We start from the raw sequence: 278,029 nt of genomic DNA, 5'->3' as shown, positions 1-278,029 counted from the left end.
TTTCAAGAATTTACAAAAGGTTAGAAAAATTAACCATGTAATCTTTTGTAAGAGGAAGGAAGAAGAGATTTATCCTTCCCTCACAGCCATGCAGAGAAGGTGAAGATAGTGGGGAAAATTCCAACTCAGTTTTCTTGAACTGTGTGCAGCCAACCCATCGCACTTACCAAAGGTCAGTGACGATGGGAAACATCAAACAGGTGAAGGGAAGCACTTGCAGCTTTCCTGGGGATGACAGGATCTGTCAGTGAGGAAAACAGTATCCTCCACCACCATCCATCCTGCGCAAGCTGGACATGAATGGCCAACAGGAGAACACAGAAGGAAAGGAATAATTGTCCATGAGCCGAGGATGAGTGAGGATTTGACGTCATTTTCTTGGAGCTGGTTGGGTTATCTCCCAGCAACACTGAGCTACAAAACTCCCATTTTCAATGCAATTCTCAAACTTGTAGGCTAGTTTTGCATACTGTGATTGGTGTCAACCCTCTCTGTGCTTTCTCTTTCTGTGCATATGTGACATCATCTGTGAGGTATAAGAGGGGGAGAGGGGAGAGGGGAGAGGGGAGAGAGGACAGGATGTCTGGTTGTAAGCTGCCAAATGTGGATCCACTGCCACCAAGACCTTTGATTGCCTTACAAGAAGCAAAATCTTTCTGCTGGAAGCAATAATGGCAGAGGTCATAGAAGACAAGGAATACCAAAAAGGTTAGTGAGATGGGAAGGATTTTGCATGGCAACCATGAAGACTCAGAGAGGCAGTAACCAATAGAATTCTTGGGGGGAGAACAGTGGACAGTTAAAACTTAAGGCAGAGAGTAAAAGCCTCAATTGCTGAAACCAGCAACTATTCATGGCTTGTTCTCTCCTCTCAGCCCTCAGCCTTTTCTTCTCTGCTGCTGTCTATGTCCAAATTCCCAGATAAAACCCATACAAAACCCTCCACGTCCTCTCTGTTGTCTCTGAGCCAAAGAGAGAAGCTGCTGAGTGTTCAGAATAAGAATTCGAGATGAGACTGTGAACCGGAAAAGTGGGAATCTTGGGTTTCATCTCTGTTCCGACGGTCTGTTCCTGATTGCCAAAGGTCTTTAACTCCAGTATATGGTGTTTCCTGCGCCAGAATTTGTGAGCCTTGTCCTCCGCACCCCCTCTCCTCGCCTCCATCTCCACAGCCAGGTCCCCAAAATCCAAGCTTTGTCTTGCCATGGATCGCAGAGACTCATCCAAGCAGCCACAAGAGGCCCCCAGGTTCCACCAGGCCCTGGGCCTCCGACAGGCAGAGAAAGGAGAAGCCACCACGGCCTCTGCAGCAGCAGAAAGCAGAGATCTTTTGCCTTCCACGGTCTCGGTGAAGGAGAGGTGGTCGCAGGTGGTGGCAGCAGAGGAGGATGAGCAAAGGAGGCAGCTTGCGCCGAAGAGGAGTTCCAACAAGGACAGGCACACGAAGGTGGAGGGCAGGGGGAGAAGGATCAGGATGCCTGCCCTCTGCGCCGCCAGGATCTTTCAGCTCACCAGGGAATTAGGCCACAAGTCCGACGGGGAGACCATCCAGTGGCTCCTCCAGCAGGCAGAGTCGTCCATCATCGCCGCCACAGGCACGGGCACCGTCCCGTCCTCGGCCCTCGCCTCCGCCGCCGTGGCTGGTTCCACGTCCCGCCCGGGCGCCTCCATCCCCGCCGGCCTCCACCGCAGGCTTGATGAGCTGGGACAGGCCCGGCCTAATTGGCCCATGCTGGCGGCCGCTAACTTCGGCCCGCCCCTCCCGGGCTTGTTGCTGCCGCCTGGTGTGCTCGATTCCGGATTCATGGCTTCCAGTTCGAGCTTCGGCACTGGCAATGGACCGATGAGCAGCTTCCTGCAGAGAGTTGGCATGCACGGGATGGACTTGCCTGGTGCCGACGTCGGTGCGATGAGCTTCGTGTCGATGCTGGCGCCGCACGGGCAGCAGTCGCCGGGACTGGAGCTGGGGCTCTCGCAGGATGGCCACGGTGGGGAGTTCCATCCGCAGGCCACGTACCAGTTGTTTCCGCAGATTGGGCGTGCAAGGGGCAGAGCAGGTTCCAGTGAAGGTGGGCAATTGCGGCACCATCAGCAGCAGCAACAGCAGCAAGCTTTTCCAACACAGGATGATTCACAAGAGTGAGAACAATGACTGGAATTCTTGTAGAAAACTTTAGGAGATCAAAAGGATGGAACTTGCAATCTTAACCCAAAGAGATCAAAGTTTGTTTTCATTACCTCGATCTTTGAAGAGTTTTCCTTCTTGAATAACTTTGAATTAAAATGGGTTTTTCTGGGGGAAAAGAATGCATGCAGTGTTCTACTCAAATATGAAACTGCAGTAGTTAACCTTTGGACCTCAATATTCTTTTTGGTTGTGCAGAAGAAGTGTACTGTTGTTGGTGAATGTTGTGTGTATATTCTATCTATTCTCTACTAACATAAACTGCAAATATAAGGTGGGAGTAGTGATAGAGAGGAACTACATGGAGAGTGAGAGAGAGGATATATCATGCAGAACTATGTTATGTGACAGGATTCTCTTGCTTATAACTTTCTTCAGTAAGAAGAGTGATAAGAGAGGAACTACATGGAGAATGAAGTTTCACTTTTGTAACCTCTAACCTACATGGATGGATGGATGGATGGATGGATGATAATAGGCAAATATTCTCCCAGAATAGTAGCTGGGAGGTATGGTAATACTGTCAGCAGCAGTCAGAAGGCAAGACTAGTTTCACAACCAACATCAGTCCAAAATACCAGTCTGAGGGAATATTTCAGAGAAATATTTCATAAACTATTTTTCTTGATGAACATGCTATAAAATATTACTTTAGGCATGGTAATCGATGTTAGATACCATTCACTAAAATTACTCCACACTTATTGATTATTCACTTGAGTGTCGTAGAGATCATGTTGGAAACTCCATCCTATCTTGATCTTTGTGTCGATCAACTATGAAGCATGTCTTTGAGTCCTCCTTAATCCTTAAGCATATGGTCCTTCGCAAGACTTCTTGCACATATGGGCTCAAATTGACTTGGCCTCATATAGGTATCACCAATATTTTTTCTATCACTTTGGTATTAGGAGGGACCATATCAAAAGAAGGTCATTCCATCAACCCACTTAACAAGCGCTCTAGCGAGAGTACTCTACTTTCAACTTATAGGATCGCCAATGTGTTTTGAAGTGTTCTTTACGATAATAAATATGACCAAAATGGCCTAAAGTATTCTATGACACCAGGATAACTAATATGGCCTAAAATACTCTTTACGAAGTCAGCATGGCCAACATGGCCCGAAGCACTATCTATGATGACAACACAATCAACATGACCTGAAGCGCTTAATACGATGCAACACAAATGACATGGCCCAAACCGTAGCCAAAATGACATATGTTGCTCCTTATGATGATAGCATGATTGTATGGCTTGAAGTACTCTCTATAATGATAGCACGATCATAAATAACTCAAATCACTCTCTACGATGACAATACAGCTTACGCAACCCAAAACACCCTCTATGGTAATAATATGGTTGACACAACCCAAAGTACTCTCTACAATGACAACACGATCAATAAAGCTTGAAGAGTGGTCAAAATGGTTTGAAGCACCCCCTTCGACGATAGCGCGATAACATAGCCTGAATGTGGTCAAAATAGCTTGAAGCACTCCCTTCGATGATAGTACAATTAAAACAACCTAAAGCATCCCAATATTTGATGCATCCTCTATGGACATAGGCTTTTGCAATGTATGATGCATCATTTCTGGATAAAAGCATGTGAAATGTATGATGTGTCATTCACAAATGAAAGCATCCTAACTTTCAATGTATCCTTTATGAATGTGAGTATCTTTAACACGTGATACGTCCTTTGTAGACAAAAGCATTCGAGGCATCTGACATATTCTTCATGATATAAACATCTTACATGCATGATACATCCTTCATAAATGAGAGCCTCTAAAATATCTAATACGTCCTTCGTATAAATGATAGAGGAAATATTCTCCCCCAACATGGCTCAATACATGGTAGTAGAGTGAGAAAGGTAAGACTTAGTCTACAACTAAGACACGTGGACATTAGTCTAAAATAACAGTTTAGAGAACATCCCACTTGTACCAAGAAATGACAGAGTGAGAAATATTTTTAAAAATATTCTCCTTGGTTAATCCTCTATAAAAGACTACCTCGGGCTGGTAACTAAGCTTAATTATTGTTTACTAAAATGTGAGTTTTTTACTTGAGCATCGGAATAACTACATCGGGAACTCCACCCGACCTTAGTTTTTCTACATGTTAGTCATAGAGCACATATTCGAACACCCCCCCCCCCCCCCCCTCCCAACCCCGGAGCATTTGAGTCTTCCCCTTTGTCATACATATATAGGCTCGAACTAAGTTGGGTTGATCCAAACATCACTAATATTTTTTGTATCATACGATTATAATTAATGCATATTATTCAATCACAAGGTATAAAAACATAGGTACAAGACTCGGAGGTAAGAATCTTATTCATTTACATATAGACATTTACATATAAGAACTACAACCATCGACATCTATAACCGTAGAAGGATTATTTTGCATTATTGAATGTTATAGTTTATGGTATTATGTATTGTGAAGAATTGTCTAAGGATTATCCCAATTCAAAGACCATATTTGAGAGGGAAATATTAGGTCAGTTAAGTTACTCATTCAATGTTATTTTGTTTAGATAATATTTTCTTAATTATAAATTATTAGAGAATTTTTATGATAAAAGGGAATTCTATACCCCGAAGTTAGACTCTCATTGCTACCCCTAAATTACTTCATTGATTATTAACTTGGACATTAGAGGGATCTAATCAACCATCTCCCAAGATGGCCAAGTCGGCTAGTGCCTAAGGTGATAGGTCAAACAAGCGCTTGAGATGGCTAGTTCGATTAAGCACTCGACACGATCATGTTAGCCAACACCTGAGGTGGCAACTAGGCCAATGCCCAAGATAGCTAGATGTGCCAAGCACCCACATGGTCGCACAATCAACGCGACAAGGTTGACATTCAAGGTGGTTAGGTCGATGAATGCTCAAGGTGGCTAAATCAATCAAGTACCCAATATGACCAGGTCCCGACCCAATGTGTGCAAACCAACTTGATGCCTAATGTAGGAAAGTAAGTCGAAGTAATTAGGGCAACGCCTCCTCCAACACACCAATCCCGAGCCAAGTGTCGAAGGGCACTTGGCCTACTATTAACCAACATATCCCGTCAATACATAATTATACTTTTGGATCCCCTAATAGTAGCTTGATGCGTGATAGCATAGATGATCTAGTCCACAACTATGACACGTGAACTTTAGTTCGTAATATTAGTCTAGAGAATATTATGTGTAATTGTGATAGATTGAGGATTATTTTTCTAAATATTTTTATCGATTAACCTATTATAAAAAGATTACATTAAGTATAGTAATCAAGGTCAGATACTATTTACTAAAATTACTCTACCCTTATTGATTATTCACATGAGCATCAAAGAAATCATGTTAAAAATCCTATTTGACTAAATCAGTTGCAAAGCAAGCATTTGAGCCCATCTTAATGCCTAAGCGAATATTCAAGTCTTTCTCGTAAGCCAAATCGAGTTGGATAAATCTAAACATCACCAATATTTTTTTCAATCAAATGGTTATAGTTTAATCACAATATCCACAACATAGACACATAGACAGATGACTCCAAGGTGAGAACCTCACTCATGCAAATATGCAAGGGTTGAATATTATAGTTTATAGCATCATATTACGAAGAATTAAGTATCTAGATTATCCCAATTTAAAAATCATAATCGAGAGAGGAATATTAGCTAAGTTAAGCTACTCCATCGCAGATTCAGATAATATTTTTCCTAATCAAATGTTCAGATAATTTTAATCATAAAAGAGATTCTACAGTAATTTCTATCCCTAAACTACTTCAGTAATTTCTAATTTAAATGTTTAAGAATCTAATCGAGAATCTTTTCTAAACTCAGGTCTTTAAAGAGAGAGAGAGAGAGAGAGAGAGAGAGAGAGAGAGAGAGAGAGAGAGAGATCTTCCTGACAAACGTTTCTGGTTGCCTCGAACGAAGCCGTCGGTGATCAATAACCTCGATGAGGATCACCGACAACGGGAGCTTACAATAACCCTTCAAGAATTATGAAGACTGTCACAATAAAACAATTACAATAACTACATATGATGAGCAATCTGATGGCGGCATTAGATACTTCCGACGTCTCTTTTAATCCAATAAAGGATAACTGTGATCAGAACAGAAGAAGGCATGACCATTTAGTTGAATTGAAGGAAGCTAACCGAGTTAAAGGAACATAATTGCACCAATCAAGGTTCAAGAACATAAGAAAATATCCACTGCTATGCCTGGAGATCAGAATTACCTATCGATATGATTAATGTTGTGTTAATTATTTATGAGTTATATTTGAATTTATTGGGGATGTTTTACTTTTTCCCAAATCACATTTTAAGGCTTTAAAGTATACTTAGAAAATCATGTTTGAGACATTTTAGAGTTTGGGTATGCCAACTAACAAAAAGAGGACAGTAGCATCAAAAATCATATAATGTGCATTTCTAAAATATATATATATATATAATTTAATTAATTTTATTTAGGTCGTAGAACATTTTGTGTGTATGTTTATAAAGGATTAATCTTCTTGAAATTTTTTATGAATTTTTAAGTATCTTAAAAAAAAGTTAGAGAAAATATTTAACTCGGGATCTCATAAATAATATTTTAATATATATATATATATAATATAAATTATAAATATAGATTTTAATATTAATATATGTGATATGTGTCCTCTTTTTCTTGCCTTTAAAATTAATTATCCTTTATTAATTTTAATTTTATTTTGACTTAAGTGGACATCTCTTACCGCCAACATTATTCTACTTCATAAATTCCATTGAGGCGTGGATAGATTCTTATAGGAACGTGCGCATATGGAGCCGACGCGTACGCCGTCGCTTCCCCTCTTTTGCCTCCGTCCCCTTGCTGTGCCCCTTACCCGGCGCTAGAGATCGTTTCTTCCATGGTGGCTCGGTGGTTCCGACCGCAGAGCACAAGGAATCGCAATCGAGTTTGATGCCCGGAATCGATTTGGCGGGGGAGGAGAGGGGAATATGGGAGCCGGAGCCGAAAAAGCCGATCTTTAGGGGCTTTTCGCCCCTTGAGCTCGGATCTGATCGCGGGGAGGGATGGGTTGCTTCCCGTGCTTCGAGTCGAGGCGGGGAGGGGTGTTGAATCCAGGGAATGGGAGGGACGATAGCCGGGAGGAGCACCCCATGGTTCCTCCCCACATCGATCGTTCGTCCTCGGGTTCGTCTTCTTTCTTTCAGTTTTTTCTTGTTAATCGAAGGTTGATCCGATCTGGAGATTAGAGAAGCAACATTAATTGAACGGAATAAAAAGATGATTTTTAATGCGGATTGGTAGTAATGTCGATCACCCCATTTATCTTTCGATGCTTTGATCTGGTTCGTGTATCTGGTGTCATTGTACTGGTGATTTTGTATGAAATTGGTAGGTTATGGCAACAATTTACGAACATGGTATATTTTGCTACCCAGTTTTATGCTTAATCAGGCTGATGTTTGTTCAATAATGTTCCCTTTTCCCTTATGATGCAACATGGAGTCGATGGATTTTTATCTGCCATTTACTGTTGATAAAATTGTTCTATCGATATCTGTTTCTTACAATTTTGTAATGTTCTTTATTCTGTATGTTTGTTGGATCTGCAGTAGCTGATAGTGTGAATCATCGAAGCAATTCAGGCTCAAAAAGGGAAGCGCAGAGTGAGAAGGATGTGTCTAGTGTTAACATTTCAGCACATACATTTACCTTTCGGGAGCTTGCAACTGCAACTAGGAACTTCAGAGATGAGTGCTTTCTAGGAGAAGGGGGGTTTGGGCGGGTCTACAAAGGGCGTCTTGAGAGCACTGGTCAGGTCAGTTTCTTTGGAAATGACTTTGCTTTAGTTGTTGTATAAGTACTCTTGATCTTTTCAGACAAACATGTTTCCTAGGAAAAAAATATGCATATTTTGTTGTGAGATTTGGATTTTTTTTGTGTGAACCTCCCCTTCTCTTCATTCTTCTCCTTTTTTATTAAAAGAATTAAATTTGCTCTTGTTCATTAGAATCTTTTCTGTCTCTACTTCTGTTGGCAGATTGTGGCTGTGAAACAGTTGGATAGAGAGGGCCTCCAAGGAAATAGAGAGTTTCTGGTGGAGGTACTGATGCTTAGCCTGCTGCATCACCCAAACCTAGTAAATCTAATAGGTTACTGTGCTGATGGAGATCAACGTCTTCTTGTTTATGAGTTTTTGCCATTGGGATCTTTGGAAGATCATTTACATGGTATGGTTTCTATATCCTAGTTTGAATTTCATTGTTTGGATTTCTCTAGTCTTTTAACTTTTATTTTCTGGCATTGTAAGCACTGTATCTTGTTAATTGTCAAAAAATAAGAGAGAACAAGAAAATAGATTAGTATCAGCTACCTATGCTTAGGAATGGCTATCTCAAAGCAAACCATGGTGCATTATCTAAAGCCGGCATGGTTGGGCTGGTCTTTGACTGGAAATGAAGTGGGCCAGCAGATTATTTTTTAGAACTGATGGGGATTGGACGATCTCACTTGTCCATATTCTGAAGTCCCTGCCTTATGAAAAATTTGGTCCAACAATTATGTGTGTGTGTGTGTGTGCCCTATCTTTTAAATAATCCATGTGCTTACATGTACTCTTATAGGCTATTCACATTGGGGAAGAGTGGAGAATAACAAAAACCGTCAGTCCTTTTTTGTTTTAGGGTGGGCCAGGATGATAGATACTATAACCAGGGCAGGGGCGGGGTGGGGCAAGAATGGTTTGAATAAAATCAACTCAAACCCGCCATGTTACCCCGATGCCAGCCCTATGTATGTTTCATATATTTATACTTTGCTTTTTTGTCTTCATTTCCTTTTCTTTTTTATGTTCTTCTGTCAAAGATATGAAAGTAGGAGTGAAGACTTTCTATTCCATATGTTGCTAGCTTGTGATACAACCATTGCAAGTAAGGTCCTGTAACTTTCAAATTGGTCTTTGTTCATGTGGCATGAATGGAACAGAGTTTCTATGACAATTGATTAACATTGTGAATTGCTACCTTTAAGAAAGATGCTTTTCCATTGTCATCCATCAAGTACCATCTAGGTCTCTAGGCCACATGTTAATTGGCTGTATACATCTTATGTCTGAGATGGAATCCCAAAGAGCGAAAGGATTAGCTCTATTAAGGATAGCATACTTTGAAAATCAAAGGCCACTGTGTTTGCTTAGTTTTGTGAAAAAGGTTGCCTGTCTTACTCTTCTTTAATGCTACATTTCAAGTTTGTTAGTAGGGAAATCTAATTATCTCTGAGGTCATGATCTTAATCCACTTATCCAGCCAAATCTCATTCCTGAATTTTTAATTGCTTAGTATTGCTAAAACAGCTGTGTGAGTCTAATTCAACATTACACAATAATGAAACCAAGTTTGATTGGTAGATGACAAGTTTGATTAATTAAGTCGGGTCTTGTTCAGGTTAAGATCAAATCATGATAATACTAGGTGGAAGTTTCTATATTCTTACATTCTAACTTTTAGTCAGGGTTGAGTCTACTAATTTCTTTTAGCAGTATATTGATTCCTAATTTGATCAGGTCACCAAAACATTGGGATTTCTTCTCCTTAGATTTCCTATTGGCCACTTTTAAAACTCTCCAAGACCCTCTTCTTGAAAGATGAGAGAATGCTTATCTTCTTGTATTGCCCCTAAATCTTGACAAGCACAAACTCAAGACGTTCCTCAAGTTTGCAGGGAAGAGATAAATGTGCTGCATATGGAAGATCATAAGGACCAAAAACAACATGTAGATCAAAGAATTCTGAAGTCGAACCTCAATGAATTCAAGCTGTCACCAAAACTTTGTTACATTAGTTTCTGGGTTCTTTCCTGCTTGAGCATGCCAGACGGTTAGCATAGATATGATAGCAATCCACAACAAGTTTTACCAAACAATTTCTGTGATGGGGATGTTGTTATCCATTATCAAACTATAATGCCATCATGTTCAAGGCATTTACTATCAGAAACTTTGTAGCTCATGATTGATTGAATGATGTGCCCCACTTTTACTGAAGAATCATCGGAAATTGATGTACCCTGATGTTTCTTCTCATAGTTGAATCTGGGATTATGCTAGCTTGCTATCTGATCAACACTCCGGTTGCTGTAGGAATTACAGGACCAATCTGTCCTACAGATCTTGTCAAAGAGGGTATATAAACTTGTAAACTCATGGTTGTCAGAGCTTCAAGGATCTCAATAGGAAATCTATCATGTTTGTTGATCCTTAATTCAAGAATGTACAAGCGACATATTGAAACCCATGATTTCCTCATTCTTCAGATCCTTGACAACATATGCTTATGGTAAAGCCAAATTTTTGTATGTTCAGCGGCAGTTAACCATGATTATCAAACCTTGGGTTCTGGACATTTCTGCATTCTCATTTTTGCGTTGTTGTGAACTCAAATTTGAAACAAAGTATTGATCAATATTAGCTTGAAATTCTTAAAAGGATCATGGCCAAAAGTCATGAGCTGCAGCATGTCCTGTTGCTCTAATATGGAATCTGATGTGAACTAGTTGATCTAAAGAGAACAGAAAATAACAGATGTAAAAGAACATGACATTTTTCATAATAAAGATCTGTTGGTCTGTAACTTGAAAGTGTGCTGGCTGAATTCCTTCCTTTTAAAAGTTCTAACAGTTGCAAACAAAAACAATCTATATCACCACTAGTTGTTGTACTTAGTTATTGAACTAATAGTATATTCCAATTGATTTTCCAAATAGGCAAATCTCTCCTTAAGTAGAACTATTAAAATTGTTTACATTAGTTGATTTATAGCCCTTCTATAGGTTATATGTGTGGACTTTCTACCCCTGCTGCAAAATGACAAATTGAATTGACATTCAATACAACGGAAAAAAAGAAGAAACGTGTAGGTAGAGCCTAATTTAATGAAATCAGTCTTAAAAGGTCTGTTTTGGAATAAAAGTATTCTCTTCTGCTTTCTTGGATAAGCATCATCTCATGATTTTGGATAGCCATGTGGCCCACAAACTTTTCTAAACATTTTCTGGACTGGCTTGCTTTAAGGTTGGTATCTTGAGTATCAAGTTCTCCATTCATAGTGGCTCAACGTATTTTTCTGAGTGCCAGCACACACATAAAATCAGGCACCAGTCTTCCCAAATGCAAGTTTTTTGTTATATCATGTTAGTTTTACAGGGTTTTGAGAAATCTTATCCAGGTGGTGTTGTTACTTTTAACAGAAACAAGGAAATCTTTCTTTGGTTTTTGTTCAATGTCAATATTTAGAATGTAATGATGCCTGCAATTTTCACCAAGTAACAATTCCTTGAGAAGAATCATGAAACTTTAAGATTTGAAGACTAAGTTGTTAGTTCTCAATTAGACTTGGAATCACATTTCTTTAGGTCCTAGCTTTTATCTTTAAGCAATAAACCTCAAGAGACCTCCAGTTTTAGTTATTCATATGACTTTCTGTGATTTATATGATCGTTTGACTTGTTCACAAATTGGTTTGGTGCAATTAACTCAGTTCTTCCTTGATCGTCTGAATATATTTCAGTACAATAGGGATGGGATTTTCTATTCTTGGTGGAAATCATGTATATCATGTCCAAAGCACCTTTTGATCTTGTTCCCGCATGCTGGACATGTTGCACATAGTAAATTACTACTTTTACCTAAAAGCAACGAGAACCTTTGTTATTTCATAGTTAAATTGGAAAAAGTCATTTGTCCTGCAAAGCTTTAAGAACCTAATAATGTTTTGATATATTTGAGAGCTTGAATGATTACAGATCTCCCGCCTGACAAGGAACCCCTGGACTGGAACACAAGGATGAAAATTGCTGCAGGTGCAGCTAAGGGGTTGGAATATCTCCATGATAAAGCCAGCCCACCAGTCATTTATAGGGACTTCAAATCGTCCAATATATTATTGGGTGAGGGGTTTCACCCAAAGCTCTCAGACTTTGGTCTTGCAAAGCTCGGTCCAACTGGCGATAAATCTCATGTGTCAACGAGGGTGATGGGCACCTATGGCTATTGTGCTCCGGAGTATGCTATGACTGGACAGCTGACAGTTAAATCTGATGTTTACAGTTTTGGAGTTGTACTTCTGGAGCTGATAACAGGGCGGAAGGCCATTGATAGCGCATTACCACATGGTGAACAAAACCTTATTTCCTGGGTAAGCTTCTTCATTTGTTCATACTAAATTTATCGTTTGATGCTATTATCATGATCTTGAATGTTGGAGACTACTTGTGAGTTATATCAGGTGTGTCAAGTTTGATCTAGAAATATATGGTGGAAAATTATCAAGTGAGCACAGCAACCTGTTATGACTGACCTATTTGTATTCTTGTCCTTCCATATGCGTTAATTAATGTAATTCTTCTTAATCATGAAGTATTTATAATTACTCAGATAATTTGGGCATACATCTTTTTGAATAAATTCAATGGAAAATCCAAGTCATGAGCACCATACAACAAGAAGCCATAATGTTCCAAGTTCCAACCATACAGGTTAGTTTAAATTCACTCACTTAAAGCACTAAGTTGACTACTAACTTTAGTAGCAATTCTGCTGCATAGTAAATGAAACTGGCTCCAAGTTAGATTTGATGACTTGGTTGCATATAACATAATATCAACTGAGCAAATAGTTTATCCATATATATGGGACCAACTTTAAATTGATGAAAGACTGGGTTAAACATTTTGACAACTGTAATGCATTCATCTGCCTATTCAAGATGCATATTTCTATGGCAAACTGGGATTATTGTTTAGATTGGAGAGCAGCAGAGACTTTTATGAGCATAAATGTGAATAATATTTTATTGGTAGAAAAGTTCGTCGGGTTTTCAATGCTATGATTTAGGATGCATGAAAAGACATGCAAATTTTCTCCATGTGTTTCATCAGATTTCATGTATTCCCAGGCAAGGCCCATGTTCAACGACCGAAAAAAACTCCCAAAGCTTGCCGACCCTAGATTGCAAGGCCGATTTCCAATGCGTGGGCTTTACCAAGCACTTGCTGTAGCATCGATGTGCATCCAAGAACAAGCTGCTAGCCGTCCTGGAATTGCAGATGTCGTCACTGCTTTGTCCTACTTGGCAAACAAAGCTTATGATCCGAATGCCTCGCCTGCCTCTAGTAACAGATCTGGGGGTGACCATGATGAAAGAAGAATCCGCGGAGGGAGTGGAATGATTACAAAGAATGAGGAAGTGGGAGATTCTGGCCGAAAACGCGAGCTAGAAGGATCAGAGAAAGAGGACTCACCAAGGGAGATGGCTGGGATCTTCAAAAAGGATTTTGATCGGGAGAGAGCTGTGGCAGAGGCAAAGATGTGGGGAGAGAATTGGCGGGGGAAAACACGAGCCAGTTCACGAAATGCTTCAAGTGCTAATAGCTGAAGCTGAACACTTCTCTTCCCATTTTTTTCCTGTACAAGAGAAGTGGCAAATTATAGCAAGTACCTGTTAACAAGTTAGCTTATTTTTCCTTATCTAATTCCTTTTTTCATGGGAAGAGAAAGAAAACACACTCTGCATCCGGTAAAGATGGGTAATGACTGAAGAGAGTATCGGGATTTCTTGTGCTTGTTGTAAGTTCAAGAAATTTTTGCATGTTGTATTTTGCCTTTTCTTCATCCTGACTGAATAACTTGTGGGAAGGTTTTATCCATCCCAATTTGAGTAGGCAGGCTGTTTCGATTATACTCTAAAACCTTCCTGCATCTGTTGTAGAATTGTGAAGGCAAATGTATCTGAATCAAAGAAATAGAACTCTGTGCATCATCTTTGAATAGCTGGATTGCTTGTCCAGTCGGGTTATTTATGTTACATTGGAGAAAATTGTTAGCTTCTTATTCTGTACTCCTACCAACAAAATTTCCATAATGAACCTGTAAAGCAAGTTTTGTGTTTAAAGGTGGAAAGTGACACTGAACTTTTTTGTTGCTGTAGCTGTGTCTCTTTATCTGAATTGTCCCTCCATTCTGCATCATGATGCCCCCAGCTTCATCTTTCTATTCTGCTTCTTGCCAATACCATCTGCCTTTAGTTATTAGTCCATTTTTTTTAGGTTATTTATATATTTTTTGGATTTAGGAATTAGCCTACTTCAGCTAGTAATGGATCGATGTCTCTTTTGATTTTATGGAAGAATCACCAACTTTATTATTGCAAAAATAATTGATCCTTGCACATTTGGTGCACTTGGTTTGGAGAGTGAGACACCTCTATAGAATACTATTTTACTCGGAGGCCAAATGACAATACTGCAGGAAAAATGCAAAAGAAAAAAAGAGAGAAATAAACAGAAAGATAAAATAGATTAAATCGAAAAAAGAAACTTGAGACGTATCTAAAGCATTACCAAAATTCAAGACTTCAAATGATAGCAGAGATGAGCAGAAATTGAGGCACACAGGTTATATGCAGAGGATCATAGATAAAATAGTTCCTGGTTGTCATTGATTTGGAGTGATGCTGACAGGGCTTTGTTTCCTGGTTCATCACACATGCAGTATTAAAACAATAGAATGGAAGCAAGGTTTTATTTTCTGATTCGTCCTACGAGTTCTCAGGAGAACGATCACATAAGACATCATGTAGAATTAGGAAGATGAGCATAAAAGTTTACATAAGTCGAGCTGGGTTTTATTTTCTGAAAGAACAAAGTAGATGTCTAAGCATCACATAACAAAAATTAGATGCTGCTGAAAGATGGAAGGAGAAATTACAAAGCAGTGAAACTACAATTTACTGCATGGATTGGAAACGTTTCATGATCATCATGCTCATGTCCATGTATCGTTGGGCACAATTGGTAAGGCAGGTGGATTCGCTAGAGCTGAACTTGCTGCCAGGGGTGCCCGTGATGCATTTATCCCAACATACGCTTGTAAGCTTCCCCACCATCTCACTAACCATTGCTTTCTGTTTCTCTTGCTACACAAAAACAAACAAACAAAAAAAAATCAATCAAATAATATACAACACAGACTATAATCTTCTGTGACTAACACTATGCCGTTACAAATCACCATTTGTTTGTCAAGAAAGTAAGAAAAATGGTGATATGGAACAGAGATTGTGCTGAATATACTTTTCTTTTTTTTTGAAGGCCAAAGGGTAAATGAGGAAGGCAGAATTCAAACATAAGACAAATTGTTAAAAGTCTTTACCAGCTAATCTACCTGACATTGCAATGAATATATATTATTCAAAGTAAGCCCAACTTATCTACACCTGTCGTATTATCATTGCATCCTAAGAAACATTCTCTGCAAGAATAATATGCAACTGCAATAATCTTTTTACCATGTTACTTACAATTGAGATTTTCCAATCATTATATTCAAGACAGAAGATCTTGCCAAACAATAACTGGTAGCACATAACACAATTGTTACTTTGAATTGAATGGCAAATGTATACACTAGTAGAACATTGACGTGGCTATCAGCTAACAAAGTTTAAATTGAAGTTCCTTATGGGATGGTGGATAAAGATACATTACGTAAATGGTTTTAGTTGTCGCTCACATGAATGTTGTATAGCGATAAGCATAAAAGGAAGCACAAAACTTTGCATGTATAAAGAAGATTGCAATTTGTAATCATTACTGAGGAAGTTCAGAGCTTTCAACAGTCAGAAGACCCACCACAACTATTCATCAAGTCCTCAATTTTATCAAGAGACAAAGCGTTTATAAAGGACAAAGTTATTCAAAGTGGCAATGTCTCCTGTTACTATGATTTTCATTTCTCCAGAATAAAATTAGAATAAAATGAATCTGAATACGAAAGATTCAACAAATTTAAATTTCAGAAGTCAGAAAAGATAAAAAACCAAAATAATAAAAACAAGTACTTAAACATAAAGGCAATAGAACTTATGGCCTCCAGTTTTGTGCACTAAATCATAAATTCCTCCATTTCAGATATGCAGATATCTAAAGAAGTTGATGGTAAAAGATAAGTTAATCAGCTGGATATGGTGACTCTCAGAAAAAGATAGTCCAAGCTGAAACACCCTTTAAATTATTTATTGAAACTTGACTATTAAAAACCTATCAGTCGTTTCATTTAAATCCAAACTTACCTGTTATAATCTTTTTTTTTTTTAACTAATCTCTTGAGCCTTCAATCAATATACTTTCAATGCTTTACATTTCTCTTCTTGCATCTGTAAAATTCATTCTCTAACCAATACCGAAGGCTCCTCCAGTACCCCAGCCTCTATAAAAAATACTGGATTCTCAAAAGTTTCATACATAACAGGCCATCTAAGGTAAAATTTCCACTGAACTCCTACTAGAGAATAAGCAAGAGAGAATAAATAGGAAAGATGGCTACCACTGAAGACGTTAAAGTATATTAGAAACATCAATTCAACCAAATATAAATTTGAATGCAAGTAGAGTAGTTTCAAACAACAATTAATTGGCATATATGCATACACGAAGACAGAACTGCTACAGGAAGCAGGCCATAACACAATGTAAATTATCTTTCCCTGATCTTAATAACCCACACATTTTTTGTGAGTATTTAGGTCAAATTGTACATCTTCTACCCATATTCCACAACTGATACGCCCCCCGTTCAACAATTACAAGGCTCCTCGACATTCAACCCTAAACACCACTTACCATCCAAGAGAAACAGGAAGAGGAGAAACAACCGATGAAAAACATTACATTACGGACACTACAAGATGAAACAATTCTAACCTCGAGGAAGCGCTGCAGCTCGGCGGAGTTGTCCATCTCACGACGTCGTCCTCGACCGGCTCCTCCTCCAACCCCAAATCTTTCCCCGTCGGCGTCTCTCCACGAAAGCGAGCTTCCCCTAAAACCCTACCACGTCACGTGTTGAACCGACCCGCCAGCCGAACGGTCCAGCCGAAACGACCAGACCGTTATGGCCGGTTCGGTCCGGTCAGACATTTGCCCATTATGGGCCGTAATGGGCCGATCCGTTATGGGCATCAATCTGCTGATATAAAATGAAGGTGTAACAAAGTAAGTGACGGGAGCTGTTGGCTGCTATAATAGAAAGTGAGGATTGGTTGGTGACTGAGAAAACAGCCCTTCAAATATTGAATGGACGCTTGTGTTGTAGTTGACTCCTCTGTCCTCAACCATACGTGAGAATGGCACCCTCAGACTCTATTTTCGAAGTCAACGTCTGTTCTTCCGAAAAAAATGATACGATGATTGCTGAGAATATTTCATGGACCATTGGATCACTGAACCATGAAACACTACTGTTCATGCGAAAGATGATCAAATACTCTTTCTTTTTCTTTTTATTTGTTTTCATTTCTGCCGTTAAGAATTAGACAACTCATCCTGCCACTGCCAAGAATTTGAAATTGTGGTCTATATATCATTACGTATAGTTTAGAATGTATTCCCTCATCTTCTTTTCCTTTATAATAATCAGTGCAATGATATGAGAGCTGTAATTTGTAATCTTTTAATATTTTATATTATTTTTATTATTTTTATGTCTCTGTGTATTTAAAGACGAGAGCAGATAAATAAATAATTAGAAAAGTTCCTTCCATCAAGATAGTCTTCTAAAAAATTATATCATAATTAGATGATTTAATCAGAATTTAATCATATTTATAATATATTTATCATGATCACATACTTTAATAAGATAAAAATAGAATAATTTTATAAGAAGTAGATAAATACATGTAATTGTCATTATCATTATTATTTTATCAATTGATATCTTCAAGTATATATAATAATTATTAGACGTTTTATTTTGACCAATTTATTGTAAATTTTAATTTTCTAAATTGGTGGAAGCTATAAAAATATTTTAAATATTTGAAGAATGATTATTCATGATTAGCTATTAATATTTTAAATATATTAATATTTTGCTATATTAATACAGAACTCCAAGGGCGGCGTCTTTTACGTCCTCGCCACCAAACCGAGTCGTCTTCCTCTCCCTTCTCTCCGATCTTTCCTTTGGCCGTTCTCGATTTCGAGGTAATCTATTTTCCTCCCCTCTTGAATCGTCTGATTCGTATCCGATTGTGTTTCCTTCTTTTATTTTCCGGTTTGATGCCGATATCAGGAGTGTCTTGTCCCATCTCCCCGCCCCTTTCTTGTTTGTTGAGCTGATCGAATCATGTATACAAGAACGGGTCGTATCTTGTTGTGTTTTCGTGTATCTGTGGCAATGAATCTAATATCTTTTTGTTTTTGTGCTGGTGGCCTTCGATTGATAGGAAGATGTTGGGAGTCGCGAGGCGGAAGCTCGGATTCGGACTCTTGTCTGCAACGGTACAGATTTTTGTTCTTTGTCCTAGCTTAAGTGGTTCCGCCGTTTCTGGTTGTTCGATTGCAGGTGTAATTTTCTTCCCCTTTTTACATTATTGCAGAGGGTTCTGCCTGCTGGATCTGTTTTGCCCCAGAAGTACTCGACCGCAGCGAAAGAGGTAATTTCATATTATCTTCAATTAATCAGATAAAAAAGGCAGCATGTGCTTATGAATCATAGGAAAGCATGAACCATGGCTTCTCTAGCTTGAAACAAATACCAATTTGTTGTTTCATTGTGCTTTAATCCTCTCGTTGCTTGTCATGGTGATGATAATGGTCTTGATTCGCATATTTGATTAGATTAATTTTTTCTCCCAAAAATGGCAAATAATGGTTGGTTAAACATACTTGATAATCAAGACAAGTTTATGTTCCTGCTGGCTCATAACTCAAATGATTATGAGAACTTGGTTACATACCCCTTAATTTGGTAGCTTTATCTTTGCTTTTTAACAGTAAGAGCATAAAACCTAATTTTATGTCTTTCTCACAGATCACAGTGCGTGAAGCACTTAACACTGCACTTGATGAGGAGATGTCAGCAGATCCCAAAGTTTTCTTGATGGGTGAAGAGGTAAAACATTAAAAGTGATTGTTTGGAACTTGGGTCCTCTTTGTTCTTGTTCTAACGAATCTTACACCTTCTTAGGTTGGAGAGTACCAGGGTGCCTATAAGGTTTGGCATCCCTCTGTCTTTTGAGAGTTTCTCCATTTTCTCCATTATTTACTTGCTCATTATTTTTTATAGTTATTTGCTCATTATTTTTGTTTATATGAAATAACTTTTTGTACTTGTTCAATTGTCTTTTTTTGTAGATATCTAAGGGTCTTCTTGAGAAGTATGGTCCCGATAGAGTTCTTGATACTCCAATCACAGAGGTTTCCATAAAAGCCATCTTTTTCTTACTGTTTATAATTTATTATAATTTGACATGATCTCTTGACATAAATTTTGAAGAATGTATATTTTGTTTGCAAGCTTTTATATTTGTATCTTTCAATACTCAAGACATTTCTACATCCATCTCATGAATCTATCTGTTCTATAGGCTGGATTCACAGGGATTGGTGTTGGCGCAGCTTATTATGGTCTTCGGCCTGTCGTGGAGTTTATGACGTTTAACTTCTCTATGCAGGTTAGATTTGCTATTTCACATCTGTGCATCAGTTTATTTCTCAAATGATATGTTGTCCAAAGAAAAGATCTCAGTGAGCACTTTAGCTAGGATATAGTATGTAAGAGTTAGGTCAGAGAATTGGATGATTAAGTGGGAACATACTTTTCTGGTTGATTTATGTCATCAGTGGATCTGAGCAAGGAAATAAATATTGGTGTAGCCCTACAGAGATCTTGTTGGACCAGTATACACTACGTTGTATTTATAATATGCACTCTGGTCATCGCTGATATAACAAAAAAGAACAATTTGTATGTCATTATTTATCTATACAGTTGGGACACTGTCAGATGCACTGACTGTTAAATGGGGTACGGACCAGTCTTTTTATCTATGACTGTGACTGCAGTTATGAATGTTCAAAAAATGGGCTTATTATCTTTGATAACCTAATTTCAGTAGCTGTTTTAATAGCCTATTTGCAGCAGTCGTTTGCCATGTTTGGGTCGAGAGAAATAATCACATCTTCAGGAAGGTGCACAAAAGTGATGAACACTTTATGCTATCATATTATCATCAAATGCAAGTTAAGGATAATTTGATTCTCTGCCATAGTGTTGTCATCAATCTAACTTGAGGTTTTCTTGTACAGTCTTGGTTATGTGCTAGTTGATATTCTTATATCACCATGGGTTAAGGTCTTTTGTAACTGGTAACTACCACATTTAAACCTGATCAGCAACAAATATGATAGTAGCAATACACCATAACTACTTCACAAGTTGGTTAAGTATATCTAGTCCATTGAGCTAGGATACTTTGGGTTAAGGCCTAGTGCATTGAGTACTACCCTAGCAATTAAGCAGGTCTGACAAATTATCCTGATGCAGAACCTACTTGGCTTTTGCATTGTTCCAAGTAGGTTCCGCATCAGGATAATATATATCAATATATTACAGTTTTTTTTATCATTATAAACTTTTAAACTTGTGCCCTTTGCAGGCAATTGATCATATCATCAATTCTGCTGCAAAATCCAACTACATGTCAGCGGGTCAGATATCTGTCCCTATCGTATTTAGAGGACCAAATGGTGCTGCAGCTGGAGTTGGTGCTCAACATTCACAGGTGACTATAGAACAAGTTTCTGCTGTAATATATTATTTATAATTATTATTGTTCGATATGTAGATAGAATTTTCATTGGACTGTTAACAATTTAAACATCTATCAATCTGGTATATCTTTCTGTGGATTCTATAACACACAATTGGAGAGATGTTTATTAGGCATAAAACTATTAGAAAGCAAACACTGATCTTAAAATTTAACATATTATTTGTATAATTCTACGCTTTATAGAGTCATCAATACACTTGCCTTTTCAATTATACTTGGGACCTTACACTATTAAAATATCTTTTATAGAGTCTTTCCTCTTTTGTTTGGTCTTTGGATGCTTCCTTAATCTTATATGATTATCCACTCTTCACCTCATTCAACACAATAATAGAAAGAGGAAAAGGATAGAGGAAGTTTCTTAGATATGGTTGAACTCAAGGTTCTCCATTTTTCTTGGACCGTGCCCAAATTGGTATGCGGATGGCCCTCGCTTCAATCCATTCTGAGCATTAGTAAAATAAAAAAAAACTTAAACAAAGCTCCATTAGGGCTCACGAGTGAGAGCCATAATCTCTGTACACAGACAGAGTAGAATGGCTCTCGAGCCATTGCCATCCGATGCCACATGGCTCCCCACTGTTGGCGTTTGTCGTCGCTTACCTCCCCAGTATGCTTCCTCCCCCTCTTCATCTTCATCGCTTCCTCTACTTTCTTCTTCTTCCTCCTCTTCCTCCATCGCCCCTTCCTCTTCTTCTTCTTGTTTGAGACACCAATACATACCGGTGTACTATGTGTTGATATACTGGTACATTGGTACCGACCAGTACATATCAGTGTGGTCAGCGAGTGATATGGATCCGATATGCAAAACGACATTCCCGGTTAAAATATTTATCAATTAGTTTCTTTTTCTTTCACCTTTTTTACTTTGTGGATTGTAAAAACAAAGTAAAAAACTCTAGAGTCTAGGTCTTGTAAGATGGTTTTTGGTTTCTTCGATTTAAGGTAGTCAAGAAATATGGAATTTAATCACAGTAACGACTAATGATGTGAAATGTGGAGTGCTAATTGTGAGATCTTTTACAGTGCTATGCAGCATGGTATGCACATGTTCCTGGTTTGAAAGTGCTAAGTCCATATTCATCTGAAGATGCTCGTGGCTTGCTAAAGGCTGCTATTAGAGATCCCGATCCAGTTGTTTTTCTTGAAAATGAACTTCTGTATGTATTAGTCATCAAATAGTTAATCATTTGATGAATTAAAGCTTGACCTTACCATGTAGATTTCGTGTTTCATATTTGTCTTTTCAGATATGGAGAATCATTTCCTGTTTCAGCTGAAGTACTTGATTCCAGTTTCTGCCTTCCAATAGGGAAAGCTAAGGTATGGGTTTTCTTATGGTGAAATATGTGCTGAAAGTTTCTTTCCATTTCAGGTTTTTTTTTCTTTTCATTTCAGTTAATTGCTAATTTGTCTTATTGACAGATTGAACGAGAAGGGAAGCATGTAACAGTCACTGCATTCTCAAAGATGGTTGGGTATGCTCTGCAGGTGCGTAAATAACTAGGATAATGGGTGATCGGTATAACCATTATTGAGCTTGGACTCTAGAGTTTGACTTATGCTGCTGCTGCTTGTAGAGATTGCATTGTGTTAGGTTAGCAAGCGCACTATGTGGAAACATATACATTTATACATCATCTGATCATCATTCATCACTGTCCTTTTTACATGTTTTGCTTCATATATCCATGTTACAATACAACTCATATTCTCTAGTTGATTTTGCGTATATTGGTTATTGTTATTTTCTTATTTGGCCTTTATTATATAGTTATGGGCTATATGAGTTGTTGATTCTCTGACTACATATATGATGGTGCTAGAGCACTTTTTAGAAAGGGCTACAGAGAACATCTCTATGTTTCGGAAGGCTTGAATCTGTAAGGGATATATCTGCCACTCGCTGTAAACAAATCTTACTGCACGTTTTATCCCTTGAAAAATATATTTGACTATTCATATGCAGATTCAGCAACTTCAACTTAGTAATTGCGAATCTTGGTTGGATGTTCTGTCGATCATCTTGGTTTCTGATTTCAGTCTTCTTAAAAGAAATATTGACCATAAAAAATGCAGAATGGTTAAGTAGAGATGTATGAACTGATGCTAGAGATGTTACCCATATGCTTAAGCTAACCATATGCTGAAAAGTAGATGTATTGAGGTACAGTTACCATAGCTTCCAGCAACTCCTGATGATACTCGATCTCAGCAACTCTTAGATAATAGATGCAATTTTTTGATATTCAGGTTGTATTTTATAATCAAAGCCATCCTGGGAAGAGGTGCCTTATACATGTTCTAAGTTTATTTTTGAAGGAAAACTGATCAAATCTTGCCTACACTTTTTATAGGTGTTCAAAACACAACCAAAGGCTTCTGATATATTCTTAAAATGAAAACAATTTCTATAGTGATTCTTTAATTGATAGAATATGATCCTTTCTATCAAGGTATAGTCCAATTTTGAGGAGAACATACCTGCCAATAGCTGCCACTTGGAATAGTTCATAATAGAGATCCAATACCTGAGACATGCCTTAATGGCTTTATGGTGATTCATTTAATATGGCCACTAATGTCCAAGAGGCTACTAGTATTTACTACTAGTCCTAATTTTTTTTTGCATGAAATATCCCATCAAGTCATATCAAATCATGTTCCATGATGTTGCTGCAGCTAATCCTGATGTTATATGACCTTGCTGAACCTTTTAGAGTTCCCTACAAGGGTTTGCTTGAGGGGTTGATATGACTTTCCTGTATGGTCAGTACAGTTTATGCGGTTGATATGATGGGGCACCTATTCCCCTTGTTTCAGAATCATTAGGATCTGTTGGCCCCTGTTCTGATCAGGGGGAAGAATCTCCTGCTGGTCCATCCTCTTTATATGAGCTATGGTTAGGTTATGACTCTTGAAACCTCACCATGGCACCAAGTCTCATATACATATATACTAATGGTTGTCGTTGTTGTGTTGCATGCTGCATTCTTAATACTCTCATGTCAGCATATCTGTGTTGTCTCATGTATGTCCATGCTTCATAGGGGCATAATGTGTAACCTTGTTCACTATTGCTCATAACATATGCACAGGTCAACTTTGTAAACTAGCCTTAACAAGGCATTACTCATGCTATTCCTCCCAATTTTGGTGCAATGCGCTATATACTAAACCAATATCCGATTTCTTGTGAAATATATTCAGGCTGCGGAAATACTTTCAAAGGAAGGAATCAGTGCCGAGGTGAGCTCATACACCTGTTTTCCTTGGCAATGTTCCACATATTGGATTGTCTAAGAAGCTAGTTTACAGGTTATAAATCTCCGTTCAATTAGACCACTCGACAGAGCTACTATCAATGCTTCTGTCAGGAAAACTAACAGATTGGTCACTGTTGAAGAAGGTTTTCCTCAACATGGCGTAGGTGCTGAAATATGGTTAGCACTCTTGCTCTCTTCCACTCCTCATCCACTCTGTGCACGCAAACATCTGACACCATGATTTCTTGAGTAGCATGTCTGTTATGGAGGAAAGCTTCGAGTATCTTGATGCACCAGTGGAGAGGATTGCTGGAGCTGATGTTCCGATGCCATATGCTGCAAATCTTGAGAGGATGGCCGTGCCACAGGTTATTATGCCTTTGGATTCTTGTGCACACGCTTGAAATATTTGAACAACTAGGCTTATTAGAGAAACCTAGTGTCTGAGATAATGGTTTTGAATTGTTTCTTGCAGGTAGACGACATAGTACGTGCTGCAAAGCGTGCATGCTATCGATCAGTCTCCATGGCTGCAGCAGCTTAGTTTGGAAGTTTTGCTTTTGATGTCACCTTTTTGCCTTTTGTCTTTCCAGTTGGGGGAGTTAAATCATGAATGTTGTGTGTCCTTTGGTTATCTCCTGTATACATCTGACTTGGCATAAAATTGATGCTATTGGCCTTTTTATATTTCATTTCAGTACTTGACTGGAAGTCTAAAGCTACTGAAATTCTTACATATATCTGTAGCGAAACATTGCTGAGTACTGTTTAATAATGTACAAGGCCAGAATACTCTCAAGTTTTCTTGATATGGCTGAAACTTTTCTCAATAACTTTTGCTTACACTTTTGGGTTTTGTTTAGTCGACTTATTCCATCTGAATTAGATAAGCGTTTATGACATTGGTTTTGTGCAGTGGATAGCATTCATCTTTACTTTAATCGCATTCCATTTTGCGGCAAATGTCATCAGGTTGGATATTCTTAGGTCATTTTTAATGTTCGAGTCTCATTGTCTTGGCTCAGTGTTAGTATTTTTCTTTGCTTGGTCTATATATCATGTCAAGATGGAAGTCATTCTTGATGGATCTTTTGCTGTCTATGTAAGAAGCATCAGGGAATACAGGACTTGATGGAAATATGCCTCAAAGGAACCACCAATGGTGTTTCTTGTTCTTCTGTGATATTGTTATTTCCTTTTAGACATTAATTATTAGTACTCAGGGATTTATCATATATAACTGCCTCAAATCTTTTTTGCTTTGAGCATATGTTCTGTTTTTCCATAAATTTTATCGTTATTTATGTGAAAGTCTTCTAAGTTTTTGTTAACTTCTGCATATTATTCTTTTAGCTTGATTTCCATGAAATATTTTAGGCTGTTAGGTTATGAATGGCAGCATAAATTAGATTTCTTAGTTTGAGTTTCAAGAAACTATCAAATTAATTAATTCATATATCCATACTATTTTTTGTTATAATATATGCATTAATAAGATCACAATACCATACCAACAAAATTAATTATGAAAGAATCCAAGATTGATAATTGAATATTTTTATCATTCCAAGAGGATATGTTATGATAGAAAATAAATATTTTTCATATCGTATCCATTATGATAGAAAATAAAATCTAAATATACCCCAAAAAAAATCCTTATTACTGTTCCTAAGTTCCTTATTACTTTTCTTCCAAGAAGTATTTTTCATATTGGAAAAAAAAAATCTGCATGAATAAATGGAAATCAGAGCAGTGATTTGAAGAATAAGAAAAAAAAAAATAAGAGTTTTTTTTTCCTTATATATTTGTATAAGATTAAATTGTTACTCATTCAGGGAACAATCTGATTGCATCAATCATGAACACAGTGTCAGACACAACGCAGAGTGGAAAGGTGATGGCAAGAGCTTCATTCACGCAACAGCCTGGAAAAGAAAGAGAGGGGATGAAGGCGGACAAATACCATCATCTGTATTACTGGGGAAGTGAGAATAATTGAGTACATGCAATAAATTAACTGCATCCGCGAATAGGTCTCCGTGCATTGACATCTCAGGCTTCCTAATTTCTTCAACGGCTATCCATAATCCTCTCAAATTTCTGATCCAATATAATTATTTATAGTGTGCAGCGCTTATTTTTGAAAAAAAATTCTTCTTTTTAAAAAATTATTATATAATGCTTCAATTTTTATAAAACACCCAAATGATCATTTTACTCGTATATCCGTGGGATCACTCGTTTTCTCAGCATTGCCCCTACGTCGCCTCCACCATCATCTCTAATTCCTTCTAACTCGTCAGATTTATTATTGTCTTTATGGAACCCACGACCCTTCTGAAAAGAACGAGAGAGTACAAGGGCCTTTGCAAACCTTGTCGAATCTGACTCTACATGTTTCACCCTTGTCGTTCTCACCCACAGTCTTTACACCTTCATGGATCTTGCTAGCTTTCGTCAAACCCATCGTTACCTTTCTCTTGTAAGGGCTATCGATGAGCACAATGAGGGTGAAGTGCGTAGGGTTGAGTTCGATAAGGGTCGCCAAGGTCCGTGGAGGCGATGATGATCGTCACATCTCTTCCTTCCTCACGTGAGGGTCGAACGAGTCCGATAAAAACCGATGAGATCCATGGAGATAATGGTGGTGCAGGACAGATGCGGAGGTGGGTTCGATAGAGGCTAAGAGCAAAATTATTATTTATGAAATAAGAGATGGAAAAATTTTAAAAATTTAGATAATTTTTCAAAATAGAAAAAAATTTCACTTACATGGATGAATGATATATGTAAACACAGTTTGAAGAACTCCCACTTCACCCAAACACACGGTTGCTCTTCTGAGAGCTGCATAGGTGATATCAAGCCCAGGGACATTTCTGGACTTCCACATCCACCAAACCATCAGCTCCACGTAAAGAACACATCAAAACCTCCACCCCTCTCTCTCTCTCTCTCTCTCTCTCTCTCTCTCTCTCTCTTAAACCCTCAGTAAAACCTCCACTGCGTAGAGTCTATCGTCTCTCTGTGGTCCCTCTTCCTCTCAATGTCAGAGCCAAGCAGCAACGGCTACTACAACTTCTTGAAGGTGCCGGCGGAGGCGGTTCCGGTCGGGACCATGGTGGGGCTGCCGCCTGCGGCGGAAGCCGCACCTTCTCGGATGTTCCCCTGCGCCTACTGCTCCCGGCGGTTCCACACATCGCAGGCCCTCGGCGGTCACCAGAACGCTCACAGGAAGGAGCGGGCGGCCGCGGGCCGCAAGCCTGCCGCCTCATACTACATGGCCAACCTCACACCGCGCACCTCTCACGTGCCCGTCTTCCTCGAACCGGCCGTGCCGAGCCATGGCGGGGGACTGCCGTACTTCGGCGGCTTATTGCCACAACGTCCCGTCTCAGTGCCGCCGCCCTCCTACCCAGCGGCCGAGGACTCGGCTACCGCCGCCACCACCACCGCCGACCTCGACCTCTCTCTCCATCTGTAGAGTGAGATCCCAATGTTAGTGGAGAATGAGACAAGCAGAAGCGTAGGTGTTCGACAGGTGAACGTACGGTCATGAATGCCTTTCTCTTCTTCTTCTTCTTCTTTGTTTTCCTTTTTTCTTTATCTCAAGGAAAAATAGAAGTAATTTCAACTAATTGGCATCCAAAAGAAATATGCAAGTGGATATTAGACATCAAAATCTCTCTAAAATATAGTTAAATCTCTTACTCCTTTTTTGATGACAGAGATTACATTAGTTTACTGCATTGGGAAAAATGTTTCTTGCTCACTTATAGATTGTAATTATTTCTCTTAATAACACTGTAAATCCTTATCCAACCAATTTCAATTAACAACAATTTTCCTTACCGATGTGAATAAATTATGCAAAAATATGTATAATATCAATAGCATATGTTTTAATATTTTTGGAATGTGTATTGTAATCGAGATAGTTTTTTTCCTCCTCCTATCGTATTTATACGGGGTAAATAAGTGACATGGGTTTATTCCATTCATGACGTCTTTGCGTAAGCTTTGTAAGAGAAGAGTAAAAGAGTCATGGATGCGAGTCTCATAAGCCATCTCATAATGGTTCTCGATGACATATTTTTTTGTAAAAGATCGAGGGTTCGAAATCTCATCCAACATATTTTGAATGTATTAACTAACTTAATCGATAAAAATTTTAACAATATATTATAAGGTCCCGAGTTTGAATCTCATGTCTATCGTTTATCTTTAAAAAAAATAAAAATATAGTTAATTCATGAATATTACATTTTACTTGTGTTCAAATTGTGAACTTAATTTTTTTGTGGAGTGAATGACTCGAAAGACATTAATGAATTTTTGGATTGAATGCAAACTTGTAATCTTAATGTTTTGTCATCAACAAAATATAGATAGTCTTTTTACATTCATGGTTGAAATGAAATATAAATCTGCAATTTTCATCTATTTCTTCTAAAAGGTATTTGGTCACCCATACAAGAAAAATGGATAAGGCTTTGTTCGATACGATTGATATCAATGCATAAGAAACGTATATCATAATCCATTCTAAATCCTGAGGAAAACCATTATCTTACAAATTAAATAATATCCTCTCCTTATGTCCACTTTTAATGGTGTAAAGAAAAATATTCTGATTATTATTAGTATTGGAAGTTAGAGATTCTCACATACAAAGCTTACAAAAACTACATGTATGCGATAAGATTTCTCTAATATTTAAATCAATAGAAGCTCAAAGAATTCGATAAAATAGTCAAAGTCAAGACTATGATTAAAGTTGATAACAATTACATAACTCATCTGACCATCAATATGCCATATTTTGGTATCGAATCAACATTTTTGTTTGTGTCACACTACCAATCATTATATATACATCAATCTGTCGTCAGAACTATAATTACATGGTAACGATTAGTCTTAAGCTCATGGTTATTAAATTTTAGTGTCGAATCAATATTCATGTTTGTGACACACTACCAATCGTTATATATACAGACAATAAAAAGAAATAGTATAATTAAAGAGAACAGTGAACACCGATTAAAAAAACCCTATATTTGAATCATATAAATTCGTTGGTAAGATAAGTATCACAAGCATTTTGATGTTCATCTTGAGTTAGACATGAATTTTATAATAAATTGTTTGAATTACAAATATATTTTGATCTTAATTGATTAAGTTTTGAAAAATATTTAAAATATCGACTTACTATACTAGTTTGACTAAGATTTACTTGGAAGTTAAGTTAACCCAAGGATTAGGTCTACCCAGGGTCCGATTCGCCCGGGTTTTATCTAGCAAATTAAGATCAAGGAGATAAGAATTTTAAGTGAAAAAAAATAATTTACTATATAACATATATATTGAATTTATACTCTGAAGTTGTAATATTGGACCCAAATTGCCATAAAAAATCAGAGTTTATGACACAAATTGTAATACATTAAGCTTCCCCAACCCAACCAAAGAAATATGATCCCTCCAATGCATGCCTGCCTTGTGGATCACAAATCAGGCCAATAAATCTTCTACATCAGCTTAAATTGTAATGATAATAAAGGAGAAATATGCCATTATTGTTGTCTGGTTGTAATCCTTCCTTTCATGGAAAAAGGAGAGCTCTTACCAAAGCCGATGGCAATATGGATAGAGCTTGACATCGGTGAGATAGGACGAAGCAATCGATGGCAACAGTTGTAGTGAGGCGAGGAGGATGATGAGATGCGTGGGATGTTGGTCTTCCAATCCGATGAGGAAACGTACTTACGTGGGCTTCGATTGATTTGGCAACCCGGCCTTCCTTCTCTACTCTCCAGCCGCCAACTGTGCGTGAATCGCCGGCGAGATTTCCGAGTCACTGATCCGAGTTTGTTACCACTGCACCAATCCCTCCCTATAAATCTGTCTCCAACCCTCGTGTCTCTTCGTGGCATTCGTCCTGATCCATGCACCGTTGGTGGTTCTTCCATGGAGAGTGCTTCGCTGAAGAGGGAGCAGAAGGAGAAGGCAACAAAGAGAGCCCGTGGCAAGTACCTCAAGATCCATGTCGTCTGCAAGGCGTCGGCCGCTCTTGCCACCCTCGTCGCAGCGGCGCTGATGGGGTTCAACAAGCAGATCAGCAACGTCGCCGGGTTCGAGATAAAGGCCACCTACAATTCCTCGCCGGCCTTCAAGTCCGTGAGACGTCGTTTCGGATGCGTTCCATTTTGGCATCGGTGCCCGTCTCTTTCTATTTTATGAGCTCTCGTATCTCCTTTCCTTTCACAGGTTCTTTGTGATCGGCAATGCGATTGCATGTGGGTACTCGGTGCTGTCCCTCCCTTTCGCTGCCCATATGGTGGAGGGATGGATGCTGAACCTATTTGATCTGGTGATGCTGAACTCCATGTTCCCAATAACATTTAACGTCATAAGGTCTCTTCGAGATTTGCTTGTCATCTGAACCTGGGACTGCAGATGAACCTGGGACTGGTGATGGCCGCAGCATCGGCGGCCGCGGCGATCGGCTACGTGGGGAAGTACGGGAACGATGAGATTGGGTGGACGAAGGTGTGCCCATACTACGAGAAGTTCTGTGGAAGAACTGAGATCTCCATTGCCTGTTCCTACGTAGGGTTTCTTCTGTTCCTCTTCGTATGTGCCATGTCCTCGGTCTGTAGAAGCAGATTAAGCAACAGTGATTGATCCAAGCTCTGTGCTTCTCTATCTTCTTCTTTAGATGCCTCACTTTCTGTAGCTTGTTGGGTTTGATAGGCAATTGTGTTGTAGTTGTAACTCACAAATGTTATGATGATCCGACGTGATGAGATAATTGATCTGTTAATGACATTTGGTAATGAAATATTTGATTATATGTTTTTTCTTTGGAGAGAAAATAAATATTAATATTCTTACATAATAAAATCGTAAATTCTAACTATTATATATTTGCTTTCCCTGTCGCCTCTCGAGGAACCGCAACAACGACATCTTCCTCGCCATTGGCAGGTCTGCCCAAGAACAGATGAATGGAACACTTAGTTTCCTGGCATCTCATTCTCGCCTTTGTTTGCATGAGTATGCATGGATTAGTACTGTGTGGGTTGATCGGCCAGCTTACCTCCTCCATCTTGCTCTTTGCTTGCCACCGGCTCTGTGGGTGATGCGTCAACTCCCTCGATGATCTCTGCCTCCACCAGCTTCAAAATGTTTTCGGCCTGTTCACCAGCCTGTTTATGTTTCGGATGAAGATGGAAGGAAGGAACCGTAGATGACCGACCTTTTCCTGCGGGAGATCGAACACTGTGACGGCCCCGTTGTAGAAGATGGTGAGTGGAGCCACCACTGCAGGAGCAGCGGTGTCCATCTTCGGATGCCTGAAAGAAGAATCAGGGTTCGGCACCGGCAGCCGCGTCGTGGCGGCAGCGAATGCTGTCTTCGTCTTCTCCACTGCTGTGCTGGAGGCGGCGATCACGCTCTTTATTACATCCGGACTCATCCTCGAGATCTCGCCATGGATTTCTGAGACGGATCACAAGATACTCATTTGAGCGACGTCGATCGAGAAGTTACGTGAAGGAGAGGGAGAGAAAGATCGATGATCAGAAGGAAGGTGACGACTACCGCGGAACGACTTCATTCTCCCCATGGTGGGTTTCTTGGAGGAGCCACCGCCGCCGATGCCGAAGAAATCGTGCTCCACGGAGGCTCTTACCATGGTACCGGACATCTTCCGCCGCCTCTTCCTCTTCCAGTTTGTCCCGAGAACCCGAGGAACAAGACAGAGATATTTAGAGGAGGAAGCAGGAATAGGCAGGAGACGGATGGCACGAGGAAAACGGGGCAGGCGTGGCGAGCAGGCGAGAGCGCGGAAAGAGAACGGAACAGTGAACACGCTCGCTCGGCGATGACGGGGAGAACTCCACGATTTCTGCATGCATGCGTTCCTCGTGCTATTTTGGGCGCAAAAGTAACGTGAAACATCACCCAAAGTCAATGATATCATCACCGAGGCCGAAAATAAGTGTACTGGATCATGAATTAGTCAGCTAAAATCAGGAAGTGGCATGATTTCTAATAAAATCATGCATACCTCTAGAATCATTTAGGTAGCTTTTTGGCCAAAATAATTTGGTTTAGATTATTTTCATGTGTATGGTGGATTTTGTGTGTATTTGACCTGTATTAGCTCAGAGGTCGGTAGATTAATTATAGATTTTTTTTATTTTAAAAAAAAAATATATATATATATATATATATTTATATTTATAAAAATAAAATATTTAATCTTGTTTCATCATCAATTTTATTGATGAAAGAACTTATCACCGAAAAATAATTTGTAATTAGTTGGAAGTCGACAACTTATCCAAAGATTTGGGTTTTGAAACCTAAATCTTCACATTGTGAAACCTAAATCTAAAGATTTAGGGTTGTCATATATATATATATATATATATATATATATATATATATAACAACCCTAAATCAAGAGGGATAGATGCGAAAAATAATTACTCTAAAAGACTATATATAAGCAATTTTATTAGAATTTTTTTTATCATAGATTAAAGATGACTACAAAATGTTGTGGACAAATTCGAAGCATAAATCAGAGAAAGATAGAAATAGCAGAAGGTACCCAATTTAAATTTTGGTCATTATTCCTGTCATAGTAAGCCATTCAGCTACCATCGAAACTAGCTTCTCTATACACATGGATAAAAATGAATGGCTTGAAAGATGCTAAAACTTTCCATCAGTTCTACAATATAGTAATGATGAATCAGAGATTTGATGTGGCTCATTCGAGAACTGAAGTGTGAATCACCGGTAAGCATGCCAGAAACGTGAAAATAATGAAGAGCTATTCACAAATGCATTTAATGTCACATAATCCCACTATTATATATTAATACTGAAATATCAAAATGAGCATTTTATTATCGTTAATGTGTCACTTATTATTTGTTGGAAAAATTTAATGATGTGAAATCTTATTGAGTGCTTTAATACTTAATAGGGTCTCAATACATCCATCCTATGCAGAAAAAGAAAGCTTTTAGAAAGACTATCCTACTTTACATTGTGTAATGTGCACCAATTCCCTTTCCACTCTCTAAATCATTTTTCTAAGTAGTTTCTGAACATTACTCTGTTTGATGCCACCAGTCCTCAGGCAATTATAGGCTGCTAATTAACATAAATGACCTTCTTTAGGAACATTCTAGTTCACCTTGGTATGCCCTATATTAGCACACAATTAATCCTTGTGAACTCTTAAAAAGAATATTCAGAAAAGACAGCAAGTAAGATAACCATGAATTTGTTCTACCTATTCCCCAACCTGGCTAACAATTTAGCTATCCAAACTCATTCCCAACTTAATTTGGTTACTATATTCCTCATACCGATTTCAACTCAATTAATGAATATTCTGATCCGATTTAAAGCAGGTTAGATGTTAAAAGAAGCAATTAGAGGATTCAGAAAGCCATATTTGGTCAGAAAAACAAAGTACTTTAATCAGAGGACAAATCAGCTTGGTGTATTGAAAGATACATCAGTTCTCTAAACTAGAACAGTAAGTCTTGCAATAACAATAATGCAGTCAGGGAATGTATAACTGGAAATTTGTACACATGCACTTTCTGATATGCAAGATAATTTCTAACAGCTAAAACAATCACCGATAACTACACAATGTGGAAGACATAAAAAAAGAAACTATCGACTAAAGAGGGTCTCCACTGGCAAACAACATATAGGTCCGAATATGATACCACACATATGAGATATGCAGGTAATCAACGAACAGGAAGACAACATAGTCATTTTACAATCTTCCGATGAACATAGCAGTTCCGAGCTTTATAGCTCGTAATTAAACATTCAGTCATATTCATATGACAACAAAGACACAGTTCAGCAAAAACTGGAAAAGACCAGATAGCAACATCCATCTCAAGCAGGAGCAAAATTAGGCAACTTGCAGGAAGGATTCACAAATACAAAGTAAATACAAGGTAGGCGTGAAGACGAAAGTGTATGCCCTCATGAATATGGAAAGAAACCCTATAGTTTCTATATATAGAGCAGTAAAAAGATGGACAGTAATTGATTAGGCCTACTTGGATATTAGAGGGATGTGTGTAAAGTGAAACTTTCAGGATAATTGGTCACAAAAATTTAAATGATTTTAAATATGAGCAGATACAGACGACACTATTGACAAAATGTACCATGAGCTTCTCCAGTATCTATATACTTCTACAGTGGTCAGCCTAATAATTGCAACAGTTTAAATTCTTAAGTCTGAAGGGTTTCTATGATTGCTACCAGATAGCTTTCAACATTTGCACAGGCTGTCAGTTTATTTCATTTTTATGGCAGGCTTCTACAGCTGGCATCCTACTTTTTAGGTTCCAAGAAGCCATAGTATGAGTAGAAGAGTGTTCCGTGGCACAGGGCTTGTGCAACTCGTTAAAGGCACTTTACATCCGTTTGAGAAATATTCTATCTTTGAACAACAAGCCATGTATTATTCTTTCTTATTCTATCTTTTGCATCTACCTTCATGTTAGGCTGTTATATGTTTTCAGTATCTAATAGTTCAAATAGCCTATGGACTATTTTAAACTAATGTCTAAAACAACCAATGCCCGTTTTGTCATATTACGCATGGTATGGTTGACATTTTCATCACAAAAGATGAATCCTCTGAACAGAAATCACTACAGTACATTGTTGTTGCTGCATCCATGCAACAAATTGATAATTACAATAAAAAATGTGACAATTTCCTCAACTGCAATAGTGGATGAAAAAGTCAAGACCAAATAGCCCCTCACTTTCCAAGGTTTGTAACTTCGTTTGCATAAACAAAATCATGACCGACTCAAACTTTTCCAATACAAGATAGGTGAACTAGTAAAAAGAAAAAAAGATATCCCATTGGCAGTTGATTCCTATCCGAAAAATTCTGAGGAGTCCAAATAAGAGCAGAACAATATCCTATACAAGCATCACAAATGGGCTCCATTTGAGAGAGAAAACAATTGTGCAACTCATAAGCCTTCTTCTTCCTGTTCATCCTACCTATTTTACCATCTTTTGCTGTGTATTCCTTGTATGCTCCAAATTACCCAATACCATAGGTGATCCCAGACAATAAACTGACCCCAAGGCCCAAGCTGTAGCCTCAATATGTATATAGTGTGAAAATTCCATAGTAAATTTAGAAAATTAATATTTCAATGTTAAAATTGTCATAAAAAACACTTGTACACATAGTATTACATTTTGTCAAAGTAAAAGTAATTAGATATAACAAAATAAATAAATAAATAAATAAATATGTCACATATCATTAATATCTTAATCAAAAGGATGTATAGATTTATGTAATGCATATACATGAATGTATTTCTTTTCATGCATACGGATAAGTTTTCTTGAACATGTGTACCATGTGTTAGTTAATGCAAATTAGGTGGTCAAATATACCAACGATGCCATCTTCCACTTCATTTTCTCTTTTCCTGCCACAGCTATAGCCAATGTGTACAGTGTAGCAAAAATTCTATTTTCTGGTTCACAGAATCTATATAGACATAAGTTGTTCAACAATTGTTTTTCAAAAGCTCATTGATTCCAGTTCAACTGGAAACACCTATTCCATCACTAATCAACCAAAGTTAATAGATATTTACGACTAGAGGTCAAAGATCGGACTGCATCAACTTAAACAACAGCTTGAGAATGTCATTGAACCGAATCAAAAAATTTCAAATGCTTATTAATTATTTTAATAAAAATCTTTCTCATACCATTTTTTTATTAATCAATTAAATTTTTTAAACTTTCCATTACCATATATGATTCCAATTTTCCCATTTTTTGAATTTTTATGTTTATATATTGTTTTTAGATCATCATTTTTTGCCAAAACATTGGCCACCTGATCTAATCACATAACCAAGCTGATCCCAATTTTTTGAAGAACTTGGTTTGAAAGTACTATCTTCAGTTCAAAATTGTTACATTTTGTCATATTCAAGACCAAACACCTTAAACAAGTTTCTCTTATTGTATTCAATAGGAATTATTCTTAACTACTCATTAACAATGTCAATATTTTTTTCTTAATCTTTTCAAGCAACTCCACACATTCATCTAGAGATCCTGATCTTGGAAAATTCCTAACTGCCAAACATTTTGAATCATAAAAATATAGCTGGTCTTACAAGGCTTTGATTTCTTTTTAACCTAAGGAGCATACGACAATGAAAACAACACTCTTGACATCCTTCTCTGCTTTAACTGTCCTGCTTCAAGTTCATGAACAAAACCTTTATCTAACTCCCCTCCTTAATAAAACAGAAAGCCAAGAAAACTATATTACTTACTTCCAGGATCCTTTATACATATATTTTAATTATACACCCAAGAATTTTCGAGATCACAAGATTTCATACTTTTTGGAACTAAGTTCAAAGTGATATATTAGGTTAGTCATCAAAATTTAAAAGAAAGGAGCGGGTGAGCACTGATGAGGGTTTGAGAAAAAGAATTAACTACTGTCTTGACTCTTGAATCTCCAAAAAGAGTTCTTTTCATTTATTTGTTTGAGAAGCCAGTACAAACTTGATTTACTGTTCAAAAATTGTAGTTGCCACATAAAAACCAGCTACAAGTAAATTGAATTTTCCCTGTTCTTATAAGGACTTTGATGAAGAAATCAACATGGTCATTCGATCATCTATCAAATTATATCTAAATTTCCATAATAGCCATTGATGCATGCTTTAACAACTTTCCTACAAAAGCTTCCCCAATTACATGATATGAGAAGAAGCTGGTTATCAGAAACTCAAAATAAAATTTAGAGTAAAGCTTATCCCTCTACTTGACTTTTATATTAAGTGCAGACACTTTTGTATCTCATTCAAAGTTCAGCTGTTTACTCATATTCTATACTAATGTAACATATTATCTTCTTACATCTACCACTTTTGTGCATATATCAAGCATTCATTTTTAGAGGAGCAGATATAAGTTGACTGAACTATAAAGAATCTCAATAACAAGTGAGCATAGGCTTATAACTAAGACAAAAGTTGGTCATGAAATAAAAATAACAGTGCACCATCCAACAAAGCATATATTTTTCAAATGGATATTATAGGTGGGAGTATAACTATCAAAAGTTTCAAAACAATAACAATGCCAAATTAATAAATCGTAGATTGGCCACTAAACACATTATACCACACAACAAACTCGTTGGGTAAAAGTACAAGTAATTCCAACAACACTTTGCCAGCACCCACATTAGTGACATTTGATCCAAAAAAGATGAATCTAAATAGTTGACAAATTTTCATTCTTATACTAAACCTTCTTCCATACAATGATTTACTTTATTCCAATTTTGGCATTACTAAAAAAACATTTCAAGGGTGCTTTCATAAAAGACTTAAGAAGCTAAAATGTCAACAAATTACATTAGGAAGGCATCTCTCATAGTATTTATGAAAGAAGAAACAGCATTAGATATACAAGGATCCAAGACACTAGCTTATAACAAGCAAGGTGATATGGTTCCAAGAAATACTGAAAGAAGAATTTAAGTTAGAGATCACCAGCATTATTTCAGGCACCGAAGATCCATTCTTGCTTCAATGCATTGTCACCTTGCTCATCAAACTTCATAGTCCACTTTATGAACCCATGTTCTTCCTCAGCCTCTGTATGGCACAGAACATCTTCCTCCTCGATCCAACCGCATTGATTCCCATGTCTTTCAGATCCTCCAGCGTCAGTAGCGGCAACACGTCGTCGTCTACCTCATGTATCTCGAACACGGGGGCATACCTGCTGAGCCCCAATCCCTCCAGCCATGACCGCACCCCACCGTCCTCCCCGGATCGCCACAGCCCATTCCGGTCGTTCCAATCTCCGCCATCCGTCTCGGAGGGGAAATCTCCTTCGACAGCAACACCCGCATCCCTGCTCTCTGAAACCCTAACCCTAGCCGCCCTCCTGTCGTTCCTCTCCGACGGACTACCGGAGCCCTCTGGGAATCCATCATCAGCGGCGTCTTCGCCACCGCCCATTTTGAAGTCGGGGCCTTCCATGCCCTCGTCGGCCTTGGAGACCCAGCTCGATCGCACCCGCCTCGCGCCCCGCCACGACTTCGGATCACGGTTGACCCGCCGGCCCCCGGCGCCGAAGGGGTCGACGTTATCATCTACAGGGAGGAGGGCACCGTCATCGGACATGGGCGGTGGCGGAGGAGGAGGGAAAATGTCGGCGCCATCGTCCTCGCCGGGTGCGAGGGCAGTGAGGTGGCGGGTCTTGGAAGTGTGCCTGTAGGCGGCGTGATGGTGGTAGGGTCGGGGCTTTGTGTGGTCTCCGGGGGCAGTAGAAGTGACCTTCCAGTGCTTATGGCGGCGGAGGTGGTGATCTGAGGGGATTGCAGCAGGCTGATCGCCTATCTCCCCAAGGCGCACGCTGGGGCGGCGCTGCCGCTTGGAACCGGTGAAGGGGCCCGCGGGAGGCTCCGTCGGTACAGCTGCGCCGCCGTTAGATGGTGGCTCCGGCGGATCGGTGTCTGCCATCGAAGCTACCGCGAACTGTTCGAGAGAATGCGAGAGTGAGAGAAGGAGAGAGAAGCCGTATGTAGTTTGAGTGTCCAAAAGGGCACCGTGAGGGAATTTGTCTTCGTCTGACGTACCTTCCCCTGCACAACTTATATCGGATCTAAGGTGGCGGTCACATCGAACGGCCAAAAGGCCGGCATTGAATTGCTTGCAGGATACGTGGCCAAACGATGATGCTGCTAGAAGGCAGATTTTACAATGCATATTGGAACAAATATGGCATTTGGACTGGACCGTGTTGACTGAGTTGACTGACGGATAAGGCGCAGGTCAAATGCGTCGCGACGGGGTTCGTGGTTTTGTGAACTAAGTCACGACCAAGTAAAATTAATATAGTTAAATTGATAGCAAGTAATAAGCACACAATTTCATATTTCTTGGCATGAATTTTTATGATGATAAAATGTTGAGTGATTTGGACATTAATAGTTCAAATTAATTGTCCAAGCAATTTAAATAATTTGAAGAATTGATCCGAAAATAATCTATCATTACTAGCTCTAAAATCAAACTAATTATATATATTTTTTATAATTAGTTATCTTTAGCATTTCGATTCGTTAATGTAATAAAATTTCTCTTTCTTAATATTTAATCTTGTAAAATTATTTTTTAACTCCCTATAATATAAGTATATAAATCTCAATATAACTTTTAAAAGTATAAAAATCTCGATACTAAATATAACTAATTATAAGTGTAATATATAATTAGCCCTCTAAAATATATGGACAAAGAGCTCAAAGTTTTAAAAAACAAAGGAAATAATCAAAACAAATACTTGATGATGATTTTAAAAGAACATTTATATCAAATCAATTGAAGAAAAGGACTCATGCTCAAGTCCCAATCTTTCTATCAATAGTCAAGCTTGTTATGGATAAGGTGATGTCTTCCAAAAAAACAAGCAAATGGAAAAAGATGTATGAAAATTAGCAAGAAGCAATGAATCAACATCTACATCTACATCCAAAAACTGTGATTTGTTGCTTTTATGTTGGTGGGATATGACTACTCTTGGGTCCTACATCAGCAGCATAACAATATTTCTAAGTGTGATGAACTCAAATGAGAAGCAATAGTGTCAATAATGAGGCAATCTTGCAGTGATAAATCAAATATGCAAACATGATGGAGAATCTTAATTATTTTTATATGCGGTATTCTTTGATACGGATACATGTGTTATGAATTGTAAGATTTTCCAGAGCAGATTCTGTGATAAGCCATTGGCCATAACCTAATTTAAGGTGGGTTTAAAGGAAGACAATCTGCCCATGACCTCTTGTTCATGAGGTCATCTTTCTCCATAATTTAGTTCACTGGAAAGAAAGAGATGTTGTTGAGGACTACTTCGTTGAAGAGCTCATGTCTTTGATCAGCCACCTGCATGGGGAGACATGCTCCATTGTCCTGAAACCACAGGAAACTGGTAGTGTCAGAAGGAATTCCTGTGTCATTTTGAGTAGTAGGTGGAAGGTTTGACCATGCAGTAAAACAACCTGAGGCAAAGCTGTGGCTCCTCCTCCATGCAGCAAAAGATGTGAGATGCTGTTTCCAGTGGCCTCATCGAAAGCGACTTGTTGAATTGCACTGCTCTGGAGCACAGATTGCACTGGCACAGAGAGTCGCGGAATGCTTCCAGTTTCCTGATATGAATGATCCCAAATCCATCACCATCATTTGTGCTCTCCATTTGGACAACAATCTAACAGGAAATTATAATTCTTTCTGCTCATCACCTGCTGTTGGTTTACGTAGCCAATGGATTCCGTAAACAAGTCGCGGAACTTGAGATCCATGGAAGCCAGCTTCATGGAGAGCACCTGCACAATGGTGATCTCCAAACTTCCATTAGAGTTTCAGCATGATAAACTGCAGGCAACTGTTTTGACTATATACCTCAACTTGGCGCTGCAAGGACAGCACATAGTTTATTATCTCATCCAGCTGAAGGATCTTTCCTGCAATCTATTGATCACGAAAACGAAGCAATCCATCGCAAAAATACTCGCGATGTTATCACCTCCATTATTCTTGAGAAAGGAGGAAAAGCAGAGAGAACACCGAGGAACATGAGCATTGTACCTTGTCACAGCCAGGGACAATACCTTGCAGAAGCTTCATCCGCTGGTTTATTTTCTCCCTTCTCACCTGATGCCCATTCAAGTGTTGTGACACACACATACACACACACGCACACGCACAGCACAGAATTCGAAGTTGCTATGTTTAGCTTTTTGAGCTCCAACAACATGTGAATTATGGATGCTTAGTGAGTTCGATGCACAAGACAGGAGAGTTATGTTGAGGATTACCCTTTCCGTAAGGCTGTGGTTGTCTGTTGCCTGACCTCTCTTGGCTCTCACATAAATGTATCCTGTTGGGGGCTCTCCGCTCACCTGTGTCCGTTGTCTCTTTCTGTCAGGTGTGCTCGTTTCTTCTGTGGATTTCTTCTGTCTGCAGCCCTTTCTTTCCTCTGTGTCCTAATGACAAAAAAGTGACATGTCAAACAAAGAGCTTTGAGTAATTCAGAACAGACCATTTAAGAGAACTTTCTGCAATTTCCCTTTACTTCATTGGACTGCTCAGAACTCTGGCAAATGACATCTCTGCTCTTTCTCTTCTTCTGCAGAGAACCCTGCATTGTTGGAAACTCTTCAGCACTATGGTGATCAACCACCATTGAAGTCCCTGACAGATGCTTTCCAGCACTGTCAAGGGTGCTTCAGCTCTCAAAGGCCTTCGCATCAGTTGCTGAAGCCTGAGCCGAAGTATATATAGAAAGAGCAAGCGTTGCTCGTCTTCCTCAGGCCATCTGGCTGTGGAACAGTGGTATCTGATCCAGAGCAGACGAATTGATCATGAAATCTGAAAGGAAAAGGAAAGCAAGTAGATGAAAGCAGGCCTCAGCTCCTCTCATTGTCTGCTAATACATGGTTTTAGCAGTGTTCAGAACTCAATAGATTGAGCTACTAAAGACTGTATAGTGTGGCAAGTAGGCCTTCTTAACCATTCTCCTTTAACTTCTGTCTAGTAACTCACTGTGAACGTCTCAGATTAACCTTTCTGACAGTTTAGAAAAGCCAATCAATTGTAATTCATGAGCTCACTATATCCACAGTGATTCAAATATGTCACCTCTCAACCAACATATTGTTTCCATCATTTATTACATAATTGAATAGAACCAGACTGTTCCCACCACATCATCTCAGTTTATGTAGAGGAATTCTTCGTCTTTCCAACATAATTCACTCTCGAAACTGGGTGGTCTTAATGCTAACAATTGGATATCTCTGTTGAACATGAGGCTCTTCCATCCTTGACATCAATAGTTTAACAATGAGCAGGCAGACTTATATGAAAACAAAAGCTGAGCACTTCAAGCTGAAGGTGATTGTTGAGGAAACACACATTCAAGCTTGTGATGCAGAAGTTGGTTTCTGAGGAGCACCAGTCTCTTCATTTGTCTTCTTTACTCTTCACTTTTAATTGCCTTTGACAATATGTTGGGAGTATGGTCTCTCAGCTCCACTGCCAACTACCAATACTCAATGCCCTGTTACTCACTTCAACCAAACATAGCAGAGCTTTTATTCCTGAGTACTGCTTGCCTTTTCCTTCAATCTGGAAACTACATGCAAGAGAGATAAATATGCTGCTTATCTACTCAAACTTTCTATGTATCAGCTCAGGAAAACTACATCAAAAGAGTGTAATTTCTCTACTTGAGTAAAGGATTGTCATCTCTTTTTTTCCCACATATATTTATCTATATATCTCTTTATTTATCTACTTGAGAACTTGAGTTTTTAAGTCCATCAAATATCAAGTATTGAAGTGACTATACTTGCATGTTTGGCTAACCTTAGGACTTCAGGGGTGCAGCTTTTGAGATTATGCCTACTTTAGGTGTTGATTCTATGAAATTGCATCTCTACAAATGTTGAACTATGCTAAACAGATATATGGATGATTCAGACATGAATTATGCCATTACACCATTATATAAGGTAAACAGATTATGCCTCATACATGGCAATGATGATGTATGGATGCTTCAACTTGCTTGACATGTTTATGTTTGACATCCTATTGAATTCAAGTTGACAAACATGAAGCTGTATAATTTACATTTTTTATACTGTTAATTTAATTTTATATTCCAAAATTTACTCCATGTTTACCTTTGTTTTGCATGTTTCAAATGTTACCAAAGTTTCTGGTTATGTTTATATATATCTCATATCCATGTCTCATGTAAGGAAAAAAAATTCTACATGATCCTAAGAACAAGGAAGATGTCATGGTATCACTTTTAAATGCACCTGTCCTTGCACTGGCATTCTAAGTTTTACTTCTACCACTGTTGTAGCAGATCAATTTTCTCTTCCTAATAGGTGACCTTTTGTTTGCATTTTGAGGAAGATGTGGCAAATATTTTTTGCTGATGCTATCTTTAAAATTATATTCTTTATGTTACTAAACACATGAAGTATTATTATTTTGATTGATTGCATTTTTTTTTCTTTCAGTTGAATTCCTTAAAAAATTATGATTTATTATATTTCGGACGGTAATATAAGAGTTCAAAAATATTATATAATAATTTTTATATTTAAAATATTAATTTAATGATGATGTATTTGACTCGTTTTTTTATTTGAAATTTCATTGAAGGGTTAATATACACCGAGAGATTATAGTTTGTGTAATAATAAAATAATGAATAAATGATAGTAATTTTCTTCTTTTATGCAAAAACTTGATGTCGAATAAATTATATGATTATTTCTTTCTCACAATAACATACTACCAAAGAAATAGTGTGAACAATCTTTTTCATAAAATAATATGATAATAAAGATATGGTACAATTTTTTTTTCTTTTACATGATATATTTTTTCACAATATTTTGATAATAAATAATTTATTTTTTTCACAATGTGATAGTGAAGAAATTAAATGGAGTTTTTGCTTTTCCATAAAATGATGTAAACTTTCTTTTTTGGCTCAATAATATGGTATCAAAGAAATAAATATAAATTTTCTTCTTTATGCAATAAAATTAAATTAGGAGAATTTTCTTTTTTTTATGTGACAACACAACAACAAAGAAATGATTTAAATTTTCTTCAATATTATGAACTATTTTTTTTGTGCAATAATATTTGATCTAATTAAAATGTTAGTCCTGTATTATTTATCATATAGTGACAAGTAGAAGAAACCCTAATGTCCAAATCTGAGACCAATATATGAATTTTTTTATACTTGAATTTTATTTAAAGAATTATCTCTAACTTAAATTAATAGTATTAATTTCTTTGCATTATTATGTGTGCTTTTATTGATTTCCAGGAATTACGGCTTTGGTTATATGGGCTTTTAGGGGATTAGCAATAAAGCCGTTCTGTTTAAGCACCTGACTTCGCTGCGACTTCGAGCCGCGGTTGTGGCGGCCGCGACGTCGCTGCGAACCATGTCGCCGCGCCCTCCTCCTCCTCCTCCTCCACCGCAAGGGAGTCTCAGCAAGAACCGCCGGATGAGCAGCAAGAATGGGGCGGAGCGGTCGGCCTACTTCGCCAGGAGGGAGGCGGCGAGGGTGCTGCGGCGCGTTCTCCAAGGCGACGATGCCCGCCGCGCCACCGCCTCCATCAAGTCCCTCGTCTACTCCCCCTCCGTCCGCAATAAGAGGGCCACCTTCGCCCTGGTCTGCCAGACCCTCAAGTGTACACGTCTTCATCAGCTCCTTTCCCTGTCTCTCTGTCCTGATATGGTTCCTTGGGACGGTACTTTAGGTTGAATGAGTCTGGGATCAGAAAGCGTGTTGGTGTAATCTAGTGGCAGTGATTGCTGGTTAGGTGTATGTAGGCTTGTTTTTTCAAATTAGGTTGGTTTTCTGGAAGTATATTCTTATATCAGGACCAAATCGATCACCCTTTCCCGATGAGAATGATGAGTTGGGAGCGAAGGGTAGGTTCAATTACTTAGTTAGACAAACTTATGGTCTATGGAAGGCTTTACCTTGAGATAGCGATAAATGGTTCTTGGGAGGCAACTGAGAGTGAACGAGACAGCAAGAGGATCTTCTATGAGATCTAATACATCACGCAAAGAAACTCTTGATTTTATCATTATTGCGTATGCTTTCTGCAGGAGGTCTCTGTTGTATTTCTGATTCAGCTAGAAGGGCTATTAAAACATGCATTTGTGCTGCTAAACGGAACCCTTATTGAATTTTAGTACAGTCTTTTGTGTTCAGTTATGCACCATTTTCTGATTTATATTATAATATGTAAGCTTGAGATGGGGCCTTCTATATATGAATGCAGAATATTATAATCTGAAACTTGCTGAACTAATTTAATGCTTACGATGTTCCCAGCTATATAAAAGATGCTCTTTTGCTGATTTTGAATTACTTTCTGTTATGCTTGTTTTGCCTGTATGATGCTTGCTTTTTTGGTTTGTGTTTAGGTTTCATACATGATGAATACAAAATTCTGAAAATTCCTTTTTCTGTTAACAGATCTTCCGATTCTTAAAGATGTTTTAGCTGCAACTAGTATACTGAATAGAAAGTGGAAGGTGATGGAAATGTACACTTATTCTAGCCTACTTCCTGAGTGTTTGTTTATTAATTATCAACATTCCACCTTGTCAATCTTATAATGCTAATGTTTAATATCCCTTTTTTTTTCAAAAAAACAGAAGCAGGAGGAACTCATATATGTTACTGCATATGATATTCTCTTTGGCCAGGTTAGTGACTTAGACATCAAGGTTTTTTTCATGTTGGCAACCTTTATATTGCTTTCCTGAGAATAATCTGTTGATTATCAAAAAGATAATTCATGCTATGTTTGTTACTTGCTGCACATCTTGTAGCACAAGCATCTTCTGTGAGGTGATTTTAGGTTGACACATTCTTCAACATGTTGGTAGATGTCTTGTTCTCCATGGTGGCACTTCTCCAATTATTATTTGGTAAAAGAAAAGTATATTTAGTCGGCACACATGTATATGGAATGAGCCTAAACACCATTTTGAGTCATGGTAGGTTAGATTTATAGAATGGTAAAACAAATAGATTTAAGGGAGAAGTTGGAAGCAAGGTTTGCAACACCGCTTGGTATAGTTTGGCATGAGTGGTATTTACATGCTTAACAACTTATCGACATGTGCACTTAATCAGGCAGTCTATCTGGTAAAAGGTCTATGCTACCCGGTACAGGCCTTGTGCCAGGAGGGACATCTAGTGCAGGCAGCCTTGGACAAACCAATATGTTTTGTTTTTTCTTTGTTTTTGAAAATATGTACCAGTGACACTGGGTACACCTGTACATACTGGTCTGGTACCAGTCTGAGCCATGACCAACACACTATCAATATAGGAAATTATGAACCTTGGTTGGAAGGTTCTTTCTCTGTCATATTGATTTGAGATTTATGCTTTGAGAGAACTTTTTTTTCTAGAATTATTCATAATAAAGATATTGATATATCGAATGCTATTATTGAATGCTATACTAAGTTCTCCTGAGAATCTAAGCAAACCGGTATGTGCATGAACATATGGATTTCAATGATCATATGGTTTCTAATCATTTTCTTGTTCTCATTTAAATTTTGAAAGATAATTTGTTGCAATTGATCGCTTTCTTGTCATGCTTATAGTATACCTTAGATTTTTGTTCTATAGAAGCTGCATTGACTGCTAAAAACTTCATTCTGGTCTTCTATGTTACGAGGAAGCATCTATGAAAAGGAAGAACAATCCGTACGAGATTAGTTGATAATGATTCTTAAAATTTTCTTTTCTGAATGTTGTAGTTTAAGTCTATTGAACTGACTTTGGTGCCTACTTGTATCTGGAATTAGATGAGCCTTACGAGACCAAGTAGGCAGCACATATCTTTACTATTGTCAAGGCTGATACATAAATACAATTTTTTCCCCTAAAATAAGAGGCCACTGATAAATTTAATGTTAACTAATTTTGTTTATATGCCAGAAGGTCCATGGCATATTTTGAGGTAAGCTATTTCACCAAATCTTTTTGTACTGCAACTGTTTGCACAAATAGTTTGAACTTTTAACAATCTTGCATCGTTTTTTGTTTGCCCGTTGTTCACATTGTGATTTTTATGCAATCTTCAAATCCAAAACTTTATAGGTGTTTGCATGAGCTGTATGAGTCTTGTTGATATAACATATTGCATCCTCATATATTGTTTTCTTTCAGCAAACTGCAGTGATGGGTGATGTTGAGAATTTTCTTGTACTTCATAAAGATTCACTTCAGACTGCATTAGCACGAAATTCTGCTAGACATAAAGTTAAGAAAATTGAAGACATGCTCCAAAATAATGATGTTAGAGGTGTGATTTGATTCTTTCTAGTTTCTTATTTGTGATATATGAGTTAGCAATTGAAGTTCATACTTTGTGTTCTTTATTTATGATTCAATTATGGGAGCCTGCTGTTTGAAGAGTAGCCAAGCAGATTATTGAAGTATAATTCTAAATTTGTATCTGATTGCCAACTTAATATGCTTAAGATGGTATCAGATGTCCTTTGAACCAATGGAGACTTATCATTCACCAGAAAAAAAACTGTGTTTGTGCATGGGTGATGATTGTAGCTAGCTTCTGGGCCTATGTTTTATCATGTGATAAAACTAATGTAGAAGATGTAGGACTCTCTTCTAAGGGTGCATTTGAGAACACATTGGAGATGTGCATTGAGGGCCAGATGAATATTTTAAATGTGAATTGGTGTTTGGTAAATATTTTTAAAATTGCATTTGACTTGTATGTTGAATGCTGACACTATCTCAGGATAGCGTTAGGATTTCAGGATTTGTGGGATACTACTACTAGTATAATTTTAAAAAATTTTGAAGTACCCTATGACATTATCTAAAATCACAAGATTGTCACTATATAATAAAAACCGTAACCTTCATTTCCTCATCTCAACTCTCGATTTTTGTCATTGCCCTTTCTCTCACAAGTCTATAATTTTATTTATTTATTTCCAAAGGTTATTTTACATTCATTTATATGATTATATATTATTTATTTATTATATATCTGTGTCATATGAAATTTTTATAAGATTGTGCATTCATTTATTTTATTTTATTAATTTAAATAAAAATATAGTTATTTTTGAAATAATATTAAAATATTATAAAGGTAAATGTATCATATAATTTTTAATGTACTTTTGAAATACAATTTTACCAAACAACACCTTTGTTAATGCACACTTAAAATATAATTTTCATTTATTGTTTACCAACCACTCAAAACATTCGAGGATTGCACATTCACTCAGAGCTCTTTCTTTAAATGCACATTAAAAATGCAATTGTGTTCCCAATCATAGTCTTAGCCTAATTAACATCCAGGAAAAGATGTATATATTTGTTTTAAATACTGGATGGACTAGAATTTTCTTCGCTATTGTGTTTTATGTGTAATTACTGATAAAAGTTAGTTCTTTTTACTCAAACACCATTATCTTCTTACTGTATCATGCTTTTCAAATATCATTAAACTCTTATTCTCTACTAATGAAGTACACGTGGATGTTACCAAGAAACACGACTTATACTTTTCTCTATCTCTATCCAATTTAAATTAAGCATACTACACATACCTATGTCTGTGTTAACATTCATAAAAACTCTCTTTCAGTAGCAGCATGAGTTACATGTTTTTGCAAGTAGAGAAAATTGTAGATAGCCAAAGCATTTTCCATAATAATTCTTTATGGTGTCCAACATGTAAATATGCCTCTTTTTAGTGTTTTATCTCAACGACACCTGAGATTAAGACAAAATTAGGAAGCTGGACAGTTCTTACCGGATATATTATAGTAAGAAATGTACTTTCTGCAGTCAGAAGACAAGAAAACCCATTTCGTGCATATGTTTTAAGTGGATTTCTGTTCGAAATCCACTTCTGAGTTCCCATCATGCTAGTGTCAGATTCATGCTCTACTCACTTCCTAGCTCTCATCATTCATTTGCTGAACATTTTTTTTATTGCAGTCACTAAACCTCGGTATATACGTGTCAATACACTCAAAGTGGATGCAGAGTCTGTTATACGAGAGTTAGAGAAATCTAATTTTGTGGTATTTCTCATTTGAATCTTATTTGTTTTAATGAAGATGAAGTTGTGCTTCTCATGATGTGGATAACTTGTGGTTTAGTTCTCTTATTATATTTAATTATAACCATTTGTAATATTTTCTGTTTACTTGAACTAATCTGCAACTACTGAGAGTTGCCCACAGCTAAGACCTATTAGTGCAGTTTTTGAGAGAATGACTTGTACAGTTATGTGACATTTAAGAGTATGATTAAATTTTTTGACTAAAATATTTACTCAAGTTTTATGCTGAAAACATCTTTGTTGCATGATTAATTTTGGTGGCAGATTAGTTGTATTTATAATCGATAGATAACTATGAATGGGTTATTCCCAAGTTCTCATATATATGTTTCTCTGTACCATTGGTGAAGAACAATCTAGACTATTCATCAAATAATGTATGGACACTAACACAATACTGAGACAAACTATTGGTTGTCCTTATGTTCAATGATAATCAACTTACTGCTGAAAGTTTCTTGACAAGCTAACCAGCACTTCTGTTTGACAAGGTCTTGGGCAGCTGCAATATGGGTTATTGGAGCTGTTTGAATTACATGTGTGCCATGAGCATGGACAATGTCTTTTGCTTGTCAATGCTAAATAATCAAAGGGATGTGAAACAGGGAGCCTGCTTGCCCATCATCAAATTTGCACACACTATGTCGGTTCTCTGAAAATAAGTGACATTTAAGGAAATAGGCAGATGCTCTCTTATCATCTTTCCATTCCATCATCATTCATGGAGTTGAATTCCAAGATATCTCATGGTTGTGGGATCTAATGATATCAAGGATCATATATGTTTGTGCAATATAATTGCTTGCCATGATTTCAATTCAATAACTTGTTGTTTCTATGTTTTCTTTCTAGGTGCCTTCTTTTCCTTTTCTAGAATATACATTTTGATGGGCCTATCTTTTTCTTTTGAAGATCCTCCGATCTGAATTGAGGTGTCAATTATGCTTGCGAGTACCTATACTTGTGGGGACCTATCACTAGTTGGGCATGGATGGGGGGCATTTTTTATTTTTCATGTGATTATAAGGCGGGGATGGGTAGAGTTGTCATGATCCGGGCTTGATGGGCTAACTGGCCTATGTCAACTTCGTTTGTCCCAAACCATTAACCACAATACTAATTGGGACTAATCGGGATGTTATAATCTCTCTCAGTCAAGAGCTTGACGTCCTCGTCAAGGTTCAATATAGCCCAAATCAAACCCTAGCATGGTGCATATGAGGCATAGCCTAATGGTGGCTCCACATCGTGACGAGTCCTTTGACTCCATCCACCGGTAGCTCTTTTCTACTCGAGCCCTCTCACTATGCTCAAATACTAGGTCGGCTTTGATACCAAATGTCACGACCTGGGCCTAATGGGTTAATTGGCATATCAACTTCGTTTGGCCCAAACCACTAGTCAAAATGCTTAAGCTGAAGTTAATAGTAGTACACTTATCAAACTTTTATAACCCAATCTTAATCTTGCCCACTTCTGATGTGGAACTAATCGAGATGTTACAAAAGCACTCCCCACCATGTCCTCAGTCCTGTCCCCACTCCATCAATATGTGGGCCTAAATATTGGGCAAGCTAGGCGCCTTAAAATTAGTTTGGGTTTAGCCGTGGTTGAGTCAATTACGAGTTATTTGGTTCGATTGAACCAAATGAAATAGTATCAACACCCCCCTCCCCAGCACTATCACAGACTTATCTGGAATTGCCTAAGTCGTGAGGCACTCTTGCGTTATTTATTCGCAAAGGGTTAACCTAGTTGCAACCTCGTTTAGGTCCCGAAGAACCTGTAAACGAGCAAATTGATTAGTTCCGAAAACGAATGATGGACAAGTCCCAACGTCTTGCAAAGAGGGCAGCTTTACAAGTAATTCAGAAAACTCTTGTTGTGCAAGAGAGAAAATAGAGGAAAGAGAAAACAAGGACTTGATAAGGCAAATAAATAGTCGTAAGTTCATAGATGACTACTCATCAGGTGTTGGGCAAGTTGGCAAGTTCTCATAGGCTTTACGTGCAAACTTATGAATAGCCTTTACGTCTTGGAATAGCCTTTAGGTCTTGGAATATTGCTTCACATTTGTCTGACCATCGCTAAGCTGCTCTTTCTTCAGCAACACCATCAGTGGAGTTGCACGCTTCGAATACCCAACTATGAAGCGTTAATAATACTTGACGAAACCAATAAAGGATCTCAGTTTTGGTATCTTCTTTGGTGTTCGCCACTCTGCCATAGCTTGCACTTTCGTTTTGTCTATCCGAATGGATCATTCGCTAATTCGATACCCCAAGAATAAAATCTTCGTCTGGGCAAAATAATTTATTTAGTATAAATTCTCAATTATTTTTGCTTATGCAATAAATTAATGTTTAATATCATATTCAACACATTGCTCATTCTTGGAGGAGGCTAAAGATAATTGTGAGGTAATTGATATGTATTTTAATTTTAATAATATTGTTTATTTTTAAGTTTTTATTGTTTGACACATTATACATTTTTTTTATTTATGTAGGATCTATCTTGCATGGATATGTGAGTACGGAAATTGGAAAAGTGGGATTGATGGGGAAAATTTTTAATTTGTAAATTTATTTGGATATATTTTTAATGGAGAAAATTGTTAATATATTTTCTTATTTTGTATTTATTTGGTTGTGGTTATATTTGGATATATTTGTATTTGAATATTGTTATGATGTGTAAACTTTACAAATATTGTTGTTATTATTTGAAAATTTGAGTATTGTTAATTAATCTTGATAATAGTTTTATTTTTTTTAAATGAAATGGATTAATTAGGAGAATATGGTGAACCCACGGGTTCTCTTGCACCTAATGGGGATTCCCCATATTTGCCTTGTCTAAATGGGGAATGGGGTGGAGATGAGGGATGAGACGGGGATGGGGATGAGAGAAGCATTCCCCACCCCCTGTCCCGTCCCATTGACATTCCTAGATCTGAAGTGGTTATGCAATTTTGTGTCAGTTTATCATATTATACATCCTACATGAAGATAAGAAATGCAATTTTATATAATTTTTGAAAGAAAAAGAAGGCTAAGAAGCTCTTTTGCAAGCAATAAAGGGTGAAAATTTGCCTTTTCTTCAGTGACTGAACTGATTTGTAATGGTTAATATTCGGCCATCTATCACATTCTTTGTTTAGGATCTTTATCTTTTATCTTTTTTGCACTTTCATTTAATGAATCCATAGAAACTTTGATGGTGATTGAACATGTTTCTTAATAGGTCTCAAGAGATGACACTATCCCGGATGTGTTAGTTCTTCCATCTGGCATTGATTTGCATGATCATCCTTTGGTTCTAAATGGAAGTTTCTTCCTGCAGGTAGGTCTATTTGATGTGTTTAGATAATATCTTTTAGTATGTCACCTTCTTGCCTTATTTGTTGCTTGTGTTCTGTATTAAAAATCTCATCCCTGTTAATGTTTCTAATTAATGATTTGCTTGGATTAATTATAATGGAAATTTGATGAACTGACACTGAAACAAAAATAGGGTATATCTTAAAATATGATTGGTGTATTGGATCAAGGTACATAGCAACTATGTGAAGTCAACAATTATATGTATTATGGGAAGAATTTTTGTTTGCAAGCTATTAATGTATATCATTAACTATGTGAAGTCATTAATTATGCTAGCCCTGAGTATTAGCAGCCATTTGGATGAAGAATCAAATCAAGTCAGTTTAAAGTTTTGATCTGGTGCCAATACTGGATGGCAACCAGATCGGTATAGTTTTGGTATAACTTATGGATTCTTGGTATGTGTGTATAACCTGAACCAGAGAGGAGGTAGAGAAGAGGGTAGGAAGAGGAGGATAGGGAGGTAAAGAAGGCAAAGAAGAAGAAAACTAGTGGAGGAGAACACGGAGGAGGTGGAGGCAGAAGACACATACCAGTGGTAGGAGGCGGACATTGATTCAAATACCAGCCCGTACAATATGATATCGATATATTTACTGGTGCAAGTGCAACCATGGGCTGATAAAGGATCATATGGTCTTGTTCCAATAAATTTATTTTTTTTATTTTTTTGGGTAATACCTGAAGCAATTGTACACTGTACTCCTCATCAGTGTGATAAATTATTGAAATTGTCACCCAACCGAGATTTTAAATCCTTGCCAAACAAAATAAGCTGAACCAGTGCTACCCATTGGGCAGCAGTAAGGCAGTAGAGTGGAGTGAAGAAGAAGAAATAAAACAAGGTACAATGAGTATCGGTATTAAGTGATAGGCTTACTGCACTGTACAACTCGGTATTTGTCAGCTTACCATCCAGGGAGCTTGATTTCGGACGAGATTCGATGAAATTGCTGGTCCATATACCATTTAGCTGTTATATTTGTAAAATCCAGTTCAAACTTGTATGGTCAAAACATTAATGTTTTTTGCCAAAAAAAAATGCTTGGTTTTTGGTCTCATGCACTTGGTGTGTGCAATCTTGAATCCGTTAGCTGATGCATCTGAATTAGGTAGATGCACAGATAAGCATATCAATGAAGCACAATTAGTTCAAGTTTGTTATTTTAACTGTTTTTAAGTTTGTTCTCATGTTTTTTCAGGGCAAAGCAAGTTCAATGGTGGCTATTGCATTAAGTCCTAAACCAGGTTGGAAGGTATTCTTAGTATACTCTAGTTCAAGCATTCATATTGGTATTTTTAATTGCATGACTCACGTTGAAATACCATATCATGATTGGATTTTCTCCCTCCATTTCTTTGAAATGATTAGAAACATGGTCACTGACTTCAAAGAGAGAAAATAAAAGAAATTTAGAAGCCATTTTATTTCTATAATTTTGTGTTAGAGTATTTTTGTTTATATCTTTGATTTTTATCATTTAAATAATTGACTTGTCATTTGAACTTCAAAGTGATGTTTTTGTTTTTATTTGTCATTCACTGATTGTCATATTGAGATTCATTTTCCCATCATTGTGGCAATGATAGATGTGATACATAGGAAATTTGGTGTCATTCATTTCTGCGGAAAAAGAAAAGTTGGGAAAGATACTTATAGTAACTTGGGAAAATTTAGTATCTTTGACTTTTATCATTTAAATAATTGACTTGTCATTTGAACATCAAAGTGCAATATATGTTATTGATTTTATTCATTATCCACTGATTGCCATATCCAGATTTTTTTTCCCATCATCGTGGCAATGATATATCTGATACATAGGAAATTTAGTGTCATTCATTTCTTCAGAGAAGGAAAACTTGGGAGATACCAATGAAATGCTTATTTCAAAAGATTATGCGATTTTCATTTAAACATTGTTCCGTCAAGTGCAATTGATGTTAGTTTTCTAGTCCAGTTCTTTTCTAAGACATTCTTTTGGTTTAGAAGTGTTTATGATTTTTTTTGGTTGGAGTATAGTTTTACATGTCAGATATTCAATCAGCACAATGCATTTTATTAAGCCATTTGATCAGTGCAAAGACCTCCTCTTTTGTGGTCCATTTTTCTAAATTTAGAGGATATCATTTTATTCTTTATTTACAAGGAACCGTATGCTGATTACAGCACTGACTGGGAGATGATATGCTGATTATATGACATTATTTATATTCTTGCTACTTCTGTTTGTTATAAAATTATACATATTTATAATACAATACGTTATGCTTTATGAAGGTTCTTGATGCTTGTGCGGCTCCAGGAAACAAAACTGTCCATCTTGCTGCACTTATGAGGGGAAAGGGTAAAATTATAGCTTGTGAGTTTAATGCGGAAAGGGTTAGAATTTTAGAAAAGACTATTCGACGGTCTGGAGCACCTAGTATCCTTTAACTCGTGCATTTCTTTCAAAAATAATTTGAAGAACAATTTTACTCTCTTATCTTTATGCTCCTTATTTCCTCGGATGTATCCTCCTGCCAAATTGACATGTATTTTTTTTAAAATTCCTGTTCAATTGATGGTTACTAAAAAAAGGTCTGAAGTTGGATATGAGTTATTTTGCAACTCACTATCTTTTTTGGCATATATATTCTTCTACTTCTTATTTGTTTCAGGGGCATTTCTTTTCATATGTATTTTGTGCAAATTTACCTTTGGATTTCAGCTGACACTCTTTATTATATATTTAAAGGTACTAGGAACTTTTGGAGTATCAGGTGTTGAGTATAGCATGTTGAGCTGATACCATAGTGTCAATAACAGGCTGCATGTTAGTGTACTCTGTCTTGTGCATGATTATATGGTGCTGCCACTGCACATGTAATGTATACTAGGTGTATAATAATCTCTATCTTCAAAGTACCAAAGAGTTTAGCATTGTTCATAACACCAGTCAGACAGGTACATACTGACCATTATTTACCTGTTTGATCAGGTTTTGGCCTGCAGACCATGCAAATCTGCTTGGTCCAGATTGAAATTAGGGGTACCGTCTGATATTCTTATCATATTGGGCATACCACCTGAATTTTTATTGTTGGAGCCTATCTGCCAGGTGCTATGCCTACCATTGGTTATCGGATTCTCTGAAGACTCATTTAAGGGAATTTGGGAGCCTTTTTAAACCCCTCTTTGGCTCCTTTTCATTCCTCTCAAGATCCTAAACTGTTTTTTCCCCATTTCTTACACAAACTCTTGATCCCACTCTATAAGCTTCATTTCTCTCAAACTGGAGGCCAATCTTAACTTGCGGTCTGGTTCAAAACCGGAGCACCTACCGTAACCTACTGATCTGACTCTTAAAGGGGCAGTCATTGGCGAGTATTATAGCAATAATTGGCAGTTCCACTTCTTATTAAGAAGAACAGTTTATTCTCCAATCATGATAAAGATCCATTATAACAGGCATAACCATATGACATATAATATATAAGCTGTACAACTTCCCTCTGATGTGCATACAATCACAGTGGCAGGTGGGAGAAGTATTTGTTTCTACAAGCCAGCCATGAGACTGGCCAAAACAAAAGACATAAAAGTTCAATGAACATTTTGTCATTCATAGGCTCCTAAGAAAATATAGATTTTGTCAAACTAATATGTGCTTCGTATTGTAGTTATTGCTTAAATTATTGATCTATTCTATATGTAGCACTGTGGTAGCACAAGTGCATTGAACAATGCATTGAAGAAATGACATTACTAATTTCATGTTCTGAGTAAGGATGTCAATTTCATAGATTCAAAGTATTGCTCAAGTTTCTTGTTTTTTTCCTCAAGGATTGATACTTTCTTTTGTTCGACGAGTCATTAGTGTTTGATCTGCAGCATTTAACTTGAAAAATTACTTAAACATTGGTATGTTATTTATGTTATAAAATACATGATTATATATAATTCAATTTGACTATTGTTGCAAAAGGCCTAATTGTTATTCCTTAACTTGATCCAAAGATGTGGACATTGTTAATGGCGACTTTTTGGACATAAATTCCAGTGACCCTGTGTTCAAAGAGGTACTTGAAAACTTTTTCTAGTATCACTTAGGTTATTTAATGGTTTCAGGTAATTGAAATTTCTCAGGTTTTTTATTTGCTTTTTGGGGGAAATCATATAGTCATGTATCAAATGAGAACAAAGTAGTTCATCCAGACTTAAATCCCAAAGATAGCATTTATGACTCACTTATTACAACCTTGGCTAAGATGTTTAGTTCATTAAATTTAGATCACCCTTATTCAGTCCATCCTGGTCAAAGCTGGCCAAACTAAACCATATGATCAACTTAGTTACAAAATATCAATATGCCAAAAGTTGTTTCATACAATACAATTTTGTATATTTGGTGGTGGTGTATGCAGGTTCGCGCTATTCTGTTGGATCCTTCATGCTCTGGATCTGGAATTTCAGCTGAAAGATTAGATTACCTTCTTCCATCATACAAAAAAGGTAACCATTAATAGGGCAATATTTTCAACATAGGGAGTTGAATTGCATCATTGATTGTAAAGATTCTTGTTTGTTTTCTCAATGCACTTGAAAATTTGCAAAATTATGTGAAAATTACCTCAACTGAAAATGAGGAATTTATGTAACATTTACCTCTTTTTAGTCTATCTTCACAACCTTAAGCTTCCCTATCATGTTTAGGAATCCTAATTGTGGCTATTTTGGTTCACAGAATTGCATGCATCGTAAGTCTACATTATTCTACTTTTTATTAAGGAAATTACTATTAGATGTCAAGTTCCAGGATATGTTAGCAGTAAACTCATGTCGAAACCTCAATACATGGAAACCAGAATTAGTCTAAAGCTAAAAGCCAGAATTAGTCCTATTCTAAATTTAAGATTTAAATTGTTTAATTTATAAATAACTTAATTAATTTGGATCTTATTTTATAGAAGTCTTTGTCATCCATAATGTACAAAAATATGTATATAGTCCTAAGGTTGTTTACCTTAATTAAAAAAAATAAACATTAAACAAACAGTAACAATATTATGAGTATAACATTTTTTCAGGATTTTTATATATAACCCCTCTCCTTGAGGGGTTTATTGCAAAGAAGACCCTGCCTGATCTCCATTTATATTTCAACCTAGAATCGGTTTTTGTTCAAAAACCACTTACTACCAATAATCCAATTACAGAAGGAGAATATGCAGAAGATTATAAAAGATGAAGTTTTTGATGTCCGTCTGGTACTCCACTGAGCTTCCTCTCACAAATCCCAAAGTACAAAGATAATAGAGACCACCATGAACCAAGATGAGTGCTTCAGCACCAGTAGGAAAAAAATACCAATGCCTTGTCTAACTGTCAGGAGAAGTTCCTGTAACTCATGGAAGTAAATATTGAGTCTTCTTGACTGTCATTGTCATTTATTATTTTATGCTAGAGTTTGTTTCATTGTCTTAATCTCGAAGCGGGAATTAAAACGGAAGAAATGATTGAGTGTACTTTTACTCTTGTGGTGGATTATCAGCAGGAACCAAGCTTATATTCTTTACATTTTTTTACTTTTACACATTGATTTATATTTTTTCTATATGTGGTGTTTGTCAGATTTTTTTTTTATTGTTAATTAGGTGATGATGCTGATGCTTGCAACAGTGAGAGAGTAAAAAAGCTCGCTGCTTTTCAAAGAAAGGCTCTTTTGCATGCACTGTCTTGTATGTTGCTTCAACAAAAACATAAAGTTGAATCTTTTGCTTTTTTTCTTTTATTAAATCATAGTCTTTGGATTCTGTCACCCATCATATCATTCTAAAATGCATCTATATTTCTAGCATTTCCTCATTATCACTGTTTTGAATACCTAATAGTAATAGTAGTATTTGCCATGTTTAGAATAGGGGGCTTGGAATTTTTGTAGTTGATCCGGATGCTTCAAAATTCTGTAATAGGGGTCTGGAAGCCCCTACTAGATGATATACACACACACACACACACACACACACATACAATGATCCTTGTAAATTCATGAGAACAAAAAATTTGTATGGTGAAATAATAGCTCCTAATTTGTCCTGTCTTAAAGACAAAGCAAATCACTACCCTTATGGTTGATCCAAGGTTTGAAATTTCCATGTATAGTTTGAGATAACCAAGGATTCAAATATTATTGTACGATACTGAATGTACTTCATTGGTTTTTATTTAATAACTATGCAGTTTGACTGGATTGACACGGACATAGACTAGATTTAAGAAATCTTGATCGGATCTAATCAACAAGGATCTTGGTTGGATTTGAAGGGATCATAGTCAGATATGAGCTTATATAATCGTCAATGCAGATTTTGTCTTCTTATTCAGTTCAAGCTTCAAGGGTTTTTTGTATGGATCCTCCACAATATGTTAACTGCATTTTTATCATACTCTATATTCTTTGTAAGATCTACAAATTTCATCCTTGTCACTGTAGTGTTTCTGGCATTTGACAAAATTATTATGATTTTGCTTGTGTCGTTGGAAGCACTTTGATATGCAGGACTGTAGAAGTGATGGAATAACCAACTGCAAGCTTGTTTGCAGCTTGATTGATTTCATTAAGGACATAATAACTTATCTGAGAATATTACTTTGAAGATTTTATGGCTGTACTGCTTGATTTTATTGGAAGGAGATACTATAAAACCACCAGTTAAATGAGGTTACCTTAGGCATCGTCACTATTTATGTGAATAAATATCAGAATTTCATATTGATTATTTTTTGGTAATTTCTTTTTCCAGTAGGATCATTATTTTCCCTATTGGTTGAGAGACCAGCTTACTTCTCTTTCACAGTTCCTGCAGTTGAACGTGTTGTGTATAGCACATGCTCAGTTCATCAAACCGAGAATGAGGATGTAATTAAATCAGTCCTCCCTCTTGCAACATCGCTCAACTTTGAACTTGCAACTCCTTTCCCACAGTGGCCTCACCGTGGCCTGCCAGTCTTTGAAGGTGGTGAGTACAGTACACCAACAAGGAAGCTCTCATCAAGTTTTGTAGGTCTTTTGAATCATGTCATTATGATATTATGCTTAAAATGCTTCTTTCTTTGTTTTGGTCTCAGCTGAACACTTGCTTAGGACTGATCCAGCAGAAGCCACGGAAGGGTTCTTTATTGCATTATTTGTCAAGAAATGTAACTCTGCTAACAATAAGTTATCGAGGAGAACAGTCCCTGGAAAGAGCATGCCGTCTTTGTCGATGAAGTTTATGAGAGGGACCAGATGTAAGCCTTACCCTTTCTGTAAAATGTCAGCTATGTGGTTATATAAACATTTGGCAAAGCAAAGGACTAGGAAAAGCGGATATCTGAGGCGAATGACGCAGAAAGGGTAATTGGACCTGCCAATGTTATATCCATATTTGAATATGGTTAAACAGGCAGAAGGTAGATTACTATGTCTGATAAATACTAATGTTTGTTGTTAGCTACAACCCCATCTTTCTTCTCTTTTAATCGCAGGTTATTACTTGCTATAGTGGAGCAACATTTTCTGTCTGAATGTTTTAATTTTGTTCCTGATTTATTATTCATAACTTTTTAGCAATAGTTTCTATTTTGCACATTTTGGAGGAGAAAAAAGGAAAAAAAAAAGTACATGTAATGTTTGTATTTCATTATCAATACTTTTGTTCTTGTAAATATGTTTGTTGTCTTGTGAGCATGATTAATCGTTTGGATTGTTGGATGGTGAATAGCACAATCATCGTCAAGTCAACCGTGCCATCAAGATGGTCTATTGATTGCTTTTTCATATTGGCCTCATCTTCAAGATGGATATCATGATGTTAAGGTGGCTACATCCTCAAGTCGGTTGTGCTTGGGCACTTAAAATAATTATTGTCAAGTTGAGAGTTAAGATTATTCCTTGTAGTTAAAAGTGGTATTCTTATAATTACGAAAGTAAAACATTTAGGTCTATTTATCGTAATGTTATCGGTTTCATCAATAAAAATATAAAAAATAAAAGATAAATAGATAATTTTAATGTTTTAGTCGATGTTGGTGAGCGACATTGTCATTAAGGTTGTGGATGAGGAGAGTGACGATAAGAGGTAAGAGCTGTTCTATATTTGTATCAACATTGATGTAGTTATCGAGTTGTGAAATGATCGCTCGGTATCTGTATTAGTAATCTTTTCATCGCTCTACATTTGCGTTTGTATTGATATAAATATCGAGTAGTCTTTTCGTCACTCGACAATTATATCAACGTAAATATAGAGCGGTCTTATCTCCTAGCGATATCATCATCGTTCGTCACCACTGACGTCATTCGTCATCATCAATTAAAACGTTAAAATTATTTATTTATTCTTTATTTTTATGTTTTTGTTGTTAAGACCGAGTGCGTAATGATAAATTGATCTAGATGTTTTATTTTCATAATTATAAGAATATCAATCTAACTTTTAAAATGTAAGGATCGAGATACTAAATGTAACCAACTATATGATGTAGTCAATCACATCGTTAGATCGGCCATGATCACATTGGACATGTCAGTCATTCGCATCTGACTTGTTCTTGATACCACGGTAGTCACAGCGTAATGTCAGTCGTATTTTCAATTGGTTGTGTTCTATGTTGGGTCATAACTTGATCACATTGGACATGTCTGACTCAAGTCAATTGCATCTTCAAGTTGATCGTTCGTGTTATCAAGACAGTCACATCCTCATGTCAGTCGTATTTCACACTGATTGTGTTCTTCTATGCTGGCCATTTCTTCATGTTGGTCGTGCTTTCAAGGCAGTCAGCCATGTCCTTATTTTGGTTGTGCCTTCAAGTCGACCATTCATTCTCAAGTTGATTATGTTCTCACATTACTGTAACCCCCTTTTCTCGAGTCCACTGCACCCTCATGTTGATCATGCCATCAACGCCACTGCATCTAATAAAGCCGATCATTGCACGATCCAAGCAGATTGCCTTACTTGCACCAAGTCGATTACACGATGGAGGAGGAAGACACAAGATCACCACAGAGGAGCATCCAAGGCATGGTGAGGCTGCCATGGAGGAAGACGCAAGATCACAACCGAAGTACCTCCGAGCACATGGTGTGACCTAATCAATTAAAGTGTCTAATACGGCCTTCATGATTGAAACATCTCTTCATGTATTAGAGAAAGCATGCAAAGTGCTCAACATGACTTTTTGCAAAGCATGGGACTTGAATAGTCTGGCTTTTGTAGCTAAAAAATATATCTTGCTAATGTTCACAACCTCTTCCTTTTCTTGTAGAAATAACTAAATAACTGGACCATAGATTTAAGAAATATAATACGAAACATGTAGCATTTTATTTTAAAATTTCACTTTCTTTTCTTGTTTGTTTTTCCTTCCACTTATCATCTCATCATCCTCTCTCTCTCTCTCTCTCTCTCTCTCTCTCTCACACACACACACACACACACGCACACACTCTTTGCATATGCCACTGGCAGGATGACCTTCGCATGTGATTGGGAAATGAAGTCTGTTGATCTTAAACATGCTTCAGCAAGTCCAATACCAATACCAATAAACAATGAATCATTCCAATGGCCAATGTAGAATCATTTAAAAGTACTAGCATTATTATAAACAAATAATTCCTAAAACCTAAAACCCTGTAGGCCACTTTTGTCCAAAAGTAAAAAATCCAGAAAAATATCCGTTAGGTACATAAACTCTCTTTCCTCGATCATGCCAAATATCCCAAAAACGGAAAAATGACAATCCAGGTTCAAATGTGGAGCCAAGAACGGTATGAAATATCTCAATCACACAATTATGGTGAAATAAATGTTAATTTAGGTTACCTAGTCGATTTGATCAAGAGCATTTGGACCAGTAGCATGCGCTAAGCGTAAGACTTCCATGGCTTCCACCACCTTTTTCTTAAGTGCATCTGGAGATTCAATAAGATGTAGCACCTCAGTTTGATCCATCTCAAGCAGCATCCCGGTCACTTTGCCAGCTTGCTCCTGTTCTATTCGTTCCACAAGGGGGTATAGTTGCTCTCCTAGCATCTTAAGGACAAATTCCAGAGATCAGCACCACCAATCTATCAACTTAGCACTTGATAGATTAACCACAGCAACAGTAAAATTATTCCTTGGGTACAAGAATAATTATTCAGAGGTCGGAAGAGAGCTATTAATTGGAAAACTGAAGAAGTGAATGGAGGCATTGAAATCCAGTAATACTCGAAAAGGATTAGGTGCAAATACTACATAGAAGAATCTGTGAAGCAAACTATCATATAAGTTCAATGTGTGGTCAAGGGTTTCTATAGACTCCCTGCATAATTAATTAGGTCAACTAGTGCTTTTGCATGTGGCATGATATGACACTATATATAGTAACCAAGGTACATCCATATTGAACATTAAGATCTATATGGCACATGACTCTAGAACCAATTTATTTCATTGTTGATCAAAACATAACTCTGAAATCAAAAGAAAATAGCAACAAAAGATGGATGGAAGGTAAAGCAAAATGTTCAAAGAGAGGAAAAGGATATCTTGAGGTGCCTGCATGATTACATTGCATGCCCAAACTAATGCCAAGGTATCATCAAAGAATTAGCAATATAATGATTATGATAAAAGTAGCAGTCATCCTGACTACAGACGTAGAAATGACATTTGACCTCACCCAAAATTAACTGATGCATTGTCATACTATGTTGCTGAAAGCTTAACATCTAGCAGCATGTTTGCCAATCAAAACATTCTTACCAGTCTTTGACGCTCAGGAGATTCAGAAGCTAAAGCAGAGGCAAGAGTCATAATTGGAATTGGAGAAGGATGTACTGCGTCCACTGAAGTGATATGAATACCACTTGCATCAAGTGGCATGGGCATCATCGAACCCATCAGACCCTGAGGCGACATCATCGGGTCAACCCCATTTCGAGAATTTTGCATGTATCTAAAGCCTTGATTAGCATTCTGCTGAATTATCTGAACATGAACAGTCACAGGTCATGACAATGCAGTAAAAAGAAGCTTCATCAACAAAGAAAGATAGTGCCATTTTGGTGATGATAAATATTGGTTCCGTTTGTAGACAATAAGCATAACATTAGCAAGATAACTCTAAAAGAAATCAAGTAATAAAACATCTGTTGCAAAATGAAATAAGTACCAATGGTACCAGAAAGATTATAGAATTATGGAGCTCTAAACAAAACTTTGTGATCATTCAACAATACAAGCATTCTTGGTGAATTATATCAAAAATACAAAGAAATGACTACAACTTTCTGAACCAGAAAGAATAATAATGCTAATCGAGTTAGGCTTAGAAATTTTAACTAAGATCCTAAGAAACAACAAACTTTTTGAACCAGAAAGAATAACAATGCTAATCGAGTTAGGCTTAGGAATTTTAACTAAGATCCTAAGAAATGACAAACTTTTTGAACCAGAAAGTACACATTATACTAATGTTAAGCTAGGCGTAAAATCATAAGTGAGAACCTGATGATCAAAGGACTTCACAAATTGCATGCACTTTAACTTCATAAATAATAATTTTAGAAGATAAATCATAAGTGAGAACCTGATGATCAAAGGACTTCACAAATTGCATGCACTTTAACTTCATAAATAATAATTTTAGAAGATAAATCATAAGTGAGAACCTGATGATCAAATGACTTCACAAATTGCTTGCACTTTAACTTCATAAATAATAATTTTAGAAGATTCAAGTATGAGATCAATTAAATGAAATATGCAATGGCAATTGTTTCCCTCAATTCACTCAGCAAGTATTAGCAGATTGGTGTGAGTTGGGCTCTGAAAATATAGAAGTGTAATGCTATTCCAATTTGTGGTATATAAATAGAATTCTGCACCAGGTTTGAAGCAAAAAATGTATAAAAGATCTCTGGGACAATTATAAAGCACGCCCTCAGAATGACAGGGAGTGTGCCGTATAAAGAAAAACCTGAATAAAGAGAATTTTATTATATTAGGACCTCAAAGGAAAAACTGAACCAAAGCACATCAGAATGACAGAGTAATGAGTCATGAATAACTCAGGGAACATGTATGTTGAGTAGAAACATCAGGATATCAATCTAAATTGGTTAATGATTTGAACATTTTCATCAGCAGTAAGAGTGGACCAGCAAGTTGCAAGAAGTTCAAAGAAACCAGAAGCCCGGCTGGCATCTTATGTAAAGATTAAAGATTAAATTAGACATTTGAGAGATTTCCAACTAGTTGTACTAAGTCACAAGTTCATATAATATGTGAGAAAAACATTAGTGAATGTATTTAAACAAAAGTAACAACATTTGCCAGAATGAAAGCTTACTTGTTGTTGCTGTTGCATTAACTGTGGTGTCCCACCTCCTCGTCTAGACCCTGTTCTCTGTCCAAGCTGCCCTTGCCTTTGTGGACTGTAAGGCATCATGTAGTTTGGAACAACACCTGGGCGAATGCCTGGAATAAGTTGCGGTTGGTATCCGTAGCCTGCAGGCTGAGAAGGAATGAGGCTGGAAACACCCTGTCCAAAATAGAGTTGCTGAGGGGCAAGCCTGGATGGAACAGGATGGTATCCAGGCATGGTGGGCATGGCAGGTGCCAGAGCTCCCGGAGAATTGAGACGAGCAAAATGAGCCTGCAAACAAGTCTAATGAGTCATGTCGGAAGCAAAATCCAGGTAAAAACGCAAACTATACAATTGACAGAAAAAATGAAATTACAGAATTTATACTATTCCTCCACTTGTCCAATAAGAGTCAACCAAATCCATATATCAAGATAAAATTGAAATATACAAAAATGAAATTCAAAATAAAAAAAAACTAAAACACTTATACGTGGAAAAAAGCAAGAACGACAATATTCCATACAGTCTAGATGTTGCCAAGGTTCCAACAAAACTTAGGCCCCCTACAGACCCAGGTCTCCGAGGTGACAAGCCCTCTTTTCACTTCTAACAGTTCTATTCCATTTCCCTTCCTGTCACTCCTCTTTTCATTCTTGAAACCATCCATCATCAATCCTCTTTCCCTTACTCTATCTCTCTTTTCTTTCCCTCATCTCAACTATCTTTATGGACCTTTTCCCTACCATTTAATTGTCTTATTCAAGAGTTTGTTGAAAGACAAGACTAATTTCTCAAGGATGTTTGAAGATCCGGTGATTAATCTCTACAAAATATGGTAAATCTGAACCCTTATTTCGTACCTTAATGACTTAATTTAGGAGAATGATGTACGATTCATGTTTGACTTACACCTAATTTATGGCTTGATCCACAAAGATCCAAGTCCAAAACCTGATTTATGTGCAGGACAAATTATACCATAACTTCATATCAACTAACAATTTCATACTAATCTTAACACATTGTCTTTAAAGTTCAAATAACTAAACATCAAAACCAGCATAGAACCAGACTTGTTATCATTGTATTTCTACACCAAAGGCATTACAGACCAGATGAGATATCAGAATAACTCAATCGATTATTCAGCCTTCATAAACTGAGAATTAGATCTTATTTTTCTGAGGCCTGGAAACTCATCGAGATACATAAAAGAATGAAGGCATAAAAAAAGGTAAAGAATGATACAACATATGAAGATGAGTTAAATTTCCTAAACATCAAAAGGTGTAATAGGCATGTATATAGAAATTATAGCAAGTGCAATACAGTGACATTACAGAATACATCGAGGGTGAGGTGAAATATCAGCAAGTGCATATTCAAAAACAAGTAGCCTCTCACAGGAGGGCCCCATGCTCTGGGTCACTAGCTTGAATACACTTCAGATTTCAATCTGGTATGCCAATCATGGAACAAGTGTGCCATTATAAAATAAAGGAAAAACCATAAAGTTTCAAATATTACTGTAGTGCCACTCGCCAGAACCAAAATTTTCAAGAACTGTAATAGATCTTACATGCTTGATAAGACTGTACTTATGTTAAAGCTGCACTGATAACAAGCATGAATAATTGGAGCTCAGCAATAAACAAAAAGTAGATATTGGCCAACAATCTGCAAAATATAGAAAATTTCCCAAATAATTGATGTACTAGAATGCTAAGTAATTATATACCTGCAACATAGCCCTTCTTTCCTCCCTGCGTTGAAATATACCTACATACAATGGTTTCTTTCCTACCATCTTCCCATTCAATCCATTAATCTGAAGGGCATTGCATGTTAGATATACATTTTAAAAAGTGCAAGAATGTCTAAATCATAAAATAAAACAGGATAGCAGTTCCTAAGCATGGTTGCTTTACTTACAGCCCGATTAGCTTCATCCAAGGAAGAAAAGGCTACAAAACCAGATCCCTTGCTTTGCCCATGGGTATCAAGCATAACCTGGATAGAATCATAGAATTACATACAAAGACTTAAAAACCTGCCTGAAATTTACTAAAATGAAGGTTAGTGGTTCAGATTTTTTACCCTGCAAGAAGTTACGGTACCAAAAGGGGAGAACAGTTCCCTTAGTTTCTCATCATTTATAGAATCATCAAGGTTCTTCAAATATAAGCTAAGCCCCTGAAGTTTTTCCAATCTTCCATTTCGCTCCTGTTCATATTTGGCCCTTAATTCAGCTTCCCTTTCAGACTTTTTCTGAGCTTTCCCAACATACAAAACTTTATCAAACAAAGCTGTTCCATTAAATTTCTCAATTGCAGCAGCAGCAGCTTCCGGCATCTCAAAATTTACAAAACCAAATCCCCTAGACTTTCCATTTACATCTTTCATGACAACTCCACTTGTGATGTTGCCACATACCCCAAAGTAACTTTTCAAGTCCTCATCAGTGTAAGGTTCAGGCAAATTTTTAATATACACATTAGTGAATTTTGGAGGCCCTTCAGGTTGATGTCTTTCTTGGCGTCGAACAAAGTGACCAACATGAACAGGTTTGTCATTAATCAACATTCCATTTAGTCGGCTAATAGCTCTCTCAGCAGACTCTTCATTTTCAAACTGAACAAAACCATATCCTTTTGATTGACCAGTGATACCAGTAGCCACTTTGCAAGAGAGAACAGTACCAAAGGCGACAAAAATATCATGCAGTGACTTGTTGTCAATTGTTTTGTCAAGATTTTTAATAAATACATTACCAACTCCATTTTTTCGGATACTGGGATCTCTATTAGAAAACATAATCCTTATGAGTTTTCCATTTAGTGGTGTGAAATTCAAGACATCCCGGGCACGGGTAGCTGCAAAGCATTTGAATAATAAGGTCCAGATGGTTCATGTTTAAAAAATTGAGGATTATGTCATACAATTAAATTCATTGGCAAGATTGTGCAAAAAAATATAATTTGATTGTTACAACTTACAAGTTGTATCTCATAAACTGGGATCAAAATTATTTCAGAAAGTTAAGCTTTTAATGACATATTGCTTAATTTACTTAAAAATGAAAAAAAAAATATATGAAACTGTTTGTCGCCATTATTCAAAAGAATCATCAGTTCAATCACAAAACTACAAGGAAAACATTTCAGTGATCAGAAACTTATAACGTAGAAACCAAGCACGATCTGTAATCCTTCTAAAAAAATAGGGCAAAATTACTGCTTACAGTTTACTATGGTTCTCTGCTACGGATACAATTTATAATCCTTTGAAACATATGGGCAAATTGACTGCTTACAGCTTAACCTGCCCTTATCTTCCATTGTTTTATTCTTAAAACTCACATATAAATTTATGAAAGTAATATGATACTGAACTTAGAAGTTAGAATTACTAGTAGCATTAATGATAGCCAGAAAAGAAACTTGCAATTTAAGCAAAACCTAAAAGATGACTACCTAATTAACAACCCTCATATATATTACATCAGCCTGATAAAATTAGCAGGTGGAGGCCAGGTTGAACCACAAAGACAACAAAACAAAATAAATAAAAACATCTGTTTGTTTTAGTGATACGATCTCAGAAGACCCCAAAGTATGAGGCTTTTCTAGAAAAAATTGTCCAAAAGAAATGATATCATGATCCACTAGTGATCATAAAGGTTACTACACATATACCCTTCTAGATCATTCAAGCAATGACACTTGAACTATCTTATGTGATCCATAATAAACAAACATCGATTACAGGGCTTCAAAAGACAATCCCCAAAATTTAGCACATTACTACACAAGATTCTTCCATGTCAAAATTGTCATACTTGCTCTGTTGAGGCAACATCTTGATATAATCAATATAATACTCGGCTACTTGGTCCGTTCTATGGATATTACCCGGTCAGTAGTGTCAAATTAACACCAATAGATCTTAAGTAAATTCGTGACTAGTACACGATAAGAGTCCTAATAAGAAATTAAGAACTCAAAAATCAAAATCTGAACCATAAGTCTGAAGCAACAAAAGACTTTTTACAGAGCAACAAATAGCACGACATGAAGTGATCGTCGTCAACATTAATTTCCAAAAGCAGAAGACAAACACAATGTCAATTCCAAAAACCAGCACATGAAGGCAGCGATCATAAAAGACCAGTACACCTTATCAAGAGCAGAGGAAGAAACCGAAACATCAATGATAAAACTAATTGAGATTCGAATGGTTCTTACCGTCCTGGAGACTGTGAAAATTTACATAAGCATAGCCGAGGGAGACATTGCGGATTTGGTCCCTGCAAACCCTAACGGAGGTCACCGGCGCGATCTGGCTAAAGAGATCGTACAGCTGTCCCTCGTTGACGGCGAGATCAAGGTCCCCGACGTACAGAGACGCCCTGCCGAACGCCCCGCCCTGCGCCTGCGTCGACGATATCTGCAGCGGTGAGAGCTGTGACAGCGCTGCCGAGGTGCTTGCCATTGCCACCGGAAAAGTACACTGGGACGATCGCCGAAACCAGCCGATCTAGGGTCACGCTTTCGCTCCTTTTCCTCAAGATTTCTTAGGGCCTCCCCCTCGATCTTTTTGGAGGAAACCTCGAAGTGGTTGAAGCGGCCGTAGAAAGGAAGGCGAAGGGTCTTTTATAGTAACCCGGAAGGAATTGGAATCTCCGAAGCGTCGGGATCCTGTCCAACCCTGATCCCAAAACGATTCGTATTAAAACGGGGTGACTGAAACCCAGGGCATCATCCGACGGTCGGATGTTGGAAGACGCCTTCATCCGAATAGAAGTTGGATTGTGGGAAATCCCAATCCATCTGGGAAAGCGATGGGGGATTCAGCACGTGTCGGCGATGACGTCGACTCAAAAGTTTGGCGCTTTCGCCGGCGGTTGGGCTTCTTGGTTCAGCGTGACGGTTAAACAGTGTCGTATTCGGATCTAATTACGAAAACGCCACCGACTAAGCGCGAGGGGTAAGACGGATCCCGTCGTTTCAGGGGATCCGATTTCTGTTTTCCGCATCAATAGAAATCGCCGGTGCCGTCACCGGTTCGAGGACCAGAACAAGGTCACGAGTTGGTGATGAGACGATGGACAGCAACAGGGGCGGTTATCGCACCGTGAGATGTACCCGACTTACCAACTCCGAACCCCTTGGCCGTAACAATGCGCGTAACGGTCGGGACGGTGTGCAGATGCACGACGGAGAAAAAAAAGGAGAGATATTATAAATTTAGAACGAAATATCTAAAAAAAATATCTCATAGGTTTAGGCGGTTATCTCAATTGTATCACATCTTTTCCATCTTTCCACTAAACAAATTAGTAATCTAACACAAAGATCATAATGTAACAAGCTAAAATTATTTTATATTTAAATAAAAATATGATAAAATTAAGCAATAATGTTGAAATAAAATAGTAAATATATTATTCGAATTCAAGACTTTAGATATATAATTGCTAAATTAGCAGTATCCGAGTGGTATGTTAACATGCCCTCTTAAAATTAATGAACAGATCCATTGGATGAATTGGACTGCCACGACTAGCAATGCATTAAATCTATGAGTGTAGAAATTGGCTTCTTAAATGACATTTGTTCCGAATGATGAGGTGAAGTGCAAATGGGTGTTTTGTTTGGTTGCCATTCCTCCACTCACAAAAGCAGAATTGCGGCAATTCCTGCCACCAGAAGCGCTCGGGCGGTGGCGACGGCAGCCGGACGGGCGGCGCTGACGATCTGCACCGGGAACAGGCAGCCGTTGCGCGACGCGTTCTCGGTGGTGATGACCGCAAGGCCCTCGAAGTTGCACGCCCTCACGTCCTGGTCCTGCATCTGGAAGTACATGTTGAAGGCGTACGAGGCGTTGCCGCCGCGGTCCAAGTCGTTGCAGGAGGAGCCGTAGCCCAGCGCGGTGCAGTCGGACAGGGAGCAGGCGTAGTCCAAGTTGGGCCCCAGCGCGCTCAGCTGCTTCACGTCTGGGTTTAGAACGCACCATTGTTCCGGCAAGTACTGCACGCCGGTCGCGCGCTTCAAGTACTTGTCATTCCCCTTGCCGGAGAGGTCCATCGGGAACTTGGGTCTGCAGTCGTAGGTGAAGATCCCCCAGTGCCGCTCGAAGTTGCCCGGCAGAACGCTCTTCATGTCCTCGTCGATCAGGCCGAACAGGTAGACATCCATGTGCCCGGGCCTCATCGGCGTCCCCTCGTTTTGCCCCATCTTCTTCAAGAATCCGTCGTAAAACCTCTTCGCGTTTTCGGTGTTGGCGTTCTTGTCGCCGTCGGTCGGCCAGCCGACCTCCCCGACTATGATCTTCATGTCGGACACGCCGGCCTTCTTCAGCGACCACACCAGCGTGTCGTAGTTAGCGTCGAACACGTTAGTGTACTGGTGGCCCTTGTCGTTTAGGTTGCGCCCTCCGCCGTCGAAGAAGGCAAAGTCGATTGGGAAGTCCGGGTTCTGGTAGAGGCTGAGGAAAGGGTAGATGTTGACGACGAAAGGAGCACCATTGGAGTGCATGAAGCGCACCATGTCGACCATGAGGCTATGGATGTCGCTGCGGAAGTCTCCCGCGGACGGCACCGGGTTGCTTTCCGGGGAGTTGTAGACGTCGGCATTCAAGGGGACAGTGGCCTTGATTCGGTTTCCGACGCCGGCTTCGTCGAGCGCCTTCTGGATGTTCTTGAGCGCAGGGAATGTGGTCTTCATGAAGGAGCCATTGTAGCTCCTTAGGAAAGGTTCATTGCCTACGGCAACATACCTGTAAAAGAATGCACAAGAAGAACAATACTTAGATACTGGTATGACTAAGACCTGACTACTATGAATTGCTTATAGATGAAAACAAATACCCAATGGAAAAGAAAAAGAACTGCTCATCTACAAATCAAACAGGCTTATGACCAATAAACAGAATCCATATTGCAGATCAAAAGATGAAGATATGTGTTAGTGATAACAAGTTGAATTAGTGTTGAGAAGATGGATGGAGATACTTGATGTTGACTCCTCCGTCGTAATCGTGCTTGGTGACGTTCTCCTTCACCCAATCTTGGGCGTGGCTGTAGTCGCTGCTGATACGCTTAAGCATATCGTTGGGGATGGCGAGCATGAGCTCGATCCCGGTCCCGGCGAAGGCACTGACCGTCCAGGAGTCGGCGTCGAACAGCTTGACCTTCGTGATCCCGTTGGCCTTGATCATCTGGACGACGGTGGTGGGGAGGAAGGGGTGGGACATTATGGTTCCCCAGTTCACGCCGAGGGCCGCCGCGGGTGAGGCCAAGACCAAGACGGCGGCAACGGTGGCGCAGCAGACCCATGTCAAGATCTCCCGGCGGTTCATGGCTGTCGACGAAGAGGGCACCAATCGGTATCGGAGCGTGTACAGAAGTCTCGGGTTGGCCTTTAAAGGTTGTCTTAGCGTTGAAGATGGAGGTCCGTCGGCTTCGGTGGGGAGACTCCCAGAAATGGAGGGTGGAAGAGGAGGGAAGGAAGGGGACATGTCCGTTATATTTATCGGGTCGGTTGGACAATAATACCCTTCTCAACGGTTGGCTCAGAAAGAGAATTATGATGTCATTATTTGGTAGGTAACATGGAAATGCAACTCATTAAATCTAACATTTGTCGCTCTTAAAATTTGGAAAGAGAGAAGATTTTAGCTAATTTAGTTTAGTTTATAAATATTTTTATATAAACTCGAATATCATTTTGTCACTTATCATTTAAAAAAATTAAAATAAAAATATATATAATAAATATTTTTTATTAAATATAACTCTTATTTACCTTTAATTAATGGTAATCATAATTTTGGATTTTGATTTCAAAATCATTGATTCCGATTTTTCAAAATAGAACTAGAATGGTTGATTCTTGATTTCAATTCGAACTATTAATATTTTTTATTAAATAATTTTAAATATAAAAAAATCATAATATTATTTTTAAATTTGAAAATAGATATATAACTATAGTAAGTATAATAACATAAGTAAAAAACTTTATAAAAAAAATAAACTTATAATTTTTTTAATAAAACTAAATGGCTCTATCAATATTCAAATCCAAAAGTTTATTAGATTTAAATTTAAGAATTTGACCACTATACTATAGATATTATTTATGTTTTATTTTTATTTTTGTAATCAAATTTAACTAGTTTGAAATCGAAATCATCTCTGATTCAGTTTGGAATCAATAAACCACTTGATTATAACCTGATTCGAATCGAGTAGTGATAAAGATTATCTTCGGATAAGAAGACAAAGAATGATTATTTTTGTACACATATGGCTTAGAATGAGCGAAGGTAAAAAGTATTATAAGAAGATACTATTAAAATAAGATCATAAACAATGTGTATCACATGGATTTGGAATTTCTCTTAATCATTTTCCACCGAATACATTTAGAAAGCCAATCAAAACAATATATTTCTTGAATTTTAATATTTTTAGAACAATTTCAGTAATTCTTACGTATAAGATTTCACATTAACAAAGAAATTTTAGGCCATCAGCAAATCCAAGTTACATCACAGAATGCGATTGATTGATGTGCTTTGTCTTCACCATGTTGAGAAGATGAGCAAAGATGGGAGGAGGAAAGAATGGGAACATCTGCATCAAAAATTTGCAGAGATGACTTGCTCATCTGCCTCATCTGAATTGATTTGGCTTGCACTGCTATTTTAACCTATCAGTGTACTCCTCTAATGGAATCATCGCATTGCAGTGATAGACGATCCCATCTGCATCAAATTTGGCTTCGTCGTGTTGATTTAGCTGTCAGTACTGCTTTAATTGGAGAGATGAACAATGCAGATATGGCTAACCTGTGTTTTTCTTCGCCAAACCAACAGCAAATGCAAATAAATTGTGACGTATGGGACGCATATACCATCGATTTGGTATAAATATTTGATTCTTTGTTGGAATTAACGAAGAAGTGGCGATATGCTCGATCTCTCTTTTCGTTCACCCTAAGAAAGTCATAGCAAGTTTGACGACAATGGCGAAGAACCCTAAATATGGATTATTTTATTACTATATCCTTCGTTTTAAAATATTAAATTAAATTATATGATTAAATATAAATTTTTATGTATGAGTCATCATTAAGATATAATTTTATGTCGTAATCGAAGTTAAAATCTTGAGTTTATCTCTTTATAAATAAAGATTCATGTAAAACATAAGTTGGGGAAGGGACAAGAAAAATATTTATAAAAAAAAACTAAGAGATTTAGGATATAAAATATTATAAATGATCAAATTTAATAAGTTTTTAGATTTAATAAGAATCATGAGAAATACTTTGACAATAAATGATTGGCAAAAAATAATGACATGAAATCTTGATTTGTTTATCACAAATAAAACATTGTATTTTTAACTCCTTAATCAAATCATGATTTGAGAATAATCACCTTGATTCATAAATAGATTCATAAATAACCACTCTTATCTTAACATTTATAAATATATAACACTATACACCAATGAATTAACATAACCTTTTATGGCATATTCTATTATAGTATCATAACATTCTTACTTCAACCAAATATATTAATTTTGGTATTTCACATCACATTACTTTTGGCTTAATCTATTCATAGATATGCGATGATAATAATATTCATATCACTCACTTATTTCAAATATGATCACTTTTAAATTCGATGATATTTTATATATATCTCACATAAAAAACTTTTTCTCTCTCTCTTATAATTTTATAAATAAAATAATACTTTTATTGTATTCTATCATAACTCATGTTTTTTTAAAGATATAAGCACGATGATATTTTTGATTTGAAGTCAGAATAAAGATAGTATATATGAGTAGTCATTACTAGTTATTTTATAAATTACCTAATCAATCACTCTTATTGTTATCCGATTTGATGCATAGTATCCTTTTATTCAACATTTATTTATCATCTTTCAATAATAGTCCATCTCTCATTATTCTTTCTAATTTCAAAATCAATAACAGTTATTATACACTATGAATTATGCCTTAGTATCAGAAGTCATAGACTATCTCTTAGATATCTTTTATTTATTGTATCAAACCACTTGTAAACATTTATATTAATGATTACTGTTCCCACTTGAAATCATTCTTCCATTGAATATATTATATATAATATCATAAGTCACTACCACACACACCATAACTTATTAACTCTATTGAATGAAACACCTTAGACACTAAGTCTCTATGCTACTCTTTTTTTTTTTTTATCGATAGCCTTTCGAACCATTATATATCTTGTCAATCACAAGTCGCAAACCAACAACTATAGTTACCACTATTATACAAACCTCCTATCATTCATAAATTAAGGGTATATGATTATTTATACTACATACACCTCACACAAGTTAAAATCGAGGTCTAAACTATATTTTTATTGAATACTTCTTTGAACATAATATTTTTAAATTCAATTTTTCCTTAAAAAAATCTTGCTCCTTCAATAATGAGAGTCACAATCACATTCATCTATCACTAAGTTCATAAAGATGCATACTAAACTCCCTTAAGACTATCTCCTTCCATTTCTATGCTCCCTAACTCAACCAGCCATCATCCTCCAAATCCCTACTCCATTAATATTCTTGTTTAGTACGTACAGTCACAGCTTATTTACTTGCAAGTATTAACTCTTCCATCGGCTTCTGGACTTGATTAATTTGTATCTTTGCTATGTCCTCGATGCCACAAGAGATGTCCTTGTCATCTCCTCGATCAAATGACACCCTTGTTATCAAGATCATGTCAATAACCCATCATCAATTCTCATGCCATCGACACAACTCGATCATTCTACTGGGCTTAAATATCACATGATAATATACTTTAAAAATATAATATTTAGTGTCAGATCATTGATCTCTACAGAATAATGTGTAAGGAATATAATATCTTATTTCATAATATCACATAAACTCTTATATCATTCAACCCCATACAAAATATCATCAAGTTTAAGTGAATATTTTAAATTAAGTTGAACTCAAATGAATTCATTATAAGATATAAAACACATCTAGCGGTCAAAGGATTTCACTAATAATCTGGTATTGATTTTATAAAAATATTCAATCCTATCATCAAATATGATAATTCAACTTATTTTGAGTTTTAAGGTTGGCACTTATGATAGTTAGAGGTTAACAAAATATTTTCTTATAGGAGATTTTAATTGATGATATCTTTATGCAATAATTTCTTAGTTTAGTTTATCTTAGCATATGTCAAAGAACTCTTAAAAGTATACATAATTTGAATCACTTTTTATGTCTATCAATTTTATTAAATTCAAATCCTATAGTTCTTTATTTTTATGATAATAAGAGGCATCATATACTTATAGTTCTTTATTTTTATCATCATCATAAGCAACAATTCTTTTAAGATTAAATAATTTTTTAAGTAATTTAATAGATTAATTCTAGGGTCATTAAATTATTTTCTAGATGTGGAGCAAATATTCACATTATGTGGTCTTTTCCTCTCATAAGAGAAGTACATTTAATACTTATTATCAAAAAAGAACTTGCAGAATACCAAAGGTTATTACCTCACTCTTTTCTATTGGGTCACTAAAATTATATAATGATAATCTTGCTATAGATTCCACGTAATATCGGTAAGATAAGTATTTTAGTACTTATCCCTTACTCGTTTAAATATTTCTTTTATAGTCAATAAACTATAATAATTTATGGATCAACCCTACGTTACTCCTTAATATGTCTAATAATATCTTAAAAGGACCATCAACCATAGTCTTCTTCATCGAAAACATGCATCATCATCATGTCTTTGTCGATATTGATCGGGTAGAAAACACTAATAACAAGACATCCACATATATTATCTATTTTGAAGCAAACCCTATTAATTGGAGTTCTAAGAGATAAAAAAACAACAACACGATCATAGATTAATGTGTCATTGTCACCACCTCTATAGTACTTAACTATATTATCAACTTACTATATGAACTTAGTGTCATCTCTTAATATATTATGATAATTTTGATGCCACCTACCTATGCTGTAATCTAATATTTCATTCTTACATAAAAGATATCGTCATTAACTTTCAATTCGTTAAGGATTAAGTTGTTAGACGTTTATCTCACGTCCATACTTAACTCACTTATAATGTCACTAAGATGTTGCATTTACATCATTTCAAGATTGACGTCTAGAAGCTTAATCTTTAAGGGGCATGATAATGAATCATTAGCATATGTAATATTAGGCAATAAATGATTTAACATTAAGGAGGAAATCTTAGAGAGACAGTAACCATAAGCAACTCATTGTATCTTTCAACATATCAACGTTGGTTAATCAACCCATGATCCGGTGCAATCATTTTGATTCACGAACCATGTTCATGAACATGATTCAAGAACAACCACTCTCTCCATACAAAACCACTTATCGATGGGCTAACATAGCCTTCTGTCATATATTCCATCAGCATAAACCTTAAAGCCAGAAGCAGCACCCGGAGCTCTTCTTCGTCTCGGCCATGGCGAGCGAGGCTAATAGCAGCGCAGGCGATGGCCTCAAGCTGCCAGAGATCAAGTTCACCAAGCTCTTCATCAATGGCTGCTTCGTCGACGCCGTCTCGGGTACAGAACCACTTGCGTTCTCTTCCTTAACTTGTCGACGTACATACTCTCTCTCGTTTCTGAACCTTTTCTTCTTCCTTTGTCTTCCTCGTTCTAATTGTTCCAGGAAAAACATTCGAATCACTTGACCCACGTAACGGAGAAGTGATCGCCAACATCGCTGCCGGCCACAAAGAAGACGTCGACTTGGCTGTGAAGGCAGCCAGAGAAGCCTTCGACCATGGCAAGTGGCCTCGCATGTCCGGCTCTGTACGTTTCTTCCTCTCCCCCCTCATGATTGCTTCTTCGAACTATACCATCCTGCTAAATGGACGTCTGCAACTTCTCAATCATGACCAGGAAAGGGGGAAGATTATGATGAAATATGCAGACCTGATCGAGCAGCACGCAGAAGAACTGGCGGCACTCGAGTGCTTAGACGCAGGAAAGCTGTTCTTTCTCAATAAGATGAACGATGTCCCAGTAGCTTCGAACTTGGTCCGATACTACGCAGGGGCGGCGGACAAGATCCATGGCGAGACACTGAAGCTGTCAGGGGAGTTTCAGGGGTACACACTGCGGGAGCCCATCGGAGTAGTCGGCCACATCATCCCTTGGAATTTCCCTACCATCATGTTCTTCTTCAAGGTCGCCCCAGCCCTGGCCGCCGGCTGCACCATGCTCGTCAAGCCAGCAGAACAGACCCCACTCACAGCTCTCTACTGTGCCCACTTGGCCAAACAGGTGCGAAATCTGATATCATTCAGCTCTTTCTCATAGAAAAGTCTTCGATGCTACTACATAACTACATCCATATCGCAGGCAGGTATTCCTGATGGAGTTCTCAATGTTGTCACCGGTTTTGGAGCCACAGCCGGAGCTGCCATTTCTTCTCATATGGATGTGGACAAGGTGATTCCGACTCGATGACAGATGATTCGTACTGGCAATCCACCAATTATCTTCTAAAGGAAAGATTCAGCTTGCTCATCGAATTCCCTTTGGTGTCAGGTTAGTTTCACAGGATCTACAGAAGTAGGACGGCTTGTGATGGAGGCAGCAGCAAGAAGCAATCTGAAGTCTGTCTCACTTGAACTGGGTGGGAAGTCGCCAGTTATCATCTGTGATGATGCAGACATAGACATGGCCGTCGAACTCGCTCGGACGGCCATCTTTTACAACAAGGCATGGATGGTTCTTTCACCCAATCATTAGCCACCCATGTTTTCATTTCGATGACTCGTACGCAATCGCAGGGAGAAATCTGCGTGGCAGGATCTCGTGTCTACGTGCAAGAAGGAATCTATGATGAATTTGTAAGAAAGATAGCAGAAAGTTGCAAATCCTGGATCGTTGGAGACCCTTTCAGTCCCCATGTTCATCAAGGACCTCAGGTAATCTTCCCTGTTCTCTTCCACACCATGTTGCTTTCTTTTCCTCATGGATTTCTCTTGCTCTGATGAAGGTCGACAAGAAGCAGTTTGAGAAAGTTCTCAGATACATCGATCATGGGAAAAGAGAGGGAGCCACCATACTGACAGGAGGAAAGGCCTGCGGTGAGAAAGGGTTCTACATTGAACCCACAATCTTCACAGATGTCAAGGTAGAGTTCTACAACCAATGATGCATTCTGAGAATGCAATTCGACTCTTCCTCTGTAACAGCATTCGATCTTTTGGAACAGGAGAGTATGCTGATAGCCCAAGATGAAATCTTTGGACCTGTCATGTCCCTCATGAAGTTCAAGTAAGCCATGCATAAAGATGAGAAGAAAGAACATTAGAGCGAGAGCACACACACACACACTCATATGCTACCAAAGCTGTGTGATTTCTGGCAGGACAATCGAGGAGGCGATTGAGAGAGCCAACGATACAAGATATGGACTGGCGGCTGGGATTGTGACAAAGGACATCAACATAGCCAACCGACTCTCGAGATCGATTCGGGCAGGCATCATTTGGATCAACTGCTACTTGGTATTCGATAACGATTGCCCTTTTGGTGGATACAAGATGAGTGGATTCGGAAGGGACAATGGAATGCATGCTTTGGAGAAGTATCTCCAAGTCAAGTCTGTGGTCATTCCCATCTATGGTTCTCCTTGGCGGTAGCAGCATGCTTGAACTGAAGAAGGCAATGAACCACCTAAAAGCTATTGAATGAAAAGAAGACATTTTGGGACAACAACTACATGAGGAGAAGGTTCCCAATTATAGATCAAAGTTGGTATATGGCACATTCCAAAATAATTGGACTTCAGTTCTTGCCTGTCTCTGATATTAATATTAATACTCATAATTTCATATGCTGTTGTGACAATGCTTGGGTTACCATTTATAATAGGCACATCTCATATGTTAATTAGTGGAGCCAATACTACATCCTAACCATCCAGTTGCTGCAAGCAGCCAATACCAAAACTAAAGAGCCTCTTCAAAATGCAGGTTCTTTTACTGTCAGATGTGTGTCATGGTCAGAGTTTAAACCAAGGATCACCATTTCAGATACTGGACCTGTTTTGACAATTTGATCAACATTTCGGAGAAGAAAAAAATACAGAAGAGAAAGGGCGAGCAGAGGAAGATGAGGAAGAAGAAGCGATGGAGAAGGGATGAGAGTATACCTTGGAAGATAAAAACTGACGAATAACAGTAGGCGACGTCGAACAAGAACGATGATGATCATCACATATCAGTAGTGCCGTGAAATAGCGATCGAGAGTCCCTGGTTTAAAGGACTGCAAACTAAGCTGCTTGAATACTGTAAACAATTACATATAATGCTAATTAATTTCATAGCAGGCACCAATATGGATCCAAAATGGAAATGAGGTTTTGGTTGGTAGGAGACAAATACAAGGAAAAACTAAAGAAAGAAAGAAACTTACAAATAATACAAGCAATATTATATGTTCTCTCCATCTCTTTCTACCAACCAAAGAAGGCTTTGCCTGGCTGACCATCCTAAACCAACAGATGAAGGAAAACCGGGGCCTAAACCATCCATATTGCATCATGTGTTCCCAGCTGGAAGTGGCCCCATGTTTTGGAGATCCTGGGCAGGCTTGGGCCGCCACTTTGTTCGACCCCTCATAATCTCAGCCCCGCTTTCCAGCCGGAGAAGATGCTGGCACTCGATGCCAGCCTCTGGTGAACCATCGGAACCATGGTTGGACACAGCAGTGAGTGATTGCAGCACAGAGTCTCTCCCACACTCCCTCCTGTACTCCAAGGTCATGCCGGCAAGCTCATGGCTCTCTAGGATTGAGATCGGTGCGCTCTGCATAATAAAATAATAAGATGTGGTCATTACTCAGCGCTACATAACTACTTAAATCATGTCCTTCTACGAGCATGACAATAGCAACAAATTGGAGCAGGTCCACCAACCTAATAACATTAAATGCAGAAGGATAATGGTCAGCAAACTGCTGCACTTTTAGTGGTCCAGCAATGCTGGCAAGGAATGTTCAGAAACAGGGTAAAAGGAAGCAGTGACACAACATGCCATGTGCAACCACCACCACAGAACAGAGTGGGGAATCTAAGATGCTTCTTACATTGTGAAAAGGTTAAGATCTTCACACATGCAAATTGGTTAAGGTAGTCAGCATGCAGTAATTGGAACTCATGGTCTGAAATATGGTATGCCAAAAAAAAGAGCAATTACAGAATGTAGGAACTGTAACATCGAGAGCTTCAGCATTCAAATAAGATATTGTAACTCAATGCAATGGCGATATCTTTTTCCATGGAAGAACAATTCTACCAATGATAATCTGAGTATAATTCTTCGATATTCATGACTACCAGGTGCGAAGAACAATTTTACCAATATGCTAATACCAAGCAAGACCTGTAAAATAACTTGTTATCTGCAACCTCTTAGTGCCCACATTTACATTGGCTCTATCTATACTCATCTTGTAACACAATGCAGCATCCACGGAGATCATTCGGCTAGTTGAGTCCTTGAAGACAACTCTAATTATGAAGTGGAAACAATTAAGTTTTTACCGAAAAGGTACTTCTAAGAATGAAGCTGGTTATTTCCTTTTTTTAAAAACAGAATATTTCTTACATGTCAGATAAGACAGACACTCATCCAAAAGTACTCAACATATGGCTTATCACATGTCAATGTCGTCCTTTTTTACTTGAGATGAAAACAAGAAATTTCCAGCAATGTACTAGAAAGATTTAAAAAGAGTCACCAACTGCACTTATGTAGCCTTAAATTGTCATTTTCCATTTCAAATTAACATCTTGTAACATAAACTAAGTTACCTCAAGGATCCAGCCAATATATTTTACATTGTTCACATGTTGATTGATATCCAAATCACCCCATCGAGGCTGCATTTGATAGCAAGGGAAATAGTTACAAACCACATATATAGCATTTACAGAAACAAGCAAATAAATCTGCAAGAGCTAAAGATGCGGATCACAGACTTACATTCAGCCCCCTTTTAATAAAATCAGCAGTATTATCTTCAAGCTTCTGAACCTTTCTGCTATCCTCATCTATAATAGGATGACGATCCACAAAATATGGTCCTATTTCTGCTCTAACTTCCTCTGGAATTTTAGACAGTCTCCTAGTCAGTTTGTTCATCATTACCCACACACTGCATGTGAAAGCCAAAACCAGGAAACATCATATGAGCCACATAACATTTGCAAAGCAAGCATTAAATATGCTTACTTGTAAATTTTTCAACCACCGAATGAGATCTTCTGTAAAAAAGAATGTAGATGTAAGGCATATATAGGAACCAACCTCGTCGCTCGCAGAACAGTTTGGCCCGTTCGATGATCATGCACATGCCAATCACGACGCATCCCATTTTTCCCAGATGAAGCCACCCATGTATCTATTTCCACAACATCTTCCCTGAAAAACAAAAAAAAAGGATAAAATTACCATACTTAAAAACAATGCATAATAAAACTGCCATAGAAGGAATGAAAAAAGTAAATCACTTTGACCAAGCAAGCAATGGAGAGGCATACTTAAGAACACAAAAAGACTAAATAATAACTAGAGAGAACAATTTATTCAAGAAAAACAGTAAATTTAATACATAAATTTTAACACAAGTAGCATCCCCTGAAAAACTGTTAAACCAGGGTTCCAGTCACAATAGTTGCTACTTGCAGGAGAAAGGCGGTGCACACTCTTTGGTGGGAGCCTCATGCACTAAGCTTCCCTTTTTAGCTCGGTCAAAAAGATTAAGAAGGCTTAGGTTAAAAATAGATGACAATTTCTCCTTGCATGTACCGAAGAAAATTTATGCTAGACAAAACAAAAAAAGTAGCAATCATACATATGAAGTATTAAAGAAAATCCCTTGTACCTATAACTTGCTTAGCGTTGAAGCTTTTCATAATATGGAATGTGCCAAAAATCAAGTATTTCGTCATTAGTCAAGAAGAGAAGCAATGGTTCTAATCTAGAGAAAGAACATACCAGGAAGGATATCGTTCTACAAGGACCTGCATCTTGGTTACTACCCAAATCAAATTTTTCTTAGTCATTTCAGGAGTTGAACCAAAGCCATCAACCAGGAGCCCAGCACTCCTTGCATGGTTAAGCGCTGTTTCCTGCATACAGAATAAGAGCAAAATATGCTAAAGAGGGTTCAAAAATTAGGTGAAAAATCAAGCAAATATCTTTTGCCATACCTGTAGATGATTCATTAAAGTCTCTATAGAAGCTGTTCGATCTGCCCCTATCTCATACGACCGAATGGAGAAATTCTGCCTGAAGTCTAGTCCATCCTGCATCATCTTTCCGAGCCCAAAAGCATCAGCAAGCATGTCAGGCCGCCTGGGCTTCCAGTCAATAAGAGTGAACTGCTTCTCCGCTGCCAAGAAGATAGTGGTTATGGCAGCAAAAAGAAAGCTCCAGTCTGGCAACTGATTGTAGAATGTCCTTGGGGCCGAGGGAGCATCATCCTCGACAGTTTGAGCTTCAGCTTTCAGGCCGACCTTGGTACCATTGACCTTAGGAATTGCTTGGGCCTGTGCCTTGACCTCCATGGCCCCTGATTGTGAGGCAGGCTTAGCAACAATACCTCGGATACCCAAGCGCTCAGGGCCTTCACTGATGGGCTTTGGTGCTTTTGCTGAGGCCACAGACGAAGAAGTCGGGACAGGGAAGAAGGCCGAAGTCGCCATGGAAGCCACCATGATGGAAAATGAGACCTTTCAGCACTCCTCTCTTCTTGGTTAACCTGAACTAAAGATTAAATCCTATAAGATACATTAGCAGATCTCAAGAATTAACTCATGAACAAGATCTCACCACCATTTTTTGAAGGAAGGCTCTCTAACTTTTATTTTCTGTAGAATTTTCTCCAATAAAGTTGACCGAGAAAAGAAATCCGTCTAAACGAAACAAATATTCCGACAAATATAAAGGAAAAAAAATACAAGTGGCCAAGGTCAAATTAACGAACGCACCACATCCAAAGAAATTATAGCGATTCCACCGCCAAAGAACATGTCTTTCCGTTAATACATTCAACCCAAACAAGAAGTCACAGGGATCCATCCAGCAGTCAAAATCCCTCTTTCAATCAACCAAAAAACACATTAGCTCACAACGAATCATCCCCAAACCTTATCTTTATTAGATTCTCCTTCAAATTCCAAAACCTTGTGTTCAAAAATCAAACAGATCAAGGTCAAAAACCCCAACACGCCATTGCAAAACCCGACAAAGATGAAGCATGCTTCGAGAGATCCAAATGCGAGGAAAGAAAACAATTCGAACGGAAGCAGAGATCCGGTTCGAATCTCCGACTGGACGCGGGTCTGAAGACAAACCACGAGAGTTTCGACCGGGTTCTCCTCTTCTCAGCAATGAACCGCCACGGGAGCCCTACCTCGCCGTCCTTCCCCTTCTTCTTCCTCGACGGCGTGGCCTTCGTCCTCCTCCCCCGAGAAAGAGGTGGAGAAGAAAGGCGGAGGGCACTTTTTCGTACTTCTCTTCACATCTTCCAAAGCCAGCGCATATCTACACGGCCCGATTCCGCGTATTTAAATACGTGCGCTGTCATCCTCACACCGCTTCGGTAGTCGGCGCCACTTCAAATACATATATATATATATATATATATATATATATATATATATATATATATATATATATATATATATATATATATATATATATATATATATATATATATATATATATATATATATATATATATATATATATATATATAAAATTTATATTTATAGATATAATTTATTTATAAATAAATAAACAAATTAGGGGGTACTTTTTTTATTACATTATTTGAAAAATATATGGGAGAACATAACATGTTTTTTCAAATCAAATTAATAAGAAGGATTTTAATATATGCACATATCCAATTTTTATGGATTAATTATATCAATCATAAAAGGTTGAGAGAGAGATACGACCAATCTTTCAAGAAACTAATTATGCTTGAAGCAAAATGAAAAATATTAGAAAGATCAGTTTCGGAGGGATTTGATGCTATTATTGAATCTTGATGAGATCCAAAGAGTTGCATTCAATCCCACCATTATGTGAGCTACAGAAAGCCTCATCCTGTTCGATGACAGACACAGCGGCACCCCACCAAACTTCTCCCACTCGATGCCTCCATAAATGTAGAACTTGATGATCTCAGAACGCGAGAGGAGGATTGCAAGAACATCGACTCGCAAGTCGACGTGTGCTGCATTACCTGTTAGAACGCATGGGTACGATTATTAGATCTGATTCAAAATATTTTAAGGTTGCTGGTTTGAATCCATAAGCTCGTAATCGAATTCTGTTCTCATCCCAATGCAGCGTCTGCTCGCTTGAACAGCAGTCGTTACCTTACGTTTCCTTGCATTCAAGAAAGGATTCTAAGTACATTATTCTCTCACGGAAGGCCATCCTGAGGCACTGTGTCATCAACCGAGCACTGGGATTGGGTGGCGGAGGGCTTCACAAGGATGCACGTCGCCACGTATCGCAATTCGGAGCTTTTCTTGCCGCTCGCCGCCGCGACCTTCATGATGCAGTAGCAGTTGCCGTTGTGGCCTCCATTGGTGCAACAGTTGGCGTGCATTCATGGCGAAGCAAAGATGGACAGTAGCTGCAGGGTCCTAAGTTAATGGCTTGTTTCCGGCTCTGCCATGCCTTGGCGATGAGGACATCGAAGGTGGAGTACATCTAACCCATCTGCTCGACGAATTGGTTCTTTAGATAGGCACTGTACTCCAAGGAGACATCCATGATGAGATACTGAAGGTGGACGCCGAACGGGGCCGGCGGTGGCCCCGACGTGAACGTTGGGCACAGTCTCGACGGTAGATAGTTGCCGGTCATAGCTACTTACGTATTTACCTCATATAATTAATTATATTTAATATATTTTTTTATATTTCTAAAAATTATATTAAGATTAATAAATCAAAATGAAAAAGAATCAATATAATTATAAAAAAATATATAAGAATCAAAATACTAAAAATAATTAATTACATGAATTAATCTATAATTAACCAATGATCTCACTGACTTCTTTGTAAGAGCTGCTCTTATAATAGAACTAAACTTCTTTGATCATTGATAATGATCAAAATAATGAGCAATTAATAGCTTAGTTTTCCTTATTTGATGCTCTCCTATGCATCACGTATCGAATGGGCACTGATAAGTTGAATGAGGTCCCCAATGACAAACCAAGAAAACGGAGATTAACCATAAACCATTAAAGGGCCGAAGTAGTTAGGCAAGTGTTGGTAGTCCAAGAAACAATTAAATCACTCATTAAATGCCTCTCATAAATGCTCCAAACCTTCTCTGATCAATCTGATAAACATAAGACAAATCATCCATGAAGAAAATAAAGATAACTATTTTGATTAGATTGATCCGAATTTTGATAAAGTTAATTGAAGATAAGATAAATTTTTATCTACCTTATGAATGATTATTATGCATAGCATGACATAGATTGTAAAATTCTAAAAGAAATTGTGTATGATGATCACATCATTATGGTTTTCCAAAGTCATGTTAAATTTAAATCAAACATTCTGCAAGCCAAAAACTGAAAGAAAAAAAACTTAGGGAGAAGAAGGATTGGAGAGAGAAGGATGGTGGCAAAACAAAAGTATCTATAGTTTCTAATCTCTCTATCCTTTTTGTTTGTTTCTCTTTCTACAGCACCTCTCACTTGTTTCAATGTCCCAGCTTACACTGTAAGCAGCATGTTCGATTAGTTATCGCTGCATTCATCCATGAATGAGTTCACTTAGGCATGACCCCGATATTAAACTTAGGTGGGCTGCAGAAAGAATTTTAGGTGGATGAGATTAGGACCTCATGTTCATAGTATTTATTATTAGCAAGGGATCAAAGTATAGTGGCATCCTCATACTTTGGTGCATGCAGCATTTTTTATCTGGAAAGTTATAAGCTTCCTATGTAACTAAAGATATTATCTAAGTCTTAACCCCATTTCTAGAGAAAAGGAGTCAAAATGCATCACTTATTGATGAGATAAGCAACTTCTTGCAGTGATTGAAGAAATACTAGTCCACCTGAATTGGGACTTGGTGACCACAAGAAAGCCATTAAGGAGCTATTGATTGGACATTTGGCAGCAGATAAGATGCAAGCTTCCACTGCCAGGAAGATGATGACTTGCTAGCTATGAGTTTTTTCTTTTTTATGTTATTGTGTGCTAAATCATCAACCTTCACAACATATTGTTCCAAAGAAAGCTTAGGGGTTTGATCCAACCATGAAATCAAGCATTTAGGGTTCCATGTCATGCTTGGCCTAAATGAGATTAGAGATTGTTCTTAGACTCCAACTCTCTGAAAAAGATGATGGTAATCATAAATTTTAGATAGGTTTCCTCTTCGAATTGAATTCAAGTAGTTGTTAATTGGATTCTAAATGAATTCAGTAGGTACTCGGTTGGGATTAATGAGTTCGAACTACAAATAGGATCAAATTGGGGACACCCCATCAATTATTATTTTTAGATAAGATATCATGCATTAATCATTTTTTTATGTTAACATTATCTATAATATATCGAGTTATTGGGCCACAAACCCTTGTGGTTTGAGGTTCACATCGATCCGTTAAAATGATACCGACTACGCATGATATCTTTCTCCGCTTGTCAACTAATTCTTACAAACTTTTTATCAATCAAACTAATCAAAATACATCGTCAACACACCAATATTTAAAATGTTAAATATATCAGATGAAATTTTGAACATCAAAATATGTCAAATACACTACCATCGGGTCAATGTTTAAGGTATGCAACAAGAAGTTAATCACATGATAACCTTACTAATAGATAAAAAAATATTTTTATATATTGCATTATTGATTAATAAAGCAAGTAAATCATACAGATTGTATTTTTTTTTTTCTCACCCAATTTAAGTTCAGTATAGATATCTCATATGTCACTATATTGATCTCCATCTTTGATTATTCTTTGGCTATTAATAAAGATTCTAAATGATGATTGGTATGCTTTGCCAAGGAGCTCGTTTTGATATAGGATGGGAGATGAAGAAGCAATGCGGAAGGAGATGAAGCAATAGGATGGGAGATGAAGAAGTAATGCGGAAGGAGGCAATGACTTCTTCCAAAGTGTGATATAGCTCGTTTTGCACCTATTATTCGCATACCTATCTAATTTATTCACTTTGTTTTCTTCCTCGTGGAAGCAACTCTTGGCCGCCATTAATGGGGGATAGCGACAAGTGAAGTCATAGGTTGGCAAGCTTATATATCGCATCGAATTTAGTCTATTCGTCCATTAGAGAAAACAAGAGTTGTTGAGCTATCTTCGCCATGTCACGATAAGGTATGGGTCACGATAATTTTTGTTAAAATATTTACATTAAAATCCCTATAATTTTTTAAATAAAATAAATAATATTATTTATCCTAATATTGTCAGTTATATTGATAAAAAAATATAACATACGACATGCATCAATCCAAAAGTGATATATAAAAAAGTGATTTTAATATCCCTTATGTTTTTAATGCGTGGAATGTTGAAGTTATCTTTTTGCCGATAAAATTATTGGAAACGAAAGGGACATTCAAATTATCTTTTCAATTTGTACTATTCCAACACATGGTGTCACGTATTTTATCTTCAAAACTATAAGGATCCAAATATAATTTTTTTTAAATAAACCATCATATTAATAAAATTTAAGTAAAAAAATAATATATAATTAATTAGATTTTAAAAAAGTAAATCAAATCGAATAAATCGATTTGATTTGATCTTCTCCTCTTTCTTTTTCTTCACGATAGATTAAAAAAAATTAAAAAATAAATTGATTGAAATATGAGGATAAAATTTTTTTTTTTAAAAAAAAGAGACCTTTGGATTAATCCTTAATAGGTTGGCATCAACAACTCATAAAAGCGAACTAATGAAATTTTTTGTGAGTAAATTGTCCAAAAGAAATATATTAGTTAACTTAATACCATTAAATGTCTGAGTCAAAATATGAGGGAAGGAGTCACACTCATGACAACGAGTATGGTTAGTTAAGTCATCCGGCGATTAAAAGATTGAAGTGACATGATGATGAGAAGGTTATCAGGGGATCATATATTATTGCAAGGATAATACTTAGATATCCCAAGTTGTCTCCTCCATTTAGGATGTGGATTGCATCGTCGTCCCCCATCCACATCTTTTCTTATAGCGCCGGAGACTTCCATGTCGAAGATAGACTCGCCACTGTGCACCAAAAAGCTGTACAGGTCCTCAGATAAGGGAGAACAAAACTGGTGGCAGGGAATGAATGGTAGCGGAGACGGTGGCACCGAAGACTTGTGCATGTAATTAGATCTCGAGGCAGCAACCGGCATGGATTTTGCCGGAATATTCTTCTGGCACCTCCACCTTCTTCCACATCGCCGTCCCCGCCTCCATGATGTAACCCGTCTGCGCCCCACCGTGGGTCTCCGACCCCATCGCCATCAGGCCGCCGTCCCACGCCACCAGATCAGGCGCCACCCGCGCGTCCCCTGGCACTTCCGCCACCGCCCTCCACCCTGCTGCGTCCAGGACCGACAGTTGCCCCCCCTGATCCCCCCGGCTCATGTACAGCCTTCCGTCCCCGCCCACGACGCACGTCTTCGGGCACGTCCCCTCGTCCAGCTTGTCCTCCTCCATCGCCCCCCACTGCCCCGCCGCCACGTCGAGCGCCTCCGCCGTCCTCGAGAACCGCCCCTGCGCCTCCGTCGAATACCCCCCGATGACGTAGAACCGCCCGTCGAGGCAGACTCCGCGGCATTCATCTCGCTCCATCGCCATGTCCGGCAGTGGCGCCCACGTGTCGCTGGCCACGTCGTACGCCATGGCTGACCGCAGCGCGTTCTTCTCCTCGTCGTGGCCTCCGGCCACGACTACGGCCACCCGGCCACCGACCGAGGCCGTGGCGCACGCGAAGAAAGACCGGCGGGGGCCCGGCACGGGGGCCCCTCGGCGCCACGACCCAGTGGCGAAGTCGTAGACGTGGACCCCGTCGGAGGCGGCCCATGACTTCGGGTCCCATCCCCCGACCACCACCAGCTCCCGCTCGGCAGCCGCCATCCGGCAGAAGAACGGCAGCCCGTGGGGGAGGCCGGGGACGGGCGGCAAGAGGCTCCAAGCGCCGGTGGCAGGTTCGAAGAGCGAGAGGCGGTAAGAAGGTGTGGAGCCTCCGACGCTCTTAACCGCAGACGACCCAGTGGCGGGGGCCGATTCCGCTTGGGCAAAGGCCACGACCGATCGGGTCAAGCCGGCGGCTTTCCTGATACGGTGGAAATAGGGCGAGTCAAGCTCTCGCTTCCACAGGCGGCAAACGGAACGGGCCGTAGGAAAGCCGCGGTAAGGGATGCGGACGAGGCACTCCCGCGCTATGTCATCCGGTAGTCCCGGTAGTAGCTGTCGCCTCATGATACTGTAAACCTAAGTAAGTGCAGTCTATTTAAGCGGAAAGAGCTAAAACCCCGAAGAAAGCTTCTGCTTCTCTTCGTCCATCTCTCTCGTGAAGTGAAGGGAAGGGTATTTATAGATGGGCATATGAAGCGGATAAGAAGGTTAAGAGTTACCGAAGGGTGGACAAAGAATAATTAGGATGAGGAGGAGAGGAATGAGATAAGGTAAGGAGGAAGAAGACCTGCCGTTGGCTGTAGGTTAGAGGGCAGACTTGGATTCTCGAGTGCGCTGCATCGTTGCTTTGATGGATAAGAAGGAAGGAAGGGCGAGACGGGAACGCACGTCAAAGGGACGATGCGGATGAGGAGGAATTCCGACAGGAGCGGGTCCCAAGACAGCCGTGTGGGGTGCGCTCGTGCGCCACGTGGCTTGAGACGAGTGGCGTTCGGACGTGGTCGGCGGGCGGGGATCTTTTGGGCTTTGCTTTGTCGATTTTTTGGTGTTTGTGTGACGCTCCGTTGGGGCCTTTATCCAATTTTTTATTACTTTTTTCCTTTATGTCAATCAAGTAAGAAAATAACTTCGTACAGTAAATGAATGATTATGATGGAAAGATGCCAATGAATGAATGGCTATAAAAAATATTTGGATGATTTGCATTTTTGCCCTTTTTTGTTTTTCGAGTTCATCGTTTTTAATCCGAAAGTAGGGAGTGAATATCGTATAGTCAGTGAAGGAAAGTTTTATATTTGATATACATTTTACATATATATATATATATATTATAATTATGTGGATAACTTTATACTATATAAGGTTATGATTTTGATCCAGATAATTTTGATTGTAATAATCAAAATTAAAGAGATGTTTTTTTTACATACTAATTATATATTATCCCTTATAATTAGTTAATTTTAATATCTCTATACTTTAAAAATTTTATATTGATATATGTATAATTAAGAAAGTGAAACATGTAAGTTTATTTATCACATCAGTTTTACGAAACACAAAAATAAATGATAAAAATATAATTTAAATTTTTTAGTTAATTATGACGGACGACATCAGTGATGACGAATCATAACATTACTAGGGGCAGTAGATGATTGTTATGGATGAAAATAATGATGAAAAGAGGTGAGGATCGCTTTATATCTACGTCGACGTTAACACAGTTGTCAAGTAACCCTTTCGTCGCTCTAAATCTACATTAACATCGACATAATTATCGAGCAGTGAAAGGACTGTCAATGCAAATGTCAAGTAGCGTCACTTGATATTTGCATCAATAATCCTTTCGCTACTCGATAACTGTAATAATGTTGATGCAGATATAGATATAAACGTAGAACGACATTGCTTACAATGATGTTATCCGCTAGCATCGATATTGTCTGTCACCACTAACATCATCCACCACCACTAACTAAAATATTAAAATTATATTTTTTTATTATTTATTTTATATTTTTATTGGTAAAATAGATTATGTTATGGTAAATGAACATAGATGTATCACTTTCGTAACTATATGGATGTTAATTTAACTTTTTAAAATATATGAAGCAAAATGTCAAATATAGTTGATTAGTAATACATAATTAGCCCTCTCTTTACTTTATGACTCAATATATAACTTTGATTATATATTTGGATGATTTGGATTTATACTTTTTTTTGTTTTTCGAGTTTAACGTTTTTAATCCAAAAGTAGGGAGGAGTGAATATCATATAGTTAGTGAAACCAAGTTTTATCTTTGATATATATATATATATATATATAAACCAAGCTTATGATATTGATAAATTTGATTGTAATCATCAAAATTAAAGAGACAACTTTAATAATTCATGCCTCTTTACTCTACTCTGTGGATCAATTTATAACTATGATTATGATAACTTCCATAATTTGACGTTACAGGAAGAACATTTGGACAACTTTTTCACCAACACCAAGTAGACAACTCTATAACTTGATCCATGTAAATTAGATAACCATAATTGAAGAGGTCAATCAATTGATTATTCGACTTATATCAAACAATTAAACTTCTAACAATCGGAATCATTCATATTAAGATATTCTATTTTTCAATATACTATCCTATATATAATTAATATATCATATTTGAATCTATACAAGACGTTATTTGATACAATGAAATGAATTTTTAATAAATTAAAAAATATAAGTGAAAAAAATCCATGATTTCATAATCAATCATCAAATTACGCTCTTAAAGGAAAATATTGATCGCTTAGATCAATCCATCGAGAAATAGTTGACCGCATTATAGTTTGGAAGCCCATCAAGAGTTCATCCGGATGATGATCCACATAGCACACCAAAAGCACTCAATGTGTTCGATGCTCGACCACGTAGCACTTTGAAATGCTCACGAAGTCATTCTACACGCTTCAAAAATGCTCATGACATCGATATGGATAATTAGCAACTTTGTATGCCAAAAGCACATTTTATATGCATTTAAATTTATTATAACTACGAATTGATAAGCTTCAAACCATTTTTTTAATCAAATTTGGTAATTTAAATCAAAATATTATGCAAGTGTCAAAAGATAGCTTTTATATTGACAAAAAAATTTAGATAAATTACATATTCATGTAAGATATATGGTTTAAGAGTAATACGATTAACTTTTGATCGTCAATTTCACATGATTATTATATCATCTTTCGGGAAAAAAAAGTTTGAGAATCTAACTCAGAATTAATGAATTTGTGGAGGGAGAAATTAAACAGATTCATTTTTGCAAGAATTAAATCAAATCAAGGCTATGCTCGAAATATTGTCGAACAAATGTAGGATTTAAAATCTCATCCAATATATTTTTTATATTAAAAAAATTAATACTTAAGAGATCAAATTATAAAAGATTGAGAATTTAAAATCTAGTTCGATAAACTTTTATACATAGAATATTAATTGATCGTGATGTATTTATTATATCCGATTATCAAATATTGAGAGTTAAAAATTTTATTCGATAAAATTTTTATATCTAAAATATTAATTTAATAATGATGTATCAAATTTACTTATCAGAAATTAATATTTCAAAACCTTGTGAGATAAATTTACGATTCAAAATCTCATCAAAAAATTTTCCTCTAAAAATAAAATATGAGTAGGAGATGCCCACGTCCATTTTGGCTTAATATATTCACTTAGTCCTCATCTATGATTTAATGAATTATTGGAAAAAAAAATGTTCCAATTTATGCCATCTTTTGGAATTTGCAATACGTAATGCTATAATGCAAATAACACGACGCCATGACATTATTGCGAAGCAATTATGTCCAAGGAAAATAAAGCCAATATTTTTTTGGCAACTCGAGGAAATTGGAGATATAGATTGTTTCTTTTCATTGATTATGAATTTGATTTACTAAAAATTCATGGTTTGAATTAAGAAAATTACATCTCCACATTCTTTAATATGCACTCGCCATCATTTTTATCTGTCCTTTGCGGAAAAAGGAAAGCCAATTTGTGTATTTAAATCTATCCATTATTTTAATACAAATTAAAAATAATTAATTCGATTGATTTAAGTGTATTCAGTATATACTAAAACCACATATCCATATGATCCACAATCCAATGCAACGCAAAACTATGTTTTATGCTCATCAATCCTTGCTTCTCACCCTTAAATATATAAATATATAGTAGTTTAATCCACTTTATTCATAAAAATATAATGATATTCTTGCCCCCTATTTAATACTCATTAAACATATTCTAACATAATTTTGATATTGATGATATACTATTATTACATGTGATACTAAAAATATATTTACTCCGATAACGATTCAATATGTGACAACAAAACTAGCAAAGATATGACACATAGTAGCCCAATCAAGGATGAAGTAGTCGTACTCAATCAATATATAAGTCATATGCATATTAGTTTAAAATATGATAATTAAAATTAATTATTATTTTATTAAAATTATTTTAATTTTTGTTAAAATTATAAGTATCAGAAGGATTACTCCACTAACTTTGGTTTTAGTACATATCAGTATGCACTCAAGTTTGTCTCAACCCTTAAAGCGAATATATTGAGTTGATTTAAATATATTAGCATTATATATATATATATATTATATTTTCTAAAACCCATCATAAGTTAACTTGCAAAAAAAAAAAAAAAAAAAAAAGGTGGCTATCATTTTAATTGGCAAACAATTAAGTTCATTCAGTTTATATGTCTTATTTTTGTTATAAATGAAATTTATTTTATTTATCTTTAGATCTTATTAATGTTGGTACTTCTTGGAAGCGTGGTTGTGTATCGCGTGACCGTACGGTGAACCTAACCCAATCTAGTTCAGGCAACGCGGCGCCTCAGCACCACCGGGTGTGCTCCAAGTCTCTTCCCGCCGCCGCCCGGCAATTTCTTCTTCCCCGCTTTGCAACCCTAACTCAAGCGATCAGGTATACATCTACCATTGGAGTGTAATTTATTTACGGGGTTTTGGATCCTCCCGTCTGTTCCTCTTTCTCCCTCCCCTTCTCCGCATTCGGAACCCTAACCCCCAAATCTTCGTGGTAACGTGGAAATCCCTCGATTGAAAACATCCATGTCGGCTTCAGCTATTCGTAGTTGCGATTTTGATCGAATTTCTTTACAAAGACCCGATCTTGATGAGATTGGGTTGTAAACACCTCCTGTGTCGGTATCTCTTTTGTGTGCGTGCGTGTGAACATATTCGTTTTTGCTGATTCGTATAATTAGTCGCATAATTTAGCAAAAACACATTCTTATGTGACATCTGGAACGAGGTTTCAGATCGATGGAGCACTCTTCGAGTGAAGATGACGAGTTGGTCGAGGATTATCTGGATTTTGAAGATGATATCAAGGCATCAGATGTTAATCATCAACATGAAGAAGCTGCAACATCCGTTGCCAGCAGTAACATGGCGTTAGTCGAGCAGGCCATTGAAAATGAGCTTCTTGCTGCTGATGATGGTGATGCGAAGAATCAGGTGCCATGTCTTGGAATGGAATTCGAGTCTGATACAGTGGCAAGGGCATTCTACAATGCCTATGCATTGCGACTTGGCTTTGGCATTCGAGTGGCACGGTCACGCAGTGAGAGGCGGAAGGGGGTTGAAGTGATGGTCATGAAGAGGTTTGTCTGCTTAAAAGAGGGCCACCACAAAAAGAAGGTTACTGAAAATGGCACCAAGAAGAAGCGCAAGCGTCTTTCCATCAGGGATGGTTGCCCTGCCATGATGGAGGTTGTTCGGAGGGGGCCTGAGAAATGGGTTGTCACTAAGTTGGTCTTGGAGCACACACATATGGTGGTCAGCCCAGAGAGGGTGCGTGAGATCCAGCTCAGTCGCCTCTCTGGAAAAGATAGGGAGCATCAGGACTTCCTGAAAGAGATGCGGAGAAGGCTATTTGGAGAAGGAGATGCTCAAGTCCTTCTTGAGTATTTCAAGAGGATGCAGGCAGAGAATGCTGGCTTCTTTTATGCAATGCAGGTTGATAACAGGAATTGTTTGACAAATGTGTTATGGGCAGATGCTAAAGCCAGATTGTCTTATAATTATTTTGGAGATGCAGTTACTTTTGACACGACATATAGGCAGAATAAAAACATGATACCATTTGCTGCATTTACCGGTCTAAATCATCATGGACAGACAGTTGTTTTTGGATGTGCCTTGATGATAGATAAGACAGAATCCTCGTTTGCTTGGTTGTTTGAGACATGGTTGACAGCAATGTTTGGACGCCACCCAGTGTCTATTACTACTGATCAAGGCAAGGCTCTGGCATCAGCAGTTGCAAAGGTCTTTCCTGACACATGTCACCGTTTATGTAGATGGCGTGTCCTATCTAGATGCAAGAAGAAGTTGTCTGATGTGTACCATAGGCACCCCACCCTTCATGATGAATTAAAGACATGCATCAATGATTCTACCACGGTTGAAACCTTTGAGGTTTATTGGAGGAAAATTCTTGATAAATATAATCTTAGGGAGAACTCATGGTTGCAAATTCTATATAATATCCGCCACAGATGGGTACCAGCATACCTAAGAGACTCCTTTTTTGCAGAATTGTCTACGACTTCGAGAGTAGAAAGTATGAACAGGTTTTACAGAAGAAACTTCGTTAGAGAGAGCTCCTTGCAAATGTTTATTGCAAAATTTGATCAAGAAATGGACAACGGTTATGAAAAAGAAGCCCAAGAAGACTGTGCTAGTCTCAGTACCCAACCAATTCTGAAAACTGACTCACCTATGGAGAAACAAGCAGCCAATATTTACACTAGGACGGTATTTGAGAAGTTCCAAGCAGAACTCGTCGAAGCACTGAACCACTATGCAGTGAAAATTCAAGATGGATCTATGATCAAGTACTCTGTTGGACGGGATGGGGATGCTCATAATCAATATATTGTTTTCTTCGATGAGCCCGAGAAGAAAGCATATTGTAGTTGCTGCAAGTATGAGGTTTCAGGAATACTTTGCAGACATGTGCTTGGTCTCTTCTTGGCATGTGGAACCATTCTTCTTCCAGAACATTGCATTTTAAAAAGATGGACTAAGAAGGCAAAGAGTGACTTGGTAGGACATGAAATTGAGCTTGAAGTTCAAAATTATTCACAGGATTCACCAATCTTGTGGTACAATGATCTCTTGCATTATACCATGAAGTTTGCAGAGAGAGGAGCAACATCTTCAGAGGCATACAAGATTGCAAAGGATATGCTGCAAAAAGTCTTTGCTCAAATCATTAGTTATGAGGAAAATGTGGCTGAAGGGATGCCTCATCACGTGGGAAAGATCTGATATAATTGCTAATATGGGAGGAGTTGATGCCATTACTACAATGGTGCATTCAAAAGCAGATGGATTTGGCATTTTCTGTGGCATTTTTTAAGAGGTTATTGTAGTCATTTCTTAGCTGGTTGAGAAGTGCTTTCTCTTTTTCCAAGCAGGTTACTTGAATTCAAAGGCGATGAAAGTGTCCTCCGCATAGTGACACTTGACAAGTATAGGTCTACACTTTTTTGTCTTAACTTGCTGTTTATGATTTATCAATGGCCATGTTGATGTAATACTTTTATTATGAAAATTGCAGCTCCCCCCCCTCATGGCCAAGGTTTCATGGCTAGCATCTTTATGTAAATTTGAGTAGTGATGGTTAGCTTGTTCTTTCTTTTAGTTATTTAAGATTCCAATATTTTCTTTTTATACTCATGTGGTCGAAAGCACATTTAACTTGTTGATTATGGTATTAAATGTGTTCTTCTGTGCTTTCTTTTTATTTGATTCAGATTGGTGGACTCATAGTAAAGTGTCCATGAACGGCCAGTGACCAGTTATAAATTGTGGATGTAGATTCCCAAAATAGGGTGAAACATGTCCATGCATAGCATATGATTACTGGGATTGCCTCTTTTTAATGATAAATGCCTCTTTTATATTAAGATATTAACAGGTGTTTTTAGTCATGATGCATATGTTTTTAGTCATGACACATGATAGCTATTTGACATGTACATGTATGACAGTTTTTAACTGTGGCTGATAACAAATATCTTGCAGCAGTAGTCCCTTCAATTTTGTCATTCCAGTCATCTGCTCCTCGGTAGTACCTTAGTGCACCATGCTTGCCCCGTTGTATTGCCAAAGTAGTTGTGATCTGACTGCTGCCTGGGATTGGAGCAAAATCATATTAATTAATTTATGTGGTAGCAGTTCTTTTGCTGAGGTAAAGATAAATACCATGCCTTTAGCTGCATTTATTCATCAGTTGCAGCAATAAAATGTCCTCATTTATCTTTGATCCATCCTTGAGTCTCAGGATGGGAGAGATAGCAGTAACTGTGGGATCAGCAACTCCCAACATGAGGAGCAGATCTTGGATGCTAGTTGCTCTCCAACAAAATAATTAGACTTGGATGGTGTGAGTGTAAACCCAAGTGCAGCTATAATCTTGCTCGCTGGTATTGAAACCTGTTATTTGTTCATGAATGCTTTCTGATAGGGGTAGAAACTGATTTGACATAACACCCCCGATTTGTCATAATACATCATCTCCACGTCGGACACTCTGTCGCGGCACACTGCCCCAGCACGAGCATTAACAACGACACGACACGCACCCACGCCGACCGTACCCCAACAACCTCCTCGGCTGACCCTCGTATCTAGCCAAGGCAGGGGATGGCGCTGACTGACACCCCCCATACCCCGCGGCAGCTCGGCCTTCCACGCAACGCCCACGACATCGACAGGCGCCATCAGAGGTACGGCCCGACTCCGGTAGGTTGGCGCATCAGGTAACATCAAACCCCCTTATAAATACCCCCTGGCCCCCAACAGGCCAGGGGGAGGGAAAAAAAAGGAGGAAAAACGATCTCTTTAGAAACTCCTCTCCGCGATCACTGACTAGACCGTCGGAGGGGTCGGGCCGAGCTACCGACCCGACCTGTGTGCAGGTGCTCGACCGCGACTGGACGCAATCATCGCCGCGGAACTTTCCAAGTTAGATCCCCTGCCTCAGCAACCACCGGGACCAAAGGGGCACCACGTCTGATCCCCGTCATCCGGAGCCCCGAACCAGCCGCGTCGACCCCGAGGTCACGGCTAAAAAAGTTACTTACCGTAACACATTCATTAATATTCTGTCTTTTAATCTACTTTAACTTGAGATTTGCTCTGCTAAGGAGGGATTAACATGCTTATACCGAATGGTTGAGTTGTTCTATAATTGTGGCAGATTCAATTTTTTGCTTATCAGAAATGCCAATTGGATGGGCATGCATAGAACAGAAACTAAGCATACCCATATGCTATTGTTTAAAGTTTATTTGTTTTCCTTTCTGAATAATGCTGAAACTGAAATTTTGATTTATTATTGTGTCACAGCTGCATAATTTGTGAATTTTAATTTATTCCTCTTTGCAGGTTGGCTGTGGACCTTTCTTAATCCATTTATTTTATTGGTAGATATTTTTGTTCCAATAAATCAACCAGCTTGAAATAGCATAAACTACTATGTGAGAAAAGCGGGAATGTGATCTCATTCCTCAGAATAACTCGATTGCTTTAGCAGGCTTTCTCACTGACTAGTTTTTCAGGTAGTGCAGAAAAACAATCTTCTTTGCACAAGATGATAACCAAATGAATAGGTTAAGCAAGCTCAAGTTAAGGTTCTCACCATCTCGTGTTGTTTTTCTTATTTCCATGTGACATATTTTTCATTTCGGTTAATTGTGGGCTTTTGTGATTTCTCAACCTCTATGTTGGATTTCCTACTTATTGTCTTGACCCCTTTACCTGTGAAGCTTGCAACTATTGCATGCACGAACCAGTGTGGTATTGGCACTGTACTTTAAACCATGCAAATGGAATTCTGGCATAACATGTAGCCCATGCCAACCCACACTGGTGTGGGATGTTCCGTGCCAGCATGCACAGTTGTACTTTGATGTGAAAAATACTAGATTGCAAGAATGCTTTTTTTTTTTTATTTTAATTAAGTGGGGATCTGGAATGCCAAACATTGAAGGTGTTACTTTTGATGCCAAAATAATACATTTTGATGTGTTGATTCATTTTGTAGGTCAATACCCCCCGGTCATCATGTAAACATTCGTGTTTTTACGGTGCCAAGAAATTTGATCGGTCTATTATGTTTCTTATTATTGACATCTAATAACCTGATTTGAGGTTCCACAAGTGCCTAATCTTACATCCATTTGCTCATGGTACTGTAGGTCACTGGACCTTATTTTTGAAGCTGCAGAGTATTCCACAGCTATTTTCGTGCCGTCTGTTTGTGTGTATCACCTGAGCTTCTCATGGGGCAGGTAGACAAACCGGAGATTGTCAAAGTTTTAATGTAAGTTGTTATGCCAGATAACATTTGAATCAAATATACTTGAAATTCTAGTACTTTTTGGGTTGCTAGATGCTTAACTAATCAATTTGAACTGAATTATCAATATGCATGTTCTTTGTCGCACACAGCTGAAAGCTGTTTGTTTCTTGGTTCATGAAACTTTACTGATGATAATGGTCAACAACATTTTGAAACAAAGGCGAAAAATCAAATATACTTGAAATTCTAGTACTTCTTTGGGTTGCTAGATGCTTAACTAATCAATTTGAACTGAGTAATCAATATGCCTGTTCTTTGTCTCACACAACTGAAAGCTATTTGCTACTTGATGTTGGTTCATGAAACTTTACTGATGACAATGGTCAACAACATTTTGAAACAAAGGCCAAGAATCCGATTGAATTAACTTATGCAGTGGAATTTGCAATTTTCTGGCAAAGATTAACTTCTTTTGTGCACTAAATTTTCTGAGGACTAAATCATGTTTTTCCGCAGAGAATTGTCGGCTTTTTTAACAATAACCTTTTATCTGAAGCTATATAATTTGTGCTGATCTGCAGTACCAACTAAATCATGTTTTTACCAGTATAATCTGACCACAGTACAGTTTCAGTGAACTAATGTTGCTTATTCTTTCTCTAATCAGGGTTACCATACCGTAGCTTGATGAAGGGGTTAATGTGACGTCTCTGCCTCAGGATTATTATGGTATTCATGGATATCATTGGAGATGAGCAGCTACACTTCCAAGGAAAAGATACAGTTCTTGGAAATGATATTGTGGCACTTATCATTAGTCATATCAATTATCGTGGGCAACAAACATTTCACGAGACGCCTGATGTGGGATCACTTGAGGTCAGAACAGAGAAGCTGTCTACCCTTCTCCTCCTTCTCATCGGGTGATTTCTCTTCTTCTCTTTATCCATTTTTATCTGTTGTTCTATCATGTACCTGTTCGTGCAAATACCCAATTCTCCCTACAACAGCTGTGAACACTCGGCTAGAGCTGGGGGTAGTTTGGTCATTCAAGCAATGGAGTTTTCCTCACTGTGGGGTCCACAGGGGGGACCACAAACACGATTTTCTTAAGACGCCCATTCAGGGAGGGCCACGTTGTCGAAGGACGGATTTGGTATCGTGGCTGAGGCGAGATTCGCCGTTCCGTGTTCTACTGTGGACTCGCGATTTGTTGGATTTTTAGGTGTAGTCATAGAGAAAGCATTTGTAGTCACAGAGCTCACATCTCTTTTGTCCTATAAGAATCGAGAAACAAGCCATTGGCGTCCAGCCCGAAAAGTGCTGCAGGCCGCGTTGCCTGGCCCTCTTGTCTCCTTGGTGACTCTTCGCCGCCTGAGACGCCCGCCGATGGGATCCGACGCGCCGGCCCTGCCCCCGCCGACGACGTACTTTTGGGGTGATGTCCCCGGGGAGGATGAGTACTACGCGTCGCAGGGCGTCCGCAACCGGCAGTCCTATTTCCAGAGCCCCCACGGCCGCCTCTTCACCCAGTCCTTCCACCCCGTCGACCCCGCCACCGGCGCCGACCTTCCGGTTAAGGCCCTCGTTTTCATGACCCACGGCTACGGCTCCGACTCCGGCTGGCTCTTCCAGAAGATCGCCATCGCCTTCGCCACCTGGGGTTATGCCGTCCATTGCGCCGACCTCCTCGGCCACGGCCGCTCCCAAGGCATCCGCTGCTACCTCGGCGACATGGAGTCCGTAGCCGCCGCCTCCCTGTCCTTCTTCCTCTCCGTGCGCCGGGAGTCGCCCGGCATGCCGGCCTTCCTCTTCGGCGAGTCCATGGGCGGCGCCGCCACCCTACTCATGTACCTCCGGGCACCTGGACGGGGCTCATCTTCTCCGCCCCTCTCTTCGTTATCCCGGACGACATGAAGCCTTCCCGCCTCCGGCTCTTCCTCTACGGCCTCCTCTTCGGGCTGGCCGACACCTGGGCGGCGATGCCCGACAACAAGATGGTGGGAAAGGCCATTAAGGATCCGGACCGCCTCCGGGTCATCGCATCCAACCCGCGGCGGTACACGGGGCAACCCCGGGTGGGCACCATGAGGGAGCTCGCCCGCCTCTGCGACTTCTTCCAGACCAAGTTCGGCGAGGTGACCGCGCCCTTCCTGACGGTGCACGGCACCGACGACGGGGTCACGTCGCCGGAGGGATCGAAGACGTTCTACCAACGGGCAGCGAGCGCCGACAAGACGCTGATCCTGTACGAGGGGATGTACCACTCCCTGATCCAGGGCGAGCCGGAGGAGAACAGCAGCAGGGTCCTGGCGGACATGAGGGCGTGGATCGACGAGCGCGTCGAGAGGTATGGCGGAGGCGAGGCGTTCAACGGGCATTCCCACGGCAAGGTGGAGGTGGCTGTGAACTGAACCGGAGTAATCACGGTCGTCGCCGCCGCTGTCCGTCAAAGGCTCGGTATAGATTCGGTCTGTCCTTTTTCTTTCTGTGAATGTGTTTGGCGTGGAAAGATATTTTATTGGATTCGATATTGAATTGTTGGATTGCTTATTGGTCAACGCTTATAGGAATGTAAGTTCATCTCGAGTTGGCTACCAATCCCTATTGCTTGTCAGTGCTATGTTTCTCACCTAATTAATAAGAACAATGAACTCAAAGAATAGGAGAATAGAAAAAAAAAAAAGAGTAAGATTAAAATTGACTAATAAAGATACGATAGCATCGTATCAAAATTGAATACGATTAAAATTAATTAATAAATATAAAAAATAAATAAGATTAAAATTGATTAATAAAGATCCGATAAGTATCTTATTATTAATCTTAGAAAAAGATTATCCATAGATAGAGATAGAGTATTTGTCACGATAAATATTGAACTTTAATAGATCTTATTATTTAATTTTTTTTAAATATTATTATATGAGATTATATGTCAAATTATGATTAAAGATGAATATTTTGACAAGAATAAAAAATTTAAAGTTTTTCTCTCTTAGTTGGAAATAATTAATAAAATTTTTGGGTTTAGAAAGTAGCAACGAAATGGGTGAAACAATCTATTTAATGTGGTAGGACAATTTTATTGGAGATTAATTGTATAGATTATATGATAACAGCATGGTTTTATATGAACCGATAGAGATTAAATATATCATTTGCTCGAAGAGAGATGATTTATGAAATAACAAGTTATTTAGTAAGTAAATGACCAAAATTGTTAATAGTAATTCAGCATTATGGTAGGATAAGTAATGTGCCGAATTAATGTTTATGAACATACGGTGGAGTTTTGAGATGGTGATATCGTGATATTTTCCTAACAAAAGTTTCATAATGGTTTCAATTTTAAAAATATAACAAAAACTAAATATATTTAATAAAATGATCGATGAAAATCATATGATAATGAAAATTGCGAAATCTAGTGTGATGTGTTTCTTCGAGAAGTGGAGGTTTTGATCTCCTTTGATTTGATTGGAGAGACGATATGTGTATGTGGTTTTTTATTAATACAAGTTTTTTTCTTGAAAAAGTAAAACAAAAAATTATCTATTGAATGAACTCTTGTGTGATTTATTTTTCCGAGAATTAAAGGTTTTGATCTCTTGCATGTTGTTGTTTTTTTGTTAATTATATATTATTCTTTATAATTAGATAGTTTTAGCATTTTGGTTCGTAGACTTAAAAAATTTATATTGACTTTATTTACTCTAACGTTATCGGTTTTATTGATGGAAGATGAAAACGATAGATAAAAAAATAATTTCAATGATAGTCAGTTAATTATATATTATCTTATATAGTTAGATCTCTTTAATATTTCGATCTTTATATTTAAAAAATTTATATTGAAATATCTATGGTTATGAAAGTGAAACATTAATAACATTTATCCTAACGTTGTCAACTTTAAAGTCGATGGAAGATCTAGCAGCATATGCATGAACGGTACTATATCACTTTGCCTCACTTGCCTTGTCTTTCGGAATATTGGATGAGATTAAGGAGATAGAGTTGTGTTTAGATTTATATCGATAAGATTGACCTCTACCACCACAATCACCCACGATATTATTGTTTGTCATCACCGTTAAAATTATATTTTTGTTCATTATTTTCGTATTATTTATGTTGTATCTTTCATCAATAAAATTGACGATATTAAATTAAATGAGATTAAATATTTTAGTTTCATAACTATATAAATTTTAATATAAATTTTTTAAGTCGGATTGGGATATTAAAGATGTCTAACTACAAGTGCTACTATGTAATTAACTTGAATTTTTCTTGATATAAATTATTTTTTTAGGAAAATTTGAGATTATCAACGTCATTTGCACATAATCTTTTCGGATGCGTGAAGGCAAGAAATCTTAATTGCACGCACGAAAGCCCATCCAAATCGATCGGTGTTTTATTGAATTGGGTATACGCACAAAATAATGCTAAAAGAATAAATACTTTTGTCCAAACAAGTAACATAAGATTCTTGCAAGCATCGAGAGGAGATAATTAAATAATATATTATATTAGGAAAATCGATATAGTGGCAAAAGTTATTTTGATAAAAATAATATTTTTTTATATGTTAAGTTAAAAATTTGTTATATGAGTTGGACTTATTTGGAGCTTATTTTTGACATTCCACTCGTTAACAATATATTCGTTCAAAACTTCGGAGTTATTGTTGATTAAGAGAGAGGATTTTCCTCAACAGAATAGAGGATTTTCCTCAACAGAGTAGATAGATTTTCCTCAACAGAGTAGAGAGATTTCCTCATATAGTTGAGAAAATTTTATCTGTTATCATGACGGCGACGGTTACAGCGACGACGACGACCTTTTCTTTTATCGCCGGAGGTGAAGAAGTCAACGAGAGAAAAAGCGAGAAGAGAGCCTGCTCTAGGCAAGTGGCTCTGATACCATGATGGAAATAATAAAAGATAAGAACAATTATTGACAATCGTAATTATATCACACCAAGTATGAGATACAATAACATTTCAATTGCCTTGACCAATCTCGCTCATTACAATGGTCCAACTGTAAATCGTGTGTAAATCATGTATAAATTATATATCGCTCATGAGTAAATCATATATGAATTATATATCGATCATGTGACACTGAGATATCGATCATGTATAAAGATGACTTGAATCCGAGATTAACGGAATATAGGAATCAAAATAATACTTTGGGTATCAAAAGTAGACAATAAAACAAGGCATATATTGTTGAATCTCGGATTTTGATGATGAAGTCAATTGTCATTTGTTATCTAATCTATGTGTTGAGATAAGTGTGCAGGATTAACTACGATGAGAGTAAGACAAGCAGCAGGAGTTGCGCCGGAGTCAAGATCATGATCACGTTGGGAGTTCGAGAGTTCGACGGAAGTTCGGACGGTCGTCGGAGGTTCAGAGAGAACAGATCCGAGAAGTCCAGAAGCTTGCCAAGCGAAGCTCGTCGGAACTCGCCAAGTGGATCGTCGCAAAGTCCAGGAGTATGCCGGATGTCCGCAGAAGGATCACCGAGGGTTATCGGTTGATCGACGGAAGTTGGCCGGAAACTCGCCGGAAGAAGCGATTGACGCATCGGAGCAAGCTGCAGAAGTTGTCTTAGAGATAATCGTAGTTAGCACGATGATTAAGCATGAAAATGGGAGGTGATCCCATTAGCTTAATCTTGGGGCAATTGGGCCCCTGAAAAGATTCAAGTTGGGTCGAATGGAGTGAACCATTCGGACCCTGATTGCACCAGGAGGTGCAACCGCCCCAGCCAGGAGGTGCAACCGCCTGGGCTGCATGGCTGGGAGGTGCAACCGCCCCAGCCAAGAGGTTGCACCGCCAGAGCTCAAGTTCCGAGCTCTGCCAGGCGATGCAACCACCAAGCTCAGTCTTCGAGCTTTGGCAGAGAAGTGCATCAGCCTGAGCTCAGTCTCGAGCTCTGTCAGGTGATGCATTCACCAAGCTCAGTCTTCGAGCTCTGGCAGAGAGGTGGATCAGCCTGAGCTCAGCTTGGAGCTCTGCCAGGTGATGGAACCACCGAGCTCTGTTTCGAGCTCTGCCAGGTGATGCAATCACCAAGCTCAGTCTTCGAGCTCTGCCAGGTGATGCAACCATCGAGCTCAGTCTTCGAGCTCTGGCAGAGAGGAGCAATCGGCAGAGCTCAGTCTTCGAGCTCTGCCAGGCGGTGCCACCTCTCCAGTCGAGAGGTGCAACCGCCTGATCCTAGAAATTCTGGGATTTGATCGATTTGATCGTTTTGAGCTCGAATTTTGAATTGGGTTGGGGCCTATAAATACCCCACCCATTCAGCACTGAAAAGATACAGACCTATACCGAAATTGTTATCTTTTCTGTGATTCTAAAGAGCTCAAAAGTGTTGTAAAGCCTTTAAGTCTCCTCCTTCTGTTCTTCAAGTTTTCAATTGTAAAGTGAGGAGAGAAAGGTCTGTAAAGGTTGTCTCCTAAGCCTGCCAAAAGGAGAGAAACTGTAAGAGGGAAGTTTGGCCTTCGCCCATTGAAGGAAGGCACCTAGTTGACGTCGGCAACCTCATCGGTGGAGGAAGCCAAAAGTGGAGTAGGTCAAGGCTGACCGAACCACTCTAAATCTCTGGTTTGCGTTTATTTTCGAGCACTTTATCATTACTGCAAACCTCCCTCATCACTACTGCTCTCTGCGCTTTCACGAACAAGTTCTAAGTGCTGTTCTTCTAAATCTGCATTCAGACGTAAACTCGTATTTTCATACATTACAGTTTACGTTTACGTTTGATTCTGCAGAACTGTTTTCCGTGTTTTTACGAACGAGCTTCCTTGCAGTTTACGCTTACATTTTAATCCTATTAATAACTGCAATCTGTCCTCTACGATTTTATGAACGAGTTTCAACATTCAGACGTAAAACTGCATTCAGACGTAAATCGGCTTTCTTCGCTCAATCATCAGATTTCAGTTCACGTTTACGTCTTGGTTTGAACTGCATACTGCCTTCTGCGAGTATACAAACGAGTTTCAAAGTTTAGACGTAAATCTGCGTCTAACTGCGTTTAGACGTAAAACTGCGTTTAGACGTAAATCTGCGTTTAGACGTAAAACTACGTTTAGACGTAAAACTGCGTTAAGACGTAAATCTGCGTTTAGACATAAATCTGCATTTAGACGTAAATCTGAGTTTAGACGCAAAACTGCGCTTAGACGCAAAACTGCGCTTAGACGCAATCTGCGCTTAGACGCAAAACTGCGCTTAGACGCAATCTGCGCTTAGACGCAAACTGCACTTAGATACAAACTGAGAATTTGCTTTTGCATCATAATAGTTTTTGAACGAACGCAGCTTTTGGTTTTTAATTTATTATAAGATTTCCGCTGCACTAATTCACCCCCCCCCCCCCCCCCTCTTAGTGCTCTCGATCCTAACATATATTAGGAAAGTTAACCCACTACCAAAAGCTTATATCGGAAACAAAATCTTTAGAGGAATCAATATAAAATAATCTGTCTTAATTAATGACACGCCAAACATGTAGTCGCTTTCCCTATAAAAAGACCAACAAAAATCATCATCAAAAGCACTCAGAGGAAGTAGGCTACCAATAAGAAGAGGTTTTGACGTATGATCGCTTCATGAGAAAACAATGTGTTCTTTTGCATCTCTCGAAGATTTTGTGCTTCATGATGTGTTGATTATAATTGTTGGGATATTGCACAAAAGTTTTTGGTCACGATAATTATTATTATTTTATATTGTGCTATTTATTTAAGTTGAAAATACATGAGAAAAACAATATATATATATATATATAGAATTAGCAATAATAGAGAGATTTTATCATTCCACTCTATCTAATCTTCCATGACATCAAGGAATAGTTTTCATTATCTAAAAAGAAACAGTTCTCTCTATTCATTATTGATATGTTTATTCATGTTCCAGGGGTGATTAATCATGCCACCAGTGACCGTAAAATAAAAATTAAAGGTAAAATTAGTTCCACAAAATATTCAGATTATTTTTATGTGTTCAGTTTTTCTAGTCAAAAGTCTTTCATCCTAATTCTCAGCAATTTATTTGTTCTCCTGTGTATTTCCTTTTCTTATGTTTTTGATATGGAAATCAGGTGTCTTAAAATATAGATTCAAATTTATGCATTCATGCTGTGGATCAAAATGATTTTAGTTTAACATTCTTTTTAGTTTAATGATCTCCTTTCTTTCCTAAAATTTGTTATTCTACGTCGAACTAATTCAAAATAACAAGTTACTTCCTACATTGTCAATCTTCTTAGATGTATTTGATTTCTAAATTTTGAAAACTAGAACCAAATCTCACAAGGTTAATTTCGATTTCATTTCCGATGGTTTTAGTTCTAGTTTAAACTATTATTTTTTTTTAAAAAAATATTTTTAAAATTTTTAATTATAAAAAAGATTAAAATATTCTTATAAATATTCTGTTGGAGGGATAAATCGATCATTTGTCCCATCAGCCTCAAACGGTGTGGTTGGATCATAGGGCTAAAATGGTTGATCAAAGCCTTTTATGTTAGGAACGAATCGGCGATTGAGTGAATTAGTGCAGTGGAAAAAATTATCGATTTCAGAAAATATTCATTCGTTGAAAATCGATCGAAAAGATATTAACTTAAAAATACTTTCGTAAGCACGTAACGAGGAAGTAGAGCAATGAGTAAGTAAGTTGATTTGCAGCAAAAGTAAATAGCAAAGTAGAAAGCAGCAAATCGATTTTATAGTGGTTCGATCGTTATGTCCTAAATCCACTCCTGATTCTTCTTCCGTGGAGACCACTTGTATCCACTAACGGTCTTCCTTCAATATGCGAAGATCAATCACCTTTTTACACCCCTCTTCTTTTTTACATTTCCGATGGTTTTCTAGTTTAAACTATCACTTTCTTTAAAAAAAATATTTTTAAAAATTTTAATTTAAAAAATTAAAATATTCTTATAAATAATAAATTGGGAGGGATAAATTGATCATTTGTCCCTTCAGCCTCAAACGGTGTGGTTGGATCATTGGGTTAAAATGGTCGATCAAAGCCCTTTAATCTTATTTTTTGTTTTAAATTTGAAATCGTCGTCTCGAATCAGAATCGAAACTAAATCGTTGAAGGCTAATTTCGTTTTGGTTTGATTCGGATTTCAACCCAATTCGATTCTGGTTTGAATGCAACCTTCGGGTTGGGTCTAACATTATTATTATTCTCCATTTATGCTGAAGTTGGAGTACTATTTTTCCATACAAAATTAAAGGAAACGAAGCTTTCAGACAAAGTCAAGTTTCTACAAACGTCGAGACGATTCGTTTCAAAGAAAGGTAGAGAGGCATAACCTAAAATCAACTCAAAATATCGGGAAAGATGAAACCATAATTCCAAGTCTCTTGATTCCATTTTTCTTACCCTGTTTGCGAGAAATCTAATCTTGACTAAAAATGTTATCGTTTTAGATTTCTACATGCAATATGGTTATTATTAAGATAAAGAATGTGAAGATAAGAGTGAAGCTAATTATTCTAAGACGATCATAATTTCTATATTTTTAAAAATTATATTGAGATCTCTAACTTCTGAAAGTAAAACATTTAACGTCATTACTCTAGTAAAATTATTATTTTTATCTTGATTTTTAATCCTATTAAATTATATTTTTAACCCTGTATAAGGATCTTGATATTTTATTTTTATAAGTATGAGGATCCTAATGTAACTTTTGAAAGTGTAGGGATCGAGATGCTAAAGAGGGCTAATTTATAATTAGCCCAAAGTTTACTAGGGATGAGAAGTTCAAAGATCACATAAAACGAGTATGCATCAATTATTCATCATGTTTTTTATGCTTCAAGCATTACTACTGTTGTTTTAAGACTTATACATGTTCTTTGTGCTTCAAAGATCACATACAGTCTAATTCTTGAAAAAGATGAAAACAAGATTATGAATGAAAGATAAGTTTAGCTCTCAATGTAAAGATGTGTTCGACTAATTTTTTCCCTAATTATATATATATATATATATATATATATATATATATATATATGTATATGTATATATATTCAGAATATATTTTGACTCACTCATTTGTTTTTTTACGAGCCTTAACATGTTAAAATGGATGAGTCTTTGATTAAGATTAGCATATATAGTCATATACACCAATTAAACCTAATGTCGTTGGACATCAAACTCAGCGTAACTCTGACTCTCTTAATTCATATCATCGTGTAATTAATTTCAGTCATCTTTTCGATCTTCACCTCACATATAAATATTCCAGATTTTTTAGACAGAAATAGCATTAATGATTTATTATTTTTAGCAGGTTTGATCCACATGATATTGATCCGTGTAGACCTATATTTTGTAGATAATTGAGGAACTAATCATTTTTCTTTTCGTCCAATCTATTTATGCACAGATGAAAATATTGATGCGATGCCTTTTATGGGCCTAATTGATATGACTTTTCCGAATCTATGTGGTACTCCCATATCAAAACAGTTCTCACAAGTGGCCAAGACATTCGCGGAATCCAAGTGGAAGAGAGAGAGAGAGAGAGAAAGAGCATAGCATGTCTTCACTTGTAATGTAGCATGAAGCCCATTATTTAACGCATACGTAGACGCTTACATATCCATGCAGAAGAAGTGAGTGCAGCAGCACGACTTATACATGATTAAGCTTCTATAAGCACAAGAGAAGTCGAGAACACCATACGAAGCAGAAGCTAATAGGAGGAGACTATCACAAGGAACAGTATCTTAGTTAGCGATAACCTGAGATAGTGCTGTGAGTCGCGTAATCTCGTATCTCTCTCTCTCTCTCTCTCTCTCTCTCTCTCTCTCTGGTCTTTTTGGTTGATTTAAGTGCCTGGACACAGAATGTTTCATGGCATAAGGCTTAGTCCATCGAGGAAGGAAAACATGGAATCGATCTTGGAAGAGCGTCGTTTACCGCATCCCTTTGGTGCCTTGCATCGATAGCACTCCTTCCTGCTAGCGAAGTTATGCTGGTTGCAGCCCGACCTGGCAAAGACGCAAGCACAAAGCTACATGAATCATTATCTTGTAGCAGATGCTAGGGTTTGGTGTTCTCTCGGACATGCATGACATGCAAGAGAGAGAAGAAGGTACAAAGGGGAGTTGCAGGACACCTGGTGCACAACCAATCACCGGACTTCCACCCGCCACCACCAAAGCCGACGCCTCCTGAACCCGGCATGTCATCGTTGTCGAGCCCACGGCTGAAGCTGACGGCGGAGTCATCCTTGGAAGTGCCACACGAGTGGCAGCTCGTCCGGCTCGCGAAGTTATGACCACCGCAGGAGCAGTTCCAGTCGCCGGGCCGAAAACTGGGGACGCTGAATCCGACCGAGGACCTTCCGAGGCCAGCATAGTCGGAGACGTCGCCGGTGGACGGCCGCAGGTTACCACATTGCTGGCACGAGTCACGCCAGCTGAAGTTGTGGTGCTGGCATGACCTGCAGTCCCAGTCTCCTTGCCGCCTGCTCATCCTCCCAAACTCCTAGCATTTCACAATGGCGTGAGGAATCATAATCTACTGTACGTATACGTTCATTCACGGGAAAACAATGAGTGGACAACGGAAGACTATGATTTCTCACGCCAATGTATTGTCATTACATACACAAGCTTCATATATACAGCAACAGTGGAGGGAGAAGTTGTTTGATGCTGACCTGATCGATACAAGGTAAGACAAGACGCAGAGAAAGGAAGAACGGGAGACGAGGCGATCCGGTGATGGGGTCTATTGCAGTTTGCGTGGGTTGGCGTAGCTTTTATACTTGCATGGGGCTCTCAATAATGGAGAATCAAGATGGGGACTGTACATGCACTGGAGAATTGAGTCAGAAAACTACAAGAGAATGGGAGTGACATCTCAGTCCGTCTCTCAACTTTATATGATTCCCGTCCTACAAATCCTTGTAAAAGGACGTGAAATCTCAATTATTAACCACACTCGATGTTGGCGATTGACATCCTTCCTGCTCTCTTCCTTTTGCAGGTAGTGTTGGTAATACCAACATGAATACCTCACAAAGAGGGCAACATTAACTTGCTTTTCCAGAAACAAGAACATCTCAAGGACTCCAACACAAAAATGCTTGCATCAATTATTAAGAGAACTGGTTGCTATATGACTTAGCTTTACTGTGCATGCATGCATGCATATCAGTTTCCAGCACTAGCTAAAGAATCAATTCCCATGACCTTAGTCCTTATCGCATTTGGTAGTACACCTTTACCAATAATTTAAAGGTCATGGATTCCGGGAGCTTGGCTTCTTTAGTTAGCAATGGATCGTTTGCGTAGGTTTGCTCCCTGTTCGCCAATCTTTGAACACAGCCAAGAACAGGAGTAGAACATGATCTTAACGGAGTCCTCCATAGGGGCTGGTCGTCCCGGCGTCGCACATACGAGAGCTCGAAGCCATGCCTGTGGGATCAACATGGACGAGGAGGCTCTGTGGTGAGTTAGGATTGGATAAGAAGGAACATGGAACACATACATGTACAATACCAGCAAACAATGTGAATATTCCGCTCGTAAATTACAGCTTTGAAAAGGAATGAGTCACCTCTTATTCCCTATCCTCGAGGTTCTCGAGTAATGGGTACCATAGCATATATTTCAATGGGAGAAGAACAAAGAGAAAGGACTAGAAGAAGAACAAAACAAAGAAAAGAAAAATGTTTGATATGTCATGGAAGATAGAAAGGCAGTTAAAAAGTTCTTAGCATTAAATCTTTCTACAAAGTATAATTATATTGTTGTAGTCATCAAAGAATCAATTCAAAAACAAAAAAGAAATCTCTGATGTGGTGCTAAGCATGAGATGTCTTTCCGACGACGCAAACACATGTATCATGAAGGATTCTTGGCACGAACCTTCCAACACTTTTTAGACTCTAAGTATATATATATATATATATATATATATATATGTCATGCAGATACCAGTAGTTATAATCATGCCATGCATGCATAAAATCTTTTACAAGGAATTTAAGTTTACTAAATTAGGGTCAGGAAATTTGCATGGCAATATTTTAGTTTCGTAAAGAAAAATCTTGATAGAATTCAAGATTAAAAGATTTGTCTTGGTATAACAAGCAGAAAATTCATATAAACATAAAAAAGTGGAAGCAAAATATACGAGCAAAATTCATGCATTGACAATTCATGTTTTGGGAACAAAATCTTTCTTTGAATTAATATGAATATTTTTATATGATCTTTACTGGAATCAAGATAAAAAGCTTTGTCCTAATCTAAAAGGTTTTCTAAATGATCTTTTTCTTTCATATTTAATGGAATTCGATCACTACCCTAAAAATGTTCTAAACAATTTTTGCTGCCTTTTCTTTCGTAAGGTCTCCTTCGATCCATGCAAAGTTGTTGTGAGAACTTACGCAAAAAAAATTGATATTTACTCTTGTTAGGAAAAAAATTACTGTTGACATCTCAATATGGTTCAGACCATTATGCACAAGAATATCTAAGATGTTTCTAAGGTAAAAAATGCTGTGTTCACAAGATGGAAATGTCATACTCTCGAGATGGAAATACCATACTCTCGATGTATCACTTACATAAAGATCAAGGCTAGGAGGGATTTCCTGACTTGATCCCTCTAATACATAAATTAGTAATCTAAGATCTCTAAATATGAATTTGAGTTATTTAAAAAGAGTTTCTTGCATTGGATTTAAGATATCTTTTTATAAAGATATGATTATCTTTTAATAAAGAAGAGAGTTTATGATTGTGATAAAGGATAGTAATTATCTTTCTTATTATAATAAATAAGAAGAAAACATGTAATTATCTTACTTGTGATAACGGAGAAAAAAGAGACTTATATTTTCATATTTTGAATATTTATCCACGTAGGTAGACAGGTAGAGAGTAACTTGGATCTCACGTGACAACATGTGTTTGACGAGAAGGAGGCTTATATTTTTCTGTTTTGAATCTTCATGCACGTAGACAGATGTAATAGGATGACTTAAATCTCATATGATAAACGTGTACTAATTGACAGTAGATTCTCTATCAATTTTTAATCTAAAGTAAAAACGAGTATTACAAAGACAAGACATATCTATTTCTAATCTCCATGACTTCCTATATTTTTATACGAAGACATCCTAAGGTCTATAAATTACTAAATGCTTTCATATTAAGAAATATTTAATTATTATCCAATGTCATATATATATATATATATATATATATATATATATATATATATATAGACATTCACTACTAATCCCAAAGTGGTGTCAGTGTTCCTATCTCATAAATAGTGGATAATTATCCTCGTGTAGATATCATTGTTGAAAACACGATGCATCTCGATCAAAATATTTGTTGATTTGGATAACATTAGAAACGATAATATTTTAAATAAACTTAAATCTATAGGTATTCAAAATAAAAAATTGGACTCTAATCAATCGGTCCAAATTAAACCTAATCGAATTACTTTGGTTTGAATCCAATTGATTCTTATGGGTCCAATTCAATCAAATTGGTCCCTATCAGCCAAAATCGCTTGGTTCCATCCAATTCCGATCGCTAATTCTAATCCCATAGCACACATTTTAGGTAAGAACCATTGGTGTAAACGGATTAGATCCGACCTGATTCAGCTCGAGATCCGATCCGATAATAACCTGATTCGGATCGGGGATATGACCCGATAACGATGATATCGGATTGTTAGAGCCGTCGCATGACTTCGACGACTCCGAAAGACCGGAACGGGTTTTCGCATCCGATGCGCGTCAATTTCGCGTTAGCTTTCCGTTATTTCTTTTCACGTTTTTGTGGGGTATCGATTACGAAGTGACGACTAACAGAAGCAAAAGAAGCTGTCCACTACACGCCCTCTTCCCTCTTCCCTTTTCCCTCTTTCTCAGCTCTCTTCAAAGACCTGTTACCCTGATGGATTTGAGGGAGTCGATCGGCTGCCAGACTGCGTTCGCGCTCCGCCTCGCAAAGCAAGTCGGTGCCGAGGCCGCCAGCGACGCCAACCTCGCTTTCTCTCCCCTCTCCGTTCACCTTGTCCTGTCCCTCATAGCCGCCGGCTCCAAGGGCCGCACCCTCGACCAGATCCTCTCCTTCCTCGGCCTCGGCGACAGCGGCGGAGTCGCCGACCTCAACGCCCTATCTTCGCAGGTTGTCGCCGTCGTCCTCGCGGACGGGTCGGCGAGAGGTGGGCCCAGAGTGTCCTACGCCAACGGCGTCTTCTTTGACTCCTCGTTGTTGCTGAAGCCTTCCTTCAAGGAGATCGTCACGCATATTTTTAGAGCAGACACTAAAATCGTTGATTTCCAAACCAAGGTCAGGTTTTTTTTCCCATTAACGTAGTATTATTAGGCGAAGCGGAATAATAGGGGACGGACGTTGGATCGAACATATGACCTACGACAGAATGATAAAACTTTCGATTGTGTGGTATTATCCTAAAAAAATGATTTTTTTTCCAGGAAATGAGCCAATTTTTTTGTAATGTCTAACACTATTTACATCAAAATTTTTATTGCTTTTTCATGTCACATATTACTATTAAAGCTAATCCAGTACTATTATGTTGCTCTATATTTATTATTAACAGATTTTTGAATGCTTCATCCAGCCTTCTCTTGTTGGTTATAGTTTTGTTCATCTTATTTAAGATTTGTATCTATACATCTGAATTGGTTGAAAGCCCAAAAGATCAGCCATGTTCTTTAACTAAACTGTTCAATTGCATTAAATATTCTACAATAAAATATCTAGCTCTTAATTTGTGTTCCAAATGAGTGCAAACTGCTTATGCATTTCAAGAAACATATTTGTACTTTACACCTCTGAAAAAATAACTAATTTATTTACCATCAAACTGTATGCTGCGAGTGGTTTTGCATGATTCTATTTGGCATCTAATTTCAGATTAGCAAGTTAACTAGTCCATACAAATAATTGGCTCTAAGCTGTTATTTTCTTGGTGTTCTGAAATGCATGACAACAATATCTTTGAAATTAGCTTGGACTGGAGATTCATAATTTGATTAAAATGGTCTTAGACAAACAGTAATCGAAAGATGATCCTAAATAGTTGAGACATTTTAGCTTGTTGTTGTTGTTGTTGTTGATCATCTTAGAACATCCATAAAATAAGCTTGTTATGCCTTTTTATTACCATCTCATCCTCCACCTAGATATGATCCAAAAAGGAAATAAAAAAAAGACTTGAGACAGCCTTTTTTGTAACGTCAACCAAGGATTTTAATTTCAAATAATATCGTTTATACCGGTCCACCAGCAGATCGGTACGCGGATCGCCCGCTATCAGGCGGTATCGTCGAATGAGGTTGTTTCTGCCCCGTTACTACTCTAAATCGATCGTCATCTCGTCTGAGGTGACGAGGCCTCTGCGTTGTTTCTTCGCCCCACCTTCTCTCCGTGTGGGTAGAAAAGAGGCAACGTCGCCTTTATATGTATATATGTATGTATATATATATATATATATGTACATATATATATGTACATACATATATATACATATATATATATATATACATACATATATATACATAAATATATATATATACACATATATATATATATACACACATATATATATATCGAGCGATATACCAAAATGTACCGTTCGATCTATAGTACCATACCGTACTGAGCAAATCTTAAAACTTCGGTACGATATGAAATTTCAATCCTTGATGTCAACTACATCGAATAAAATCAAGCATTTGATGGTTTTGATCCATGTAGCCGATCACAAATAATTGGAACTTTATGGTTTTACTAGGATTTTATGGCTTTGTTGTTGTTGTGATAGACTTGGATCCATAACAACTAACTAATTTATAATGAGTCATTTATTCTTGGTCTGAAAACCTATATGGAATTAAAATTGTGACTTAGAAGAGTCATATGACCATTTCTATCATTATAGATGCTCATAAATCAATGTTTTCTAACAATAGAGAATCATAGGACTTTTGTGTCTTAAGCTGACATTGCAGTTACTTGACAATATTCTCTTGATGCACTTATTACCTGTGCATAACTTCTATTCAGTTTCTAAACTCATGGGAACGGCAAGCAGTAGCCCAGCATCTTTGACAGACTGTTGATATCCTCGTGAATTGCCTCCATACTTTGTTTCATGTGAATTGTCTCTTCCACTATTGATAAGTGAAGTTTTTGTTACTGCAAAAATCAATATGCTTTGTATACTTCATAGGTAATACTATTATTAGTTCTGCAATTCTCATAAGAAGAAAATAGATTTGGAATTCTCTGAGATGATTATTTTATATAAAAATTAGCACTTCAGAATAAAATACTAACTCTCAGGGCTCTGAGCTAGAAAATATCTTGTCACTTTATATTTCTTCTTTATAGAGCAATATGCACAATCGATATCAATTGGCACCATCCACTTTTTTGTCAATAAGATAAACAGAGTCAAACAGGATACAATTAAGGAAAGGAAAAGGAAAAAGATCACCTGATCTCCAGTCAAACTTTTGTTCCTGACTACAGTTATATTCCGCATTAATCCAATTCATGTTCATTATATACTGTTGATATTGGTATGGTTGTTGACGTCTATGCTGACCATGAAGGCTGTCGAAGTTACAAATGAGGTTAACTCTTGGGTTGAGAACGTTACCGCTGGCCTGATCAAAGAGCTCCTTCCTCCTGGTTCTGTTGACAGTAACACCAGATTGGTGTTGGGTAATGCACTCTACTTCAAAGGATCCTGGAATGAAAAGTTTGATTCATCTCAGACGAATGACTCAGAATTCCACCTACTAAATGGAACCTCAGTTCAAGTGCCTTTCATGTCTAGTAAAACAGATCAGTATTTGTCTTCAAATGATGGATTTAAGGTTCTTAGGCTCCCTTACAAGCAAGGTGAGGATGCAAGGCTGTTCTCTATGTATATTTTCCTGCCAGATGCACGAGATGGTTTGTGGAGTTTGCAGGAGAAGTTGAATTCTAAGCCTGAGTTCTTAACTCATCGTCTTCCAATGACAAAGGTTAAAGTAGGGAAGTTCAAGCTGCCAAAGTTCAAGATATCATTTGGATTTGAAGCATCTGCAGTGCTGAAAAGTTTGGGCCTGGCATTACCTTTCAGTGCAGATGCAGATCTATCAGAGGTGGCAGATTCATCTGTTGGTCGAAGCCTCTATGTATCATCAGTTTTCCACAAATCCTTTATCGAAGTCAATGAAGAAGGAACTGAAGCAGCCGCTGCTACTGCTGCTGTGGTGGCTCTGAGGTCATTACCGATTGGTCCTCTAGACTTTGAAGCAGATCACCCATTCATCTTTATAATAAGAGAAGACGTAACCGGAGTAGTGTTGTTCACCGGCCATGTTCTCAATCCCTCACTTATCGGGTAAGTCAACAAATAATATGTTCATTAGTGAGTAGTGATCAAGCAAAAAATATGTGGAGGATAAGCTTAAGAAAGTTGTATTGTTTTGCTACCACTCAGTCCTGTAGAAGTTCAAACAACATTATAGCTCATTACCATCTCAGATAATGTGTTTTACTGATTAAAAATCATAATTTTGTGCGTGCTAGTATTTTTTTCCTGCTTTCATTCTCTATATTTTTGCATTCAAATTTGCCTCATAACCTATGGACAACTTGTTAGGTCTACAAAGCTAGTAAGATCATAGGAAATAAGTGCAGCTTTCAATCTCAAATTTCTCTCTGACTCTTAATTTCTCATGATGCATAGCGCATATATCTTCAATTTTTCTGGATAGTGCTAAATTGATAGAGACACTGCTAATGACTTCAATTTGCGTGCTACCAGCATTTGTCCATTCCATTCGTCCTCTCTTAGTCTTCTTACTTGAACCATCCATCGAACAAACTATTAATATATATTAGATCCTCCTCCAATGTATCATTCTGCTTGTTAATCATCCTCGAAAGCCCATCTGATGCCTCTGCTCGTGTAGCAGAGATGTTCATGTTACACAATTTACAGAATCATTCTCACTCCACCGGAACGTTGGCTTAATCTTCACATAAGAGTCCGGCATCAAGCGGATCTTTCCGGTAGATAGATGATCATTTGCGGGAAGACTCACGGAACTCGGATGTCATGTCCGGTCGTTTTGAACGTTCGTTGTGGACATCCTCCCGGGAAGAAAGATTGCACTCGAATCTATCGGGCGTGGCGTGTCGGTGCCGACCTCCGCAGCCGTAGCTGTCGGGAAACATTATCCTATGTCTGCACACTATTGCTTCCACGTGATCTATGGATGGGATCTCGGTGTCTCCACTCCGCTGTTTCCTTCGAGATTCCAAATGCCAACGCTCCGACGTCCCCTTTCCAATCACGTCATGGGTAGGGAACAAGTGTTCCTCTTACCATGATCTTTAGCTTCGACGCTGACCGACTGCCCTGATTCATGCATCATCGATCCAAAGTAGCAGCATCAAATCAGAAAATTTAATGTTCCTGTTCCCCAACCGCGTAAAAATTGCTGAAGTACAATAAAATCAACGGAAACATGAGAATGGCCCACAGAGCGAGGACAGTCAACGGGTGCAAGATGACGCATCCCAGACTTGAGTACTGAGGACGTAATTGCATTCACATGTTCCTGGCAGTAAAGTAGTAAATAGGATTCAGTAAAATTGGTGAATCCAACATCTTTGCTGTCAATTCGAACAATGTGAACGGCCTCGATGAATAGTATAAACAATGGTTGGAGTCGTTGATCTCTTGCCTTGTTTAATGTACGTCTCGATTCCCACCTTTGCCATATTTACTATTGATTCTCTCACAAACATCCGAGTTTGTGAGAAGGAAACCGCTCAGTGTTGTTGTTGATCCAAATTTACAAAAGATCTGTGCGTTGCGTCTATGCTTTCTTTGAAAAGTCTCTCTTTGCTTTCGTTTGTCAGCTTCTCGAGTCTATCTCTAGTCTTTCTTGAGCTCCATTTTTAGTATTTTAGCTACTGGTTTTGATAACAGAGGAGGCTGTGGCGAATAATAATAGTAGGAGAAGACCAGAAGCTTGAAGGGATCACGGTACGCGGTGGTAGATTGGAGGATGGGAGGAGAGGCGGGAGCGCCTACGCCCCAGGGGCCGCCGGTGGTTCCGACCGCACCGCCGTCGGTGCAGATGCAGATGCCGATGCCGATGCCGATGCCGATGCCGACGGCTGCTGGGTTTGGAGACGTCCACCCGACTCACCCGCCCCTCGAGCAGCTTCCCAATCTTCAGTTTTGCCTCCATTCCAACCCTTCGTGGCGTGAGCTTCGTGTCTCCTTTTCTTCCCCCTTGTTCTTGTTTTTTTTTGGACTCTGTTCAGTAGTTCTGTCGGATGAATTCCATGCTTCTCTTGTACACGACCTGTCTGTTTGTGTTTTATGTCGAGGAATTTTCATCAATACTTGTGTTTTTTCCAGTTTATTGTTTATTGGATCTTAAGATACGAAAGTTCGCTTGGGTGTATCTTTAGGATTTTGACCTTCTTAGATTTTGGTTCTAAGATTTCATTATGGTATTGAGTTTTCTACCCCTCAAAGCCTTCTTCTTTTTGCATTTCTTTTGCTGGATCTCTGCTAAAAGATCCTCTTTTTTTTAATGAGCATAATTCTCAAGTTATTGCTGCTAATTTTGCTTCTTTCAGTTGATCTTTGATGGTATGCAACAATATGGATATGCAGTTGTTTGCTCCTTTCGCAGTATATCTTGCCCTTCTTGTTTCTTCCAGTGTCTTTCTCTTGTGAATACATCAACGAAACCGCAACCAAATGCCCTAATAATCGTTCATGTCAGTTTGTTGCCTTATTTCCTTTGGTTAGCTCTGTTCTATCACATGAAGAGGGCTCAAAGTTCTAATTTTGTTGTCTGACATGTATGCTTATGCTATCTCCATATGATTTGATTCACTTGGTTTGGCAATTGTCCAATTACTGCGTTTAGTTCTTCATAATTTTGCCAAAACTGTAATTCGGTATACTTATTTATCAGATAGGATTATTGCTTACTTGAGAAATGTTTTGGGAATTACAGCTGAAATGTTTGCACTTGCGTTCCAACACTACATAGTTATGTTGGGATCAATTGTCATGCTAGCTTCTTTTCTCGTCCCTCTGATGGGTGGAAACCATGTAAAACATCTTCACTTTACACATTTCTATTTTACTTGGATCTGATTTCCCCCAAAACTAGTAAGCAACTCATCGATCAGTTGTAATTTTGCAACAGGGAGATAAGGCACGTACTATTCAGACACTCCTGTTCATGAGTGGGATTAATACCCTTCTCCAGACATTGATCGGAACACGGTTACCCACTGTGATGAACTCATCTTTTGCGTTCATCATCCCTGTCATGTCAATTATCAGAGACTTCAATTCACGGGCCTACAATGATGAACACCAGGTAGATGGATGACATTGCTTTCAAGTTCATTTGTTGCACTTTATTACCTATCGTTTTGACTATTCAGTGTAAATCATTGAGAAGGAAAGGGATTCTGCTTTCATTAATCCAAGTGTCTTTGCTCTAAAAGAACTACTTCCTAATTATGGTTACTCTTCCTATAGTGTTGAAATTTGTGCTTCACGGATTTCATCGTCTAAAAATTTTGAGACCAAATAAACATTAGTTGAATAGACCCAGAAATAATTGAGCTTTTGAAGAAGAAGAATAAATAGATTTCTGAGTCAATCTTCTTGTAGCTTATGATCTTTGATTGCCTGCACTTGATCTGTGACTTCACAATTACTGAGCCGCATCTTACTGCTGACAAGTATCTTTGTTCACAGTGAAAGACATATTTATTTGGTCTCAATATTGTTGCAGAGATTTGTCCATACTACGAGAACCATTCAAGGAGCACTGATAATTTCTTCGTTCGTCAACATATTTATTGGGTACACCAGAGCATGGAAAAAACTCTTCAGGTAGAATTTCAATGATTTTTGTGTTGAAAGCATATCTATACATCAGATTTTAGTTTACAGTCTAATTATTGTATCGAAAAGCGGGTTTTCAGGTTCTGCAGTCCTGTGACTATAGTTCCTGTAGTTTGTGTTGTGGGTCTTGGACTGTTCGAGCGAGGCTTCCCTCAGGTGTGGTTTCTAGATTTCATCAGAACTCAGGGTTTCAAAAAAACTTCTTAAGTTGGCATTCCTTTGATATTTTCAGCTAGGAAAATGTGTTGAAGTTGGATTGCCAGTGCTGATATTGTTAGTATTATTAGTTATCGCCCAACAGGTAAGGGGTTCACAGATCAACCTATTTGATAATTGTTATATAATGCTGACAAATAGCAGACTCACCCATCCGCATCCTCTACAGCATACGAAGCATGTTAATGAGAGAGCTTACTTTGTGCTTGAGAGGTTCTCAATCATTTTCTGTGTCAAAATTGTATGGGCTTTTGCTGCTATTCTTACTGCTGCTGGTGCATACAACAATGTCCCCGAGAAGACCAAGTTGCATTGCCGTACTGATAGATCATACTTAATATCATCTGCTCCATGGTAGTCTTCAACAGCATCCTTTATTCTTTTGTTCAGTAAATGTAACATAAGCCATTAAGAATAGCATTTCAAATATCAATGTATTGGCATTGTTTGTCTCAGGATTAAGATCCCGTACCCATTTCAGTGGGGTGCTCCCATATTTGCTGCAAGTCACGTATTTGGGATGATGGGTGCAGTACTTGTTTCAGGTCTTGAGGTAAAATTTGATATTTCATATCTATTTTGTTGTCTTATTAAAGTAGTTTATACTTCATCTTTGTTCTAAATGCAGTCTACTGGAGCCCATTATGCAGCTGCTCGGCTCGCAGGTGCTACACCACCTCCTGCATATGTGCTAAGTCGAAGCATTGGCCTCCAGGTTTAAACAACAGGCCACATATTTTTGTACTTTGTCAAAAATTTATCAATTAAACAAGAATTTTGATGCAGTATCAGCTATTCCTTTTTATAATTTGTTTTGTATACCCAGGGTGTTGGTATGCTTCTTGAAGGTATATTTGGTGCTGCAGCTGGTTCAACTGCATCAGTGTAAGGCACTATTGTCAAATCCCTGGTAGAAGTTCTTGGCGTGTAATTGTTTTATCGGTTACCCAAGGATAAAAATTTACATTCAGCATCAATATTAGTCTACAGTCGGACCGGTATGGTACCGGTATAATCAGTGTATCGAGTCGTAAGACTGTTTTGTACTTGCCATGGCAACCTAAATTTTAGAGAGAGACAGAGAGGATGAGCCCTACATATTAGTTACAATAACGGGGAACTAGCATGGGTAGCTGGTGAGGGTCAGCAAAGAGGAGCAAAGGTAAGATGAGGCGATTAAGAGGAAGCAGGCATTGGCCACCTTCAGAGGAGTTGCCACTGAAGAGGAGCTTTTTATGTTAGCCACCTAATAGTGACAAACACATTGAAATTTATGTTGCATTGAGAGAGGGTTAAGGTGATCAATATAGCATAAAAAGAAGTAGCCATACAAATGAATTCATTGATGTATCGGACGCATATGATGCAATGTATAATTTAAGCTGTGTTGACATGGTATACAACAAGGAACTAGATCCTGGTTACAGTAAGATGACTATACGAAATGGAATTTATGTAGAATTGGCATTTTATCTCATGTAGAATTGACAACACAAACTTTAGATGGTCTAATGAAGACTGAGGATAATCTATATGAGTTGATTACTTGGCCATTTTATAACTGAACAATGAGCTACAAAACTCGTTAGATGATAGCAACAATTGAAGGACACCCATAATATTCAGACGAGAGGTTAAAGTATTCTTTTGTTGAGGCTTCATTTTTTCCTCTGAGGCAAAAGCAGAATGCTGCAAGCTTATTTCATTAAGCTATGAAATTATCAATAAAGCTTCAATAGGTGAGACCGAATATAATAAATAGAAGCTGGCCAATCAATTCTATAATGAATATGATATTTTACTTCAACTCACACAAATGTATTTTGTATTTGACTACAATTTTGGCTAATGCATGTGCAGATAGCTGATGATCATTTGATGCTCTAGAGATTAATAAAAAGGTTTTATTTAGGATTAATAGATGATCATTTGATGCTCTGCAATCTTTTGCACCCGATGCTGATTGCTGCAGACTTGTAGCGTCTTTGTGTCTTTTTTTCACATTGTATCTGTTTGTTCTCTTCTTACTAGCTGTCCCGAATGCGATAATTTTGTCCGTATCCACGTAGTTAATTTGGATTCAAGAAAAAAATAAATTAGCTTATATTTTACATCTAGAAGAAAATGGAAATGATTTAAGTATATTAAGTTTCTTTCAACTCTTCCTTTAAGAAATAAAAGAAGAAGAGGTTTTTCTTTTCTTGGAAAATTTGCATCCAATAAATTTTGTTGTTTAGTTCTTTTAGCTGCTTCATTACAGCTGTTATTAAAGATTATTTTCAAGTTTCCTTTAGTATAATCGATTAGGTGTTTTGTAGTGAAAACGTTGGACTTCTGGGATTGACACGCGTTGGAAGTCGGAGAATCGTGCAGATATCGGCTGGTTTTATGATATTCTTCTCCATCTTCGGTATGTACTACTAATTTCATTGTGGAATGAAACTCACTGAATTTTCGATATCTGAAGCATTCTTCATAACAGGAAAGTTCGGTGCGTTGTTCGCTTCAATTCCATTACCAATATTTGCAGCAGTATACTGTATTCTGTTTGGACTCGTCGGTGAGTTTAGAAGAAAATATGGATTACTCTCTGTTATTTTCTCTCTCAATTATTTCTATCAATATCCTGCTAATGCTTCTAAAAACCACCTATTTGGATATTGCAGCTGCTGTTGGTGTCTCATTTATTCAATTCGCCAACAACAACTCCATGAGGAACCTGTACATAGTGGGCCTTTCACTTTTCCTTGGTATATCTGTTCCTCAGTACTTCAATGAATTCACGGCTTCAGCGGGTCACGGACCAGCTAAAACAAATGCTGGATGGGTAAGTTAGAACCAGATGGAGCCTTCTTTTTTCTTATTAGGAAAATTATGCAGATAATTCAGCTGATGAGCTTCCACTCTTGAAAAAATGAGAAAAGCCTTGTGATGTTATAACTTCGACTAGCATATGTACCTCCTTTATTATTTCACCTCGAAAAGCCGAGGACCTGTTAGGATTTATAGTTTAATGAGATATGCTGAATAGAGTAAAATCTGATTATTGCTTAATTTTTGACACTCATGTCTTTTCTTGTTTGCAGTTCAATGACATATTAAATTCTATCTTCTCGTCGGCTCCAACAGTGGCATTTATAGTAGGGATAGTGCTGGATAACACACTGGAGGCCCGGACTTCTTTCTCCGACAGAGGGTTCTTATGGTTGAATCCTTTAAACAAGAATGATGCCAGAAATGAAGAGTTCTATAGCTTCCCTATCAGAGTGCATGAATGGATGCCGACCCGTTTCCTTAGATAATATTGCCAGCCTCCAAACATGTAAATTGCACATGTATGCATTCTCCAGAGTTTATTCTATATGTGCTCATACATGATGAAAATTTATGTCTGATCCTTTACATACCAAATGTTTCTTAGTCAAATTCTTCTGAAGCACTTCAAATCTGGAATTCATGATAAAGGTAGTTATATCCACATAGCTTTGCTCGCGTTTGTCGATCAGCTGAGTTCTTCTGCATAAACTAAATTCTTTTCAGCATTCTTAATTTTTTTTTCTTTGTTCATGATATCATCTCCTGGTTCATAGCAGACGAGACATAATGTGTCGTCTACACCAACACATGACATTGACAGTGATAATGGTAGCTATGTTGTTTTATGAATCTGAAGAAGCTCAGTGGAGATCACTTTCAACATTGACATGGAAAAAGGATGAATCCTTGTTCGAGATGGATTAAGTTCTTCGACTTGCAGAAACTCTCTTATCCCAGTCACATAGCTTGTGCTTTTGTCTATGTAGATTTTTATATAATAGTTATATCAATAATTATTTTATTTATATATCTAAGCTTAATGATTTAAAATGGTGTTATACCTAACTCGTTTATTATTAGTTAAAGGTTCAAAATATCATCCGATACATTCTTAAATATCCTCGCTTGACTAGCGATAGGGAATATTTTAATAATCAATCTCATTTCATTAGTTAGTCATTACAAAGAGGATGATGTGGAAGACAAAGACTAAGTCACTTCTTGACTGGGTAGTGACATAGAGGCAATTACGATCTATCAATCACCATGGACAATAGTCTACGAGAGGTTATTTGAGCTGATCCAATTGAGCACATCGTAGGTTTCAGAGTTCAGATGTGTCGAGCGTTCCACTAACACAAAGGGGCTTTGTGCAGGAATTGAACGGTTGCTTGAAGTTACTCTCTCAGTTTTGTTCTTTGCTCAACTCGTGAAGGAATTCGAGTTTCACTTCCTTAGGAACATACATCTGTGGCAATGTTACTCAAGTTGAGACAAGTTGAGATAGAGATGATGAAACTCTCTTTGACTTTCTCACGTGGTTCGTTGGCAAAATACGAGGCATGTAGGACGCCCATACCCTTTCTAGTGGGATGTCCACACCCTTTCTAGTGATATAGGCCTTTATGATGGCCTAAGGTTTATCCGCTTCTTTTGGTCATTAGTCGAGAGACCACCAATGATAACTCTCAAGATGTTTCATAGGGCCAATCGGTACATAATTGTAGAAGTAATGATTTCGGGCAAGCACAAAGAAACCCACAAAAAGTCATTCCAAGAATCATCTTTGGCTCACCCTCGTACTAGGTAGTGATGTGGAGGCAATTATGATTTGTCAACCCTTGCAGACAATAGTCCATGACAGGGTGTTCGAGCTGGCTCTATTGGCTTTCGTGGATAGTAGTTTATGAGTAGCTTGCTCCCCCCCCTTGGTTGGCCCCGTGGACAACAATCCACGGGAGGCTATTTAGACATGTAGCCCATATGGAGAAAATGCTAAAAGGAGGGTATTACGATCGTTGCAAGTTTTTCCCTCGACTAAACAAGTATAAAAATCGACCCTCGACACCAACCTAGGGGTCGGGCCTCTCTCCGAGAAATCCCTTTACATTACATAATATCTCAAAAATTAACTTGAGCATCAGATGGGTTAAGTCGGAAAATTCCCTCCGATGCTGACATTTGTGTAGGAATTTATTGACAATCCCGAGCCACCTGAAAACCATCTTGGGTATCTTAATGCTGCATCAACTATCTTGCAAGACTACCATGTGATGTCATCATTATGCCTTTGGGTCCAGACTAAATCGAGCAGACTCATAATCAATGATATTCTCCCCACAACGATTAGTAAAATTCTTGTTTCAGACTCATTTAAGTCTAATTTTTAAAAATATTTTATTTTTATAAATTTTAAATTATTTATTTATCGATTTTGCTTCCGCTTTCCATATTATTAAAACATGAGGATAATTTTTTGTACTGTCATCAGCTAAACCTGTATTCTTTGAAAAAATAAAATATCATTAATACTAAATTGAGATTACAAACTGATGGGTGAGAAGCAGACCATTCCAAAATTGACGAGCCGATGAGCTATTATACCATTTGTGACTCTGAAACATACCTCACATTGATTATTTGAAGGTATGAAAAAGAAATTAAATATTATCCAAAATATTCTCATTGGATCAAAAAATATTTATAACTTTTTAGCAAAATCGACTAATTATAAGGAGTCGGTCTTTGGCAACGACTCCTTATAATTAGCCATCACGGGGGGTAAACCGTCTTTCCGCATTTCGGAACCACGTGGCGACATCAGATCATCGTTCGGAATCGTACACAGTGTAGCCAATCCCTACTGGCATAAGATTGTGTGGAGGTAAGATGACTAATTTACCCTTACGATGGGGGGGCTTCTTTGGCAGGTGCGGCGAGTGAGTGCCATGAACACAAGCGTTCGGGTTTCCGGCATCTTCTGTCGGTAAAAGGGGTACCGAGAACGGAGAAGAAAGAGGAAGCTGAGATGGGCAATCCCTTGAGGTCCTTTCTCCTCCTCTTCCTCATCTTGCTGTCGTCACCAGTCTTTTTCCTCATCTCCTGTGAATCCGTACCCGTCGATCCGCGCCCGCGGGCGTTCCCTTCCTTCAAGATCCAAGAGATCAAGGTACACATGGGATCGAGGTTATCTTCCTTTGCTTTACGAAAAGAAACATATTTTTGTTGCTCAAGAAGCTTGCTTCTGTTTGGTTACTGCATTGATCCTTATCGAAGGAGGAGATCGGGTGGGGATGTTCCTACACTGTGAAGATAAAAACCAGCTGCTCTTCCAGGCGCTTCACCACTGATCGGATCAGCCTCGCTTTCGGTGATGCTTACCACAACGAGGTATCTATTTATTATGCTTTTCGGAGTTCCTATCTTACTTATTCTTTTGAAGAAATAGATAAAATTTCAGTGCGCCCTTTTCCTTTCCGAGGTGTTAATTTCTGTATCATTCCTTTGGCTTGTAAAAAAGTAATCTTTTTTTATTCTCAAAATTTTTACACATTATTATGTTTACATGTAGACTCATTACCTTTAAACATATTCTCTGCTCTGTGTTTGTGCCAACATGTCACTCCTGATGTACATAGCCCATCAGTTGGGCTAATGGTCACATTTACGAACTTGGTGTTTCATCCAGGTTTCACCCATAATATATCACCTACTGGATTAGAAGAGGAAATGCCTTTTTTTTTTTTTTAAAGAAAAAAAATGAATCTTGCTACAAGATGCTCCATTTGCTAGTATGATAACAGTAAGAATGGTGCATAGTAACTTAATTTATCTCTAAAAATTTCAATTTTTTTTTCTTTTTTGAGTTGTTTTCTCTCTTATGTTAATGTATTGAAGGGTGATGGTGATCTGAGAACAGAAATCAAATGTGAATCAAGGTGAGAAAAATCCAACAAGATCATGAACTGAAAGGGGTCATAAATGTTTTGTTGTTAAAAACAAGAACTTATATGAAAACTTTACCCTGATTGTGGTATAAGAATATCCAGGAAAGTCTTTAGGCAAGAAATGAACTATTTATAAGGATCAAATACAACCAGAAAACATGAAACACTCAAGATACCACTCTAAGCATGCTTATTGACATGAAAATGTAGGTTATAATTGTACAAACCAATCTATGAAGAAAAAAGTTTAACGCAATTGATGAGGCATTTAGCGTTGAGTTATCTGAAGTCTGAAAAGCATTTTAGTGCACATTAACTAAAATGGGAGTTGATAGACGACATACAATTAGAGCAAAGCTAACAAATTTGACAGAGACTACCCAATACGGGCACGGGATGATTCTTCAAGGAGTAGAAATGGCTCTGCAGTTTAATTGGGGTATGGTACTGCATATTGTAGAATGAGTTTCTCCCAGAGTTCTTTTGGTTTTATTATGCAGATGTTTTGTGAATCAAACACGAGGGTCTTAGGATCGATGGTGTGAGGCTACTAGGTACCATTTCCATCTTCTTTGTTACTTGATTTTCTCAACTGTATGTCTCTTGAAAGCCTAGATAATCATCATAATTGACAATATTCTTATTGATTTCAGGAAAATTTTCTTTAATCCAAAGTTCAACCATTGGTTTGAAATATCCATCACCTGTATGTACCGCCTGGCTTTATTGATTCACAAAAACTAATAATGGAACATACACTTCTGTATTACCCTGTCCTCATTTTTTTAGTTTATTTCTTTAGGCTATGAGATGATTTATGCAGATGTACAGCCTAGTATAGTGCCATATCAATCTGATAACTTGCTGAAACTTTTTTTTGAATGCTATTCAAATCATCAAGATTAACATTAAATGGTATATTACTGCCATAAACTTTCTCAATTATCCACTCTTTGCAATATTGATTCTATGTATAGGTCTGTCTTAAGCTTTGATGTGCAGTCCAAACTTATTAAGTCTCGTAATTTGACTGTGTAGCATTTCTTGAACTGTTTCTTCTTTTTTCTTCAAATCCATTCTTGATATAATTAATTAGTCCTATTTATGTACTTGTTGCTTAAATTTTCTCCTAAAATTTATACAACAGTGCCCATCTAGATCCTATAAATTTTCTTTTCCGACACATGAAAGTATGGTCTCTGTCATCAAATTCCCTTTCTATTTTTGTTAGTGGAGTAAGCAAATCATTTTTGCCCACTCTCTATGCCAGAGTTTGGGCATAGCTTTGAAAAATCTTTCTGTTGGTTTCGTACACAGAATAGCCTCATTAATATATGAGACTGAGAATGCGGTGATGTGCCAATATCTGAGCTATTGTGTCTGATTTTAATTGGTTTCTAAGTTGTGTGATCAACATAACTTACGTTGATAAATATATTTATATTGTTTATTCAATTTAAAACTTCTGTATGAAAGAGATCCATGAAATGTAGTATATGAATGTTACTTTTATTTCTCGTGATTAAGGTATATGCACCAAGGCTGGATGATCCATCATCAGGTGCATTCGAACGTTGCTCCACCGATACTTTCAAGATCCAAGGGCCATGTGGGTATGGAATATGCTATCTATACTTGCGGCGGGATGGATGGGATGGGTGGACACCAGAGTGGGTCCAGGTCTATGAGCCCCATGTTAGCCGTGCCATCAGCTTCTACTATGGTACCCCTCTCCCTAATGGCATCTGGTATGGCTTCAACCATTGTCCCAGATCATCCTCCTCCATCGGCGTTGCGGAGATCTGATTATGAGAAAGTGAGATTTAGTAAATAAATAAAGGAGAGCAGTATATGTATTACTAGGACTGCATGTACTCTACAAGGCTGGGATCTTTGTGTTGATCTTAGTCATTACCAGCATTATCACCGAGAGCAGCTTCATGATCTATATGTTTGTCTTGAAACACTTGAAGGAGGTTGTTGGAATATGAATTGAGTGATCAATTAAATAACAAGCTTGGATTGAGCATGGTAGCATCATTTCACTGGATGCCTAAACTGTTCAGCTTCAGGAAGAAAACCAAATTGCCATGCTGTGTCAGCAATCCTCTAGTCAATTCAGTCATATCTTTTGCCATGGGTCAACGAATGGAGCTGATGTCTCTTGTTAGTAGGCTACAGTGATTAACTTGTACATCAACTGATGATGAAGCTTTCTTAATATATTAGACTATCACCCACTATTGTTTTAATATGATGCATATCACTGTTTCCACACAGATCAACATGGTACCTGTTACTGCAAACAGATTTGAGCCGTGGCCTCGGGGCTCACGTGGCTCGGTTCGGGTCCGGACGATCGGGATCTCCCCGAGGGCATTCCTCGAGCCCGCTGAGGAGTTTGGAGGTGGTGTCCGATCGGGACGGTGTAGTCGTCTCTTCCGGACAGGAACTCCTCGCCTGCGCGTCCGAGGGGGACCTTCGGCCTCGCACTTGCACAAAGGTCGAGTCGAATGCCCCCTCCGACGATCGAGTTAGATGATTGTGGAGGGGGTTTCGGATGAAGAAGTGTTTGTGTCCCTCCTGAGCCCCCCTATTCTTTGATGAACGAGAGGGTATTTATAGAGAAGCTTGGTGTTACTTGATGTGCCCGCCTGCAAGAGGCAGGCTGATAGCGTCTGACATGGCGGTTGACGTGACGTGAAAAACCAAGCCTGAGTAGATGTTAATGTGTCACGGCCAGTGTTCTGGTTCGGTTGACCGAGTATAGTCGCACCGATCGAGGCGTGAGACGTCGACTGTCGTCAGCCGAGTCTTATCATAATTACTACCCTTTGGGCGGATTGCAGAACTACATGCTATTAGTAATAGTTAAGTCAAAATGAGGCCATCAACATTACTGGAGTTCTATGCAATCTTTGGGCGCTAAGTAGCTTTCTGTGGGCGGTAATGCATGCGTTGTTGTCAGCAAACTCGTCTCATAGTTTTTGCTACGTTATTAGGACTTCGATTTACACTCGTATAGCTACTAAACAATAGCTTAGAAATAAGATATGTCGTCGGGCCTTGTGGGCATGTTTGATGACGCAAGCGTATGATGATTGTATGTAAGAGTACTTATTATACGACCGAAGTGGTGGCCAGAACAATCTATCATCTTGTGTTGTGGAAGCTCATCTCCAGTAACTTTTATTAGGTAAGAGCTCAAAGGCACATTTGTTGTCGATCCAATTCACCCAGCTTTATGTAAACCAATTCAATCAAAATTAAAATCGATCGATGATTTGATTCCAAATAAAAGAAAATATTAAATATTAAATATTACCAAAAATTTTGATTCTATTTTGATTTATATTTAAAAAATTATATTAGGATCCCTATAATTTAAAAATAAAATAAATAATCTTATTTGTCGCAATTTTTTTTTATCGATAAAATCATTTAAAACTGAATGAATGTTGGAATTATCCTTTTACCAAATTTTTATTATCTGTCATTCTCACATCCAACTCTACTTGAGCTGTAAATTATTCTACCATGAAGCACAAAACAATTCAATATAGAATATGTGAGACACCGTCGGCGATTTATTTCTCGTGCGCATATATGCTGGTGAAGTCATGTGCTTGCACATGGATGTACACAGGAAGGGGAACATAAATTCAAAGCATAGAGCGTTTGATTCAATTTTAATTACCTGCTTCTACGAGTCATCAGTTTGACCATAACATTTTAATATCCGAAAGAAATTGTAAGTCAGACTAAAGATTGCAATTTTAATTACCTGCTTCTACGAAGATTTTTCGAACTAATTCATCCGATGCTTAATTTAATGTTTTATTGTACCTTTTTTTTTCTAGAAAAGATAGTTTATAATCATCTGAAACTATTTTTTTTAGTTTTTAATCGAATCCTATGATTTTTTTATAATTTTATTATAAATATTTTACAGCAAAAATAACTCGATAATCGATCCATTGTCTTTTGTGTTTCTATTTCGAGAATGTTGATGTGGTATGGTGTTGGCCTAATGTTATATATATATATATATATATATATATATATATATATATATATATATATATATATATATATATATATAGAAGGTGACTTGGAGCTTAGCAGGCAACACTAAATGTGGAATCCTATAGATAACGTGTGCTTACTTGGATCCACGTGTCATAATCACATGCATCGTCCACGTCAGGTTAGGCAACCTGTCGTCGTTACGGATTGGACAAAGTCGTCGTGAATCCCCCCTGTGTTGCTTATCAATATATATCCCCTGCGACATAGCTTCTATCCACCTCAAAGCACGTTCCGAGCTCTCCTTGTTCTCTCCATCAAACAAACAGCTTTCACAAGATGTTGGGTGCTAAAGGTGGCGCGCTGCCGCTGGCTTCCTTGAATCACATCTCCTTGGTCTGCAGATCAGTGGAGAGATCACTTGACTTTTACCAGAATGTGCTCGGCTTCCTCCCCATCAGGAGGCCGGGATCCTTCGATTTTACTGGTGCCTGGTAAGTTTAGTCTCCTGGCGTGATCCATGGCCACAACATTTCATTCTTCGGCATGGAGAATTCATGGAATTCTGTCTCCTCTTTCCATCAACCGGTTTTACTTGTGTTTTTCTGATGCACAGGTTGTTCAACTACGGAATCGGCATCCACTTATTGCAATCTGAAGACCCCGAGAAGATGCCGAGGAAGAAGGAGATTAACCCCAAGGACAACCACATCTCCTTCCAGGTAATCGTTTCATATTATTTTAGGAGATTGTGTAGACTGTTTCTTAGTTAGAGGAGCAGAGGAGGAAAAAGCATTTCTTCTTTGCTTCCTTTCACACCTTTCTATAGCTACAAGACGAGGGTATGATCGGTGATCGATACCATCGCAATTGCTTGACAACTCACATCCAAAAGCAGTAGTAGATAAATCAGTGTCATCACGATTCAATCTCTACACCCACCTAAGCCTTTTGTATTGCACTGAGTTCAAGATAAAGACGAGCAAAAGAATTCATCTTGGAGCCTTGTGAGCTTCACAATAATCATCATCATTTGACATGGTTGCGAAAAGGGCTGGGTGTGATGCTGCAGCACACACAGCTGATAGAAATGGTTGTCATCAGTCGCGATTGACACGTATTTTATCTTGCGTTACCTAACGAATAAGATGCGTCGACTGAGTTCGTTCCTTACCTGCTGCAGTGCGAGAGCTTGAGCATGGTGGAGGGGAAGCTGAAAGAGATGGGAATCTCTTACATCCAACGTCGAGTGGAGGAAGGTGGGATCTACGTGGACCAGCTATTCTTCCATGACCCGGACGGCTTCATGATCGAGATCTGCAACTGCGACAACCTCCCGGTGATCTCGCTTTCCGGGGAGCCCATCATGGCCTGCAAGAGAGTGATGAGCCTTCTTCCTCAGCAACAGCAGCAGCAGGCGGCGCTCCAGCTGTAACCAAGCAGCAACGACAAATGGTGCTGCAGTGTGCGCCACCATCCATCCATGCATGTCAAGGATCCGTCCTGCGCATGCAGACGATTGCCTTCTGTTTACCTACCGAGTCTTTCGCGCATTTGGAATTCTCCTTTGTAGTAGCAATAAAGGTTGTATCAGTCTGTGGACAGGCTGCGACTTCGTAATGTTAATATGTTCATTATCTTTTGGATGAGAATGCAACTTCTACGTCCACGAGGGGGCGTACGAGCTGGCTCTGTTGGTCTTCGTGGATATAGTTTATGGGTGACTGTTGGAACCTGCTCCCTCTCTTCGTCGGCCCGTGGATAATAGTCCACGGGAGGCTATTTAGACCTGTAGCCCATGTGGATAAAATGCTAAAAAGAGGATATTATGATCGTTACAAGTTCTTCACTCAGACTAAACAAGTATAAAAGTCAACCCCTAACACTAACCTAGGGGTCGGGCCTCTCTTCAAGAAATCTCTTTACATTATATAACACCTCAAAAATTAACTTGAGCATCAGAACGATCAAGTCGGAAAACTCTATTTGAGGTTAACATTTGTGTAAGAATTTATCGACAATCCCGAGCCACCTGTAGACCATCTCGGGTTTCTTAATGCCACATCAACTATCTTGCAAGACTATCATGAGAGGTTATCATTGTGACTTCGAGTTCAGATTAAATCGAGCCGACTCACAAACAATGATACTCTCCCCACAAATTAGTAAAATTCTAGTATCAAACTCATTTAAGTCTAATTTTTAAAAATATTTTATTTTTATAAACTTTAAATTATTTATTTATTTATCGATTTTGCTTCCGCTTTCTATATTATTAAAACATGAGGATAATTTTTGTACCGTCATCAGCTAAACCTGTATTCTTTGAAAAAATAAAATATCATTAATACTAAATTTAGATTACAAACTGATGGGTGAGAAGCCGACCATTCCAAAATTGACGAGCCGATGAGCTATATACCATTTGTGACTCTGAAACATACGTCACATTGATTATTTGAAGGCATGAAAAAGAAATTAAATATTATCCAAAATATTCTCATTGGATCAAAAAATATTTATAACTTTTTAGCAAAATCGACTAATTATAAGGAGTCGGTCTTTGGCAACAAACTCCTTATAATTAGCCATCACGGGCGGGTAAACCGTCTTTCCGCATTTCGTGAACCACGTGGCGACATCAGATGGTTGTGCGGAAGTAAGATGACTAATTTACCCTTCCGATGGGGGACCTTCTTTGGCAGGTGCGAGTGAGTGCCATGAACACAAGCGTTCGAGTTTCCTGCATCTTCTGTCGGGTAAAAGGGGTACCGAGAACGGAGAAGAAAGAGGAAGCTGAGATGGGCAATCCCTTGAGGTCCTTTCTCCTCCTCTTCCTCATCTTGCTGTCGTCACCAGTCTGTTTCCTCATCTCCTGTGAATCCGTACCCGTCGATCCGCGCCCGCGGGCGTTCCCTTCCTTCAAGATCCAAGAGATCAAGGTACACATGGGATCGAGGTTATCTTCCTTTGCTTTACGAAAAGAAACCTATTTTTGTTGCTCAAGAAGCTTGCTTCTGTTTGGTTACTGCATTGATCCTTATCGAAGGAGGAGATCGGGTGGGGATGTTCCTACACTGTGAAGATAAAAACCAGCTGCTCTTCCAAGCGCTTCACCACTGATCGGATCAGCCTCGCTTTCGGTGATGCTTACCACAACGAGGTATCTATTTATTATGCTTTTCTGAGTTCCTATCTTACTTATTATTTTGAAGAAATAGATAAAATTTCAGTGCGCCCTTTTCCTTTCCGAGGTGTTAATTTCTGTATCATTCCTTTGGCTTGTAAAAAAATAATCTTTTTTTATTCTCAAAATTTTTACACATTATTATGTTTACATGTAGACTCATTACCTTTTAACTTATTCTCTGCTCTGTGTTTGTGCCAACATGTCACTCCTGATGTACATAGCCCATCAGTCGGGCTAATGGTCACATTTGCGAACTTGGTATTTCATCCAGGTTTCACCCATAATATATCACCTACTGGATTAGAAGAGGAAATGCCTTTTTTTTCTTAAAAAGCAAAAAAATGAATCTTGCTACAAGAAGCTCCATTTGCTAGTATGATAACAGTAAGACTGGTGCATAGTAACTTAATTTATCCGTAAAAAATTCATTTTTTTTCTTTTTTGAGTTGTTTTCTCTCTTATGTTAATGTATTGAAGGGTGATGGTGATCTGAGAACAGAAATCAAATGTGAATCAAGGTGAGAAAAACCCAACAAGATCATGAACTGAAAGGGGTCATAAATGTTTTGTTGTTAAAAACTATAACTTATATGAAAACTTTACCCTGATTGTGGTACAAGAATATCCAGGAAATCTTTAGGCAAGAAATGAACTATTTATAAGGATCAAATACAACAAGAAAACATGAAACACTCAAGATACCACTCTAAGCATGCTTATTGACATGAAAATGTAGGTTATAATTGTACAAACCAATCTATGAAGAAAAAAGTTTAACGCAATTGATGAGGCATTTAGTGTTGAGTTCTCTGAAGTCTGAAAAGCATTTTAGTGCACATTAACTAAAATGGGAGTTGATAGATGACATACAATTAGAGCAAAGCTAACAAATTTGACAGAGACTAACTAATACGGGCACGGGATGATTCTTCAAGGAGTAGAAATGGCTCTGCAGTTTAATTGGGGTATGGTACTGCATATTGTAGGATGAGTTTCTCCCAGAGTGCTTTTGGTTTTATTATGCATATGTTTTGTGAATCAAACACGAGGGTCTTAGGATCGATGGTGTGAGGCTGCTAGGTACCATTTCCATCTTCTTTGTTACTTGATTTTCTCAACTGTATGCCTCTTGAAAGCCTAGATAATCATCATAATTGACAATCTTCTTATTGATTTCAGGAAAATTTTCTTTAATCCAAAGTTCAACCATTGGTTTGAAATATCCATCACCTGTATGTACCGCCTGGTTTTATTGATTCACAAAAACTGATAATGGAACATACACTTCTGTATTACCCTGTCCTCATTTTTTTAGTTTATTTCTTTAGGCTATGAGATGATTTATGCAGATGTACAGCCTAGTATAGTGCCATATCAATCTGATAACTTGCTGAAACCTTTTTTTGAATGCTATTCAAATCATCAAGATTAACATTAAATGGAATATTACTGCCATAAACTTTCTCAATTATCCACTCTTTGCAATATTGATTCTATGTATAGGTCTGTCTTAAGCTTTGATGTGCAGTCCAAACTTATTAAGTCTCGTAATTTGACTGTGTAGTATTTCTTGAACTGTTTCTTCTTTTTTCTTCAAATCCATTCTTGATGTAATTAATTAGTCCTATTTATGTACTTGTTGCTTGAATTTTCTCCTAAATTTTATACAACAGTGCCCATCTAGATCCTATAATTTTTCTTTTCCGACACATGAAAGTATGGTTTCTGTCATCAAATTCCCTTTCTACTTTTGTTAGCGGAGTAAGCAAATCATTTTTGCCCACTCTCTACGCTAGAGTTTGGGCATAGCTTTGAAAAATCTTTCTGTTGGTTTCGTACACAGAATAGCCTCGTTAATATATGAGACTGAGAATGCGGTGATGTGCCAATATCTGAGCTATTGTCTGATTTTAATTGGTTTCTAAGTTGTGTGACCAACATAACTTACGTTGATAAATATATTTATATTGTTTATTCAATTTAAAACTTCTGTATGAAAGAGATCCATGAAATGTAGTATATGAATGTTACTTTTATTTCTCGTGATTAAGGTATATGCACCAAGGCTGGATGATCCATCATCAGGTGCATTCGAACGTTGCTCCACCGATACTTTTAAGATCCAAGGGCCATGTGGGTATGGAATATGCTATCTATACATGCGGCGGGAAGGATGGGATGGGTGGACACCAGAGTGGGTCCAGGTCTTTGAGCCCCATGTTAGCCGTGCCATCAGCTTCTACTACGGTACCCCTCTCCCTAATGGCATCTGGTATGGCTTCAACCATTGTCCCAGATCATCCTCCTCCATCGGCGTTGCGGAGATCTGATTATGAGAAAGTGAGATTTAGTAAATAAATAAAGGAGAGCGGTATATGTATTACTAGGACTGCATGTACTCTACAAGGCTGGGATCTTTGTGTTGATCTTAGTCATTACCAGCATTATTACCGAGAGCAGCTTCATGATCTATATGATTGTCTTGAAACACTTGGAGATTGTTGGAATATGAATTGGGTCATCAATTAAATAACAAGCTTGGATTGAGCATTGTAGCATCATTTCACTGGATGCCTAAACTGTTCAGCTTCAGGAAGAAAACCAAATTGCCATGCTGTGTCAGCAATCCTCTAGTCAATTCAGTCACATCTTTTGCCATAGGTCAATGAATGGAGCTGATGTCTCTTGTTAGTAGGCTACAGTGATTGACTTGCTTAATATACTAGACTATCACCCACTATTGTTTTAATATGATACATATCACTGTTTCCACATAGATCAACATGGTACCAAAGTCTGGGATTGCAGAACTACCGGCTATTAGTAATAGTTAAGTCAAAATGAGGCCATCAACATCACTGGAGTTCTATGCAATCTTTGGCCGCTAAGTAGCTTTCTGTGGGCGGTAATTCATGCGTTGTTGTCAGCAAACTCGTCTCATAGTTTTTGCTACGTTATTAGGACTTCGATTTACACTTGTATAGCTACTGAACTTTAGCTTAGAAATAAGATATGTCGTCAGGCCAAGTGGGCATGTTTGATGATGCAAGCGTATGATGATTTTACGTAAGAGTACTTATTATACGACCGAAGTGGTGGCCAAATCAATCTATCATCTTGTGTTGTGGATGCTCATCTCGAGTAACTTTTATTAGGTAAGAGCTCAAAGGGACATTTGTTGTCGATCCAATTCACCCACCTTTATGTAGACCAAGATGATTTGATTCCAAATGAAAGAAAAAAAGAATATTAAATATTACCAAAAAATTTGATTTATATTTAAAAAAATATATTAGGATCCCTATAATTTAAAAGTGAAATAAATAATCTTATTTATCTTAATTTTTTTATTGATAAAATTATTTAAAACTGAATGAATGTTGAAATTATCCTTTTACCAAAATTTTATTCTATCATGAAGCACAAAACAATTCAATATAAAATATGTGAGACCCGTCGGCAAAAGAAATTGTAAGTAAGACTAAAGATTGCAAGTTTAATTACCTCCTTCTACGAGTCATGATTTTTCTTATTTTGTTCGGATATAAAGATCGATATCAATAGAGATTTTTCGAACCAATTCACCTTATACTTAATTTAATATTTGATTGTACTTTTTTTTAAAAAAAAATATAGTTTGTAATCATCCAAAATTATTTTTTAGTTTTTAAAAATATTTCTATGAATATCCTATAGAAAGTCATTTATCATCGATCAGGATGCCTTTTAGTTTTTTGAAAATATTCCTGCGAATATTTTTGAGGATCCAATTTATAATCGGATCTTATGATCTTTTGATAAATTTATTATAAATATTTTACAGCAAAAACAACTCGATCCGTTGTGGTATGGTGTTGACCTAACGAAGGATAACCAATTTATGTTATATATATATATATATATATATATATATATATATATATATATATATATATATATATATATATATATATATATATATATATATATATATATATATATATATATATATATATATATATATATATATATATAGAATGTGACTTGGCGCTTAGCAGGCAATACTAAATGTGGAATCCTATAGATAACGTGTGCTTAGTTGGATCCACGTGTCATAATCACATGCATCGTCCACGTCAGGTTAGGCAACCTGTCGTCGTTACGGATTGGACAAAGTCGTAGTGAATCCCCCGTGTTGCATATCAATATATATCCCCTGCGACATAGCTTCTATCCACCTCAAAGCACGTTCCGATCTCTCCTTGTTCTCTCCATCAAACAAACAGCTTTCACAAGATGTTGGGTGCTAAAGGTGGCGCGCTGCCGCTGGCTTCCTTGAATCACATCTCCTTGGTCTGCAGATCAGTGGAGAGATCACTTGACTTTTACCAGAATGTGCTCGGCTTCCTCCCCATCAGGAGGCCGGGATCCTTCGATTTTACTGGTGCCTGGTAAGTTTTGTCTCCTGACGTGATCCACGGCCACAACATTTCATTCTTCGGCATGGAGAATTCATGGAATTCGGTCTCCTCTTTCCATCAACCGGTTTTCCTTGTGTTCTTCTGATCCACAGGTTGTTCAACTACGGAATCGGCATCCACTTATTGCAATCTGAAGACCCCGAGAAGATGCCGAGGAAGAAGGAGATTAACCCCAAGGACAACCACATCTCCTTCCAGGTAATCGTTTCATATTATTTTAGGAGATTGTGTAGACTGTTTCTTAGTTAGAGGAGCAGAGGAGGAAAAATCATTTCTTCTTTGCTTCCTTTCACACCTTTCCATAGCTACGAGACGAGGGTATGATCGGTGATCGATACCATCGCAATTGCTTGACAACTCACTTCCAAAAGCTGTAGTAGATAAATCAGTGTCATCACGATTCAATCTCTACACCCACCTACTAAGCCTTTTGTATTGCACTGAGTTCAAGATAAAGACGAGCAAAAGAATTCATCTTGGAGCCTTGTGAGCTTCACAATAATCATCATCATTTGACATGGTTGCGAAAAGGGCTGGGTGTGATGCTGCAGCACACACAGCTCATAGAAATGGTTTTCATCAGTCGCGATTGACACGTATTTTATCTTGCGTTACCTAACGAATAAGATGCGTCGACTGAGTTCGTTCCTTACCTGCTGCAGTGCGAGAGCTTGAGCTTGGTGGAGGGGAAGCTGAAAGAGATGGGAATCCCTTACATCCAACGTCGAGTGGAGGAAGGTGGGATCTACGTGGACCAGCTATTCTTCCATGACCCGGACGGCTTCATGATCGAGATCTGCAACTGCGACAACCTCCCGGTGATCTCGCTTTCCGGGGAGCCCATCATGGCCTGCAAGAGAGTGATGAGCCTTCTTCCTCAGCAACAGCAGCAGAAGGCGGCGCTCCAGCTGTAGCCAAGCAGCAACGACAAATGGTGCTGCAGTGTGCGCCACCATCCATCCATGCATGTCAAAGATGCGTCCTGCGCATGCAGACGATCGCCTTCTGTTTACCTACCGAGTCTTTCGCGCATTTGGAATTCTCCTTTGTAGTAGCAATAAAGGTTGTATCAGTCTGTGGACAGGCTGCGACTTCGTAATGTTAATATGTTCATCATCTTTTGGATGAGAATGCAATTTCTACGTCTAATTCTTTCCACGACGATGACAGCAATCTGATTATATTTCCTACTTCTTAGATTCTAGTAAAATGACGCATAGTCTTTATCATGGAATACTTGTATTGTTGCTTCTCTTTGTCATATCAATCTATCTTCTCTTTTGTCATATCAATCTATCTTCTCTTTGTCATATCAATCTGAAACCTATTTTACTTCAACTCACACGAATGTATTTTGTATTTGACTACAATTTTGGCTAATGCATGTGCATATAGCTGATGATCATTTGATACCCAGAGATTAATAAAAAGGTTTTATTTAGGATTAATAGATGATCATTTGATGCTATGCAATTTTTGTTGTGTTAGAGCTAATCCCAGTAAATTTATTAAAGGGTAATTTTGACAATCCAAAGTCAATAAAGTGTAAAAGATAAAAACGATAAAAACATCATATTTACGTAGTTCGGTCAATTGACTTTGACATACATCCACGGACGAAAGAGGAGCAGATCACTACTATAAAGGGACAATTACAAATACCTTAGGAAAATGTTCTTAGGCCATAAAACACCCGAAAATACTAAACAAGAAAAACTCAAACTATAAGCCCAAACTATTTAACTGAATGTGGACTTAAACCCAAAGTAAACACTTAAGTTTTTCTTATAGTGCCTCTTGTGGTGTATATGACTTTAAAGCTTAGGCCCTTATTTATAGTTCCAATAGGAGATAACAAGCCTGATTTTCCTGATGTGGGACTATACGGGACTTGCCAAACTAACAAATCTCCACCTTGGTATGTCCCAACAAAACTTGCTCCACCTTCTTCATAAAAGCCCCAATAGGAAATCACCAATAATAAACACCAACCAAGTCCAAGCACTGCTTGAACTTGTAAACTGTAAGAGGCTTCGTAAGAATATCAACTGGATTGTCCTTTGTATGAATTTTCTAAACAATGACCTTTCCCTCAGCAATAGTATCCCATTTGCATCCAACAATTTTCTTACCCGAATGTGGCTTCATAAGATCCCAAGTTCTATTCCGATGAAGAGATTCAATTTCTTCATTCATCGCAATCAACCAATTAGCGAAATTATCACACTATATCTGAGTAGGTAGTAGGCTCACCAACTTCTCTTGTTTATTCTGTAGCAGACAAAGCATATGCAACCAAATTTGTATATCTTTATGGTGGTCGAATATCTCTCCATGGTCTATCCTTAGCTATGGAATATTGCTCTTCTTCTGGATCAACTTCGTCAGTAGACTCAGAACCATCTACTGGTATTCTTTGAGTAGAAGAGTTCAACTGAAAAGAATCAGACATACCAATCTCAAGCTCCACCTGCTTCTCTGCACCATCATTTGTACAACTAGTAGAATCCTCTTTAGAAGATAACATAGATAATTCATCAAAAGTAACATCTCTACTGATTATAAATTTTGAGGATTTGGGATCAGAACACCATAATTTATATCCTTTCACACCAGAAGCATACCCAAGGAAAATTCATTTTTTAGCTCGAGGCTCTAATTTTCCTTCATTTACATACATATATGCTGAACACCCAAAAAATTTTAAATCAGAGTAATCAACAGGAGTACCTGACCAAACTTCCTCCGGAATTTTAAAGTTAAGTGTTGTAGAAGGAGCATGGTTGACAACGTAACAGACTATATTAATCGCCTTTGCCCAAAAGTCCTTTGTCAACCCTGTATTTGAGATCATACACCTTGCTCTCTCCAAGAGTGTTCTGTTCATACGTTCGGCCACACCATTTTGCTGAGGCATCATCCTAACAGTGCGATGCCGAACGATTCCTTCATTTTTGCAAAATTCATTAAAGTCGCATTCACAAAATTTCATGTCATTATCTGTTCGAAGCCGCTTAATCTGTTTACCTGTTGGCTTCTCAATTAAAGCCTTCCATTATTTAAAGGTTAGAAAAACATCATTTTTATGCTTCAAAAAATAAACCCTAACTTTCCTGGAATAATTATCAATAAAAGTCAACAAATACCTGGCACCACCCTTAGACTGAACATGAGCTGGACCCCAAAGGTCTAAATGAATATAGTTAAGAGTACATTTCGTTTTGTGAACTGTCGGAGAATTGAAGCTGACTCTTTTCTATTTTCTAAAAATGCAGTGTTCACAAAAATCCAGTGGCCTAGTACTTTGTCCGCAAAGTAGACCCCTTTTGCTCAACATGTTCAAACATTTTTCACTCATATGACCCAAACGCATATGCCATAATTTGGTGATGCCAAAATCAGACAATGATGATGACGAGACTACAACCGAGCTTGTGATAGTAGTTCCCTACAAAATATACAAGCTACCAGACCTACAAGCTTTCATATCAATAAGGGCATTTCTAGAAACTTTCATAACTCCATCTTCAATTGTGTATTTACACCCAAGGGCCTCTAGGGTGTTTAAAGAGATTATATTCTTTTTTAAATCAGGAACATATCTAACATTAGTGAGCGTACTCACAATACCATCATGCATTTTAATTCGGATTGTGCCTCTACCAACAACATCACATGCGACATTATTGCCCATCAAAACAATTCGACCATTACAAGATTCATACGTGGAAAACAAATCTCTATTGGGACACATGTGATAAGAACAACCTGAATATAAAATTCATTCATTTTTAGACATCGTCCTGTCATCATTAGCAAAGAAAATATTTTTAACATTCTCATCAGATGCTACACTAGCTTCAACGGAACTGACTCAGTAGTTTTCTCGATAAGTTTTCCCTTTTGCTTTAATTTATTTTTCAATTTAAAGCAATCAGCCTTAATGTGCCATATTTTATGACAATATTTGCATTCCAAATTTCTATATCTGGATTTAGATCTAGATTTAGATCTACTACTGTCAAATTCTCTTTTATCCATTCTACCCCTGACAACCAGATCCTCAGCTTGATTCCCTCTACTTTCCCTAGTGATATTCCCATCTATCTGCTCCTTAGATTTCAGTGCAGATTTAATTTCTTGATAAGAAACTGTTTCTTTTTCATAAATTAAAGTATCACGGAAATGCTTAAAAGATTGGGGAAGAGAACACAAGACTAATAGAGCCTTATCCTCGTTATCAATTTTTGCATCTATATTCTCCAAATCCATAATTAAGGAATCAAATTTATCAAGATGTGAGAGTATAGATGTACCTTCAGTCATCCGAAGCATATACAAACTCTGCTTCAAGTAGAGACGATTCTCCACTGTCCTCTTCATGTACAAGGCTTTAAGCTTGTCCCACATGCTCTTAGTCGTAGTCTCCGTAGCTACCTCCCGTAAAACCTCGTCGGAGAGATTTAGAATGATGTTTGATCGGGCCTTCTTATCCATTGCCGCAAGATCTTCCTTTGATGTATCATCTGGAATGTTTTCAGCTCCCTGTAATGCCAAATCAACTCTATCTTGAACCAGAATGGCCTCCATCTTGAGTTGCCATATACCGAAGTTGATATTTCTATCGAATTTCTCGACAACAATCTTTGTTATTGTCATCGTTGCCAAAAGATCCCAGACTCTGACACCAGTTTGTTAGAGCTAGCCCTAGAAAATTTACCAAAGGATAATTTTGGTAACCCAACAAAGATAATAAAGCAGAAGAATAAAAGAAGCGACAAGAACACCAGATTTACGTAGTTCGATCAATTGATTTTGATCTATATCCACGGACAAAAGAGGAGCAAATCACTACTATAAAATGGAGTATTATAGATGTCTTACGAAGATGTTCATAGACCATAAAACACCCGAAAATACTAAACAAGAAAAACCTCAACTATAAGCCCAAACTATTTAACTGAGTGTGGACTTAAATCCAAAGCAAACACTTAGATTTTTTTTGTGGTGTCACTTATGGTGCATCTGACTTCAAAGCTCATACCCTTATTTATAGTTCCAATACGAGACAACATGTCTGATTTTCCCGACGTGGGACTATGGGACTTACGAAACTAATAATATGTTTGGAATATGAATTGAGTCATCAATTAAATAACAAGCTTGGATTGAGCATCGTAGCATCATTTCACTGGATGCATAAACTGTTCAGCTTCGGGAAGAAAACCAAATTGCCATGCTGTGTCAGCAATCCTCTAGTCAATTCAGTCACATCTTTTGCCATAGGTCAATGAATGGAGCTGATGTCTCTTGTTAGTAGGCTACAGTGATTGACTTGTACATCAACTGAAGATGAAGCTTTCTTAATATACTAGACTATCACCCACTACTGTTCTATTATGACACATATCACTGTTTCCACACAGATCAACATGGTACCAAAGTCTGGGATTGCAGAACTACAAGCTATTAGTAATAGTTAAGTCAAAATGAGGCCATCAAAATTACTGGAGTTCTATGCAATCTTTGGGCGCTAAGTAGCTTTCTGTGGGCGGTAATGCATGCATTGTTGTCAGCAAACTCGTCTCATAGTTTTTGCTACGTTATTAGGACTTCGATTTACACTTGTATAGCTACTAAACAATAGCTTAGAAATAAGATATGTCGTCAGGCCTTGTGGGCATGTTTGATTATGCAAGCGTATGATGATTTCATGTAAGAGCACTTATTATACGACCGAAGTGGTGGCCAAAACAATCTATCATCTTGTGTTGTGGAAGCTCATCTCGAGCAACTTTTACTAGGTAAGAGCTCAAAGGCACATTTGTTGTCGATCCAATTCACCCAGCTTTATGTAAACCAATTCAATCAAAATTAAAATCGATCGATGATTCGATTCCAAATGAAAGAAAAATAAATAAATATTAAATATTATCAAAAATTTTGATTCTATTTTGATTTATATTTAAAAAAATTATAATAGGATCCCTATAATTTAAAAGTAAAATAAATAATCTTATTTGTCTTAATATTTTTTTTTATCGATAAAATCATTTAAAACTGAATGAATGTTGAAATTATCCTTTTACCAAATTTGTATTATCTGTCATTCTCACATCCAACTCTACTTGAGCTGTAGATTATTCTACCATGAAGCACAAAACAATTCAATATAAAATATGTGAGACACCGTCGGCGATTTATTTCTCGTGCGCATAATATATGCTGGTGAAGTCATGTGCTTGCACATGGATGTACACAGGAAGGGGAACATAAATCCAAAGCATAGAGCATTTGATTCGATTTTAATTTCCTGCTTCTACGAGTCATCAGTTTCACCATAACATTTTAATATCTGAAAGAAATTGCAAGTCAGACTAAAGATTGTAATTTTAATTACCTTCTTCTACGAGTCATGATTTTATTTAGTTTGTTCGGGTATAAAGATCGATATCAGAAGCAATTTTTCGAATCGATTCATCCGATACTTAATTTAATGTTTGATTGTACTTTTTTTTTTCTAAAAAAGATAGTTTGTAATCATCTGAAACTATTTTTTAACTTTTGAAAATGTTTCTACGAATATTTTTGAGGATCCAATTTATAATCGGATCTTATGATCTTTCGATAATTTTATTATAAATATTTTACAATAAAAATAACTCGATAATCGATCCGTTGTCTTTTGTGTTTCTATTTCGAGAATGTCTGATATGGTGTTGGCCTAAGGATAACTAATTTATGTTATATATATATATATATATATATATATAGAGAGAGAGAGAGAGAGAGAGAGAGAGAGAAATGGTGACTTGGAGCTTAGCAGGCAACACTAAATGTGGAATCCTATAGATAACGTGTGCTTAGTTGGATCCACGTGTCATAATCACATGCATCGTCCACGTCAGGTTAGGCAACCTGTCGTCGTTACGGATTGGACAAAGTCGTCGTGAATCCCCCGTGTTGCATATCAATATATATCCCCTGCGACATAGCTTCTATCCACCTCAAAGCACGTTCCGAGCTCTCCTTGTTCTCTCCACCAAACAAACAGCTTTCACAAGATGTTGGGTGCTAAAGGTGGCGCGCTGCCGCTGGCTTCCTTGAATCACATCTCCTTGGTCTGCAGATCAGTGGAGAGATCACTTGACTTTTACCAGAATGTGCTCGGCTTCCTCCCCATCAGGAGGCCGGGATCCTTCGATTTTACTGGTGCCTGGTAAGTTTTGTCTCCTGACGTGATCCACGGCCACAACATTTCATTCTTCGGCATGGAGAATTCATGGAATTCGGTCTCCTCTTTCCATCAACCGGTTTTCCTTGTGTTCTTCTGATCCACAGGTTGTTCAACTACGGAATCGGCATCCACTTATTGCAATCTGAAGACCCCGAGAAGATGCCGAGGAAGAAGGAGATTAACCCCAAGGACAACCACATCTCCTTCCAGGTAATCGTTTCATATTATTTTAGGAGATTGTGTAGACTGTTTCTTAGTTAGAGGAGCAGAGGAGGAAAAATCATTTCTTCTTTGCTTCCTTTCACACCTTTCCATAGCTACGAGACGAGGGTATGATCGGTGATCGATACCATCGCAATTGCTTGACAACTCACTTCCAAAAGCTGTAGTAGATAAATCAGTGTCATCACGATTCAATCTCTACACCCACCTACTAAGCCTTTTGTATTGCACTGAGTTCAAGATAAAGACGAGCAAAAGAATTCATCTTGGAGCCTTGTGAGCTTCACAATAATCATCATCATTTGACATGGTTGCGAAAAGGGCTGGGTGTGATGCTGCAGCACACACAGCTCATAGAAATGGTTTTCATCAGTCGCGATTGACACGTATTTTATCTTGCGTTACCTAACGAATAAGATGCGTCGACTGAGTTCGTTCCTTACCTGCTGCAGTGCGAGAGCTTGAGCTTGGTGGAGGGGAAGCTGAAAGAGATGGGAATCCCTTACATCCAACGTCGAGTGGAGGAAGGTGGGATCTACGTGGACCAGCTATTCTTCCATGACCCGGACGGCTTCATGATCGAGATCTGCAACTGCGACAACCTCCCGGTGATCTCGCTTTCCGGGGAGCCCATCATGGCCTGCAAGAGAGTGATGAGCCTTCTTCCTCAGCAACAGCAGCAGAAGGCGGCGCTCCAGCTGTAGCCAAGCAGCAACGACAAATGGTGCTGCAGTGTGCGCCACCATCCATCCATGCATGTCAAAGATGCGTCCTGCGCATGCAGACGATCGCCTTCTGTTTACCTACCGAGTCTTTCGCGCATTTGGAATTCTCCTTTGTAGTAGCAATAAAGGTTGTATCAGTCTGTGGACAGGCTGCGACTTCGTAATGTTAATATGTTCATCATCTTTTGGATGAGAATGCAATTTCTACGTCTAATTCTTTCCACGACGATGACAGCAATCTGATTATATTTCCTACTTCTTAGATTCTAGTAAAATGACGCATAGTCTTTATCATGGAATACTTGTATTGTTGCTTCTCTTTGTCATATCAATCTATCTTCTCTTTGTTTTGTTTTCTATTCTCTAACAATTAGTTCGAGGGCTTTCTTTTTTTTTCCTTCTAAGAGGTTGGTTGCACTGCTTGTTTGCTGGAAATAGAAGAACAAACTTAATACGTGCTAAGTCGAAGCATTGGCCTCCAGGTTTAAACAACAGGCCACATATTTTTGTACTTTGTCAAAAATTTATCAATTAAACAAGAATTTTGATGCAGTATCAGCTATTCCTTTTTATAATTTGTTTTGTATGCCCAGGGTGTTGGTATGCTTCTTGAAGGTATATTTGGTGCTGTAGCTGGTTCGACTGCATTAGTGTAAGGCACTATTGTCAAATCCCTGGTTGAAGTTCTTGGTGTGTAATTGTTTTATTGGTTACCCAAGGATAAAAATTTACATTCAGCATCAATATTAGTCTACAGTCGGACCGGTATGGTACCAGTATAATCAGTGTATCGAGTCATAAGACTGTTTTGTACTTGCCATGGCAACCTAAATTTTAGAGAGAGATAAAGAGGATGAGCCCTACATATTAGTTACAATAACGGGGAACTAGCATGGGTAGCCGGTGAGGGTCAGCAAAGAGGAGCAAAGGTAATATGAGACGATTAAGAGGAAGCAGGAATTGGCCACCTTCAGAGGAGTTACCACTGAAGAGGAGCTTTTTATGTTAGCCACCTAATAGTGACAAACACATTGAAATTTATGTTGCATTGAGAGAGGGTTAAGGTGATCAATATAGCATAAAAAGAAGTAGCCATACAAATGAATTCACTGATGTACCGGACGCATTTGATGCAATGTATAATTTAAGCTGTGTTGACATGGTATACAACAAGGAACTAGATCCTGGTTACAGTAAGATGACTATACGAAATGGAATTTATGTAGAATTGGCATTTTATCTCATGTAGAATTGACAACACAAACTTTAGATGGTCTAATGAATACTGAGGACAATCTATATGAGTTGATTACTTGGCCATTTTATAACTGAACAATGAGCTACAAAACTCGTTAGATGATACCAACAATTGAAGGACACCCATAATAATCAGGCGAGAGGTTAAAGTATTCTTTTGTTGAGGCTTCATTTTTTCCTCTGAGGCAAAAGCAGATTGCTGCAAGCTTATTTCATTAAGCTATGAAATTATCAATAAAGCTTCAATAGGTGAGACCGAATATAATAAATAGAAGCTGGCCAATCAATTCTATAATGAATATGATATTTTACTTCAACTCACACAAATGTATTTTGTATTTGACTACAATTTTGGCTAATGCATGTGCAGATAGCTGATGATCATTTGATGCCCTAGAGATTAATAAAATGGTTTTATGCTCTGCAATCTTTTGTGGTAGAGCTAACCCTGTAAAATTTACGAATGGGTAATTTTGATAACCCAACAAAGACAATAAAGTGGAAAAAGATAAAAGTGACAAGAACACCAGATTTACGTGGTTCAGTCAATTGAGTTTGACCTATATCCATGGACGAAAGAGGAGCAAATCATTACTATAAAGGGATAATTATAAATATCTTAGGAAGATGTTCCTAGGTCATAAAACACCTGAAAATACTAAACAAGAAAAACCCAAACTGTAAGCCTAAATTGAGTATGAACTTAAACACAAAGTAAACACTTAGGTTTTTCTTGTAATGCCTCTTGTGGTATATATGCCTTCAAAGCCTAGACACTTATTTATAGTTCCAATAGGAGATAACAAGCCTGATTTTCCCGATGTGGGACTATCTGGGACTTGCCAAACTAACAAATCTCCACCTTAGTATGTCCCAACAAAACTTGCTCCACCTTCTTCATTAAAGCCCCAATGGACAATCACAAATAATAAACACCAACCAAGTCCAAGCACTATTTAAACTTGTAAACTGGAAGAGGCTTCGTAAACATATCAGCTGGATTGTCCTTCGTATGAATTTTCTGAACAAGGACCTTTCCCTCAGCAAGAGTATCCTATTTGCATCCAACAATTTTCTTACCCAAATGTGACTTCACAAGATCTCAAGTTCTATTCCGATGGAGAGATTCAATTTCTTCATTCATCGCAATCAACCACTTATCAGAATTATCACAAGAAACTGCATCTGAGTAGGAAGTAGGCTCACCAACTTCATTTGTCTCTTCTGCAACAGACAAAACATATGTAACCAAATTTGCATATCTTTGTGGTGGTCGAATATTTCTCCGTGGTCTATCCTTGGCTATGGAATATTGCTCTTCCTTTGGATCATCTGCGTTAGTAGACTCGGGACCATCTACTAGCATTCTTTGAATAGAAGAGTTCGACTGAAAAGAATCAGACCTACCAATCTCAAGCTCCACCTGCTTCTGCACACTATCATTTGTACAACTAGTAGAATCCTCTTTAGAATATAACATAGATAATTCATCAAAAGTAACATCTCTATTGATTACAAATTTTGAGGATTTACGATCAGAACACCATAATCTGTATCATTTCACCCCAGAAGCATACCCAAGAAAAATGCACTTTTTAGCTCGAGGCTCTAATTTTCCTTCATTTATATGCATGTATGCTAGACACCCAAAAAATTTTAAATCAGAGTAATTAGCAGGAGTATCTGACCAAACTTCCTCTCGAGTTTTAAAGTTAAGTGCTGTAGAAGAAGCGCGGTTGACAATGTAACAGATCATATTAATCGCCTCTGCCCAAAAGTCCTTTGTCAACTCTACATTTGAGATCATATACCTTGCTCTCTTCAAGAGTGTTTTGTTCATACGTTCGGGCACACCATTTTGCTGAGGCGTCATCCTAACAGTGCAATGCCGAACGATTCCTTCATTTTTGCAAAATTCATTAAAGTTACCTTCACAAAATTTCATATCATTATCTGTTCGAAGCCGCTTAATCTGTTTACATGTTTGCTTCTCAATCAAAGCCTTCCATTATTTATAGGTTAGAAAAACATCATTTTTATGCTTCAAAAAATAAACCCAAACTTTTTGGAATAATCATCAATAAAAGTCAATATATATCTGGCACCACCCTTAGACTGAACATGAGCTGGACCACAAAGGTCTAAATGAATATAGTTAAGAGTACCTTTCATTTTGTGAACTGCCGGAGAATTGAAGCTGACTCTTTTCTATTTTTCAAAAATACAGTGTTCACAAAAATCCAGTGGCCTAGTACTTTTTCCGCAAAGTAGACCCCTTTTGCTCAATATGTTCAAACCTTTTTCACTCATATGACCCAAACACATATGCCATAATTTGGTGATGTCAGAATCAGACAATGACGATGACGAGACTGCAACCGAGCTTGTGACAGACCTACAAAATATACAAGCTACCAGACCTACAAGCTTTCATATCAATAAGGGCATTTCTAGAAACTTTCATAACTCCACATTCAGTTGTGTATTTACACCCAAGGGCCTCTAGGGTGCTTAAAGAGATTAGATTCTTTTTTAAATCAGGAACATATCTAACATTAGTGAGCATCCTCACAATACCATCATGCATTTTAATTTGGATTGCGCCTCTACCAACACATCACATGAGACATTATTGCCCATCAAAACAATTCGACCATTACAAGATTCAAACGTGGAAAACAATTCTCTATTGGGACACATGTGATAAGAACAACCTGAATATAAAATCCATTCATTTTTAGACATCGTCCTGTCATCAGTAGCAAAGAAAATATTTTTAACATTCTCATCAGTCAGATGCTACACTAGTTTCAACGGACTCAATAGTTTTCTCGATAAGTTTTCCCTTTTGCTTTAATTTATTTTTCAATTTAAAGCAAACAACCTTAATGTGCCACATTTTATGACAATATCTGCATTCCAAATTTCTATATCTGGATTTAGATCTAGATTTAGATCTACTACTGTCAAATTCTCTTTTATCCATTCTACCCCTGACAACCAGATCCTTAGCTTGATTCCCTCTACTTTCCCCGGTGATATTCCCGTCTATCTGCTCCTTAGATTTCAGTGCAGATTTAATTTCTTGATATGAAACTATTTCTTTTTCATAAATCAAAGTATCACGGAAATGCTTAAAAGATTGGGGAAGAGAACACAAGAGTAATAGAGCCTTATCCTCGTTATCAATTTTTGCATCTATATTCTCCAAATCCATAATCAAGGAATCAAATTTATCAAGATGTGAGAGTATAGATGTACCTTCAGTCATCCGAAGCATATACAAACTCTGCTTCAAGTAGAGACGATTCTCCACTGTCCTCTTCATGTACAAGGCTTTAAGCTTGTCCCACATGCTCTTAGCCGTAATCTCCATAGCTACCTCCCGTAAAACCTCGTCAGAGAGATTTAGAATGATGTTTGATCGGGCCTTCTTATCCATTGCCGCAAGATCTTCCTTTGATGTATCATCTGAAATGTTCTCAGCTCCCTGTAATGCCAAATCAACTCCATCTTGAATCAGAATGGCCTCCATCTTGAGTTGCCACATACCGAAGTTGATATTTCTATCGAATTTCTCGACAACAATCTTTGTTATTGTCATCGTTGCCAAAAGATCCCAGACTCTGACACCAGTTTATTAGAGCTGGCCCCAGAAAATTTATCAAAGGATAATTTTGGTAACCCAACAAAGATAATAAAACGAAAGAATAAAAGAAGCGATAAGAACATTAGATTTACGTGGTTCGGTCAATTGATTTTGATCTACATCCACGGACGAAAGAGGAGCAAATCACTACTATAAAAGTGACTATTATAAATGTCTTATGAAGATGTTCCTAGGCCGTAAAACACCCGAAAATACTAAACAAGAAAAATCTCAACTATAAGCCCAAACTATTTAACTGAGTGTGGACTTAAACCCAAAGCAAACACTTATATTTTTCTTGTTGTGTCACTTATGGTGCATCAGATTTCAAAGCTCGTACCTTTATTTATAGTTCCAATACGAGATAATATGTCTGATTTTCCCGACGTGGGACCATGAGACTTGCAAAACTAACAATATGTTTGTCTTGAAACACTCGAGATTGTTGGAATATGAATTGAGTCATCAATTAAATAACAAGCTTGGATGCGTAAACTGTTCATCAGCTTCGGGAAGAAAACCAAATTGCCATGCTGTGTCAGCAATCCTCTAGTCAATTCAGTCACATCTTTTGCCATAGGTCAATGAATGGAGCTGATGTCTCTTGTTGGTAGGCTACAGTGATTGACTTGTACATCAACTGATGATGAATCTTTCTTAATATACTAGACTATCACCCACTATTGTTCTATTATGACACATCACTGTTTCCACACAGATCAACATGGTACCAAAGTCTGGGATTGCAGAACTACAAGCTATTAGTAATAGTTAAGTCAAAATGAGGCCATCAAAATTACTGGAGTTCTATGCAATCTTTGGGCGCTAAGTAGCTTTCTGTGAGCGGTAATGCATGCGTTGTTGTCAACAAACTCGTCTCATAGTTTATGCTACGTTATTAGGACTTCGATTTACACTTGTATAGCTACTAAACAATAGCTTAGAAATAAGATATGTCGTCAGGCCTTGTGGGCATGTTTGATGATGCAAGCGTATGATGATTTCATGTAAGAGCACTTATTATACGACCGAAGTGGTGGCCAAAACAATCTATCATCTTGAGTTGTGGAAGCTCATCTCGAGCAACTTTTACTAGGTAAGAGCTCAAAGGCACATTTGTTGTCGATCCAATTCACCCAGCTTTATGTAAACCAATTCAATCAAAATTTTGATTCTATTTTGATTTATACTTAAAAAATTATATTAGGATCCCTATAATTTAAAAGTGAAATAAATAATTTTATTTGTCTTAATATTTTTTTATCGATAAAATCATTTAAAACTGAATGAATATTGAAATTATCCTTTTACCAAATTTTTATTATCTGTCATTCTCACATCCAACTCTACTTGAGCAGTAGATTACTCTACCATGAAGCACAAAACAATTCAATATAAAATATGTGAGACACCGTCGGCGCTTTATTTCTCGTGCGCATATATGCTGGTGAAGTCATGTGCTTGCACATGGATGTACACAGGAAGGGGAACATAAATCCAAAGCATAGAGCATTTGATTCAATTTTAATTACGTGCTTGACCATAACATTTTAGAATCTGAAAGAAACCGCAAGTCAGACTAAAGATTGCAATTTTAATTACCTGCTTCTACGAGTCATCATTATTTTTCTTATTTTGTTCGGGTATAAAGATCGATATCAGAAGAGGTTTTTCGAACCAATTCATCTAATACTTAATTTAATATTTGATTCCCAGAAAAGATAGTTTGTCATCGTCTGAAACTATTTTTTAGTTTTTAAAAATATTTCTATGAATATTTTATAGAAAATCGTTTATCATCGATCAGAATGCCTTTTGGTCTTTCGAAAATATTCATATGAATATTTTTTAGGATCCAATTTATAATCGGATCTTATGATCTTTCGATAACTTTATTATAAATATTTTACAGTAAAAACAACTGAATAATCGATCCGTTGTCTCTTGTGTTTGTATTTGGAGAATGTTGATGTGGTATGGTGTTGGCCTAACGAAGGATAACTAATTTATGTTATATATATGTATATATATAGAAGGTGACTGGGAGATTGGCAGGCAACACTAAATGTGGAATCCTATAGATAACGTGTGCTTAGTTGGATCCACGTGTCATAATAACATTCATCGTCCACGTCAGGTTAGGCAACCTGTCGTCGTTACGGATTGGACAAAGTCGTCGTGAATCCCCCGTGTTGCTTATCAATATATATCCCCTGCGACATAGCTTCTATCCACCTCAAAGCACGTTCCGAGCTCTCTTTGTTCTCTCCATCAAACAAACAGCTTTCACAAGATGTTGGGTGCTAAAGGTGGCGCGCTGCCGCTGGCTTCCTTGAATCACATCTCCTTGGTCTGCAGATCAGTGGAGAGATCACTTGACTTTTACCAGAATGTGCTCGGCTTCCTCCCCATCAGGAGGCCGGGATCGTTCGATTTTACTGGTGCCTGGTAAATTTTGTCTCCTGGCGTGATCCATGCCCACAACATTTCATTCTTCGGCATGGAGAATTCATGGAATTCTGTCTCCTCTTTCCATCAACCGGTTTTCCTTGTGTTCTTCTGATGCACAGGTTGTTCAACTACGGAATCGGCATCCACTTATTGCAATCTGAAGACCCCGAGAAGATGCCGAGGAAGAAGGAGATTAACCCCAAGGACAACCACATCTCCTTCCAGGTAATCGTTTCATATTATTTTAGGAGATTGTGTAGACTGTTTCTTAGTTAGAGGAGCAGAGGAGGAAAAAGCATTTCTTCTTTGCTTCCTTTCACACCTTTCTATAGCTACAAGACGAGGGTATGATCGGTGATCGATACCATCGCAATTGCTTGACAACTCACATCCAAAAGCTGTAGTAGATAAATCAGTGTCATCACGATTCAATCTCTACACCCACCTACTATGCCTTTTGTATTGCACTGAGTTCAAGATAAAGACGAGCAAAAGAATTCATCTTGGAGCCTTGTGAGCTTCACAATAATCATCATCATTTGACATGGTTGCGAAAAGGGCTGGGTGTGATGCTGCAGCACACACAGCTCATAGAAATGGTTTTCATCAGTCGCGATTGACACGTATTTTATCTTGCGTTACCTAACGAATAAGATGCGTCGACTGAGTTCGTTCCTTACCTGCTGCAGTGCGAGAGCTTGAGCTTGGTGGAGGGGAATCTGAAAGAGATGGAAATCCCTTACATCCAACGTCGAGTGGAGGAAGGTGGGATCTACGTGGACCAGCTATTCTTCCATGACCCGGACGGCTTCATGATCGAGATCTGCAACTGCGACAACCTCCCGGTGATCTCGCTTTCCGGGGAGCCCATCATGGCCTGCAAGAGAGTGATGACCCTTCTTCCTCAGCAACAGCAGCAGCAGGCGGCGCTCCAGCTGTAACCAAGCAGTAACGACAAATGGTGCTGCAGTGTGCGCCACCATCCATCCATGCATGTCAAGGATCCGTCCTGCGCATGCAGACGATCGCCTTCTGTTTACCTACCGAGTCTTTCGCGCATTTGGAATTCTCCTTTGTAGTAGCAATAAAGGTTGTATCAGTCTGTGGACAGGCTGCGACTTCGTAATGTTAATATGTTCATCATCTTTTGGATGAGAATGCAACTTCTACGTCTAATTCTTTCCACGACGATGACGACAATCTGATTATATTTCCTATTTCTTAGATTCTAGTAATATGACGCATAGTCTTTATCATGGAATACTTGTATTGTTGCTTCTCTTTGTCATATCAATCAATCTTCTCTTTGTTTTGTTTTCTATTCTCTAACAATTAGTTCGAGGGCTTTCTTTTTTTTCCTTCTAAGAGGTTGGTTGCACTGCTTGTTTGCTGGAAATAGAGGAACAAACTTAATACGTGCTAAGTCGAAGCATTGGCCTCCAGGTTTAAACAATAGGCCACATATTTTTGTACTTTGTCAAAAATTTATCAATTAAACAAGAATTTTGATGTAGTATCAGGTATTCCTTTTTATAATTTGTTTTGTATGCCCAGGGTGTTTGTAACACCCTTGATTAGTCCCACATCGAAAGTGGGCAAGATTAAGATTGACTTATAAGGGTCTGATGAGTGTAATGTTAACAACTTTAGCTTAAACATTTTGGTCCGTGGATTAGATTAAACGAAGTTGACAGATTCGAATAGGAAAGGACTACCCGTAGACGGAGTTAGAGGACTTCAGCTTAAGCTGAAGTTGATAGTAGTACACTCATCAAACTTTTATAATCAGTGTATCGAGTCATAAGACTGTTTTGTATTTGCCATGGCAACCTAAATTTCAGAGAGGGTGAGCCCTACATATTAGTTACAATAACGGGGAACAAGCATGGGTAGCTGGTGAGGGTCAGCAAAGAGGAGCAAAGGTAAGATGAGACGATTAAGAGGAAGCAGGCATTGGCCACCTTCAGAGGAGCTGCCACTAAAGAGGAGCTTTTTATTTTAGCCACCCAATAGTGACAAACACATTGAAATTTATGTTGCATTGAGAGAGGGTTAAGGTGATCAATATAGCATAAAAAGAAGTAGCCATACAAATGAATTCATTGATGTATCTGACGCATTTGATTTAATCAGTGTATCGAGTCATAAGACTGTTTTGTACTTGCCATGGCAACCTAAATTTCAGAGAGGGTGAGCCCTACATATTAGTTACAATAACAGGGAACAAGCATGGGTAGCTGGTGAGGGTCAGCAAAGATGAGCAAAGGTAAAATGAGGCGATTAAGAGGAAGCAGGCATTGGCCACCTTCAGAGGAGCTGCCACTGAAGAGGAGCTTTTTATTTTAGCCACCTAATAGTGACAAACACATTGAAATTTATGTTGCATTGAGAGAGGGTTAAGGTGATCAATATAGCATAAAAAGAAGTAGCCATACAAATGAATTCATTGATGTATCGGACGCATTTGATGCAATGTATAATTTAAGCTGTGTTGACATGGTATACAACAAGGAACTAGATCCTGGTTACAGTAAGATGACTATACGAAATGGAATTTATGTAGAATTGGCATTTTATCTCATGTAGAATTGACAACACAAACTTTAGATGGTCTAATGAAGACTGAGGACAATCTATATGAGTTGATTACTTAGGCCATTTTATAACTGAACAATGAGCTACAAAACTCGTTAGATGATAGCAACAATTGAAGGACACCCATAATAATCAGGCGAGAGGTTAAAGTATTCTTTTGTTGAGGCTTCATTTTTTCCTCTGAGGCAAAAGCAGATTGCTGCAAGCTTATTTCATTAAGCTAAGAAATTATCAATAAAGCTTCAATAGGTGAGACCGAATATAATAAATAGAAGCTGGCCAATCAATTCTATAATGAATATGATATTTTACTTCAACTCACACAAATGTATTTTGTATTTGACTACAATTTTGGCTAATGCATGTGCAGATAGCTGATGATCATTTGATGCCCTAGAGATTAATAAAAAGGTTTTATTTAGGATTAATAGATGATCATTTGATGCTATGTAATCTTTTGTGGTAGAGCTAATTCTGGAAAATTTACCAAAGGGTAATTTTGACAATCTAACAAAGATAATAAAGCGGAAAAAGATAAAAGCGACAAGAAAACCAGATTTACGTGGTTCGGTCAATTGATTTTGACCTATATCCACGGACGAAAGAGGAGCAAATCAATACTATAAATGGACAATTATAAATGTTTTAAGAAGATGTTCATAGGCCATAAAACATCCGAAAATACTAAACAAGAAAAACTCAAACTGTAAGCCTAAACTATTTAACTGAGTATGAACTTAAACCCAAAGTAAATAATTATGTTTTTCTTGTGGTGCCTCTTGTAGTGTATATGACTTCAAAGACTATACCCTTTTTTATAGTTCCAATAGGAGATAACAAATTTGATTTTTTCGATGTGGGACTATATGGACTTGCCAAACTAACATTTTGCAACGCTGATCGCTGCATAATTGTAGGGTCTTTGTGTCTTTTTTTTTACATTGTATCTGTTTGTTCTCTTCTCTCTAGCTGTCCCGAATACAATAATTTTGTCCGTATCCACGTAGTTAATTTGGATTCAAGAAAAAAATAAATTAGCTTATATTGTACATCTAGAAGAAAATGGAAATGATTTAAGTATATTAAGTTTCTTTCAACTCTTCCTTTAAGAAATAAAAGAAGAAGAGGTTTTTCCAAAATTTGCATCCAATAAATTTTGTTGTTTAGTTCTTTTAGCTGCTTCATTACAGCTGTTATTAAAGATTATTTCCAAGTTTCCTTTAGTATAATCGATTAGGTGTTTTGTAGTGAAAATGTTGGACTTCTGGGATTGACACGCGTTGGAAGTAGGAGAATCGTGCAGATATCGGCTGGTTTTATGATATTCTTCTCCATCTTCAGTTGGTTTGTTAAGATCACTATCTTTTGAGAGTTGCTATCTCAAAAAAATCAAACGTGCTATCTTGCCTATCTCAAAATACAAAACATGCTAACTTATTACGGAAGCAAAATTGCTAGCTGAAACATTACAAAGGAAGCAAAAATTTGCTAGCTTGCAACTTGCATATCATGAAAATTACTAGCTTGTAGTCTAAAGAGAAACAATTAGTTGTTATCTCAAGAAAAGCAAACATGTTAAACTTACACATCTTTAATTGCTAGATTGCATGATTATAAAATTTGATACCATATTTTTCATGCAATGTATGAAACTTTTTATCTCTAAACACATAAGAGTAGGAACTTCTCCTTTTTGTTGATGACAAAGGGGGAGAAGTATGATGACATGACATATTATGCATAAGTTTATGACGACATGTTGCTTGGATTCTTGAATCCAAGAGTTTCTATCAATAAGTCATATTGATATGGGGAGTTCATTTAAACTACGGGAGTTAAAGTTAACTCCGTCATCAAGTGATTGTCATCATAAAAAAGGGGGAGAGATTGTTGAATCTCATATTTTGATGATGAAACCACTTGATATGTGTTTATGATTTAATCTACGTTTTGAGTAATGCAGGTCTACTCGATCAGGATTAGACAGTTAACGCAGGAGGAATTGACGTTGCGCCAGAGGAGAACGCGTTAGGATATTAGATGGCAGAAGGCTTCGGATGTCGGGTATCGGGCCAACCAATGACGTGTCGGGCAACAGAATGTCAATTCGTGTTATAATAATTGTCTAGATCGGAATAGAGTTTTGGCTTGTGTGTGCAGGATTAACTACGTTAACGATGAAGACATAAAGTGAAACAAAGTATCGGAGTCAAGCGCGAAGGATTTGTTGCGAGTTCGAGAGTTCGACAGAAGTCCGAAGGTTCATCGGGAATGCTGCCGGAACTAGCCGAGAATGAGTAGGGAGCTTGCCGAAGGGTTTTTCGGAAGCTTGCCGGATGGTTCGTTGGAAGTTCGCGGAGCTCGCCGAGAAAGATTAGAGCTTGCCGAAGAAGCTCGTTAGAACTCGCCAAGATTAAATCGTGAAGTCTAGGAGCTTGTCAGGAGTTCGCAGAATGGTTTTCGAGAGTTCGTCAGAAGACCGCCGAAAGTTCACCGGAAAAAGTCTTGACTTGCGGACTTTGTAATAGCTTAGGAAATGTCTTTAAGCACGTTAATTAGGGTTAGGATTAGGCGTTAATCCTATAACCCAAGTAGTGGCTAATTGGCCCGAGTTCGGATTGGTTTGGACCAAGTTTGGAGCCCAACCAGTGAGCTGAAATAGTGTAGCTAGTGGCACCGCCTAGAACCCGAGAACTGAGCGGTGGCACCGCCCAGCACCCGAGAGGTCGGGCGGTGGCACCGCCAGCCTCGGAAACCCAAGAGAATTCAAATTTTGGAGCCCAAATTTGAATCCTCTCGGGGCCTATAAATACCCCTCAATTCTCAGTAGAGAACACAACCTTTTGAGGAGTAAGAAATTGAGATAAAGCCTTAGCAAAGTATTTAACAAGTCTTGTTTTTCAATTGCTTGAGTATTCACCTCCTTCTTTCTGATTGAAAACTTGTAAGAGTGTGAACCACTTTTGTAAGAGGGGTATTTGTCCTTCCCCTTCAAAGTGATTTGTTAGTGGAAGTTGTGAGCCTCTTTGAAGAAGGCTTCACAAGTGAATGTATATCATTTTGACCAAACCATTTTAAATTAGCGTGTTCGTTAAATGTGTGATTTCTTACTTTTTTGAAATTATTATTTACACTATTGCAAGCTTTCGGTTTTCATCTACTCAAGTTACTATCGAAACGAAATATCCTTGTATTTACAAAATCATTTTCAAACTTACAAGTTTTAATCCGCTATACTAATTCACCCCTCTCTTAGTGCCGCTCCGATCCTAACAAAAATAATTCAATATAAAATATGTGAGACACCGTCGGCAATTTATTTCTCGTGCGCATAATATATGCTGGTGAAGTCATGTGCATGCACATGGATGTACACAGGAAGGGGAACATAAATCCAAAGCATTAAGCATTTGATTCAATTTTATTTTCCTGCTTCTACGAGTCATCAGTTTGACCATAACATTTTAATATCTGAAAGAAATTGCAAGTCAGACTAAATATTATAATTTTAATTACCTGCTTCTACGAGTCATGATTTTTCTTATTTTGTTCGGGCATAAAGATCGAAGAGATTTTTCCAACCAATTCATCTGATGCTTAATTTAATATTTGATTGTACCTTTTTTTTCTAGAAAAGATAGTTTATAATCAACTGAAACTATTTTTTTTAATTTTAAAAAATATTTCCATGAATATTCTATAGAAAGTCTTTTATCATCAATCACGTTGCCTTTTAGTCTTTTGAAAATATTCCTACGAATATTTTTTAGGAACCAATTTATAATTGGATCTTATGATCTTTCGATAATTTTATTATAAATATTTTACAGCAAAAACAACTCGATCCGTTGTCTTTTGTGTTTCTATTTCGAGAATGTTGATGTGGTATGGTGTTGGCGTAACGAACGATAACTAATTTATGTTATATATATATATATATATATATATATATAAAAGGTGACTTGAATCCTATAGATAACGTGTGCTTAGTTGGATCCACGTGTCATAATCACATGCATCGTCCACGTCAGGTTAGGCAACCTGTCGTCGTTACGGATTGGACAAAGTCGTCGTGAATCCCCCCTGTGTTGCATATCAATATATATCCCCTGCGACATAGCTTCTATCCACCTCAAAGCACGTTCCGAGCTCTCCTTGTTCTCTCCATCAAACAAACAGCTTTCACAAGATGTTGGGTGCTAAAGGTGGCGCGCTGCCGCTGGCTTCCTTGAATCACATCTCCTTGGTCTGCAGATCAGTGGAGAGATCACTTGACTTTTACCAGAATGTGCTCGGCTTCCTCCCCATCAGGAGGCCGGGATCCTTCGATTTTACTGGTGCCTGGTAAATTTTGTCTCCTGGCGTGATCCATGCCCACAACATTTCATTCTTCGGCATGGAGAATTCATGGAATTCTGTCTCCTCTTTCCATCAACCGGTTTTCCTTGTGTTCTTCTGATGCACAGGTTGTTCAACTACGGAATCGGCATCCACTTATTGCAATCTGAAGACCCCGAGAAGATGCCGAGGAAGAAGGAGATTAACCCCAAGGACAACCACATCTCCTTCCAGGTAATCGTTTCATATTATTTTAGGAGATTGTGTAGACTGTTTCTTAGTTAGAGGAGCAGAGGAGGAAAAAGCATTTCTTCTTTGCTTCCTTTCACACCTTTCTATAGCTACGAGACGAGGGTATGATCGGTGATCGATACCATCGCAATTGCTTGACAACTCACATCCAAAAGCTGTAGTAGATAAATCAGTGTCATCACGATTCAATCTCTACACCCACCTACTATGCCTTTTGTATTGCACTGAGTTCAAGATAAAGACGAGCAAAAGAATTCATCTTGGAGCCTTGTGAGCTTCACAATAATCATCATCATTTGACATCAGTCGCGATTGACACGTATTTTATCTTGCGTTACCTAACGAATAAGATGCGTCGACTGAGTTCGTTCCTTACCTGCTGCAGTGCGAGAGCTTGAGCATGGTGGAGGGGAAGCTGAAAGAGATGGGAATCCCTTACATCCAACGTCGAGTGGAGGAAGGTGGGATCTACGTGGACCAGCTATTCTTCCATGACCCGGACGGCTTCATGATCGAGATCTGCAACTGCGACAACCTCCCGGTGATCTCGCTTTCCGGGGAGCTCATCATGGCCTGCAAGAGAGTGATGACCCTTCTTCCTCAGCAACAGCAGCAGCAGGCGGCGCTCCAGCTGTAACCAAGCAGTAACGCCAAATGGTGCTGCAGTGTGCGCCACCATCCATCCATGCATGTCAAGGATCCGTCCTGCGCATGCAGACGATTGCCTTCTGTTTACCTACCGAGTCTTTCGCGCATTTGGAATTCTCCTTTGTAGTAGCAATAAAGGTTGTATCAGTCTGTGGACAGGCTGCGACTTCGTAATGTTAATATGTTCATCATCTTTTGGATGAGAATGCAACTTCTACGTCTAATTCTTTCCACGACGATGACAACAATCTGATTATATTTCCTATTTCTTAGATTCTAGTAATATGACGCATAGTCTTTATCATGGAATACTTGTATTGTTGCTTCTCTTTGTCATATCAATCTATCTTCTCTTTGTTTTGTTTTCTATTCTCTAACAATTAGTTTGAGGGCTTTCTTTTTTTCCCTTCAAGTGGTTGGTTGCACTGCTTGTTTGCTGGAAATAGAAGAACAAACTTAATAGGTGGCCCATAAAAATGTATTCCAATCTATGAATACAATAGATTAACAATAGATTGATGCATATGTTACATTATATATCAAAGCTTATTGATCATATATGACATATTTTGACGCATATGGTACATGGCATATCAAAACTTTACATCTGACTGAGATATATAAAAAGGGACTAACTATATTTTAAATAATATAGTGATCTTACAAACATTCGATAAAATCTTTAGCAGCTAATGCTAGATAACATCTTCGAAAATTTTATACCATTAAATATAAATATTTTACTCGAAATAAAAAAAAAAATTTGTTCTTTGTTCAAATAAGGATGTTATATAATCACTTGCTGTAATCTGCAAAAAAATAATAGTAAATAAATAAGCCACTAATTTGGGAAGGTATCAATCTTCACACAACAAAAACATTACACAAATGAGATCCAACACAAGAAAAAACAATGTTGAGTACTGGGATGTTATGCCAAGAACTAAATCACACTGTAATCGATCATCTTCCAGCTAATGAAATTTGTGACAGATCTTGTTCTATTTAATGATTTGTGACCACATATTTTCTAGTGCATTTTTCATCAAGAAATAAACTTGTATGGATAATTTCAGATTTCTTTGGCTACAACAAGCAATACATTTGATAGTAAGAGCTAAGATATTGCACCAAAACATGGAACATCATCACCTTTGAAAAGCATGGGGTTTTTTCCATCCACGCTGCCGAGCTCTTTGCTCCCACATCATAGTTAATTTCTTTTGTTCTAACAGTACCGCTTCAGCTTTTTCCCGAGCTTCCTCACAAGTATCCATCCCTGAGTTGCACTTGTCGGCTTCCTTTTGATACTGTGATGCCAACTTCTTTGCCTCGAGCAGTGTCACATCAGCACGATGTTGAGCATCAGTTGACTCTTTCTCTCTCAACTTCAATTCCTCTGCGAGAAGGTCAGTAAAATTCTTGTCCATTTCTTCACTGACCTCTGGGTCACGTTTTGCACAATCTGCATCAAAGAAATGGGCTCAGAGGCTCTCAGATGGGTAGTTGCAATGAAAAACAAAGAACGGAATATAATTGCAGTAAACAAAATCAATTGAAAAACATAAACATATCATGATAAGCAGAAAGTTTAGATTATTCTCTAGCCTTAGGCATTTCATACACCCAAAATTTTGTTCAGCAAGATAGAAAGAAAGAACTATTTGGGGGGCTTCTTCATAGTGACAAATCATGTTAATTCATATGTTCTTGGAGCACATAAATATACATTTCAACCGACTTAAGAAAAGAATTACTAGTTCTTAGGATGTAAATGGATATACTCAAGATGTATTCAAAGCGAACTATGCCTTTGCATGAATAAACCCTTAGTTAAATCACAAAACCAGCTCTTTTAGATAGTGCAACAATGCATAAGTGCAGGCAAACCAGAGACGACAAATATAATGAAGATTTAGCAAATGCTATTCAACACCATGCTCTTAATGTTAGAATTTAGTTAAAGCAGGAAAATTTTCAGAGTGTGAGGATATGCAACTTTCCACTTAAAAGTGGTATGCTGGGTTTTGTGTGCCATTTTACTCTAATCTGTAGCAAGAAGCTTAAAAAAGAACATGGTAAATGGTTGGACAATTACTGCATAGTTTATGGGCAATATGGGGCTGCTTCTACGGTCACTATGCCTTGGCACTAAAATACTTAAAATAACAAAGAAATATATATTCAGGTTTATACTATCAGTAACTCATATGTGACAGGGCCAAATCAAAAGCCAAGTGCATGTGCAGCAATATATTTATTTTGTCCGCATATGCAACCGAGACTATATATTTGGTAATTCCATATATTAAGTCTCCATAAGCATTTATGCAAGGTGCTCATATGACCATGTCTGAATATATGGTCACATAACCACTCTTTGGACGTTGATTATACAATTGCGTATAGATAGTTGTGCTACAAACTTTCTGATCTTTCTTTTTCAGCATCATCTAGTGCTGTCTAAAAGCTTCAACATAGACTACTTGCTTTAAATTTCAATATCAAAACACAATTCCTTTCGAGTTCTTAAAATGTCAAACGAATACTCTCCATGTCACAAGAAAAGGAAAATAATTATGTCTTTCCTACCAATCTTTTATTGATTATTCTATAGTTTCTTTACCCTCAACCCTTTGAAAATTTGATGCATTGTCTTAAAAAAGATGCTGACCTTAAGTGTCAACAATTGACCAGTGTTCTAAAAAGCAGCTGATACATTCAGGCAGTCAAGAAATCATAAATAGCATGTGGCATGTGAACTCATGCAGCTGCAAGTGATCCATAATTAAACATTCAAGTAATACATGATAAAGTACAAAGTCAAGGATAACAAAATTTTATTTTAAAATTATTTATAGGCAGATTATACTGCAGACAAACCAGAAATTCACAGGATGCCATTTACCCTCCTATAGGAATCTATATCTGCAGTAAATTATGGAGGGCAAAAAATTATAAATTACAAAAAAATAGCAACAAATATGACAAATAAACCAGAGATGCCATTCCCGCTTCAAATTTTTAGGGACAGTAGGACATAAATATGTGTACATTACAACTACCAATCGATGCAGCATAACCTTATATGAGGTGGTAATACTATGACCTTTGTAGGGCATAAGCAGCCACATATATGATGAAACAGAACATAATTCGGAATATAGTTGATTTGGGATGCCATTTTCTTTCCATAGAAGGGAAAGCCTTTTTGTGTTTACCTTATCAACTCCATGATGTAAAACATGAAAGAGGAATGATTATAACCATAAAAATGGAAGTATGTATATATAACATGCAAAATACTTACTGGTTTTGACAAATCTGATGTAATTGTTGCATGAGTCTACTGCCATGAAAAATGACTAATTGGATACTATAGAAACACTATGTTAGATACAGCAGAAACACAGCAAGATAAGAATATATCTTCATCATGCATGTCTCATGCTGACTTCTGATATCAAATACAGATCATAGAATAGTAACTATTTCAGTATTGCATAGGGAAAAAGAAAAGGTCATGCTACAAATTCTAACCATGAAACACAGAACCAACTGCTATTAAGCAAATCAGGAATACCAAAGTACTCTTTCAAATTAATAATCAACTTCATCCACTTTACAACTATCAAATTGTCGAAGCTTAACTTATTTAGAAATGCTAAATAGTGCATTGCCATCTAACTTACATAAAATGCGATACTGAATGAACAATTAAATACGAAGGGAAAAGAAAAACACTGACCTGTGAAGGACACATTGATCAGCTCTGTAAAGAGAAACACAAAAGATCCATAGTTACAATTAGAAGAAATTGATAACAAAAAAAAGAAAGCACTCTGTTGTTGTGATTCCAATGATCCCCTGATCAGATCTTGAAACGAAGAAAAGCGCGACTCAAGATCCACCAGGGAAGAGGCACTGGATCATCATCAGATCTGAGAGCACAAAGGCAAAGCGGGTGGGAGGGCGAGAGGGAGCACCTTGGGGGAGGGAGAGGAGGGGCTGAGAGGAGCAATCGCAGGCGGCGCAAGGGGGGCAGGGAGAGGAACGGCCGAAGGCTTCGGCGAGGTGCCAGTAGAGCGGGGGTCCAACGATGTAGCCGGCGAGGCCAAGCGCCATCACCGCCAGGATGACTCTCACAAGCGTTGGGTTCACTCCACCTCCGCCACTGCCACCGCCGCCGCCGACGACGACGACGAGGCCCCCGGTCATTTGTTGTTCCGCACGCACTCTCGGTAGAAGGTCGAAAGACGGGAAACGGAAGAGGAGGAAGCGCAATGACAACAGTGGGAGTGGGTGGGGGGAGGCAGAGAAAAAGAAGAAGCGGAGAAGTCCACCGCCACCGATGGAATGGAGCTGCAACCGTCGGCAGAGGTGCAGCAGTGCCTAACGCGGTCCGGAGTGGGCGATGACGGAAGCTGGGTGCTTTTGTCCGGCTCTTTTTCCGATTCCCCAAATTGGGTGCGAGGTTCCCATCAGATCCCCTTTGCTGTTGGCCCCTCCTATCAAAGCCATCACGTCAGATGAACGGTGGATGCAATCCCAATCTAAAGGCATATTATAGCACTTGCCACTAATCCCTCTCTCTCTCTCTCTCGCTCGCGAGGAGAAAAAAAAAAAAGATAATAATATTTATATTTATTTATAAAAATCTTTTAAAAGTATTAAAAGTATTAAATAAGATTATAAATAGTAAAATGAATTACAAATATAATTCTCTTTCTTTTTTCTCTCTTTTATTTTTTTTTTTGTCAAATTGGTCATCTGCACTAACAAAAAAATGAGAACCATGCGATTCTAATACTATCACGAGCATTATATATTACAATATCCAGTGGCCCATATAATAAGCATCTGAGCATCTGTTTGGGTTTGCCTCTCGATAAAAATGTTAATTTGGCAAGGCTATGACAATCAAGAATATAAACAGCAGCACCACCAATTAACAATCATACAATTAATGTCATCTTAGAGGTTGAACAAAACACCAGCTTGCCTCAACCATTTATCAACAGAAGTTTCCGATGATTAAAGTTGTTTAAGACGCATATCCCAATTGCACCGAATACTAAAGTCTTAAGATCTTAAACACTAATCTCCACAAGGCATGAGTAGCTAAAACAATTTCTGAATGGAGTTTCTTGGGCTCAAAGATCTATGAGATTAATGTGCTCGATCTCTGAGAATCTCAAGGTCCATCTCTGACGGATCAGTAGCCTGAATCTCGTAGTGGACTCCATCCAGCTCTCTTCTGAATCGATCCTTAGAGGATGCATACAGCATCTTGGCTCGGATTCGTGATATAGATGGGGACCTGATGGCAGAAGCAACAAGGAAAAGACTACGATTATAACCAGAATGGATGTGCAAGATTGTACAGCACTAGAAAATATGTAATATAATGAAAGAAATGCACATTGTTAACTAAAGAGAGCTGTTTCATGAGGTCTTTATTATCGATCAACATACAACAAATGAGACCATTAATATTGTCTTGCTGACACAATGAAGATGAAAAATCTAATCATCATACCCATTGGTTTTATGAGACAAAACTTGCATTTCTGTTTCACTCTCAAGAACAAAAATAGAGATAATTAGATTTTAGAATGCATATATCTTCTTCAGGACCTCAAACAACTACAATTGTTGGAAGTTCTGTATCCATACAAGACCAACTAAGACAAAATAAAGGAACCATCCAATCTTTATTTTTGTTCTTTATTATCAATCAAGAACAAAATAAAGACCAACTAAGACAATCATGCTAATTTATCATTATCTGATGATAAATTAGCATAAACCTTTGAATGTATGTTTGACTTACATACATGATTGAGGCCTAGTATTAATTTAATTTCACATTCCAACTTAAACCTGTGAAATTAAATTGGAAACATTCTAAAACATGTATGTAAGTCAAACATGTCCTAAGCACATCCTAGAATTCTCCCCCTGCAACACTAGGCCTCAATCAGTATGCATATATTTTAATCATCCTTGATTCATTCAAAGATTTATACTATACATATAAAATCTAGAGAGACACAGCATACTAGCAACAAAAAAGGCATAATGAAAATAATCTAGCATGAAGAATCTCACCAGGCAACCAAGAAAATTTTGCTTTTCTGACAATTCTCTTCAGTTACAAAGTCGAAATCATAGATGGCATAACGACAATCGTTTTCAGGTAGAGATGCCAAGAAATCATCATAGCTTTCAGTGGCAGCACCAGTCTTCTCCACAACAACCTGATTTTGCTTCTCATCGATACTGAATACCACATACCGATAAGTTTTCTTCCTCTGAAGTTCTAGGAATGTTTCTTTGCAATCCTCAGCAACACCCATTCCAGATGATGGATTTGACTAATAAATGAACATAATATGAGACACCCAGAATACTACAGTAAGTAAATCTTAACAGGGAAAACAAGCTACTTCGGATTTAAACTTTATGAGGAAACAAGAAAAAAAGTGAATTCTCCTTACTGTTGACATTTTGTTTAGACTTTTTACTGACAAGTGAAATATAAGAATGAACAATAAGTTACATTTACAGAGATTAACTTTTCAAGCAAAGATTTCTAGATTATACATGGCCAGAAATAATTTAGTTAGATCAATAAGGATATAACTAAAACTAGTGATGAAGCTCATTTACTCCTTTGATTTGCTATTCAACAAAAGGAAGACTGAAGAATGCAAGAATCGCTTACAAGTTAAAAGAGGAAAGAATCATATAGTGTGCAATTTATTCGCCCATTTGATCAGAATAACAAACTTATAAATCCTATAAAATTAGGCAGATAGAAAACAACATATTCTTCAGTCAATTGAAGTCCCAACAAATACAAATTAACATCATTAGACAGGTAAACAGATCCGATCAATACCATATGCTCTTAAATACTACATCCCATGATATCACATCGACCAAGAACAACCACAACAAAGACACGAACAAATCGAATATCGTCAAATGAGAAGGACTTACATACGATAAGACGAAAGCCATTGCGACGGAGAAGAATTAATCCCTGTCCCTCGCTATTATTAGAGAGAAGAAGGTGAAGAGGCCACAAGAGATAGAAGAATAGGCGGAGGGGAAGCAGTGGAAGGTACGCTAGACGGTGCACCTAAAAAGGTTCCTTTTCCCCGGCTGTGTAGGGTACGGAATCACAGATTCGAGTCCTGCTGGCACACCGAAAGCGGAACACGATAGTTTCGGTTTTATTTTCGACCGTACGATATGCTTTCAAATATTTCGTATGTTATCAATATACTTCGAAAGGTTTCGTATGTTATTAATATATTTCGAAATATTTTATACATAATTGATATGTTTTAAAATATTTTATATATTATTAATATGTTCTAAAATATTTGATGTATCATTAATATATTTTAAAATATTTTATATATCATTAATATGATATTGATGTGTTCCAAAATATTTCAATAGATTACCGGATTAATCTTTGTGCTGCCTCGAAGTCCAAAATGATTGTGTCGAACCCAATATGTTAGGTCCTGCAACATTATTTTGGATTCACTGAATCAAAATGATTTATTTAGTGGATTCACTGGACTAATATGATTCATTTGGTCATTAGACCAAATGATACACTAAGTATTATTAAATTATTTTGTATTAATTAGCATTTTACATGATGGTAAAAGGAATACAAAAGAAACAGATAATAATGGATTGGTTTATATAAAATAATAAATAAATAAAAATAAAAAAGTTTTTTTTTGTCAAAGTCTCCAACTTAAAAAAAAATTTATTGAGACAAAAAGAGTCATTAGTAGGATTTATCATCTTTATGTTAACATAAGGACTACTAAACATTACAAGTATCTACCCTAATCGAATACGATCATAATATTAAGTAAAATAATTGATGATACTATTAAGTGAAAAAATATAATTGAAGGAGAATTGAATAACAAAATAAGAAAGGAAAATGAAAAGTTTAATGTCGTGAGTAATAGTTATGTAGAAAAAACAATTAAGTAGGAGTTTGCAATTATAATATGAAAACTTAAGTACATTTAAGGTATATCTAATAAGTTTCGTTTATGTTATTATTATTATTATTATTGAGTAGGTATTGATACAAAAGTATTAGTTTACTATCTATAATATCAAAATAAATGCAACTGAATTTAAAATTGATTCTATATATTTATGTAAACTAGCCATATATTGTGGTAATATCATATCCATTATATTGCGTTTGAAATGGTCTTAACATCATAAATTTAAGGGTCGAACCAATTCAATTGAAGGGAAAATAAAAATAAAAATAATGGAAACTTGTCCATTTATTTTTAATTTATACTTTTGTTAAATAAAAAATAAGGGTAATAAATGGATGCGGGAATCAATCACCCTTTTCTAAATTGTTTTAGTCAAAGAAAAATAAAATATTTTTTTTTAGAATTAATCAAATTAATATGTGTAATATCATGATATGACTAATTAAGGATGTTATAAACATTGTTGCTTAAAGACTTAGACGTCCTTATCAATGTTCAACATTGTTCAAATCAGACCCCTGATACATCCTCTGACTTCGTTCACATGTAAACATTTTCTACTCGAGCTCTCTCATTATGTTTAAATACTAGATCAGTTCTAATACTAAATGTTAAGATTTGAGCTTAATGGGGTAACTAGCATATCAACTTTGTTTGGTCTAAACTTTAGCCAAAATACTCGGGCTGAAGTTAGTAGTAATATACTGATCAAATTATTATAAGTCAATCCTGATATTGAGATGTGAGATTAATCGGAGTATTACAATGTCTTTGTCAAGACATTGATCAACCCTAACATGATGCATGTGAGATATAGTCTAGTGATACTTTTTCTACTCGAGTTTTCTTATCATACCCAAATATTAAGTCGACTCTAACACCAAATATTATAACCCAATATCAATTGGACTAACCTATCAACTTCGTTTAGTATAGTTCATTAATCAAAATATCTAAGCTAAAATTGATAATAATATACTTTTTAAATCCTTATATCAATCTTAATCTTGTTCACTTTCAGCATCAATTAATCAGATATGTTATATATTCATTTAATTAATTTTTAATCAGACGTGTAACGTTAGAAAATTGATCTATAGTCAAATATCTACTCTAAGATGTTCTTTAAATACAAAGAGTACAACCACCGAAGACTAATACGTCACAAAAACTTAGATAATTATCAAATATTAATGTTCATTGTTCAAGAATAGCACAGAAAAATACGCAACTTGTGATTTGAGACAGATTTTTTTTTCTTCTTTTTTATAGTATCAAAGCAACTGCAAGTGATGAGAAGATGAACTAACAACACAAAATAAACGTCACCTTCGTCCTTTCCCACCAACACATACCGAAACACCAGCCATGGGAGCCAACCACCGAGCTCTAATTCAAGGGTAATTGCACCACCACAGACCCAAACTCCATCCTCCTCCCACTATAAATGTCCAGTCTCTCATCTTCATCGCCACCATCGAGACCTCCAAACCCATATACATACACCCCATACCCTCATGGCTTCTAATGCTGGCCTCTGCACGATGAGCATTCTCGTAGCTGTCCTTACGCTGGCCAGCCTCATGACATGCGATGCAGCAAGGCATTTGCTTGACGCGGCCGAGGCACCTGCAGCCCCGACGGTACCAACCCTGCCGTCAGCACCGGACATTCCTACGCTTACTGTGCCGCCGATGCCGGTTGTGCCGACTATACCTACACTAGCGGCGCCGCCGATGCCGATGGTGCCACAGGTCACGTTGCCGCCTATGCCTGCAGGTATCCCCAAGCTCACGATTCCTCCGATGCCTTCATTCCCGGTCATTCCTTCCATCCCGACGGTGCCTGCCGTCCCCTTCCTCACTCCGCCACCTGCGGCGGCACCGTGATGGCCGCTAGGAGCACAGCTTTGGCATATTAATCTATCTCCGACTACTTCTGATGATCTTGGTTAGTTACCGCTATCAGGATTGTGGGTCTCATTAGATGTCATTGAATCTGTCCCGTGGTTGTATGCAGTACGTATGCGCCGTTGCGGCGTCCTTTTGTGTTTTATGCAACTTGTTTGTTTTCGAAAGACGTACTTCGTGTAATATTTGTGTCATTTGGTTCCTTTCAATAGATAACGAGCAGATATATTCATACTTATCGTAATCACTAATCGGTACTGTTACGGTCAGTAACTGTTCAGCCGTGGCCTTGGGGCCGTCGCGGCTTGGTCCGGGTCCGGAAGGCGGTGGTCAACGGGTGGGCGAGCCCCTCGAGGTCTCCCGGCGGTCGTGTTCTGTGGTTCGGGTCGGGAGGTCGGTTCGGCAGGTCGGGTCGGCGGTTCGGGTCGGCGGTTCGGGTCGGCGGCTCGGGTCGGGAGGCAGCTCCGCCGCAACTTCGGGAAGAGGCGACACCATCTCGCACCTGCACACAGGTCGGGCCGGGAGCTCGACCCGACCCCTCCGACGATCAAGTTAGAGAAGGATGTGGAGGGGATTGTGGATGAGGCAGAAGAAGAGCCTCTGAGTGTTGTGTCTGAGTGAGTTCCTCCTCCCCTTTTGCTTAGGGCTCGGGGGTATTTATAGATGAGTTTGATGTTACCTGATGTGGCTGCTTGCAGGGGCAGGACAGTGCCCCGCGTGGCATCTGACATGGCCACTGGGGCTGCGTGGGGGACCGAGCTGCCGCAGGGTATGGGCGAGCCTCGGTTGACGTGCTCCCATCAGTTCGGCATTGAAGCTTCCTTCCTTGGGTAGTGCGTCCACCTGGCGCGGCTGTCGTCATGGCCATTTCTTCCCCTATCATATTCCCCCCCCGAAAAGGAGCCATGCGTCGATCGGGACCGGGGAAGGGAGCTTGAGGCATGGCTGCGTCTCTTGGTGTCGAGGCGGTCTCAGGCGGTAGGCGGTAGGTGGTCCCGCTTGTTTTACTTTAATGGGGTTTTTGGGTGTGCCGACTGTACTGGTGGGTCTCGGTCAGTACGTGACCGAGGAGGAAGGCCCTGCCGGGTTAGCTGCACAGGAGCGCCTCGGGCATTACGCGACCGAGGGGGAAGGCCCTGCCGGGCTAGCTGTGCTGGAGCGCCTCGGGCATTACGCGACCGAGGGGGAAGGCCCTGCCGGGCTAGCTGCTCAGGAGCGCCTCGGGCATTACGCGACCGAGGGGGAACGCCCTGCCGGGCTAGTTGCTCAGGAGCGCCTCGGGCATTACGCGACCGAGGGGGAAGGCCCTGCCGGGCTAGCTGCTCAGGAGCGCCTCGGGCATTACGCGACCGAGGGGGAACGCCCTGCCGGGCTAGTTGCTCAGGAGCGCCTCGGGCATTACGCGACCGAGGGGGAAGGCCCTGCCGGGCTAGCTGTGCTGGAGCGCTTCGGGCATTACGCGACCGAGGGGGAAGGCCCTGCCGGGCTAGCTGCTCAGGATCGCCTCGGGTATTACGCGACCGAGGGGGAACGCCCTGCCGGGCTAGTTGCTCAGGAGCGCCTCGGGCATTACGCGACCGAGGGGGAAGGCCCTGCCGGGCTAGCTGCTCAGGAGCGCCTCGGGCATTACGCGACCGAGGGGGAAGGCCCTGCCGGGCTAGCTGTGCTGGAGCGCTTCGGGCATTACGCGACCGAGGGGGAAGGCCCTGCCGGGCTAGCTGCTCAGGAGCGCCTCGGGCATTACGCGACCGAGGGGGAACGCCCTGCCGGGCTAGTTGCTCAGGAGCGCCTCGGGCATTACGCGACCGAGGGGGAAGGCCCTGCCGGGCTAGCTGTGCTGGAGCGCCTCGGGCATTACGCGACCGAGGGGGAACGCCCTGCCGGGCTAGCTGCTCAGGAGCGCCTCGGGCATTACGCGACCGAGGAGGAAGGCCCTGCCGGGCTAGCTGTGCTGGAGCGCCTCGGGCATTACGCGACCGAGGGGGAAGGCCCTGCCGGGCTAGTTGCTCAGGAGCGCCTCGGGCATTACGCGACCGAGGGGGAACGCCCTGCCGGGCTAGCTGCTCAGGAGCGCCTCGGGCATTACGCGACCGAGGGGGAACGCCCTGCCGGGCTAGTTGCTCAGGAGCGCCTCGGGCATTACGCGACCGAGGGGGAAGGCCCTGCCGGGCTAGCTGCTCAGGAGTTTTTTCTGGGGAAGGTCAAGGGGCCTTCCCATTTCGGCGCTCGCCGGGTTCCGAGCTTGACATGATTATGGCTAGGCGTGATTAATGTATTTAAGCCTGTCTCGATTACCGTCCCCGAGGCATGATGATCTCCTTGGTGCCCGTGCCGCGCCGTAGCCCTTCGCCATGTCTGGCTGTATTTATGGTGAGGTGACGTCTTCCTCTTCTGCTACGGGCTTCAGAAGAGGAAGGGTCACCGCCTCCTGGCGGGATGTGGTCTCCTTATAAGTGGCGTGAGGCTGGCTGCTGAAGGAAGATCTTTTTCTCCGAGTGTGCCGTGTTGCCTCGCATTTGATCGCCTTGTCCGTGCCCACCGTTCCTCCTTCCTTTTTCGTAGGTCGGTAAGAATGGCGTCCTCCTCTTCCTCTTCCTCTTCTTCTTCGTCGGAGGCCGGGGGGGCAGCGGCTCCGTTGAGCCCAACGTCGTCGTCGGACAGGAAGGCGTCCAGGGCCCTTGAGGCTTTGATGTGGCCTCACGACCACGACTCCATCGTGGGCGAGTCAATGCTGCTTCTTCTCCGGGATCGCTATGGTATCCCGGGGGAGTTTGTCCTTCAAGCCCCCGAGCCGGGCCAACGTGCGTATGACCCAATTCCTGGGGGCTTTGCCCTCACCCTTGACGCTTTTGAGGCCGGGCTCCGCCTCCCTCTGCACCCTGTCATAGTCTCCTGCCTCTCCTGGTGGCGTATCTCCCCGTCTCAAGTGGCGCCGAACTCCTGGCGCTATTTGGTGGTGTTTCTGGGCGAGTGTCATTACGCCAACATACTCCCGACCCGTTCCCTCTTCCTCTCTTGCTTTCGTCTTTGCAAGGGGTCGGGGGGTTATTACCTGTCTGCTCGATCGGGTTTCAGGGTAAGCGGGGCCCCTTCCAGTAACAAGGGGTGGAAAGAGCGCTTCTTTTTTGTTAGTCGTTCGGGAGACTGGGGGTTCGGCGTCCGCTGGGGGGCGCGTTCGGTAGACAACACCACCCTGGTCTTGGATGATGACGAGCGCCTGGGGCTTCGGCGGCTCAGAGAAATCCTCCCGTCCTCTCAGGCTATCCGGAGCATGTCTGAGCAGTGGTTAGTGGAGGCGGGTCTTAGCCCGGCCTCTTTAGGTACGCTCCGAGGAGCGGTTCTACTGGGGGGTTTCCTTTCCTTTTCTTTGCATGTTGTCGTTTGACTGACAGTCATCCCGATCTTTCTCGGCAGACATGGTGCGTCTTGAGGCCTTTCGTGGGGGGAGGAGTTCGGCCGTGCCGGGCCGTTCGCCTTCCGCCGCCACGGTGGGCACGAGGGAAGCTCCTGTGGACGTCGAGGCGCGCAAGCCTCGGAAGAGGGCGCGGGCATCCCCAGGGGAGGGTCTTGAGGCAGTCGCTGCCCAGGCAGCGGGGGTCGTGGTGCCGCCGGCGGTTGAGGGTGCCACAGGAAGCTCCGGAGAGGTCGGGGCCGGACCGAGCGGGAGTGCGGCGATCGAGGCGCCTCACCAACCTTCCGTCCGCGAGCTTCTCTGCCTTCCGCTGAGGGAGGATGAGCCGTACTTGGTGCGAGAGGTGGGTGCTCTCCCCCGTGGCGCGGTCACCGACCCTCTGGTAGCTCGGTGGGATGGTCTTACCCGGGGCGCCCGGGTATGGGCCGACGGGGATATCGCGGGCCGGTTCATCCGAGGTGGGCTTCATCCTGATATGGCCCGGGACCTGTACTCCCTATCTTCCGACGTCCTGCTCAGCAAATCGGCCAAGTCCCTGTTATGGGTAAGCGCCATTTTGCTCCTGGGTTTACCTGTCCGGGGACGGGCTTGGCTCTAACTCTGACAAGGACTTGCTCTAACTTTCAGGGCAACCATTATGCCGCCGCCCTGATGGACCGCGTTCGAGACGCGGGGCAAGTTATCACCGTTCTGAGCAGCCGCAATGCCGAGCTTCGTCGGCAGGTGGATATGGCCCGAGCCGGGGCCGGCCCCGAGGCGATGGCTGCGGCCGAGCAACGTGCCTTGAACTCGGAGGCGGAGGCGGCTCGGCTTAGCTCTGAGCTTCAGGCGTCCTCCGAGCGGCTTACGGAGTTGCAGACGCTGCTGGAGGCGTCCGAGGAGCGCAACACGGAGTCGCAGGCTCGCCTGAAGGCGGCGATGGCGGAGTCTCGTTCGGCGAGGTCCGACTCCGTTGAGCTGGTTCGGCGTCTTGAGGAGGCACGGGCCGAGGCGTCGAGGGCCTCCGAGGCTCTGGAGGCCGAGATTCGCCAAAGGCCGGAAAAGGACAAGGGGTTGATCGAGGATTACAAAGCTTCGTCAGGTTTTCAGCTAGGCCTCGTTCGGACCGGGCGGGTCTCGTACGAGTACGGGTACCGAGTTGCCCTTGCCCGCTTCAAGGCACTCTATCCCGACTCGGAGGTGACGGGGGATCCCTTCTGCTCCCTCCCCGAAGATCTGGGCGTCGACATGCCCGCCGATGTTCCTTTTGACGACAACCCGGACGCCGCTGAGGATTAACGTCCCTCGCATCACATCTTTTTTGCTTTTTTCTTTGTAACATCCTCCTTTGTTTTTGAATGAATATGATCTCCTTTTAATGATCTGCGCTTCGGGACTGGCCGAGTTTTTATGAAAAGAACTTTTTGAGATTTTGTGCATTCCAGGTTCTTGGCAGGGGCTGACCTCCCATTGTAGCGAGCCGGAACGCTCCGGTTCCGATGACTTCGATCACCCGATAGGGGCCTTCCCAACTGGGGGCCAACTTGCCTCTTTGTCGGGTCGGGTCACTGACCTCGGTCCGTCGCAGGACCAGATCGCCCAATCTGATGGGTCGAGGTCGTACTTTTCGGTTGTAAACCCTTGCGATCGCCCTTTTGTAGGAGAGGATTCTTATGTGTGCGTCGGCGCGTCGCTCTTCTAGCAAGTCGAGGGCGGTTCGGAGTCCTTCCTCTGAGGCTCCCTCGTCGTAGTCCTTCGTGCGGAAGGTGGTGATGGCTACTTCGGGGGGAAGTACAGCTTCGGTTCCGAACGTGAGGCTGTACGGGGATTCTCCCGTTGCTGTTTTTGGAGTGGTGCGCAGCGCCCAGAGCACGCTCGGGAGCTCGTCCGTCCAGTTTGTCCGAGCTGCGGACACTCTCCTTTTGAGCCCGTCCAGGATGGATCGGTTGGTCACTTCTGCCAGCCCGTTCGTCTGGGGGTGAGCGACCGAACTGTATTTCAGGCGGACTCCATGTTTTGCGCAGAACTCCCGAAACCTCTGGCTGGAGAACTGGGGCCCATTGTCCGTGATGATGGCTTCGGGCAGCCCGAACCGGGTAATCAGGTTTTTCCATACGAACTTCTCTACTTGCTGTGCTGTAATTGTTGCCAGTGGCTCGGCCTCGACCCACTTTGTGAAGTAATCCACGCCGACGATAAGAAATCTCCGTTGTCCCGCGGCTAAGGGGAAGGGCCCGAGGATGTCTAAACCCCATTGCGCAAACGGCCAAGCGCAGTCAATGGGGGCCAGCGGGGTTGCGGGGAGTCGAGGAGTGCGGGCGTGCTCTTGGCATGGGATACACCGCTGTACGTGCACTCTTGCGTCCCGACACATGGTCGGCCAGTAATAGCCTTGGCGGAGAGTTTTATGCGCTAAGATCCGCCCACCGATGTGTTCTCCGCAGGTGCCCTCGTGTATCTCTGCCAGGACGATTTGCGCCTCGTCGGGCTCCAAGCATCGTAGGAGGGGGTATGAGAAGGACCGTTTATAAAGCCGCCCGCCCGCCTCAACATACCATGCGTGCGTGCGGAGCAGGCGCCGGGCTGCCGCCTTGTCGGGTGGGAGAGTTCCGTCCCGTTTGTAGCGCAGTAGTTCTTGTACCCAAGAGGACGCGCTGCTGGTGGCCGTGACCGCGATCTCGAAGGCGCGGGCAAGTAGCTCCTCGACTTCCGGCCCGGCACCGGGGGCAGGTTTCGAGGCCAGCTTAGCTAGTGCGTCAGCGCGCTCGTTCTCCACCCTTGGGACATTAGATAATGTAAAGTGCAGGAACTTCGCAGTTAAGTTCCTTACCTGCGCCAGGTATCTCGCCATGGTCGGGTCGCGAGCCTCATATCCTCCGCTGAGTTGCTCGGCCACTAGCCGGGAGTCTGTATGGACGTGGAGGGAGTATACCTGCATCTCGAGGGCCAACCTGAGTCCCGCAAGGAGTGCCTCGTACTCTGCTTCGTTGTTAGAGGCACGGAACCCAAAGCGGAGGGAACGCTCGAATGACCGTCCGTCGGGGGCTCGGAGCACCAGCCCCGCGCCCGCACCCTTTGAGTTGGCTGACCCGTCGACGTGCAAGAGCCAGGCCTCGGAGGGTCGTGCGAGGCTCCCGCTCTCCCCTTGGGTTAGCTCCGCGATGAAGTCGGCCACAGACTGGGCTTTGATGGCCGTCCTGGGTACATACCGAATGTCATGTTCGCCGAGCTCCACTGCCCATTTGAGGAGCCGTCCCGCCACATCAAACTTAGACAGGACCAGCCGGAGTGGTTGGTCCGTAACTACCTCCACGGGGTGGGCTTGGAAATAGGGGCGCAATTTCCGGGCGGATAGCACGAGGGCGAGCGCCAGCTTCTCGATCGGGGGGTATCGCTCCTCCGGGCCGTTGAGGACGTGGCTCACGTAGTAGACCGGGAGTTGGCCATTTGAGCTTTCTTTGACCAGGACGGAGCTTACCGCGTGCAGGGAGGCAGCCAAGTAGATGCTCAGTTTCTCACCAGGAGAGACTGAGGTGAGCCGAGGAAGATTGGCCAGGTGTTTTTTCACTTGTTGGAGGGCTTCCTCGCATTCCGTCGTCCATTGGAAGCCTTTCGGGTTCTGCAGTGCTTTGAAGAAGGGGAAACAGCGATCCCCTGAGCGGGCGAGGAATCGGGACATGGCGACGAGTTTTCCGTTGAGGCGCTGTAGGTCCTTGGTAGTCTGGGGCGATTGTATGTTGATGATTGCCCGGAGTTTCTCTGGGTCGGCATCGATCCCTCTTTCATGCACGATGAATCCGAGGAATTTTCCGGATGTGACGCCGAAGGCGCATTTCGCGGGGTTGAGGCGCATGCCCACCCGGCGGAGTGTAGCGAAGGCTTCGGCTAGATCAGCCAAATGAGTCCCGGTTTCTTGGCTTTTTACAATCATGTCGTCGACGTACACCTCCATGTTTCGACCGATCTGGCGGGCGAATATCTTGTTCGCTGCCCTTTGGTATGTCGCGCCGGCATTTTTCAGCCCGAAGGGCATGACCTTGTAGTAGTAGGCCCCCTGATCGGTAATGAAGGCCGTGTGTTCTTGATCTTCGGGTGCCATCCCGATCTGGTTATAGCCCGAGAAGGCGTCCATAAATGACAGGCGGGCGTAGCCGGCTGTGGCGTCGACCAGCTGGTCGACCCTTGGTAGAGGATAGCAATCCTTTGGGCATGCCTTATTAAGGCTTGTGTAGTCAACGCACATCCTCCAGCTTCCATTTGCCTTCTTGACAAGAACTACATTGGACAGCCATTGCGGGTATCCGGCTTCTTTTATGAAACCTGCCTTCAAGAGGCGAGCTACTTCTTCCCGTATGGCCGTCTGTCGTTCAGGGGCCTGCCGCCTCAGCTTTTGTTGTACCGGACGTGCGTCGGAGGAGATGCTGAGGCGATGTAGGGCGACCTCTGGGTCGAGGCCTGTCATGTCAGAGGGGGACCAAGCGAAGACATCAGTGTTTTCTTGCAAGAGGCCGACGAGTCGTTCTCGTTCGTGCTTGGGCAGCTCTGACCCGACCCTAATCGCCCGTTCCGGGCGTCCTTGCAGCGACACAGCGACCGTGATTCCCTTCGGCTCGACATGGGGGGCCGACCTCTGTACCGCTCGGGGGTCCATCAATGGTGGTTCGACTCTGGGCTTCTTAGGCAGCGAGACGGCGGTTAAGTAACAGCGCCGGGATTCTCGAGGGCTTCCCGCAGCTTCGCCAGTTCCTGCCGAGGTCGGGAACTTCACAGTCTGATAGTAGGTTGAGACGACAGCTCTAACTTTGTTGAGCGTCGGCCGACCGAGGATGGCGTTGTAAGCGGCGGGGAGGTTGATGACCAGGAAGGTGGTCATGGTTGTTTTTGACTTTGGCGGAACTCCCAGGGTCAGGGGCAAAGTAACCGCCCCTAGCGGTGAGACTGAGTCACCGGTGAAGCCGGTGAGCGCCGAGGATACCGGCTTCATGCCATCTCTGGGTAGGCCAAGCTTTAAGTAGGCGTCGAGGTATAGTATATCGGCCGAGCTTCCGGTGTCGACCATGATCCTTCGTACCTGCGCATTGGCGATCCTGGCCGAGATCACGAGTGCATCATCGTGTTCGGCCTGTTCATACACCCTGGCCGGGAAGGTGACACTGGGTCCGGGGGCGTGTCCGGGAGCCTCTGCTGAGGTGGCTCGGGCGTATGCCTTCTTGCGGGCCATGGAGTCTCCACCGGATGCGGGGCCGCCGGATATCACGTCGATACGTCGCTCGACGGGCCCCTCGGGGCGGGGAGAAGATTCCTTGTCCGGGTGGAGATACTGACCAAGGTGCCCCCTGCGGATGAGTTCCTCGATCTGTCTTTTCAACTCCCGGCATTGTTCAGTGTCGTGCCCGCGTTGCCGATGGAAGCGGCAGTATTTCGATTGATCCGCCAGCGCCAGGGGATCGCTCATCGGGTAGGGTTCTTTGAGTAAACCTTTTCCCCTTATATGAAGGAATATGTCTGTTTGAGATGCATTCAAAGCTGGCAGGGGGGGCCTCGGAGCCGCTAGGTCAGATCTGTCCGACCTGCGCCGGAATGGTGGTGGCTGTTGCTGTCGAGGCGGCTCTGATTTGGTCCCCCTGTGCTCCCTGGGTCTCCCGGCCATCCACGCTTCTGCCGCGACGAATTGGCTCGCCCGTTGAAGCATCTCTGGCACGGTTGTGGGGGGTCGCTCTACCAGGGACCAGAAGAACCTGGAGGGCCGTAAGCCTATCATGAATGCCTGCATCAACAGGGAAGGATGAGCGTCCGAGAGCCCTCGGATCTGCGTCGTGAAACGGTCCAAGAAGTGGGAAAGGGACTCATCTTCCCCTTGGTTGAGTCCGAGCAGTAGCGCCGCGGACGGCTTCGGGCGGGCGTAGGCGAGGAAGTTGAGCTCAAAGTCCCGGGCGAGCTGGTCGAAGGAAGAAATGGTTCCTGCCTTGAGGCTACCGTACCACGCGCGGGCCGGTCCCCTCAAAGTCGTCGGGAACGCCCTGCACATCAGGGCGTCAGAAGTTCCGTACAACGCCATTTGGGCACGAAACGCGGCTACGTGATCCGCGGGATCGGTGTCGCCATTGTGGGTGTCTAGGGATGGAAGCCGAAAGTGCGGCGGGATGGCCTGATCTTGTATTTCGGGCGCGAACGGGGACCCCTGGTATCCGTCCGTCCCGGGCTCCCCCTTCGACCTGCGAAGTTCTTGTTGTACCTCGTTCAAGCGTTGATTGAAAAGATGCAGCTGCGCCTGCAAGGTGAGGGTCGAGTTTGCGGGTGGCCACTCGGGCTCGGGGCGGCTCGACGTGCCCACGGTGTCCCGGTCGCCGAGCCGGGTCGCTTGGTTTCGAGGTGACGGAGGCCCGGGGGGAGGTGCCCGCTCCCGAGTGGCGGGCTCCCGTTGATGCAGGGGCTGGTTCGTTTGCGAGGGCGCCGGCTGGGGGATGAGCGGAACAATGGCTTGCACCACGCCCGCCAGCGTCCTCACCTGGTGGGCAAGATCGTGGAAGGCCTCGGGGGAAATTGGTGGGGGGACGATAGTGGCGTCGGGTGGCGACAAGCCCGGGTCATTGAACAGGCGCCAGTATTGCTCCGAAGTCGCAGCGAGACCTCCCCCTCGGAGCTCCTCCCGCGGGGGATGATCTTCCGGGGACCCGATCGGGTGCGTCCTCGCGACTGAGGGGCCGCCCAGGCGGGTTTGTTGACCAGTCGACATTCCGGGGCCCTCCTTCTAGCGCCAAAATGTTACGGTCAGTAACTGTTCAGCCGTGGCCTTGGGGCCGTCGCGGCTTGGTCCGGGTCCGGAAGGCGGTGGTCAACGGGTGGGCGAGCCCCTCGAGGTCTCCCGGCGGTCGTGTTCTGTGGTTCGGGTCGGGAGGTCGGTTCGGCAGGTCGGGTCGGCGGTTCGGGTCGGCGGTTCGGGTCGGCGGCTCGGGTCGGGAGGCAGCTCCGCCGCAACTTCGGGAAGAGGCGACACCATCTCGCACCTGCACACAGGTCGGGCCGGGAGCTCGACCCGACCCCTCCGACGATCAAGTTAGAGAAGGATGTGGAGGGGATTGTGGATGAGGCAGAAGAAGAGCCTCTGAGTGTTGTGTCTGAGTGAGTTCCTCCTCCCCTTTTGCTTAGGGCTCGGGGGTATTTATAGATGAGTTTGATGTTACCTGATGTGGCTGCTTGCAGGGGCAGGACAGTGCCCCGCGTGGCATCTGACATGGCCACTGGGGCTGCGTGGGGGACCGAGCTGCCGCAGGGTATGGGCGAGCCTCGGTTGACGTGCTCCCATCAGTTCGGCATTGAAGCTTCCTTCCTTGGGTAGTGCGTCCACCTGGCGCGGCTGTCGTCATGGCCATTTCTTCCCCTATCAGGTACGATGATGAACGACATCAACGATGACAGATAACGTCAATAATGACGAACAATGATATCGTTGGAAGTCATAAGTGACTACATATCGTTCATGACATCAATATGTTGACATTAACACAAATATAAAAACATCATTATCTATCATTACTAATTGAAATATTAAGATTATTTTTATATTTTATATTTTTATATTTTTATTAATAAAATCGATAATACTAAAATAAATAAATATAAATATTTTAGTTTTATAATTATAAAAATAATAATTTAACTTTTTAAAATATAACAATCAAAATACTAAAAATAACTAACTACAAAATATAATATATAATTAATCTAATTATTAATTATATTTTTCGTCAAATACAATTTACTCCTTTGTCTATAAATTTTAAGTATTACATATAGATAATTCATAGATAATTTAACTAATTATAAAGTCATTCCACCTTTGATTGTTCCCACCCACTTTCCATAAAAATGTTATTGGATCACATTTAATTCCAATACGTCATGACAAAAGTATATTTGTGAATCGCAATGGCTCTATGACTTTGACCATGTAATTTATTGAAAGGGAACAAGATATAGACAGAGAAACCGGAAGCTCACGGTAGAAACAGAGCAACCGGTGTCGCAAGAACTGTTCATCATCTCTGCCACCCTAACGAGATGCAGAGCCACCACAGTTAAGGCTCAACATCAGATACCCCATCGCATATCATATCAGAATAATAGGCGTAAATCGGAAAACAGGAAGAAAAGTTAAAGAACAAATTTGTGCAGTCTCAGCCGAAAGATGGTGATAATTAATGTAATAATCACAGAAAGATCAGGACTTGCTTAATTCTTCATCATCGACTGCACACCAAATCCATCTATTTCTTTAGTATTTTCGCTACTAAAAACAACATTTTTATCTACAAAATTGAACATTTAGAAAGAAAACAAAGCGATTAACCGTAGAAGGGAGATCAGATGGTAGTGCATGTTTTGTGATAATTCATCATCTGACTTGCAGAGAAAAAAAAAACTATGGAATTGAATCATCATTTCTCCCATTAAATTCGAACGAGTAAAAAAAGAGGGAAACGCAGAACACTGTAAGAAGAAAACAAAAGTGAGATTTCGGCAAGGAATCAGATAGAATTGTCGTTCACCATCGCCCATTCGAAAGAACGAACGGACCGTAAGACTGGGGCGACATACCCGTATCATCAGGCTCCCTAAAATTACTTCCGCTGCACCAAAATGAAAGAGTTCAAATCGATAGAGGGAGGAATCTGAGAAGGGATTGGGGTTTGCGGCGCCGAGGGAGGCGACGGGTATTTAAAGCGCGAACTAGGGTTCATGGATTCTCTCGTCCACTGTAAGAGGATCCGGATTCGCTTGAATGATGATCCGGATCCGAAAAGATCGGCGCACAGATTATTCCTATAATTAGTTATCTTTTATCATTTCGATCTTTATATTTTTAAAAATTATATTATAATATTTTAATAAAATATAAATAAAAAAGTTATATTTTATTAATTATAAAATTTTTAATATAACTTAAGGATCAGAATACTAAAAATAACTAATTATAAGAGTAATATATAATTAATCCTAGCCTTAACTCAAACCAAAACTGAACCAAGTGAAGTCGAAAATAGAAATCGATAGTTTTGATCAATTAAAATAATTTTGATTCAAAGAAAAGACTTAAATCGAAACCGAAATCGTTGGTTTGGAGTCATATATGTGTCGAACTATACAAAATCTTCATAATATAAATTAAATTTTATCTATTATTTTGTCGAATATTTGAGTATTTTTTAGAAAAATAAAAGAAAAAATACTATTAGGTTACAAAACTGGTTATAGTTAGAGAAGGGACAAAGGCATAATATAAACATATTTTTTACTGCATAATACAATAAGCTAAGTATCATGGAACGTTCAGCCAACTTGAGCTCAACCACAGGAGCCATACAAGAAACGCAGTGGATTTTGATATGTAATTATCCTTATGATGACACATCATAATCTAGTGTTCAAACACAAAAGGATCAAAATCTCCAAAATCTTCGTGAGGAAGCCAATCTGAAACAGCGATGACGACTCAGAAGCTGACCTGCATCCATCAAAAGAAGCTTGCTAAGCAGAGTTCAAGTGCTCGGTAATCGAATGTATGCAGAAACAGCATGGAGTGCTACTCACTCTGAGCTGAGATACTTGCAGGATCCATAGCCTACCATGACGTGAGAAAGATGAATCAAAAGGTCTATTGATTTGAAGAGTCGATCAGGACATAAAGCTTAAGAGGACTTGCCATCAACGAGCTTACTTGGGTCTCTGCTTGTAATGGTTGCAGTCCCACCGAAGTTGCATGCAACATCTGAGTTGCCATTGTGCTGGTAGTAGCTGTTGAAGGCATAAGAGGCGTGGGAGAGGAGAGTGTCCGGCTGGTAACAAGCGGCGCCCGGCTGCACGGAGGAGCAGTCGGCGCCACCCACTCCACAGGCCCAATCAAGTGCGTTCTCGAGATCGAACTGAGAAGCCCCCGGATGGGCCACGCACCATGTGGTGCTGTCGATGCCTGTTCTGTTGGCTTCCGGAGGGGAGAAGGTGGGAGTGGGGATGGTGGATTCAGCCTTCTGCTGGAGTCTGCCCCCCATTGCAACAACTGAAAGGACGAGAACACGAAGAATCGATAGAAGGAACTACCGATGGAGAACCAGCCACAACAATATACTTGCCAGAGTTTGTGTGGGAGATGAATCGAGGTTACCTAAGTAGCATTCCACCATCAGAAGCTCATAAATTATGATCCACTCCTTACTCTTCATGATCAAGATAACCAGCTCTCTCTCTCTCTCTCTCTCTCTCTCTCTCTCTCTCTCTCTCTCTCTCTACTCACAGAATATAGTGCCTTGGAGAGGAAAGAACAGGCTGAGATAAAAACAGCTCTTACAAGACGTAGCTGTTCAAAGAAAGACTTTATCGTGATGAACTTAATATATTAGTCGAACTAAGAGTTCCAGAAAGCCTTCAGAGTACAAACGCATTATACTACAATCACATACGAATAATTTGTATTACATGATAATATACGATGGGAGAGTGTCTGAAGGTTACCAACATTACATGCTAAGCATTATTAATTGCCTTTATCTTGGTTATCTGTCGAAGCTACTGGAATGAGGAGTGTATGATGCATTACAGATAAAGAAAGCCGCAGTGTTCTTTTCCCTCCATCTCTCTTTTTATGATGTAAACTGATGAGAGATGGAATCTATCAAGCAAAGGTGGGGGACACAAAATTGCAAGCTGGTGGAAACCGAAGGCTTTTCGTGTGGATTAAGATAAGAATATAACGTTAATTAAGACACTGATAAAGATGTGCGCAGGGAAGGAAGGAGAAGATTAATTATGATGGTGGAGGATTATGTCGGGTTAATGTGCAACAAAGCTGACTCTAATCTCTTAAAGTGGCAGCTCAGTGTTCTTTGTTTGGTCGGAGTACTCATTCATTCAACATGCACAATTCTACCTGCTCTGCAAATACTTCAAGCATTTCTGCTGCATCAATCGACTCTTCATAAACAGCAAATATACTATTTAGGATCCTCCATACATTATTGATTAATCATAGATATTTGCAAAAAAAATTATAGGTGAATTACTTATTAAAATAAATAAATAGGTGAGTTATTTGTCTGACAATAATACTTTATATGCTAGATAATGTTTAGGCAAGTAACCTAGGAAATTTATTAGGATTCCCAGTTCTCCACATCTTGAAGTCTACCAAAGCAGGTTATGATGGCAATAATCTCCAATGGAACTTTTTGGAGAAAATGTTAGGATATTAGATAAATATTACATTATTTCTTTTGTAAGTAATCCTTGGATAGGATAATATATCATTACAAAAAGAGTTTGAGATAAATTGATTTGCCATTTGAATTTGTTTATTTTATCTTTTACATGTAGTTTTTTTTAATTCATCATATATATATATATATAAAAGATGTGGAATGAAAGTCTAATTTGGTGTTTTATTTTTTATTTTATTTTTTTCGTCCTAGTTAATATTTTGGTTAATCCCCGAGTACAAGGATCTATGCGACATTTATTATGAGATCATTTCAAGCCTATAAAGTCTATCCTTATCTATATGGTATCATTGACGATAGCTAATCCATACATTTACTTTCACTAATTCTTTTTTTTTTCAACCTTTTACTTATGGACGTAATAAAAGAGTTGCATGACTTATACAAAATCACTTAAGTCTATGACATGAGCTATAATTCATAAAAAAATGAATCAAAAATTGAAAAGAAAATTAGATAAAATCATAGTTTATCCTACCAGTAATGAACATGTGTTTGATATATCCTTACAAGCCAATTCGAATAGAAGAAAATATTTGGAACAAATTCACATGTAAAATGAAGATTAGAAAAGGACTAAGGATTGAAAGAGAAAAGGAAACTATCATATTTAAGTAGTTTAGACTTCTGGGTTGAGTGGTGTCTATCATATCTAAGTTTGACCGATCATGCTAATGGCTTCCAGGAAAGACACATTCGATTGCTGGTCAACCCACTGCTTGGAATTCGCCTGTAAGCACCTCATCCACAAAGATGAGCACCAGGGAGAGAGAGAGAGAGAGAGAGAGAGAGAGAGAGAGATGAGAAGCTTTGACTTTACGTATTCTGGAAAGGCGGCTAACTTGAGTTATGAACATCGACGTTTCCATTCTGTTGGATGCTACAATTGAAATATACTTATACTATGCCGATGTTAAGATGAAGAAAATGATGTAGAATACATAGAGCAACCTATGATTGACGCCTCCGTTGAATGTATGCACACAACATTATGCAGTGTTGACGCCTCGCTCTTCAACAATCTACACCTTTGACTTTGTTGCTTGCTCCAAAAGCTTATAGTTGATCCTTCACAGTCAAACCTTCCGTACTCTAAACACGACAAGTCAGCTTCCAAGTGTTAGATACATTAGTGAACGCATGCTATACCAATCGAAACTCGAATGTGAAGTCCAATTAGCATCTACAGAACATTAGGACTCGGTATATTCTTTTGAATGAAAAGGACAGCATGCATGATGGAATGTAGTGCGTGAACTAAAAGAATCTTTACTAGTTGGAAGCGAGTAAACTTAGGTTCAAGTGTTAGTTCATTATAAAAATTATAACCTCCAATTAAAATATAAGCATGTCAAAATATATGGATGACATGTAAATATTATCCTAATCATACTCTTCGATACTATATAGGTATTAAATAATCAATCTTCGACGATCGATCTTCGACTTTCATATGCTTACATTAACACGAATCAAGTAAGACAAGTTTGAACAATAACAATAGAAAAAAAGAGAAAAAATGATGAAAGTCGAAAGGAACTCAAAGGAATCAGATGTTTCGATCTTAGTAGTTACTCTTTTGAACATAATTAGACTAATAGGATCAAAAAATTTGTCAAGCAAAAATTATTGGGTTACTTGAGATTGACAATTGTAAACAATACTTCAAATGAGAACAGACAAACCAAATATTAAACCGCTCTAATAAATTATTGAAATTGAAACTAAACCAAAATTTAAAATATAAATATAAATATAAAAGAAAAAAAAAAGCTGATGTCGAACCATTGAATTCAAAAGCAACTAGGAATTTTAATTATTTTGTGAAAGTTGGGCACTAAATTTAGGAGGTGGAAAAGTCCATCTAATTCACCTAATAATTTAGGTCCCCATAAAGGACAACAATTGCACACATAAAAGTATTCTATTTTCTATGATTAGTCACATATAAATTACATAAACATAAGAATTTATATGATAGATGACAATTCTAAATGAGACATGCCTCATAGATTAGATCTAATTCAACTAAGTTAGATTTGAGATTAAGAATATATTACTCATCATTACCCAAAAATCTCTCTCTCTCTCTCTCTCTATATATATATATATATATATATATATATATATATATATTATGAATGATACTATATTTATTAAGTCAAATTAATCTTTATATTCATTGGCTGTGGCAATATATTTGCAGGAGCTGTAAAAGCCTTTTGGGTATGAACTCATTAACGTGCAATACAAAGCCGTCATCTCCGCTCTAGACCGAGCAGTTCAAGAACCAGTCCACGGGCGGCGTAGGACTTGGACTGATCTCTCTGCACGCGTCGTCCGGGCCAGCGGGGCTAAAACGGGGACTCGAGTGATGCTTGTAGATTCTCGTCGCAAATTTGATCGCTGCCACCAACATATCGCCTTCGTCGTCTTGCCGACGCAACGCTTTTAAAGCTCCCTCACAGACCTACCTTCTCCTCCATCCAAAGCTCTCTCTCTCTCTCTCTCACAATGGAGGCTTCGGGCTCTCTGATGGCCGCTTTCTCCGCTCCGTTCCTCGTAGCTCCGAATCCAAGAACCAGCCCCAAGCGGCAGGTCCGTGTAGTCTCTCTCATTTCCGTTCTCGTTTCGGTGGTTCGACGCATGAAATCTGTTCTGCTCCTACCTTCTTAATTTTCTTCTCTTCAGTTTCGTGTCAGGGCGTGCGGGCTTGGTGGTGATGGGAAGATGATGTTTAACAAAGGCAAGAATGGGTGGACGATTGATTTCTCCGGAGAGAAGCCTCCCACCCCGCTTCTGGACACCATTAATTACCCAATTCACATGAAGAATCTCTCCGTTCAGGTCTCTTCCTCGTTGGTGCTTTCTTCACGCATGTCATTGGTTATAACGATCCCACCACTCACGAAAAAAGATCTTCTTTACAGGACTTGGAGCAGCTCGCAGCAGAGCTAAGAGCAGAGATTGTGTTCACCGTGTCGAAGACTGGTGGGCATTTAAGTGCAAGCCTGGGAGTCGTGGAATTGTCCGTGGCTCTCCATCATGTGTTCGATACTCCCGAGGATAAGGTCATATGGGATGTTGGTCATCAGGTCAGAGAAGAAAGATTGTAGCGTTTGCCAGTAGAAGAGGAAGGAAATAACATGTGTGGGATGAACTGCAGGCCTACACACATAAGATCTTGACCGGGAGAAGGTCAAGGATGCATACTGTCAGGCAAACCTCTGGGATCGCAGGTTTCCCCAGGAGAGATGAAAGCATCTACGATGCTTTTGGTGCTGGTCACAGCTCCACAAGCATCTCTGCCGGACTCGGTAAGCTCTCGACACTTACTCTCTCCCATTAAATCGAACTCAATTCTTTATTCCATTGGATGTCTTGATAGGCATGGCCGTCGCCCGAGATATGCTAGGGAAGAAGAACCATGTAATCTCTGTCATAGGGGATGGAGCTATGACCGCTGGCCAGGCCTACGAAGCCATGAACAACTCAGGATACTTGAATTCGAACCTTATTGTGGTGTTGAATGACAACAGGCAAGTTTCATTACCAACTGCAACCCTTGATGGACCTGCCACTCCCGTTGGTGCACTGAGCAAAGCCCTCACCAGACTTCAAGCAAGTACCAAGTTCCGTAAGCTCCGGGAAGCAGCCAAGGTGAGGACGCAAAAGTCGAGTTAATCTTTACATGTTCGTTCAGTTCTTTAGTAGATTTCTTGTCGTCCTTTCCCCATCTTGCTTTTGTTCCTGTTTTTACTGGTGGCTACTTGTATGCCGAATTCAATGAGACGATGATTCCAAAGGAGGCAACAGAACAACGATTCTAATTTATTGGGACTGCTTTCGATGGTTGATGCTATGACATACATAGTAAATTGGATCATTCTGAGTCGCCGAATTGGGTCATTCTGCAGAGCATCACAAAGCAAATTGGTGGTCCAACACATGAGGTTGCTGCGAAGGTGGATGAGTACGCCAGAGGACTGATAAGTGCCAATGGATCATCATTGTTTGAGGAGCTGGGATTATACTACATCGGTCCAGTAGACGGGCACAACTTGGAAGATTTGGTGACCATCTTCCAGGACGTGAAGTCCATGCCTGCTCCAGGACCTGTCCTCATCCACATTGTGACAGAGAAAGGGAAAGGGTATCCCCCCGCCGAGGCTGCTCCAGACAAAATGCACGGTAACGTTCCTTGCATGTTCTTTTGGTATCCATGGGGAGAGTTAGAACGATGTGCTCGTCTCAGGAGTCGTGAAGTTTGACCCGAGCACCGGGAAGCAGCTGAAGCCAAAGTCACCCACTCGCTCGTACACCCAGTACTTTGCGGAGGCTCTCATCAAAGAGGCGGAGGCGGACAACAGGGTCGTCGCTATCCACGCAGCCATGGGTGGTGGGACGGGACTGAACTACTTCCAGAAGAGGTTCCCTGAACGATGCTTCGACGTGGGAATTGCAGAGCAGCACGCCGTCACGTTCGCAGCTGGTCTGGCCACCGAGGGCCTCAAGCCTTTCTGTGCCATCTACTCATCCTTCCTTCAACGAGGATATGATCAGGTAGGTAAGCTTTGGATTTTGTGTCAGTATGATGGTTTTGATGATCTAATCCAACTGGGAGGATCCGTAGGTGGTGCATGATGTCGACCTCCAGAAGATACCTGTCCGGTTCGCGCTGGATCGAGCGGGCCTCGTCGGCGCCGATGGACCGACGCACTGCGGAGCATTTGATATCACGTACATGGCTTGTTTGCCCAACATGATCGTGATGGCCCCGGCGGACGAAGCCGAGCTGATGCACATGGTTGCAACTGCGGCAGCCATCGACGACAGGCCCAGCTGCTTCAGATTTCCCAGAGGCAACGGAGTAGGAGTGGCCCTCCCTCCCGACAACAAGGGCTCGCCTCTCGAGGTAGCGACCGGCTTCCCAACAATGTCATCATCCTCAAAGAACTAAAACGATCTTTGAGATCTCTTTGCTTTTTGGTTCCCAAACAGATCGGGAAGGGCAGAGTTCTGATGGAAGGGGACAGGGCCGCCATCCTGGGATACGGTTCCACAGTTAACACATGCCTGAAGGCTGCAGACACGCTGAGAGCCCACGCAGTCTTCGCCACCGTGGCCGACGCTCGGTTCTGCAAACCTCTGGACGTCAAGCTCATAAGGAGCTTAGTGAAGGAGCACGATATCTTAATCACGGTGGAGGAAGGCTCCATCGGAGGATTCGGATCCCATGTTGCTCATTTCCTGAGCTTGAGTGGCCTCCTCGATGGACAACTGAAGGTAAACTTTCCCTCGACACAAGGAATCTAATCTTAGCTTTGTTCTCTCCTAAACTATCCCAGTGATGATTTTTACTGAAGCAGTTGAGATCGATGGTTCTGCCGGATCGATACATCGACCATGGATCACCTCAGGATCAGATTGAAGCAGCAGGGCTGTCTTCAAGACATGTTGCTGCGACCGTGCTGTCTCTTCTGGGGAGGCGCAAGGAAGCGTTGCTGCTGAAGTGAGCTTGCATGTACCGAGTGTAGGATTCGAGGAACTGCGGCGGTAAGACTCCAAAGCTGTGGTCCATGCATACACACCAATTCGATCTCAGGATTGGAAATCGAGGAGTTCCACGCAGAACAGGATGACGAGTGTTTCCCGAGTGGGATCCTTTGAGAGACACTCGCATATATGCCAATTTGTCTGCTTGTATTGCTGTGCTAATATATATATATATATATATATATATATATATATATATATATATATGGCCATAAATAAATGAAATATTTGTCGATGATGGATGTCCGAGCCGATCGTCTCTTCTTGTTCTGTCGCCCTTCTTTCGTTGTCAGATAGCGCTAGAAAGAGCCATCGAGCTAAGTCTGGGAGAGGAACGGGAATGATTCCATTTCTTGCTTTGTCTTATTTTGCCGGATCAGAGTAGCTTGTTTTCGAGGAATAATCGTGTCTTTGTTGAGTTATTCAGATTGATTAATACATTATTATATAGATAATATACTTTACGTTTTTATTTTTGAATTCCATAGGAATATTTACCCGTCTTTATGTTTGACTTTTGTGAATGATTCGGTAAGATTATACTGTTCAATGCTACATTTTTAGAAGTCAACGTACGAACAGGCTGACCTGCGCTTGTACTCCATCTCATTACGGAAGAGGTGTGTAATTGTTGAGTCAAACAAGGGTGAGATTGTCGTCAGCTTCTTTGTCTCAGAGGCAGTTTGCAAGAGATTTGTGGAGGTTGTGTGGATGATCATGAAAACTAGTGTGTTTCATTGGTGATCAGGATGTGTCGATTAAGATAAATCATAGACGGACGACTTGTTTGACTGGTGTGCAAAGGGCAGTCCTTGAGTTTGACTTTTGGATATATCCTGACTTTTTTTGAAGTTGACTTTGATGGCTTGTTCTGAGGCTGATTGGGGTTGAAAGATCAGTTCCCACCGATCAACTACCGCTGCTCCTGTCGAGGCTTCAATTTTAATGCAAGGGGAGTGCTAACTCAGTTCTTTTAGATGTCCTCAACAACCATGTGGTCGATGTCGTTCTGGGAACAGGTCAACCCTGGTTGAGATCCCATGGAAGCCTCCTCCATCTCCACTCTAGAGCATACAGATTGAACCACCACCACCACCTCCTCCTCCTCCCTTGGACTTCACCAAAGGTGTCAAAGCAGGCTCTCCTTGAGCTGTGATGGGGCCAGTGATGATGGCTTCACTGCCTCTTCTCCTCCTCTTCCTCTTCCTCCTCCCTCACTCCCTTGCTCTCCAATTGTGCACCGATTCAAGTGGGCATCCATCCAATCCCTTCCATGTCATTGTTTTTATTGCTGAATGTTTCTTTATTTGATGTTCGACTCATGTGACGGTCTCTTCTGTTGTGAATCTTTGGTTTCTTAGTGGCGCCTACGACCCTGAAAGCTCCTTTATCCTTCTGTGCTTACGATGGTAGCAGCTGCTGCAACTCGACCGATGATGCCGCACTCCGGAAGCAGTTCCAGTCTATGAACATCTCCGATGCGGCCTGCGCGGCTGTCATGAAATCCATCCTCTGCGCGGTAAACTTGTTGCCCTAAAACAGTCTTGCACTTTCCGATTCAGTTTATGGTCATTAAGATCTCTGAGTAGTCGATTGGATTCACCCAGAGATTGATAGTAACTTCATAGATGACCAATCTCATACTTCTCTAAGAAGCATTAGCTACACTAATTGGTGATTTGTTAGCGGCAGAGCATCATGGAAAGGTTTGATTTGGTCAATTGAACTCGGTCTTGGAGAAGGTTTTATATTAACATTGCCAAAAATATGGGTTATAAGGTCCAGAACTGCTTCTGAAATGTTGAAATCTTCACCTATGCTTGCTAGGTTATGTCTCTTTTCTGATAATTCGTCGCACAGTTTTGCACTGTAATCTTTTCTGTGTTTGATCTTTGCTTCATGTGACACATAGGAAAGACCCCAAATTCGATATCTATTCTGCATCATCAGTCCTGTTTTCACTTATTTGTGTTGACCTTTTCTTTGGAGTAATTACAAACTCATTAGTTTCTAATTCTTGAGGATCAGGACTTATACATGAACTATCAAATATGTCTAGATGCCGAAGACGGATTAACATTCTCTATGCATTTGTTTGAATGGTTTTTCTTCATCTGGATCCTTCATAGATGCAGTAATAGAAAATAAACGGTAAGGTTTCAGGTTTTCCAGGTACTGCTAAATACAAAATCAGGTTACATTTCCTGCTACATCAATTGGATAGCGTCAAGTACTATTCATTCTAGTTATATGCAGAATAATTGTATCATATCATCAGTGTGTGGTTCCATTAATTTGAAACATAATTCATGTGATATGTGATCATGCCTTGCCATGTTGGTCTTGCAGCAATGCGATCCATATTCAGCTGAGTTGTTCGGAACTGAACCAAGGACAAGAACAATTCCATATCTCTGCAACTCTACTGGCTCAGCAAGCTCTTCTCTGCACAACAACTCCAGCAAAGACTTCTGTAGAGAAGTGTGGGATACTTGCAAAGATATTTCGACAAGGAATTCTCCTTTTGCTGGGCTACCAGTTTCTTCATCCAAACTTACTGATATCTGGCAATCTGCAACAGACTTTTGTAAAGCATTTGGAGGATCATCCGGAGATAATACTCTATGCTTCAATGGTGACTCAGTTTCATTCAACAGCATCGCAGATTCACCAACTCCTAAAGGTCTATGTCTTGAGAGAATTGGAAATGGATCTTACCTCAACATGGTTGGTCACCCTGATGGATCAAATCGTGTTTTCCTGTCAAACCAAGCTGGCAAAATTTGGTTGGCAACTATTCCAGAACATGGATCAGGTGGAACACTGGAACTCGATGAGTCGAACCCATTTCTTGATTTAACTGATGAAGTCATCTTTGACACTGAACTTGGTCTAATGGGTCTGGCATTTCACCCAAACTTCACAACAAATGGACGTTTTTTCGTTTCGTACAACTGCGATAAGCTTCAATCGGCAACCTGTTCTGGAAGATGTTCATGTAACTCTGATATAGGCTGTGATCCTTCAAAACTTGGCACTGATAATGGTGCCCAACCATGTCAATACCAAACCGTTGTGGCTGAGTTCACTGCCAATGATTCCTCGACAACACCCTCCACAGTATATATCTTCATATCCTCTTCAATTAAATGAAGACATTTTCTCTTTATTGTTCTGTGGTTTTTTATCTAAACCTATATTATTGATTACAAAGTTCAAGTTACTAATTCAGCTGGCTCCTTAAATTTAGGCATCAAGCGCGAATCCATTAGAAGTGAGGAGGATTTTTACTATGGGGCTTCCATATATGGCTCATCATGGTGGCCAAATTCTCTTTGGACCTGCAGATGGCTATTTATACCTTATGATGGGAGATGGTGGGAATATAGGAGATCCTTATAATTTTGCTCAAAACAAAAAGGCAATGCTTGGAAAAATCATGCGACTCGACATAAACAACATGCAGAGTAAGTCTCTGGACAAACTTAGGTCTTTTCTTCTTCTACTTCTCTTGCAACCGGTGATCACATTATTAATTCTTTGGTTAGATTTCACAAATACTGCATCATCCGTGTTTCTTATACAACTGTCATCTCTAAAGAATCTGTCACCTGTGTTGACTAGGCCATTGTTAAATTTCCATCATTTCAGACGTAATATCATTGTCAGCTCTTCTAACTGCTAATCATCCATTTCTAGGTCAGAATCAAATAAGTGAACTTGGTCTCTGGGGCAACTATTCTATACCAAAGGATAATCCCTACATGGTTGATAGCGAACTACAGGCTGAGATATGGGCATTGGGTTTAAGGAACCCATGGCGTTGCAGTTTTTATGTAGAAAAACCATCTTATTTCTTCTGTGCAGATGTTGGCCAGGTATTTGTTCCATTTACTTTCAGCATGCTTTACTTCTTTAGAATCGATACTTATAATTTGTATCTAAGTATTGATTCTTGAGAAGTAAAACTACCATCAAAATTATCATTCTTATGAACTATATGAACCCTTGGATTTGACAAACTGAGAACAAAATTGTCAACATCATATTTTGATCCAATAAATCTTTGCTGGTAGAAAGAGTGCTACCATGAGGAACTCTTGTTCGATTTGATCTCAATTATGTTCTTTCTCATCTTCTCAAAGTCTTCAACTTTTCTTCCCCTTGTCCTTATCTTTCCTCCCACAAACTAATCTGATAGAAGATATCGTTACATTTCTTGTCACCTTCTTCCAATTGTATCCACAATCCTGGTTCAAAAAACATCTCTCAATTACTCTGATAACTGGCACCAATACAACTACAGGAATCATACGAAGAAGTAAATTTGATCTCAAAGGGTGGAAACTACGGATGGCGAGTCTACGAGGGACCTTATCTTTATCATCCACCTCGGTCTCCTGGAGGTAATACATCACTTGGCTCCATAAATCCAATCCTCCCTGTTATGGGTTACAGCCGCTCCGATATAAACACCACTATGGGCTCTGCATCTATCACCGGTGGTTATGTCTACAGATCATTGACAGATCCCTGCATGTATGGAAGGTAACCAAGAACTCAAGAATAATTCCATAGCCGAATTCTCAGCTTCAAAGATTACCTCTTGCTGGATTGCTTGACTGTTTGTTCCTCCTCATATGGCATGTTTAGGTACCTATATGCGGATCTGTATGGCGGAGCCATGTGGGCAGGAATAGAGGTCCCAGAAAACAGCGGAAACTACACCAGCACTATGATTCCCTTCAACTGTGCCAAGAACTCTCCTATTCCTTGTGATACGGTTCCCGGAAGTCCTCTCCCGTCCCTGGGATTCATATACTCATTTGGTGAGGACAATAGAAAGGATGTTTTCCTTCTTACAAGCGAGGGAGTGTACAGGATTGTCCCGCCGAGCCGCTGCAATTATGCTTGCCCAAAGGAGAATACAACTGATACTGGAAGTCCAGCTCCTGGCCAGTCTTCATCTGCATGTCAACTTGAGATACTGCCGAGAAGACTGGTGTTGATCCTGGATATGCTCCTCCTCCTCCTCCTCTGGTAGAGTTCTCAGTGATAAGTTGAGGTAGAACCATGTTTCAATCTTACCATATCGACACTGTAGATGAAAATATCGTTGGACAGTTCGAGAAAAATTCTTCCTTTTCACATGTATAAATAAGACATTGTGCTCAATCATTTGAAAGATGTTTTGTGGAATGATTGTTTTAGAAGTTGCTGCTTACATTTTTAGTGGATTTATGCAAGTTCGATTGGAATTGGATTAACACTGTAACAAGGGATCTTAAAACTTGCAGTTAATCTCTATCAATTAGCTCTCATTTTACTGATAATTAAAATCTTAATCCATATTGATATCTTTACATTTTTTGTACGTTTAAAGATGGATTGCATATGTTAAACAGAAGGATCTTAAAATTAAAATTGGAAGAACAAATATACCAATTATAAATTTGGCAAGTTTTAATAGAAAATTGGTCTCAGCCACCACAGAGAGAGTTTGGAAGGATTCGTGGCCTCTCACCCATAATGGCGGATGAGGACGATGCTATAAAAGTCACGTGCCTCGGGCTATTTCAAATCTATCGATCCATATGTCACAATTGCTGGATTCGAAATCCAACGGTATTGTACTCATCGGATCTAAAGCATGGACCCACCTGTGGGGTCATTTCTGGCCTCCAATGAAGAAGCGGATGAGAGGTTGGGTGGGGTCAATAAACAGGTCAGATATGTGATTTGGTTCGGGAATTTGTCCGAAGCGCACACCCGTCTCATCTAATTGAACGCCCAAAGCCAAACGAAGTCAGCTCGGACATAAAGCAACAAAATTTGCATCGATACGTATTTATGGTTAAAGACGAAAGTACAAATCGCATCTCGTAATTGGGCAGCTCTCATCGGCAGAAGAAATAGATCGAACCCTACCTCTTCCTCGTCTTCTTGGAGAAGGATGAGAGTGGAAGAGAGGAGGGCGACGGATTGATTGCAGATCTGGAGATGAAGGTGGCCCTCAGCCCCCTGCACGTAAGGTCGGCGGCGATAATGGTGGACCGGAAGTGGATCGCTCCCCTGGCGGTCGGCGCCACTGTCTCCCTCGTCCTCCTCCTCTTCCTCACCACCCTCTCCTCCCCGGACGCCCCCCTTGCCCTCCTCCCCCTCTCCCTCCTCCCCTCCGCCCTCCTCTCCCACCCCTCGAGCCCCTTGGCCGCCCTCTACGCTCCTGTCTTCGTCGAGTCCAAGCTCCGGCCCGCCCCTCCCTCCGTCCGCCTCAGCACGGCCTCGCCGCGACCGCCTCGCCTCGCCTACCTCATTTCCGGCACTGTCGGTGACGGCAACATGCTCAAGCGAGTCCTCCTCGCGCTCTACCACCCCGCCAACCGCTACGTCGTCCACCTTGATCTGGAGGCCCCCGTGGAGGAGCGTGAAGACCTGAGGGATTACATTGCCCGCCACTCGCTCTTCACGGCCGTCGGGAACGTGAGGATGATCACCAAGGCTAACCTCGTCACGTACCGCGGGCCGACCATGGTGGCCAACACTCTCCATGCCGCGGCTATTCTGCTGCGGGAGGGTGGGGATTGGGATTGGTTCATTAATCTTAGTGCTTCGGATTACCCCCTCGTCACCCAAGATGGTAATTGTGTTTCTTCTTTCTTCTTTTCCTAATTTGGGTCAATTTCTGTTCTTTTCCTTGGATTACGAAGTAAAGGGTGTCGGCTTGTTGGTTTTTGGATTTAGATCTGCTGCACACCTTCTCCAATTTGCCGAGGGATCTCAACTTCATCGATCATACCAGTGACATTGGTTGGAAGGAGTATGTGTGATAGTGCTTTTGAGTTTGACTTGTTTGGATCATAAGTTTTTTGTTTCGATCTGTCTGTGTAGGTTCCAGAGGGCGAAACCCGTAATTATAGATCCAGGGTTGTATATGACGAAGAAATCTGATGTCTTTTGGATCCCGCAGAGGAGAAGCGTACCGACAGCATTCAAACTGTTTACAGGTAAAAGGAGTCTCTCAATCCAGTTCTTTCAGAATTGTGATTGCATATTACAGAAGGATTACTCAGTTCTTTTGGGGGATTAGTGTCAACATCAGTATTTGTTGAGATGGTTTTAATCTAGCAACTAACGATAATGATCTTGTGGAATAATTGTTCAATCTTTGTTACTATTAGAATTCCAAGATAATTATCTTGATCAGGGACAATACTGATGAGAAGAACTCTTTAAATGAATGTACTATTTGTACTTAAATTAACTTTCAGCTTGTTTACTGTTTTTATATGTTATCTCCTTGTTGCCATGTTCTGCTAGAGGCAATATGACTTTGGTGGAGTCTGCACATTATGGAAATCTCATATCTATAATGTTCTCTATCTTCAGAGAGGTTCAAGACATGAACTTGCAGAAAATGGCCATAATCGATTTATCTTATGCTCGAGTTATGAATTAGCATATTTGGTTTTCTAGATACCCAAAGTTTGAATTAAAAAACTTTCTAATTGTTACCAAAATCAGAGTTGTCATTTCTTATCATTAGATGTTCTTGAGAATCAATGGATAGAGATACAACATCATGGAAATTTGTTGATTAATTATCAACCAAAGCTCTTAATATCCATGAGAAATTATATAAAGCAGAAGCTTGCCAATTAAGAAAGTAGTTTTCTTTTTCCACCACTAGATATGTGATGGAACACATGAAAGTTGTGTACTGAATGATAACTCAAAGGAACCAACTCTGTTCAAAATAGAACGCAAAAGCCTACACCTGTACATTAAATACGCAACCAAAAAGTCTTATGAAAATGAAGAAAAATAAGCTGACTCCTAAGCAACAAAAAAAAATTCACGAAATTGAAGAAAAATAAACTGACTCCTCATATCACCAATTAAATTTATATTGAAATAGATTACAACATGATTGTTCTTGCATCACAAACCAATTTGTGTGATTGAGACCAAAGCATTGTTAACAATTTTAGATCTTAGAGTTTTCTGGCCCAAGAATTGAGCTGTTGTTCTTGCTGTTGCAGTCCAGCAATTGAGCAATCAATGGTGTTGTCACTGTCTTTTGTTAGATGGTTAATGAGTTATCTTAGAGCATCTTTTCTAGGTCCTCAATTCCAAGACTATGTTCTACTATGGTGAAGGTATATGTTGTCTCAGCTAGTCACATCATATTTTTTATGTTTAGCAAAAAGGTGTCTAATCTCTCTTTTTGATGTCACACTAACCCATGGTTTTTTTAGCTCTTTATTTTAATAATTATTTTCTCCAATTCATGGTCCTATAGGACCCTGTCCATGGATATTGCAGTAATGTGTTGTCGTCCTTGACTTAAAGGATGGACAAATTCCAGGCTGTTAGTGATGGCCTCATCAACTCTTCTAGAAATTAATCTTCAGAAAACAATTTTCCTTCTGTTCCATTCATTTTTATCATAGGACTTTTCCCATCATTTCCTAATTGTGACATGTGGATATTGTCACTGTGCTATATATGTTTTGAGCAAGGAATACGATTTCAAGTACTGGGAAGAAGGATCCATGTTGAGTACTAGGAACACAGAATATAATTTCAAGTAATGGATCTGTATTGATCATGGAAAAAGGAGATGCAGAATGAGAATAAGAGGAGGAAGAGGTGAGCTAGAGGAGAAATCATGTGTGAGAGAGAGAGGCAGACGAGGTATTAGGATTTTTCACTAATGTTAAAAAGAAAATAAAAAACCAGGTGTATTGCCCGATCCAGGCCCTGTCGCAAGGGTTATTGGGTGTTAACCTTATACTGCCCCTAGACTACCTGAAAAGGGGTGGTCTGTGTGTCGACTTTTTCCTGACCAGCAAATATTGGATATTGTTTGGTATGTATCAATCCGAATGAAATTGAAGTCCTTGGTTTGGGGAGTTTTTCTTTGTCTGGACTTCCTACAAATTTGTGAAGATTGTTTAATTCAGAGGCACCAACAGTGTCATTGCATCAGTTACCAATTCAAGCTATTGGTCTGTGATTGGCAAAAATATTTCTTTGGGTTGACTGTAGCGACAAAGAGCCGTATGCTATGTTTTTATGGTATGTATCTGGTTCATATGCTGCCCCATCATGTTAAGTATAATCTTGCTAAAAGCTTTTATTCCCGTTAAATAAAGGCCGGTGACCTATTGTGCTTTGGCCCTGGTAGGCAACCTTAAAGAATAACATTTGTTTCACTCTTTTACTCAGATAATAATTTTAAAAAAAATCTACATGCTGAAATGCAGATAATAATTTAATGAGTGTGCACACTGGTTATTGCAGGTTCTGCATGGATGGCTCTCTCACGTTCCTTCATCGACTATTGCATATGGGGCTGGGACAACCTTCCAAGAGCTGTTCTCATGTACTATGCCAACTTCATCTCCTCTCCAGAAGGTTACTTTCATACTGTCATATGCAATGCACAGGAGTTCCACAATACCACCGTCAACCATGACCTTCACTTCATTTCATGGGATAATCCACCCAAGCAGCATCCTCACTACCTCACCATGGATGATATGTCACGCATGGTAGAGGGCAATGCACCATTTGCTCGGAAGTTCCACAGGGACGATCCTGTACTCGACAAGATAGACGCTGAGCTCTTGTTTCGTGGGCCAAACATGATTGTTCCAGGAGGGTGGTGCGCAGGGAGTAGAAAAAATGGTAGCGACCCCTGCCTGGTTGTGGGAAATGCCACTATCCTTCGGCCGGGTCCTGGTGCAATCAAGATAGAACGACTTATGCTATCACTCTTATCAGACGAGAAGTTTCGCCTGAGCCAGTGCAAATAGACACATGCTCAACCAGTTAGGGACCAAAATATATTTTGATTGAGACCACTTTTCAGGTAGTTTGTTGTTCATGAAGAATATAATGAAGTAGCACAGGGTCCAAAGAACAGTTGCTTCGTACGAGCAGAGCGCCAAATCAATATCTGTGTTATGTTGTGAAACAAAGGGATGTTGGATCGAGGCTTTATTTTGTTGTAACAGAGAAACATAACATTTTCGCAGAACTTGTATCAATATCTGTGTTATGTTGTGATTCGATCGACGTTTTATTTTGTTGTAACAGAGAAAACATAGCATTTTATCAGAACTCGTATCAAAGTTTCACTGAATATGTGTAGATTTTTGGTCTTCATTCCCTCTATTGCCTAAATATTGATTATGAAAGGAAACTCAATTTTTTTTGTCGTGGACAGATTGATTATCTATTTTTGACAATAAGATAAACACAGGTTGATATAAAAGTTTGTATGTCATTCATGTCTCTATTACGGCACGATGAAAAAATATTTTTTAAATCATTAAGAATATATATTTCATACAAAAAAAAACATTGCAAGAATATATTGAATGCAAGTAGCCATCTTGAAATCCTCAACATCATGTTTGTTAATTTCTAGGTTTTATGTAAACGATATGACTTTATGATGTACGGATAGAAATCTCATTGCCAACTTTTTTCTGGAAGCATTTACTACTAGTCAAAATATTTTTCTCAATCTTCTATCTATCGTGACGGAATACTTTCTCATTTCTGAAGCTTAATTTAAGTTCCATTATCCTAAAAGAAAATTAGTTTTGCACTGATGAAACAAATTTCTTCTCAAGATATAAAAGTGGAATCGTGAGATATATAGACAATCAACTATATAATATCATCCATCAACGTATTCTACTTGAACAAATAATTCAATGAGAATTAATGAGGATAACCCTACCAGCATGAGACAAGAGCAACTCCTACCACGATCCAAGTCCAAAATAGGTTGGACATGTCCAATAACCTTAGATCTATTGATCCTTCTACGAGCAGAAAGTACATGCAATGCACAAAGAACTGACAAAGAACTTCTTCCTAACCTCGCTCCTTACTGATCTAAGGAAGAAGACCTCATATTTTGATACCTTAATCTTAAGGTTAGTGATCGACTCAAAGTAATTAAAAATTCAAAGGATATATGATGAGATCGAGGGTTGGCATAAAAGCGTAACAATATATCATCAAATTACATCAAGTGAAAAATCTTACTAGTCCTCTTATAGGAAGAGGGGCAAATAAATCACCTATCACAAGTATCATTAGGAAATAATCCAAGATTTAGGATGTAAAGGTTGTAAGCATAAGAATCCGTAATATGCTGTATTAAAAGGAAATAACCTTTATGTCTGAAATCAAATACTTTGACCTAGTTTAACGATGCTGCATCGTCTTTAATGCAAGATTGTTGAAATAATCTCTTAACTCTAAGACAGAGACATGCGTCTATGCATGTCCTTAGTCTCTTGAGGTCCTATCTATTTGTAGACGAGAGCAGAGAATCTAGGATAAGATATTAGGATTCATTAGGATTCATTATCTCCTAATGAATCCTATTTTAAGTTGACTTCTATTCTATTAACTAAAATATTTCAACGGAATCCAATTAGTTATATTATATATTTTATCCAAGTATATAAAAATCTAACAAACTTAAGAAGAAATCGGATCTTGTTGACGAATAAATACCTCTAGTATGATTACCCATCACCAAATATGCAACGGAGAACTAAATTTGACAATGAACCTAGTGTAAAGCAAATAATAAATCTTTTCTAAATCAAGTTTGAGAATGACAAGAATTCATATGCTTCGAATTAAACAAGGAGTGTGTCACCTCCTAAACAACAAAAACATTATAAACCGACTAAAAATAAAAATGAATTATTCACGAGAGATAAGAATAAGAAACAATTTTAAACAAGTGAAAAATAAAGATCTAAATAGAATAAGAAACAATTTTTGTCTTCTAATTCCTATCACAAGAAAGAAACATAACATTACTTTATACAAGTTAATATTGCTCTAATATTTGTTTTCTTAGAGAAAGAGCGAATGAATCTCATGCAATCATCTTGAACAGAAAAAAAGAAAAGAAACTTATTTTGAGATATCTCACCTTATAAAAAGGTGATGTTGGGATCGAGCTCTCAACCTCATTAGTAGGGTTGTGTGCAACAATCCAACACACCATAAAACAAGAACTCTTCGGCAAGACTAACATTTGGAAGAACACCAAGCCGAGCAAGAGACAAACTCATTGTTCTCTCCTTAATCCTCTCAAAATGATGGTATTTATACAACAAATTGGAATCTAATTGATTCTAACCAATTATTTCATTTTGTTTCCAAATAAGCTTCGCAAAGACATCAACTTTCCTAATAATATATTTTCTTTAGCGGCCTCTTTTGGTATATGCATGGATTTTGTGATGGGGACAAATTATTTTTATTTGGATTACCATATCTTTTCAAAATCTTTATTCCAAGAATAAATGACATATCCTTATATATCAAATTTCCTTTTATAGGTTTTGTTTTTATGGCCGCTTTCATTTGCTCTTCGATCATGTGCTTTCTATAATCGGCCAAACATGGAATAAGATAGATCCTTCCTTTTTTATTTCTTAAAATATTTTGCTTTCCAAAATTAACAATATGACTATGAAAATTTCTAGCCTTTAATCTTGTACATTTTAAATCCTCACAAAAAAAAAGTTTGATGCATGTATTTTAGATTATATCCAAAAATACGAGATCTACAAATCCTTGTGAATTGGCATCATACGAATGAACTTATCCAAATCAAAAGTATTATAAGTGCAATGTCTAGAAGAAACTAAATAAATAATGTAGATTAAAATAGGCTTAGTTTTTCTTAATCCTAAAAAATGATAAAGAGACAACGAAAATAATAACAACAAGAAATATGAAAGAAAAAAAATAATGATATGCATTATTATAATACATCAATTAGTCATACATCGAAAATGGATAAAATGAAGGTTAACTTATAAGGACATGTATTATTACTAATTTAACTTAAATATTTTTATCAATAATTTATGTCAAATAAAGATATAGGACAATTAGCTTCAGATCGTGATATTTGATATTACGACCAACCAAATATTTAAGCATGATAAGGAAGTTTGAGTAGGAAAATATAATATATGGATGAAATTATAGGATTTGTATGACATGGAGTTACCATTGGGTTACGCCTTACATGTATTATACCACCATGGTCTAATTTAAATTATGATAGGCATTGACAATGATGTATGACTTATAAGGATCCTTATAATCTAAGAAATAGAAATTGATCTTACCCCAAAATCGATAGATACTTGTGAATATACATCATAATATGGAGAATCCTAATTTTATCCACAAATATAGTTGAAATCATAATCGTAAGAAGAAAAGAAAGAAAATTCATAAGGAATTATCTATTTTGAGTGAGCTTACAAAATTTTGCCTATTCATAAATATAAAAAAAATCATAAACGTGAGAAGAAAACAAAATCAATATTTTGTTATCATTGCTATAAGTACGAAGGTTCGTAAGAAATTATTTACTTTGGATGAGCTTATAAAATTTTATCTTTTCAAGATGAGTCAAAAAAATATTTTTAAAGGTAAGAGTAATATTAAATGCTTATATATGTTTTTAAAAATATAAGACTAAACGTCTTTATTAGGACCCCAACTATAATCATATAAATAAATACAAATTATTTTTAAAAAAATAAATAAATATTATTTATATAAATCATATTGATTTCTCATTAAATTATTTTGATATTTTTATGATTTAAAATAACATCATAAGGTACTTTAGAAATTTAAAAATTTATATTAACATCTTGTAAATGCTTAAATATTAATACTACTCTGATGTAGCACTAGCATTTGAACATTTTTAATGTAGTATCTAAACTAAATACGATTTAAAAAAAATTATTAAACATTAATTCATATTTGAAATGTGTTAGATTCCTAATACATATTTGAAATATATTTCCAGTACATGTTGATATCAACATGTGCAAATGTATAAAATCATATACATCGTGTAAACAAATCTTAATCCACCAATATCGTCAAATAGAAGAAGATCTGAGAAGTACAACATATCAAAGAGAGAAAAAAAAAAAAAGCACCAGAGAAAAGAGAACAAAAAAGTAAATGTATGATCATCTTCTTATCTCAACTAGGTACGAGGGAGGGGGGGTGTTGATCAATTATCATCTCTAACCACATCAATCTAAGCGATATCTTGATAATAGAGAGCAATAGTCATCATGATGATACATGATATTATGTTATTTATTGTTATGATCTATCAAAGTTTTTACTAGCTTAGTCTGAACTTATGTATTTGCGAAATTATAATAGAACAACTAGTGTTCAAATTGAATCGAAATTAGTCGAAAATCGACCTCAGAGGCAATAAAGAGATACTTTTGTTCAATTTAATTAACTAATTCGGATCAAATCGAACTAATTTTAATTTAAAAATATCAATAAACGTAACATAATTTTAATATTACAATTTCATAAATGATATAGTTCTAATTTCGATTCAATTGAACCAAGATTCTAATTGAATCGTACTAGTTTATTAAATCAAACCTATTCATTTAAATATACATATATTTAAATTATTTAAAATTATAAATCAATTAACCGGACCGAATTAAATGGTATTGAACGGGTCAATTAGATAGGTCTAAACCGGTTTACTTAAACCGAACCGAATCGAATCGAAAGCCAATTTAATTCGATTCGAACCGGAACACCCCTAAGAACAACTCTGTCTAACCCACTCGCAGCTATACTGCTACAAGTTGAGATGAGAGAAGAGCGCGGGAACGAAGTCCACCGCAGACCATGCGAGGCCAGCATACTGCAGAAACCTTATTCCGGTGTCGACATCATATGCCTTGTGAGGGAGAAGACGACCAGATTGCTTACTCTCAGATTTGCTCTTGCTGCCTTGGGACCCCTTCAGCGTTGGGACATAGCGTGACGATGTTATCGGGATGCCCAAAGTGTTGCACATCACAGGAAGCAGCCACTTAGCTACTGCCTTGCTGCAGAACTTCACAACCAGCATTGTGGGAATGCCTACCGATAGTCTTCCTAAGAAGACCACAACCGGGAGTCCAGAAAATAAGGATGGATTACCGCCATGCCGAGGATGGAGGTGTCGGTGAATTCCACCAACCTGGATGTCATCGAGGAAGTCATATCAAAGTTCAGATTGCTTGACAAGTATTCTCTCTGATAGAATGATAGACTAGCTAAGAAATACTTGAGATTTGATGACTGGTGCGCATATCATTTGGATAAGATGTCATAATATCATCATGACTGCTGCTTAATGTATGAAAAATGAGTCGATTTCAGTACATAGATCTCAGTGACATTTCATCATATAGATGGCACGCGCATGACAGAGGACAAAATGCTTGTGCTTACCAGTCCGAATGCAACACCATTAAATGCTGTATGGTATTCAAAACTTGGGGTAGAAAATTCCGGAGTCGGATAAGCAAAGCACAGCAAGAAAGATAGACTTGCCCAGAAAGATGTGACTGCAACAACAAATAAAAAGAAAAAGCATTACTTTTATGATTCCAGGAAAAAGAAAATAGCATTTGATGTCTCAATCTAGCTTACCATTCTGCCCGGATGTAATGAAGTCATCGGCATATTCATGGATCATGAGCCATAGAGCAAGAATTACAAGCCCAAAGATGATTCCAGCCACTACATCGATCAAGCTGTGCATGCCAAGATACATCCTCCCTGTGTAAAGAACCAAAGGAGCTTTCACTACATCATCCCAGACTCCGACGACAAGATGAAAGAAACTGGAACTCACCCATGCCGATTGAAATGATAAGGAGGCAAACTAAACCCAAAAAAGCTACAGGAATGATGGCATCGGTCTCGGCACCAAGTGTCAGAAAATGGTGTAACATATATCTGCAATCACATTAACATAATCATATGGAAGGGAAGGAATTGGTATTTAAGGTGCTGGAGGAGGAAATTACCCCAAGAGACAGACGGTGTTGAGACAATGTGAGGACGGCAATCCGTATTCCATAGCATTCCCCTTCTCATCATTTGTGGCCATCACTCTTGTCACGGGAGGACAACTCGGTCTCGGAGCTGATACTACATCCTGTGTTCATCAAATGCGATGTTTCAGTAGATCAGCAAAGTGGTAGCAGCAAGCACATTAACACACCAAATACCTTTATGGAGTTTCCAATGTAATCACAGAACGCCATCAAGAGCGTCATTTGTCTCGCCAATTTCCTATGCCCACTCTACCAATTGTTGGAAAACAAATGAACTCGATCAATAGAGTTGATTCAAACTAACACTAGCATCGGTGAGTGAGTCGGGAGCAGCAAGATCACACCCAGTAGACGACGGGAAGAAATCCTGTGTAGAAAGGCACTGAAACGAAACAAGATAGCACCGAGAAGATACAGTCCAAGAAACCATGTCGCATGCTCTGCAAACAGATTAATATAGTCGTCAGGAAAGAAAATCCAACGACGACACATGCAAATCCAATAAGAAATACTCGAGCAATCCAGCTTTTGTTTGTTGCAGATACTCCAGCTTTTGTTCACGGGTACATGAAACTAAAGACCGTGGCAACGTGACTCGCCTGTAGCCAGAGGATGGAAGGGGTATCAGCGAGGACGCGGCGGGTGACCCATGGCTGCGCGAGGGATCTTATCCTCTTGGTGAGATCAAACCAGGACGAGGCCACCACCCACCCCAAAATGGAAGAGAGTGTCACCGCTTGCCAGAACGAGACGCCACCCTCCATCTCCTCCTCCAAGAGGATCCTCCTTGTACTGCGCACAGGAAGGAGTAAGGACGCAGAGACTCTCCCAGCTGCTGCTGCTGCGCGTGCCGTGTGATTGAGTGGGGATCGGATGTATATAAGTATTACAAGTAAGCAGTGTAAGATTAGCTTATCGAGGAGACCGACCAGAGAGGCAATAAAGAACGGAGACTTTGAGAGTGAGGGAAGGTGGCGGGGTAGCGAAGACTGTCCTCGAGTTCAAATGTAAAACAGGTTGGGGCTAGAAGAAGAAAGGACGCACTCCTCGTGAACCTCGTCGTCGTCCTCTTCGTCGACTTGCAACTCTAATGCCGCCCAATTATTGTAGATGACTTTCCACGCTACATAGTCTCACCCCGTCACTGCCATTGTCTAATTTCCTTCCTTATTAGCCTGACATCCTTTCTGTGCTTCTCAGATGGGAGGAAATCGACGATGTTGATATTTTTCTTCTATTACAGTCTGAATTACTTGCACATCAAATCCATACTATCGACAGTCGCAGGCTGCTATCGTAGCAGAGCGTCGACCTCGTTCTCTTCCCTGCCTCACTCACCATCAATCATTTCGTATTGAATCACCCATCCAAGCCCGATCGGGTCGAGTCAAATGCTGCAGTCATTACCCCGGAATCGACTACGCCCACCGCCGCAGGACAGACCGACGCAGCATCGTCACGTCCGTGGACCAATCGGTGTTATAGACACTATTAATTTGGCGTGGGTTGGGGTGTAGGTGACTCGAGTTATGGCTGTTGGGGACTGCCGTCCCATTTCATGTGGGGCTACTGAAAGCAATGTGCCAGCTCGTGGGTGCAGTTATTCGTCCCACAAAAAAACGTTTCCCTGTCATTGATTGCTGTTACGTTACAACCATGACACCATCATCGCCTTATTCCATTCGCCTGCCGTCTACAGAAGTGTTACTCCTATTTTAAATGCTCCTTTTGTTGGGATCCCTTAGAGCGTGACTCTGCATGTGGGCGGCTTTGCTTGCAGCGTAAGGCCCGTTTGTACTGTTGTTTCCGTTTTTGTGTTTCCTGTTTCCAGAAACAAAAGTCGTTGGATTAGACTAAGATTTCGAGCTGCATCCCACGAACTCGTAATGGAAGTATTTTTAATTTGTTAGAAAAGAAAACATAAACACCCTCACATTTACTTACAGTTGCTCTACGAATAACCGCTGCGGCATTAGCTGAGACAAAGAGAGAGTAACGACTGTCCGTTGGTTTGCTTTGACCGGCCACCTTTACCTTTTCCCCTTGCTTTTAACTGCCCACGTTCTCAGTCTTGCTGTTGGCTTTGGGAGGAGGAGTTGTGCCTTGTCTCCCTTTCTCTTCACTCTCTCTGGCATCACCAGGAGCAGGCTACGGGCAGGCGCAGCAGGAAGCCTGACAGCACTGAGCTTGCAGTGGTGCGGTGTCCTTTGACATGGAATAAGGTAGACGGTCTCCATTCTTTTACGTCTCCTTGTGCTTTTCGTTTCTTCAGGTGTTTGATGCCTTTCTCACTGGTTTTCCACTAAGCATAGTGTTTCGTGCTTTGTTGCTTTGGATTCTGTTTGATGTAATTTGCCCTCCTGTTCTCTATCTTGACACTGAGATTTGAGTACTTGACTTGATTTTGCTGAAAAGAAGGCAGTCTTCTTGCTCGTGGCATGTTCCTGAGAAGAACAACCCGGGAATTATTTGATGAGTTCTTGCAATCCTGATCAGATGAGGCGAGTGTGGCTTCCCGGCCGGTGATTGGATCCGAAAGACCTCTACGGATCAGGTTCGGGGCACCAGGATGAGGGATTTCCCTTCTTGCTTCGGCGAAAGTGGAGTTCAGGTCTCCAAGGAATCATCATCCGGTGCCGGCAAGACCGCTCAGAATCTGGTAACTTGCCTTTACCAGGCTCAGCTCTTAGGCCGCCGTCGGGTGATCAACGTTACATGGAGCAAGAACCTGATGGGCCAAGGCCTGAGCGTCGGAATCGATGACCTCGGCAACCAATGCCCGCCTTGCAGGGTGGAAATCAAGCCATGGCTTTTCTCCAAGAGGAAGGGCTCGAGGACACTGGACATGGAGGGCAGCAAGATAGACATTTTCTGGGACCTCTCTGCCGCCAAGTTCGGACCAGGCCCGGAGCCCCTCGAAGGTTTCTACGTCGCTCTGGTCTTCGACCACCAGATGGTCCTCCTCCTCGGCAACCTGATCAAAGAAGCCTATCAGAGGACCAACGCAAGGCCTCCTCCATCGAGCGCGGTGCTCGTCGCCAAGACGGAGCACATCTACGGCAAGAAGCTCTACTCCACGAAGGCTCAATTCTGTGACAACGGGCAGTTCCACGACGTTGCCATAGAGTGCGACACCGTAGGGCTCAAGGATCCCTGCCTTGAGATATGCATCGACAAGAAGCGGGTGATGCAGATCAAGAGACTGGCCTGGAAATTCCGCGGAAACCAGACGATTTTGGTGGACGGTCTTCCTGTAGAAGTGTTTTGGGATGTTCATAGCTGGCTTTTCGGCTCACCTACTGGCAATGCTGTCTTCATGTTCCAAACTTGCCTTTCAGCTGAGAAGCTTTTGTCGTGGTCTACTAGTTCACAGGTTTTGAGGGAACCTCAACTGCAAGGCCTTGGTTTTTCTTTGATACTGCATGCTTGGAAAATTGAGTAGGTCAGATAGAAGAACATTTTTTCTCTCTCTCTCTCTCTCTCTCTCTCTCTCTCTGTCTGTCTCTCTGTTTAATTTTCTTGTGAGTGCTAACAGAATCTAGTGAGTAATTTGTCTTTACCAATGAGTGTGAAGTCCATTTAGTTTTCATCTTATAACTCTACTCTGTTTTACCATATTGTAAGTTTCTGAAGCCTCTTTTTGTTCTTCCCTCTCTGTGATATGTTGGACAAGGTTTCCTGTGAAGGAAAGAATGTCTTGTATATTCATTTGAAGAACGAAATGAAGATATAAGAATATATTCATGTCAAAGATGAGCAGCTGCCTGATAGTTCATCTACTCTTTTATCTTTGTCTATGAATCTGATTGATGGGTACAGCACTACAAATTTGAGGATATTATTTAATCATCATGAAGTTACCCACTGAGCAAGAAGGTGTTGAAGAAGAACATGGTGTAAGATACTCTCTCATAACTCGAGAAATGTTCATCACTCATAGTCTGTCACAATAGCTCCTGGAGGGAGAGATACAAACTTATGTTCAGCAGACTCAATCTTATCAAAACAATAGTAAGTAAACCAATTATTATCAAAACAATGAGTTTGAAGTTGACCAACAAACTGATCTAATCTAATGGTTGAAGCTGGCTCGATCCAACTGGTTAGGTGTGTGTGGATTCCAGGGATCGCCGGCAACGCAGCCCAATACGACTACTGACCCTTTCAATAGATTTGCTTGCTTCATATACCAAAATATTTCCTGAAAAGGCAAAGGTCCTAGATGAATATGAATGCATTTTAATGGAAATCCGGCACATGGAAGTCGTGGTCGCGACCGCCAGCAACCCGAAGCTTCCGCGAAGCTGGAGGCAGACGAAACCATGGAAGATGCAATGAACCGCTCCTTATATAACAACTCCCCGCAACCCCTGCCCACCCTCTCCATGAATCGAGTTCACATCGCTTGCTTCTCTCTGCCTCTCCCTCGATCTTCTTCATCGCATACACCACCTCACGCGCACACAATGGGAACGCACCCGCAACAGCAGTGCCCCGACCTCGCCGTCCTCCAGAGAATTCGCAGCCATCTCCTCGACGAGGATCTGCTCACTGCCGCCGGCGCCACGATGATCGACTTCCATTGTCCGACACTGGATGCTAATGGCGATGGCAGCGAGGAGCCGATCACTGCCGCCGGCACCACGATGATTGACTTCCGTTATCCGACATCGGATGCTAATGGAGACGGCAGCGAGGAGCTGTTCCCCGTCGCCGCCGAGGATGCATCGCCGCTGCCTATGCCGCCGCCACCGGCCCCATTTCCAGCTCGAGAAAGGGGGAGGAACTATCGGGGGGTGAGGCAGCGGCCATGGGGGAAGTTCGCGTCGGAGATCAGAGACCCCGGGAGGAATGGGGCAAGGGTCTGGCTGGGGACGTTTAGTACGGCGGAGGAGGCGGCGCTCGCCTACGACCGCGCGGCGTTCCGCATCCGTGGCTCTCGTGCGTTGCTCAACTTCCCGCTCCTGATCGGCTCGCAGGGGACGCCTCCTCCGTCTTCAACCTTGCCGCCACTGTCGGGAAATAAGAGGAGGAAGAGAGTGGCGGCGCTTGCTTCGTCTGCCGGTACTGCTGAACCAGAGCGATTAGTGAGAGCATGAATTCCAAGTAATAACTTGTCACAAAATACTTCTTTCCATTGCAATTAATGTTCAGATGTCCGATGCTTATCATCATCTTGTCAAACACAAAAGTGCACTCAATTCTATGCCACAGTGTGCCACCATTGATGAGAAGAGCAAACGCATTGAGTTATTTTCTTATGACTATGAGAAATCTCAAATATTATAACTCTGCATCAATTGCTTCAATTCGAAAGATCGAAAATTCAAGGTTGATATGAAAACATGTATCCTTCTTTTGCTCACAGAGAACTAAACTAAAAACATAAAATAAATATCAATATTTCAAAGTAAGAAACGAACATAATTTCTTTTCGAAATCACAATTTCCAGTAGGCTGGACTTCATTTAAGATTTGATCAGTGGTAGGAGACGAACCGCTTAGTGTCTTAGTGAGACCACAAATGGCTCCTTACTCCGTCGAGACCGAATAGTTTGCAGTGGCATCATCTGCCACTGTTGTTCACGTAATCCTATTATAATGCAGTGCATATGGTAGCCATAACGTTATACTGATACTAAAAAGCATTAATCTCTCTTCCCTATTTCTATCATGGGTGTGTTCTTTTCATCAACGACACGAGCGGTCAAACAAATACAGAAATCTTAGCCCGTCCTGATTGAGATAGAGATGGAGAATGAATGAGTCAAAACTGCTGATGTGACGTCAAAAATATCACACTGGAATGATAAATGTCAAACCCAAGACTTGAACTGGTCCTTCTTCCGGTGGCTGGTGATGAGAGAAGACGAATAGCCTCACTTTTGCTCTTCTTTGTTCTATATTTCCCGCTGGTCCAGCTTCTTCTGCAGATCTGGAAATATATATTATAAACAGTCCTTGTTTGATCTGACCGGTGTCTGTGTGCCATTCATTGTATCAAGTTCCCTATACACATAAATATAAAGGGTAGGAAGAATCGTGGAGGCGAGATAGCCATGAACACATTGCCAAGCTTCAAGGCAACTGGCGTCATCAGATCTACCCATCCATGACCGGCTGCCAATGCTTGCGTCTGTATCCGTCATGGTCGATCGGGACACTTATCTTGTCATTGGGTTGCGTGCATGCGGAGATTGTCCTTAGATTGCTTTCTGTGGCGTTCAAATATGTGACGACCAGATGACGTCGTTTCCGAAGTGATTTGGATTATGATAAGTGTTTTGTCACCTACCGAATTAAATAGAATCATTAGCAACAAAATTCATCATATTAATAAAAAATATGTTCTATCTCCGTTGAGACATCTTATTAATGTACTATTACAAAATTGATGTGTTCAAAACTATGTGTACGTATATATATATTTTATGTTTGATACGATGCTCTCTATTAATACAGGAGAGAATTTTTCTCAACATAATTATGATATTTTCTCATATAATTAAATAAATCTTAAATGTTATCAAGGAAAATCTTAGCAGCTATATCTGGTTGAATAAAAAAAAGTCATTCTCTAATATAAAATTTTTTATTTAACACATTCACGTCTTTGTTATGTCATTCATTAAACACATTGCAATATCTTGTATAATTATTAGAATTGAATTGATACATTTCAATGAAGTGTTTTAGATCGATAATGTTAAACAATATTCATATGTGAGAGAAAAAAAATCAGGAATTTAGTCTCACGTTGATAAAAATTAATAGAGTCAAATTATATATATTAGAATTGACTTATAATTTAAAAAACATAAACTTTTGGGTCGAATTGATATTGTCTGTAATATATGTTAATTTTAATTAGTTTCATTCAAACTCATCATCCATTTAATCAAATAGTCAGAATATAGATTTAGTACTTTGTTTTATTTTAAAAATGAATATATAATTTATTTAATTTATAAAATATATAAATAACCTTATCATTTTTAAAACATAGTGAAATGAGAGGTGTAGGAGTGGATCATATAAGAGAGTATAACTATTTCAACTCAGTAATATGGAAAAACTTAAGTGCCCTTAAAAAGATTTATATTTATGAATTAAGAATATTTTAGTCATTTAAACTCATAGTTTAATTAGTTAATCAAGCTGATCGACAAAAAATTCTCAATTTTTATAGTTTGATCGGCATCCGGATTTTATGACTATATTATTTTCACCAAAGCATGTCATCTCAAATATATGACTTATTCCAAATATAACCTATAATATATTTGTAATTGGTGATCTTCAAAACTAAAAAGATAAATTTTAAACTAGAATGATAAGTTAAATTTGATAATTTAGGTTAAATATAATTAAATCCTAATATGGTTTAGTTTATATTTAAATTAATATAAATTAGATTAAATTAATATAATAATATTGAGTATTAGGGTAGTCGATGATGAAAATGAGGATGAAGGCGACGATGATCATTGCGATAGTTGGTTGAGGTAGAGGAAGAAGACGAGAGTATGTGATTTGTTCCTAGCTAGATTTTGTTTTATTGGTGGTAATCGAATAAGAGATTAAAAAATTAAACACAAGAATAAATATGTAAAAAATAAAAAAAATTATTAAATTTTTTTCATAAAAGATGATGGACATAAATAAAAAAAAATCATAGAGAAAGATAGAGAACACTTTAAAACTAAAAACTTACCTAAAAACTTTCAAATTCTGAATATCTAAATATCTTCTTCTCTCCTTCCAAATTATATAGGTAGAGTATTATTTGAGCTCGATCTCTTCTCTCAAATTATATACCTAAAATATTATGTAAGCTCTTTATTTATAGAGGGATAAACTCAAGATTTTAATTTTAACTATGATAGAAAATCCTTGACTAAGACTTATAAATCAAAATTCTATTTAATCATAAAATTTAATTTAATATTCTAACAAGTACATTAGAGCACTGAAAAATAATAAAAATATTATTTACAAAATGAACTTATGAATCACTTTCCACTTTCAAACCCTATATATATTTTTAAAAAATATTAGTCAAGCATTAGAAACACAAAAGGAGCCCTATTAATTAAAATATAAAAAAAAATGATACAATTGAGAGGGCCACTCTCCTCTATGGAAAGATATAGATATAGCTAACTAGTTTATTGCCTCATGTCTCTTTCTATACCTTTTAGAGATTACCTAAGAATAAAAAACATACAAAATATCCTCAATTACATTGCATACAACCTTTAGACCTATAGAGGAGCTAAGTATCAGACTTCACATGGATCCTTTTAACTCCATCCTATACAACCACACAAGGGTCATCTCTCATTGTTCTAACCTTAGAACATTATCCATCTCACTAACAAATAAAGGGTCACTAGTATCATCTGTAGCAAAAAACCAATACTACTGAACTTATTATTTACTATAGAACCATCACAATCAAACTTGGTCTATTCATCTTGAGGTCTACTCTAAGAAACCTACATTTGAACTAAATTTTACCTACCACTATTAGATTGTTTGAACATGTCATGAGTAAGGACTAAAGTAATCGTTTTGTGAAAAAATACTATACACCAATGTATATCTATGACTAAAAACAATTTCATTCCTCTCTCTTCATAATCACCAAAGCCTAGTAGTGATAATAGCATCAAAGATCAAGCTAGAATTACCATCAATTTGTATACCCTTATTAATTTTCACTTCCCCTTAAACCAATTTGGAAAAGAAGATAAGAAACTCTAAGTCTCAGTTCTATCATATTCCATAAGCTACTAGCAAAAAAAATAAAAAGAAAAAATAATACAAAATTGACTCAACTCCATATTACAAAAAGGGTACAACTTAGCATAGGTTAATCTACCCAAAATGAAGAGGTGGGACGATATAAAAGTTTCTAACAAAATACTCCCAAATAACATTTTCAACCTTAGAATATTTCACCATCCATTATATATTAAATCAGAAACTAAACAAACATATTGAATTTCAATAACATTATAAAATAGAGCCATTACCCATAAATTTTGAAAAATTATTTCATAAATTCTCTATAATAAAAAAAATATATCTCCACACTCGATATCCTCCTACTTAGCCCTAACAACCTTAGCCCATATGTTATTATCCCCATTTAAATACTACAAAATATGTCACCCTTACAAAAATAAATTTCATAATGTGTAAATCCATGATGTCTATACCCCCAACACTCTTAGAGAGCATCATATTATCCCAAGGTAATAAATATAAATAATGTAAATTATCATAATTTTCTATCCTAATAGGAACCTTCTAACTATCTTCATAACCCTATCTAGAATGAAATTAAGCATCTAAGAGAACATCCTTCCTTAATAAGCATAAGGCCACCGACTTAGGAGACCATCCTCCTTTGCCAACTTCTAAACCTATACAAGATAGATTGGATCGGACCATTCAAGTAAATTTTATCAATCCTTCTAAGAACAATAAGAGTACCTAAATACTTGAAATGAAAACACCCTTTGTTAAATTAAATTGGAACCTATTGCAAATGTCGCTCGTCACACTTCTAGATATATTTTTAGGGAATAAAAAAATTAGATAATTATAGCATGTCAAATAATTTGACTTCGAAGAATTCTCTTAAATCTTTTTTAAAAAAATTGGACTAACTAAAATCTATTACGATAATAAATCTTTTATTATAATAATGAAGAATCATATGATACATCAAACAATTATTTTTGACGAAAAAAATTACTTTTACAAAATTATTGAAGATCAGCTTACCGATATCTTTACAAAAGTTTTGACGAAAAAAAATTATTTTTTCGAATATAACTTCAAGTTGCAACTATTTTGAATTAAGGGCATATGATAAAATTAATTCAAATAATTAGGATTAGATGTAATAAAAGATAAAAACTTAGATTAAGATAAATAAATAAGGATGAAAAGATTTGTTTCATTATGATTAATTTTTTTTATTTAGAAAACTTATACTTTATCCTTTTGAATAATAAAAATACATATTTTTGAATAAATTAAAAGTACTTCTCATTTTTTTTACTATCTTCTCCCCTTTCTTACAGAAGTTCTGCAGCAGAAAGCGGCTGCAGCTCAACCATGGCATCATATAACTACGCCACTCCCTAACCCCATATAATTTGACGTAATAATGAACCAAAAAACTGGAGATCATATATATATATATGAAAGCGGTTGATCCATTGATCTTTAATTCAGCTGTATTCTATTCTATTTGCATGATAATACTGAACCTTCTTTGACAAACCTAATTCCAATAACTGGAGCTCTGTTGGTGCTTTGGAGATTTCTTGTGAAGACCACTATCCCTGTTAAAGTTGGCCATAGAATGATCTGTTGCACCGAGATGATCATGGCGACTCCCTCTCCACTTTGCTGCAGGAGCCGTTTCCTTCTCCTCCTTACCATCGTTTCCTTTCTCCTCAGGTACTGTGTACACAAAGGGGCCGACGATGGGCACGTCGTTCAACTCCATGACAGGCTCCAAGGCCTCGACGACGGCTCTCATTTTAGGCCTCGTTTTCAGGCTAAGGCTGAGACATCTGTAAGCCACCGCCGCTGCCTTCCGTGCGCCGTCGGTGGAGTACTGACCTTCGAGGTTGGGATCCATGACGCGGCTGAGCCTGTTGGGGTTGTTCAGATACGGCCGCGCCCATTCCACCAGGTTCTTCTCTCGGTTCGGCCGGTTCTTGTCGACGGACCGACGCCCGCTGAGCAGCTCTAAGAGCACAACCCCGAAGCTGTAGACGTCGCTCTTCGCCGTCAGGTGGCCTGGAGAGGGACGACGAGCTGTGAGTTGGTCGTTTCCTCATGGAGATGCATCGAATCGATTGCTCATCTCGTTACAGTTCTTGTCATTATTACCGGTCATCACGTACTCGGGCGCGGCGTAGCCATGCGTTCCCATGACTCGCGTAGTGACGTGCGTATCATCTCCTTGAGGTCCATTCTTCGCCAGCCCGAAGTCTGAAAGCTTCGCCGTGTAGTCCTGATCAGACATTGAAGTATTTATTATATTAGGTATTCTATGCATGTTGATGACATGATAGCCCATTCTAATGCATATAGTTAGAACTCAGAACTGATGGATCATGACAGGTCGCCACTAAGTCTTTCTTAGTTGGCATCTGCAGGTCTCATTTGCTCGTCTTAAAGTCAACTCTTGCTCATGTAAAGTATTTATGTGAATGCATGCCAGCCAGCCAACGTAGGGATTGGGATATATACTTGAATACGATTCATCTTTTTGCATGAACTATTTGAAATATCTATGAGGCCGAGAACTGCAGAAATTTACCGAGTCCAGTAATATGTTTGAGGCTTTAAAGTCGCGGTAGATAACGGGTTTCTCAGCTTCATGGAGAAAGGCAAGTCCTTTGGCAGCTCCCACTGCTATCTTTATCCTTGTAGACCATGGCAACGAAGCAAGAAGTCCTGTGAACATACGTAGATGAATTCATGTTGACCAGAAATACGTTCCAACGCAGTACACCTAATAAAGAATGTATAGAATGCCAATTAATGAAGGCATTAGCCTTCTCCTTGAAGAGGTTCTCGCTCGAACACCGTTGTTAATTCCCAACAACTCCATTTTGATGTGGCAGTTTACCCACCCTTGCTTCTAAGCTTTGTCTATCTTCGTATGATAAGTCCCAACTATTTAGAGTCAGCTACATGAGCAGCTCTATAGATAAATCATGAGATTAATATGTGAATCTTATTTTGCTAACCACTTCCATAGTTTGACCATTTTTCTCTAAATCTAAGCATCGGATGAAAGATCGGGTATATTCTCGATGTAGATTTTAGAGGATCATCTACTGAATACCTTGATCTTCTTGATAACATCCTCAAAAGTGTTTTGGGCTTAAATTAGATCAGAGTCTCCGACTTATTTATCGAGAAAAGTAGACTTACTCTTGAAAAGATGGTTCTCCAAGCTTCCTCGAGCCATATACTCATAAACCAGCATCCTCTGCTCATCTTCGCAGCAGTAGCCAATCAGTCTCACCAGGTGGGGATGCCGCAGTTGCCCAAGAAAGATAACCTCAGCCTACCAACACATCACAACAGGGTTTAACGCAAAGGCAAAAACGTCAGTTGCACAGAGGCCTAAGAACACCGTAGAATTCCAGCACTCACCAGCCATTCCCTGTGGCCTTGCAACCCCTCCAAGTCCAGCGACTTCACTGCCACATGCTGCGCCAGCAGCCCCGGCCGCAGATTGTCGTCGATGAACCCCTTGTAGACAGGACCGAACCCGCCCGACCCGATGACGTTAGTCATGGAGAAGTTCCTCGTCGCGGCCTTCAGCTCCTCCAGGGTGAACACATGAAGATCTGATCCTGGAACACTCAAGGACAAGCCCTCGGAAGACAGCGGAGAATACGCCATCTTCTGGGGGGATCTTGCCGTCGTTTGAGCCTTCCTGGTTTCCGTCACAGAGCTCTGACCAGTGTTACTCCAGCAGCTTGTTACGCAGGACCGCCATGAAAGCTTGGACATGGTTGAAACCTTGCAGAGAGAGAGAGAGAGGTGGGGGGGAAAGAGTGCGACTTGTCTCAGTGAAGGAAGCAAGCTTTGGGGTGGCGAGAAGTGTTCAGTTCGATCTAGTTATATGGATCTCTGGTGGTGATGGAGGTGGTGGAGGGTAACAGAGGAGGTCTTGGTGAGAGACACTGGAGAGGGAAGAAGAGGTCAACACGTACAACTCAGCAACAACACGAATCTTGCAACCACATTGTAATGGAAGCTGAAATGTCTTTTCTACCCCTTGACTCGTCGAATGTCAAAGGAAGAAGGTGCGCGATGTAGTGTGTGCATAAGGAGTCGTGCCTGTTCTTGCGGTTGACCAGCCCAATGGCAAATGTTTGACTGATTCCTTCATATCTCTGCGCTGCTAGCCATGTTCTAAGTAGTATAACGCCAACAAATGCTTCTAAATTATATCCCTAAACTTCTCATGCACATTATATATAACACTCATATTTGCCTAATATTTTATTCTCAGTATAAGCATGATCAAGTTTTAGCTTATAGTTTATCATTCATGTGCCAACTAAAACGACAGTCTACACGCCATTTCGATGGTCGAAAGCATTAATAAAAGCCTACCACATGTTTGGTTGATTACAGCTATTCACTTGAGTGCATAATTTTCTAGGACAAAGCCTTGTCTTAGTTAAGCTTTCTTGATGTCGCATTGCAATGATCAACTAATCTTTCGCTAATTGTTTGTATTGTAAATAATATGGTCTCCAAGACATGTATAATATACATGTTTTTTTTTTTTTTTATCAAACTTCCATCAACCTCGTCAACAATTATTTCTCAAATAATAGTGTTTAAATACCATGTGTATAGTGAAATATATATTAAATAAATTAGAAAATTATATAAAGAATAATCCATAAACTTATATTTTAAATGTAAAAGTTACATATTAAGTATTTTTATCGCATGTAATTAGTTATGTTTAGTATTTCGATCCTTGTACTTTCAAAAGTTATATTGAAATCTTTATACTTATGAAAAATAAAATATTTAACTATATTTTTTCTCACGTCGTCGATTTTACTAATGAAAATATTATAGGGTTTATCACTGAGCACATGTTAACTCTGTTTCACCTTAGTTTACCACTGAGCACGTACGATATTTTCATCGGTAGAATCGATAGTATAAGAAGAAACGAGGTTCACTTTCGTAAGTATAAAAATCCTAATGTAATATTTAAAAGTGTAAAAATCAAGATGCTAAAAATAATTAATTATAAGGGATAATATGTAATTAGCTAATTTTAAAATATTAATCTCTAATTATGTTAAGAAGTTTTATGTATAATTAATTAACTATAAATTATTTATAATGTAATTGTATAAAATAAGAAACTAAAGCAAAGTCCGATCCGTTAACATTCAATAAGTAAAGTTGGCTGTAAAATTGGGAAATCACATGTATATGTAAACTTTCGATGTACACTGTGTGAGCATCATTGAATTTGCTGCCACTCTAATCAATCATCCGTATATTGAATTCAATCTTACCTCGGTTGCTTCTTCTCTTTGATACTGATGAAATATGCCTAAATTGGACCCAAATCACTAAGCGACATGAAAGAGAACGTTTCTCGTGCAAAGCAACAGAAATGTTTGATGGGAGAGTTACTCGTGAGAAATGCATTCATTGGTACAGTGATAAGGAGTATTACCGCACCAACTACATGTCACAAGCTGGTAGTTATCATGGAGCTAACATAGAACATGACTCGATATCAGTTTGATATAGAAGGAAACCAACACGGTAGGCGACGCCCGCTCGCCCAGTTCCACGTTGTGTGAGATTGTACGGGTCAATGTTACGCCACAAGAGTCCGAACAGGTTGACCCGTATCGTAAGGGGCGTATGGGTCAACTACCTACGCGATCGTACCGTAAGAGGTTTCGACTATCATTATCAACCATCGTACCCACTGGTCATCTTCGTAGTTATAAATATCGATTCCGAGAAAGAGAGAGAGAACACACCTACACTCGCTGACTTAACCATTGAAGGGATCGAATCGGGAACCTCTTCAGACATTGGCCTGTTATGTAGGATCCTAATGTAGACCAAGCATCCCTTGGCTCCATCTCGGAATGCCCTTAAAGGTCTGACCGCAACCCCAAAGTCGACCTCCTTAGCTCGACCTCACTCCCCTATCCTTCTGCCCCTTGAGAAATCACTTGGATGACCCTATGTTTTTAGGATAGGACTAAGCCGTACTAACTCCGAAACTATGATATAAAAGTGCATAATATTTTTGATGCTAGAAGGAAGGCTGAATATCGCAAGAGTTTCCACCAATGAATCCTCTCAATGAGTGCTCCAATGAGGAGGCTCCACCACCCTTACACAATGCTTTCAGTCAAAAAGGACAACTGCCCACCCACTCGCAAGTAGACGAGTCCACTTCGGCCGAAACCTCGAGATGTTATAAATACCTATTCAATGACCCTGGGTTCTCCTCTTCAGGAGCCATCTTGAGACAACTGGTGGTCCCCATCGAGGCCTTCCTAAATCTCACCTACCAAGTGTAGACACTTACCAGGGTGATGTAAGCCATTACTCCCTTTCTCTCCCAATTGGCTTAGCAGATAGTGCCTATTATGTAACCATGGCTAACGGTCCAAACATCACTTGTTCTCACACTCAAGCTACCCTAATTGAATCACCCCTTGCACACCAAGATCGCCCCCAGTCGACAAAGGGGCAACTTAGGGACCCGCACTCCTCAACGTGAAATGCAGTGCTCCCTTGCCCTACTAAACCACCGAAGCCTTTCTCAAGTTACATACTTAGTCGACAAATTTGATTTGATGGATGACTTGCTTAAGGCCCAATTGCGACCGGTGAACTAGCACTTGAACGAGGTACAATGAGAGTTCCAACAATAAAAGAGGGAAGTTGACAAGCATACCTCAAGTGGCCCCCCCTTTATCCAAGATATCCAGGAGGAGCCCCTCTTGACCAATGTTTGCCTTTTGATGTTGGAGGCTTTTGATAATAGCTTCGAATTAGGAGAACACACAATGACTTTCTAAACTTAGATGGTGTTATATGACATATTGAATGTACTAATGTGTCGAGCATTCCTAATGATGCTAAGAGGGCCAGCTCACGAATGTTATAGCCACCTAAAACCGCTCTCAGTGTCATCTTTCGCTTAGTTTATGAAAAAGTTTGAGCTTCATTTTTTGGCAAACGTGCACTCGAAACCGTCGACGGCAATGTTACTCGGCCTAAGATAGGAGGATAAGCCCATTTCTCACTTTTTCATATGGTTTGCTAATAAGATTCGAGGGGTTTTTGATGCTCACCCCACGTTGGTCATCCAGGCCTTCATAATGGGCCTAAGGCACTCTTAGTTCTTCTAGTCACTGGATGAAAGGCCACTTACACTCATCCCCGAGGCGCTCCAAAGGGCCAACCAATATGTGGCCATCGAAGCAATGATCTTGGGTCGATAGGAGGAGTTGCACAAAAGGCCTTGCTATGAGCCATCTCTCAAGCCCAAGCCTCCGGTTCACCCTAAAGAAGGCTTAATCGACCTAAGTCATCTCACTTGAGGCCCAGCTTGCCTCTCCTCAATATGACGAGGATAGAAATCTTTCAGATGATCAAGGAGAAGGAGTTTTTGAAAGAACTAGTGTCGATGAGGAGCCCTTCGGAGTGGAGGGATAGGTCAACATATTGTTGATTCCACCGGGAGACTACGACCACAATATGGAGGAGTATCAGACCTAAAGTACCATATGAAGAATTCATCCACAGAGACCTAAAGTAGCAAATCCCGAGAACCTTCCCTTTGTCCCCATGTCCCCATGGAAAAGCAAATAGATGTTATCATCGATGGGTCTACCTTAGGAGGAGATAACTCCTTTGGGCATAAGGCATATGCCCAGCGATTATAGAGAAATGCCTGAGGAATAAATAAGAACATGAGATTACCTTTGAAGGGGGGGAAGCAGAATACCCTAAGCATGATAATGCGCTAGTGATCTCGGTCAGAATGGCCAATGCTTGAGTAAAGAGAGTAATGGTCGATATCGACAACTCCATCGATGTACTATATTTTGATGCTTTCTAGAAGCTCGGGCTGATGGAGAAGGAGCTCTCCCTAATAATCTTGACCCTCATGAGGTTCACGGGATATTCCATCTGTCCCCTCAGGACTATCAGTTTGCACATCACCTTCGGCGAGGAATCATGCATTAAGACTTTGATAGCCAGGTTCATGGTGGTGGATGTCCCCTTAGTATACAACGGAATCATTGATTGCCCCACCCTCAACCAGCTAAGAGCAATGGTGTCCACATATCACCGGGCAATGAAGTTTCCAATCCGAGCCAGCGTTGGCGAAGTACGAAACGACCCACAGGAGTCAAGGCAGTGCTACCTGATGGCAGTCTTGCTACTAAAGAAGGCGAATCCCGAGCTACCATGCACAGACCCATGAGACCCTGCAAAGGCCCTGCCACATCTTGAGCCTACCAAGCAGCTTGTCAAGGTCCCTCTTGATAAAGCCCAACCTAACTGAGTTGTGAAGATTGGGGCGACACTCCCCGAGAAGGATCTTGTTCAACTAATCAACTTCCTTGGAAAGAATGCAAACATCTTTGCTTAGTCACTAAAGGATATACTAAGCATTGACTATTGGGAAACCTTAATAAAGCATCACATACACAATAGAAAAACAAAAAAAAACTGATTACCTAAAGAATAATAGTTGGTCATGGTGCAATAGTTGGTGTGCAAAAAATCGTAAAATAAAAAAACTACATAACGCATGTGAGATGTTTTACCTAGGGGCGATCATATATCCATAAAAATATAAATCTAAATCTGTGGATGAAGGAGGTCAAATATCATCTTCTCTAGCAATGATCCACATGATAGATGAAGTGGCGACACTCCTGTTGCAATGCAAATCCTCATAGTCTTCGCACACCACTTTGCAGTAGTGATCAAGAAGGGTCGGCTCCTTTTTGCTATCCTCTTGCACCACCAAGAGAGGAGGAGGAGGGAGGAGAATAGAAGGTCCCAATCAATCATAAAATGAAAAGCTTTTACAAAAGAAACCAAAACAAGCAATCCCGCTTGGCGACAAAATGATTAAGGCATCACTCAAAGCCTGGAGAAGGGTTAAGGCTATTATTGAAGGGAACTTAGATCTCTATTAGGATATCCTCATCCTCTGGGCAGTTGGTGAAGGGGTCCTGCTAGACCTCTAGATTGAGATATATGGCCTTGAAATGAGCTAGGGCTATGAGACATGCCCCAATCTCTCCAATCCCCTTTGAAACCCAAGCATCTCCTTGATGGATTCTTTAATCTTTCAGGAGCAAGGTGCCACTCCTCAGCTAAGGCCACCTCCATTTCCTGAGTCATAGCCCAAGCTACTTCTAGTTCTTTTGCAATCCCGAGCAACTCATTCTCCAAGACCTGATTCCTTCCTTGGGCATCTGTCAACTACTGCTTGGCTTCGTTGAATCTCTGGCTAATGTCCCTGAGCTCTCGCTTGGCCTGTTCCAATTGTTCAGCCAAATCGATTGCTAGCATCTTCGCCTCGATCACGACAGCAGGTACTGACCCTGCCTTCAGCTCTTTGACCTCAGCCCGAAGATTGTCAATGATCTCGGACAATTGGTTAATTACCACTCCAATGTCATGGATTGGATCGACCAAGCTCATCATATAGTATTGGTGGTGCACAACACATACATATCAGCATCATTTAAATCTCAAAAAAGAATTTAGCAAAAATTAGATAGGGGGAAGAAGCTCGGGATCACTCACCATGACCAAGTCCTGAGCATAGTTATCGATCAACACTTCCAAAGGCGAGCAGTATATCTACTTTGCCAAAGTGGGGCAGAGAGCCCCTCGGCGAGACTCCATGGTAGTCACCCCCTCGACCCACACCCTCGTCTCTTGGGTGAGAGACATCTAGCATGGCTCCATCGGAGTGCCCAACACCAACTCTGGAGGTTGGCCATATGCAAAGCCATAAACAACTTGGTCTTGGTACGGGCCTTGGCCCTGCACAAGTTGCACATCGACCTCGATCAACTCGCTTTCTTCTTAGGTCTCCCTGCCTCCAAAGGGAACGGGGTATGCCCCCTTTCCCTAGCACGGCTAACAGCGGGAGCACCCCCTTGAGCGAATATCTAAGGGCCATCAGCTAATCCCCGAGTAAGGCCGCCTCCCACCTCAGTTCCTTTTGAAGCTCCTTCAAACTATGACACCTTTCACGCTACCACCTTCTGCTTTTTCTTTGACTATTTTGAGCCATCATATCTTGATCAAGGTTCTTGGGGAGTCTCTGCAGATAGTTCCTGAGTTGAAGGTTGTAGAGGTCATGGTGTTGCAGAACCTGAGACACGAGTCGCTCCCTTCATCCTCTTGAGATCCATTCTTGCTAAGATGGAAGATAGAAAATAGGGTCAGCGTCGGAAAAAAGAAAAAAAGAAATATAGAAGGAAAAATTCGAAGTTGAACCCCAAGGGGCCCGGTTAAGACACGCTCCAACCAGTTAGTCCTCATTCATTATCCTCACTAACTTGGAAGAAGAGAGGATCTCCTTTAGGCGTCCGACTTGTTTGATCTCCTCATCAAAGAGGAAGGGGGGAGTGTTGTTGATACATCACGTCGACCATTCAAGGTCGAACCCCCACCCCTGACTGGTGCTGACGAAAAAGTAGTGCACCTTCCAACCTTTGTTATTCGAAGGGGCGCCACTCACATTGAAGCCGCCTCGAGCAATAAGGTAGTAGCCACCCTACCCCTTGCACAGGTGGAAGCAGGCGGAGAAAATGATTCAGGTCGGGGTGATCCTTGCTCCCTGGCACTCCTCGATGAACGCCAACAGATAACATCATGAGTTGGGCACCATCTAGGATAGTAAGATTCATCACCATTATAGATAGGACTCGATGACAAGGTAAAGCAGGAGGTTGAGTCCCGTCTTGAGGGTATCACAAGACAAGTCAAACCCATTCGAGATTAGGTCATACGGGTGTTGCCCGAGCCGAGGGGCATGCAACACATACTCAATCGAGATGCAATACTTCAATCGAAGTTGCTCTAGAAGTGGTGCCGTCATGACCAAGTCATAGTCATGGGCCTCTTTTATAGCCTCTGAGGCCATAACAGCCTTAATGCCCATCGGGGAAATGCCCCTTAGGGATGAGCTTATCTACTCTACTCTCAAACTACTTGAGGATGAAACATGGACCTCAACTGAAGCCCGACTCAACACACCATAACAAGAGAAAGAAGAAAATGATATTTTGACCTACAGAAGGGTGATTGAAGTACGACGAAGAAAGACGATCCGATGTACTAATGAATCCCAAGGTTTGGAAAAGAGAAGAAGGAGGAACTGAGTGGAATGGGTCTCCCCCCCTTAAGTGAGAAATTTAATGTGGGGGGGGGGGGGGCGGGGGCTACCGTTCACCCTCTGTCATCAAGGCAGCCATCCCATCCAACGCAATCCTTGGAGATCCGTAGGGGCAAGAAATGTCCAATCCTCCATAATGATGCCTCGAAGAAACCCTCGAGGAGTTGAAAATTTCACACCTCACCATGATGAATTGACGCTCCAAGTTATATGGAAACAACGTGAAACCCCAGGATGGTGCGCCAAAAAAAAAAAAGACTAGCTTGTCTATACTTTAAAAGCCAAAGGCCTGCCACAGCCTGACCATCGAGTAGAATGTGCCTGAGTTGTATAGATCATGAAAGAGGTAGCGGAAGAATAGGCTCGCAATAGTGAGGCCATCAGGCTGAATGTGACAGAGTTATATAGATCGAGAAGAAAGTAGCGGAAGATCCAAGGCCCACCAGGGTGAGGCCATTGAGTCAAATGTGCCTGAGTTGTATAGATCGGGAAGGAGGTAGTGGAAGAAAAGGCCAAAGGCCTGCCACAGCCTGACCATCGAGTCGAATGTGCCTGAGTTGTATAGATCATGAAAGAGGTAGCGGAAGAATAGGCTCGCAATAGTGAGGCCATCAGGCTGAATGTGATAGAGTTATATAGATCGAGAAGGAAGTAGCAAAAGATCCGAGGCCCACCAGGGTGAGGCCATTGAGTCAAATGTGCCTAAGTTGTATAGATCGGGAAGGAGGTAGTGGAAGAAAAGGTGCACCACGACAAGGCTATCAGACCGAATGTGCCCGAGTTGTACAGATTGGAAAGGAAGTAGTGGAAGATCCGAGGCTCACCATGGTGAGGCCATTGGGCTAAATGTGCCCGAGTTGTATAGATCAAGAAGGAGGTAGTGAAAGAATATCCCCGCCCCGATAAGGCCATTGGGTCGAATATACTTATGTCATATAGATCGGGAAGTAACGAAAGATCCAAGGCCCGCCATGGTGAGGCCATTGGGCCAAATGCGCCCGAGTTATGCAGATCAGGAAGGAAGTCGCAGAAGATCTGAGGCCCGCCACAATGAGGCCATCGGACCAAATGTGCCTGAGTTATACAAATTGAGAAGGAGGTAGCAGCATATCCAAGGCCCATCGTGACGAGGCCACGAGGCAGAGCATGCTCGAGGTGTGTAAGTCGGGAAAAAGAAGAGATCCAATAAGGCCATTGGCCAAACATGCCCGAGGTAGGTATGTCGAGAGGAGGAGTCGACCATGGAGAAGTCACCAGGCAAAATGCACCTGAGGCATATGAATTGAGACAACAAGAATCGCATTGGGGCGTTTATGGTGGCAACACCATTGAAGAAGAGCGCCTGAGACATTTGAATCAGTGGGACCCAATCAAAGCCATGTGCCAAGAAGCAAAAACCCCGACCGACGGAGGCATCAGATGATGTACCTCGAACCCATCTACGAGGCTCTCAAAGCACTCCTCCGGGGGGGACACGAACGATAGGGAGTATTCCCACACCAACTATAGGTCACTAGTTGATAGCCACCGTAGAGTCGACATGGAACACGACTCAACATTTGTTTGACGTAGAAGGAAATCGTGGCGCCCCTTTGCTTGATTCCATGCCGCGCAAGACTATACAAGTCAGCGCAAGACTATACAAGTCAGTGCCATGCCACAGGAGCCCAAGCGAGCCAACTCGTGCCACAAGAGGCATACAAGTTAGCCACCCACACAACCGCGCCACAGGAGGTACTAATGGTCATTATCAACTATCGGACCCCTCAATCATCTCTGTAGGTAGAAAAACTAATTCCCTAGGAGAAAGAGAGAACACACTTATACTAATTGAGTTAACCATCGAAAAGATTTAGTCGAAAACCTCACATGACATTAGTCTATTGTGCAAAATCCTGACATAGGCCAAGCACCCCTCGAAACGCCCTCGAAGGTTCGATCACAACCCCGAAGCCAACCTCGCTCTCCCATCCTTCCCCTTGAGAGACTACTTAGACGACCCTGCACTTTGAAGATGAAGATAGGTCCAAGCTGTACTGACCTCCACATAAAGGTGCATAACATTTACGAGTGACTAAATTGTTGATATTGAAATCCCAGCTGATTTGGAGACTTACATGCATAACATATATTATGAACATCATACATATCAAAATAATTTACAGAGTGACTAAATGTTGTTAGCTTTTACTACTTTGAATTGTTTCGTTTACATAAGTGTCATATAAAACCATATCCTTCTCGCTGAACTGTGCTGCTTCCATGGCCTGCAGACTTTCTAGGGCTGACTTTAATCCCAGTCTGTGCGTGCAATTTTGCCAATTCCCTGACCTGAGATAGAATGGATGCCGGTATTGGTATTGAAGTCTGTTTGCGGTAGTTATTTGCCTGCACGAGCAAAAGGCGAAAATAACCAGAGGAACTGAGTCACTTTTCTTTGTAAACGAATCACAACCAAAATTGTCAGTCAACCTTAAAATCCATATAATGTGACAACTTCGTTATGAAATGATCCTAATTGTGATATATAATAAGAAAATATACTAATTAATAAAATCTAATGGGAAATAGGTGCTAGTTCAGTATCTATATGGAAGGATGCATATCGATGTTGAATGGTTTCACAGACAATCTGAAAAGATTAATAGAATGCATGATCGAAACGTCTTACGATACTTACCTCTTTCTCAGTAGGACACTGTACCAAGCTAGCTCTCAGTAGGTTCCTCCATTTGTCCTGAAGAAACCATAGAACAATATAGGGATTTATCAACAAATTTATAGTTCAAATATATTTCATCTTCAGTTCATTGAGAACAGGGAATTTAAGTTCCTGATTCAGAGTTGAGGACCATGTGAACATTACCTTAAGATCAACAGAGGTCCGATAAGAATAAGAGGCAAAGGACAGTCTTCTAATCTCAGACCATCTTCCAGCTCCATACTTAGCTACTCCATCAACTAGCTTCCTGATCTCACATAGAGTCCAAGCCCTATGATGCTTCCTCCTGACATTAGCCTTAGCTGCCAGTTGTTTAGGTACATTATCACATGCAGTATCTCCAATTCCATCTAACTTTTTGTGCTCTGGACCTAGCTCCTCACAGTTCAACGTTCCACAATCCATTTCCACACTCTCCTCACCAGCAACACTCTTGACATATGATAAATTCTGTAAGAATATTGCCAATTGAGATTTTCTGAAAATGCATTCAACACATTCAGGGTCCACAAAGTTTGGTGTGTATTTATGTTGTGACCAAAAGCCGATGGCCATGATAAAGCACCGAGGCAAGAAAAAGATGTGAGATGTCATAACTAAGCATAAATGAATTCAGAAAAAAGCGAAAGAAAGCTTTATCGCGAATAGAATACGATCAGAATGCATCCACGAAGTCCGTGTGTCAATCGACTAGTGAAAATGACTTTTAAAAATCAAAACATGATAAGATCAAACTTCCCAGGAACTAAGTCTTAAAGGTAAGTGGTTGGCAATACTTGCAACTTCCTGATATTCTGAGATGTCTATCCTTTAGAAGTTTTAAAACTTGCTGGAAAGTACATAAGAATCAACAATAAAAAGATACTAAAAAGCATAGGAACTTCACCAACAACACAAAGTTTAGGAATAAAGCTGCATGGTAACTTGTATCAATTTACCGTGTTCAACATCTGTACAGGAACAGATCTGGTTTCCCTTGAACTGCTTCCATTTTCCTTGTCTTCTTCCAGGACAGGTATCATAACAGCTGTTTTTACTATGCGAGAGATGGCATTAGGGTGGTACTCCTACAAATAGGCATAAAGGTTGATATTACAACTTTTTTCAATTTAAAAAAGTAATTCAGATATTTCTTAAAGAAAGATGCTTTTGGGAGCTAGAAATATTTTCACCTAAACTAGAATGGAGGTTAACTATTCATGGTATATAACAACAAAATTCTCATATTATAGTTCTCCCAAAAAAGGAAATACTCTCCCGTACTTTATCTTTCTTTTGTTCAAATAATCTTCATGGTGCCATTCTTGATTTGAGTAGCAATATGATATAAAAAATTCACAAGCAATGCCAGCTACGCACTTGTGGAATTAGGCAATAAGACCCTATTTATAGATTTATTTTGATCTCCACCAAGAATCAACAATGATGCTGAAAAGAGTTCAGTCAATTCAATTCACAGTTAAGTGAAACTTGGATCATGCACAAAACTTGTGATTGTTTGATAAAATCATCAACTGTTGTCTTTCAGCTTTTCAGGATTCATGTATTTTTGGTAAAATAAACAATAGATATATGCCTTACCGAATTCAAAATTTTATCTTAGCCTATTAGTAATATAGAACAAAAGAGGACAGCCCAAGGCAGAAGGCTCACACCACCATGAGCTATAGGAAGAAAACGTTTTCTCAACTTGGACCCTAGGTATCTACTAGATCATAAATGAGCAATTCTACCATGACGTCAACACCCATCCTCCATGAAAAAACAAAGCAAGATATTTCACTTACATGAGAAACAATAAAATGATCTAAAGTAACTATCAGACAATTAGAACTCAACATTTCGGCACCATGAAGCTAAAGAACATGCTTAATTGAACATATACATACCATAAGCGCCATTAAATTCTTCCTAGGTTGTCCTCTTCTGGCTCTGAGTACAAATGGTACCTGAAAACTGAATCCTCTTAGGGATTCGTGTCTAGTCGAAGAAAGTCTTCTCTGGGTACCACCATGGAAAGGCATGATCTGAGCTTTTGAAGGGAACTGACTTTGTTCTGAATTCACACAATAATATGATTTAGCGGTACACTCCCTGGTCTCAAGGTCAGAAAGTTCTTCGATATACCGCTTTGTGGGCTTTCTCATCCTCTTGGCAGCACATTGCTCCATCTGTATATTTTCATCTTTTACATCATCATTTGAAGGAAGTACTCCAAGTCTCTTACCAGACACTTGTTGAAATTCCATCTGGTTATTTAAGCAAGTTTTTATATCTCGGGGACTAACATTTGTTGCATGAATGTCCATGGATAATGATTCAGCTTCAATCGTGGACTGTTGCAACCTTGCAGGTTCTTTCAGGTCACTGAGAATTATTTTGTTGTCTTTGATAGTAAAACGTGCAGTTGGAACATGACAGGAATTAGTTAACCCCATTGCTATCCGCCGCTTCAGCCACAACTTATCTTTAACAGATGTATGACGCCCAAAGGTAGCTCTAAAAGCTTCCTGAAGTTCCCTAATTGAGAAATTATCCAAACAAATTTCTCCTCTTAAAATAGAAAAATCAGGTAATAAGCTACTGCAAGACTCAGAAATGGATGATCTACTAGTTGCTGCCTTATTCATGGGACCTGAGCATGCTTCGATGGTTCCTACTTCAACAATGTGGATGCTATTAAGCTCCAGAGAACTTGCTGCTCTTTCCCTAGACGGATTCTCAGGTTCATGCTTGTCAATACATGCCTTTGAGGTGTTAGATCTGTCAGATGTTGAATCCTCCATAGCCATGAATTTGGGAGAACAATTAAGAGATTCACCCGACAACAACAGCCTCTCTTCCTTTTTAACTTTTTTTAACATCACCTTTATATTCTACATGGCAAAATAAACCACAAAAAGAGAAGGTAGAAAAAATAGCTGAAGAACAAGACCAACATAATGGAAAAAACTAATCAATTGAAATAACAAACTGAAGATGTGAGATAAAATGATAAGAAACTACTCATGTACAGTAAATAAATTGTTTGACTTTGACCAATGAATTCCATGATAGTTGTCGACAAACATGTAATAAAGTGGATGTCTTTCTTACGTTCATGTAGGTTAGGGACATCTAATCTGTTGCCTGATGTACACTTCAAAATAGGATTAACAATAGCTGTTATTCGGAAACAAGTGAGAAACTATGCAGCAGACACCTCAGTACAATCATATAAGTTCTCCATATCAAGATTGATAAAGTATGCAATAGGAATACACAGGTGCATGACAAAGTAGTTGTAAATTTAACAAACAATATTATGCTCACTCACACATTTGCTTTTTCTAAAGGCAACCTTCACTTACTGCAGGGAATAGCTACTTTCAACTAATAATCGCTCTCAGTCTCAGATATGTTTGATCATTACTCTAGTACATTACGAGGCCCATTCATAAGCAGTTTAAGAGGCAAAAACTAGTCACATATTACCATACGTATAATAAATCCCATGAAGTAAGTTGTTTGCAGAAAACATTTTTTTAGCCAATGAATGTTTAGGATTAATTCTAAACCTGAGTTATGGAGACAAATGTTACAAATTAAAGGTTACAATTAGACCAAAATTGAGCATGTAAAATTTGATGAGCACTAAGAGTTATATATAAGATGGATAGACAAAAAAGTTCCTATGGCTAAAATTTGAAGGCATACTGGATCTCTTATTCAAAATGAAAGAGAGATTAGTCGTAACATGATGATACAGTCTCCAGACCTTCATCCAAACATCAGCCAGTCCTCCAAATAGAACTTCATAGTGAAATGAATAGTTAACTTCAACAACCATACAACCATATATTAGAACCACTTATTAAGGCTTGTAGAAAAGAATCTCCTAGATGCTGGTAAAGGGCCTGGACCATGTCGCCTTTAAGCTAGATCCAAGTCCAAAATTATAGGTCCTGGGGTTTCGTTGGATCAGCTCAAATGAACTCTGAGCCTTAAGGCCAAGACCCTCAGTCAAATCTACTAGAATTCACATATAATTAGGAAAATCACCTAATACCGTCTTCCATTTCGTCATCTGTATTCTTCCACTCCAGCACTCAAATATGAAATCCTTGATATGCACTAACCAAATTAAAGAAAAATCATGTCCACCATAATAATAGGATCTAGTGTCCCGAGTCAGCTTGGACGTCAACTTTGATGCATACCAAACTTCCACTGTTGTCCCATGCAATAAGAGGTGTGTGATACTTCAGAATGATGCCATGCCCTTGAAGATGGACAAGGCCAAGATTGGCATCAAGATTGTCATTGATGCCGTGGCCCATCAAATGAGCGTCACATCACTAGGCAAATTATTTGGCTGAACAAATAGAGGCCAAACTAAAACAACACTACGGAGAAAGAGCCAAGGCAGGGTCAACTTGGCTACAAATATGTATTGCTTCAGAACTTCCCAATCCTAATATTGTCATAACTTAGCCTAGTTAGACCAATTAGCACCTCTAGACATCAAGATTAAGCTAAGCTAGAATATTTCACAAACAATTTTTGCCTAAGAATGTATTCATATTTTCCCATTAAGCTCCAGCAAAGTTGGGTTTCATCAACCCCTCATCCCTAAATTTGTTAAAACTAGAACCCCCCTCCATTGCAAGTTAAATATTCATTTATTTATATTAATTCTAATTATAATTTGGATGATATTTAAATGGGTTCAATTTTGTACATGCCCTTGTTATGTTCTAGGTATAAACCAACTCTAACCAATGTCAAGTTACAAATTCAATGTGGTTAGCATACAAAGAACTAATCCCTCAGTGGTGATGATTTGCATACAGTTTGTTCATACCACCATTCAAATCCCATACACTGAATGTCTGTAAAACAATGGATGATTTGTTTCAACATTTATGTCACACCCATATGTGAAAGTAAGATTTATCCAATGAAGGGTTTCACTTATATCCCTAGATATAAAAGATATATAGAGAGTAGACTAGATGAACTGGAGTGAAAATGCTGATGATCTACATTTAGAACTAACCAGCTTGGACTAAATTTCATTGCATAAGATTTTACACAAGGAATGTTATAATACAACAAAAAACAAGTACAAAATTTATTCATGCTCTCACTGCTTGATGCACCAAGAAGGAACACACACCTCAAGCCTAGCATTCAACTTTCTTGAATTGTCAGCATTCCCAGATTGCACGGTTCCTGATATACAAAATTTACTGATGTATGAAGTTCAATACAAAAAAAATGCATATACCGTGAAACAACATAATTCCAAGCATAATTTAAGCTAGCAGTGACATTTGTTTTCCTATGAAGTATTAGAAATTATAAATTGTAAGCTAAAATAATTATAAAAAATATTGACTACTTTTGTCTAAGAAATTTACACAGTAAGACCAAAACAATTTATCGAATGCAGCAAGTAATCTAATTAAATGATTAAATATGTAGGAGGATCCAAAATAATGAACCAAGTAGTCTTATTTCCCATGTGCCACAAACCAAATTAGTTGCAATAACCAGTACTCACACCATACCGCACCTCGAACAATAAATTTGGGGGTAAAGCAATTTAATCATTATGGACAACTCTATGTCCAGAAAAAAAATAAATCATTAAATTGAGAGTAAAGCAATTTAATCTTTTTGTACAACTCTATGTCAGGTAAAATGAAAACAGAGAGTGGAAATGGACAATTTACTGAAGTCTTAATGCACATGGCTATGATGAAAGCTATGTATATGGAAATTGGGACTTATAGTAATAGTGCCTACCATATATTGGCCACTACATGGCGCAAATAAAACATGGAAAATTGGGACTTATAGTAATAGAACCTACCATATATAAGCTACTACATGACGTAAGTAAAAGAAAGACAGTTGGATACTACATGACATAAGAAAAAAATGTGTGCATTTCAAACAGCAACTGAAAATGGAGAAGTACCAAAAACTAAGGAACAAAGGAGATTTTCATAAGATAGAAGAAATATATAGAGTATAAGAACCAGCCATAGCCAGACTACATTTCCTAAGGGCATAAAGAATAAAATAGTCCTGAAATTAATGGTTAACAAAAAAGCAGATATGTCAGGATAATACTGAACAATCACAAAAAATATAAAAGTAATTACAGACACAAAACCACGAAAGAAAGTATTTCAAAGGGAAAGCAATATGTCAATAGCTCAATACCTTCCAAGTCAGACTTAGAGAAAACCTCATTGGAAATACATTCATCATGACCAACAGCTTTCACTTTAGCCAGGTCACTCTTCTTATCTTCGAGTAATTGCTCCACCTCAATAACCTCATCGTCAGTAGCGGGAACTAGCCTTCCATCACCTTCAACCTGATTGAAAGAAAACCCATAACAGAAAAGGTTCATGATATCTCATGTGTCATCAGGATTTACATAAGGAAGATGTAAGAGCTTGAGCTTGAAGCATCAATGTTTAATCATGAAAACCTAGCATTAACAGAAACTGATAAGAGCAATGGGGTTTTTTATCTTCTCTAAAGATGATATTATTTACGCTAGATATCAATGGATCAAACCCAAATGAGCACTAATTTTCTGGATTCATTGGACATGAATCCTGATGAAATATCAAAGAGTATAATATAAATGTGGGGATTCTCAAGGGTACATACCAATGAGGTCATGAAGTTGAACTACATCTTATGGAGCTACGTTTTTCAAACAAGATTGGTTCTTCTATAAATAAGTAAATTGATGTTCTTGTGCCTATTCTTAAATGGTTTAGAAACTCTATGAAGCTCTAAACCAAAAAGAGCATTTAAAAAAAAGAAAGAAAACATGCTTAACTAAACTAGCTGAGCTAGATGGGACTACCAATTCCTTGGCGCTCTCCCTCCATCACCAAGTACTTAAAAGATTGCTTCTGCAATTTCATATTTAGATCAGGTTGACCACAAGGTTAAGTTGGCCATCCACCTCAAAAAACAAGTTCACTTTGGACTATATGCTATATCCTCAGATTTCGAGTAGCAATAATATTGTTTTTCCAACAATAGGATCCACCATACCGAACACAATATTTGAAAACACAAAAATCTTAATGATGCTTTTAAAATGTTTCCTAATCTAAAAATCTCAGTTCTCAAGACTAGTCTGCATACTGAGCACTGATCTTACTGATCCACGCATCTGTGAGCATGTTGCCATGCAATGAAATATATGTTTAAATTATGTTGCGTTAAATGGAAGTCATTAGTCAATCTTGACTGTCCACCTATATTGCATTAAGCACATGATGTTGTACACATTTCAGCATAAGCAGATTCAGTTGGTGTAGTTTGTCATGGGAACTGCAACCATCAATATCCCCCACGTAATTGCCCCTATAAAAGGCCATTTAGAAGGCATCATTTGTAAGTATTAACTTAACCTTTATATAGGTATTTAAATACTTTGATGATCATGTAGACAACCACTTGCAAGAACCTTCTTGTACATGAAACCCCAACATCGACAATTGCAATATCCAATGCTTATCCTAAATGCATATTTCAGTTAAAATTGATCAATTAAGATTTAGTGATTTAAGAATTCATTTCTACAATCAATTGAATGAAAGTATTAGTCTATATAATTCTTCATTTTACATATAAACAAGAGCTTTGAGTAATCAAAATAAACACTGATTGAAAGTTTGCCAACTAACAATTACCCGAACAAGTTGGTAAACCACTGGCTCCGAATCACAGATCTTCTTATCGTTAGTCTGTTCGTCATCCTTCATCTTGCTACTCGTCGTATCAATGATGGTAGCCACTGAATGTTCCATTGCATGCAACAATTACTGCAAAACAGAAAATAAAAAGATAGACCTAATACAAACCCAATAAACAACTTATACAAAACTTAAAAATTACAAAAAGAACACAAAATTTAGGGGGAAGAAACAATGAATTAATTTTAATCTCCAAGCATCACCTAAATAAACTTCACCAAGTGGAAGACCCAAAACCTAATCACCGAGTTTGATGGAAAACCAAAAATTAACCTCCATCAAACTTAAGAAATCACTTGCAAAGCTGAAATCCGCATCTTGAGAAGAAATTCGCTATCAATTCCCCACAAAACATGGCCAGAAGAGAAGAAAGCTAAAGAATATTGACTGAGCTCCCATCAGAACTAAGTAATTGATCCGATAGGAGGTTTAATCGGCACTGGCACCCAACAATTTCAGATCAAGGACGGTGGAAGCAAAGGATTAAGGAAGCTCAAGTAAAATGGGGGGAAAGATTGGGGATTCGAATGGAACGCGCAGTGAGAGAGAGAGACCGAGAGAGAGAAAGGGGCACCGTAGGGGAGCGTTGCACCAGATATAGAACGCCACGAGACCGGGATTAAACGGTGATGAGAGCGATTGGGATGCTTCGACGGCTGTGATGGTATCACTTTATTTATCACTTTAATATGTATTGTTAGATCCCAAATATATGGTATCACATGTGTAATTATCATGTCTACATAAAGTCTAAATCCACAATTAAGTTGGTATGATTGTTTTTCATAATTTTAAATTATATTTTAATAACATAATCATTTTAAAATTTATAAAAATATCTTATTTTTAGGCTTTAGATTTTTTGAAATATAATTCATAGTCTAATTAAAAATATATTAATTTAAAAGTTTCACACATTTTCAAAAACTAATAGCTTTTTTTCGTAAATTGACCGAATAAAAATTATTTATTTAAAACAAAAAAAAAATCCCCTCAAATACCCTCGTCTACCTCCTTCCCTAACCGTGTCGGCTAACGTTATCCTCCGCCGCTTCTCCCTAATAACCTTCGCTCGCTCCTCCACTCTCTCGCTTCCGGACAGTAACAGTAATGGATCTGTTGACCTCTTCCTCCGTTCCCCTTCGTAGCCCCTTTCGAACCGCCATTAGCGACTCCCACCCTTGTCGCTGCCTCCTCCTCCCTCTTCGACGAACGCCTCCCGCCGCCATTTCTTCCTTTGCTATCCCCACTGCGCCGCGTAGACACCGCCACCGTGCTCGGACTCGGTCCCTCCATGCCGCCCCCGCCAGGCGCACCCACCGCCCGTCCGACCCCGCCAACGACCGTCTCCGCCGCGTCGTTCGGCTCGGCGAGCTCGACGAGGGCCTTCGCCTCCTCGAGGCCATGCCCGGCCGCGGCGAGGTCCCCGATATCATCCCCTGCACCAGTCTCATCCGCGGCTTCTGCCGCCTCGGCCGCACCCGCAGCGCCGCCCGCGTCCTCGACCTCCTCGAGTCCTCCGGCGCCGCCCCCGACGTCATCACCTACAACGTCATGATCGCGGGGTACTGCAAGTCCGGCGTGCCCGACGCCGCTCTCCGCCTCCTCCGCCGCATGACCGTCCCGCCCGACGTCGTTACCTACAACACCATCTTTCAGTCTCTCTGCGAGCGGGGCCGCCTCACGAAGGCGCTCGAGTTGCTCGACAGTATGCTTCAGCGGGGCTGCGCTCCTGACGTCTTCACCTACACCATTCTAATTGAGGCCGCCTGTAAGGAGAGCGGCGTCGGGCAGGCGATGAAGCTCCTGGATGAGATGCGGGCCAAGGGATGCACCCCGGATGTGGTCACGTACAACGTCCTCATAAATGGGATCTGCAAGGAGGGTAGGCTGGATGAGGCGATCGAGTTCTTGAGTGGCATGCAGTCGTACGGCTGCAATCCGAATGTCATATCCCATAACATTATCCTGAGGAGCATGTGCAGCACAGGCCGGTGGATGGACGCCGAGAAGCTGTTGGCAGATATGATCCACAAGGGTTGCTCGCCAAGTGTCGTGACCTTCAACATCCTTATCAACTTCTTGTGCCGGAAAGGGCTGTTGGCCCGTGCCATCGATGTGTTGGAGAAGATGCCCGAGCATGGGTGCATGCCCAATTCGATGAGCTATAACCCGGTGCTTCACGGGTTCTGCAAGGAGAAGAAGATGGACAGAGCACTAGAGTACTTGGATAAAATGGTCTCGAGAGGGTGTTACCCAGATATAGTGACATATAACACTTTGCTTACTGCATTGTGCAAGGATGGCAAGGTTGAGGTTGCTCTCGAGATGCTTCAGCAACTAGGAGGCAAGGGATGTTCCCCTGTCTTGATTACATATAACACGGTCATCGATGGACTGTCGAAGGTTGGGAATACATCGAAAGCACTGGAGCTTTTGAAGGAGATGATGCAGAAGGGGCTTCATCCCGACGTAATTACTTATTCCTCACTAGTTGCTGGTCTTAGTAGAGAAGGTAGAATCAATGAAGCAATCAACATATTTCAGGACTTGCAGAAGATGGGGACCAGACCCAATGCCAATATATACAACTCGATCATTTTGGGACTTTGTAAAGCTCAGCAGACGGTTCGAGCTATCGATTTCTTTGCTTATATGGTTTCGAACGGGTGCATGCCTACTGAATCAACCTACACTATCCTTATCGAGGGATTAGCTTATGAAGGAATGACCACTGAGGCTTTGGAGTTACTTGGTGAATTATGTTCTAGAGGAGTCGTCAAGAAGAACAACTCCATGGAAAATGTGGTTGCGAAAATATAGATCAAAGGCTGCAACTTGATCATCCTTGGCCATAGCAAGCTTTGTCAAGATGAGATTTGGGTAAAGGAGTGTGGACCTCTTCATTTTCACCTGACAACCTCGGTGTTGTGTTTTTGACTGGAGTAAAACAGGTTCCATGAGAGCCTAATGCTGAAATCAATTTTCAGAATGACTGTCCAACTTGAGTGATTGAAGTTCCAGGGCTACAAACTTTCTGATACAAGTACAGTTCTAACTCATTCTGGTATGACAACTATCCTCTTGTAAGGAAAAGTTGTCTTGCTAGCTTGATTTGGTTCATTAAAGATAGGTGGATAGTGGTATTACTATTTGCGTACTGATATGTTGCTCTACCTTCTCCATTTCCTATTTTGTCATGTATTATTAATCTGTCTTCAGCCTACCATTACTTACATCATGATGGCAGAGGGATCTTTGATCACTTTGGGGAAAAAGGTCTAAATTATTGTGAAACCTGTTTGTTAAATTCTGGATGTAAAGTATTGTGTCATTCTAGATGTAAAACCTTTATCTTATTGCATACTTTTGTTAAGAGTATTGTTGTGTTGCATATGTGGAGAGAAAATGCTGTCCTGCATATTAATCAGATCATAATGCAATATACATAAATTTTCTGAATTAAGTATGTCAAGATTACTTCAAACAACTTGGGTTATGTTCTCAACAACTACTTAGATCAATCTTTTTTGTTTTTTTGCATGATTCAATCAATATATTTAGAATACCATTTTTATTCCTGCAAATGCCACCTATAAATTTAGAAAACTAAAGCAGGAATGGAGAAAGAGGTTCTCTAAGATAGGTTAACTATCTACCCTCCCAAATATGACATGAACCAAAACTGGATTTTCTAAAACATTTAACTGACATGATGGAGGATTAAATTTTGATTTGTGTGGAAAAATATGGAACTTCTATTTAGGACCTTTAAGAAAATTATGTCCAGGGTGTGATAGTTTGAGTATAAAGGAGCTGCTTTTTCTAGGTTTTATATTTCTTAAAATTTTTTTCAAGAGCATTTATTTTTTATCAGTCAAACAAAAGGTAATATTTGGATTCTTATGCAGGGTATTTACATCCCCAATTTTACAAAAGACTATATGCAAATACTCTCTCTTTTTTTCTACTGAGAAAAATTGCAGATTTGAAGGGATCCTCGAAGAAAGTATTGACTGAATTATGTGGTTCATCTAGTTTGAGAAAAGAATAAAAACAAAATAGATGAGATGGAAAGGATTTGAAAGGAACCCTCAGGTATCCTTCATAGAATTTACTTGCTGAAGGAGGGTTTGGATTTGGCAGGAACGAGCTGAGGTATCTCTGCATAAACCATGAAAAATTATATATTATTCCTATAGTGAGACTCGCTACTAAATCGATCCATAAACTTTAAAAAATTATATTATAATTATTATAATTATGAGAGTAAAAAAAATTAATTTTATTTATCCTAATACTATTATTTTTATCAATGACAAATATAGCACTATGGGTAGTTGTTGTGGTAGTTGTGTCACTCTGCATTTGCATCAACGCCAAAGAAGGAAGAGAAGGCAAGTGAGGCATTTGCGTCGGTATCACACTCAAATCCTTGGATAGTCGCTTCGTCAAGCTCTCGATCAGCTTCAAGCTGTTACAAGCGACGAGGAGGGGGGAGAGGTTGCAAGCGAGTACTTCAAGCTCTCGAGCTTTAGCCAATGCGCGAACAAACAGATATGCCCCAGCCACAACAATGTGGTCACTAACCTACTTTCAGATCAGCTCCGCCCGCGATTGGAGGGGATATAATCGTATGGCAAAGATTGATCGTTATACAAAATAGAGGCTATCTAATGGCGGGAGAGACAACAAACCCTCATCCTTCTCACTCACCTTTGGCACTGTGCTGGCGGGGGAGAGTATCAAAAGGATGGCGGCGATGGATATAGTGAGCGAGATAACAAAGAAACGATGAATCATCGCATTGCAAATAGCCTTTGGATTGAGAATCGCCATTTTGGCTAGGGTTTCAAGATTGATTGATCGTATCTGTTCTGTCTCACTTGCCTCCTCCTCCGATGTCGACGTAGATGCAAAGCAACACCAAAAGAGGAAGAGGAGGCAGAGCAGTGTAGCTCCCTTCTCTTCCTCCTCTGATACCAATGCAGATGCCTCACCTCTTTGCCTCCTCTTCCCTATCAATGTTCGAAGCGACATTAGCAAGGTCAACTACCACGTCATTATCGTTGATCACCACCACAACTACTCACGATGTTATCATCGTTAAAATTATCTTTTTGCCCATCATTTTTATATCATTCATACACGTATTATCATATGTTGTATCTTTTATTAATAAAACCGACAATATTAAAATAAATAAAATTAAACATTTTACTTTCGTAACTATAAATATTTCAATATAAATTACTTAAATCTAAAAATTAAAATATTAAAAAAATTTAATTATAAGAGATAATATATAATTAATCCAATAATAAAGCATGTGTTCATCTTAACCTCTTCAAGATTTTAAATGCAAGAAATCACGCCTATAAATGTTTGCATGCTACTTTCATTAAAAATTATAAGGTCAATTTTACAGAAAAGGCTTATGTCATATTTACTGCAGCCAACACAATGTTTCTTCAAAAGAGTATAATTGCCCATAAATGTTCTCTGCTATGCACAACATTTCTACAAGAGTCAAACTCAACATTTCTAGAAGCACAAAACAAGAACAGGATTCTGGGTGAGAGCGAAAGGTGAGAGCAAATAATCAATCCTATTTGTCTGAAAGGTGAGAGTGAATAACTGCTTATGGCTGGATCTCCAACGGAAGCACACAGATTCTGGGTACTCCTCTTCATTAATCTTGATGAAGATCTTGTGCTGGAGGAGCAAATCTTTCATTTCCTGGCTGGGCCACGAGAACATCGTCATCTGCAAATAGTGCCTTGATGAAGAGAGGAGTCTTTAAGGGGCGGCGTCCTGTCATCTGTGGATAAACATCTTCCAGAAAATAATACGCATGACCTGCTATCATACCCTACAGTCGAGGCAATCCAACTAGTTCAGCATAATAAGACAAGTTATTATTAAAAGAAAAAAATGCCAAGAACAAATAGAATGGTAGTATAATATCATGGAACATGAATGTTAAAAAAGAATAATAATCAGAAAGAGTTAGATTGATAGTCAAGACTGAAGCAACGAACTCTGAACGGGAAAGAACAGGTGATCTAAATTCTCAACTGAATACGAAGGAGGAATTGGTGTATCTCCAGTCTTGTTCAATCAAATTAGTACACAAAACCTTCTCTATCAAGAATGCATAGAGCTTGCTAAATTGAATTGTTGCGCTCTTAGCTTATATAAGAAATTTGGACTTCAAATGTTGCACTCTACTAATTAATGCAATTACTAAATCTGGAGAATCTTTGTTAAGCCAAAGCCTAATCATAAAAACACACTCCTAAACTCTGAAAATGCCCATATGATTAAATAAGGATTAATACTGTTAGAAATTCTATGTTAACTTCACAAATGTCTAACGTAAGAGCATTGTTTTACTTCAAACTTCAAAACGTGCTCCATGTTATTTTTCATGTAAGATCAACTAAATTGCGATGTCTAATTTTTGGATGGATATAAATGCTATTAAAAAAGCAAAATTTTAAGAGGCATTTGACTTTAGTCATCTGTTGTTTTTTATACCTTAGATCAAACACTTGTCGTTTCTGTCTTTTGCCACATTAGGTTACCACTTACACAGGCAAACCAGATTTAAATGCCAAGGAAATAATGTCTCATCAGAGCAGGGTCATTTTGGTAAAGAATCTAAGTTTATATGAAAATTTGTAACCGTGCACTGCTTTTGAAATCTAAATCAGCAATTAGGTGATTTCCTAAGCGTATATTAGTAGAACATTTACTCATTTAAAAGAGTGAAGCTATGTAGTTCCAAGATTACAAAACTTCAAGAAACATCATTAAGAAATTGAACAATTTCCATTACTTAACCATGTTACTCTCTTATTTTTCACATAGATTATTCTAACAATATCTGTCATATTTGCAATATCCCAAAAGTTTTAGGTAGCAGACCAGAAGATCTACCCATGTAGTGCTGCCAACAAGAATAGAGAATCCCAGAAGAACCTGTCACAAGGAACCAATAACAGTTTAATAATATAATGACTTGCATTTTTAATATAAGCAACTAGCTCCCAGGACACAAAAAGGTAAATGATCACAATTGATTCCAAGTCTGCTGACCATTCTACTATAATTTATTTTTCGCTGAAAGAAAAAAAAGCGAGGCACATATTAAGTTACAAAATGTTGGATAAATTCATCATGAAGGATCTAAGATAATGCAATCAACAGCTAGCTTAATAATTAAGAGATATTGAGAGAACTCCCTCACATTGAGGAGAATATACTTCTTTCACAGCCTGTCCTTCCCCACTACAGATCCTGTACTTAATATTAAGGTGCCTATAGCATTGTGAAGGCACTGAACTGGCATGTCACATGTCTGTGTCACTGCCATGCCATCATACAAAATCCAAATATGCATTGCAAGTACCAGGCATGTGCAATGAACACTTCAGTTTATACCATGCGGACCATGCCTAGTCAGCACAGACAAGGCACAAACTAGATGGGTTTAAATTGAAGTCCATCAGAGATTATATGAATCTTAAGGTGATTAATTGACTACTAATAGCAATTAACAGAAAACACTTGCAAGAAATGGCACTCAAACCACAATAACATGTTTCAGCCAATCCCATGGACAATTTTCCGAAATTGAGAGTCCAAACAGAAGGCATTCACATTAAGTTATTTAAAAGGTAAGATTTTTCAGTAGTAATCAGGTTCTTCAATTCAACAAGATCCAGTTCAGACCACTATGAAATTTAGAAACATCTATAAGATGAGGCCACATCAAATTAATGGTATAAGAACACCATTATTTTGGAAATAAAAATGCCACAACTCTTAAATGTGTAGAACCTGATGGATGGCCTGACCCCTCTTCTTTTCCTGGCTCTCAGATCCATTCTTATTCGATCAGTTTATGGAATTGTGTAGTGAAGATGAAGTCTATACAATGGGTTGAGAAGCTACATAATAACAACTGCATATGGACCCCATAAGAACATAGCGGCACTCTTCACCAAACAAAAAAATCTTAAGCAACAGAGGAGAAATGTCAATTGGCTAAGAAGGTGAACATTCCATACTTATAAGAGTGAAGGCCAAAAATTCTTCAAAATGGATTTCAATATTATTCAGATAAAAACAAATTTTCAGTAAAAAATCCAGTTTTAAAAAATAAGCACTACTAATCATGGCATACAACAGTTAAAATGCCTCAAGACCACAACAGGTTCTCCTATGTGGATTGCAAGGTAATAATTCAATGAGCTTAAGGAAATTTGCAGCATCAAGAACATATTTCTGAATTCTGATTGAAGCAGATAATTAGATATATACATGCAAAGAGATTGTAAACCAAGTGAAACCTTGCATTTCTTTACCGAGGATAACAATAAACTCATCAAAAACTATTATTTTACTTATGCACCACCATATGAGTCACACCTAATGCTAGACAGAAGGCAGATATTCCCAGTTTGTTGCACTATCCAGGACCCACAAAACAAGTCAATACTTCAGGTGCTCGAGTCAATATATACCATGAGAGAGAAAGAAAGAAAACCATATAACACATAAAAATACTTTAGAATATAATTCGCAAAGAAAGCAGCATCATCCACTAAAAATCCTATAAAATTTAGAAACACATGAAAAGTCATCAAGATCATATCAGAAAATCACAGACATTATAAATGTGTAATTGAATTGCAAATATTGACAAATATTCATTTTTTTAAAATGCATTCTGTGAAGATGTATAATTTAAATTTCAGGTTAAACGATGCACTGTAAGATTGTAAAAGAATGCAAATTATGAAACAGAGACTCATGTTTAGCTTCATTGATCAAGAAAGAATAGTATATTAACTCACCCATGGAAGATAAGCAGCTGTGAAAGTGAAAAGACCCAAGAAACTCATATGAATATAAGGATTATGCTTGCTCCATACATAGACCTGTAAAACATTATGAGGCTTTCAAACTTAGAAGAAAAGAAACCATAAAGAAGCATAGAAATAGTGTAGATATGGCCAAACATCAATTACTGATCACAAACCATCATGAATGTCAACGAATTACTCAGAAACAAGATATTCGCAAAGCTCTCAGACAAGTACGGTATCATCCCTCCAATGAGAACAATCCCGGTTAGAACAGTTGCACCAAACAGGAGCATAAAGAAGAAATCTGCTGTCCTGCCCCTAAATGAGTTCTCCTCAAGAAGCTTGCAGTATCGAGCAAGGAAAAACATGTGGAATAGGAAGTCCAAATCTGGCAATTTCAACAAGTTAGTACCAACAAGAGAAACAATTTCTAGAGAAAAGCCAGTTATACAGAAACGACCCAAATGGCAGAACAAATTTCAATAATGAGATGAAGTTAACTACTGACATCAATCTTAAAAATCATGAACTGGCATATTTTAAAGCAACCATCATGAAGAAAGAAACCAGAACAAAAATATCATTGTTGTTGTTTCTTTGAATTTACCCTAAAGGTAATTCCAAATACATGACAGTGTTTGACAGGAGAACTATATACAAATTATAGGCATGAAAAGTAGAAAGTAACATTTAAAACTGGCAATACAATTGCATGCAAAAAGTGGCTTAAGAAAGCTAAGTTTTGGTCTTATACATAAAAACATAATTCCACAAAAATGAATGTAGTCAATAGATTATCTCATTCACAAATGCCAGAAGAGATCCTACAACATAAATTTCAACAGGAAACAAATATCATTTACAACCATTAGATGTCAGTGCAAGGTAGGACTATTGTATGAACATGTAGGGCATATCTTGTTTGTAATAATTGATCATCACATACCAACAAATTTAAGTGAATACTTGGAACATTCCCTGGTAAAACAAATGAAATCCCTTCAGTTATACCTCCAGTAAGAGCAATATGCAGTGAAATGATAACATAGGTAGAATTGTCATTTTGATAGGACTATGAGTACTATGAATCAAGTTTAAGAAACTTCAAATGAGTCAATGGAAATATTTAATTTCAATCATTAATTTAATGTATCTCTCATAGCAGTTTTTTCAATTGATTTGTAGAGAGCTAAGTTTAAAAGAAATGATGACACAACTTGACTGTCATAGCAAGTAAGTGATTTAAATTCTTCCACTCGAATGAAATAACTAGTCAGCCATACCATTTCTTCTCCTGCCTGAGTTCAAGATTAGGATAGTTCATGATAATAGAAAGAGATCAAGGGACCTGTTATGGTTGAGAAAAAAAAAGTATGGCTTCTATCTTTCAATTTAGTGCCTCAATTTCATCATACCATCTATTTGATTTATTATTTTCTTTTTTTGTTTACTTCTCCGCTATTATTTCTATTGTTTCTCTCTAAAATCTACCTTGTTTTTTATTTGCCTACATTTGTGTTAGCACTGAAAAATGTGAAAACAATACAGTTTAAATTTTCTTCTGTTTGTCCTCAGTCCTTCATGATTATCATGGCACTTCTGCTAGGACTGGCTGACAGGGATTACAGTTTGGTCAAATGAGCTGTGTAATTAAAACCAAATCCATGACCACACCATCCACCATCATCAAGATCGGATGGAGCAGAACAGTAAAGATCAAATTTCATGTCCTTTTCCATGGAACAAACGCACCTACATAATGAATGTACGTATCACAATAACAGGATCGAACTTGGATGGAAATGGAATAATTGTTTCACAACATCTTGCAGAACAAGAATACAAACCGACAAATGCATAAACTGGCATTCACCCACCGGTTTTGGCAACAGAAATATTAGAACGGGGCAAAGAATGTCTACGAACATGAGATAAATGATTATGAAAAAACGAACATTAAACCTACCCATTTTCCGGAAGTAGAGGAAGTTCGTGACGAGGCGCCATATCTCATACTGTTGAACTATGAGTTTAGGATTCAGATACAGATTATAGGGCGATATAATCTGAAAAATACACATTTCCACAAAATCAACACAAAGCACAAAACTAGTATTACGACGCAGCCGATGACAAGAGATCAAAATATTAAAATCTAAAAGCTTGCAACCCTAACCCTGGATCTAATCCAATATCGACAAGAAAGACAACAAAAATTCTCACCTCGAGAGAGCACCCGACGGTGGTGACGACCGCGGCCGTAAGATACGACCGCGTGATGATGGGCATCTGCTTGTACCACTCCTCGACTGCTTGGGCCATTTCCGAGATCTCCGAATCCCCACCGACTCCCAGAAGCCCAAGAAGGGTACGCGCCAACCCAAACCTTATTAATTGGGGACGGCGGCGAAAAGGGATTGGCCGACGGCGACGGCGACACCAACAAGGAACCGATCGACTACGAAGATTCGTTGGTGTTCGTCGCAGGTTCTTCCTCCTTCGGCCCTCGCTGCCAACCAAGAGCCTTTTATGGAGCTTTGGTCCACGTCACGAACGGTCGGTGTGAGGTGTTGTCTCCAACGATCAGTCGCCACGTATGTTCTCTGAGGTGGGCCCAGGTCGCGTGGCAAGGATCGCACGTGGTTCCTATCTTGACGGCTACAGTCGACCAAAACGGACCAGATACTTATTGGGTTGGGACTGGGTCAAACCACGGCTCGCACGTGCGGGTTTGGCCATGCGGTTAGATGTTATTTGACCATTAATATATATGGAAATAAAACCACTGAGGTTCAAAATATTTCAATCGAAATTAATAAAGATAGTGTATTCTATAAATCAAATCAAATCTGCTCCCAATATTCTATTAATATGTAATCGATATGACCTGATTTGTTTTCTTCGTGATTGTCGTATTGAAAGTAGAAATAAATCTTTGATGTTTATATCTTATTAAAATACGTTAGATGTCATAATACTTTTGTCACAAATGCATTACTTAGGAGATGAATGTGTGTTTTGATGTATGCGCGAGGGCTATGATATTTGAATACAAATTCCGTATGCAGGGTATTTAAGTCATTACATTGTAGATAGGGTTTCTCCGAGTCGTCCGATCTCCCTATAATAGACGAAGGTGGAAACCATCATCCAAATCTCATCTCCGTCTCCGTTCTCTCTTCGTTGCCTCCGCTCTTCCCTTCTCTGGAACCCTCCCTTGAATCCTGTCCAACTCCGGCCCCCTACTGCATTGCGCTTACTTCAATCGCCTGATGGGTGGAGAGATCGGGTAATATCGCTTTCTCTCTGTGATGTGATCTTGGCGCCTCTTGGTTTTGAGGCCTTCTGATTTGCTTTTCTCTTCGATCTTTCTCTTCTTTAATCTCTGCACGTCATGTCAAAAATGGTGGCCTTTGGGCGATGATGAACTGGCAAAGACATACCATCAAACTCTGAAGAAAGAGGTGTCGATAATCTTGTACTAGCCTCTGAGCCAGCCACTCCATGTTCTTGTTGACTTTCGTTTTCTGTTCGTCTGAGAATCACAAAGAACGATTTTTTTTATGATGGTTTTTGCTTGATTTGTTTGGATTGGGGAGTGAAAAGAAGGCAATAAATTAGAGTCTCTGATGCGCTTGTTCCTATAGCGTCGTCAGCGCTGTACGTTGCCAAGAACGAGGGCGGGTTGAGATTCTGGCATTTGCCATTCGTATCGTATGGCTTATGCATTCAGATGCTCCACATCTTATGCCATCTCAAAGTCTGTTTTTTTTTTTCTAATTTATCTGACAAAATCATTCTTTTCCTGCGAGACTGTGCTTGATTTAAGACTGAAGTAGTTTTATTTCACAAAGACAAAAGATCGTCCACTTTCTTTGCAGGTCTTGTGAAAATTCTGGTGAAGCAATTAGTAGCGGACATCAAGTGCAAGAATTTACAAGCACAAACATGTTCAAGCAAGGTGTAAGCTCATTATTTAGTCTTAAGGGCAGTCAGTGTGTTTGATGTGGAATCGGCTATTTATTGATTTCACTATTGTTGATATTGTTAGTTCTTGGATCGTAGAAGCAGTGTACTTAGGGTGTAATTTGAGAAATTATCAGATTTTGAGGGTTTTTTTTTCAAATTTCATCAAAGAGCTTTGTAGGAAAATATTAAAATGTATTATTCCAATTCCAAGACTATAATATGATACTCACAAATGCTCAATTAGGTGTCAGGAATATTCACATATTTTCATTTGGTGTATTCATATAAAGATTATTTGTTATAAAAGTGGATTAAATAGCATTTTTAAAGGTTACAACTCCCATTGGTTATCATTGATTTATTCAAGAACCAATACATATTCTTTTATTTCATTGTTTATTATAGTGAGTCCAAGACTATAATATGTTACTGAAACATGCTCTATCAGGAGACAGCAATACCATTGGGATAGGGGGTCCATATCCAGAAATTTTCATTTGGTTTATTCATATAAAGATCATTTTTGTCATAATAAATGTGTTAACTAGCAAATTTAAAGATTACACCTTCCATAGGTTATCATTGATCTATTCAGGAACCAAATTATATTCTTTTATTTCATTGGATACAGGTTCAGTGTTTGGATGTATAGGAACTTGAAAAATGTAAAGGCTTGAATAAAGGAGTATACTTTCTGGCGGAACTCCAGCAGCAAAGAACAAGAATATGCAGGTGAAAGAGATTCCACAACAGCTAAAGCAATAAAGCAACATCACAATGATGAAAGAGGAAGAGCAGAGAATGCCTCTAAGAACATCTTTGGTCAGTAGCTTTGATGAAGGATAAAGGAACTCAACAATATCTCAACAGCATCTCAAGTACGTTGCATTGTACTACATTTAAGGCTGTAGAGGTGTTTCCCAAAAGGCATCAAGCAGCAACACTGTCTTGTATGAGGGCAACACTTGAAAGGAGTCAAAAAGTACCTTAACCTGTATGCTTCATATTTCATCAAACTGCAAATCTAGCTTGCAAAAACCTTAAAATTATATCAAAAATGAGATCTCATTTTTATAAAAAATCTATGTGTGAATCAATTTGAAAGTTTTAAACTGTAGTTGAAAATTTCAACTTTATGTCTTCAGGTGATGACAGAAAAAAGTGGTCATGACAGAGGATGATGACAAATTCCTGATTTTTAGTGCAGATCGATTATTCCCCATTTTGATATCACTGATAAAAGGTCAATATCTCCTATTTTATATCTGAGCCATAAACCTACTCAAAACTCATCAATGATTAAATAGGGCATCTAAGTATTCAATAATATCATGAGAATCCTATTTAATAATAGGGTTCATATAAATGAAGACTAATTTTTGGTGTAGGAATAATTATACCTCTAATGGCAGCTAATTTATTCTCCAAGTGAGAAATGAATTCTAGGATTACAAGTACAAAAATAATATTTAGTTTGAACCAATTTTATTTTTGTTCGTATGAATCAATCCACAATTTAAATTACAAGTCAATTATGAAGATTGCCTCTTGGAAAGAACACACAGATTCAATCAAAATTCACTTAGCTTAAATGATTAGATTAAACCCTGTCGATTACAAGGGACACAAAAAGAAAGCCACATTGCCGCTGGCTTCCAACTTGAAGAACCGAGTGGTGCTATCGACCCAAACCACGCCGAACCCAAAGACCAATTCGTTCGTGTCGCCACCTCTCACGAAGTCAAAGCAAAAGAAGAGAGACTAAAATAAGAGAAGCGTGTCTCAGATTCAAAGCAATGGATAAGCATGCAATTGTTGGCGAATTTGTTTTTATTTTAGTTATTGACTCACCACATCCTTACCCCCTTTCCTGGATTTTTGTGTTGGTACAAAAACAACTTGTTGTCACGCCAAATTAAAATTGCTTCCCATAAAGTATATCATTTTGCAGATTTGAAACCATCATCTTTACCATTATAAATAGCATAGATCTTAATGGTCTTTTTCTTCTCTCTCTCATACCTGGGTAAGGAACCCTAAAATACAGCTCTCCCCGGAGTAAGGACTCCCCTTTGTTCTCTATCTCCCTCTAGCTGTTGCCATTGTCGTTTTTATGGATTTATTCTTGTTTTCTCATAATCACGTCTCGCTCTATGCTCATTTATTCTGTGACAAATACTTTTTCCTTATTTGTATTCTCGTTCTTGCCGTCCGTTTTTGTATTTAAGTGTTCTCATCTGGTAAAACTTTGGAGATGCAAGGCTTTTAGGGTTTTTTTTTTCCTTTTTCTTGTGTTCATGTAATAGCATCTCATTGTTTTTGGAGTTATGTTTTTTTGTTTCAAGATTCTTTCTTTTTGTTAGATTTGTCCGCATCCCTCGAGTTGGTGTAGTGTGTCTAAGCTTTTGCTCCTTTGGTATTGTAGGTTCCTTGCTTTGGCCAGAAGAAAGCACCCGGACTGATCGGATTTAGGGTTTGTTTCAAGATGCGGCCTTTTTCCGTTAGATTTGTCCTGTTTTCCCTTGATTTAGCGTGATATCTCTAAGATTTTGTTCTTTTGATGTTGTGGGTTCCCTAGTTTTGGCCAGATGGAAGCAATGCAGTAGATGGGTTGATCGGGTTCGTTTGAAAGATTACTTTTTGAGGCCCCTTTCTCTTGTAGTCTTGTCTGTTCAACATATATCTGCCTTTATGGATGGTGATGGGGGAATGGGGATGCGGAATTGGGCCTACTATGAGCAGACCCTAAAGGGAAACTTGGGGTTGCAACTTATGTCCCCGGTAGCAGCCGAGCGTGAATCCACAAAACCGCTGCTTTCAAACGGGGGCTTCCTCCGCCGTGACTGTGATGTAGCTGAGCCTTCGGTTCCGATGGGTTTTATGCGCAATGGTTGGATTAACTATAGAGATAACAAGATGGTACACATGCTGCCCTTGAACCATGGATACTCGGTCCTTCCTGATGCTCATGGAGTCCATGCGCCCTCAATGATGCAGCAAATGGTGCCTCCACCGAAGGATGAAAAAGTACCAGCGATGGAAAATGAGACAGTGACTGCAAAGGAGGCACCTTTGAAGAAGAGGTCCCAGGCGCAAGCTCGCCCCTGTAAGCCGTCGAAGCCTAAGAAGCCAAAGAAGGTTCCTACACCAAAAGATGAAACTAATGGTCGTTCTGGTGGTCGAGGGAGGGCCATTAAGAAGAACACTGATATTGTCATAAATGGGTTTGACCTGGACATTTCGAGGATACCGACACCAGTGTGCTCTTGCACGGGCACTCTACGGCAATGCTATCGTTGGGGAGTTGGAGGGTGGCAATCCGCCTGCTGTACTACTAGCATTTCAATGTACCCACTCCCAATGAGCACAAAGAGGCGAGGAGCTCGGATTTGTGGACGGAAGATGAGCCAAGGTGCATTTAAGAAGGTATTAGAGAAGCTTGCTGGAGAAGGATATAATTTGTCAAATCCAATTGATTTAAGGCCGTACTGGGCCAAACATGGCACCAATAAGTTTGTGACAATCAGGTAAAGCTGTACAATTTCGTTAATTATGTAGGAACTTGGGCTCTGCATTTTGTCTGCTCTTACATGTATATAAACATGTTGTCTTCTGCAGAGGCCCTTTAGATAGTCTGTTGACTGTTACTTCTTACTTAGCCTAGTTTACATCCTTTTGGAGATTCAGATGTTCAGTTAGGCAGAAGTCTTGGTGTTTTCCCTTTTTCTCATTCACATGTGGTTCTAATGAGAAATTTACTGTCTAACTAGATGTCTTTTTGAACCGTTGCTAAAAAGCCTTGGTTAATTTTATTGAGTCCTGATATGTTTCAAACCTTTTTGCTGAATATTCTTTAATGGTTTGTTGGTCAGCATTTATGGATGAAACCTTTGAACCCCTGTCATATTATTAAAACATAACAGATAAATTTGTTTACTTCACATTTTGACAGGGATCCGTGAACTGTAACTGTTCTTTGTTTTATGTCTTTAGTTTGTTTTTAATTTATAACTATGACTAATTTTCTTGTGGAAACTTTCAGGGGTCTCTTACTTTGGCATGCTATAAATGTGCATGATCTTATCAGTTCTGTAGTTGCTCGAGTAGCTTAAGTGTGTATAAATTGATTGCATTTTGGTGCAAATCATCTAGTTTTTTAACTCAGATCAAAAAACTGTTTGAAGCTTTACCTTCTTGGCTCTGACTTTGAATATTGTTTGAACTGTGAAGCTTCCTCGGTTAATCATGCTGCACAATGTATCAGTTAGCTTCATTCACTCTCAGGCAAAGAGATAAAGAGAAAGCAACTAGAAATACAAAAACTATTAAAGAACTGTATATTCTAGTATACTTTGGATAATTGCATTTTTAGCCTATAAAAGGACTTATAAGCCACTTCTGCTATGAAGAACTGTCTTCTTTCTTGCTGTTCCCACAATAAGTTAACTTTGTTGAAATCAATCTCATCCAGGGCTACTTCTCTTCCTCGAAGTAGAGCAACACATAATAGAGATTATACCTAGAAAAAGACCAATGGCAATAATGATTTTAGATCATTTCTTGGTTGAGGCATGCATATACAAGCAAGTATTAACCCTTTGAGATGTGATGATCAAGTAAAAGATGACATGTGAAATTTTAAGAATCTTGACAAGCACATGGATGGATTAGAGAAGCATTTTGAGCAGTGTCTGCCATACCGAATCGTACCGCCCGGTACGGACGGTACGTACCGGTCCGATAGGCCAACGGTACGCGGACCGCCTGGTATCGGTCTGCACTGTGTGTACTACAGTGCTACAGTGCTCGGTACACCGTACCGTACCGATACCGAGCCCAGGTCGAAATACCGGTACGGTACGGTATTGCGAACCTTGGTTTTGAGGATGACTACTGCAATATCTTCTGAATATGTTTGGTGATGTGTTACTTACACATTGGTCAAGAATATCCAAGGGCTAACCGAGTTCACATAGTTCAAGTCAGGATGAGAAAAGGAAAGCAAATCAGTTACCGTAATGTAGCTTTAATAGGAACAAACCATATGATCAACCCCCAAGATGAGATAACTTTTTCTGTATTGTTCCATGCTCAATTTTCATTGAAGCCCATTAGGTCTTTTGTATCAACATGGCCACTACAAGAGCCAGCTAAACAATAGCTTATATCACTGTCCCGACAACACATTAGAGCAAATCCTAGAGGGCTGTCATAAGTCCTTGTTGAATCACTACCAAGGATGACCTGACCCTTCCTATACCTATTATGCTGATTGCCTGATTTTTTTGATATAAACTTCACTTCAAATAGCTGTCGATGGTTATATACATTTTTCTGGTAACTCAAATCCACTTAAGAGGCATGATCGAACCAGATAATCTTAGGGGTTAGAGATCTAATGACAATTCAGTTAACAAGCTTTGATGCCATCTCATTAAGAAGTGCCTGTAGTTACCATAGTTTCCATAAGGAGCAGTGACATGCCATGATAAGTTCCACAATTTCATGTTGCCATCACTATAGACTGGACAAGATCAACTTCCTAACTCTAGAAATGTTGACTTTATGAACAAGCATTTTAGATTTTAGCAATTCTTTGATGATGTGACAACGTCTGAGGATGTGGCACTAGTGGTTTTCTACCTCACATAAAGATATACTCTGTGCACGAGAGGCTCCCACCAATGCGGAGGGTCAATGTACACGACATTACCTTTAAATATTCAAAGATATTGTTTTTGTGACTCAAACTCGAATCCTGGTCTCATAATGATCCGATGAGCAACTGAGTTGAGAGATCCATTGGGAAGAGTTCCTTTAGGACCCTAATGATCCGATTCAAACCATTGAGGATGACTAAATATGTAGTGGTGCTACAGATGCTGTGGTGACAAAGATCTATGGATGACTACCAAAAATATTTCTTTGGAGCTGACTGTCACCCTGATTTTTTTCATGATAATCTGATTGAGCAAAGCAATTGTGTGAAACCAAGTTGTTTATGTTGAATCCCACTACTCTGCTTGATTCATTCAATGTCTTGGGTTGTTGAGAAGCTGCTTTCTATTTAATGCAGTTGCAGGGACTGCTTGACTTTAGGAATTAATTGAAGTTGATTGTGACTAACTGATCATGACCACACTTGTAGAATCTGATTCAAACCATTGAGGATGACTAAATATGTAGTGGTGCTTCAGATGCAGTGGTGACAAAGATCTATGGATGACTACCAAAAATATTTCCTTGGAGCTGACCACACTTGTAGAATCTGTGGCTCTAACTACTTCTCTTGTTAGCAAGGTTCAAGCTCCAATAGAAGGCCGCATCAACAGCTTCTATGAAGCCGAGGAATATTAAGATGCTTACTGCATCAAAGTCCGATGACTTGGATAACTATGGACTATGACCACCATGATGAATGACATTTGCAAGGAATCATGGTTTATGTAAGATTCAGACTAACATCTGCCTGCCACCATGCAATTAACAATGAATTTGAGGATGACTTCCTTGTTGCACTACTTGATTCTGGAACTACACCCAACTTCATAAACACCAAGCTCACTAGGCAAAGTGATCTACAATAGGAAACTATTAATCCTTTGCAGGATAGCCAGGTTATGGATGGTTGATGAACTGCATATCCAGATGTTTGAATATTCTCATATGCTTCTAAAGTGAGCTTCTAAAATGAGAATTGTTAAGTCAATCCCTACCACAATGATTACATGGGAGTTGGTGTTATTGTAGATATTAAGTGATTCAACGAAGCAGGGAATTTGATCTGCCACTTCAGCATCATGACCCAAGTTCAAGTGCAAGTGTAGAAGTTAAAGTGAAAGCAAATTGTATTGACCTATTCCAATATTAAAATTTGAGATTCCTTGACATATCTCACACATTAGATCAACTTGGATGCATGACCTTGTACACAAGGTGAATCTGAGAAGGGCAGAGTTGGTATATATTAGATCTTAAGCATCTCATCTCATATGATGCATGCATTGTACTTGTGTTTGTTATTCTATACCTTCTGTGGCCTCATGCAACTTCTCCACTCGCTCAACTGAGTTGTCAACTCTTGCTAATAGCAATGAACAGAGTTAAACTTGGAATTTGTTGATGGGTGTGAAATACTTGAATCACTGTAGTAATAATCAAGCTAACAGTGGTGGCTTGGCACAGTAGTTTAAGGAACACAGTGGCATTAGCACAGTAAAATATAAAGTATGACAGGAATAGCTAGATAGAAATTCTCAACTTGAAATATTGACCATTAATTTGTTGTTTGGGAAATTGTACCAAATAAATCAGGAATACTATACTTAAAACTTTTACAAATAAAATTGATCTGTGGAAACTCTTCTTTCAAGTGGCTTTCTCTTGGTTCCTGTCAAGCTACACCATGCTTAATTGCATTAATTCCCTCAACTGATGAGGTTTAGGCTTGGTATAGTAGTTTTCCCCTTGTTAATTTATTAGGTTCTCTTGATACTCTCCATCTTTTGCTATTCAGTAATTATTTGGAACTTTGAGTGTTTGTATGTTATTTTTCATGCATCCAGAGTACCACTTAGAATTTACTATGTTATCTGTAGTATCTAAATCTTTTCAGCCTGCATCATATCACCCGAGAACGAAGGACTCCTTAGGTTTTGAAGCTGTAACCTACTTTAAAGGTTCAATTGTTGGACTTTTTCTTAGCTCGAAGCATTGGTTTAAGGACTTTTTTTGTTTTTCTTGAACATAACTAGTTTTCATTGTATGGTGATGTTAACTTGTCAGTTACTGAGTACCCTAATTTCATGACACGAATTGGACTGAGGATTTATATACTGTTGTCGTGCCTTAAGATTTCTGAAAGATAATTCTTTGGTTCCCACTCAGTTCCCCTTTTTTTTCCATTGGTACTGTAGCAGGAAAATTATGATAACACTAGGCCATTGATCATGCATTTCATGGTATGGTTCCTTGTTTCTACACTATTACGAACATTGTGTGCTATCATATTTCATAACCAGGAGCGTATCTATAACATAAGATTGCAGTATCATGGCTGTAAATTTTACATCTACCTTAAACTCACTCAAAGCTTGCACTGATAGCTTGAATAACTTGCACTTAAATTCACCTGTGTTTTCTCTTTTTCATTCCCTGCGAAACCATTAGCAGCTCATGGGAAGAGATCATTATCCCAACTTCTCATTATACATAACTGAATTTGTGGAAAGAGAAGCATCTTAATCCTTTGTCTGAAATGAGGTTTATCAAGTTTAATGAGCATGTTTAGTAACATGGTTTCATGCTTTTGCCCAACAATAATTTCTGATATTTTATCGGAAATTTTGCATCACTTGAGTCATAACCCTGCAACACAGTTCAGACATCGAAATGACATTTTGGTTGTCATTACTAGCTTTTTGCTGCTCTTGTTTTGGGAGGCATATCTAGTTGAAAGTGAAAACATAATTACGTATTATCTTAGATTTTAAGATCATAGATCTGGTTTACTATCAAACCCTATTATATGACTCTTGTATCTTCTTTTGTACCATACCTTTTATAATGAAGATGAAGACCAATGAGATTCTGAGAATGGTGAAGATCTGTGTGCTATTCAAGTGCAATCATATAGCTTGGAAGTTGATATTCTTGCTGCAAGTTCCTACTTGTCAAGTTTACTACATTTATCCTGTCTAGTTTCATCGAAGGCAACATACTTGTTCTACCTTAGGACTGTCATATTCTTTCTTAATAATGTTCTTAGGCGTCCTATTACTTTGGAAGCTTGAAACAAATTGATTCACCTTGTCTTGTAAATGTACATGTCAGAAACACTTCAAATACTTCTCACTGATCTTCTCCATTGATCATGTTTCAATCTGCTCTAAATTACTTACACTACTATGGCAGCTTTCCTATTTTTCTATATTCTTGTGCATGATTTGCAATTGTCCAAGATTTTGGACTAATGCTGATGGTAATTTTACATTCTATATATCTTATTTGCATCACCTCAAACTTGCTGGTAGAATTTGGCCAAGCAACTCTGTCATGTTCATGCGAAATCTAGGGAGTTAAGTATGAGAATGGCAGAGCCAATAGTTGAGTCCGTTGTAGTAAGATCTCCACAAAGGAGCAAATGTTGTTCCAGTATGAAATAGAATCAGGGAGGTGACTTCTGCTCTGTATTTATCATGTGATCCAGATTGTTCTATACTCAAATCTCCCTTGAGTTGTACAAGAAATCCAAATTTTATTTGGATTGTGTAATTTTATATTAGAAGTTTCAGATCTCTGGCACATGTGGATTTGTAATCTCAAATCTTGTCTACTCTGCCCCTAAATTGTTGCTTGCTATAGCTTTTGCTTGAAACCTGCCTTTATAGTTTCATCAGGGTTGGCATGCCATGCTCTGGGCATGTGGCACCAAGGAGTTGTTCATTGGGAATCTACTAATTCTTGGATGCTGAGATCTTTTGTTAGCCTACTTTTAGATCTGTTTCCCTTCTTTCCCAAAGTTGCTTCTTTCATTTCAGCCATCCATGGCCTATCTGTGAGCATGATCTTTTGTCCAGAATTCTAATGTAGTATTCCTCTCATTTTGATCCATGAACTTAGGATTTACACTTATTTGCCTTGTTCCTCCTTATAAATATTTATCATCCACAGGTCCTCTCTGATAAAGAGGTTCAGATACTGCTAGTCTTACAGTTTGCTGTTAATTACTGTTTTAACAAAGGTTTGTGGTATTGAAATGTACCGCTTGGCACGGTTGATATATATCGATCCGATCTGACAAAGTATCGGTATGAGTGGTATATGTTCGGTATAATTTATTACATGTCATATTGATGATCGATATAACGGATATTGACGGATGGATATTGACGGTCGATATAATGGTATGGATTAGTAATACGAATTATGGTTTTAGTTCTAATACCATTTTAATGATTTTTAGCACCAACAAATGTCTATAGAAATGTTCTCCTATAGAACAATGAAAATGCTTATTTAATGGTACGGATATAAAAATAAATTTACTGAGTTCCATATCAAAGCCTCTCTTTTGTCATGATATATTTGTGTAATGCAATGTCTTTCCTATTTTACCTAATGTTTAATTAAATATATTTATGTAATACTACTTATTCTTCATTCCATCTGAACTTCCATGGTATGTTTGAATTTGTTCATTTGGTAAACTCTAAATCTGTTAGGAATATTCATATGTATGAGATAGACTAAGAAGAACACACATAATAATCGAAAGAGTTTCGATTATATATATTGGATTCGATCCATAATTTATCAATTAAATCTTTGTGTGCATCTTAGGCTATTATTAACTACATTCACATCGACCACATTTTGGGCTGTATCTTTGGACGATCTCATCAAGCCAATGAAACAATGGCAAGTCAACCATCGATATAACATCATAATCCCCTACTCATTTCGAGGTAAAAGCCTAATTCAAACCCAACATGTGAGACTCAAAGGTGAGATCGGAAATATGATATTTGTTTTGGAGGTGTCTTCTTGGTCTACTTCATGTGAGCTCCAAGCGACAGAGCCGAACTCGAGCGCAACAAAGTCAACGTTTAACGGGCATGATAGCTGCAACCTTAATAACTTAGCTATCCATCTACCCGATTTAAGACTCCTCGGACTTTGTTGGATGGAAACCATACAATGAGATGGAAGCTTTACGAATAGCTCAGCTTGCTCTATGTACATCCGTCCCAGCTTTCGTCCATCTTTAGTTAATTATCTTTAATATTTCGATTTATTGACATATAAAAAATAAAATATTCAGGTCTATTTATCTTAATATTATCGATTTTATCAATAAAATTATAAAAATAAAAAAAATTAATATTTTAATTAATTGGTGGAAACATGTCCGCTAATTTCTGGGTCTAATTATATATTATTCATATCCTATGTAGTTAATTATCTTTAATGTTTTGATCCTTATATTTTAGAAAATTACATTCGCATTCATAAAATATTTAAGTCTATTTACATTAATGTTATCGATTTTATCAATAAAAATATAAAAAAATAATAATTTAATGTTTTAGTTGATGGTGACAAATGTCAATGTTGTTAGATAGCGGATGGTTGTTGTCGATAAGAAGAGCAACGACGAGAGGTGAGAATCGCTTTGTATTTGTATCGATATTAATATTGTTAAGCAACGAAAGGGTCACTCGACATCTACATCAACATCGACGTAGATATAGAGTGATGTTGTTCGACATATGGATTGGTGTCGATGCAAATGTTGCTATAACCATATTGATGTAGATGCAAAATGATCATCACCTCCCACTGTCACTCTATTTATAACAGTCACTCGTGACTCCTAGCGGTATCATCATATGTCACTATCAACTCAAACGTTAAAATTATCATTTTATTTTATTTTTTTTATCTTTTCATTGATAATAAAATGTAAGGATCAAAAAATATAGCCAACTACTAAGGGTAAGCATTACGAGTGGCAATTGAAGGAGTTGTCAAGTATAAAACAATCGGAGGGAATACTCGCCTAACACGGATCATAATCAAGTACGAAAAATGCATCCAACAATTGGGAGTAATGACTTTGTTTGCCTTTAATTTGATCTCAGTGTTTCAGCTTCAACAATTCCCGAATGACTTCGTATGATTTTCAATATACTATTTTAGTATGAAATATCATATCGATATATTCACATAGATATCAATATGAAAAAACAAATCAATCGAATTTTTGACTAATTAGAATTAGTCTCTAAATATTTTTTATTATAAAAGTATTTTTCAAACATAGGTAGGAGAGAGCGCTCCGATACTATGGTGCAACATTAAAAATTAACTCTCGATGAATTATTGACTAATTTATACGTCGGAGGAATCGTTCCGAAACTCTATTTAAATATCATAAAGAGTACAAAGTAGCATAAGTTGCTCTCTCCTCGAGATTTATTATTGATGGTGATTTCCATCTACCGTGCATGAGGATTCAAAATGGTGAGGTTGTGAAATGGATTGCGGATCAAACTTCTATACTAACAATCTCGGATAATAAATTACTATAAACCTACTTTGCGTTTTTCTCCGTCGTTCATGGATTTGTGGAAAAAGAATACTGAATTGAGTAAGAATCTTAGACGATAAGAAAAGAGTCGAGAGAATATTAGCCTCTCACGAGTCTCTTTCATTAATTTTGGTGCTCGGTCTACACGTAAAGGCGATGGTGTTCACATGAACAAGGAAAGCAAATTGAAGGATTAATGAGGCGTCTTAATTAATAGTAGTCTTAGAAGACGAGGCTATGAATCCTCAAAACACTTGTCCACCTCATCACCACTAACTTCCGAGACTTCACTTACCTTTCCCCATCACGCAATTAAGCTCTAAACCTAACACGAATGCACAAATCTCTTAAGTGGTAACACCAATCTCAAAGGCACCAATCACGTCCAAGACGCGAGGTAGATTAATCGAACGTCTATCCTTACTAATTCGATTGAATTAGATTCCCTAATTGTCATTCCGACGGATGGATAGGTTTGATTGAATTGGAATTGACTGAATCAATTGTGAGGACGTGATAGATATCAATCTGCCAACACGAAGTCCTCCTAATTGGGAACGGACTGTTTGTTGAATATGTAGAGGATATAATGGTTAGAAACATGTATATCATATGTTATATAATGATAAATGATACTAATAAGTATATTTTTGAAAGATAAAAATGTAAAAAAAAACCTTTTTGTATAGAGATTTCGATTGATAATCCTTTTTTATTATATATAATAATTTATCGACGTCGAATAACTTCACTTGCGTTGAGTCGAGACGATATCTAAGGGGTGTCGAACAGCGAGCCGAGTTATGAAAAATAAAAATAAAATAAAATTAGTAATTAATAGATGATAAATAATAAAATTATTTTATTATTATTATTATTATTATTATTTTGGTTGCGAATAGAAGGAGGTTATAAATATAAAAAAGGAATAGCCAATAACGAGCTTCTTTCTCATGTTTAGAGCGCTCTCCTCTTTCACCCTCTCTTCGACTGCTCAGATGGATCGGGCGAAGCGAAGGACGAAAGCGTCGTCGTCGACCGCCGCGGCGACGGAGGACGAGCTGGCGATGACGAAGGCAGCGGCGTGGGCCTGGCACCAGCGTGGCTCCGGCAGCGACGGCCGCGGCGTTGCCGAGTTCGACCTCGGCTGGCGGGGTGGTGCTGCCTCTGCAGCTGTCGCCGGCCGTAAGCAGCGCCCGTCCCGCTACAAGCTCGAGGCGGTCGCCGCCGCGGAGGAGAAGCCCGGGCCGGTCCCCCTGTTCGACCTGTACGAGATCGACAGGATCACGAAGGAGCTGGAGCGCCTCATCGTGGCGAGCGACGGCGGGGGCCGGCGGAGGGAAGTGGCCTCTGCTACACCGACGACGACGAGGGAGGGGAGGAAGGCGGCGAGTAAGGCGAGTGGGTCGAGGGCGCTCCCGTGGATATGTGGAGCGGCGGCTGACGTGGTGGAGGTTGCACCGTTGGGTGCGCGGACGACGGCGCTTCACGGTTCAGGGAGAGCTCGTGTCGGTAAGAGGTAATACGATTGTTGGATGCATGGAGATTCGTGTTCTTACACTAAAAGAGAAAGTAGTTTGATGAGTATTGGATCAGAAAAATAAAACTTGATGAACATATAAGACATATATATTTATGATCACATATGCATCTAACTTTTTGTTGATTGTCATTTATTTAGGGAATTTGATGCTTTCTCGTATGTTGTGAGTATTTTCCAAACGATGATCGGTAGAAAACATCAGCAAATCTATAATAAAAACTCACCTTATAAAGAATGAGTTCGATGTATGACATAAATTTTCTTGATTGAATTTAGTATCTCTTTATTACCAAGATTCGATGAAAGAGATTATTGGATATAAAATGGCATACCCTAACTTTATATTAGCCAATAATCATTCGATGTGAATAATATTATTAATTTAGGTTCGAATATTTTTAATTACTGTTAATGAAATTATTTCGTCGACTAAAAAAAAGTTAAAGGTACATACTTTCCTTGAATGAAAAATCTAAAAAGAAAATATGATTAGATAGTTGATCTTTTAACTTTGTCGAAATATTTAGCAACACGATATACATGCGGCTTAGCTAAATGATGGCTCTATGTCAACGTGACGTGCTCTTTAGTCGATGATCCTATTTTTTTGAGCTTTTCATCATCGACTTAATACTAGGTCAAATATCAATTATCAAAAATCAATATGAGAAGATAAATGATCTATTAATTTTATTAAACTAGAATCATAAACTTAAAATATTTAAACTAAAATTAATAATAATATATTCATCAAATCTTTATAAATCAATCTTAGTCTTTATCAACTTTCAAAGTAATAAGATAAATATTAATAAATATAAGTCTCCAATTAAAACTTTCAAAATGTTAAAAGTTTTTTTTTTCCTTGACATCACATGCATCATATGATTAAAAAAATGATGTGATTACTATGATGAATCATTTGTACATGAAAAAAAAAACACATTAAATCCGATAAAAATGTGGATAAAAGAAAATATCTCTTTCATACGATGAATATGCTCAATCTGATGAAGAGATCGTGGAGTGTTCTTCAAGCCAACAAAATGTCACATTCTTTGACAAGAGATATGTGACTACTTAACATTTGATCGAAACATCTTGACATTTGATCTGTCGACTCATTTAGATGATATATTATTTTTTAGACCAAATTTTCATATATTAAGAATTAATTAAGAACCGAATAAAAATAGAGGAGAGAGACATATTGCAAATAACAAAAAAAAAATGAAGATGGAAACAAAATAAAACATTATAACATTGTTGAATTAGTCAAACTTGATTTGAGTCCTTGCAAATTCTCAACATGATTGGTATCCTCCAAATCATTGTCTTTAAAAAATATAATTTATTTACAAAAAAAACATGAAGTTTAAGATATTAATGTTATAGAGTTGCACTTAAAAGTACTGTTGAATCTGATTTGCTTAAGGATTGGAGGTTTAAAGTGAGTTTTAGTAAGAAAAAGAATTAACATTGTTGTGTAGAGATTGAATTGCGTCAGCTGTTAGGAGCAGAACTCTTAACACTTTTGTTAAAGAAAATTTAAGAAAGAAAAAGTAAGCTCTGATGCTATCTATCCCATCCTCTGAATTCATGTAGGAGAGAGATGTTAGTGCTCTACTTCCTACTAATTCTTAAAAGAATCTATATGAAGGTGTTCATCTACAACTTGCAGAAATGAAAAGTCTGATTCATCGAAATTAAACGCAGAAAAAAAAAGCAACACAAATCAAATCAGAAAATATTAACCATCCAATTATTTTCATATATTTCATAGTACGCTTCATAAGAACTTCAGAAGGTAAGATGCATGGATCATAAATAGAGCACACAAATCAAAGGCGAAAGATTAATATACTGTTCGCCATTCGGATATAATGATTTGGGTTCATTCGGAGCGTTTGAGCTTTTCGATGCGGAGGACGAGGCCGGAGACGGAGAAGAGGAGCCAGTAGAGGAGGAGAGCGGAAGCGATAAGGAGAGCGTTGCGTTGGCTCTTGATGATGGACTTCTGGTGGCGAAGGTGCTCAGAGGGGGTGCAGCCTTCCTGCTCGCAGAACGGCCGCATCTCGTACTTCCAGTAAATGTCAGCGATGAGGAAGAGGCAGAAGGGCACCACCGAGAGGAGCGGCTTCAGGGCGCTCCGGACAACGGCGACGAGACCCCGCCGGAGTCGATCGAGCCCCGGAAGGGTGAGGAAGAGCAGCATGATCGCCTCCGCCCCCGCCACGTAGGCCAGCACCACCCACTCCAACGCCATTCCGACACGATCGATCGATGGCTCCGCGGCGGGCAGATCTTATACAGGAAGATGAAGAGCTCCTTCCCGTCGGTTCTTTCGATCATGACTGGAGGACTGACTCGGCGGTCGCTTTTGCTGACGGGGAAAGAGAAGGTAGCTGAACTATTCTTCCAATCAGCAAATTGTACCTACGAGTACCTGCCTTTTCATTGGCTGTGATGTCTACATGGGTCCCACGGATCCATCTAATGCCGGGTGGAGGGGAAGTAAAGTGTGCGGTCGAGCCCGTGCTCGACACGTGTACTTTTAGATGCGATAAAATCGTAAGAGCGTAGGTTAGTCGACGGCGATATGTATAGGCTTACTACATCCTTTGCGTTGCGAGAAGAGCATGGAATTGGTATCATCGCTTTGCTTTGACAGGAAGATGGGAATTAGTCGCACTTTTGCTCTGAAAACTGTGGCAGAGAAGAAGATTTATTGCCGGCCCACCCAATTATTTGGGGGGGGGGGGGGGGGGCTCAGACACCGGTAACCCTCTTAACGGTTGCTAATACGATACCTTTTTATTTTTATTTTTATGACGCTTTATATATTTTATTTTTAAAGGCAAGCAACTCATTAAGCTAAGACATGGTTTAATATCATCTCTAACAAGACGTAGTTAATTTGTAGGTGAACTTTTAGTTCATTACGAGCACCTTTTGTGTCTAACAAGATGATTTGTGTGCCATGATGGCATATTATTTATGTATTTATTTTTATTTGTTGATACTCTTAGTATACTATACTAAATTAAATTCTCCGAGTCACGTGTCATTTGGGTAACGACGTGATTGAGTAAAAACTAATGAACTTCCATATACTAAAATCTTATATACACTATTAGAATAATCGATCGAATATGTGTATACATCTATCTATTTAGATTATGTGATTTTTTTTAATTAGATAAGATATATTATAGATATGATTAGATTCTGATTAGATTATTGATCAACAAAAAGAAATTTTAATTATGATAAGATTTCTTAAGAAATTATTCTGATTAGAGAAACTCTCTTAATTATAAATTCGAGATCCTTTACTCTTATATATTAAAATATATAAAAGGATAGAACCTCATATAATAAAAAATTAATAAAAATTCAAATAAGCTTCTAGATAATGGTATATAAAGTTTTTCATATCATTATATCCTTCAAATTTAATAAAAATACTATTAATCAATATTTATATCTAAAGAATAATGTGAGTAAATTTATTATATTGATCTTATATATAAATAATATTTTGCTTGCCACTAATGATCTTAGTTTATTATACCAAACCAAAAATATTCTTACCAAAAATTTTAAATTGGTTCATATGAATGAGTCATCTTATATTGTTGATATTGAAATATTCATAAATAGATCTTAAAGATTATTAAGATTATCTAAAAAATAATAAATCTACTGAGTCTCGAAGAGATTTAATATATAACTTTATTCAGCAAAATGACATCGGTAAAAATTACAAACAAAATAAGTATTTTTAAAATAACTTAAAAAATCTTATAAAAAATATTTCTTATGTATGAAAAATTGAAAACCTATTATATGCTCAAGCATCATATATTAATTTATAGTTGAAATACTATGTATATATTAGAATTATTTATGAATAAAAGACTATAAAGAAAGTAATAAGATACTTGAAAGGGAGGAAAGATTATATATATATATATATATATATATATATATATATATATATATATATATATATATATATATATATATATATATCAACTTGAAATAATGATATTTTTATATATTGATCTTGTAAATTATCTCGATAATAAGAAGTCTACTTTATGTCTTATATTTATATTAGTTGGAGGAATAATTTATAAAAAATTAAGTAATATATTATTACATTATTAATTATAGAATCTAAATTTATGGTATACTTTGAGACCACTAATCAAGCTTTATAACTTCAAAATTATATCTCAAGACTTATAAAGTCAAACTTAACTACCAAGTCGTTGAAAATACTACATGAAATATCACAACAATTTTTTTTAGGAATAGCAAGTGCTCTAACAGTTATATTCATTATGGTATAAAGTACTTAGTAGGTAAAAAAATATATATAAATAATTAATGTCAATTAATAACTTGGGTTTTACTATATTGATTATTGATCAATTAACTAAGGCTATGTTCACATTCTCACACACACACACACACACACATATATATATATATATATATATATATATATATATATATATATATATATATATATATATATATATATATTATGATTGAATGTAATAATAGGATTGTCATTAAAAGAGCTAACAATATTGTAGTATATAGAAGAAAGTATAATATTGATAACATACAATCTCTATATCTTGTATTAATAATCAAACTTAATAAAGTATTATGTTTATTAGACTTATTGATTTATTTTATAAAATTTGTGCTAAGATGAAAAATGGTTTTTCAAAGTTTCAAATTTTAGTTAAGCAAAATTAATTTCAAATAATCATTTATTTTATTTGTTTTGATTTTGATTTTTTTATTTGTTAAGAACTTTTCTAATTACTATCCGAAATACTTACTCTTATCTATAAAACAATAGAACCTCAAAATATATTAGTTATTAAGATATTATAAATTTTCTCTTATCTCTCATTTGTCCCTGATATATTATTTATAGTAGCTCTATAAAGGATAAAAAGAAGAAGAATGAGAGTTTAGTTCTCCTTACAAATTAATATCATTGTAACTTTCAAATTGTATGCTTTTAAATTAAAAAAAAAAAAACTCTTTGAGCAGCATCGGCTGAATTTTAGATTACAATGATTAATACTAGTCTTTCCTAACTTCAACTTAGTCATTTCGAATGCTTCCTTTCTTGCTTGTAATGGTCTTCCCACTTAAAAGAGATCTCATTAAATAAATCTTTTCCAATCTAACAAAATCTCTGACATTGATCCCATTAATTTTTTAGGTTACTATATCATTCAAACTAATGTCGACTTAAGATATTATATATATTATAAACATTCGAATGTCATATCATCATTAGCTTGATATCCACTTAGATAATTTTGTAAAATTATTCTTACAGGATAATTTCAACTCATCCAAATTAACTTCCTTGACACCATTCATACAAAAGAATCGGATTGGTTCCATGACTAAAGTCAATGTGTGAAGCAAATTAATTTTAACACTTGTATTAGGATAAAAATGTTGGACAAAAGACCATATAATCCACAATTATTAAACATATAAAATTTCTACAAATAAGTTGTTAATATGATTTTATTTTCAAAATGTCATGCACTTAACAAATGGGAAAATGTCATACAATTTTTTTAGACATGATCTACAATATCCAAAAGATTTAAAAATATTTTTTATAAAATATAAGACTACTATACATATCCATCGTATCAACAAAAATCATGATTTTAAAATTATTTAAAATAATTTCCTTTAAATCTAGAAATACTTGAATGATAGGCTTATGATAGGGATGATTTTGTCACATTTCAGCTCATCTACAACTAAGATCGGCACTTAGAGCAAGGCTCTAAGTCACCAATCCTAAAATGACGTTACAGTGCATCCCGATTTGCCATGCATCAATGACCGATAATACTTATCCTATCTTATCAAAATCATAAGACATAATGATTAAGTGATTAACCTGATCTTATCCCAGGCTAGCTAGTAAAAACAACCTAGGGATCAAGTATATTAAGCTAAAGCTCTCTATACACCAACTCAACCATACAACTTATATCGTTGTCTTTTCTCGTTCGCTAACTTAAGTTTGGAAGAGGCAATTCGAAGACATTCAAATGACCTAGCCCCCAAGGAGGAACCTTACAACTAGGAAGATCCCAGTCTATCTACCCGATCATCTTAAACTAGATCCTTATTAATAGAATGACCTTCGACCAGATAACCTATATGGTCTTATCTCACTAAGTCTCTTATGTCAACTAGAAAAATGTACTTGAATGAGCCTGCACTTTCGATACTAGACCAATCGGACTGACTTACCAGTCGACGATGCACATGACATCATTAGTTTCATCATCAATAATCTTTTCCATCGAACCTAGTAATAAGGTCATATAAAATCGTTATGCATACCTTCCACCTATGTGATTGATCTTTCCCTTAGTTATCGATATCATGAGGATCTGTTCCGTCGATCACATTTTTCCTATTGCAATTGAATCTAATTTGTGGATCGTGTCGAATGTTGTAACCTAATAATGTTGGTGAAGTCGGCATAAAGAAACATACATAAGATGGCAACACCAGCGAAATATTCAACGTGACAGTGCAGTCGTTAGGCTACGTTTGAGGACCAAAGCCAAACAAGAAATATGCTGCGATAGCCACCATTAGCGACTTCTAAGCCGTCTATTAATCCTAACAACATGAAAGTTCCATGAACAGATTTCTTCCTAGTGCAAATCATACATGTCAGTTATCTCATTTTTCTGAGCTCCCATTTCTCTTGTGATTCATTATTCTCTGACTGTTACTAATGTATTAGGAGTAGTGAAGATTGTATTTTGTTATTAACACACAAGACTGGGGACTGATGAGACGGTCTGATGTGCAAAATGAAGAGCAAGCACAGGTTCGTCCCTCTCGGTGACACGAAGAGCAAGTGCGATGTGCAAAATGAAGAAAGTTGTAGAAAGACGCAATGAGCTAGGAGCGGCTCATTCTTCAAGTGATGAAGCTTGGTTCAAGAGTTGATAACCGGTAACTTCTTGATTGTGCCTCCAAGCTATGTTGTTGACTCTACATGATACGACTCAACCCCTTCGATACGTAAGTTAGAAAACCAGAAAGAAAGGAAGATAATAGTATCAATAATAAATTAAAAGAGTAAAGAGTCTCTTCTGCTTATGGCTCAACCCCTTTGATACTTAAGTTGGATGAATTAAAAGAGTAAAGAGTCTTTTCTGTTTGTCTGCCCTCAACTTAGCCTGGGGTATGACTTTTATACCTAGGCGTTAGGTGGAATGGTCGAGCCACTATCGAGGCTCCCCTTACCTGGTGTGGTGGAAACATTTAATGCAAGTAACTTATCGGCATGTGCTCCTAGAGTTAACATATGGGGACTATCATGGTGACATCTCCGATCATGCTTCCTTTCTTCTTTGGGTCAAATAGGGTGTAGTTCTCTCATCATTCATTCAAAAGAAAAACTGGTGAAGTTGGGTTATGCCATCGTTCATTAATGGAGCAAAGTTTATTTTCCTAACTATGAGATCGATGATTGGTTCCTATGGGCTTACTTCAAGAAGTTGGGGCAGGTGACGTAACCTCTCGTAGGTGGCTCGAAGCCTTCATTTAGGTGTCGCTTACATGATGGGAGAAGTTGGGAGGTGTCAAGATTCATCCCTATCACTCTTCTCCGTAGAAAGAAGTTCTTTGAAGCTTCGAATAGAGGTCTTGAATGATGTCTCTTTTCTTGTATTCCTACCGGGTGACATGATCGTTATTGGAACTGTGACGATCAACGTGAAGTCCGTTTGGGGTGAGCTATACTTTCTTATTCGGGTGGCCTTTGCTCATATAGGTGTTGACCTAAAGGATCATTTTCTTTTTTTCTCCTCCTTTAATAAGATAAAGCAGTTATCGAGATGCACAACGACACCATCTTGATGCTGGTGACCTAGAGCCGAGTGTCAACCTCGATAGCAGATCAACTGGCGTGAGACAAAATCATCCCTATTACTAATGTAATTATTGATAGAAGATAAGATTTTCCTAACTATATGAGGAAAATCCTCTATTATGTTAGGGAAATCCTTCCTCCTAATTTGTATAAATAGGAGAGGGAACATGTTAATAGATTCAAGCTAAAGCTATTTCATTTCTACAATAAAGCTTCTTTAATTATTGTTCTTATCTTCTATTATTTCTATCATGGTATCAGAGCAGCGTTCTTCTCTTTGAGTCTTTCAACCTCACCCATAGCTTCACGTCAGGCCATGGAAGCTGCTGTTGCATCATCATCAAACCACTGCAGTCATCCACCTCTCACTTCCCACCTTTCATCGCCGCCAACGCCCCGTCACTAACCCTCCTCACTGCTTCCGAGAGGACCCTCTGGGTGCAGGCCTCCCAGCAGCTAGCATCCTGCTCTGCCAGCCAGCATCCTGCTCTGCCTTCGTAGAGACAAGCAGCCTTCGGTAACTTTTTACGCTGCTGCCTCATTGCCAAGATTCCTCACTGCTGATCTATTGTACACAGATCTGCAGTTGTCTTGCACCAAGACCTTATTCTTTCATAGATCTTATTTGCCACCATCTCAAGTGACATTGATCTATATCAACACTTCTTTTTCCCTGATCATATCTTCCATATGTCGTCATCATCATCTACCTCTAATGCTCCCATTACTGTTCCCGCAGGAAACCATAGTACCTTCCCACATACAAGCCTTATCTCCATAAATGCAACAACCCTCATCCCCTTCAAATTATCCAACGATGGTAACTACGCATCATGGCGTGCTCAATTCTCTAATCTATTATTTGGCTATGATCTTCTAGGCTATGTCGATGGCTCTCTTCGTTGTCCACCGGCGATGCTCAACATCCCAAGCGCATCCGATCCAGTACCAAATCCGGATCACAAACTATGGTTACGCCAGGATCGCCTCATCCTTCAAGCAATTCAAGCCTCGGTCGCTGGATCCCTTGCCCCACTCATTTCTTCATGTGACACTACTGCCGAAGCTTGGTGCAAGTTGCAAACCACCTTGGCCAATCGTTCTCGCACTCGCATGCTCAGTCTCCTATCCAGCCTCATGAAGATAAAACAAGAGGGAAGTAATATTGCTGATTATCTACATAACATAAAGGTTATCATCGATAATTTGGCCTTGGTAGGTCATTCCCTCAGTAATGAAGAAGTTACTGTTCATATCCTCAATGGCCTCGGAGACGAGTACAAGGAATTGGCAGCAGCAATACGGGCGCGTGATTCACCAATCACATTCGAAGAACTTTTTGAACTTTTTGACAGGAGCTCGATCTTGCGGGGGCATAATAATAGAGAGATTTTCTCTGATAAAAGAGAGATATTCTCAACTGCATAGCAGATGAGATTTCCTCAACTGCATGAGGAAATCTCTCTGCTCAGTTAAAGAAATATCCTCTTTCACTATGTATAAATAGACTTCACATGATACTACTTGAAGTGTGTCTTTTTGCTTATCCTTATAATTTCATTCTTCATTCTCTCATTCTATCATGGTATCAAAGCCGCTTGCCTAGAGCAAGCTCTCTTCTCGCTGCCAATTCATCATTGGTGTTGCCACTCTGCGCCAACGTCCGTTCCCTTCCGCTACGGCATCTCTAGTGCTGCTCATCAGCACTGCCCCACCTTTCTTTCTCGTTGTAGCTATTTTCCTTCCTCTTTTGCTACAGCTTCCTCTTCTGCTACAGCTTCCTCCTCTGTTGCAGTTTCCTCCTTTGCTGTAGTAGCATCACTGCAATATTGCTGTAGATTTCTTCTCTACCGTCGCAGCCGTCGTAATCGCAACCACGACCAACGTCGTTGAGAAAAGTGAAGCTTCACCCTTCGGCCAGCGACCAATGCCGTTGCATTCCTAAGAGGCTCCGTGGTCGATCCTCATCTTCCTCACAGCGGTAGTCTTCGCTGATCTGTCAACATTCGACTGACTTAAGGAGAATGAAGGGAACGCCTGTGCCATCACATCAACAACAATCGCAACAGCAGCAGCAGCAATCTACACTTATCTTACTCATGAAGCCTCTCGCTTGTAAACAATTCTTTGCATCGATCCAAGATTGGTATCATTGTCAGGAGCACCATCTTGCGGGGGGCATGATAGAAGATAATATTTTCCTAACTATACGAGGAAAATCCTCTATTATGTTAGGGAAATCCTTTCTCCTAATTTGTATAAATAGGAGAGGAAACATGTTAATAGATTCAAGCTAAAGCTATTTCATTTCTACAATAAAGCTTCTTTAATTATTGTTCTTATCTTCTATTATTTCTATCAATTATCTCTCAAGTGTATCATAATAATTGATAGTTTATATTTTATTTGGAGGAGAGATTGATCTATGAGATCTCTGTATTTTTTTGTTTCCGCACATCACGAGAGTATAAAGTACCCCTTTTTTATTTAATATAATAATAATAATAATAATTATTATTATTATTTGGATGTACACTAATGCAGACAGTTCCAACCTCAAATCACAAAGTTCGTCATAAATGCTTGGTTATATCAGTA

At 39.0% G+C, this 278,029-nt stretch overlaps 39 protein-coding genes, 3 non-coding genes and 1 pseudogene across 54 annotated transcripts; 24 read left to right on the top strand and 19 right to left on the bottom strand.

Moving 5' to 3' along the window:
* Window positions 1–567: 567 nt before the first annotated feature.
* On the top strand, window positions 568–2,363 carry LOC135674546 (transcription factor TCP20-like). Its single transcript, XM_065184491.1, has one exon. It carries the CDS (start codon window positions 1,205–1,207, stop codon window positions 2,141–2,143), a length of 939 nt encoding a protein of 312 aa, XP_065040563.1. The 5' UTR covers window positions 568–1,204; the 3' UTR covers window positions 2,144–2,363.
* Window positions 2,364–7,022: 4,659 nt separating this feature from the next.
* On the top strand, window positions 7,023–14,047 carry LOC135674545 (serine/threonine-protein kinase PBS1-like). Its single transcript, XM_065184490.1, has 5 exons — window positions 7,023–7,411; window positions 7,837–8,042; window positions 8,265–8,454; window positions 12,023–12,414; window positions 13,174–14,047. The coding sequence occupies exons 1-5, from the start codon at window positions 7,291–7,293 to the stop codon at window positions 13,651–13,653; spliced, it is 1,389 nt and encodes a 462-aa protein (XP_065040562.1). The 5' UTR covers window positions 7,023–7,290; the 3' UTR covers window positions 13,654–14,047.
* Window positions 14,048–18,156: 4,109 nt separating this feature from the next.
* Window positions 18,157–24,975, top strand: LOC135674544 (pyruvate dehydrogenase E1 component subunit beta-1, mitochondrial). The gene is made up of 15 exons (XM_065184489.1): window positions 18,157–18,262; window positions 18,505–18,559; window positions 18,658–18,714; window positions 19,092–19,172; window positions 19,248–19,274; window positions 19,415–19,477; window positions 19,648–19,734; window positions 20,719–20,844; window positions 21,925–22,058; window positions 22,149–22,221; window positions 22,324–22,389; window positions 24,109–24,147; window positions 24,217–24,341; window positions 24,418–24,532; window positions 24,640–24,975. The coding sequence occupies exons 2-15, from the start codon at window positions 18,509–18,511 to the stop codon at window positions 24,706–24,708; spliced, it is 1,113 nt and encodes a 370-aa protein (XP_065040561.1). The 5' UTR covers window positions 18,157–18,262; window positions 18,505–18,508; the 3' UTR covers window positions 24,709–24,975.
* Window positions 24,976–27,213: 2,238 nt separating this feature from the next.
* On the top strand, window positions 27,214–27,651 carry LOC135674012 (zinc finger protein KNUCKLES-like). The gene has a single exon (XM_065183423.1). The coding sequence runs from the start codon at window positions 27,214–27,216 to the stop codon at window positions 27,649–27,651; it is 438 nt and encodes a 145-aa protein (XP_065039495.1).
* A 2,252-nt stretch (window positions 27,652–29,903) lies between these two features.
* On the top strand, window positions 29,904–30,857 carry LOC135674011 (CASP-like protein 1F1). Its single transcript, XM_065183422.1, has 3 exons — window positions 29,904–30,346; window positions 30,441–30,543; window positions 30,630–30,857. The coding sequence occupies exons 1-3, from the start codon at window positions 29,904–29,906 to the stop codon at window positions 30,855–30,857; spliced, it is 774 nt and encodes a 257-aa protein (XP_065039494.1).
* Window positions 30,858–37,509: 6,652 nt separating this feature from the next.
* LOC135674543 (uncharacterized) lies at window positions 37,510–38,882 on the bottom strand. The gene has a single exon (XM_065184488.1). It carries the CDS (start codon window positions 38,771–38,773, stop codon window positions 37,874–37,876), a length of 900 nt encoding a protein of 299 aa, XP_065040560.1. The 5' UTR covers window positions 38,774–38,882; the 3' UTR covers window positions 37,510–37,873.
* Window positions 38,883–40,494: 1,612 nt separating this feature from the next.
* On the bottom strand, window positions 40,495–41,501 carry LOC135674010 (basic helix-loop-helix protein 80-like). The gene is made up of 5 exons (XM_065183421.1): window positions 41,391–41,501; window positions 41,134–41,301; window positions 40,904–40,969; window positions 40,718–40,786; window positions 40,495–40,641 (listed from the first exon to the last, which is right to left on the bottom strand). The coding sequence occupies exons 1-5, from the start codon at window positions 41,499–41,501 to the stop codon at window positions 40,495–40,497; spliced, it is 561 nt and encodes a 186-aa protein (XP_065039493.1).
* A 2,736-nt stretch (window positions 41,502–44,237) lies between these two features.
* Window positions 44,238–59,992, top strand: LOC135674542 (25S rRNA (cytosine-C(5))-methyltransferase NSUN5-like). Of its 3 annotated transcripts, XM_065184484.1 has the most exons (13): window positions 44,238–44,551; window positions 45,352–45,410; window positions 45,534–45,584; window positions 47,068–47,203; window positions 48,883–48,968; window positions 52,256–52,354; window positions 53,598–53,651; window positions 54,677–54,821; window positions 56,396–56,457; window positions 56,803–56,890; window positions 58,033–58,116; window positions 59,236–59,397; window positions 59,507–59,992. In XM_065184484.1, exons 1-13 carry the CDS (start codon window positions 44,302–44,304, stop codon window positions 59,776–59,778), a joined length of 1,548 nt encoding a protein of 515 aa, XP_065040556.1. In that variant the 5' UTR covers window positions 44,238–44,301; the 3' UTR covers window positions 59,779–59,992. The 3 variants fall into 3 exon arrangements, with proteins under 3 accessions (XP_065040556.1, XP_065040557.1, XP_065040559.1); XM_065184485.1 differs by lacking the exon at window positions 58,033–58,116; XM_065184487.1 differs by lacking the exons at window positions 47,068–47,203; window positions 48,883–48,968.
* Window positions 59,993–62,047: 2,055 nt separating this feature from the next.
* Window positions 62,048–69,377, bottom strand: LOC135675162 (polyadenylate-binding protein 5-like). The gene is made up of 7 exons (XM_065185438.1): window positions 69,025–69,377; window positions 66,878–67,653; window positions 66,713–66,790; window positions 66,519–66,608; window positions 64,763–65,068; window positions 63,175–63,399; window positions 62,048–62,460 (listed from the first exon to the last, which is right to left on the bottom strand). Exons 1-7 carry the CDS (start codon window positions 69,269–69,271, stop codon window positions 62,251–62,253), a joined length of 1,932 nt encoding a protein of 643 aa, XP_065041510.1. The 5' UTR covers window positions 69,272–69,377; the 3' UTR covers window positions 62,048–62,250.
* A 1,075-nt stretch (window positions 69,378–70,452) lies between these two features.
* On the bottom strand, window positions 70,453–72,091 carry LOC135675161 (glucan endo-1,3-beta-glucosidase 8-like). The gene is made up of 2 exons (XM_065185437.1): window positions 71,793–72,091; window positions 70,453–71,557 (listed from the first exon to the last, which is right to left on the bottom strand). The coding sequence occupies exons 1-2, from the start codon at window positions 72,032–72,034 to the stop codon at window positions 70,453–70,455; spliced, it is 1,347 nt and encodes a 448-aa protein (XP_065041509.1). The 5' UTR covers window positions 72,035–72,091.
* A 5,214-nt stretch (window positions 72,092–77,305) lies between these two features.
* LOC135674539 (aldehyde dehydrogenase family 2 member C4-like) lies at window positions 77,306–79,666 on the top strand. Of its 2 annotated transcripts, none has more exons than XM_065184477.1 (9): window positions 77,306–77,463; window positions 77,570–77,712; window positions 77,803–78,186; window positions 78,265–78,354; window positions 78,454–78,627; window positions 78,699–78,836; window positions 78,908–79,045; window positions 79,127–79,188; window positions 79,283–79,666. In XM_065184477.1, exons 1-9 carry the CDS (start codon window positions 77,361–77,363, stop codon window positions 79,554–79,556), a joined length of 1,506 nt encoding a protein of 501 aa, XP_065040549.1. In that variant the 5' UTR covers window positions 77,306–77,360; the 3' UTR covers window positions 79,557–79,666. The 2 variants fall into 2 exon arrangements, with proteins under 2 accessions (XP_065040549.1, XP_065040550.1); XM_065184478.1 differs by having other exon boundaries at window positions 78,908–79,050; window positions 79,132–79,188.
* A 549-nt stretch (window positions 79,667–80,215) lies between these two features.
* Window positions 80,216–84,457, bottom strand: LOC135674540 (palmitoyl-acyl carrier protein thioesterase, chloroplastic-like). 5 transcript variants are annotated; one of them, XM_065184481.1, is made up of 7 exons: window positions 84,338–84,457; window positions 83,133–83,683; window positions 82,918–83,051; window positions 82,228–82,341; window positions 81,904–82,075; window positions 81,732–81,800; window positions 80,216–80,724 (listed from the first exon to the last, which is right to left on the bottom strand). In XM_065184481.1, the coding sequence occupies exons 2-7, from the start codon at window positions 83,637–83,639 to the stop codon at window positions 80,458–80,460; spliced, it is 1,263 nt and encodes a 420-aa protein (XP_065040553.1). In that variant the 5' UTR covers window positions 83,640–83,683; window positions 84,338–84,457; the 3' UTR covers window positions 80,216–80,457. The 5 variants fall into 5 exon arrangements, with proteins under 5 accessions (XP_065040553.1, XP_065040552.1, XP_065040555.1 ...); XM_065184480.1 differs by having other exon boundaries at window positions 83,133–83,688; window positions 84,338–84,453; XM_065184483.1 differs by having other exon boundaries at window positions 83,133–83,688; window positions 84,279–84,450.
* Window positions 84,458–89,069: 4,612 nt separating this feature from the next.
* LOC135674538 (F-box/kelch-repeat protein At1g80440-like) lies at window positions 89,070–90,736 on the bottom strand. Its single transcript, XM_065184476.1, has one exon. The coding sequence runs from the start codon at window positions 90,428–90,430 to the stop codon at window positions 89,333–89,335; it is 1,098 nt and encodes a 365-aa protein (XP_065040548.1). The 5' UTR covers window positions 90,431–90,736; the 3' UTR covers window positions 89,070–89,332.
* Window positions 90,737–95,257: 4,521 nt separating this feature from the next.
* Window positions 95,258–97,270, top strand: LOC135674009 (protein FAR1-RELATED SEQUENCE 5-like). The gene has a single exon (XM_065183420.1). The coding sequence runs from the start codon at window positions 95,258–95,260 to the stop codon at window positions 97,268–97,270; it is 2,013 nt and encodes a 670-aa protein (XP_065039492.1).
* Window positions 97,271–97,273: 3 nt separating this feature from the next.
* On the top strand, window positions 97,274–102,899 carry LOC135674537 (caffeoylshikimate esterase-like; annotated as a pseudogene).
* An 8,018-nt stretch (window positions 102,900–110,917) lies between these two features.
* LOC103986045 (uncharacterized) lies at window positions 110,918–112,101 on the bottom strand. The gene is made up of 4 exons (XM_009403916.3): window positions 112,041–112,101; window positions 111,495–111,865; window positions 111,296–111,366; window positions 110,918–111,211 (listed from the first exon to the last, which is right to left on the bottom strand). Exons 2-4 carry the CDS (start codon window positions 111,851–111,853, stop codon window positions 111,204–111,206), a joined length of 438 nt encoding a protein of 145 aa, XP_009402191.3. The 5' UTR covers window positions 111,854–111,865; window positions 112,041–112,101; the 3' UTR covers window positions 110,918–111,203.
* Window positions 112,102–115,203: 3,102 nt separating this feature from the next.
* LOC103986015 (serpin-ZXA) lies at window positions 115,204–118,993 on the top strand. The gene is made up of 2 exons (XM_009403875.3): window positions 115,204–115,713; window positions 118,008–118,993. The coding sequence occupies exons 1-2, from the start codon at window positions 115,315–115,317 to the stop codon at window positions 118,788–118,790; spliced, it is 1,182 nt and encodes a 393-aa protein (XP_009402150.2). The 5' UTR covers window positions 115,204–115,314; the 3' UTR covers window positions 118,791–118,993.
* Window positions 118,994–120,144: 1,151 nt separating this feature from the next.
* Window positions 120,145–126,035, top strand: LOC103986044 (nucleobase-ascorbate transporter 3). The gene is made up of 15 exons (XM_065184474.1): window positions 120,145–120,261; window positions 120,386–120,666; window positions 121,434–121,531; window positions 121,629–121,805; window positions 122,229–122,329; window positions 122,422–122,497; window positions 122,574–122,642; window positions 122,727–122,911; window positions 123,014–123,110; window positions 123,186–123,272; window positions 123,384–123,442; window positions 124,876–124,967; window positions 125,040–125,117; window positions 125,224–125,384; window positions 125,644–126,035. The coding sequence occupies exons 2-15, from the start codon at window positions 120,465–120,467 to the stop codon at window positions 125,857–125,859; spliced, it is 1,698 nt and encodes a 565-aa protein (XP_065040546.1). The 5' UTR covers window positions 120,145–120,261; window positions 120,386–120,464; the 3' UTR covers window positions 125,860–126,035.
* Window positions 126,036–128,298: 2,263 nt separating this feature from the next.
* LOC135674536 (embryo-specific protein ATS3B-like) lies at window positions 128,299–131,347 on the top strand. The gene is made up of 3 exons (XM_065184473.1): window positions 128,299–128,543; window positions 128,651–128,764; window positions 130,849–131,347. Exons 1-3 carry the CDS (start codon window positions 128,403–128,405, stop codon window positions 131,125–131,127), a joined length of 534 nt encoding a protein of 177 aa, XP_065040545.1. The 5' UTR covers window positions 128,299–128,402; the 3' UTR covers window positions 131,128–131,347.
* A 2,263-nt stretch (window positions 131,348–133,610) lies between these two features.
* Window positions 133,611–134,991, top strand: LOC135675160 (glyoxylase I 4-like). The gene is made up of 3 exons (XM_065185436.1): window positions 133,611–133,841; window positions 133,964–134,069; window positions 134,531–134,991. The coding sequence occupies exons 1-3, from the start codon at window positions 133,687–133,689 to the stop codon at window positions 134,780–134,782; spliced, it is 513 nt and encodes a 170-aa protein (XP_065041508.1). The 5' UTR covers window positions 133,611–133,686; the 3' UTR covers window positions 134,783–134,991.
* A 1,073-nt stretch (window positions 134,992–136,064) lies between these two features.
* On the top strand, window positions 136,065–139,084 carry LOC135674535 (embryo-specific protein ATS3A-like). Its single transcript, XM_065184472.1, has 3 exons — window positions 136,065–136,289; window positions 136,397–136,510; window positions 138,589–139,084. Exons 1-3 carry the CDS (start codon window positions 136,068–136,070, stop codon window positions 138,865–138,867), a joined length of 615 nt encoding a protein of 204 aa, XP_065040544.1. The 5' UTR covers window positions 136,065–136,067; the 3' UTR covers window positions 138,868–139,084.
* A 1,659-nt stretch (window positions 139,085–140,743) lies between these two features.
* Window positions 140,744–142,158, top strand: LOC135675159 (glyoxylase I 4-like). Its single transcript, XM_065185435.1, has 3 exons — window positions 140,744–140,967; window positions 141,090–141,195; window positions 141,660–142,158. Exons 1-3 carry the CDS (start codon window positions 140,813–140,815, stop codon window positions 141,909–141,911), a joined length of 513 nt encoding a protein of 170 aa, XP_065041507.1. The 5' UTR covers window positions 140,744–140,812; the 3' UTR covers window positions 141,912–142,158.
* A 5,849-nt stretch (window positions 142,159–148,007) lies between these two features.
* Window positions 148,008–149,407, top strand: LOC103986010 (glyoxylase I 4-like). The gene is made up of 3 exons (XM_065185434.1): window positions 148,008–148,216; window positions 148,339–148,444; window positions 148,909–149,407. Exons 1-3 carry the CDS (start codon window positions 148,062–148,064, stop codon window positions 149,158–149,160), a joined length of 513 nt encoding a protein of 170 aa, XP_065041506.1. The 5' UTR covers window positions 148,008–148,061; the 3' UTR covers window positions 149,161–149,407.
* A 6,899-nt stretch (window positions 149,408–156,306) lies between these two features.
* On the top strand, window positions 156,307–157,714 carry LOC135675158 (glyoxylase I 4-like). Its single transcript, XM_065185433.1, has 3 exons — window positions 156,307–156,535; window positions 156,658–156,763; window positions 157,228–157,714. Exons 1-3 carry the CDS (start codon window positions 156,381–156,383, stop codon window positions 157,477–157,479), a joined length of 513 nt encoding a protein of 170 aa, XP_065041505.1. The 5' UTR covers window positions 156,307–156,380; the 3' UTR covers window positions 157,480–157,714.
* Window positions 157,715–163,247: 5,533 nt separating this feature from the next.
* LOC135675157 (glyoxylase I 4-like) lies at window positions 163,248–164,588 on the top strand. Its single transcript, XM_065185432.1, has 3 exons — window positions 163,248–163,477; window positions 163,600–163,705; window positions 164,109–164,588. Exons 1-3 carry the CDS (start codon window positions 163,323–163,325, stop codon window positions 164,358–164,360), a joined length of 513 nt encoding a protein of 170 aa, XP_065041504.1. The 5' UTR covers window positions 163,248–163,322; the 3' UTR covers window positions 164,361–164,588.
* A 751-nt stretch (window positions 164,589–165,339) lies between these two features.
* On the bottom strand, window positions 165,340–168,852 carry LOC135674533 (uncharacterized). Its single transcript, XM_065184471.1, has 3 exons — window positions 168,358–168,852; window positions 168,120–168,143; window positions 165,340–165,836 (listed from the first exon to the last, which is right to left on the bottom strand). Exons 1-3 carry the CDS (start codon window positions 168,587–168,589, stop codon window positions 165,520–165,522), a joined length of 573 nt encoding a protein of 190 aa, XP_065040543.1. The 5' UTR covers window positions 168,590–168,852; the 3' UTR covers window positions 165,340–165,519.
* Window positions 168,853–169,300: 448 nt separating this feature from the next.
* LOC103986008 (actin-depolymerizing factor 11-like) lies at window positions 169,301–171,506 on the bottom strand. Of its 2 annotated transcripts, XM_018826170.2 has the most exons (4): window positions 171,377–171,506; window positions 170,483–170,748; window positions 169,673–169,691; window positions 169,301–169,587 (listed from the first exon to the last, which is right to left on the bottom strand). In XM_018826170.2, the coding sequence occupies exons 1-4, from the start codon at window positions 171,395–171,397 to the stop codon at window positions 169,525–169,527; spliced, it is 369 nt and encodes a 122-aa protein (XP_018681715.2). In that variant the 5' UTR covers window positions 171,398–171,506; the 3' UTR covers window positions 169,301–169,524. The 2 variants fall into 2 exon arrangements, with proteins under 2 accessions (XP_018681715.2, XP_018681714.2); XM_018826169.2 differs by having other exon boundaries at window positions 169,301–169,691.
* A 7,628-nt stretch (window positions 171,507–179,134) lies between these two features.
* Window positions 179,135–186,401, bottom strand: LOC135674008 (uncharacterized). Its single transcript, XM_065183419.1, has 2 exons — window positions 186,325–186,401; window positions 179,135–185,107 (listed from the first exon to the last, which is right to left on the bottom strand). The coding sequence occupies exon 2, from the start codon at window positions 184,460–184,462 to the stop codon at window positions 179,135–179,137; it is 5,328 nt and encodes a 1,775-aa protein (XP_065039491.1). The 5' UTR covers window positions 184,463–185,107; window positions 186,325–186,401.
* Window positions 185,897–185,981, bottom strand: LOC135675261 (small nucleolar RNA Z196/R39/R59 family). Its single transcript, XR_010513840.1, has one exon. It is a non-coding gene; the product is annotated as a small nucleolar RNA Z196/R39/R59 family (small nucleolar RNA).
* LOC135675260 (small nucleolar RNA Z195/SNORD33/SNORD32 family) lies at window positions 186,084–186,175 on the bottom strand. Its single transcript, XR_010513839.1, has one exon. It is a non-coding gene; the product is annotated as a small nucleolar RNA Z195/SNORD33/SNORD32 family (small nucleolar RNA).
* On the bottom strand, window positions 186,252–186,340 carry LOC135675284 (small nucleolar RNA U31b). The gene has a single exon (XR_010513862.1). It is a non-coding gene; the product is annotated as a small nucleolar RNA U31b (small nucleolar RNA).
* A 636-nt stretch (window positions 186,402–187,037) lies between the features above and the next one.
* On the bottom strand, window positions 187,038–188,014 carry LOC135674532 (glucan endo-1,3-beta-glucosidase 13-like). Its single transcript, XM_065184470.1, has 4 exons — window positions 187,889–188,014; window positions 187,445–187,783; window positions 187,318–187,348; window positions 187,038–187,231 (listed from the first exon to the last, which is right to left on the bottom strand). Exons 1-4 carry the CDS (start codon window positions 187,944–187,946, stop codon window positions 187,138–187,140), a joined length of 522 nt encoding a protein of 173 aa, XP_065040542.1. The 5' UTR covers window positions 187,947–188,014; the 3' UTR covers window positions 187,038–187,137.
* A 3,382-nt stretch (window positions 188,015–191,396) lies between these two features.
* On the top strand, window positions 191,397–194,704 carry LOC135674530 (probable 1-deoxy-D-xylulose-5-phosphate synthase 2, chloroplastic). Its single transcript, XM_065184468.1, has 10 exons — window positions 191,397–191,594; window positions 191,688–191,843; window positions 191,927–192,091; window positions 192,163–192,313; window positions 192,385–192,656; window positions 192,914–193,187; window positions 193,252–193,559; window positions 193,630–193,911; window positions 193,998–194,282; window positions 194,366–194,704. The coding sequence occupies exons 1-10, from the start codon at window positions 191,511–191,513 to the stop codon at window positions 194,510–194,512; spliced, it is 2,124 nt and encodes a 707-aa protein (XP_065040540.1). The 5' UTR covers window positions 191,397–191,510; the 3' UTR covers window positions 194,513–194,704.
* An 858-nt stretch (window positions 194,705–195,562) lies between these two features.
* Window positions 195,563–199,751, top strand: LOC103986005 (HIPL1 protein). Its single transcript, XM_009403866.3, has 7 exons — window positions 195,563–195,801; window positions 195,914–196,071; window positions 196,902–197,672; window positions 197,803–198,019; window positions 198,252–198,430; window positions 198,859–199,100; window positions 199,206–199,751. The coding sequence occupies exons 1-7, from the start codon at window positions 195,708–195,710 to the stop codon at window positions 199,594–199,596; spliced, it is 2,052 nt and encodes a 683-aa protein (XP_009402141.2). The 5' UTR covers window positions 195,563–195,707; the 3' UTR covers window positions 199,597–199,751.
* Window positions 199,752–200,401: 650 nt separating this feature from the next.
* Window positions 200,402–204,722, top strand: LOC135674531 (beta-glucuronosyltransferase GlcAT14B-like). Its single transcript, XM_065184469.1, has 4 exons — window positions 200,402–201,189; window positions 201,294–201,369; window positions 201,441–201,556; window positions 203,856–204,722. The coding sequence occupies exons 1-4, from the start codon at window positions 200,553–200,555 to the stop codon at window positions 204,368–204,370; spliced, it is 1,344 nt and encodes a 447-aa protein (XP_065040541.1). The 5' UTR covers window positions 200,402–200,552; the 3' UTR covers window positions 204,371–204,722.
* A 4,384-nt stretch (window positions 204,723–209,106) lies between these two features.
* Window positions 209,107–212,584, bottom strand: LOC135674528 (lipid phosphate phosphatase delta-like). 2 transcript variants are annotated; one of them, XM_065184465.1, is made up of 10 exons: window positions 212,447–212,584; window positions 211,432–212,323; window positions 211,102–211,343; window positions 210,847–210,942; window positions 210,677–210,751; window positions 210,473–210,603; window positions 210,298–210,401; window positions 210,093–210,221; window positions 209,892–210,007; window positions 209,107–209,637 (listed from the first exon to the last, which is right to left on the bottom strand). In XM_065184465.1, exons 3-10 carry the CDS (start codon window positions 211,264–211,266, stop codon window positions 209,251–209,253), a joined length of 1,203 nt encoding a protein of 400 aa, XP_065040537.1. In that variant the 5' UTR covers window positions 211,267–211,343; window positions 211,432–212,323; window positions 212,447–212,584; the 3' UTR covers window positions 209,107–209,250. The 2 variants fall into 2 exon arrangements, with proteins under 2 accessions (XP_065040537.1, XP_065040538.1); XM_065184466.1 differs by having other exon boundaries at window positions 211,102–211,340.
* A 487-nt stretch (window positions 212,585–213,071) lies between these two features.
* On the top strand, window positions 213,072–214,253 carry LOC135674529 (uncharacterized). Its single transcript, XM_065184467.1, has one exon. The coding sequence runs from the start codon at window positions 213,072–213,074 to the stop codon at window positions 213,942–213,944; it is 873 nt and encodes a 290-aa protein (XP_065040539.1). The 3' UTR covers window positions 213,945–214,253.
* A 6,243-nt stretch (window positions 214,254–220,496) lies between these two features.
* On the bottom strand, window positions 220,497–223,193 carry LOC103986000 (serine/threonine-protein kinase RIPK). Its single transcript, XM_009403858.3, has 5 exons — window positions 222,698–223,193; window positions 222,473–222,608; window positions 221,853–221,989; window positions 221,420–221,543; window positions 220,497–221,326 (listed from the first exon to the last, which is right to left on the bottom strand). The coding sequence occupies exons 1-5, from the start codon at window positions 223,058–223,060 to the stop codon at window positions 220,803–220,805; spliced, it is 1,284 nt and encodes a 427-aa protein (XP_009402133.2). The 5' UTR covers window positions 223,061–223,193; the 3' UTR covers window positions 220,497–220,802.
* A 9,420-nt stretch (window positions 223,194–232,613) lies between these two features.
* On the bottom strand, window positions 232,614–241,559 carry LOC103985999 (uncharacterized). 3 transcript variants are annotated; one of them, XM_009403857.3, is made up of 9 exons: window positions 241,196–241,558; window positions 240,930–241,061; window positions 239,431–239,587; window positions 238,376–238,431; window positions 235,107–236,093; window positions 234,156–234,284; window positions 233,362–233,667; window positions 233,176–233,232; window positions 232,614–232,883 (listed from the first exon to the last, which is right to left on the bottom strand). In XM_009403857.3, the coding sequence occupies exons 2-9, from the start codon at window positions 241,044–241,046 to the stop codon at window positions 232,716–232,718; spliced, it is 1,977 nt and encodes a 658-aa protein (XP_009402132.2). In that variant the 5' UTR covers window positions 241,047–241,061; window positions 241,196–241,558; the 3' UTR covers window positions 232,614–232,715. The 3 variants fall into 3 exon arrangements, with proteins under 3 accessions (XP_009402132.2, XP_065040536.1, XP_018682196.2); XM_065184464.1 differs by having other exon boundaries at window positions 233,362–233,649; window positions 240,930–241,559; XM_018826651.2 differs by having other exon boundaries at window positions 240,930–241,558.
* Window positions 241,560–242,021: 462 nt separating this feature from the next.
* LOC103985998 (pentatricopeptide repeat-containing protein At1g09900-like) lies at window positions 242,022–244,371 on the top strand. The gene has a single exon (XM_009403856.3). It carries the CDS (start codon window positions 242,103–242,105, stop codon window positions 243,813–243,815), a length of 1,713 nt encoding a protein of 570 aa, XP_009402131.2. The 5' UTR covers window positions 242,022–242,102; the 3' UTR covers window positions 243,816–244,371.
* A 1,993-nt stretch (window positions 244,372–246,364) lies between these two features.
* On the bottom strand, window positions 246,365–252,354 carry LOC103985997 (derlin-2.2). 2 transcript variants are annotated; one of them, XM_009403855.2, is made up of 6 exons: window positions 252,092–252,354; window positions 251,835–251,934; window positions 250,042–250,256; window positions 249,857–249,940; window positions 247,923–247,976; window positions 246,365–246,864 (listed from the first exon to the last, which is right to left on the bottom strand). In XM_009403855.2, the coding sequence occupies exons 1-6, from the start codon at window positions 252,188–252,190 to the stop codon at window positions 246,685–246,687; spliced, it is 732 nt and encodes a 243-aa protein (XP_009402130.1). In that variant the 5' UTR covers window positions 252,191–252,354; the 3' UTR covers window positions 246,365–246,684. The 2 variants fall into 2 exon arrangements, with proteins under 2 accessions (XP_009402130.1, XP_065040535.1); XM_065184463.1 differs by having other exon boundaries at window positions 247,935–247,976; window positions 252,092–252,329.
* A 3,273-nt stretch (window positions 252,355–255,627) lies between these two features.
* On the top strand, window positions 255,628–257,653 carry LOC103985996 (protein Barley B recombinant). The gene is made up of 3 exons (XM_009403854.3): window positions 255,628–255,895; window positions 256,263–256,310; window positions 256,416–257,653. Exon 3 carries the CDS (start codon window positions 256,529–256,531, stop codon window positions 257,366–257,368), a length of 840 nt encoding a protein of 279 aa, XP_009402129.2. The 5' UTR covers window positions 255,628–255,895; window positions 256,263–256,310; window positions 256,416–256,528; the 3' UTR covers window positions 257,369–257,653.
* Window positions 257,654–269,211: 11,558 nt separating this feature from the next.
* Window positions 269,212–269,811, bottom strand: LOC135675155 (uncharacterized). The gene has a single exon (XM_065185429.1). It carries the CDS (start codon window positions 269,735–269,737, stop codon window positions 269,366–269,368), a length of 372 nt encoding a protein of 123 aa, XP_065041501.1. The 5' UTR covers window positions 269,738–269,811; the 3' UTR covers window positions 269,212–269,365.
* Window positions 269,812–278,029: the final 8,218 nt, after the last annotated feature.

This window comes from Musa acuminata, chromosome BXJ1-5 (genome assembly GCF_036884655.1).
Source record: "Musa acuminata AAA Group cultivar baxijiao chromosome BXJ1-5, Cavendish_Baxijiao_AAA, whole genome shotgun sequence".
NCBI lineage: Eukaryota > Viridiplantae > Streptophyta > Magnoliopsida > Zingiberales > Musaceae > Musa > Musa acuminata.
The sequence above is the reverse complement of the archived record's forward strand: the minus strand, read 5'-3'. Positions and strand labels throughout refer to the sequence as shown.

What these genes read in the sequence shown, in the direction of transcription:
- LOC103985996 (XM_009403854.3), top strand. Translation starts at nt 256,529, where the DNA reads ATGGATGGTGATGGGGGAATGGGGATGCGGAATTGGGCCTACTATGAG.
- LOC135674538 (XM_065184476.1), bottom strand. Translation starts at nt 90,430, where the DNA reads ATGAGGCGACAGCTACTACCGGGACTACCGGATGACATAGCGCGGGAG.
- LOC135674544 (XM_065184489.1), top strand. Translation starts at nt 18,509, where the DNA reads ATGTTGGGAGTCGCGAGGCGGAAGCTCGGATTCGGACTCTTGTCTGCA. An exon ending in TTTTCTTGATGGGTGAAGAG is followed by an intron (nt 19,173 to 19,247) that starts GTAAAACATTAA and finishes ACACCTTCTTAG; the next exon opens with GTTGGAGAGTACCAGGGTGC. An exon ending in TTGATACTCCAATCACAGAG is followed by an intron (nt 19,478 to 19,647) that starts GTTTCCATAAAA and finishes TCTGTTCTATAG; the next exon opens with GCTGGATTCACAGGGATTGG.
- LOC135674535 (XM_065184472.1), top strand. Translation starts at nt 136,068, where the DNA reads ATGAACACAAGCGTTCGAGTTTCCTGCATCTTCTGTCGGGTAAAAGGG. An exon ending in TCAAGATCCAAGAGATCAAG is followed by an intron (nt 136,290 to 136,396) that starts GTACACATGGGA and finishes TCCTTATCGAAG; the next exon opens with GAGGAGATCGGGTGGGGATG. An exon ending in GTGATGCTTACCACAACGAG is followed by an intron (nt 136,511 to 138,588) that starts GTATCTATTTAT and finishes CTCGTGATTAAG; the next exon opens with GTATATGCACCAAGGCTGGA.
- LOC103985998 (XM_009403856.3), top strand. Translation starts at nt 242,103, where the DNA reads ATGGATCTGTTGACCTCTTCCTCCGTTCCCCTTCGTAGCCCCTTTCGA.
- LOC103986008 (XM_018826169.2), bottom strand. Translation starts at nt 171,397, where the DNA reads ATGGCTTTCGTCTTATCGTAT. An exon ending in TGGCTTTCGTCTTATCGTAT is followed by an intron (nt 170,749 to 171,376) that starts GTAAGTCCTTCT and finishes TTCATTTATTAG; the next exon opens with TCAAATCCATCATCTGGAAT. An exon ending in AAAATTTTCTTGGTTGCCTG is followed by an intron (nt 169,692 to 170,482) that starts GTGAGATTCTTC and finishes TTCTGCCATCAG; the next exon opens with GTCCCCATCTATATCACGAA.
- LOC135675157 (XM_065185432.1), top strand. Translation starts at nt 163,323, where the DNA reads ATGTTGGGTGCTAAAGGTGGCGCGCTGCCGCTGGCTTCCTTGAATCAC. An exon ending in TTCGATTTTACTGGTGCCTG is followed by an intron (nt 163,478 to 163,599) that starts GTAAATTTTGTC and finishes TCTGATGCACAG; the next exon opens with GTTGTTCAACTACGGAATCG. An exon ending in ACAACCACATCTCCTTCCAG is followed by an intron (nt 163,706 to 164,108) that starts GTAATCGTTTCA and finishes TACCTGCTGCAG; the next exon opens with TGCGAGAGCTTGAGCATGGT.
- LOC135674545 (XM_065184490.1), top strand. Translation starts at nt 7,291, where the DNA reads ATGGGTTGCTTCCCGTGCTTCGAGTCGAGGCGGGGAGGGGTGTTGAAT. An exon ending in CATCGATCGTTCGTCCTCGG is followed by an intron (nt 7,412 to 7,836) that starts GTTCGTCTTCTT and finishes TTGGATCTGCAG; the next exon opens with TAGCTGATAGTGTGAATCAT. An exon ending in TTTGGAAGATCATTTACATG is followed by an intron (nt 8,455 to 12,022) that starts GTATGGTTTCTA and finishes GAATGATTACAG; the next exon opens with ATCTCCCGCCTGACAAGGAA.
- LOC103986005 (XM_009403866.3), top strand. Translation starts at nt 195,708, where the DNA reads ATGGGGCCAGTGATGATGGCTTCACTGCCTCTTCTCCTCCTCTTCCTC. An exon ending in CGACATAAACAACATGCAGA is followed by an intron (nt 198,020 to 198,251) that starts GTAAGTCTCTGG and finishes ATCCATTTCTAG; the next exon opens with GTCAGAATCAAATAAGTGAA. An exon ending in GATCCCTGCATGTATGGAAG is followed by an intron (nt 199,101 to 199,205) that starts GTAACCAAGAAC and finishes TGGCATGTTTAG; the next exon opens with GTACCTATATGCGGATCTGT.
- LOC135675158 (XM_065185433.1), top strand. Translation starts at nt 156,381, where the DNA reads ATGTTGGGTGCTAAAGGTGGCGCGCTGCCGCTGGCTTCCTTGAATCAC. An exon ending in TTCGATTTTACTGGTGCCTG is followed by an intron (nt 156,536 to 156,657) that starts GTAAATTTTGTC and finishes TCTGATGCACAG; the next exon opens with GTTGTTCAACTACGGAATCG. An exon ending in ACAACCACATCTCCTTCCAG is followed by an intron (nt 156,764 to 157,227) that starts GTAATCGTTTCA and finishes TACCTGCTGCAG; the next exon opens with TGCGAGAGCTTGAGCTTGGT.
- LOC135674009 (XM_065183420.1), top strand. Translation starts at nt 95,258, where the DNA reads ATGGAGCACTCTTCGAGTGAAGATGACGAGTTGGTCGAGGATTATCTG.
- LOC103986010 (XM_065185434.1), top strand. Translation starts at nt 148,062, where the DNA reads ATGTTGGGTGCTAAAGGTGGCGCGCTGCCGCTGGCTTCCTTGAATCAC. An exon ending in TTCGATTTTACTGGTGCCTG is followed by an intron (nt 148,217 to 148,338) that starts GTAAGTTTTGTC and finishes TCTGATCCACAG; the next exon opens with GTTGTTCAACTACGGAATCG. An exon ending in ACAACCACATCTCCTTCCAG is followed by an intron (nt 148,445 to 148,908) that starts GTAATCGTTTCA and finishes TACCTGCTGCAG; the next exon opens with TGCGAGAGCTTGAGCTTGGT.
- LOC135674540 (XM_065184481.1), bottom strand. Translation starts at nt 83,639, where the DNA reads ATGGTGGCTTCCATGGCGACTTCGGCCTTCTTCCCTGTCCCGACTTCT. An exon ending in GTAGAACGATATCCTTCCTG is followed by an intron (nt 82,342 to 82,917) that starts GTATGTTCTTTC and finishes TTTGTTTTTCAG; the next exon opens with GGAAGATGTTGTGGAAATAG. An exon ending in ACTGTTCTGCGAGCGACGAG is followed by an intron (nt 82,076 to 82,227) that starts GTTGGTTCCTAT and finishes TTTCACATGCAG; the next exon opens with TGTGTGGGTAATGATGAACA.
- LOC135674543 (XM_065184488.1), bottom strand. Translation starts at nt 38,773, where the DNA reads ATGGCAGACACCGATCCGCCGGAGCCACCATCTAACGGCGGCGCAGCT.
- LOC135674011 (XM_065183422.1), top strand. Translation starts at nt 29,904, where the DNA reads ATGTTGGTCTTCCAATCCGATGAGGAAACGTACTTACGTGGGCTTCGA. An exon ending in AATTCCTCGCCGGCCTTCAA is followed by an intron (nt 30,347 to 30,440) that starts GTCCGTGAGACG and finishes TTCCTTTCACAG; the next exon opens with GTTCTTTGTGATCGGCAATG. An exon ending in TGCTGAACCTATTTGATCTG is followed by an intron (nt 30,544 to 30,629) that starts GTGATGCTGAAC and finishes CTGGGACTGCAG; the next exon opens with ATGAACCTGGGACTGGTGAT.
- LOC135674530 (XM_065184468.1), top strand. Translation starts at nt 191,511, where the DNA reads ATGGAGGCTTCGGGCTCTCTGATGGCCGCTTTCTCCGCTCCGTTCCTC. An exon ending in TGAAGAATCTCTCCGTTCAG is followed by an intron (nt 191,844 to 191,926) that starts GTCTCTTCCTCG and finishes TCTTCTTTACAG; the next exon opens with GACTTGGAGCAGCTCGCAGC. An exon ending in AAGCATCTCTGCCGGACTCG is followed by an intron (nt 192,314 to 192,384) that starts GTAAGCTCTCGA and finishes ATGTCTTGATAG; the next exon opens with GCATGGCCGTCGCCCGAGAT.
- LOC103985999 (XM_018826651.2), bottom strand. Translation starts at nt 241,046, where the DNA reads ATGGAACATTCAGTGGCTACCATCATTGATACGACGAGTAGCAAGATG. An exon ending in CTCTAAGTCTGACTTGGAAG is followed by an intron (nt 238,432 to 239,430) that starts GTATTGAGCTAT and finishes TTTGTATATCAG; the next exon opens with GAACCGTGCAATCTGGGAAT. An exon ending in AGTGTCCTACTGAGAAAGAG is followed by an intron (nt 232,884 to 233,175) that starts GTAAGTATCGTA and finishes TTGCTCGTGCAG; the next exon opens with GCAAATAACTACCGCAAACA.
- LOC103986000 (XM_009403858.3), bottom strand. Translation starts at nt 223,060, where the DNA reads ATGTCCAAGCTTTCATGGCGGTCCTGCGTAACAAGCTGCTGGAGTAAC. An exon ending in AAGGCCACAGGGAATGGCTG is followed by an intron (nt 222,609 to 222,697) that starts GTGAGTGCTGGA and finishes ATGTGTTGGTAG; the next exon opens with GCTGAGGTTATCTTTCTTGG. An exon ending in GCCCGAGTACGTGATGACCG is followed by an intron (nt 221,327 to 221,419) that starts GTAATAATGACA and finishes GTCCCTCTCCAG; the next exon opens with GCCACCTGACGGCGAAGAGC.
- LOC103986045 (XM_009403916.3), bottom strand. Translation starts at nt 111,853, where the DNA reads ATGAGCAGGCGGCAAGGAGACTGGGACTGCAGGTCATGCCAGCACCAC. An exon ending in GGTGATTGGTTGTGCACCAG is followed by an intron (nt 111,367 to 111,494) that starts GTGTCCTGCAAC and finishes CGTCTTTGCCAG; the next exon opens with GTCGGGCTGCAACCAGCATA.
- LOC103985997 (XM_009403855.2), bottom strand. Translation starts at nt 252,190, where the DNA reads ATGGCCCAAGCAGTCGAGGAGTGGTACAAGCAGATGCCCATCATCACG. An exon ending in ATTCGTTGACATTCATGATG is followed by an intron (nt 249,941 to 250,041) that starts GTTTGTGATCAG and finishes AATGTTTTACAG; the next exon opens with GTCTATGTATGGAGCAAGCA. An exon ending in CAGCTGCTTATCTTCCATGG is followed by an intron (nt 247,977 to 249,856) that starts GTGAGTTAATAT and finishes TCCTTGTGACAG; the next exon opens with GTTCTTCTGGGATTCTCTAT.
- LOC103986044 (XM_065184474.1), top strand. Translation starts at nt 120,465, where the DNA reads ATGGGAGGAGAGGCGGGAGCGCCTACGCCCCAGGGGCCGCCGGTGGTT. An exon ending in CTCTGATGGGTGGAAACCAT is followed by an intron (nt 121,532 to 121,628) that starts GTAAAACATCTT and finishes ATTTTGCAACAG; the next exon opens with GGAGATAAGGCACGTACTAT. An exon ending in TCGAGCGAGGCTTCCCTCAG is followed by an intron (nt 122,498 to 122,573) that starts GTGTGGTTTCTA and finishes TGATATTTTCAG; the next exon opens with CTAGGAAAATGTGTTGAAGT.
- LOC135674529 (XM_065184467.1), top strand. Translation starts at nt 213,072, where the DNA reads ATGAGGGATTTCCCTTCTTGCTTCGGCGAAAGTGGAGTTCAGGTCTCC.
- LOC135674533 (XM_065184471.1), bottom strand. Translation starts at nt 168,589, where the DNA reads ATGACCGGGGGCCTCGTCGTCGTCGTCGGCGGCGGCGGTGGCAGTGGC. An exon ending in CCTCCTCTCCCTCCCCCAAG is followed by an intron (nt 168,144 to 168,357) that starts GTGCTCCCTCTC and finishes TTCTCTTTACAG; the next exon opens with AGCTGATCAATGTGTCCTTC. An exon ending in GATCAATGTGTCCTTCACAG is followed by an intron (nt 165,837 to 168,119) that starts GTCAGTGTTTTT and finishes TCTTTGATGCAG; the next exon opens with ATTGTGCAAAACGTGACCCA.
- LOC135674536 (XM_065184473.1), top strand. Translation starts at nt 128,403, where the DNA reads ATGGGCAATCCCTTGAGGTCCTTTCTCCTCCTCTTCCTCATCTTGCTG. An exon ending in TCAAGATCCAAGAGATCAAG is followed by an intron (nt 128,544 to 128,650) that starts GTACACATGGGA and finishes TCCTTATCGAAG; the next exon opens with GAGGAGATCGGGTGGGGATG. An exon ending in GTGATGCTTACCACAACGAG is followed by an intron (nt 128,765 to 130,848) that starts GTATCTATTTAT and finishes CTCGTGATTAAG; the next exon opens with GTATATGCACCAAGGCTGGA.
- LOC135674528 (XM_065184465.1), bottom strand. Translation starts at nt 211,266, where the DNA reads ATGGAGGGTGGCGTCTCGTTCTGGCAAGCGGTGACACTCTCTTCCATT. An exon ending in TATCATTTCAATCGGCATGG is followed by an intron (nt 210,222 to 210,297) that starts GTGAGTTCCAGT and finishes TTCTTTACACAG; the next exon opens with GGAGGATGTATCTTGGCATG. An exon ending in CATTACATCCGGGCAGAATG is followed by an intron (nt 210,008 to 210,092) that starts GTAAGCTAGATT and finishes TTGTTGTTGCAG; the next exon opens with TCACATCTTTCTGGGCAAGT.
- LOC135674539 (XM_065184477.1), top strand. Translation starts at nt 77,361, where the DNA reads ATGGCGAGCGAGGCTAATAGCAGCGCAGGCGATGGCCTCAAGCTGCCA. An exon ending in GGCCTCGCATGTCCGGCTCT is followed by an intron (nt 77,713 to 77,802) that starts GTACGTTTCTTC and finishes AATCATGACCAG; the next exon opens with GAAAGGGGGAAGATTATGAT. An exon ending in CAATCTTCACAGATGTCAAG is followed by an intron (nt 79,046 to 79,126) that starts GTAGAGTTCTAC and finishes CTTTTGGAACAG; the next exon opens with GAGAGTATGCTGATAGCCCA.
- LOC135674010 (XM_065183421.1), bottom strand. Translation starts at nt 41,501, where the DNA reads ATGGTGGTTGATCACCATAGTGCTGAAGAGTTTCCAACAATGCAGGGT. An exon ending in GTTCTGAGCAGTCCAATGAA is followed by an intron (nt 41,302 to 41,390) that starts GTAAAGGGAAAT and finishes TTTTGTCATTAG; the next exon opens with GACACAGAGGAAAGAAAGGG. An exon ending in ACCACAGCCTTACGGAAAGG is followed by an intron (nt 40,970 to 41,133) that starts GTAATCCTCAAC and finishes AATGGGCATCAG; the next exon opens with GTGAGAAGGGAGAAAATAAA.
- LOC135674546 (XM_065184491.1), top strand. Translation starts at nt 1,205, where the DNA reads ATGGATCGCAGAGACTCATCCAAGCAGCCACAAGAGGCCCCCAGGTTC.
- LOC135674532 (XM_065184470.1), bottom strand. Translation starts at nt 187,946, where the DNA reads ATGAAGAGTAAGGAGTGGATCATAATTTATGAGCTTCTGATGGTGGAA. An exon ending in CATTACAAGCAGAGACCCAA is followed by an intron (nt 187,349 to 187,444) that starts GTAAGCTCGTTG and finishes ACGTCATGGTAG; the next exon opens with GCTATGGATCCTGCAAGTAT. An exon ending in TGCAAGTATCTCAGCTCAGA is followed by an intron (nt 187,232 to 187,317) that starts GTGAGTAGCACT and finishes TGATGGATGCAG; the next exon opens with GTCAGCTTCTGAGTCGTCAT.
- LOC135675162 (XM_065185438.1), bottom strand. Translation starts at nt 69,271, where the DNA reads ATGGCAAGCACCTCGGCAGCGCTGTCACAGCTCTCACCGCTGCAGATA. An exon ending in TTTTCACAGTCTCCAGGACG is followed by an intron (nt 67,654 to 69,024) that starts GTAAGAACCATT and finishes AATGCTTTGCAG; the next exon opens with CTACCCGTGCCCGGGATGTC. An exon ending in TAATGCAACAGCAACAACAA is followed by an intron (nt 63,400 to 64,762) that starts GTAAGCTTTCAT and finishes GTTCATGTTCAG; the next exon opens with ATAATTCAGCAGAATGCTAA.
- LOC135674531 (XM_065184469.1), top strand. Translation starts at nt 200,553, where the DNA reads ATGAAGGTGGCCCTCAGCCCCCTGCACGTAAGGTCGGCGGCGATAATG. An exon ending in CCCCCTCGTCACCCAAGATG is followed by an intron (nt 201,190 to 201,293) that starts GTAATTGTGTTT and finishes TTTTGGATTTAG; the next exon opens with ATCTGCTGCACACCTTCTCC. An exon ending in AGCATTCAAACTGTTTACAG is followed by an intron (nt 201,557 to 203,855) that starts GTAAAAGGAGTC and finishes TGGTTATTGCAG; the next exon opens with GTTCTGCATGGATGGCTCTC.
- LOC135675161 (XM_065185437.1), bottom strand. Translation starts at nt 72,034, where the DNA reads ATGTCCCACCCCTTCCTCCCCACCACCGTCGTCCAGATGATCAAGGCC. An exon ending in GACGGAGGAGTCAACATCAA is followed by an intron (nt 71,558 to 71,792) that starts GTATCTCCATCC and finishes ATTCTTTTACAG; the next exon opens with GTATGTTGCCGTAGGCAATG.
- LOC135675155 (XM_065185429.1), bottom strand. Translation starts at nt 269,737, where the DNA reads ATGGCGTTGGAGTGGGTGGTGCTGGCCTACGTGGCGGGGGCGGAGGCG.
- LOC135675160 (XM_065185436.1), top strand. Translation starts at nt 133,687, where the DNA reads ATGTTGGGTGCTAAAGGTGGCGCGCTGCCGCTGGCTTCCTTGAATCAC. An exon ending in TTCGATTTTACTGGTGCCTG is followed by an intron (nt 133,842 to 133,963) that starts GTAAGTTTAGTC and finishes TCTGATGCACAG; the next exon opens with GTTGTTCAACTACGGAATCG. An exon ending in ACAACCACATCTCCTTCCAG is followed by an intron (nt 134,070 to 134,530) that starts GTAATCGTTTCA and finishes TACCTGCTGCAG; the next exon opens with TGCGAGAGCTTGAGCATGGT.
- LOC135674542 (XM_065184484.1), top strand. Translation starts at nt 44,302, where the DNA reads ATGTCGCCGCGCCCTCCTCCTCCTCCTCCTCCACCGCAAGGGAGTCTC. An exon ending in CCAAAATAATGATGTTAGAG is followed by an intron (nt 47,204 to 48,882) that starts GTGTGATTTGAT and finishes TTTTTATTGCAG; the next exon opens with TCACTAAACCTCGGTATATA. An exon ending in ATGGAAGTTTCTTCCTGCAG is followed by an intron (nt 52,355 to 53,597) that starts GTAGGTCTATTT and finishes ATGTTTTTTCAG; the next exon opens with GGCAAAGCAAGTTCAATGGT.
- LOC103986015 (XM_009403875.3), top strand. Translation starts at nt 115,315, where the DNA reads ATGGATTTGAGGGAGTCGATCGGCTGCCAGACTGCGTTCGCGCTCCGC. An exon ending in TCGTTGATTTCCAAACCAAG is followed by an intron (nt 115,714 to 118,007) that starts GTCAGGTTTTTT and finishes CTGACCATGAAG; the next exon opens with GCTGTCGAAGTTACAAATGA.
- LOC135674012 (XM_065183423.1), top strand. Translation starts at nt 27,214, where the DNA reads ATGTCAGAGCCAAGCAGCAACGGCTACTACAACTTCTTGAAGGTGCCG.
- LOC135675159 (XM_065185435.1), top strand. Translation starts at nt 140,813, where the DNA reads ATGTTGGGTGCTAAAGGTGGCGCGCTGCCGCTGGCTTCCTTGAATCAC. An exon ending in TTCGATTTTACTGGTGCCTG is followed by an intron (nt 140,968 to 141,089) that starts GTAAGTTTTGTC and finishes TCTGATCCACAG; the next exon opens with GTTGTTCAACTACGGAATCG. An exon ending in ACAACCACATCTCCTTCCAG is followed by an intron (nt 141,196 to 141,659) that starts GTAATCGTTTCA and finishes TACCTGCTGCAG; the next exon opens with TGCGAGAGCTTGAGCTTGGT.
- LOC135674008 (XM_065183419.1), bottom strand. Translation starts at nt 184,462, where the DNA reads ATGTCGACTGGTCAACAAACCCGCCTGGGCGGCCCCTCAGTCGCGAGG.